The sequence below is a fragment of the Colius striatus genome, chromosome 6 (assembly GCF_028858725.1).
Source record: "Colius striatus isolate bColStr4 chromosome 6, bColStr4.1.hap1, whole genome shotgun sequence".
Lineage (NCBI taxonomy): Eukaryota > Metazoa > Chordata > Aves > Coliiformes > Coliidae > Colius > Colius striatus.
This window is the reverse complement of record NC_084764.1, coordinates 39,637,611-39,925,968: the sequence shown is the minus strand read 5'-3', so window position 1 is coordinate 39,925,968 and position 288,358 is coordinate 39,637,611. Positions and strand designations below refer to the sequence as shown.

The window sequence follows — 288,358 nt, the reverse complement described above, 5'->3', positions numbered from 1 at the left end:
CAATTTATTACTAGAAGAAGATAGAAAAACCAGGAAATATTAATCTATGAGCAGGTTCTCACTTATTATTGACACCTGTTATCTTCTTATCCAATGGAAATACATTTACTTTAAAGAACATGCCATAGACTTTTTCATGAGAGAAACCTAGGGATTACAAAGTATGTGGAATGTTTTAGGATCACTTATAAGGCAGCAAGCAAACACTTGCAGTTTAGAAAGTAATTTAAACAAACTTGTATCTAGATTAAAAATCTCTTCTTCTAGAATTTAGAAAGTATTTATGGTGTGCTTTTTGAATTAAGACTATACAAATTGTCCTAGTATAGTCTAATCCACTTTTCACAGTATGGGAAATTGGACAGAACTAAAATGAATTAAAAGTCAAGATGAGTGCAAATTGGAGTTGGGAGATAATTAGATCTATTACATGTAGGTCTAATACATGTATTTTTTTCTCCACAATAATGCAACTCAAGAAACTGCATGCTATCTGTTTCCCCAAAGCTATTAATTGTGACTTCTGGGGAAAAACAGTTTTGCTACCTTTGATTATGTATGTTAGTAATTAATCCCAGCTCTGGAAGATATGTTTCATCAAGGCAGTTTCACTAGTGAGAAAGGAATATGGCATTACAGTGCTCCACTCTTGAGGCTCTCAACCTGTGACTTGAACAGATCTTGGCAGGTAGGTGCAGTCAAGGGAAAAAAGGTAGTTGGCATCTAGTATCCCGTCCTGACGCTGCCAAGCCCGTCACTAACCTGTGTCCCTCATCACCACAGCTACTTGGCTTTTCAATGTCTTAATGAATGGAGACTCTGCCACGTCTCTGGGCATCCTATGCCAGTGTCTAACAACCCTCTTAGTGAAAAAGTTCTTCCTCATCTCCAATCTAAACCTCCTGTGGTGCAACTTGAGGCTGTTTCCTTGTGTCCTACCATTTGTTACTTGGGAGAAGAGATTGACCCCCACCTCAATACAGCCACCTGTCTGGGAGCTGTAGAGAGTGGTCATGTCCACTTTCAGCCTCCTTTTCTCCAGACTAAACAGCTCCCTCAGCCATTCCTCATCAGACTTGTTCTCCAGACCCTTTACCAGCTTTGTTGACCATCTCTGCACTGCTCCAGCACCTCAGTTTCTTTCTTGTAGTGAGGGGCCCAAAAGTGAACATAGAACTCGAGGTGTGGCTTTAGCAGCACCCAGTACAGGGAGACAATGGCTTCCCTGCTGGCCACACTATTTCTGATGGAAGCCAGGATGCCATTGGCCTTCTTGGCCACACTGCTGGCTCATGTTCTGATGGCCGTGGATTAACATCCCCAGGTCCTTTGCTGCTGAGCAGCTTTCCTGCCACTCTTCCCCAACCCATTGCATTGCATGAGGTTGTTGTGGTCCAACTGCAGACCCTGACGCTTGGCCTTCTTAAATGTCGTTTCAATGCTGGAAACCTGGATGTGCTGTTTGTGCTTGCTCTTCTTTGGTTATTTTTAACACAGAATACAAGGAAAGCCTAGTCAATTAATTCTTGGGCATTTTTCTGGATTTTTTATGTTAATTTTCCTGCAAGTTAATCCCATACAGAAGTAGAGATCCTGGCCCTGGTGAATTTAATGTCAAGATTTCCACTGAGTTCAGAAAGGATAGAACTTTTCAGAGGGACCATGGCCTTCCACCAGAGAGTTTCAAGCAGCTAAGAATTTTGAGACAGGTCATAAAAATATATAGAAAGGAGGTTTTTTCCCCAGAAAAAAATCAGTGAAATAGTTTTGAAAATGATTTCCTAACACTAATAAAGAAAATGTAATAGACCATTTTATGCTCCTTTCCTTAGGCTGTGCCTTATACCATAATCAATATAAAAGAAAATGATATTTCCTTGATTACTCATTCAAGCAGAAAATGAGTTCTGATACCTGAAAATTTAGAAGTTTTCTGAGTAATTGCATAGCCTTTGTACATCTTCAATTTCTGATGTTATTGGGTAGTTCATGGTATTTACTAAGATGGCTCAGCTTAATCATTTTTTTGACAGGATAAAATATCACTATTACAGTGGAACATTCTCGTGGCATAAGAAACCATTTAACAAATTAGATAGTGAATGCAATTTGCTGGTCAGCAATGCAGAATATACAATGCATGAGCAAGAAATAGTTTAGATATCAACCAGTAACTAACTATGTAAATTACACAAAAGCATCCTTCATTGTGCTGGCTTTCTCTTTCTTCCATGACTGCAAGAGGCATTGGCAGAAATAATTTGACCATCATAAATACATGGTATAGAAATCTGTCTGCTTCAGAGCTACAGGCTCTTCTTTCAGTACTGAACACACTTGAAAAAAAGAAATCTAGTTTAACATTTAGAAGAGTGTGGATTAACAAGCAGTATTCCCTCAGTCCTCCCTGCTACTTCTACAATAGTCATCTGCCTTGAGGGGTGGCTACCAAAGATGGACTCATATCTTTCAGAGTATTCACAGGAAAGCAGGTCAACGGAGGTTCTTCTCCCCCTCTGCTCTGCCTTGGTGAGACGTCATCTGGAGTCGTGTGTCCACCTCTGAGCTCCCCAGCTCAAGAGTGACGGGGAAGTGCTGGAGAGAGTCCAGCACAGGGCCACCAAGATGATGAGAGGTATGGAACATCTTTCCTACGAGGAAAGGCTGCGGGAACTGGAGCTGTTTAGAGAAGAGGAGATTGAGGGGAGATCTTATTAACATTTAAAAATATCTAAATGGTGGCTGTCAGGATATTGGGACATCCCTTTTTTTTATTGTAGGTAGCAACAGGACAAAGGGTAATGGGATAAAGCTGGAACACAAAAAGTTCCACTTAAACATAAGGAAAAACTATTTGACTGTTCAGGTGAGGGAGCCCTGGCACAGGCTGCCCAGAGGGGTTGTGGAGGCTCCTTCCTTGGCTGTCTTCAAGACCCGCCTGGACACGTTCCTGTGTGACCTGATCTAGGTGAACCTAGAGATGATCTCTAAAGGTCCCTTCCAACCCCTACCATTCTACGATTTTATGAAAGGCCTGCTGCCTTGGCTTGCAAGTATCTCCCTGAATCACACTAGCCCTGGTGTTTGGATTTGTGGCTAGTGCACCACCCAGCAACAATAGCAATTCAGTAAGTGCCAAAGATTGATGTCCTGGTTCTTGTACATGCTGAAGTTTCAGGAGCAAAGCACAGAGGCAAACCAAAGCTGGAATAAAGCACTCTCGTGTTTGTGTTTCAGCAGTTGACCAAATACCATGATCTTCCAACAGATACAGCATTTGCTTGAAGTAAAATCAGCATAGGTAAGATGCAACAGGACACAGACTACTGTTATTTCTAGATTTTATCTGTGGTCCCAGGAGATGGGTGGTTGTCAGAGATATAGAGATAGCTGCAGCAGCTCTGCAGTTATATAACATGTAACATGTACTGTAGAGTTATAAGAGCAACTAGTTTCTCTCTAGCCTCCTCCTTCTTTATAACATCATTTGATCTCAATACTGTCACTGTTTAAACTGTACAGCTGCTTGGATCTGTTTAGGCATTTTGAGCATCTGTACTTCCAATACTTAAAGTGTGTTCAAATTTAACTTTGCAAGAAAGCTAAGGAATACTTATAAATATTGATCCTAATTTAGCTTTGCTAGTATCATCCTATGAGAGACTCGACGAGAAACCAAGGTGAAAGCTCATGAAAGGCAGATATTTGAAGACCTTTTGCTTCTTGCCAGTAAGATGAAATTTTTCCTTTGCTTTCATCTCACATAGACCACCCTTGTGAGAACTGGTTAAAGCTTTCTTCTACTTGGTAGTGGGCTCTGCAATTGCATGGAATCACTCTTTGTAAGAAGAGTAAGAAAGTAGGGTGAGCTGTACCCGAGCCCAAAAGTATTTCCTAATTTTCGAACAAGCCAAGACTATATGGCACATTCTAAATATCTTTGGTCAATTAATGGTTGTGAGGCTCTTTTAGGTGTGTTCAATGCTCACTAGATTGAAATTTTGCCTGAAACAATTTAAAATCCAACAACTAGAGACTTTGGAACAAATATGAGGATGCTGCAGGTAGGGAGGGGGGAGACAGGAGAAGCAAAGATAGTTTTGTTCTGTAATTCATGCACAGAATCACAAAACAAAAGCAACCTGGCAAATACCTGTGCCTTTTATCCCTTTATTTCTCCCACAATCCACTTCTGACATTTTACATTCTTCTCCAGGACCAGTGGACTGGTCTTCTTGGCAATTTCCCTTTTAGCACTAGACTGGATACATTTTAATATCTTGTTTCTTTTGACTGTGTTTTTGTTCATACACATCTCTGACTCTTTTTTTCTCTAAATCTCTCAAAAGAGGTAAACTTTTAAAATGTTTTTAGTTTGCGTGTTACAAAGATTTCATCCATATGGAACAGTTGAATAGAGTCATTATTTTATGTGTTAAACTGGTTTGGGTGCAGGTCTCTATAGGGATCTGTTCTTTTCCTTCTTAATTCCTGCCATCACTATTACTGCATCTCTTCATAATGCTGCCCAGACAGAGACTGACAAAACAGGAAATTCATTGGTGATGTGCCTCTAATGTTAATGAATATTTTTAGCTATTCAAGGTAAATTACCTTTAAGAGATAACTAAAAATGGTGTTTGAACATAACCGGAACCACTGTTGCTAGTCTCTAACAGCCTCTTTATTTCCTTCATACCGGGTGCTGCAGAAGTAAATGACTGCTGTCTCTGCTGTTTCCAGTGTTCACAATCCTGTGGATTTTGTGAATGTCCTTTCCTATCTTTCTTCCCGTCTCCTGGTTTCATGTGAGGATCTCGCAGAGCTCTGTCCTTGGTCTTGTAGATAAGGAAACTGACAGAAAGAGATTAAGGTTAAAATGTCAGGTTTCTCTCAATTTTGGGTGTTGATTTTATGTGTCCAGGCCCTGATCCTTTCAAGTGCACTCTGCATTATTGGACTTTTAGATGGAAGCTGCCCTTTGAAAACTAACCATTGTTACTTGTTGCTTTTCACATCCTTCAAGGCTGGGTAAAAATCTCCTTGAAGCTGATAGGTGTGCTGGTTGCTTTCCATTCTGCTGAAAGTGGGAACAATGATGTGCCCCTTTGTTTAACAATAATTGGAACATAAAGGAAGCTATTTCTGAGACCACTCTGAATGCAAGTACAAGCTGGGAACTGTTATCTGCTCGTAGATGTGTGTGTTTAGAAGTATCAAGGAAAGAGGCAACTAAAGACAAGTGTTTCTAGTAGGGGCTTGAGAGAAAATCAAGAATTGGTTGGAGCTTTTTGTGCAGAATATTTCTGGAAGAGTAACAAGAACTTCTAATTCATTGCTACCCTCATGGGAAAAACAGTGTTTTATATGTATTCTGCAAATAAGCAAAGAGAAATGATTGCAGACCCCACATAAATATAAAGGTATGGGCTTAAAACAGAGGTTGATCATAAACACTTAAAACAAAATTGCTGAGTGAGCACTTAGTTTAAATACATTAGATGTGTAGTAGTTTGGAAGTCCTGCAACTGAGCTCACCAGAACAGTCTTCACCCTGATGCTGTGTATCTTCTTAACATTGTGCAGAGCCACATAGTGCTCTCCCTGAACCGTGTTCCAGGAATGAATACAGGAGTGCTGAGGGATGCAGTTCCCATGACTGGCCTCATACTTTATTGAGTTAAAATTCTAAAGCATAAGAAACATCTTCCTTCTGGAAAAAAAACCAAGAATAAAACAGTTCAGACAAGTGATTCCAAAAACTGAATTTTATTCTGCCAATGTATTCTGTACTGCTAGGTACTGTACTCCATTTTTTAAATGGAGTGGTACAGTTGCTTATCTGCTTATCTCTTTCCTTATTGCTATGTCCCCTCTAATAGGGAATCTAAGTGCAGTTCTCCCAGCTTTGAGAAACCAGACAGGGAAGAGTTCAACAGGGCAAGTGTAAAACCTCAGACAGTCAGCCAGCTGATTATCCTTGTTGATCTCCTCAACTGAATAGCTAGACTTCTTTGAGATTATAGCTTTTTCTTTTTTTCCCTGAAGATCTATTTTTTTCAACATTTCAAACAAATCAGACTCTGCTACTTCTCTTTCCCCCATTATGTTTGCTTTAGTGAGGTAATCGGTGAAAATAACGTGTTCAGTGCTAGTCCATTGACAGCAGATTTTCTCTAAACTTCTATCATATTTAAAGCCTATTTGCATTTAAGACGTTGCCTAAATTCATAGTGATTCTGGATGAAGAGCAAATGTGATTACTCCTGGAATGCACTAGCTCCTCTATTCCTCAAGAGTTATTGTGGTTGAAAATGTGGAGCTGCTTTCCTCAGGGAATGCAAAAGTCATGTTCGCACTGTAGGAGCTTACCTGCTTCCAAATGATTCTGCCTCTGCGTTAGAGCACCTCAAATCTAAAGCTTCTTAGCAATGTGCATATGACTCCCTTGAATATGATTGTTTATGTTTTGTTATTGCATTTGTTATGGAGATCTATTTTAGGTTAGAATTCCTTTATTTGTTGGCTTCCTTAAGAAAGTGATGCCTTTTTTTGTTTGTTGGTCTTTGCATTTTCTCACTACATAAATTTTAATCTGAATCCCTTCTCTGTGCTATGAGGCAATGGGAATAGGAGGAGGAAGGCACTTCTTTTGGGAGGGTGGATGTCAGTCATGGGTCAGCTGGCTAGGAAGGTAGGAAAGGGATGTGATTTGAGAAGTGGAAGAAGGCTGATGTAGAGTGAAACTGAAGAGAATGCAGAAGTGTGCTGTGAGACAACAACACACTAACACAGGGATCTCCAAGCTCCAGAGAACAGAATAATGGAATCATAAAATAAATTGGGTTGGAAGAGCCCTTAAAGTTTGTCTAATCCAAATTCTCTGCATTGAAATCCCTAATGTTGTTTTTGTGACACCTCATACTGACTCTTGCTGCCTGTCATCCTGCTCTCTTGCTGGATCTTACTTGTAGCTTTACTTCCCTGGGTGGTAAAGGAGGATTTTCCTGGGCAGCAAAAGCAGACAGGGGAAGAGGGATAGCCAATGGTTCTTAATGAGATTGGGCAGGGGACTGACTCCTCCTCAGTTGGGAATGATGGGGGAAGAGGGGACATGTGGCCTGACCTGAATTAGATTTTGTCCTGTAATTTTATCCAGCCAATGCCTCAGCTGTAGTTAGAAGTCTTCCCTGCAGAAAGAAAGGAACTGATCTGATCTAACAGTTTGCAGTCTTGAAAGGAGCAGTCTTTCCTCCCCTACTCGTGCTTGTGCTGCCCTGCCTTTCTCTTGGTTTGCCATTTGTCTGACTTCTAGAGGAGTACTAATAGCCTAGCAGTGAGATGAAGAAAGAAATGTTGAGGTGGGGGGGAGGGCAATCTCCCTCCGTCACCTTTTGCTGGGATAGATTTCTGTGAAGTTCCCAAGCTGAAGTGACTTCCTCTGTGTCATGTGAGCTCCAGAGTCAGCACAAGGGACAAAGAGGCACCATGTGGTCTGAGAAGGCAAAGGAGACACAGGGCTACTGGTGATGGCAGGAGATGTCAGACAAGAGGGAATGACCCAATATGACCTCATCCAGTAGCTGCTGCCTCTGAAGACTGACTATTTTTGAAAGAGAAGTTGAACTAAACTTGCTGTAAAATGAGGTCTGATTAAGAAAACTAAGTGGGAATAGTCACCTTTTTAAATCTATTTCTTTGTGGTGACATTGAAAAGAGAAACAGGAGTTTTTACTGCTGTGGTGTTTGTAGTGGTTTGATTTCTTTTTAAAAAGACTCCTTAAAGGGCAAGTTGTTTTTAAGTGTCTGCATTGATCAAAGAATAAAGCTTAGTTGCTTCAATTGTAAATACTTTGAGAATCTTTCAGCCACTTCAGGTGGCTTTGTAACTCTTTTTTCTCTTGTTCTTCCACTGGCATTATCTTCTGCATCTTGAACTTTGCTTTACTACCTGGATTTGGGTTGTCTGACAGGGAGAAAACATATTTCACTTTACTTGAGTACATTAGGTGTATTGCAGGAGAGATTCTGAATTAAAGACAGCTGTTCTTGATGCCTGTTGAAAAACTATTGAAAAGCAGTGGGTGTGACCAACTACATTTCATCTCCATACCAAAGCTACTACATGAGTGATTGCTTTGAGCTAGGAGGCCTTCTCTGTCTTGCCCAATGATTCTTCCCCCTCCCATTGACTGCTTAGTTGCAAAACCATAGCAAAAAAAAAAGGAGGCAGCAATCTTTTGCAAGCCTAGGTTGAGTAGATCTAATAAACAAGGTTATGCCATCAGTCACGTCCTTCATAGCTGTTGTTATTTTTGGTAATTACATCGTTTGTACTTTGTATCACCTGCCCAATATGTGTAAGATAATTAACTCTCTCTGATAATTCTTTGTGGCTTTGTGGAAAGCAGCCTTCTCTAAGGGCTCCTACACTTACAATGATTATATGTCTTTATTTTTCCTGAACTTGTCTAATGGACTAAATGTAACTAGATTAAATGAAGAGAAACTCTTAAAACTCTTCTCCAAAGATAGTTTTAGCTAAGGTAATTGTAGCATAGATGGAGTATGAATTCCTTTAGAGAAAAAGTAGCAGGTTAGGGCACTGGAGAGCATAAAAGATAAGTGAAAAGAATCTCAGAAGAAAATTGGTTTTGTTTATAATAACTTAATTGCTACTTCAGGACATGTGAGTCTTAAAAGACATGTTCTACTACAGCAGTATATTGATAGTAGATATATATATTCATGATCAAGAGGTCCAAGGGAAGATAGAGAAATATGCTGTAAGACCATGAATCATGACTAGGAGCTGTATCTGGAAAGAGTTAAATGAGAGCAGAGGGGAGTTTGAGCTGTGGCAGTAGGGAAATCCTTTGGACTCAGCAGATTAAATCTCCTATTTAGTAGTATCCTCTACTGTATGCGTTGTATGGAGATGGCTTGATTTTTCTTGTGTGATTTATATAGAAGTTATGGATCCCTGTTGAGTATCTGGAAACTCATTTTTTCCCACATTTAAAAGCAAAATTGGATTCAAAATCATTTATGTTGAACCTGTGTTGGATGAGGTAAACTAGAGGAAGAGAAAATTCTCTCTTGCAGAGAATCAAGAAATGCAAGTTCCACATGCTTGGCCAATGACTTTTGGCCTTTGACTTCAGTTATCTTCTGCCAAGACTGTAACTAATTGAAAAGAGAATAAAATACTACAGCAATCTTGACTCTTAATGTATGTTGCAATGATTTAATATTTAACTTTTAAAACTAGGTTGTGTTTTTCTTTTCTCTATCTCTATAGAATGAATCTGCTAGAAAGGATTTTCTTTAATTCTAGCCTCCTAGATAAGGGAATTGGATAAAAGCAAATAAGATAGGGATTCCTTGGAATGCAAGCAAAAATTAATCCTTTGCAGTGTGGACTCTATATGTTTATTGATCTCTCCCTAGTGCAGTGGCAGAACTGCCTATCACTACAGCTGAGCTTCAAAAGAGTGGACCTTTAGGACTTGAAGCTAGTATTGGATGCAATCTGGATGTAGCGTCCCTGCTCAGCTTGAAGGTGGGAACCTCAAGGAAAGGGGCTAGTATGGTGGCTGAAAGCTTAATCAGATTTGGAGGTGCTATGAACCAAATGGCTGTGGTTAGAGCCAGCAATTTTTTCACAGAAGATTTTCTGTATGGAGAGGAGATAAGCATTCCCTTGTCATTCTGATTTGTCATTTCTTTTGGTAATAATTAGAAAACGAAGTGTATAGTGCTGGTGTGAAGCAGAGGTAACAAAGCAAGGTGTTCAGCCACTGGATACTCACAGTTGATGAGAGGAACATATCTTTGCCCAGGATAATACAGGGATGGGTAGTTTTCTTTCAGTTCTTTTAGGCATGATTGTATCATTTCTGCAAATCTAATATTGCAACCTTCTTTCCCTTAAAGTTTAATTCTTTTCATGGTGATGTGAGATACTGCCATGAAATAGCGTAACTTCATTTTACAGCTGGTGTGAGCGTCCTTAAGGAGACCACATCAATTTAATAATAGGCATGCAGGATTGTGCAACCACTGATGAACGTTGGCCAAAAAGATTCCCTCTGCAATTCTCTTCTGATCCTTTTTCTTCACTCCTCCTTCAGTGTGATCCTTTTACTGTAACACCTTTAAAACTTGTGGGAAGTGGTAAAAAGGTTCTTTGTTAGGTGAACCACAAGCCAAGCCACTGTTCAGATTGATTACATAGTGTGAATTTGCTAGAAAGCTAAGTTGTGACTGTGAAACACAGAGTGCTAAATATAGTGAGAACGCTGACAAGAAAACTTAGTGCCTCACTTGGGGAGTGTACAGACAGTACACACCATGCAATTGGCATGGTGAATCCTGTGGTCCCAGGAGCTGCTCAGCCTGGAATTATTGTAGGTGGTAATGATGTAAGTAACTTTTTGTGTCTGAGACAAGACAGAACTTATCCATTCATTAGTGATGTGCCTGAGTTGTCAAGTAGGTAAATTTACCCTTTTTATTCAGTATCTTTGTCTAAAGGAACTTTTGAATCTATTGGCACTAATGTATTGTCCTTCATGAACTTGTACACACAAGGGAGTGCTACGTGTTATTTGGATTATTATTGTCCTGTGTAGTGTCTCAAGGCTCCTCATAGCTGCCTCATAGGTCTGCTAGAGAGCTGCTGCTCCAATTGCAAACTGCTATAGCTCAGAGTCTAATCATCCATTTCTCTACATGGAAGCTCCTGTCTTGACACTCACTCCCCAAAAACCCAATGAGTAAAATGCATTAATTAAAGGCCTTCTCATTTTGTATTGTTTTAGGAAACATCAATAGACAATATTTTTAAAAATTTATATATATAAAAGAATATATATTATATATAAAATATAGAAGATAATTTGACATTTTTCTGTCTGCTCACAACCTGTTCCTGATTGTTTATTTAGTTACTCTTTATTCCATCTGGTTAGCTAAAGCATAAAATCTTTAATACAATCTTAAATTGCCTTGATTGAAGATTTTGTTTATAGTGACTAAAATAGATGTGTCTCCTGAGAGAAGACCTGAATGTAGAGGAATGATACAATTGAGATGTAACTGCTTAATGCTGCTCCTAATGCTTATTTGGTGCCTGTAATCCTTGTTCCCTCATAGATCTGCATTTTGTAGACACTTCTGCAGAGGTGCACATGTGTTATTCTAATCTTAGGGCTTTCTGCCAAGCAGAACATGTACATTAGCTCTTAGATATGCCTGTGGCAACACACCTTGAAGTTATTGCAGATAGTCAAATACAGAAGAGTTTTCTTTTGCAGAAACCTCACGTGCTGTAATGTGATTCAATCCCTATGATTATATGGCTGATGAATGCTGTAGTTTCTGGTAGATTTACCATCCAAAACAGCAGATATCTGTTTTCCTAGTTGACATCTCCTGGATTTCATGAGGAAAAAGCGGCCATAAAAATTTCTTGACCCCATTGATGTCCTCATGAGTCTGACTTCTGCTGATGGCTATAGGTAACGTCCCCTCCATCCTTCCTGCAATCTATTTGTGGAAAATAGAGCCACTTTAGCAGTAGAGTCTCTGTTGCTGTTTTGAGAAAGGATCAAGAAGATAGTTGCTAAAAATAGGGGTAACCTTTGGCAAGGGTCAAGTATGGAATTGAGGGACTCAAAGGGTCAGGGCTTGGTACAGATGGTTTAGAGACTATGCCAGCATATGATGGGAAAGCAGCCCTTCATGTGTAAACAACTAAGGTGCACTTCTCTGGTACTTAGCAGTAAACCTTTATGTTCCTCTCCCATTGGTATTGAGACTGGAGTTTGAAGTTTGCCCTTAAACAGTGTTTAATTGTTACCCCATGCATAGATAGGATTGTATGGACAGAAGTCCTACTCCATATAAGAACTAGTCATCAAAAATGCTGGCAGTAGGCATTTAAATCCCTTGTAGGTTGCAAAAGGCTTTAGCTCTTAAAACAAATGGAATTCCATATTCAAAACAGCTGTGTTTGGATCTACAAAGTAATAATGAGAGGAGAAGAGGAGGCTCAAGGAAAAGAACATAGAAACAAGGTAGAAAGGCAAATCTGATGCTGCAAAAAAATCACATCAGCATAAAATAATTATGGGAATGCTGTCTGAGTGGAGAGTAATACTACCTAGGTCTGGTCCTGGCTTTGCTTACAGAGAAGCTGATGACAGCAAAGGGGGCAGGACTATTTCAGCTGCATGTGTTGACAACAGTCAAATCTCCTAACTCAGATGAGATTTCAGAAGGTTGTGTGGACTTGGAGGCATTTTGGGGTCTAAAATGCAAGAATTAATAACATGAGGCTTTATCCAAGCAAATTTACAAGCATATCAGCTTATTTAGACTAAATTAGATTAGTGCTGTGCAACTAATAAATAATTTTGAAAGCAATCCCAATGTATAATTGAGAATTGGATCTTCCTACATGTCTTCAATTTTTCTTTTAATACATGTTAAATCAGTAAAATAAAGATATTATCTAAATGGCTTCCAGTGAATTTGTTTTGTTTGACAAAGAATGTAGGTACATTTTAAAAAAAGGATCCTTTTCTGTGTTTATGCATCTGGTGTTTAAAAACAATGCCAAAGTAGCTTGTTAATTATGTTACTCAAAATGGCTAAAATGAGTACATTGCTGGTTCAGAGAAAATGTTAATTATGTTTCAGGTTTTCCTGTGACTAAGATATAAAAAGTTCGATTTAGCTTTTTAAAATCTCAGTATTTGCTTCCAGAATTTCTGGTTAGTTAATCATTCACATTTCTGTGCTAAATATGAGAATACTTGGCTTATAAAATGATTCAGTCATGTAAGAGCTTTAACTGCAGTAAACGACAAATTCAGAAGCTTGTTATGTCAGAAAGGAGGAGGAGGAACTTCTGTTTAGGTCTTGCCTTCACAGGGAAAGGAAACATTGATAGTATCTGTGTAATCTTGCAGTGATGAGCAGGCATCACATTGCTTTGAAAAGATTCATATTTGAGATCTGATGACTAAGTGATGGTGGGCACAGCTGCTTTAGAATCAGAGATAAAGGAAAGAAGGAAAACAAATCCAGAATTGCTATGTGAAAGCCTTGCTGACATATAATCCTGTCAGAACGTTTATAAAGAGCAGAAACCCCATTCAGTGTCAATCAGGTACGTGCTATATTGAATGAAATATTTATTATTTTAAATGTTGCCAAAGCTCTGCAATAGATAGCCTCTGGGTTGATGAACAATTGCCTCTATAAGTAAAATGCAATAGTTAAATTATTGAGAGTTTTGTTTTGGTTCCAGTGCACATTTGTTTCTTAAACTCTTACCAGTGTGAGCAGATTAAATGATCTTTCAACAGGTTTGTGTTTTTAAAATTCCTTGAGGATTCAGAGAAAATTGTGGAAGATTGCTGTGTTTTGGCACTTTGGCTTGAGAATTTAATTGGAATAGAATTGCTGTACTCAAGCAGCAGGAGTATTTTTGAACATGTATTGGTTTAATTTTTTAAGGTTTTTGGGATGCTGCAAAAATATGCTAATAAAAGAATATGCTAATAAAAGGTAAAAACCAATTCTTTTCATCACAGTACTTTTATTACTTGATCCAAAGCAAATTGGAGTGATTGGAAGTTTCCTCTTTGACTTGAGTGGACTTTAGATCAGGCTTTTCAAATTCTAGGTCTCATACTGGTAATTGTCTCAGGTTTTGTTCTTACAGTTGCTGTGCCTACTATAAGTAGTTTCCCATATTGAAGTATGTGATATAGGTTTACACTCTTTGAATGATAACTTCAGTTTTGAAAGGGAGCTTCTTAATTAGACAACAAGGTACAAGCCTGTTACTTAAGTTTGGCAATGCTAAAAGGTATATTTAACAGTAACCAAAGGTTGAACAGCGCATGAGTAAATCTTAATCAAACTCATCAGAAACTCTGCCTGAATGCTAGTAAAGACTTTTGGCAATGACAAGAATGATTGGGTCATTTTATCTTGGAGATTTTGTAAGTGATTTTTCAATAGAGAAAATAAATTTCAGTCTGGAGAGTAGATAGGTTAAACAGCAAATTTGTCTGTTTAGACCTTGGAATGGCTGATAAATGTGCTATTTATTTTTGAGAAAGGGTTCAGCCTTGTCATATGGAGAACGATGCACAGTTACCATTTATGTGCAGAGAAAGTTTGATATGGTTATGAGTTGCATGAGAAATCACTTTTGAACCTAAAGACATCCAGCATTAGATTGTGGTGTGCTGAGTATTACCAGCAATCTGTTTCCTCATCTTTATCCTTGAAATTCCTTGCTCATCTGTTGTCTCCCCAAGAGGGAGAGAAATCAAAGACTGAATTATGATGCCTTTACTGAAGAAACAAATACATTTTGTATTTCTAATTGAAAGCTTTAGAACTTTTATTTGCTCTTTCAGAAGCTTCTAAAAAATTCTCTTTGTGTTTGTGAACAAAGTTTAAACACAGAATCACTCCTGTATTGCTGTCCTGCTTTTTGTTTTCCTTTCTTAACTTTCCTATATCTTTTAAAATAAGCTGTAACTTACATTTTGCAGGCACAGTAACACAGGATTAGAGGAAGACAGCTGTGGTGTCTCCATTGTCAAACTGTTAACTCTGTGTGTGAGTGAACAGTTCAGATTCCTCGGATAGTCAAAGGAGAAATAACAATAAGAATCTTAGACCTGAAGGTATGGACTAAATCTGAGGCTTCTTTACAGTTGATCTCCAGTGCTGTAAATTGTGAGAGTCAATGGAGAAAGTGGAATCAGAAAATGTAATTTATATCCCAGTGAATTTGTGTATTGGTAACCTGATAAAATATCACAAGAAAATAACCTTAGGTTTAGAGATGATCTCAAAATGTTGCAGTTGCAGAATGTCTTTCAATAAGTCAGACACTGTCAGTGTCTATGATGATATTCTGGTAAAGAATTCATTAAAACATATTAATTAAAACCACTGTGAAACCATGTTAGGTTTAGTTCTGCTTCTTGAATATTGACCTAAAGGTGCAAGTAGCAAAGAACTGAAAGTGCAAAGGGATGGGGATTCAGGGGGGCTGAATAGATTTTATACCCACTATGTTGTGCTCCTCTTCAGTAAACTGCAACAAGCTTTTGCTAGCAGCAAGAAATATTCACACAGAAGAGTTTACTGGTCCATTCCTCCAGAGATAGGAAATATGAAGCCTCACAGAACAGAATAATTTATCTGATTCAAGTTTTTTCTTGATTAACATATTAAGCAAATGTCCACCTCTGTGAATCAACAACAAAATTCTAACTCAGTTGAAACAGGATTTTACCCACAGTTAGAGGTAGATTTTCGTGTCCAAGTTAATGATGAGGCAAATCTAGCTTTTTTTGTTTAAAGGACTAAAATATATACTCACAAACTTTTGTTATCTGTGGATGATGTCAAACATTTGATTTTGGATTTCAGGCAGCATTATAACTGTGTTTCATAGCATCCAAGGCAAGAATAAGTAATACCTTGGTCTCTGTTATTTCAATGAATTAGTGATTATGAGGGCAAACTTACAGCATAATTACTAATTTGTTAGGCAGCTGTAAGTCTCTTAAGTCATCAAAACTGGGCATCAAATAACTACATTGCAAAATCTTTTTTTTTTAAGTAATTAGAATAAAATTGCAGGTGGAAAAGTACTTAGTCTTGAATTTTCTGTCAATGCAAAGATGCATAGCAAGATGAATACAGTGAAATACTATTTTACATATAAATTCCACCAAGGAAACAAATGGTCTTATAACTAAAACCAGAAAAGCAGTTAAAACTGTACTGCATTTCATACACATTCACACATAGATTTAATTTCTATCCAATTATAGAAAAAGGTTGTTAATTCAAGTTTAATGATTAAAAAGCCCAAATTTTACTTTGTGCAGTCAAAGTTGTGCAGCAATGTATTAGATAAGGCAGCCATGTATTTATGAAGTGTGCTGTTTGGATGCTGAGTAAAGCAAGAAGTGGACACTTGTTGCTGTCATAGTCACACACATGAAGCGAGTCTCTCGGTCTCCCAAAGCACAGTTCAACTCTGCAGCTTCAGTGACTGCCCAAGTGGCAGTGATGGAAAAGACATCTTCCATGTGGCATGTTTTTCTTGGACAGACACTATGGGCTGTTTTGAAAACAATACTGACAAGTGCTATTAGTTGAAGAGGATTTGGGCTCCTTGCTTAATCAGACCAGTAGTGAAATGGGCTCTTTCACTGTAAAAATCAATTCTACAGCATAAATTATTTGCATAGTAAAGAGCTGGCTGGAAAAAAGCCACAGTAAATAAGATGCCTTTACTTGGGGGAGGGTAGAGGTGAATAAGGGATGTTGCTCATTAGTCTGACATGAAAATATCTGCTGCTTTTTCTTCACTCTCTGCCAAAATCTGAAAAAATGATTCGCTGACAGAACATTTGCAAGGAGGGTTTTCTTACACCAAGAGCAGCTATGGTTATGACTGTTCCTTCTCAGCCTCATAAAGCAGGAGGTCATTTGAGGAGCCTGAGGCATGCCATGTTCAAGGGAACAGCCAATGCATCATGTCTTCTTAGCTGGGAGAAATTAAATCCTGCATTCACTGACATATGTGCCAAACAGAAACTCCCATCCAATGTTTAGGAGCTAGGGAAGGTCAGATCCTCGGGTGGCATAGCAGGTGCTGCAGAAATAAATTAGTCCATGTTATTTGGGGATATATTTGTCCACTCACCTATCTAATTTTGTTGCCTATAGATTGCCAGGGGGTCTAGGTTTTAGGGGCAGTTATCACCTTACTCTGCTGTCCATTGGCCAAAGGACTCTTAATCTCATCGCAGTGTTTTATGCCTAGTGATGGACAGCTGCTGCCAGGGAAAATCTCTCATCTTTGTTTTCATCAGAAAGCAAGACAGTTTCTCTCCCTGAGAGAACAAGAAATTTCAATTCCAGCTTTATTCCTATTGCATGATTTACTGATTTTTCTTCATATATTGACTTCTTTTCCCCTCCCTTTTCTCTCAAATTTGTGTCTGTCATGAGCGTGTTGCTGCTAGCACTGCTCTCTGTGTGCCTGCTGTCTATCCTCACAGATTTTTGTGGAGGAACTGCTGTGAGAAGAGGGAATAAATGCAGTAGTATTTTCAGTCCCCAGTTTATTTGTTTGTAATATGAGAGATGCTGAATAGTCACAAAAATAAACAGAAAGAACTTCAGTCAAAGAATCTCAGCCCCCGTTCCAGCTCATTTCTACACCATGCCAATAACTAAGAGGTAGTTATTCAGTCACCCTCCCAGATGTGTAGAAGTCCTACTGGGCAAAATGAGGCTATTTATCCATATGTATTTGCCCTTTTTGATGATAGATGACTGAGCATGGCACTCTGTTTCTCAGCAGTCATACATATTAATGATGTCCCTCAATACAGGCTTTGTTAATAACTAGAAAGGAGTGGGGAGAAATGGTGGCTGAAGGAATGAATTCTCCCTGGACTGAAGGAACTGGTGTACTCCCTGTCATTGTCACAGAGCTATATTCTGATCACCAAACTAAGAGATAACTTCTCAGAATTAACTTCTTAAGAATTAGTTTCATTAATTACCATGTGCTGAGAGACCCAAGTGTGTTTCAGAGATGCTGGATATAAATGCATATCCCAGCTCCATGGAAATCTGAGTCCCAGCTGAAGGCCAGCCTGTACTGCTTTTCCCTGCTTTTCCTTGCATCAGAGGGAGGTATTTTCTTTTAATACTAAAGCTTTTCTTGGGCAAGGGTAATATTCCATGTACTTGCTTCTGGAGTGATTCTGCTGTTTGGTGAAGTGTGATTATAACATCTTCTGATAGATCATTGGCATTGCTACCTGTGTATTAGTTTAATAGATATTTCTTTTCTAATGGAATGGGCTAAAATTTTCACACTGAAAGTCAAATATTCTTCTTTTTTTGATGAAATATGTATTCAGTATTCATCCTGTACTTTGGAGTAGTGAAACAGAGAGTAAAGGAGTTGAAGTATCTCAGTTTGCATTTTTATTCTTGAGCAGGACAGTGGCTTTCCATTTCTGGTCTCTGGATTTTTAAGTCTACAAAATGTGTGCAAGAAATGCAAATGATAGAAATCTTCATTCCATTCTGAGGTCTGATAACAGTTTAAATTGAAAAGCTAAAAAACCTACCAGAGCATCTGGAGAACAATTAATCCAGCATCCTGTTCAAAGTGAGGTCAGGTTGCTCAGGGCCTTTTTCAGTCAAGTTGGTTTTAGATTTCCAAAGATGGAGATTTTGTAGACTTTCTGGGTATCCTGTACCTGCACTTCATTCTCATTGTGAAGAATTTTTTCTTCTATCCACCTGGAATTTCCCTTGCACTGACTTGTGCCGTAATCTCTTATTCTGGCTTTGTCGTCTTTGTAACTTCACTTCAGGGAGCAGAAAACTGCAGTTAGACCTTCCTGGCCCCCAGCCTGGTGGAATGAGCCTGGTTCACTTGGTGCCTCCATCTATGTCATGTGCTTTGAGCCCTGAAATATACTTATGAATATTTAGGATACCCTAAAAGTTACAAGTGTTCTCAGTAACACAAAGACTAAGGTCAAAGTGAGTGCTCATTTTGCTTAAGCACTTTGAAATCTTCTTGCCCATGTACTTTTATTCTGCAATATTTTCTCCAGAGGAGGTCTCCATCTCATTGAGAACAGGCTATTCATTTTGCAGGAATGAGTACAACGTCTGAAGTCTGGACAGAGAGCTTTATTTTCATTTTGCTTCTCTATCTGCATTTGGTCCTTCCCAGGTAATAATAAACCTGTTCACTTACGTGCCTTCTGTTGGCAATATCTGGCAATGCTGTGTTTAACGAGTAATAAGTTTTCCATAAAGCTTGAAGCACGTGTGCCATTTTATGCATGAGGAATTACTTTCTTTTAATGATCAGTTCATTGTTGCAGTGAGTTGTGTAAAGTTTAACTTGGCAGAATATTGATAGAATGCTTTGCAAGATGACTGGGTGAGTTAGGCTGTGGGGTAGTGGAAATCATGCTTGCTGAGTCAAGTCTATTAAAATGAAAGGAAGTATGATTGCAATTTAGGTATAGAAGAGAACAAGGTCATCTGAATTCTCTGTTGCAAAACTGTCTTTCCTCAAATTATATGACTTGCCTATAAAATTCTAAGCATGTTGTAGTTTTGGTTGAGTAATACCTGAGAACATCCATCACTCTATTGCTTTTTGTAGTAGACTGTTGCATTTTTCTAGGAACAGCTATTGTGTTGTGTGTCCAAGCAGGCTCTTAAACATGGCAACCTGCCCACTCTACATATTTTTAACTCTTTCTAAAACACACACACACACACAGAGAATTTAAAGTATTTGATAAAAAGGTCCTTGGTATAGGTAACGTACAGTAAACTGTCTTTTGAGTTTGTTCACATAGGTCAGATGGCTTAATTATTTACCCAAGTGTCTGTTTGACTATGACATCTAAACCAATTCTTGTGCCTGGTCTGGTGTGTCCTGCATGGTGACTCTCAAGATACATCAAGTTCAATCTGTAAAGCTGTTTAAAGACCAGAAACATTTTGTTCCTGCATCCCCAGGGCTAGTGGTGTCATCCTCTGTGTACTGGAGCCAATGGTACTATTTTCTCTTATGCCAGATGTGAACCTTGCCCTTAGTGACTTAAATTTGTGAATGGTAAGTGTTACTGAAGGAATCAGACAAAAATGTATATTTTCTTAATATTGGCATTTCAGTTGTTGGGTATCTTGATAAGCTACACTCACTTAAATGAACAGAAATATTTGCAGTCTAGCGGAAGACTGTAACATAAAAATAACAGATACTTTGCTTGTTTCTGTGTCTGGTGAAGATCCAATGCGGTGCTGGTAGATTATATCGAAATAATGTACATGGAAATTGAGTCTTGCATTTAAAATCCTTCTTCAGATAAAGTGCAGGTGTTGAAATGAGAGGTCACTTTACATAAGAGTTCGTTCCTGTTTAATGAATGGTGCTTAAGATTTAAGAATGTTCCCAGGATTAACAAATCTATTAACCTGTTGCACGACTTGCTGTAATCCTTGGCTTAAATATGATCATGCTTTTTTCTGAGGTATTGGTGTTAATTTGTTTTCTCTAGCCTTAAATCTTAACATCTGGTTCTCTGAATCTGCTGTCATTCTTTAACCTCACAGTCCTTAGAACGTCACAGTCCATCAGTCAGTTTTTACAACCGTTTTGGCAATTCTGGATAATTTCAGCAGCTTTACTGTATTTGTGAAGCTCTGAGCTTCCTCTTATAAATTCTCCAGGAATTACCTAGGAAATGTGAACAAGGTGATCTCGTGTAGATCCATAGCCTAGTAACTAAACTATTCCTAGTAGCCAAGTTAATTATCTTAAGCCAGTGCAGTTGTTTTTTCACTGTATTGCAGTCGAGTTCAGCATTCTTTAATGTCCTGGAACTCAGGGTCCTTTCTTTTGTAAATATGTCATGAGCAGCCTGGTTTGGACGAAGGCTGTACTGACTTTTCATACTTACATGGACTTCTACCTCAAAAAAAGACTTTACTTTTGGTTCTCATAACTTCTATGTACATTTGCTAAGTATTATATGTTGTCCTTTGGAGAGAATATGTTCTTCTGCTAAATTGGCAGTTATCCTGCACACCATTCTACTAGACTACATCTCCAGAAGAACATGACTTGGAGCCCAGCTGATTTCCCTTAATGACACTGTGTGGTACCAGCTCTGTGTTCTTTCTGTTTCTATGACCTGTGTGGATATATTTTCCAAATGTCTGAGCTCAAACTACATAACCAATTGCTGCTGCAAAAACTGTCCAAGTCTCAGACCAGAATGGCTCTAGCTGGCTAGAACAGATATGCTGCTGGAATGCCTTTCAGACCCTTCTCTCAAAAGGGTTTGAGTTTACCCTGCACTACGCCATTTGCAGGGAAGCAGAGGGATGCAGTTAGCACAGTTAGCTCTTGATGGACATTCCAGATACTCCTGCAGTGTATCCACACACACCTTTGAATATGTGCAGCCTCTGAGATTGCAAATAGTATACAGCTTTACCTGCACAGAAGCTTTCAGAGCATATTTAATTCAATGTGTTCACGAGGCCCATTTGTAGTAACTGCTGAAAATAGCCTTAAGATAATTTCTTCGTTCCATCATTTGCTGCCTAAAAATTATTTGGAGAACTCACCCCATAATCTGGGAGGGAAAGCATCTTTGACATTTTCAGTGCTTTTTGCAGTTAAAATTATATGATGCCTTGTTTCTCTTAGAGGAGACTGTGAAGCATCTGTCTGGGGCAAATGAAGCATGTAGATTGTATGAGGAGTGAGGTCAGATACTTCTGCTTTGGCTGCATTGGAGTTTCAGTGCAGTAACTGCTGGATGTAAACAGCTGCTGAGATATCTCATTTTCCTGTTTCCCACAAAGGAAAAAACAGCAGCTGGGACTGAAGTGCTTGAGGTGATTCAAATGAGTTCCTGGTTATTTCTTCAGTTTCATCAACAGAGTGCAAAATGAGAAGGAAGGACAGACGATAAACTATCCATTTTATTAAAAAACCCTGTTTCTTACATTTTTTATTAATGCTGCTTCCCTCAGTCCTGGCCCTAGAGGAGAAAAATGTGTTAAGATGGCATACTAGAAATGCTGTCTGGCTGAGAATTTTGGGGGCAGGGAGGTTGCTGGTATTTCAGCAAACTTGTGCTTGAATCTTCCTCACCTTACTTTATGGTCACATGAGGTGAAAAAAGGTAAGATTATTTAGCATCAATACTTTGGACACTTCTGGAATGGCAAAGATTTGGGTGACTTTTTAATTATCCTGTGATTTCTGATGTTAAGATCTTCATACCATCTGTGAAAGTACACTCTGTTGAGAGGGATGTGCAGTAGAGTTGTAGTTTTGGAAGGTAAAGGAGATCTATGTGTGTGTGTCTGCATGTGTTCCTAATATCTGCTGTTGCGTGTTTGTGTTGATAAAGGGAAAACTGTAGCAGTGTACTTCTAGGGGGAGCAGGAGGTGGTGAGTTTTTACACAGAGAATTGATTGTTCAGGGCACTGCCCCCTGTGGCTGTGGACTGTAGGGTAATTTTACCTCTGACACAGCAGTTTTATCCTGGTTGTAACAAGTTTATTTTTTTTAAGATCCAAGTTATCACTGGCATCTTTGTTTCAGACACAATGATTTTAAAATAAAGATTCTAATCTCAACATGTATCTTATCCTTTATTTTTAAGGAAGGTTCTAGAAAGCTTTCTTTTTGTTAAAAGTTGTAAATTGTTCAACTGTTTAAGTGCATTTGATGTGTCATCTGTTTTAAACAGAAGACATAAAAATGTCCTGTTGACTTTTTTTTTCATTTCAAGAAAAAATTAATACAAAAGTTTCTTACTTTTTAACTCTTTTTATATTTTACCATCTTAGGATGAATATCTAAACAACAGTCTTCAGGCTTGCTTAAAGATGTCTCTGTGTGCATCTTCTCACAAGGAGTTTTCTCAGTTGCTGCCACTTCAGGATATTGGATGTAATAAAACAGAAATTAAAAACTCACCTGCTGGTATCGTCTCTCCAGTTCCCTACAGCTGCAATCAGTCCTCACTGACAGCAGAACACAGTCCAGTCTATATTCCCTCATCTTACATGGAAAACAGACATGAATATTCTGCAATGGCATTCTGCGGTCCTGCTATGATGAACTACAACATTGCCAGCAGTTTTGGTGATTCAGAGAGTGCATCTGTGAGACAAACATCAAGTCCCAATGCGTTATGGTCTGCTCCTGGTCATCTCTCCCCTCTGACGTTGCATTGTCAGTCATCGCTTCTGTATGCAGAGCAGCCAAAGAGTCCATGGTGTGAAGCAAGACCAGTGGAGCCAGTGCTACCTGTGACCAGGTCGGGATTACTCATTTCTTTAAAGCTTTGCTGAAAATTCTTAGTAGTTTCTTTAGTTATTTCAAGTCTTTTGCTTTTACACTTGATTTCAGTGTGTTAATGTCTCTGAAAAACTTCCACCAAACATCAAATCAGTCCTGGCTTTTGTGAGTTATTTTAATGTAGCTTCTGACATAGGGTCCTTTTTTCCAATAGCTCTTCTCAGAACTACACACTAACAGAAAGGACTACAAATGCCTTCAATATGAGAACTGATTACTGCATATAAACAAAAGTTCAAGACTGCTAGGTACTACTTCATGTACTAAAAATTAATTTTGCACCAGCAAATAAGGTCCTTTGAGTGAAAGAAGTAAAGCTTTTTTCCTTTTCATACAATGCTGTTTGAATTCTCTTGATTTCTGGATTTTTTTTTTTTACTGCATCTAATAGTTGTGAAGTTTCTCCATAAACCTAGAATTCAAGGGAAATATGTTCTTTGTTTTTTTAGGTTTTAGTACTAACAGTCACACAGCAGCATTCATCACAGGGTGCTGCTACTGAAAAAGTCTGACATGGCTTCTTGTTCTCAACTGCCTTTACAAAGGCTTTTTGAATGCAGATTCACGGGCTGAATTTTCATCTGTAAAGGAACTGGATTTGCAAAGCCATGTTCCTGTTCAGCATGTTTACTCGTAATACAAACCAGAAGTAGTGTGTAGATCATCAGCTGATGAAATTACCCCATTCATGGGCATGACAGCTGTTGGATGGATAAAAGCTCAGGGTGTTGCAGGTGCTGTTCATGTTTTAACAGCTGTGTGTTTATTCATGTGGCTCCTTATTTAACTTTAACAGTTGTCAATGTGAAAAATAGTGTGTCCTGGCAACAGTTTTACTTCAATTGTAAAGGGATTTGTGCTGTTTTTGATACTACCCACGTCCCTTCTGCAATGAGTGGGCCTCGTGTTGTCTGCACAGGGCCAAGTTGTGAGAACTCCATCCACTTCTGACTTGTATGCTGCACAGCTTTGCAGCCTGGCCACTTGACTAATCTCTATTTGGAGTCAGCAAGGGGTAGCAGGCAGTTCTGGAGTGCCAGTCTGCTTCAAGTTTAAGTGTGTGGATTGGGAGAGTCAATTTAGGTAGCACTGATGTACAAAAGAATTCCTAAAGCACATCTAATGTGGATAGGGCTAACATCAAAATTCTTCCTGCTTTGGTTAATGTTTCAGATCTTTGACAGCCCTGGAAAGGCTGCTGTAGGTTAGTGTCTGAAGCTGTCCAGATTATGGTTCAGCAGCTGGAATAACCCAAACCTAAGAGCACTCCATCTGATGCTCTGCAGTGTGCTCTCTACACAGAAGAGAAGCCAAACCTGCCACATTGGAGTTTTTCTGCCCTTTATATGAATTGATACAGACTATTGCTCTTGCAGCTAATGATAACCTAACTTAAAGAAATCAGTGAAATCTGGAGTCTAAGTTTATGAATGGTCTTTATTGTTCAGCAGCAGGTAACTACTGTGTTGCTTGGTAGCTAGACCTTCTCGGTGGTTCATCTCAGTAAGATGCATTTTAACCCCTGCTTTGTGGGTATATGAGTTGTAAAAAAGAAAACTGAAAAATTGACACAGAAACACAAAAAGCGAGATGTAATTCCCTTACTGTTGGTACTTGTCCAGAAATAAGGCTATAAAGAAAAAAAAGAAAGCCCCCTGTTTCCCTTGGGTAAGGTCTTAAATGAATGTCATGAACATGATATTTATTGCCATGGGAACGATGGCTGTGACACTACAGATTCACAGATCATACCTTGAAGGAAGAGTTCTTGGGATTGAAACTTAATAGCTCTGGGGGAAGGAAGATACTAATGTTGTAAAATGTAAGTAATTGTAAACTATGTCACGGTTTGAGAAAAGGGATTTTGTTTGAAAGATGAGTAGGAAAGCATTACTACACACTTAGACCTGTTACACAGTTTATTCTACCTTTCAAAATAAAGCAAGAATCTCATTGTCAGAGGAGTTTGTTTTGTTTGGGTGTAAGTTTCCATTAACATTAGCTAAACTAATGTAGTCCACTTTGCTAAAGCTGATCACTGTACATTAGCTTAAAATGAGGAACTGGAATTCTCAACTTTCCCTGTCACAGAATCTCAAGGGTTGGAAGGGACCTCAAAAACTCATCCAGTCCAATCCCCCTGCAAGAGCAGGACCACCTGGAGTAGGTCACATAGGAACTCATCCAGGTGGGTTTGGATGTCTCCAGAAAATCGGACTCAGCAACCCATCTGGGCAGCCTCTTCCAGTACTCCTTTGCCCTCACACTGAAGAAATTCTTCCTTGTGTTTCTTTGGAACCTCTTCTGTTCCAGCTTATACCTGTTGCCCCTTGTCCTGTCATTGGACATCACTGAGAACAGCCTGGCTCCATCCTCCTGACACCCACCCTTTATGTATTTGTAAACATTAACGAGGTCACCCCTCAGTCTCCTCCAAGCTGAAGAGTAGGTGTATTATAAGAATAAGGAATAAATTAATTTCAACTTTATTAAATACAAATATTATTCAGTGTAGTTTAACTTTGCACCAATACTTCAACAAAACCTAATTGTATTCCACATAAAAATAGATATGAATGTTCAGAGTCCCATTTTTTTGGTATGAAATGAAAGTAATTTGGTGCACTAATATTATACATTGCTTAAACTCTGCTCTGAAGCCACAATTACTTACATTATTCTTCAACATCTTTTCCTGTGCTCGTTCTGTAGAGCTCAAATGTATCTTGAAGTTTCCTTGAGATGATGGGTTGGTATCTTTCGTTTGATGATGCAATAGTTACAGAGAAAGAAAAAGATATCTCTTAATTTTAGAGCATAGCAGAACCTGTGCTTTGGAGATAAAAATATTGACAGTTGTGTGGAATTAACAGTTCTGGAGGTTATAGTGGAAGGCAGTCTCTAGAAAACGAGGAAGATACAGATTGAAAAGCTGTTTTTTGCACACATTCTGGGAAAGGAAGAGCCTTCTTCATCCTACAGCTTAGACTCATATGGGATTGAATTATCTCCAGGTCTTGAATTAAGCCAGTGGCCTGTGGAAGAGGGGAAGAGTGGCAGGAAATTATAAAGTCTGGACTATTATTTTTTGACTTAATGGATGTTTTAAATGTTTTCAGTGTTTGGGTTTTTTTTCTCTCACTTTCATTTTCTAATGTACAGAAATCCCAAACTAACAGGCAACAAATGTCACAACCAAACCTTGTTGCTTTTCTAGGTCAGTCTCTTGCCACCTTTTTTCATTTTTAATAAAAAACTGAATTTAAGTTCAAGTTTTCCAGGTGTGGCATATGCATCAAACACTTGCTGTGGTAAAGCTAGTGGTAACTGAGACATGATAGGTGCTGAATAATCAAAATAGCCTTGCTAATTCCTTCTCCTTTAGGGTAACTGTCTTGTCATTGTTGATGACTAATTGGAAATAACTGACTTGTCACTTTCAGAAAAAATATCTTAGTTCTTTTTATGGAAATATAAAATCTCTATATAGAAATCATGACCATAAAATAGGACTGTTTGGAGGTGTAAAATGATTAAATCTTTGTCCATGTGGTTCCTCAACAGCAGCCAGGGTACACCTCCTATTTTTCTGCATCCTTTTGTGCAGGAGCTTTGTGGGCATCCAGCCAGCTATGGCCAGTATGTCTGGAGGACCTGGCAACTCCTTCATCTGCTGAGCATGCTGGAGTGCCCCAGTGCCAGGAGCACTGGGAGGTGATCTCTAACTACACGTGGGGCTCCCCATTCTGCTTTGCTGTTGGTGTGGATAGGCTGCCTAATCATGAGGTTCTCAGGATGAGTGTGTACCTAAAAACTCTCAACTGTTTTTTAGCTCTTTTCTCCTTAAAGACAACAGTAGTAAGATGCACTGCAAGCAACTATCACAGGTTTTGGCCCGCAGGAGGAATTCACTCCAGATTGTTGCTCCATGTGCAAGTAGTTTGCCACAGTCTGCAGAAGCCACACATTTTGCATGTGTGCAGGGTGACTGTCGTTCAGCTTCTAAGCAGGGGAAGAAAAAGCATTTTTTTTAAAACACTTGTCATGACTGGAAGGTAAAAAACACTCCTCAGGGAGATGGTACAGTATGTGCTGCTGCTTTATTTTCATCCATAACATCGTGATGCTTGAATGATACAGCGTATCAATCAGTCACTGAGATGTTCTCTAGCTGATCTTGATTCTCTTCTGACTCTTCCAATTGTATCACGATTCCCAAGTACAGCTTAAAAATATACTTCTTCTACTACCATGAAAAGCTAAATTACTTTTTCTTCCAAATACAGTGAAACAGAAAGGAATAGCAATGTTTTATGCTGCTTGCATTAGCATCATATTAGGCATGTGTGATACAATCTCTTTATTCTAAGGGAGAGTTTTCCCCACATAATAGCAGAAGGGGAAATAACTTGGTAATTCAGCAATGCATTTACGGGGGGCGGGGGTCTAATCAAAGACCAGGCTTGTTCAACATCAGAAAACCCTTGTGCCCTGAAACATCTGAATAAATTATCGTACTTTAAAAGCTTGCAGTACTTAACTGTACAACAAATACCTTAACTTTTCTGTTTTGGAGTTTGCTCAAAGAGCAACCTTTGCTCCTTTACAAATTTTCTACTAGGAAATTGGAGCACACGTTCCTCAAATACTCATGAACCTGATGATTTTCAGTTGGGATGTGGATGTGTTTGTCCTTCCTTCCTATCATGAAACCAACACAAAGTCTATTTATAATATGTTGGTTAAAGCCTCTTTGGCAGCACTTTCAGCTTGTTTCTACTGTTCTCTTTAAACTTCTTGTGGATGAACAGGTTTATTCTGTTTTGGCAATGTACACTTGTTCTTTAGAAATTGTAAATTGTGCTGCCTGTTGTTTTGTCCCAGCTGATAGTCTTCCCACTAATCCTGCTGGAAGGTAAGATGAGGAAAATTCTACAGTTTCTAACTTCTGCCTCTGTTCTTAAGTTTATACATAGAAGTTGACCATACAGCTTTCCTTTTGTCAGACTGCTGCTGTAAGTTGCACACGACACTATTTTCTCTCTCTCTTGAAATTGTACTGACCACGGAGGTAACACACGCTAAAATCACTGAGAAAAGGAGGTTCAGAGAAAAAATACACAATAAAGGTACTTCCTATACCTAAATCCCCCTTTACTGATAATCCAAGTTCATTTCCACCAGCTGTTTGTTTACAGGATCTTGGTGTCAGGAATTGGCTGTTATTTCATGGTTTTATCCTGTTCTGATTTTAATCCAGTTGCTAAAAGTAATTCCAGGAAATGGAAACTATTTACAGGACTCTAGGAATGTATCTATATTTACTAATTTATATGGAGCAATGATTTTTGTTACATATGAAAGTATTTCAGCAATTATGTTTCTCCATTCTTCTTGTATTCAGACTTCCTTTTATTTATCATTAAGGCAATCAACATGGTAATCAACATAACACCTTCAGCAGAAAACTTAGTAACGTTGTGGGTTGATTTTTTTTTGTAGGCTGACTCATATCTCAAGTTATTTGTCTCCAGCATCAACTGAATGAATAAGGCCTCATTTAAAGGATGAAATACTTGAGACTAGATGTGTTTTGCTCCATGTAAAATTTTGCTTTGCAAACAGTAAGAAGCAACTGCAGTGCTGTTCATAGTAATGCTTACCGTGTCAGTCTGAGCTGTCTGAATTTGCATGTTCCATTTGAAGATTCCCAAAGGCAAAGTCTACTCAGCTCACAAATTCCTGGACTTGTATATTCCAAAGAATTCTTCAAGATCTACCAATATTCTATATGATTTTTCTCAAAGTCATGTGAATGATGTCAGCAGCACAGTTTTATAACTTGGAATGTTTTAAAACTTGACTCTCATCACTGACTGTATCTTTTCACAGTATCCTGTGTTCAGTACTAAGAGGATTCAATAGAGAGAATAAAAGGCAATGGGAAATAATCTAACTCTTTGCAATGTAGATGATTTTTTCCTCTTTTGTAACAGATGTTTTTCTTTTCTATCAGAGAAACATTAAAGAGAAAAAATAATGGCAATGACTGTACAAGCCCAATTCCAAATAATCCTGGCTCGAAAAGAGACGCCCACTTCTGTGCAGTCTGCAGCGACTATGCTTCAGGATACCACTATGGGGTCTGGTCATGTGAAGGCTGCAAAGCATTCTTTAAAAGAAGTATTCAAGGTAGGAGAATCAGCTTTTGGTGATTCTACTCAAATAAGTTGTTTTGTATGATCAAAGACTGCAGCGTTTGATCTAGTAATGAATTGATCTAAAATCCTGGTATATGGTGTTGCATGGTGAAGATAGAGCAACACATGATTCGGCTACTTATCTTTTGACTACTTATCTGGCTGTTATCAAGACCTGGAAACCTTACAAAGTGAGCAATTGATTTCCTTAGAGAAGAAGTGGAATACATAGCACGGAAAGGCCCGGCAGCAAAGTCCTCAGTGGGATGGCACTGCAGACCTCTGAGTCTGGCTGCAATTTGTGTCCCAAAGTAGACATAGTAATTGTGACTTTGTTGTAGTAGACACAGTTAGAGTAGGTAATTGTCTGAAGAATTGGCTTACCAGGAGCTATTCTTGACTATATTTCCTGGAGCTGCTGAGTCATAGCATATAATATCTACACAGTATGCAGGACATAAAAATATGTGTAGCAAGTATTAGGTACAAATGTGGTTATTGTTTTATTTCTCTCCAAGTACACATTCCCCCATACACACATCCCCAACCCTGCACTGCAGTTTTTTTTACTCTGCCAGATCTCTAAGATTTCCACATCCTTAAATATTTGGTATTTAGTTCAAATTTGCTAAGTGTCTGCAGGATGAAGCAAATGTTTAGTGTGTGTTATAACAGCCTATGGCCAGTGACTTACACACCATATCGCAGCTTTGGACCATTTCATTTCTTTCACCTTGTCTCTAGTTTTTATGTTCTTTGGTCTCATTTGGGGCCAATTTGTTTGGATTGACATTGGATACTACATGGGGAGACTAACACAAAGTCCTGTCATTTTTTTTTGGTCTACAGTGTTCCTGTCCTTTTCTGCACACGAAGCCTTTATGAGTCTTGAGATATTTTCATTTGGCTCAATATGTCAGAGTTGGAGTCACAATTCAAAACTTTTTTGCCTTTTCAATTTAGTTTGCAAGTTCTGCATGGGTGAATAACAATTTCTAGAAATTGGTGCGAGCATTTTTGATTTTTAAGATAATTGAAGAGAGCTTTGTCTCCAGTTTGTCACAAATGGAGGCTGAATTCGATCACAAAATGTTTTCTTGTCAGGAAAATTATTTGCTTGCTCACATGTGCTTTGCCAGTGAACAGTACCCATTGTGGCCTTTTGTACACCTTCATGTACCCTGCCAGGTAACATTCATTTGTAATTCAAATAAATGAAAGTTCTTGTCACAAAACACTACCAAGCACCATGTTGCAACTGGTTTTTTGAAGGATATGGCTTATAAAAAAACTTCTGTGCCTACCATAGACCAAAAGGATGGACCAATGTCTAATTAAGTTTAAATGATATGACAGAACAACTGTGGGTGGTCTCCTCCGCTCATCCAAATTTGTAGTGTAGAGTATTTATCCCACATCTCTGAACATCTGCCTGCAAGCTAAATTATTCCAAGGCCACAGTAGTTTTAAACCACTTTGTACTCCCGTGTGCTTGGGTTATAGTGCAGCAGAGAGCTTCCTCCTCCTTTCCCTCCATGTTGTGTGAAGAGTGATAAACAGTAATTTGTTTTTCAGTCCTATCTGGCAGTAGGAAACAGGACAAACTGTAACCTGATATCTTCTTCTTAAAATTGTCAGTTCAAAAATTCAAGGTTAAAATTATTTTAATTTTGCAAGGAAATAGTCACAATGGTTCAGTTAAATAGTTGTTCTTGGGGACATGAACTCTTGGACTTGCACCAAGTAAAAACAAATCCTCTGGTAGCTGTATCTTTGCCTGATCTATTCTCAAAGTTTGAAAAAAATAACTTAAAAAAAAACAGCATTGAAAAAAACATTAAGAAATGTAAATGAATGTATATTTTTTTGCAACCTTTGGTAACTGCTGAGAGAGAGAGATTTCCAGTATTTGGCAGATGATTTGACTGTATTCACACCAGGAGCATACTCAAGTCCAGTAGTAGACCTTTGGACCAGATTATCAATTAGTGAGAGACACTAAAGTAAAGGGATTTCAACGAGGACAAAGTGAGGTGGGAGAGAAGGAGAAGAGACTGTAGTGGATACTGATGAAGAGAAACTCTTGTCCAGAATATCTGCCTTCTGCTTGTGTTTTTCTTCTTACTATACAGTAAGCATTATTTTATACTGCTCCTCTTTCTCTCTTGGGCTGCCTTATTTTTTTATTAACTTTGGTCCAGGGTCAATCCTCCAAATGCTTCTTCATTCCTGGAACTCATCACATCAGAGAGTTCAGTAAATAAAGCTGTAGTTTACTTAAATCTTTGCAGGACTGAACCTGTGTGCACTGCTGTTTTCAACTCTGCTGAGGGGAAAAAACACCCTACTATCTGCCATCTATAGAGTCCCAGTATACTGTAAGGAGTTGGGAGTCGAGAGCAAATTTCCACAAGAGTGTATGTCCCATTTTCAAAAATGAGTTGGTATTTGAAGTGCTTATTTATCTAACAGTCATGACTAAAAGCTGGTCTATGTTGTCTGGGTACTTTTTGAGGCCACAGGTCAGTGTTTTCAGTATAGGGTAAATATGCATTTTTGCATCAGTTAAATCAATGGAACTTAGATATATGCATACAAAAAATTGAGATGCTTAAAATCAAGAAGGTCCTGATTTGGGAAATGAACAAGAGAAAAACTGTTGGGAGATGCTAAATTTTCTCTTCTTACTCTGCTGCAGGACATAACGATTACATCTGCCCAGCTACCAATCAATGCACAATAGATAAAAACAGGCGCAAAAGCTGCCAGGCGTGCCGGCTCCGGAAATGTTATGAAGTGGGAATGATGAAATGTGGTGAGTTTTGCACGTCTGTGGTGTTTGCTTGGGTTTTGCTGGCTTTTTAAAATTTCCCTTCAGTCAATTCTGTATAGGTTTTTTTCTTGGAATCCCAAAAAGACAGAACAGGCACTCCGAGCAAAGTTTAAGGTCCTTTTCTAGGATGGAATGTAGTGATTCTTAAAGCAGAAGAACTTTTGTTTTCAGAAGAAAACCTGTGGGAAGCAGTAGTGTGTAGATCAAGCATGTGAAAACCAGAGTACCTCTGCAGAGCTCTGTGAAGGCTGAAGATCTGCTGCTGTCTGAGTCTCAGACCAAACTGAAAGCCCTTCTAATACATGATAAAAGAGTCTGTGCTGTGCTCTGCTGGTTGAATGTAAAGCAAGAACAGCAGTGTCACATCAAAGCAGTAGGTAACTAACCGAGTATCCTGCCTCCAACAGTGCAAGTGTGTTGCCACGTGAGGAGTGTAAGAATGAGAGTAGCACCTAAGTGAAACTGCTCCTGAAAATTCTCAGCTCCCAAAAATTAGTAGCTGGGGTCTTCTGGTCTAGAAGAGATTTCTTGTATTGAATGGGTCTTAATATGTCAACTTTTCTGTTGTCTTTCTTTTTAATCCTGTGAAGTCTTAGCATCTACAACATCCCATAGCAGCTTGACCAGTTCTCACGTGAAGAATAAACTCTCTCGTTGACAGGCTGTTTTGTGGGGATTTGATGGGACAGCCAAGGGAAGGTAGCAAGTGGGCTGTTATTTTTTGGAACAGCCTGTTTTCAGATGATGCTCAGCAACTCTTCCATCAAAAGAAGTGAACAACCACTATTTGTCATTGCACCACTTCGAATTATCCAGCCGTTCCTCTTAAGTCTTTAACTTACGGTGATGTGACTTTGATGTAGTTTTACATTTATAGATCATATTTAAAGGTTACTTTTAAGAGGAAAATAATTTCAATATCAATATCAATTAGACATTTCAATATCTAATGTACCTTCACAGTGGAGGTTTGTTGTTTCTTATAGATTTTCCAACGTACTTGATAGAAATAGGCTGTGAAAACATCACGTAGGAGTACTGCAGTGGAAAGGAGAAGGTCACGGTGCTTGCTCCTCTGTGATTTGCAGGTGTACATCTCATTTCGTCCCATTTAATGTAGATACCTGTTTCTATTTCAAGGCTAGGTGGTGTTTTCATCCTCCCACTGCTTTGATCTGAAAGTTGTTGGCAGAATGATATTTCTTTCCTTAGGAAGATCATTTTTAGAATCCCAGCTTGAATTTATTGCTGGGCAATTAATGCCCATTTGTTCCTGTGGCAAGATTGTCTTGTAGCTTAGAAACTCCTCTTTATTGTTAACGATATGGTTGTATTTGCAGGTTACATCATATCCTCTCACACCCTTTGTTTTGTTATACTAAATAAGTCAAGGAATCTCCTCTTGAAAACTGACAAATTAGAATCTGGAAGTGGTCAGTGTAGCTTAACTCAATCTGCTTCACTTGCACTTGGGTGACCAGAATCGTGGACAATATTCCTGTGAACTCTCCTCACAGTGGCATTACTATATCTGTTTCTGTGGAAGTTTTTCTCTCCATACAACCCAAGATCTTCTTTCCTTTTTTCATGGTTGTATCCTGCTGGCAGGTGATAATCTTTCAATGATCCGTTATGCTTGCAGTCTCCCTCTTCATTTCTAGCTGATAACTCTTAGCCTAGGGCTACAATTTCAATTGTTCCTTGTATTATTTTTATACCCCTGAAGCACATTTAGTTTCTGTTGCTCATCAGCTAGTTCTCCATATATGAGACTCCTATCTTCCTCTACACTGATGAAATGTCTCAACTTTTTTGATGTTTTTCAATAATACAGGCTTAGCTATCTTTGCTGTCCAGAAAGGAAAGCCTTAAACTTCCAAACGAGACTTCTTTTGAAACCTTACTTTCTGAATGATGTCAATTGTCTTTTGTTTGTGTTTGTGACTGAGAATTTGACTCAAAATTTTTCCAGCAGGGGTTTCCATCAAGTTCTGGAGTTGAAGAATTTTTGTAAAGATTGATTCCACCATGATATTATAAGATGGTCCTCTACAATGCTTACTTCAAATTAATCCTTTTATTCTAATAGTCCTGGAAGTCGTGGTTAGCGATTAGACCCCGTAGGCACTATGGTATTGTGTGCAATTAATGATAATATACACTGATGTGTTAGCCTTATGTTCCTTTTAATCTTGTCACATATTCATAAACACATTTTCCTAAATGATGAATGTTTATAGGACATGAAGGACTGTGTTAGACCAAAAATTAATACTCTGAAAATATAACAGGGAAATAGCAGGAATTGTGTTTTGTAAAATTAGACTTTTAAGTAGTAGCACTGAAATGTGAGACTCTTGAGAATTTGAGTCTTAACTATTTGATTTCAGAAAAAGAAACATAAAAATTGCTCTGAATTGTCTGAGTTGCCTGATGAGTTGTGGCACCTGTGACTGAAGCTGAAGCATGGACACATGGTGACAGACATTTAAACCAGACAGATTTTAAGACTGTTTTTCTTGCATGAAATGTAAATGCCATTTCCTGCAGACTGGAGTGATTATCTTTCAAATTATTTCTTGTTAGAGCCATACTTTATTACCAGGTTTTTATTGTAGAAAGCCATAAAAGAGTACTTTTTCTTTTTAATGAAGGCTTTTCCCTATCTCTGCTCCTTTCCCAGGTCACCCAGTGAATGCATTGGTTCACATCTGCTAAAACCCTGGATGGGATAGAATGGTTTCTAAGTGCATTTTTGCTCGGTCGAGACTCGTTGTCCAGCAGAAGTGATAAAAGAACCTCAATTACCACTTTGTAGTTTATGAAAGCTTTTCATAAAAACTTGGCACTGTTTGCATCAAATCTTTAAATCTTCATTTTGCATATTATCAATAGACACCAAGAGAAAAAAAAGACACATACATGTGTGTATTTGTACAGCATACATTTCTGCACGTAGGTGTGATTAGACAGTATCTGCCTAATCAGTAGGATGCAGTAGGAAAGTGTTGAGTTGGAATTCCCTGGTCTGAAATTCACTCTCATGTCATTGCATTCATAAACCTTGAGAAGTCAACCCAACAGGCAGTGGGGATTTCAGTGGAAACTAGCTTGAGGTGCTTTGTGTTAAGGTGATAATGGATTTTCATACAAATTATATCATCATTGCCAAAAGTGCGATGAGGATCTTAGATGTTGTGTCTGCAGATTTCTCTGTAGGAAGTCTGTGTTGCCTGCTGTTCCAATCAGCTAAGCTACTGCTAAATTTTGGCAGAAGGACTAAGAGCAATGGTAGAAAAGTAATCTCAAAGCACTGTCACAGGGACACAGAAATACTGCAGTAAACTCTGCCCAGGAAACTTGAGTAACAGAGACTGGGATCTTCTCTTGGAGCTTTCTGGTGTTTACCTGGGGAACATGAAATGGACAGGACTGTTTGCCAAAGGCAGTAAAGGAGAAAGAAGTTGCTTTCCCACTTACCTACAGCCACTCTGGGAGCAGTTGTGCTCTTACTTTTCTTTTTTGCATCCTGAGGCCCAAATAGACTTTGTTCCATAAGGAGTTTTCAGTTTCCCTGTTGGACTAAACTTACCTTTTATATCCCATTTCTGCCCTACTCCTGGATCTGTTTTCCCCATGTGCCAGTTCTCAACATGTTGAAAATGTTCCAAAGATAAAGCTCAGTTCTGTTCCCTCCCTGCCCCAAATCACAGAATCAAAGAATTCTTGAGATCCTTGAGTCCATCTGTTAATCCAGCACAGCCACAGTCAACACTAAACCATGTCCCTCAACACCTTGTCTACCTGGCTTTTCAATATTTCCAGGGGTGGTGACTCCACCACCTCCCTGGGCAGCTTGTGCCAGTGTTTAACAACCCTCTCAGTGGAAAAAAAGTTCTTCCTAACCTCTAATGAGGAGGTTGAGGGACCAAAATGGTGGAGAGATACTACCCTTGAATATTGACATCATTCTACAAGTTTGCAGAACAAAAAACAGACTTCTCTTGTGGGCTGATAAGGTTCAGGATTTGGCTCTCTCTTTCTTCTGCATGTGGCTGCCGTGTACAGTTTCTGGATAGCACTTTGAATTACTGTAGATTGCTTCTCACACAGAAGCAATGCTTCACAGTAGTCTCTGGACATCAGATGTATTAATTGCATTTCAGCTATTACAGAAATTACTGTAATTTCAGCTCATGTTCTCCTGTGGCAGACGTATGGCAGACGATGACTTCTTTGTCAGTAGGTCTGCTCTGTGAATACAGGGGCTCTCACCACAACATTTGCATTTGCTTTCCAAGCTGACTAGAGTGATAATGATTTACTAATGTATATTTGAGCAAGTTTGCAGCTCAAACGCTTACAAATGCTGGTTCTAATACATTCAATGGATTTGATCATCTTGTGCACTTACCTGATTGCCTGGATTACCTTCATGTGAATGAATATTAGCTATTTAGTATAGTTAGAGAGTTTGTGGTAAATCAAACTCTGAGAAGCTGTAAGGCTTTTCTTGTGGTACCTTTACACAGATTAATCCACATCTGCATCTACTTAAGCCAAACTTTAAGCTTGTCTATAACCATTGATAATACACAGTTCTATCAGCACTTATACATGCCTATTGGATGTTAACAGCTGTACAGCTAAAATCTCTGTCCTGCCTAAACTTTGGATTTAAATAGGAAGTACAGAAATTCCTTTATGTTGTTGAAATAAGTAGTTTTAATTGGAATAGCTGCTACTTTCTTTTATGTTGATTAACTAGCAAGCTTAGTTGTTGTTTTCTTAGTTGTGTAATCTTGCAATGTGCATTTTCCCCCTTTTTTAATACAAGCAGAATAAATTTTAATGTAGAAATAAGTGATATCTTTTTTAATTATTATCAAGCTGTGTTTCATGCACATTGCTCAGTGAATCAGTCTCCACCTGCTTTGGCAATATATGATGATTAACAACCACAAACAATGATCCTGAATCTGATCAGTTGGTGATTTTTTTTCCCCACTCTTTGCTTTCATCACCAGCTCTATGTTTTTTTAGGCAGAAATGTCATAATCTGCCTAGTTTGGCTTTCTGCACTGGAGATATCATTATAGAAACTGTGTTTATGTTTTAAATGGAGGTTGGTTTTTTATTTCACTAAGTATTGGTAAGACTGGTGGCATTCTGCAGGTAACCAATTTTTTGGATATCATTATCTGGTCTGATTTCATGAATCTACCATAAGATAATGTCTGAAGCTTTGGTTGTCTCTGCTATATTTGGCTTGTATTTGCTGTATACTTGGCTTGTATTTGAACCTCTTTGCTAACTGAAACCTGGGGCCAGAATTGCATTCCCTGATTGGAATTTAGACAACTCATGGTCCATATAACTTTGCTGGATGTGGATGATGAATGATGGGAATTGCTGAACCAAGTAGTTTGACAAGGGAAACTGCCTTGTTGCCTTGTCCTCAGGTCCAGTAGCAAGTCTGAGCATATATTGTTATTAGGCACATACTGAATGCTCTAGAAATCCTGAATCTTGATGTTTGATATTAGAACATCCAATGTTAAATGGTTTTCCCCTTTCCCTCCAAACACTTGGTTTTACACTGAGAGGAAAATACTTCAATGCAATCATATGCCTCTCGTATCAGGCTCAAGAAGGGAACGCTGTGGATACCGGATCCTGCGTCGCCATCGTAATCCAGAAGATCAGGTACATTGCATTGGCAAAGCTAAGAGGTACAATGAGACAGCAACCCGTGTGAAAGAGATCCTCCTCAGCACCATCAGCCCTGAGCAGTTTGTTTTAACGCTACTTGAAGCGGAGCCTCCCAACGTGTTGGTGAGTCGTCCGAGCAAACCATTCACAGAGGCCTCTATGATGATGTCCCTGACAAAGCTGGCAGACAAAGAGCTGGTTCACATGATTGGTTGGGCCAAAAAAATTCCCGGTAAGAACTTCAGCCTTGTTTTTGTTTTAGTCAATGCTTTGACACAAATATGTCATTCTCTGCCCTGCACAGAACAGTACATGTGTGGTATGAAAGTCTTAAGCTTTTTGTCCTATATAGTAACAGACAATTTATTGCCCTCAGTAATTCACTTAGATACATTTTGATTTAGACAATGATCTAGCCCATGATCTGCTGTCTGCTCTTAGTCAAATACTGGTTCTCTTTGTTAAAAAACATCGTTGCATGTACTTCCTACCTCATCAACTGTTTTCTACCTGATTAATCTGATTTAGAAGGTTCATTAAAAGGGGAACATCTTTCATACGAGGAAAGGCTGTGGAAACTAGGGCTTTTTAGTCTGGAGAAGAGGACACTGAGGGGAGATCTTATTAACATTTATAAATATCTAAAAGTTGGGTGTCAGGAGGTTGGGGCATCCCTTTTTCCTATAGTAGCCAGTAACAGGACAAGGGGTAATGGGCTGAAGCTAGAACACAAAAAGTTCCACTTAAACATAAGAAAAAACTATTTCACTGTTCAAGTGAGGGAGCCCTGGCACAGGCTGCCCAGAGGGGTTGTGGAGTCTCCTTCCTTGGAGGTCTTCAAGACCCACCTGGACATGTTCCTATGTGACCTGATCTAGGTGGAGCTGCTTCGGCAGGGGGGTTGGACTGGATGATCTCTAAAGGTCCCTTCCAAACACTACCATTCTATGATTCTATGGTTGCTTATAAAAAAAGAATTTAAGAACAAGTTATTTCCTTGAATCCCCATAGAAAATGTCTAAAACAATTGATGAAGACTGTGTCCAAGCACTGAGTGTGTGCAATTGCTTCACTTGACACAGCTGTTATACAAGAGCATAAGATCTCAAAGTGCTACATAGCATGGATTTCAGAATTATCCTGTGCTCTCTTTGTAAACAAAGACCTCTAAGAGTGCTTTTGGTTGTTGGCAACAGAAACACTGAAGTACAACTGTGTCCCTTATTGCCTTGAATGTCTCAGACGTGACCACAGTATGATGCCAATGTACCGCTTCACTTCTTACAAACTGGAAGTGGTGAGCATTTGCAATTCCTTCTCTGTGAAGTGTCGATGATTAAAACAGTCACAACAAAGAGTAAAAGTCAGAATAAAAGCAGCCAGCATACAGAGAAGGTAGTTGGCAAAGTTTTGCAGAAAAACTGGCTGGCTGACATAGACTAAATGGCAGAATGTGGCCCTTTAATGAGAGCTAAGCTGACCAACCAATAACAATGAGCTGAGGGAAGCACTGAATAATTATTAGATGGGCTTAACCCTTAGCTTCAGATAGTGTTCTGCTAGAAGTGACCCCTATAATGTGTTTACCTAACACAGCTAACATGTCCTGCTGTGTGTCTGGCAGTCCTAAGCCCACCTCTCTCACAACTCAGAACCCAGCACACCTGGATTTTATGCTGAAGACAACCAGAGTGTGCTGGTGTATGCTCTGGTCTTGTTACACTCATGCACAATGAATAGCATTTGCTGATTGAGCATACACACAGGTGAATATGACAGTAGTCCTGGTGTCCAGAAGTAAACAGAGTGTTTCCACAACTTGGTAGAAAGTATCTCTGCTGTACCACATCTCCCAGCTGTAGAACACAGCCTGCATGGCTCAGCCACTCTGTTGGAGGGTTCAGCTCTGGTGGTTTGAGGGTATCCAAATTCCAGGTCAAGTTGAGCTGCTGGAGAGGAGATGCTTGCACAGCATGGACATCCTAAACCTTGGCAGCCAAAAGGATGGTGGTTTTGCCATTAATGTGGTATGTTTTAAACTGACAACTCTGGAGGTTTCGAAATCCACCTGGATGCACTCCTGCGTGACCTGATCTAGGTGGACCTGCTTTAGCAGGGGTATGGGCTGGATGGTCTATAGAGGTCCCTTCCAATCCCCACCATTCTCTGAACCTGAATCCTTAATCTTTACTTTTCCTGATTTAAGAAACTCTGAAAATAACTATGCAGTATCCATAGTGGTTAGGTGGTGTCTCTTGCTATAACTTCTTGTCTAATCAGAAAAATGTGATTAAAAGGTACTATTTCAGAGGACTCCATTTAGTTATGTTAATCTGGTAGGAAGTGAACTGAGGAGGAAAATCAGGAAAAATCTTAGAAAACTGCCTCATTTTCAGCAACATTTGAAAGGGAAAAAAAACCCCAAGATATTCTTTTCCATTTTCTGATTGTTCTTAATTTCCTTTTTTTTAAAAGCTACATCAGATATTTATTTAAAACAACCCACCAATCTATATTCTCAGCCAATTTTGATATGAATCACTTTTAGTTTATTTTCAACATCTAAGAAAGGAAAATCTCTTCTTGGCTATGAGAGGATTGTATCAAGAAAACCCACTAAAGCAACCAAACCCTCTCAGAACAGTTCCTGAGAGTGCTGACACTTTATCATGTGTGACTTTCTATTGCTCCTGTTAAACACAACAGAAAAAAACCCCAGCATTTTAAGACAGTGCTTAAAACAGATATGATGTTTAATATGTATCTAACTGTAAGTCATATTGCTGTGTTACATGGAAATTCACTTCCATGTGGATTTATTTCTCTTTCCATTATAATCAGTGTGATGAGTAAAGCTCAGGGCATAGCATTTCAAGTTTTCAAATCTTCTTCCCAGAAGCTGATAGTTTGGTTCCTGGAGGTAAGGTCTTGAGAAAAAAAAGACATAGTGGTTGACTAATGGCCCAATGAGCAGTAATTTTACTTTCTTTAAAGCTGAATATTGGCTTTTGAGTACCTGGATTAGAAGCCCATTTTCCCCTCTAAGTTATTATTTGGTATTATTTTGAAAGTCACTGAAAGTGAAAGAAAATATCTTTTTTTCCCCTTAGAGATGTTTTCATTAACAGTAACTTCTTGCCCAAATAAGGTAAATGTTTCAGGTTGGGGTTTTTTGGGGTCATTTTTAATATTTAATGACATTCTTTTGTTAGGAGTTTTACTCTGGGACTATGTTTTTGTCTGTACTTTCAGCTTAATGGATTGTAATTTTGTATTTGCTCAGTAAAATGGAAATTGACACCTGGATTTTTTTCCTTCTGAATTGCAAATGTTTTGATTCCAAGTAATCAGATGGCAGAATGTAACTTCTATGATTGCCTTTCATTTTGTTGACCTGAGTCAAGAGAGTTCAACATGGTTCACAGCTGAACCTGTATTGCTAATCGATAGGATGTTGTCATAGTACTGAAATTTGGATTCATTGTGCAACCTCGTGTGTAGCTGACCAGAGCAGTGTCTTTTGCCAGTTACTGCATGTCCAGTACAAGTTTTTCCTTGTCTGTCTCAGCAATTTAAAATAAAATGATTAGGTGTAGAGCACACAATTTAAAGGACATATCCTAGAGCCATAGAACAGATGAGCAGTCTGATGTACTCTACAGCAAACAAAATAGGACTTCTGGCACTGCAATGGATGCTGTGGTGGTTTTGTGCTCTCCTCGATCTTTAAAGCATAAGATTGTTAGGAAAAGAAAATGTATGGTCCTAACAGCTATATTCAATGGCCAGATATCATACTGCTGGTGCTGACAATGTGAGTTTACCAGGTTGCATCTGGGATAAATCGGGATCTTTAAGTATCTGTAAATTGGACTTGGTCTGACATCTCACTCAACTGAGATTTTAAACCCAATCACTGGTTGTTTATGCTAGAGAAATCACACACGCCTGTGTAAATGTTTATTTAAATAAACTTCTGAACTGTCTTTGGGCTGTTGTTGCCCAGGAAACTGCCACTGTCAGTTTATACTATTTACACTTCCATGATAATTTGTCTAAAAGCACTTTAAAAATGATGAATATGTGCCTGGCAGATAATCTGTTGTTGGCTGTGGATTCTGTAGTAAATTCTGTGACGGGAGGGAAGGGACTGCTCACAGACACCTCTTTAACCTCCTGTTAAAATAACAGACAAAACTATTGATTTTGAATGGCAGTACCTTTAGCAATGATAGGAGAGCGCGAGCATTATCCTGTTATGTCAACTAGGGCCTGTCACTAACTGTCTTCCAGCCTAGTAGTTTAGTAAGATTAAAATACATGAAGCATTTATATCAATTACTGATAGCAGATTCTTTGACAGTGCAAACACACAGTGTGTATTTTAAGACCTCAGACAATTGGCAAGAATTATGAGAAACCTGTCTCCCATGGCTGGGCTGTAACACTTTTTATTTACTCTTCAGAGTTCTAGAAGCCAGCTTGTCTGAAAATGAAGCACCTTTGTTAAGAGATCTAACTAAAGCAGCTCTGCTTTGAAAACTCTGGCCTGATTTTGGTTTAAGCCACAGAACTGGTCTTCACCATATCTGTGTTTTACTCTTTGACTGAGCAGCCTGCTTTCCCACTTGCACTTTGATAATTCACACTTTTGGTTTGGGAGGTGTAAATTTCACTTCTCTTTATTTGGCTTCTGTGCATCTTTTTTCCCCTCCAGTCCTTTTTTTGCAGGGGAAGGGAAAAGGAAAGCAACGACTCTTTCTCCATTCTGGCTGTGCTGCAGTGCTTTCTGATGCCTCGCTGTAAGTTCTGAAAAGAACTAAGTGCTAGGACAAAATTACCATCATGTCAATTCTCTTCTTGCTTCTGGGATGTTGTGTATAGAGCCAATGAGGACACTACTACCTTCATCACTACTCTTATAATTTTTTTCCCTTTTTCTGGTTTATTGCAATTTGGGGGGAAGGAGGCAGCAGGGAAGGGATGGGATGGGGTCAGCATGTGTCATTTACAAAGGGAATGATAACAAAGAGTCATTGAGATGTGGGTTGTTCCATAGCTACCCAGGAAACCCAGGAAGTCTTTTGAGATTAGAAACCCTTGCAAGCAATGACCATGTGCACTCTGGGAAAAAAACAGACTATTTCCTTAGGAGTCCTCTGCAGTGCAATGCAGTAACCTCCAACAAACATGACATACCTGAGTGATTCCCTGGTGCCTCTCAGGAGGCTCTGGGACCATCATGGAAGGAGGTAGCCGAGCATAAGGCAGGTCCTTTGCAGCCACATGAGCCTCACCAGTTGTATGGCAGTAATTGCCCTTTAAGGTCACTCTGCTTTATTTGAAAGATTTTATGGAAGATTTGACAACGATAATAACAAATGTTTGTGTTCCTATTTGTGATGACAGCATGGTCCTGCTGATGTCAGTGCTCCCTTTTCTGGCTTTCTTCCCAACTCTTTATTCTTTCTGTTTCCTTTATTTCACATATACTCATCTGGCTTTATCAACCCAGAGAAATAAACAGATTGATATGCAATTTTCATCATTTTAGGCTTCATTGATCTCAGCCTCTATGACCAAGTAAGACTCTTGGAGAGCTGCTGGATGGAAGTTTTAATGATTGGTTTGATGTGGAGATCAATCGACCATCCTGGGAAACTAATTTTTGCACCAGACCTTGTACTAGACAGGTAAGAGATATAAACTTCTTGAAAAGACTTTCTGTTAGCAAGTTTGGAGCATTAAGTGCAGAAGATGCTATTAATAGTTTCTCTAACAATATCTTGTATTTGTAACAATGATGTCTTGGGGTTGCACATCCTTACAGGAGCTTAAGGAATGCTAAGCATAAACAGTATTGTTGAGCTTGCCAGTTCCTGAATTCCTGTAGCACGTGACTATGTGAAGTTTCTCTGTATTTTTTCACATCCTTTGTTCATTTTATTCCTTTTGGTCTGGGTCTCTGGATGTTGAAGCTGTAGCCACATCAACTCAATGCACTATTGTCAGTTTCTTCTAGCTGATAGTTTTTCCACACTCACTCCAAAAAAACAAAAACAAAAAAGCAGATAACATCAGGCCATATTTCAGGTGTTTTTAAGTAGCTTTGCTACCTGTTTTATTTCCTGCCCTTAGTGCAGACTTCATAAATACCTGTAATAATGAACATTGCAGCATGAGTTAAAAGGGATTAAAAAGATGTCTAGCTTGCTTTTTAATACTGAAAGCATATTTTTCAAGCTAAAGCATGGTGTTTGCAAGATTGAAAACTATTTCTCTGTAACATCATGTATCATCAGAGAAGAATATGGATTAGTGAGAATGTTTTTCTGCAGGACCTTAGAAGAATTTGACCTGGGCTTGACATTGGTAAAAAGTCAGAGAAACTACTGTCTTGGAAAGACTGGAAATGCCTCTTAATGCTTCCAATGGAGAAACTCAGATAGGTACCAGTTCTGTGGCTTGAGCTCAATCCTAATCATATCATAAATAAAGAAAGCAAAAGTGGGTTAGTAAGAGAAATGACTTTATAAAAGATATGAAATAAATGATTTGCTCGTCTGAAATTCAGTGCAAGGACACTCTGTCTTGTTCAATGCAATGATAAGAAATTGCTGAAAATGTATGATACATTTAGTTCCTCAGGAACTAGTGTATGCTGAATAGAGTGAGCTTATTTGATGCATTCCTCCATCCCTACAAGGCACAGCAGAGTGGGAGCTGGCAAGCATCTGGGCATGCTGTAATTGTACTTTTTTCAAGGCAGTACATGTGAAACTGATTGTTTCATCTCATCTGAACTTCAGATGTACTTCCTACATAAACCTTGTAGCCAAGTACTTCTCTCATGCTTGTGTCTTTGTTTTGAAACTGGCAGTTGCTTGTCCTTCTGCAGAGCTTAGGAATATGGCACAGCTTTGCTCTAAGGCACGTGGAAACTGGGCAATGCCTTTGCACAGGCAGCTGCCTTTGCACAGGCAGCACTTTCTGCACCTGGGCAGTGTTATCTGCCTGTGCCTGCCTCAGCGCCTGAAGGCTCAGCACCTTCCTCTGGGGATCCAGTACAGGAGCAAAGTTCTTTAATTCTCCTACACTGCTGTTCTTAAGTCTATCTCACTTTAAAAACATTACAAAGAAAAAAAAAAAGGCTCCTTTTCCAGATAGTATGAGAAACATCTCTTAAAATACAGTGTTACAGAACTTCATTGCTTCTTCAGTCCAGCACATGCAAAAGAAGAAAAACCCCTAACCAAAATCCAGGAACAGTAACTGCAATGGTTTGAAATTCGTTGTTGCTTAACCTTAAATCCATTGGATTGGCTTAGGGTTGTTGTTTTTATTGTTTTATCAGCTCAGAAGATGGGACCATGTCTGAAATTCAATATGGAGAAAGTTGCATTCGGTAAACACTGGCAAACATTAAAAAAAACCCCAAGCCACAAAACCACCCAAAACCCCCAGATTTGTTTTAAACACTTTCAAAGGAAGAAGTTCTTGGGAATGAGAGTAGGGTTGTGTTAGTCTTTAAAAATGTGGTTTTCTTCCAAGGAACTTATTTTAAGGTGCCTTTCTGATTCACCAAGTCCTGAGACTTCCATCAGGTACAAATAGGGATGTCAGCAGCTGTGGTGTTAACTCCTTGCGAAACAAATCTGGAAAATGATTCGAGATGGTACTGTGCCATAAACTACAGAGCTGCAAAATGCCTATCCAGAGTGATACTGGCTGTGAGGTTCAAGCCTCTTACAGAACTGTGCTCATACTTACCTGTGGGCAACCCTGCAAGCACTTTAGTGAGAAAACCAGTTTCTTAGAGGTGCTGACCTTTCATATCAGAGTAATTTTCCATGTAGATTTCATGACAGAACCTTTCAAAGTCTCCCAAAGATGAGATGGATAGCCCTTCTGCAACCTCCTTTGTGCTTTGACTTTTGTCTGAGTCAGAGTTCCTTAATTTGACTTTTTTTGGTAACATTTTCAATATGTTTCCATAGAGACGAGGGGAAATGCGTAGAGGGAATTTTGGAAATCTTTGATATGCTCCTGGCCATGACCTCGAGGTTCCGAGAGCTGAAACTACAGCACAAGGAGTATCTGTGTGTCAAGGCAATGATTCTGCTCAATTCCAGTGAGTATGCATTTGACTCTGCCACCCACTAAATTGTACTTTTTACTTTGAGAGTGACTGGGAAATCAGCCTCTAAAAATGGCAGGAGTATCAAATGAGATAATGCTGTTGAAAGTGAACAACGGGGAATTACTTCTGTCAGATTTTAAGGGTTTTTTCTCAAGATACTTCTGGGCTGTATCATTTGCTGGGTGTAGGGTCTGTGCCCTGTTGTAACAACTGCATGAAAGACCCAAAGTCTGACAGCTACTCACGAGATGAATATGTCCCTTTGAGTGAGAACTTCTGCACACATCCCTGTGAACCCTGGTCAGCTGTTAAGTTGCTGTACAGCTCAACAAACCTATTATTAATTCTAGTAAAACTAATTATTCAACTGAATGATGATGAATTGGGCTTAAATGTTCCTATTTAATGGAATTTGCCAGTTCAGGATAAGAGCTCTGTTTTGCAGCCTTTTACACAAGGCAAATAGCAGTATGTGTTTGCAGGTTTAGGGGACCCTGCAGTAAAATAATTTATACCCCAGAACATTTTGTAATTAGAGTTGTCAGAAAAATCCACCAACAAAGCAACATCCAACTATTTACATCTCCTGTTTCCAGCAAGGAGTTGCTGCATAATTCTCAGCCCGATTCTGACAAGGAATGGACCGGCTGTTGTCCCACTTGTTTACAGATGGATGCCGTTATTTCAACAAGCATCAAAAGCTGTTCTTCTTTTCTTAAAAACATCCCACAACAACCAAAAAACCCAACCAAAACACACATTCTTCAGCTATATTTTCTTCAAAGCCTCACATCTCAAAAAACCAAATCTCTCCTTTCACCTCTCCTTGCTCTCCTTGTCAAAGTTAATCCTTTACTCCTCATTTTCTGTATCCTGGAGCTCTGTCTTTCCCTCAGTAGCTTTGGGAGGATTTTTTTTCTCCCCAGGCCCCCTCTGCTCCATCAATAATGTTATTGTGTGTTTCCAGCCCTTCCTAGTGGTGATTTCTTCTCTTCCCTCTCCACACTCCCAGTCCCCTTTTTTAGCTTTTTGCTGATTTATAAGGTTTCTTGCTGTAGGCAGTTGTTGTGTTGTGGCACCTTTAGCAAGCCATAGGGACACCATAGCAGGCTGGATCTATGAGCAGTGTCTCTCACACTGTTCTTTTCCCTAGGATACACTCAGAGAAAAAAAAGAGTGGGATTTTTTTTCAACAAGAAGGGATTAGAGCAAGCATAGTGCTCTCATTCATAATAGTTACTAAGCTACAAGGTACAGAGCGATTCAAAGGAAAAATGGCCTGGAGAATGGAGAGCATGTCCATTCTTTGAAATGAAGGGTCTCTGTTTCAACATGATGTTTTGGAGGATTTGGAAGAATTACTCAGTTTGCAAATGATGTGGCTGTCAAATTTTGGCAAAGGAATCTAAGTCCAAGCTTGATGTGGCACATGAAGCATCGTTCATAATGTCTTGAGTGAGAGTGGGGAAATGGATCTTCCCTAATCCCGTTAAAGTATTACATTAAAAAATCCACATAGGTTATTTTCTTTCCTTCCTCGTGAGCAAGGTGTATTTCTTTCTCTTCTCTGGTTTAGGCATGTTTCCCTTGTCAGCAGCAGAACCCGAAAGCAACAGGAAACTGCATCACCTGCTTAATGTAGTCACAGATGCTTTGGTGTGGGTCATTGCAAAGAGCGGGATCCCCTCGCAGCAGCAGACGACTCGCCTGGCCAACTTGCTGATGCTCCTCTCTCACGTCAGGCACGCAAGGTAAGGTTTACAGAACCTTTGCAAGGTGTTATTGTTTGTTTATTGCAGCAACAAAGCAAGGTTTGAACTCTGGAGCGTTCCCAAGGGGATCCTGGTACTGCTCTTCATTTCTCTTCATTGTGAAGCTTTCTTTCCTAGCACAACTAAATAGGCAAACATACTCAAGTGCTCCCTGGCACTCAGAAATGCAGTGTTGAAATTAGAAAGCCCTCTTAACTGAATTACATTAAGTTGTTCATTATGTATCTGCCTGAAATGTTTAATGATAATAACACAAATTCATCTTTTCAAAAAAAAAACCCTACCCAGCCATTAAAATTCTGCTGTTCAAATAAAGAGTCTCTTTCAAAACTGATCTGCCATGTGGGCTTTGGTGGAACAAACTATACTTTGGGTGCCATGTTTACCTCAGGTCAAATATGTTGTGTGTCCCTGGTCTTTTATTTGGGACCACAACATTTTTGTCAAGTGATCTGTACCACCTTCTGCTTTCGCTGTGGGAAGCAGCCACTCTGCTCCCTGACAGATCCTTGAGCTGCTCATCTCTGCTTGCAGTCCAGCAGACTCAAATGTAGGACCCTACAAACAGATGTTTTCATTTTCAGGCTGTTTGTTATTTTAAATTAGTATTACCCAGAGACCAGCTTTTCATACAGCTTTGTCATGTCCTGGCTGTGAATTGTATCCAGGCAAAACAGTCCTGGGAGCAGGCTGGTGTATGCGAAGGAGAGATGGGCATATCTGACTTTGTGCAGGGACACTGGAAAAGACAGAGTCACCTTTGCAACAGGCTTCCTGGGAGAGTGGGTGACAGCCACAGGGACTTGACTGTGCTGAGAGGCAGCTCTTAACAGCCAGTTTGTGAACTGGGGGTGAGTACGAGAGCTGGCCCTCCAGAAGCTACAGCACCAGCCAGAGCCAAACCCAGCTCATGGCTGTCACCTGGGTTGCCTCCTTTGGTGTGACACCACATCACAGCAGCATAGCAGCTGTTGTTCTGGCATGATGTGAATAAACACTGTGCATCTTTGCAAAATTTTTATGTTTTACTATTATAACCAGAGTTTTTATGCTCTCTTTGCCTCAGCTGAAGTCTTGAGGCTCTTTGTTGTGACTTGTCTGCTTCACATTGCTTAGCACTGGTCAGTCAGTTATACTTTGTTATGGAGATAGTTGATGCTCTCAGCTTTGATTACCGAATGATGCAGGACTCCCAAGTGCTGGGTGTAGGAGGTGGGTTGCAGTTTCTTCTTTATCATTAACATTACTATAACTGTTGAATTGTAGCAGAATCTAATTTTGTCTGAAGGCATTGCCACCCTCACAGTCCAATCCACCAAGGCAGCTGTGTGCTGTCTGTCTGCTGCTGTTTCCACAGTGCTAAATTTGGTGTTGAGCAAGAGCACTTCAATTCCAACCCCAAAACCTTGAGTGCATCTGAACTGTGTGTTTGTGCAACTGCAGTGGCAATAGCCGCCTCCTCTTAGAGCAAATCATGATCCAGCCACAGAGTGTTCAAGCTAACAAGGTGCCTTTGTATCTTACTGTGTAAGAAAAAACCCTGCTTTTAAGGGCTGTAGCCATATACAAGATCTAACACTGGACATGCAGAGAGGAGACAAACTTCTTGAAGTTAGCCAGGTACCTGGGTCTTCCTACTAAGCCAGGCAGGAGGGGTAGGCAGTCACGAGAGCTACGTATTGTAAACTGTCCTTTTGCATAAAGCTGCAGCAGAGGGGCTTCCCACCTTACAGCATCAAAGAGGTTGTGTCTTGGATTCCGATGGAGTCAGTACATCTGCACTGTCTTCCAAAGTCAGTTTGTGCAGTATGAAACAAATCCTGGTTCTCTAACTCTCAGCTTTGAGGTATTGGCATGTTGTTGCTGTTGATAGAGGTCAGTGATGTCGGGGACTACAGCAGCTACATCCTTGGAACTCCTCATGAATAAGAGGACGCTTGAAGCCATGGATGTGTTTTCCTTGTTGGACCCACAGAGTTCACTTGTTTTCTGTTCTCCTTCACAGTAACAAGGGAATGGAGCATCTCCTGAGCATGAAGTGCAAAAATGTGGTCCCAGTGTATGACTTGCTGCTGGAGATGCTGAACGCTCACACTCTCCGAGGGCAAAGGAAGTCCCCGGTCACACACCCCGAATTCGGCCCCTTGGAACAAGCGGAGGCCGGGGACACTCTGCGAAACGGGGCAGCCCCGTAACTCTGCCAAAACCTGGACATGGGAAACTTGTTCAAAGCTATGGGAGGAAACAAAGCTCCTGTGACAAGATGGCTGTGAAGGGTGACTGAGTGCGAGACCTTCTGTCTTCTAGATTTGCACACGAGCATCTGGGGAAAGGCTGGTGGGCCGCACACCTCTCTCCGCGTTCCTGACGTTAAAATAGCTGCACTTTTATAGTGCCTTTTCTGAGACTCTTCAAAAGCACCTTATGAAATTAAGCCTCCAAACAGTACTGTGAGGCAGAGAGTTATTGCCTTTCTTTTTTTTCAGAGGCAGGTGAACTGAGACAGAGATAAAAGGCCTCGTTTAAGATGACAGAAGCAGTCTGTCAGGGCTAGGAGAGGACACCTAGGTGTCTCTCTCCCAGACCAAGGCTTTCAAGCTCTGACTAGACAATCATCTCTTTCAGCCTGAGGTTGTATGAAATGTAGAGCAGCATCGTTTGGGACAGATCTGCTTGCCTGTGTGTGCTGGTCCCTGGGGAATAGCTGCTTTGCAGCTGAGCTAGACCAAGTGCTGAGGAAAGTGGAAAGGAGTTTCTTTTATTCTTAAATATGCAATGGCAGCAAGGGCCTTCATTTGAAGACCATTCAGAATGGCTTCTAGGGCCAGTTCAGAGCCTCTTCAGAAATGTTAAACCAAGCTTCAGTTTGTATCTTGTGAGCCTGTTCTTAACACTCACATTATTATCTGTGTATAATTCTTCAGTGCTTTAAACAATGACCAAACTGCCTGGATATTTCAGTCAACGCTGACCTTTGAAACGTGTTTTGTCTGTGAGATTAACATGTTGTTTTATATATTTATTAATGATGTTAAATCTATTTCACTATTTAGGTGCAAGAGGTTGCTTTGTGGATATTAACTGTTTGCATTTGTAGACAATTTGCTAATCAGGCCTTGTGAAAACAGCTAGAAACAAACCATCTTCCCTCCCCCTTTGACTCGCCTGTGGAATTGTCCTGCTCACCCATAACCTCTTGCCAGGGGCAAAGCAGTGGCCAGGAACTTGAGCTGGGACCTGCTTTTCCCTGCTGCCCTCAGGTTTGCCACTTCCCTCTTCTCAAAGAGCATGGCACCTAATGCTGTGGTTTTCGTATCTTGTGTGGGACCCCTCAGAGAGCTGTGGGGAGATGATGGTCCTGGCACTTCCTTTGCTTTGCAAGCGTGTTTGAATTGCACTGAAGGTGTGGGTTTAAACCTCCCTGGTGTGCTGATTTCTGCATGTTTAAGCTGCACTGAGGGGAAAAGAATCAGAGGAAACAGGCTTTTTGCTGACCTCAGTGAAGGGCAGGGTCACATCACTCTTTCTGGCAACTGCCAATAGTGCATTTTGATGTGAGCTAGAACTGCAATCACCCTAAATGTATAGGTTTAAATATACTACATGCATGTTCTGAGCATTTCAGCTGTGGTGAAATCAAAGTGGGATCACACAAACACAAAAGTCTATTTTGAGATGATAAACCTTTTGGATTAGGGTCTTTGATGAGTGTCCCATTTGTGTACTTGGAATATTAGTCAAACCTTTGATCTTGGTGTTTTTTTAAAGCCAAGGACAATATTTTTTATAGGAGAGGCATAAAGAGTTTTCAGTGAGTTACACAAACCTATTGTTTTGATCTTGTACTATACCAGATGCTGCTGATGGTCTAAATTTTTACTAGTTACCTTTCTATCCTTTTTAAGAAACTGTAATATAGCAGTGCCCTTGGAAATAAGTGTAATATTTACTACAAAAAAAGGGGGGAAAAAAAGTGAGTGCAGTCTGGAATCCATTGGTACATTCATGTTGAGGACAGTTTTGCTGTGAACAGACATGTTTTGGTGTTTATTGGGCTTGATCACATTCTGGCCTCAGTGCCTGTTGTATTGTTGTATTTCTCTGATTTCTCTTCTGTGTAATCTTTTTTGTTTAATACAGTTTTTCAAAGAAATGTTTAAGTGATTTATTTTTTTCTTTGCCTGTTTTGCTTCAGCAATGCTGAATTTATGTGCAATCTTGAAACAAACTTCTTGAAGGGAAAAGGGGGAAGGAGCTGGGTGTAAAGCATAAAATCAACTTCTAAGTGGACCTTTGCTCTGGATTGACTCTGTAAAAGGGCAATGCTGCAGATTTGTGCCATGTGTTGTGATTCATATATGCTGTTACTAGCACAATGCAACTGGGAAAATGTGATTTTAACAGATACTTTTTGTCTTGTTGAACATAATTTTATTAAAAGTTACTACTAGTGTTTTAAACTGGGCAAAAGCCAGAAGCTGTCGTTCCTGTTTGAATAAGGTCAAGGTGCATGTCCCTAAACTGTTTAAAATCAGGGAGCTGAATGAGAGGGCCTTTGTCTGTTGAGACAGGTGATGGGTTTCTCATAGTCTGTGTCCCATTGGTACTCTCAGACACTGCATTCCTGGTGTGGAGCATGTCCACATCCCTGCCAAGCTGAGCAGACCTGCAACACTGTGTTTCTGTTCAGATATTGGGGGGGCTTTTCCAGTTTTGCCATGAATGAATTGAGTGCTGAGGAGCTGCCAGGGCTGGGAGGAGGGATGGAGAGCAGGACTGGTTTATGGCTTCCCTTCTCTGTTGTACAGCAGCCTCTGCTGCTGAGCTGAGACCTGGCCAGAGGTGGCTGCTTCTGCTGGAAGAAATTATCCTGTAGTTGTGGGCCATTAGCAGGGGTGAGCGAGCTTGGTTCATGCAGGAGTGTCAGTTGCCATGGGTTTAAAAAGCCCCAACATTTCCTTATGTGTGCTGTTAAAAACATGCTGAGGTTCCTCTCAAGACTAGAACTAGAATCAAATGGTAAAACAACCTTGATTTATTATTTTTTTAAAGAAATGTGGTAATTCTTGGAGCATTTCAGGCAGATGAAATGCTTTGTCTGCAGGAATGGGAGACCTTTTCCACACCTTTGTTCTTCTTGCAGATGTTCTACTTTTAGTGCTGTCACGTTGCCAAAGAGGAGAATATGGGGAAAAGATGTGTTGGAATATTCTCAGAGGTAGGCTGAGTCCTCCTCTAAAATGTGTAGGAAACTAAGCTGAGGAGCACTTAGAAGTTTAAGGTATTTTTTTACAGTAAGTAGCATATTTACATATAATATGTTCATACCTTACTGACTGAATGATAAATCCACAACAGGGATCATTGTGATTGTTGTGGTTTAACCCAGATGGCAACTAACCCCCACACAGCCACTCACAGACTCCTCTTGGGTGTGATAGGGAAGAATATCAGAAGAGTACAGGTGAGAAAACTTACAGATTGAAAGACAATTTCATAGGTAAGACAAAGCAAAACAAGGAATTCATTCCCCACTTCCCATGAGTAGGCAGGTGCTCAGCCATCAAGAGGACAGCAGGGCTCCATCACCTATAATAGATACTTGGGAAGACAAATGCCATCAGTCCAAACATCCCCTGTTCCTTCTTCTTGCCCCAGCTGTATATGCTGAGCATGACATCGTGTGGCATGGGATGTCCTTTGGGTCAGTTGGGGTCAACTGTTCCAGCTGTGTCCTCTCTCAGCTTCTTGTGCACCCTTATCTCACTTGCAGGTGGCAAGTGAGGCAGAAAAGGCCTTGTCTCTGTGTTTGCACTGCTCAGCAGTGACTAAAACATCCCTGTGTTATCAACACTGTTTCCAGCACAAATCCAAAACACAGCCTTATGCCAGCTACTATGAAGAAAACTGACTCTATCCCAGCCAAAAGCAGCATCACAGTGATGAAAGGAGAGCGTTTTTAAGTGCTGAACTTTTTCTCCTGATGTGAATTGTGGAAGGCGTTTGCTGTATTTACATCATTAGAGTGGGTTAACACAGCCTAAAAATGCAGAGAGCCCTTGGTCCTATTCAAGCTGTCACCAGGGATCAGCATCTTCTGAGGTAAGAATGTTTGTCTTGTTTGGACTTTATCATTGAACCACAGAATGGTTTGGGTTGGAAGGGACCTTCAAGATGATCTTGTTCCAACCCCCCTGCCACAGGCAGGGACATTTTCCAGTAGATGAGGTTGCTCAAAGCCCCATCCACCAACTTGGCCTTCTCAGTGTTGGTTACAGCCAAGTGTCCCATTTCACTCATGGAGGGGTGTAGCTTCTCTGCACTTCCAGGCCATATCCCATTAAGTTCCCTGGGATGTGTAGCCCTGCCTCCACTGCCTTTGCATTTTGGGTTTGTGTTTTAGTTTGGCTAAGTGGCCGTAGCCAAGCTGGCCTTTTGCCTCCTCTGCCTGGCTTCTTGCATGTTGGGATTGAGAGCTCTTGTGCCCCAAGGAAAAAGTCTGTAAATATCTCCCAGCTCCTGTTTGCTCCTTTGCCTCTGAGGGCATTTTCCCAAGTGATCCCATACACTAAACAACACCCCAAACAGCCCAACATTTGCCTTCCTGAAGAGCAGGGTCTCACCTCTATTTTTACCCATCTTGTACCCCTGGAGATTGAGAATTCTACCAGAGCATGATCACTGCAACTCAGGCTACCTCCAGTCATAATGTCCTCAATCATTTCTTCTGCATTAGTAACAAACAGGTCCAGCAGTGCCTGTCCTTTGTTAGAGTTTTCCAGCACCCGTGCTAGGAGGTTCCCTCCATGCACTCCAGCAACTGCCTGGACTTCTTGCACTTCTCTGTGCTGCCTTTTGTGGTTGAATTTTCCCTACCAGGATCAGGGCCTGTCAATGGAATTCAGAATTGCTGAATGGAATTCAGATTTGAATGACATACAGATAAATTGGCACAAAAGTTTGAGGTGGAAGCTCAGCCTGGGTGGGCCAAGCACCACTAATGGCCATGGCCACCACTGATGGCTTTGGAGCAAAACTACACAGACGGGAAGCCTGAGCTTTTCCCCCATTAAGCTGGACTCAAATGATTTTTAAAAGCTGGCCCAGAGAGCCTGCTTTTGTGTATCCAAGGTTATTCCTTTGTCTGAGTAATAGAAAACAGTTGTGCAGTGATGCAGTAGCTGCTCTTCCCTGGGCTGTGCTTTAACCCACGTATCTTAAAAAAGTGATGGTGATTATGGGGCTATTTCAGTCTTGGCACAACGAGCACATGGCAGAGATACTCATTGCCTTCCCTGCCCTTCCCCACCAAGGTAAGTACTCATGGGAGACCAGTTGCTCTCACTTTGAGAGCTATAATTAAAAACAAAGTATGGATTTGCATGGCTTCCCCTGAGGTGCCTTAAAGTGAGCACACTCTAAGGGCCTGTCCCAGGAATTACCGTTCTATTGGGCTGAATACTGATCATATACATGCTGAGATATTCTGTCCAGCTCTTTGGATGGCAGAGGAGCTCATATCCTCCATCCCTGGCTGCTGTAAACAAGCACAGCCAAGGGCAGTCACCACCCAGGCAGCTGCTTTAGGTTCAGTCCAGCTGTAGGCTGCACCATTTCTTTCAGTTGTGCATGGTCCTGTGATCCTTCCAGTCACCCGGAGCTCCAAGCCAGGAAAAGGTCTTTGCTCTCATCACCACTCACCTCAGAGGAAATTGTTTGATGTTCCCTGTCCTGTAAGACCATGATTCAGCAAAGCAGGTAAGGAAGAAGCTGGCATGGCCATTGTCTGCCTAGGTTTGCTTTCCCCACAGTTACCTGTTCCTATTTTATGTGTGGTTTTAGTTTCAATGCTTCATCCTTACCACAAGTTTGTAATGGAAAAGGGTTTCTGGCTGAAGCTGGTGCCTTTTCAATTACTTTGTGTAGGATATAATGCAAAAAATAACGAAAATACAACCCCTCCCACTCTCTCAGCTGCTCTTCAGTTTTGTCAACTTACAGTTTTTACCTAGTGATGCTTCATTCAGTGCTGGATTGCCCTGGCTGAACAAACCTGATCATGGAACCTAAATGTATGTCTTTTTGTTCATTTCTTTCCTTTAGCTGAGCCCAGCCTGTTCTCATGAGCATATAATGCATGTGAGGAGGGAGGCTGTGAGCATGTGCCCCATCCTCATCTCCACACCCAGCCATGCCACAGGCCCATGTGTTCTGTCAGGCATCTGTGTTCTCAGCACTGAGAGACTACAGAAGACACAGGTTGGGCCTGAGCGGTTCAGGGACCAGCAAGTTTAACCATAGTGGGGTAAGTCACCATAACCAAACACTCCCCTTCTTCCCAGGCTAGAGGAAGTGCTGTCGACTCATTTTTTGGGGGGTGGGGTGATGTACATATAGCTGATTGAGATCTCATCTCCCTGGCAAAGCAGTAAGTCTTCAACTCAGAACTGGTTGTGGTCTGGTTTTGCTCCCCCACGGCGTGCACAGAGGCAAGCCCAGGCCTGCTGCCTCTCACCATTGCTCTTTTTCCCCTCTTTTTTTCAAATCTTTCTTGTTTTCCCTTCCCTGAACACTGAGAATCCCAGTCCTGAGTGTGAGGATGACACTGAGAAATGGGTAGGTATAGCTAATGGCTCGTCTGAAGCAGACCTTGGTGTCAGCCTACACTGCAGTGGTTATAATCAACTGCAACTAAAACTATTTAAAATAGGGTTTGGGGGGGAAAAAATGATTTCTCCCAGACTGGTTATTTTTTTGGGTGACATTTGGAGGTAATTTCATGAAAGCTCTCCCATTTTATATATTACATCAGCTCAACAATTTGATGTAACTGTACATAATGAAAGGAAATTGCAGGCTATGAAATTTTCTGTAGACCTTTTAACATTGCTCAATTTTTTTTCCCCCCTGCATTGGTTCTTTTATGGCAGAAGAACTGAATATCATGTCAGCAACTGACTATTAGTTCTTGGCAGAAAGGTTTGCATGGGCACTTGTGACAACCTGGCAATGAAATAATGGTTAGAGTTGGCTGACTTCTCCAGTGGCTGAAACTTAAATGAGCTCCATCTGAAAGTAATCACTTTAACATACAAAATAATGATGGCAGAGGGAGAGAGGAGAGAGTCTGTGTGTGTATCTCTGTCTGTACAGTGAGAGCTGGGGAGAAGCCATCATTTAGCTCTGGGGACTGCAGGACTGTGAGAGCTGGAGCTGGGCAATGGGTAGCTGGATGAGTCTGGCTCCTCAGTTAGACAGCACATGGGGGCTGGCTTTCATAGAACCATTGCTGTTAGAAAAGACCTTAAAGATCATTGAGCCCAACCACTCCCCTCACACTGCCAAGTCCATGGCTAAACCATGTCCCTCAGCACCTCATCTATACATCTTTTAAGTATCTCCAGGGATGGTGACTCCATAACCTCCCTGGGCAGCCTCTGCCAGTGTTTAACAACCCTCTCAGGGAAGAAGTTCTTCCTCCCCACCAATCTAAACCTCTCCTGGTGCAACTTGAGCCCATTTCCTCTTGTCCTATCACTCGTTACTGGGGAAAAGAGAAGCAACTACCTGTGGTGACAAGTGTAGAAAAGGTGGGAGAACTCTCACAGGCTAATCAAAAATCCTGTTTTCTACTAGGAAACATTACAGAAATGGGCTGAGTCTTGGGTGATTTCCACTGCAACACTGGCAACAATTCTGTGTTCAACCAAAGCCCTTACCCTCATGCTGACCTCTCCTCTCTGTGCACTTCCCCTCTCCAGCACTGCTGTTCATTCCTGGTTTACAAAAATCCATTCCAGTGAGGGGACACAGTTCAGCATTTAACTTGTAATGAGCATCAGCTGGTTCAACTCTGCATTATTTGGGGGTTGGACTGGATGATGTCTAAAGGTTCCTTCCAACCCCTACCATTCTATGATTCTATACAGAGTAAGAATTGACTTGTCTGAGGAGTTACATGCTCATTAGGGAAGTGTATTTCATAAAACATGTAAAAACAACCCTTTTCTGCGATTCCTCTCCAGGAAAGTCGGCTGCAAAGGAAAGGACCTACCAGCAACTCGTGAGATGAGCTCTAAGGTGAGCCTGCTGCTTCTGACACTGCTGCAGTGGCAGCCACACAAGCTGAGGTGTGGGAGCAGAAGGGTGAGCGCTGGGGGAGCACAGGGCTGCTTGCCCCCATCACCAGACACACTGACAGTCCCCACAGACAGTGGCAAAACATTAATGACACGTCCTCCATGTGTGCAGCCGCGAAGCACCGGCGCCACTGCCCAGCCACTGCCCCACAGCTGGACTCCTTTGAAATGAGCACCTTATAAAATGCACCATTCTCTCTCCCAAGGTACTGTACACTATTGAGGTTAAAAAACAACACCACAATCTTTCATTAGAAAAAGTAATTACATTATTCTTATACAGCAGGGATAGTCTACATTTGTTCATCTAGAAAAATCTGTGTCTTACAAACCCTTTCCATGCAATGCAACCATTTCTTACTTCAAAGGTGGTATAAAAAGACAACCACAGCAGTCCTAAACCTCGGAACACCACGTGTAAAACAAAACCGAGGTGCATCCTTTTATTGAAGGTGTTAGATAAGATAGATACAACCACAAAGATTCAACAAGATGTAGCTTTTGTGTGTGTGTGTGTGTTTTTTGTTTGGTTTCCACCAAGTGCCTACAGTACCAAAAAAATTACAGTGACTGTGAAGAGTGTGCAGTTATTACTTCAAGCAACGTGCCTCTTCAGCTGCTGTCTGTCCTGCTAACCTGAGACAGACTGCTGTGCTACTGATTACTGTGGTGGAGTTTCTGCATCTAACCCCTCAGTATTCAATCACCTTGCAAGCTTAAGAACACTGCACCTACAAAATAGTGTTATCTAATGCATCAAAGTATAAAGTGTGTCACTTAAAGTTTAAAAATCTATAGAAAAAGTTTGTTTTCCGTACAAAAATGCTGAAGTTTTGCCAAGATATACATTTTGAGATGTGAAATGACACGTTCCCTGCGAGACAGAAAGGAGGCTCTAACTGTGAGGCATTTCTTTAGCTGCAGCAGTGTTTTGGTATAAGTGGAGTCTCCTGGGCTTGCTCTCTAAGTTGGTGGAGGCCCGTTGGTGTAGCGCAGCATGGGATAGAAGGAACGGGCAAAGTTATTGGCCTGGGTGCAGCTGTAGTCTTCTTCAGAAGATGGAATCATGCAAGCCAGGAGTAAAAGCAGTAGAAAGAACAACTGAAGAGGTAAAGCTGCTCGTAATACGCGGTTAAAGAAGGAGGGAGACTGAGGAATGGCTTGAATAGCTTGTGGATGGCTTTCACCTCTGCAAAGGAGAAGGGAAAAAACAAAGGCATTTTAGAGTTTGCATTAAGCAAGGTGTTTTAACTCCCTCTCTAGGATTCCCACTCCCCTGCTGAGGTGCAGGGAAAAGGCACTGCACACAAAACACTCCAACTGGAGCTCTAAAGCGCACGAGGCTGCTCAGTGGGAAAGCAGCAGCCGGTTCAGGTTTACTGTCCTCACTCCTGAAGGAGGATCATGTATTTGTAACAGCTTAGATCTGTGTGTTTTTACTCTGGTTTCAGATGCAAACTGAACTTTTCCCAGGAAACAAACCAACCCTTGTAAATACACAATGAAGTCCAAAGGAAAGGCACCACTCAGACTGATTCAGCTCTTCTCTGCCTCAGCACTACTCAGACCTATCCTTCAAGCTGGTCCTGTCAACAGTGGGGGGTTGAAGCTCTCCATTTATCCCTCATGTTCTGCTTGTCATTTGTGGCTCTAAGCTGCAAGTTTCTTTTTCCAGGTATGCTGGTTGAATTAAAGGAAGTTTTAAAACTAAAATATTCTCCCATTTGGCACACAGAATACTTCTACAGAAGTAAGGACAAGGCAAGCTGCACACTGGCCCAGGAGCTGGAAAGGAAACCTTTAGCTCCTGGACAGGAGTTAAAGGAAACCATTCACCAAGGTGCAGCTCAGGGTTGGGAAGGCAGAGAGCCTAGAGGTAGGCAGAAATCTGTTCCTCTGAGGAACAGCTGCCCAGGTTTCTGCTGGCACTGAGTTCAGCTCTAACATTTTTCACTATCCTTCAAGAGATCAGGCAAATATTATATTAAATATTAAAATAATACCTTGTGCTGCTGCTGTTTCTGCCTTCTGCAGTTCTCCTTACGTTGACCTGGTGAGAGAAATAACTTTTAGTATCCAGGTTTCAAAAGCTACCAAGGAATCTCTCAAAACAAAGATGGGGTAGAGTTTAAAGTCTTGTAAATTCTGTAGTTAAGTACATGCATCTAAAAGGTTAAATGATTACATTTGAGGAACTTTCAGGTTAAATATGTCAAAACATGCTATATGCTGACAGCAAAATATCAGAAAGACTTGCCTTCTTCCCAGCAGGGCTGGATTTGGCTGCGATGGGATGATGGACTCCTGTGTCCAAGTCATCTGGAACTAGCAGGAACGTTCTGGTATCCTACAAGGCAAGCACACCTTTCTCTTTAAAATGCACATTCCAAACTCACAACAGATGAAGTGCAAAGAGCCCTCTCTCCTTGCCTCTGCAGGTGCACAGCCCCTTGCCTCTTGAGATGTGCTTTACCGGGGTGAGCAGCTGCTCCAGCTCACCAGCATAAAGACACGTTTTACTATGCAGAACCCAGAGGAATGACAATGGAACAGGTATGTACAGGTATGAACTTGACTATATCTCTGACACCTCTTAGGATAAGCAACCTACTGCTGTGACCCAGACTCCTGCGTGCTCATTACACACTCCTGGCCTGTTGCTTGGAGAATTCAGGTTGCAAGGGATCTCAGGAAGTTCATCTAGTCCACCTTCCTGCTCAAAGCAAGGTCAGCTATGAGACCAGCCCAAAAGCCTTAACTCAAAACCTTACCCTGTGTGCTCTTCAAACTCCTCAAGGATGGAGACTGTACAGCCTGTCTGACCACTGTTTCATTACTGTACTAGCCTCATGGTGCTGAAGTTTTTCCTATTGCCAGACTTAACTGGTTTTTTTTCAGCTTATGAAGGTGGAAGAACTTGAGCTGTAAGTCAGCCTTTTATAAATACCTTTACTTTTAGTATGTTATTACTTTCTAGTAAGAAAGATCCATGAATAATAAGTACTCAGACTCTGACTCACCAGATTTCCTTGTATTGTTTTTAAGTCATGTGAAACTTGTTCAGTAAGCTGTTTCAGTTTCCTTCTGATTACACGGACCTTCTCATCAGCTTCGACGTAATCACCATCTGATTTCAGCAGCAGGTAAGTAGTGAGTTCCTGAAGCGAATTTGCTTTAAGTTGTTGCTCCAGCAGCTCTTTCTCCAGTTGCTTAGAACAAACAAACAAACAAAAAACAGTGCAACAGTTACTCTCAGCTTGAAGGGTGTTCTCATAAAAGGAGGAACTCTGCGGAGGCTTTAAAGAACAACTCAACCTGCCTGAGCATCTGCAATACATGGGAATGGATATTACAGCTACACAAGACATTCCATTCCATTCCATTCCATTCCATTCCATTCCATTCCATTCCATTCCATTCCATTCCATTCCATTCCATTCCATGATTCTATGAAATGGAGTTATCTTGAGGAGATTGGTTGCACCTGCTTGAACTAACATTTAGGAATAGTTCTAGCAGTAACTAATCTGTACAGAAAAGACTTGAAATCCTGGAAACTGAAAGTCTTACTCCAGCATAAATTCCTCATGAGGAATTTAAAATGCATGATTATGGCACAAATGGCATACAGGCCCTTGGTTTTGCCTCATACAGGCAACCCCTCAGTCCACCTCAGAAACCAGGCACGTGCCTGAAGACAGCAGGTTCAAGGACAGGCCTCAGACATCATCAGAAATAAATGTTTTGCCCTGCCTTTAGTGGTGAGAGCTACTGACTCACTGGAAGAGCCAAGGTGCTGTAGTTAAGACTACACTTACCATTAGCTCCTTTTGGCATTCCAGTACTGTGTTGAGGTCAGCATTTGGATCTGTGACTTGTGCTTCCTTCCTCCGGCTATCAGCACTTGCTAACCACAGGATTAGCTTTTGGCTCTCATCGTGGAAGTCCTAGAGAAGTGAAAGATTTGTGCACAAAAGAAAAACCCCTTTTGCAGTGCTTTCACTTGGCTTTGCCCACAAACAAAATGACCATCCCAGATTAGACAGAGCCACCAACAATGTCACAATCAGTGAGGCTACAGCAACCTCCTCACACTATTCTACCTGTGTAATAAAAGGTTATTGTCCAGCTGAAGGACAGCTGTAGCAGCCCTTTAAACCCAGAGTCAAGTTTATAGGAAAATTAATGATCTTGGGTTCTGAGTAACCATTCCACTGACATGCAGCAATTACCCCTTTGCCTTCTCCCCTCATCTACACCCTAAAGAGGAGTCCTCTCATAAGCTGGCACGTGGTATGCACCTGGCAATGAAGGAGGGCTTGTTGTAAACCTTTCCTCCAGCTGTCCAAGGCGTGAGTCGCTTTGTCCCAGTGCAAGTTCACCTTCCGCAGCCTGTTCTGAAGCTCTTTGAACTCTGTGCTGTCTGCATTCTGGAACTCTTTGCTGCTCAGGTTAACAGAAAGCACCACTGTCTTGTAGTTATCAAATGCTTTGAGTATATCCTGGTAGAAAAAAGAGGATTAGAAACTTCTTTAAATGATAAAAAAACATATTATTTGCAACATAACTATTGTAGAACGAAGCCCAGGTATCATGGAAAGCTGTTGGAATCTGGTGCCTGTGTAGATACTGCTAAGGCTTTTTTTTTTAAGCCAAAACCTTCACTTTGAAGAAAACAAATTTGGCTGGGTTTGTGCTGCTCCTTAAGTCATAGGCACTCTGGCTTAATCCACATCTGCCCTTCAACTCTCTGAGCTCTCGGACGTTTGGACAAATATTCACGCAGGTCACTGCCATGTGACGACCTCTTCATTTATAAGGTTTTAGTGCCTCAGAAACCACAATCACAGAATCACAGAATCTTAAGGGCTGGAAGGGATCTCAAAAGAGCATCCAGTCCAACAGCCCTGCCAGAGCAGGAGCAGCTAGAGTAGGTCACACAGGAACTCATCCAAGTGGGTTTGGAATGTCCCCAGAGAAGAGAGACTCAATAACCCATCTGAGCCGTCTGTTCCAGTGCTGAAAGGACAGCTGGAGGTCCTCCATCCTCCTGCTCCAAGTAGGGCCAACTTCAAACTCAAGAGCAGATTGCTCAGACTGTCATTCAGTGAAACTGAGTATCTTGCAGGATGGAGGTACTGGAGTCACCATCCCTGGAGGGGTTTCAGAGAGGGGTGGATGTTGCACTTAGTGGTTGATAGGGCTGGGACAAAGGCTGCACTCGATGGGCTTAAAGGTCTCTTCCAGCTGAAATGATTCTATGATTCTGTGGAGATTCCCCATTTCCTCTGGGTCCCTGGTCCCACACTGGGCCACCTCCTTGTGAGAAATTCTTTTTCTTCTCTCTAGTCAAAGTTTCTCACAGCCCACTTCTCTGACCTGTAAAGGTACCCCCCACATGGCACTCCTGCCTGCTCTCATTCTCTCCCTTAAAACTGCAAGGGAAATAACACTGAATTTGCCAAGTCACAGTGCTATCCTCTGAGCACCTTTTTGCTAAGGCAGAGCCTATGGTTTTGAAGGTTTTTCTTAAAATATGGATGCCAAACAATAGCTCAAGGAGTTTACAGTTTGAATCAAGGGTACTCAGTCTTTTTCAAGTTGTGGGCTCTTGCAGGAGAAAAGTAAGAGCTGCAGGATGAGTGCTGCAATCAGCACAGCTCAGACTGCTTCCCTTGGCAGCCTTTGTAACTGAGTCAATCTATACCTTCTCAAGATCTGCATCCCACTTGTTGAAAGATGATGGTCTAAATCCTATTTCTCCCAGAGAACCCTGTCTCCCTTCTTCAAGCAATAAAGTTTCTTTCAGTATTAGACACTGCAAACAGTCCACCACAGACTTCTAAACACCAGTAAGCCAGGCTGCAGCCAGCCTGGCTTTATCCTTATCCAGGGCAATGGGGATGTGCTGATACCTCATGAAATGCACAGGCTGGCTCTTTTAGACACTCCCAGAAAGCCAAGCTGTCTGAAAAGGGGATTTGCAGCCACCTGGACCTCTCTGAAGAAAACGCAGAAGCGAGAAGTGAAGCTCTGCCCCTTGAAGGGAAGCACTTCTCTGCACTGGAAAGACATCACTATGCCTTTTGTAAGGCTCGGTGCCTAAGCCAGGTCAGCTGACGGAACCAGTCGAGTCGATCGCAGGGGAGTGCAGAGTCATCCTCCCTGGCCTAACGACTACTCATGGACCTGGAAGCTTAAGTGTATTCTCCACATGCCTAAGAAATCCCTTCTCTGTCCTGGAAAGTGTCTTGTTTCTGAGTGTCATGCCAAGTGTGACGTCAAACTGAGCAGTAGCCTCAGGATTTATGTGACTTCACACAAAGCCGCTGGCAGAGTGGTGGGCACGCAAGGATTTGGCACTGCCACAAGTGCTCTCTCAGAGTTCAACCTGAGGCATTCTGTTGCCTGAGCCCTAGGGACCTATTCCTTACACGTACCCTGGTAACCTGCTGGTTCAATTTGCAGACCTGACTTAGTCCTAACGTACAGAAGCCAAGATTCACAGAAGGCATAATACCAGAACCACACAAGCTGACAAATGTCGCTGTTATTGTCCCTCTCGTTGTCTCTAGACTTCTGTTCCTTGGCTGAAGATTAGTACAGACTGACTATTTATTCCTTGTTTTTAACTATTCCATTCACTGAGAAACCTGCATTTGTTAAGGGACAAAATGCAACTGCAGCTTGTGAAAGGCTGTATCCTTCAACTGTTGGACAAAGGTGCTATTGCTCCTATAAAGGAGCTAAGCTTTTTTTTTCATATACCATAGTGCTAAAACCCTCAGCTTTAGAGCTAATCTTTCTCACTCTTCCTGTTGGAGCTACAACAGCTCCCCATATTAATTCAATTAAAAAATCAGCCTAGACTTTAGAGGCTGTAGACCCAGCTAATTTTCAAGCTGTTTCTGATTTGCAGAAAAGAGAATGGAATAGAACAAGGTAAAAAACAATGCTGATGTCACTGGAGAGAATATCCAAGCCCCCAACACAAAGCCTGACCTTAGGCACCTGGGGAGTCTAAGCTTTCATTACTTAGCTTTTAACTAAGTTTGTTTGCAAAATCAGAAGGCCTAAAAAGAGAAGCTTGGGGCTGAATGTTTTGGTTTTGGAGGGAATAAAGTGTCTCTACAAGAAAACAGAAAGGGAGAGGTATTGATTTCAGCATGGCTGCCTTTTGTACCCAGGCATATTGCCTCCAAATCTCTGCATTTGTAGACAGGTGCACCTTACTCAATTACACTCTTTAGTCCTCTCAGTTGAAAGCAGCTCCTCTAGGGCATGCACACACTGTTATTAGCATTTATGCTGTCAACAGACCTCAAGAGCACAAAGACAATGGTAAAGAGCATCAGCATCTTGAAATCTCACCTCTCAAGTCTGCCATAACTTACTTTCAATTTCTTGACCCTTTGTTCCAACACCTGCATGCTGGTTGGAGGTTTCACTTTTTGCAGCTCTTCCAACTCTCTTTCAGTCTGATCAAGCCAAGCAGAGACATCACTGAGATCTGAGTTCAGCTGCTGCCACTGCTGCAATTTCTGTTTCATCCTGAGTTTATTTCTGAGGTCTTGAGCTTGGATGAGCTCCCACCTATCAATAACACCTACAAATGACAGAACAGCAAATCTTCACTAAGTGTGTAGAACAAATGCAAGAATTTCCTAAGTAAATTACTCTCCAATCCACTTAAGGCCAAATAATTGCTACCAGTCTGTAAGCTGCCTGTGACTGGTCAAATACTCTGTAGTAATACAGAGGATTTTAATGACATGAACTGAAGATGTTTTAAGTCACTTGGAAGAACAGAGCAAATCTAAGGAGACAAAATTCATTGAGCCCAGTGTGATTTGGCAGACACCAAAACTCATCATGGGGCATGAACTATGATCCAGCAGTTAGGATTTGGGCCTGTGTTTCACCAATTCAGTGCTAAAGGGAGTCAGAGGTTCCCCTGTGTGACCTCTAACATTATTTCTGGAAGCACACCTAAGCACTTCTCAGAGCTTTCCTTACTCATCACAGGTATGGGCTCAACCCTGGTCCATTTGTGAGACCAGAGACACAACTAAGCTGCTACAGACAGCTGCAGTCTTCTTTTTATCACTTGATTCACTTTAGCAATTACAGTACACATGTCTTATTACAATCTCAAGCACCCAAAACCAGGAATGAGGTACTAAAAGGTTAAGAGAACCATCTTGTTGGCCTATTTGGAAGAAAGGACCACAGTGAAGAAGAAAATACAATAGCAGCTTTGACAAAACATTTCTGTAAATGGGAGCTGTAGTATCTTGTTATATGGAGTACCAATAACTGAGAAGACCAACTCTAGCAATCTTATTTTAGACAAAGAGACACGCTTCTCTGGATTGAAATCTGATTCAAAGTCTCTGAAGTATTCAGTGTCACACAAAAGTGAAATTGTTCCTGTTCATTCTGACCAGCAAAGAGACAGAAGTGTATTATGAGTGATAAAAATCTCAATTCTGGCAGAAAATGTTAAAGCTTGCAAGAGCAAACATGGGTTGGACAGTCCCAGGTGAGATGGCAGCTCAGTGAATCTTAGCAAAATGCATTGATTTAGGTGACAGATTTCTGTTTTGCTCCTGTCATGGTTTAAGCCCAGCTGGCACCAACCAAACCCCACAGCCACTTGCTCGCTCCCCCCACACCTTGGCAGGATGGGGAGGAGAATCAAGAGGAAAAAATAAAGCTTTGTGGGCTGAGATAAGAACAATTTAATGGGCCAGCACAAGGAGAGAACAACCAGCCCTAAGGAAAGCAGAGGAACACCGAAAGCGAGGGGTGCCTGATGTAATTGCTCACTGCCCATGGCCTCGGCTCCGGGTCACAGGCCAAACCCCACAGCACTGAAGTCACTCCTAATGATCCATACCTGGCTGCTGCTCTGCAGCTGATATATTCATAAGCTCTTGGTCATCTTGGGCTTCTTCATCACTCATGTCAGCAGATGTCATCTTCTCCTTGTTGCTGCTGCTGCTGGCAGAGCTGAGCTGTTTCACCTGGAATGACATTTTGGTGGTGAGCCCTGGAGGTTTAGCAAGCTACCAAACCTTGGTTTGTGTAAGGGGTGGTTGGGCTGCTGCTGAGCTCTTGCACAGCAGATTTATGCCATCTCTCTGTGCCTTCTCAGTAAACATACACCATAGCAACACTCACTAGAACAAGACTGGACACTCCAAGTTCATTGCTTTTGCACTACATGTACATTTGCTGATGCTCTTTGTTGGATTCTTGGATTGGGAAATATTGACTCTAAAGCTCTAAGAGTGGGTTAATGATGACAAAAGCAGGCAGACAACCAGTACCACCTTGTGCCTGGAAGAGTGCTGACAACTGGTCTGGGTGCACTGAGCCTGGGAGCCTTGGGGAACCAGCCACTCAAACAGTTATCAAGGGAGGGTTATTTCCAACCTCTCTTTAGAGGAGAGCGTTCAATTCTCTCAGAGGTGTCCTATGAGAACAGAGAAAGTAAGTTCCTCCAAACACTGACTCTGGTCAGGAGCCTAACATGACTGTTCTAACTGCAAGTTAAGGAGGTTTTTCTAGTGAGTGGACAGAGATTCTCACTGGTTAACCAGAAATAATGCCTAAGCTTGCATACAGTGAACATTGCCCCCATGACTGCGCTTTTCCTTGATGCTGGAGAAGAGAATGGAGTTACACAGGAACAGCAAACAGACTGTGCTGTACAGGTTAAGTACCCACAGAGCCTCCAACTCACATAGTCTGGTTTATAGGGAGTACTTGTCTCTGGACCAGACAACACATTTTCAACCATCTCTGCCTGGTTGTATCGCTGTTTCCTGCAGACTGGGCTCTCTGGAGAATGCCAAGGATGAGCTTCTGTAACAGGCTTTCCTGAAACAAATAAAACCAAAACCATATGCCAAGAGTGCAAAATCCCCTCTCCACAAGGAAGCTGTTGCTTTGTATGAAGTTAGAAAGCGTTCTGAATAAAATGGCATCAAGTTATGGCATAAAAAAACATGACAGTTCTGCAGCTTTCCTTGCAAAGCATGCACATTTGCAAAACATCAACAGTGTTTCAAAGGTGATGAGATGAGAGCCATGCAGTTACGGGACATTCTGTTTTCTTCTGGGAAATGCTTGAGTACAGCTATGAGTATGCCAAAAAGTAAAAGGAAAAGGCTACACTGTGGGTTTGGAAAGTTTGCATCCCAACATTGCTATCACATATCTACAATGCACTTCAGTTGTATGGATGTGTCCTGATTTGGAGGCTGTGTGTTGTGGATTTACCGGACAGGACACACACGGTTCTGTCATGCATACACCAAAAAAATGAGTGATACGACCCAGAGCAAACCACCAAGAAAGTTCCAAAAGCCTTTGGGATCAATAGGATGAAATGCACCTTAACCACCTTGGCATTTACCAGGCAAAAAATCTAAATGGTGTGTTCTTGACTGCTTTGTGATGTACATGTGAGTACTGCAGAGGAAGAACACCATGACGGGATGAGACATGGTGTCCACACAGGGCAGGGAGTCAGACATTACGTATGAGAGAGGTTGAGGAATAATAGCGTGCAGCACAGGGAGATTGCCATGTTCAGACACATGCATTAGCAGGTGCCTACCAGAAGATGCTTTCAAAGTTTTTGTGGTCATTTTAAGATATGCCTCAGGATTTTCAGTGATTTCTACATCTGAAAAAAGAATAATGTCATTTTTTCCTCACCATTCAGTATCTTCTAACTATCAAAAACAACTGAAACAACGAGGGATTAGCAAAGACAAAGAACAGAGGAAGTTGTTGGTACTATTTTCATTAAACACTCTTAAGAAGCAAAGTTCCTGAACAACTCATGTTTCTGAAAACATAGGCTTGGTCTAGACAATACAATTCCCTTCATCCAGACAGCTAAGAGATGAGCCTGCTTGCATCTATTAATAGTACTTGAAAGCCAACCAACACCTTGCGACCAAGACCTCAATTCCCTCTCCCTTCCCACACAGGGACATCCTGTAGTTGTCCATGTCAAAACCAACAGCTGCCAAATGGTTCTCACCTGACAGAGCACTGTAGTACGTTGCTTCTTCTTCATCTTCATGAGAGGAAGAACCTCCCACATCACCTGTGTGATCCCACTCAAGTGGGATGGAGTCAACGCTGACAGGGGTTTCACAGCCTGATCTCTCATGGCCTGGAGTAGGGGGTGTGAGGTGGCAGAGGGACCGTGTCAAAGAGGGTTCATCACTGATGGCCTTCTTATGCCAGGGGTCGTTCTGGATTTCTCTGGAGTCTTCTGGATCTGTCTCATTTTCAGATGTCTCTTTGTCATCATCCAGTCCCTGAAAACAAATCACAATCATTGGGCATTAATAAGACTTACAACAAATCCACATTGCTTAACGTCCTAATGATTGAGCCACACAAGTACTACTGGGGACTGTTTTGCAGTCAGCTGCAGTAATCAAAGACCATATGCCTAAAATGAAAGGGAAGCACCCTTCCTCTTTTGCCAAACAATGCTTACCTCACTCTCTTTCAAGACACACAACCACCACCATAACATCTCTCTCTAGTTTGCAGGAAAGGGTCCCAGCTCCAAACAGACTGCGCAGGTCAGCAATGAAATGATGCTCAGGCTAGTGTGAACAGCTACTTGTAGATGTTCACACTGCTCCTTCTACTTGGCTTTCTAATAGATGCTTTTTCTTCTTTGAGCCAAAGCAAATTGAGAACCATCTAAATATTCCCAGTGAAGAGTAAAGAGCACATTGTTACCTGTTCAGGGTTCTTCCAAGCAAGGAGATAGATGGAGTCTCACAAATAAATCCACAAAGATATTCTATGTATGTAATTGAAATTAGGAGGGGGGGAAAGGGATCCTAAAACCACCAAAGAAATTGCTGAAGCCCTCAAACTACTACTATCTAAATATGAATCCTGTGAATTATTGCTGAGCTAGTATCCAGGGTCTGCAGATGGAATCCCAACAGGAGAGGTGTGAAGAGACAAGACCAGTGACAAAGGTTTAGCGAAGCTGGCACAACTGCTGAGGAGCTCCTGACCTTTGAACTCAAACCACTCTAGACAAACTGCTAGGTATAAGCAATGAGCACTACAGTTCAAACACCAAAATCGTGCCAAAGCATCAAAACAACTGTTGTTCCTTACAGGATTCCTTGAAGACAGTCTCCGATGGAAGCGGGCAACTCGCCCAAACACTTCATGACAGTAGCGATGAAGTTCTTCCAATTCGTCTTCAATTAGGGTAGCATCCAAAGGTTCACTCTTCTGAATCAAATGCTCCCCAAAAACGATTAGCTGATCAATCTTATTGGTGTTTAGTGTTATTTCCTGCTGGAAACCCTATTTGGAACATACAAGAAAAACAATTACATCTGCAACTCCCCTTTCTAGCCTAAGGTTTGTCCTTTTCTCACTCACTGAAGTGAAAGAAAAGCAGTGACTGACATTGTTGTCTGATTTCGTTTGGCAAATGTCTTTTTACTCAAGGGGTCCAGAGGTTTGTTTTATTAGCAGGAATACAGTTCCAAACAAAGTGTCCCTTTCCACCCATTTGTACATCAATATTACTGCTGTGAGTTGAGCCTGAAGGGGATCACGACACGAGAGTTCAGGTAACTGGGGTTTCTTTTTCTCTCGGGCACACACAACATTTTTCTCAGTAGCAAATAAATTTGTTTGACTGGTTGGGCCTCCAGCCTACACAAGAGCAAATCTACATCCCCAAATGATTAACAGTGCAGGGAGAAAGAAGAAACAAGCATATGAGCAGGCAGCAAAGAACTAATATGTTCTGTTTGAAAGGTCTGTTTAAAGCCTGACCTCTGAACAATGCACTTGGAGGAGAGATTCTCCCTTAATGCCAATTCAAAAAAACATCCCCAGAAAAGTGCCTGAATTTAGGAATGCAGCTTTTGCTGTTAACTTGCATGTGCTCCTTTCCAGGCCAGACATCACTGTCACTCACACTTGGTGTTAGGATAACACAGCAGGATAGAACTGAGTTCAGCCGCTGAATCTGAGTCTAAATGCTGTACGGTTTAATGTCGATTCAGAGGATAAGTCTTAATGTTTTACTGGTGTCTTAAAACAGACTCAGCCCTACAGAGATCTGTTGTGTAAAGTTCCAGTAAAGCAGAGGATTCTGTCAAGAGAGCAGGCCAAAAGGTTGGAGCACGTCTCATATGAGGAAGGGCTGAGGGATCTGGGGCTGTTTAACCTGGAGAGAAGGCGGCTCAGGTGAGACCTTATCACTCTACAACTACCTGAAAGGGAGTTGCAGCGAGGTGGGGGTCAGTCTGTTCTCCCCAGTAACAAGCAATAGAATGAGAGGAAACAGCCTCAGGTTGCACCAGGGGAGGTTCAGGCTGGATGTGAGGAGGAATGTCTTTGCTGCCAGGGCTGTCAGGCATTGGAAGGGGCTGCCCAGGTTGGTGCTGGTGTCACCATCCCTGGAGGGGTTTCAGAACTGGGTGCATGTTGCACTGAGGGAAATGGTTTAGTGGTTGATAGGGCTGGGACAAAGGCTGGACTCTATGAGCTTAAAGGTGTCTTCCAGCTGAAACCATTCAGTGTCTCTATGATCAGCTGGGCTGTATTAACCAACTGCTTTAACAGGATACCTACGTTTAACTGGCGCATTTTGTCATCGAAGTTACTTTTCGAGAAGTGCTCCACGTTTGTCAGCTGAAGGTCCATTTCTGTGAGCCAAACAAGGATGCTTTCCCTTGTCCCCTCAAACTCATCTCTCCGGTTGGTGAAGTGCTGAAGAAGGGAAGCAGAGCTGTCAGGCTTCAGCTACTAAAAAACACTCTGAGAACAGCGTTTTCTTTCAAAACTACTGTTCACCTTAAAGGCCGTCAGGGCACATATGGCAGCATGCCACATATAAAAACTGTCCCCTCCCTGCAGTGACACTGGAACAAAGTGTCCTGTGTTACTACACTATACTTATGTGAGAGGGAATAAAACTTCAGCAGTCCAACAAGCTCCTATTAAATGATATTCTCGCTTCCACACTGTGTACTGTCTCCCACATTGTTATACCAGTGCAACTGTTATTTGGACTGAGGTTTAACACCTAATTTGTTCTAAATTTAGAAGAAAGCCAGACAAAGGCAGCAAGGCCAATGTCACTCCAGTCTTCAAAAAGGGCAAAAAGAACAACCCAGGAAACTACAGGCCGGTCAGCCTCACCTCCATCCCTGGAAAAGTGATGGAACAACTCATCCTGAATGTTATCACTGAACATATGAATAATAAGATGGTTATCAGGGGGAGTCAACATGGCTTCACCAAGGGGAAATCCTGTTTGACCAACCTGACAGCCTTCTATGAGTGCATAACCGGCTGGCTAGATGAGGGGAGAGCAGTGGATGTCATCTACTTTGACTTCAGCAAGGCTTTTGACACTGTCTCCCACAACATCCTCATCAGAAAGCTCAGGCAGTGTGGCTTGGATGAGTGGACAGTGAGGTGGATCAAGAGCTGGCTGAATGACAGAGCCCAGAGGCTGATGATCAATGGCACAGAATCGAGTTGGGGGCCTGTGGCCAGTGGAGTTCCACAGGGATCAGTTCTGGGGCCAGTCTTGTTCAACATCTTCATCAACAACCTGGATGAGGGGACAGAGTGTACCCTCAGCAAGTTCCCTGCTGGCACCAAACTGGGAGCACTGGCTGATTCCCCAGAGGCTGTGCTGCCATTCAGCGGGATCTCAACTGGCTTGAGAGTTGGGCAGAGAGGAACCTCATGAGGTTCAACAAGGACAAGTGCAGAGTCCTGCATCTGGGAAGGAACAACCCCCTGCACCAGGACAGGCTGGGGGTCAAACTGCTGGAGAGCAGCTCTGCAGAGAGAGACCTTGGAGTGCTGATTGATAATAAACTAAATATGAGCCAGCAATGTGCCCTCGTGGCCAAGAAGGCCAATGGCATCCTGGGATGCATCAAGAAGAGTGTGGGCAGCAGGTCGAGGGAGGTTCTGCTCCCCCTCTACTCCGCCCTGGTGAGGCCTCATCTGGGGTCCTGTGTCCAGTTCTGGGCTCCTCAGTTAAGGAGTGATAGAGAACTGCTGGAGAGATTCCAATGGAGGACTACTAAGATGACAGGACTGGAACATCCCTCTTATGAGGAGAAAGGCTGCAGGAACTGGGGCTGTTTAGTCTGGAGAAGAGGAGATTGAGGGGAGATCTTATTAACATTTAAAAATATCTAAATGGTGGGTGTCAGGAGGTTGGGACATCCCTTTTTTCTACAGTAGATAGTAACAGGGCAAGGGGTGATGGGATGAAGCTGGAACACGAAAAGTTCCACTTAAACACAAGGAAAAACTATTTGACTGTTGAGGTGAGGGAGCCCTGGCACAGGCTACCCAGAGGGGGTGTGGAGGCTCCTTCCTTGGAGGTCTTCAAGACCCACCTGGACATGTTCCTATGCGACCTGATCTAGGTGACCCTGCTTCTGCAGAGGAGTTGGACTGGATGATCTCTAAAAGTCCCTTCCAACCCCTACCATTCTATGATTCTAAGGCCCATCTCTAATTAAATAATTAAAATGATGACATTAAAAAGCAGTAGAACAATGGAGCAGCTCTCTCATGGATGACCATGTCAGGGTAGTTAATGCACGGTTTGGTGTGGAAGGCAAGAGGAGCTTTCTCTGCTGCCACCTCCCACAGAAGCTGTTGACAGACAGGCAGCTTGCAGTGCCCCAGGTCTCCTCGGTGGATTTACTCTTCTGAAAAAGGATCATGTAACATCCCAAACACAACACTTCCTGACGGCACAGATGAAGCTCTGTCAGTGCTCTCACTGCCTCATCCACTGATTTTAAAGGGATCTAACAGATGGGATAGTTTTCCCTGTCAATTGCTTGCACCACTGCTGTATTTAAAAACAGGCAGCGACAAGTTTCCTCCAGGGCACAGCACAGAATATCTGCCCAGAGATCAGTTTAACTCAACAAGCAGGACTCTGTTTTGAAGTGTAACAAGTACACTCTTTGACAACATTTCTCCATCAGGAAGAGAGCACAGCAGGAGCTGGCGACAGCAGCATGCCTCTCCAACACCTCTGAATGTTTCAAGCCCTGATGGTAAGTCCCCACTTCACATCAAGCTGTAACTCCAAATTAAATCTGCACTAGGGCCCTTCTGCCTCTTACATATGGAAAGGCACAAGCACATGAATGCAGCCACCCATGGCAATACTGGATAAGAAGAGAGTAGGATAGAAGTAGTAGGGCTTCCAAAATCTGCATCCACTCTTCTCTTATGCTTCCCTCAGTGACCAAGAAACCATCCACCAAAGACACGTTTATGCCTATCCCCCATCTGCAGTGTAATGATGGCAAACTCAGAAAGTATAGCAAAACAGGATCTTCTTTTTACACAATAATGATATGACTGGAATGTTTTATACACAGTATCCATCAGGATAAAAAGATAGGTTTTCTGTTTCAGTAGGCAATGGGTTAGAGGAACATTTACTATGCATTAGCTACTACTTATTACTACCTGAATTAACAGTTTAAAGCTAACTTAATGGTTACTTATTTCACAGAGATTACTTGTTTCACAGAGAATGATGTTACTTACTCATATCCATGACAACAGGTGATTCTCTTTCACTCAGCTCCAGAAGGTAACCTTGAGGAGCGTTCCCACTCCAGGATGGGATGGATTTCCAGACATACCCCAAAGCTGAGTATGTAGGAATCCCTACCTCTCAAAAACGGGACTGGGCTTTTACAGAATGAAGTGACTGACTGGCAGTCACCTGTCACTGAATTCACATCTCAGCAGAGCCAGCAGAAACATCTGGTTTCTAGCAACAGTGCTATCTCAAGAGATGTCTTGTTTCACAGCCCGCTAAGCTCAAGAATTTTCTCAGTCCTCCCCAGTTACTCTTGGAGATAGCCCAGTCAGGCTGGTGTGCAACAGCCTTTACCACTGCAGCCAGCATGACTCCCTTCAGCTCCTGTCTTTCCACTGTGCCAAGATGCCATACCCTTGGTGACCTTTGCAGAGATGCCATCCCATGCCAGCAACTCGAGACACAAACCAGCACAAGCCAATGGCTCCATGATGCGTTCTGTCCTCGGGTAACTCCTACAGAAACCTGTGACTACTCCTCACTCTCTCTCTCTCTCTTCTCCCCTCTGCCACCAGATTACCTTGAGCCTCCTCAGAATGGCAGCGACTCGTTTCTGGAGGTTGTCCCAGCGCTGGTTGCCTTCGTGGACCATCTGCTTCAGCTTGCTGGCGGCGTCGGTGCGGTTCTCGCGGGCCAGGCGCCTGTACTGCTTGTTGATGAGCTCCAGCTGAGTCAGCCGCTCATGAACCTGCCGCTGGAACGCCTGCAAGGCAAAGCAAGGAACTGGAGCTGTGTGATTCTGCCTGTTGAGAGATGATGGTGATGCCCTCCCCTTAAAAACAGACCCTTCTAACTGCAAAACTAAAGGAAAGGACCCATACAAATGTCATCTGCTCACACTGTGAAGAAAACAAAAACAACACCTGACAAAGGTCTCCTGCCTATAGAAAGCAAATCTTTACCTTATAAGCAGGATCCTGTCAATTAAAAGCAATGGATTCTCACCATTACAAAAAGAAATAATCTGGAGACAAATAAATCTGCCTGATACCTAAAACCACTCATTGGGCAAATTGTTTATGTCCTCTGTACCATCACCACCAAACTGGTGAGAATGCATTTCATATAGACAATGAATGGTTAGAATGGTAGGGGTTGGAAGGGACCTTTAGAGATCATCCAGTCCAACTCCCCTGCAAAAGCAGGTCAACCTAGATCAGGTCACACAGCAACATGTCCAGGTGGGTCTTGAAGACCTCCAAGGAAGAAGGCTCCACACTCTCCCTGGGCAGCCTGTGCCAGGGCTCCCTCACCTCACAGTAAGCAGTCAGCCCATTCAGCCCACTGCCCAGCACAAAGAGAATCAAGTGAAAAAAATGACCTCAAATTTCTTCAGCTCCTCCTTTGCATGGGTGTACAAAACCTCTGAAGAATTAGGCTTAGCTGCAATCCTTTCAGATGTTTTTAGCCAATCTTCAAAGCGAGAATAGTCTTCCAAAAACCTCTGCCACAGGCGCCAGGTTTCCTCGATTCTGAGAGGGAAAATGCAAAAATTGGAAAGGTTTTATCACCAGCTAATTATTTGTTTCATAGAATCATAGAATGGTAGCGGTTGGAAGGGACCTTTAGAGATCATTCAGTCCAAACCCCCTGCAGAAGCAGGTCCCACCTAGATCAGGTCACACAGGAACACGTCCAGGTGGGTTTGGAAACCTCCAGAGTAGGAGCCTCCACACCCTCCCTGGGCAGCCTGGGCCAGGGCTCCCTCACCTCAACAATAAAATAATTGCTACAGGCTTCTTTGGGAGGAGTAAGGAAAAAATCCTAAAGACTTACTTCATTCTCCTTTCCATGGACATGGCACAAATGTTTCTCCACCGTCTGTCCAAACTCCTGCTAGTCTGCTGGATGGAGTCACACTCTGTCTCATTAGCACACGCATCTGAATCGTGCAGCAAGACTTCACAGATGTTAAACACAGATTCCACCCCTGCTGTGTGCTGCTCTATGTCCCGCTGCAGATCCTGCATTGGTACAAGATGAGCTTGAGTAGAGGGAAAAGTGTGTGGCTGGGCTTTCAGACACAGGTGGAGGATGGGGAAAGAGCAATTGGTGTGTCAGGAAAAGCTGCAAGATGAGCTGTGCAGGTGACAGGTCAGGACACAACTGCCAGGCAAAAAGGGATTGTCCAGTTTTGGTTTCTCAGTGGAAGCTTCACCTTCTCACTAACTGTGGACAGTTTTAATGTGCATTCAAAACCCAAGCCTTACACATGCTGTAAACACATACTAGTTGTGACAGTACAAGATGACAGTGTCTCATGTCAGCTTACTACACCATAAGGCTTGATAGAGAATTCCTAGTACAGTTTGTGTACTTTAGTGACTGTACAATCTCAGGCTGAAACACAGCACACACATGGCTGGGGTTACACTGCCTGCCTTATTCCCTCTTGTAGGGATCCCGTTTAAACAGATTACTTTCAAGGGTCTATACTACAGGTTTGTTCTCCAGAGCCTGTATCTCCATCCTAGTCTGGTCTCTAATTCTGTAAATGATCTGTAAATGGAACTGAGTAACAGTCAATGGAATTGGAAAAGAAAGACTTATCTCAATCTGTCTTACAGAAAAGGTAGCTTTGTACAATGCTGCCAACTGTGTTACTGAAATGGCAATGTCCACTATACTTCCAGTTTTTCCAACCCATTTCTGGCTTTCCTCATGGAGAAAATGAAGAGACTTTTGCTTGAATAACACTAGAATAACAAACACAAATGAGTACTTTACTGACAACAGTGAACAGGAGCTCCTATTAAATAGTATTACTAATTTCAGTGAACAGATGAAGCACAATTGGTTTTGCTTCAGACTTACAAAACTAAACCAAAATAAAGCAAACAAAAAACCCCACTCTAAACAGACACAGCTTGTAGAAAACAGGAAAGGAGGGGAAGATCTTCCCAGAAGTCAACAAGCTGCAAAGAGTTGAGTCTCACCCAGTGGCAGTCTGCAGTGGTGTTACATGGGTACCTGAAAGGGCTGCGCCACAAAGGGTCAACATTTGGCTGGTGGGATTTGAGGTAACATACAGCTTTAAGGAATCTAGAAGCCAAAATCTTTACATAGATGACAAACTGCCTGAAGCAGACCTAACATAATCTTTCTGACAGCTTATTAAGGATTCACAGCTGTTTTCTGCGCAAGAGGCAGCAGTGCCTTTTTAACATAGGCTCCACACCTGAGAGCAGGTTCTATCGTGCTACTGGTACCTGGTGAGACTTTTCTGAAGGGATTCAATTACACTGGATTTACAGCTGCATTAGTGAAAATGAGAATTTAAACCACAGATTACAAATCCACTCTCCTTGCACTACGGTAATATTGCTGACATCTCATCACTTTTGGTCATACCTGGAACAACCCTGAGTCATTGCTGTTTTCCAAGCTGTTATTCCAAATGACCTGCCTGTATATCAGTGAGACAAACACAACAGACTCAGGGGGCCAGGAATACACACTGAGCCTCAACAAAATATTTCCCTTCAGTTCTGCACAACATTGCCCAGAGAGCTTAAAAAGACTACATACTGCTAGACTTCTGCATTAGTGAATCAGCTTTGAAATCTTCACATCAATATTGTTCATGTTTTAACATCCATCCTTTAATTGAACAAACGTGCCATAAAACATCTCTGTGCACAATGCCTTTAAATCTCATCATTCAAGACTGAACAGGTAAAGCTTTTCCAGTCATGGATGTCAAATAAAAGAAGCCTGCAGGGCATATTTCTCACCATCACTCTGTTCTTGCTGAAATAATCATTTGGACAGACCCAGGAAAGACCGTGTTACTTGTTGTGTCCAAGTTTCTCTAATGAAGGCTCTTCTTTTTTTTACTGTGGTCTTTCCAGTCAACACAGTCTTCCCAGCCCACTAAAGGGCTACAGTACAAGGAATCTAGAGGTGCCCAGATGTCTGTGTTTGCAACAGAATCCAAACAGCAGTGCAGTAAGCGGCTCTGAGCAGCAAATGATGTCTCTTACCACTACTGAGCTGAAGCTTGAATGCTCGTAAGGAAAATACATTAATTTGGACACGATTCCTTTGTGCCCCGTGTTCTGTCTGGCAATTTATCACAGCCTCTGAGAACTCTAAAGGTTTGGATGGGAAAATAATATATTTCCTTGTTGTTTGCATGACCTTTCACAAACAATCAGGAGCACCCTGCCAAGGCTCCTGGTGTTTGACCAGCTCCCGCAGTGGAGGCAGCGGGAGCCATCTCCACTCCTGTGGCAGAGGAGCTGATCCTCCCTGTGATGGCTGGGATATGAGTGGATGCAGATTAACCAGCAGAGAACACAGCCTTCAGCTCTGGGCCACTCAGAGATAGTTCCTTAGAACTTGAAAACAGCAGCCAGAGAGAGAGCAGATGGGAAGGATACTCACAGGTGTTCTTAAAGGCAGATGCTATAAAGCTTCCATGCATGACAGCTTTTTTCTTGATCCTTGGTTTTAATGAATCACAGAATGGTGAGGTTGGGAGGGATTTCTAGAGATCATCCAGTCCAACCACCTGCTAAAGCAGGTCCACCTTGATCAAAGGACACAGGAACGTGTCCAGGTAAGTTTGGAAACCTCCAGAGAAGAAGCCTCCACACCCTCTCTGTGCAGCATGGGCCAGGGCTCCCTCACCTCAACAGCAAAGAAGTTTCTCCTCATGTTCCAGGGTAACTTCCTGTGTTCCTGCTTTTGCCCCTTACCCCTTGTCCTGTCACCTGGTGCTACAGAAAAAAGACTGGTCTCATCCTCTTGACATCCACCCTTTAGGTATTGATAAGCATTGATAAGATCCCCTCTCGGTCCTCTCTTCTTCAGGCTAAACAGCCCCAGGTCTCACAGCCTTTCCTCATAAGAGGGATGTTCCAGTCCCATCATCATCTTAGTAGTCCTCCACTGGACTCTCTCCAGCAGTTCTCTATCACTCCTGAGCTGAGGAGCCCAGAACTGGACACAGGACTCCAGATGAGGCCTCACCAGGGCAAAGCAGAGGAGGAGCAGAGCCTCCCTTGACCTGCTGCCCATGCTCTTCTTGATGCATCCCAGATGCCATTGGCCTTCTTGGCTATGAGGGCACATTGCTGGCTCATGTCTAGCTTGCTGCCCATTGGGACTCCCAGGTCCCTCTCCACAGAGTTGCTCTCCAGCAATTATTTAGGGCAAATATCCTTAACTCAAAAGCCAGTTGGCAGATGTGGTTCAAATCTGGGCAGACACAGCACAGCCCTGAGCAAAGGCTGACTCCACTAGAAAACCTGTATTTTGGAGAACTTCCTTTTTCTTCCTTGGCTGCTGATGAGATAAATTTACTCCAGGACTATCCATCTCATCTCACACTTTTACCTGGCTGTGACAGCTGGCACATTTAGCTGTGCCCAGTCCTTGCCATCTCCAGCACTTCAGACTAGCATAGATGCTGAAGATCCCACAAAGGCATTGTCTCAGATAAATGTCTACACACACTCAACCAACACCCACAGTGCTAGGCTGGTTCACATTGATGCCTCAGCACCATCTCATCCAATCCTGGGGGGACCTTCAGAGCCTGCCTACGGGATCAAACCTCAGTCAACGGTGTGTCTGTGCAAGTCTACCTTCTAAAGCTTAAACATTCTTCCCTGTTCAGCTTGCTCTGCTGTCTGCAAGGAGGGGGGAACAAGAACTGAGCTAATGAGGGCAATGCATCAAACCATAGCACTTCAATCTGTCACAGTCAGTTTGCAGGTGATCCTGGCTTTCACGCCTTGTCAGTCCAAGTTATCCTCATGGATTTTTGCCCACTGTCCGAGCCCCGCCTAGCCCTTACGAACTCACTTAACTCATCAAACTACCACCTATAAAAATGCTTTTGTTTGTATTTTGCATGTTTTCCTTGGGTGGAAGGGGGTGGGGTGGGGGGTAAGTGAACACAGTACTGAAATTACAGCAAGCAAATAAAAGTTTTCCATGTCAGGCATCTTGGCAGGAACATGCGGTGAAAAGCAAACACTTGAAAGGCCTTGCTAAAGAAAAGAAACAGGTGATTTTAAACCAGGACCAATTGTAATCAGCAGGCATTTTGGTTCATTTACTGTGCCTGCTGCTATTTCCCACCTGCTGTTCTGCCAGTCTCTTCTGGATTTCTTGGTCATCACAGATGTCATAAACAACAGGCTTAGAAAGCTCAGACTCAATCCGGGCCAACCAGGTGCGAAGGTTACTCATGTTTTTGTCCAATAGTTGTATAAAAGCAAATGTTTCCTTCAGCTTCTTCACCCTAAGCAAACCAGGAAGAACATTTTTGTTACGAGGATCTGCAATCAGTGGAAATGATGTTAGCAGAAGGTGATGACAGGCATGGCTTTATGGTGCACTTACTGTCGCACCAAGCTGTTGCCTCTAAACTAGAGCCATGTTTTAGTCAAAACCTACCTAAATTGGCTCAGCAGGCCTCTGCTCTACAGCTGCAGGAAAGTCTTGTGTGAATTCTTTTATGAAACTACAGGAGAAGAGTGAATATCTGTAGCCTCATTCATCTGACAGTGAGCCCTTCAGTCACTTTTTAGACATTTGTCTAAGTGGAAGTTTGTACCATGACACGCTGCAGTTAAACTAAGATAGGGATCTGTGGTCTGATGTTCCTGCTCTGAATTATGTTCAGTGTCTTCTTCAGCACCCAACATGCCCATCCTAATCAGCAAGGTACCACACTGCCATTTGCCTTGTGCAAGTCGATGCTGACAGGAGAGAAAAAGGCCTGAACAACAGCTACTGTAGAACTTACAGCATCACAACATTAAAAGCTCTTCTAAATCACACACAAAAATGTGTGGAGATGTGCCAGGCTCTCCTGGTGGGTGAAAATGAAACAAAAACAGTCCTATAGAAGAACAGCTAGAGAGAGTTGTGAACCAGACAAGCAGATGAACCATCAAGACCATTCACTTTTCTAAGATCTGTTTGCAACACAGCTCTTGAACCACAAACTTTTCCTCATTCCCATCCTTTCCAGTGTATTCCCATGTCAAAACTCCAGAGCAGCCCTCAAACTATCCAAGCAGCATTTTTGTACAGTTGGCAAATTTGGCCCCATATGCTGGAGGAATATCTGTTAAACTACCTCACTGCTCTCAGATCTTTAATTTATTGCAATTCCCAATATAAAATGCTAAGAAGCCCAAAACTGGGGTGACACATTTCTGACTTCAGATTGACATTGGAGCTTGTCATCTAGACCTTGGTAGTTAAAAGAGAAAATTATATAGACCCTGGTTTCCATCAGAGCATCCAGAACACGAGATGAACTGTACCAAAAAACCATGTATTTCTCTCCATCAACTGCAATCCACCCTGTAGTACTAGAAACATCAACACTGTGAAGATGCTAAAGCCAGGTGAAATCATTCCACTCCTGTCCTAGGAAAAAACATACTACTTAGCCAGCCTGTTGTGATTTAGAATACAGATTTCCATATTAAACCCTAATTTACTGGCAACTCTAGCAGTCTGGCAACTACCCAGACTAGGAGCCTCATTACTGAAGTCAAGTGCAGTGCAAAAAGTTCATGTCAAGAAAATGCCAAAACATTTCCCACTCATTAGCCATCATGACTGGGAGCTGACACCAGCTAAATAAAACCAGCAGCTGGAACTGGAAGGGCAGTTTGTACAAGTTTGTACAAATGCAGGGGACTGCTGAAAGGTCTGAGATGAACCCTGAAGTCCTTCACAACACCAGCACTGTGCAAGTCAGGGCTAGGGCAGGGCAGGGGGATGTAATCTCATCTAGGGCAGGCAGGGACAGACTATACCAAAGCAGAGCTGCCCTGCCAGGGTACCTGGATACTGGCTTCATGCAAAGAACCTGCCCCTCTTTGCAGGAAAAATGAGCAGCTTCCTGGCCTAAGAACCTGTCTGCTGCCAAATGATCCTGCAAGTCTTAAGGAGAGGGATCCAAACTGCCTGTAACCAAGTGGCTTTTGCAGTTGCCCATTGCAGCATATGATTCATTGAGAAAAGATATCCAGGACAGCTAATCCATAATGAATATACCATGCTGTAAGCAACAACTGACCTTATTAGCAACCCTATGGTAACCAAAGAGGATATGTACGTCAGCTAGGCACTAGGTGTAAGGTAGAGCACTTATGGAGGAGATGTGGGAATGACCCTGCTGGATTTGTTCAGTTTGGTTATCGTGAAGGTACAGAGTAAGGCCAGCAAATTTGAGGTCTCATATGGATTAGCAGCATGGGAAGCACCTTCCCCTAGCTTTCGTCCTAAAATGACCAAGCAGTACAGCACATCCAGTTGTTTTACAAGCAGGCTGAGAAGAGCACAGTCCTGCACTAAACTTCCCTCTCCAGAACATACAATTAGTTTTGTCTGGTTGATGTAGCCCTTCAAGCCAGCTTGAGGTGTATGGCCCAAGTCCATGGTCCACCTCGTTTCTGCCTTGCACCCACAATGCCACTGACAGCTGTGTAAAGTGCAAAGCAGCTGCCTCTGCCCCCTTAAATTGATGGTGCCTTCCACAGCTGCAGCTGACAGACTGGAAACCAGCATATGACAGAAGCACTTCACGGCTCTTGCGTTTCTTAACTAGTTCTTTCCAGAGCTTTGCCCCCTGGCTCTACCCAGTATGCAGAAGGCATCTGATTCCCAAGCAAAAAGCTGCTGTGTAAATCTTCCTGCTCCTGGTTCTGCTTCTATCAAGTGGTACCCAATGAACATGCCATACTCTGATAACTGCACAGTATCATGGACTAGCAGTAATTAGGCAGACCCAAGAGACAATGATTGTTCCTTCGCTCTATCCCTTGCTTCTCTGTATTCCCTTTTCTGTCTGTATCCACCTATTTCCCATCCTGAAGTTGCATTACAGAAAAGATGATGAGTTGTGAGACAGCTTTCTTCAGTCTGCACATTGAGTAATGAGTAGGTAAACACAGCCAAGGAAGTCCAAAGCAAACCCAAGAGATAATAGATTATAAATAAATGTCCCTATGACTGACAGCACGTTCCATACATTTAAAAAGCAACAGTTTTATAATCCAAGCGGGCTTTTTTTGCACCACTCCCCCCCCAAGAATACAATTCCGATTTAGAAATCACTCCAAAATTCAATTCACAGATATTACCACAAATAATGGGTCTTTATCTGCTAGTGTTACCAGAAGCCACAGTCTCAAAGACAACATCACTGTGGTACTGAGAGCTTGTATTTACTTCCTAGCAACTGCCATTACAAACAGGCCATTGGAATTCAGTAATTCAACTTGTTACATATTCTGCACAGAATATGTATCAGATTTGCCAGTCATTTAGACCACCCTTAATGCTCTAATCTTAAACTCAAGCTGAAAAGACAGAGAAGAATAAAAAAGTATCAGAAGCTCCCATGAGTGCAGTGGGTATACAGGAAGGCAGCCTTGTCCAGATACTCACACTGGCTGCTCTTGCTGCAGTCAGCAGACACAGAGCCCAAGGCAAAGGGTCAGGTTCTACACCGAAGCAACAGGTGCATTCAGCATCCTCCTGAGCATCCTCAGCTTGCACAGAAGTCACAAGGAGTTGCCATTTCTCTGACTACAGCTCAGAGGAAAACGTAAAATAGACTAATGAGGTCAACAACAGTCTTACAACAACCACTCTCAGATGCATTTTTTCACACTGCAAGTGTTCTTGCAAATTAGGTGCTCTTTGCATGACAGAAACCTAGTGTACTCTTTTCAGAAGCATCCTATTTGGCCTGAAAGACAGGCCTGTGGGGAGTTGGGTGAGGGTGCACCATGCAAGGCACCAAAGCCTGGGGGCAAAAGCTCTCCCAGCATCCAGGTGAGCCATCACCCAGCATAGAGTGAATTAACAAAAACCTCTGCATACAGTGAATTAACAGCAGTGACAGTTCAAGTGAGATAGAGGAAACAGCTCCCCCTCCAAGTTATCCAGAAGGTGGAAGTGGCTGCCACCACTGTTCACAGAATGATTATAGTTGGAAAAGACATTTAAGATCATCGAGTCCAACCACTTACCTCACACTGCCAGGCCCCACCACAAGCTTATTGAACTCCTCCTCCATAAAGTACAACTCTCTAACAGGCAACTTATTCCTTCCCAAATAAAGGCCTAGCTATCCACAGCTCACTTCCCACTGAGAAATCACTTGACACCATTCAACACGCTTCCAGAAGCAGATAAAAGCCCCATAATTTATTAAAAGGAAAAACCCATCAGGTACCACTACAAATTAACAAAACCACCCATGAACTCCTGTAGTTTGCAACAGGCCCAGCACAGAAGATACTCAGATTGACATCTGCATGAAGCGCCTGGGATAAGCCAAACAAAGCCGGTTTCTACATGCCTTAATCTTTTCACCAAAACAGAAGTGGCAGAAAAAGAACAAAACTAATAGATTATAACTACAAGCTGGCTGCAAAGAGTGAACAGAAGGACTAACTGACCTGACTCTAGATTGGATTTGGGTCTTAATATCCTCGATGAAGCTGCCAGCATTGGGTTACAAGAGAAATATATTAAGCAGTCTCAGGCTGAACCACTGCACAGCCCCACAAACACACAGAATATTTGGTAGTAACTACTCCTGAAGTATCTAGCAGTGGAAAGCACTTCCAGGTTGACTGAAATGTATTCACACAAACAGAGACAATTGCAAAATGCCTGCCAATTGCATTCCATTAGCTGTCAAAGTGCTGCAGGAGAAGGTACAGGGAAACTCAAATGGGGTAATAAACGACATTTAAACGTTAGTGTCTGAAGGAATGAAAAATCATCCTGACATATATTCCAAACTCTGCCTCACAAGCACAAATGCCATCAGAAAATATCCCCGGTACATTCCGAGGGGAGAGGAGCGGAATTGCCCTGCCAGCTGACAGGATTGTTTACAACCCGGTAAGGCAAATGAGATGCACAAGGCAGGAAACCTTTGTTCACTCAGTTGCGGAGCGAGCTTAACCGTGTGAGGGACAAAAGACCAGATTCGGAGAAGCGATGTCAACAGCAAATTTTAGGCCTTGGCATAAAAGACAAGGAGGTTTCTCTTCGCAGTGCCCGGCCCCGGGAAGCCCGGGCGTTTGGGGACTGTGCCAGCGGGGCGAGCAGCGGCCGGACCACAACAGCCAGTCCCCAGGGCTGCTCTCGCTCATCTCCCCTCCACGTCTGGGGTGCAAAGCCCCCGGACGCGGCTGACGTTAAGCGAGAGGCCGCTGAGCGCTCTTCCTCCTCCTCCTCCTCCTCGCCGCGGCACGCCGCGCCTCGCCCTCACGCCCTTGCCCATGGCGAGCCGCGGGCAGCGCACGGGCTCCCTTCCCCCCGCCGGCCCTCTGCGACACGAAACCCACCCCCAGCAAACCCGCAGCCGCTTACCGACATGGCACTTACGGTTCGCAAGAAAAAACCATCCCTCGGCTTGCGAATCCCAAGCTGCGAGGGGGACCGGCTGGGCGACCACGGCAAGCGTGGAAGAGCAAACCCCTCCTCCACAGATGCCCTATTTATTTCGCCGCTTTAGCATCCTGCCTGGGGGGGAGTCTCCCCCCTCTCCCCCACCCTCCTCCCCGACCCCCCGAGCTGGGGAGACACTATAGCTTCTTCTCAGTTTTAACCCCTACGTTTTGGGTTGGTATTTTACCTGGCAAACGGCCGCATGCCTCCTCAGAACAAAACCCCCGAGAGCTTTATTCTGACACAAGAGAATTAGCACGCCAAGAAGCGCACGCTGAGCGTCTGCCCGCGCCTCCCGACAAAAAGGTTGTAAGCGGGAGGCTTTGCCACCGAGAAAGGTGGATGCGGTGGCTCATTTCTTGTGGGAAAGAGAGAAATCGGAGCCTCAGCCCCGGATGATTTGCGGCAGAGTGAATTTGAAGCGAACCCAAAAAAAGATGAGAAAATGTACATCCAACGCACAGGCACCACGCACACAGATGTATCCTCACTTCCCCTGCTCGCTTCTTTCTCGCCTTTACCATTATATCCCAAGTATTTAAGTACGAGATAAATCTCCCACACACTAACCTGAACTCTCCTTAACCTTCCAGTGCAAGCGGAAGGCCTCCAGCACAAGTAACCTGTTAATGCTGGAGGACAAAACAACCCCATATCTTCATTTATGATATCATTTATTTGTGGAAAAACACCCTGTCACGATTTCTGCCTGTTAGGATTGCCAGAGATCACGGGGTGGGAAAGAGAGGAGGAAGTCCAAGAACCGTGGATTAAAAGTCACTCCCCACCGAGACAATAGTGGGGAGGTGGGGGAGAAGAAGAGGTTATGATAATGCACCCCAAAAAATGATTTTGAAAACAAAGCTTTTTCAGCATTCAGGTAATCTTGTGCAGACCTGTATTGGCTTGCCAATCGCTCACATTCGGTACATGGCAGGATAAACATTGCCTGGGAAGACACATCACACTGTGAGAGGGCTTCAGGTATTTGCATGAGTGAATCGTGCCCAGTCACCTCAGCACTTTAACCTGATTATGGTCTGAGGAGGTTCAGAAACGCATTTGAAACTGCAGGTCTGAGAAAGCAGGGAGAGAACCCTCCCAGGAAGAGCAACAGCACGCAGAAGACAAGGACTCCCCTTGCAGCGCCGGTCCCCCTGCTCCCAGCACGTATTGCATCACTAACATAAGCCCAACCATCATGCCTGAGACCATAATGAATGCTGTTACAGCTTTTGCACCGAAGAAAAACGTAAGCCCCAAAGGACAGGGAGCTCAGAGAGCATGGAAAGAAAGCAGGCACTCGGCAAGTGAGATTTCAACTGTCCAGATTTAAAAAAAGGCAAGAAAATAAATACAAGAATGAGATTTTAAAGTGGTATCGTCACAAACCAGTATAATTCTGCTGCACATAGCTGTCTCATTTACCTGAGGGCCTCCCTGAAGCATACTTTGCTTCCCTTGCCACGCAAAACTAACCTGCAGCAATTTAGAAAGACCTTTGAACTCAGGGTACACCCACACACTGACTGTGGGCTGCCCAGCTGCAGCTGTGACAAGGTAGGAGGCACATGAGCACATGGTGCCTGATGAGCTGCCCTGCCAACAGGCTGGCAACCTGCTGGAAAACAAATAGAGCAGCTGAGAGGTGACATGAATCACTGGCTCCCCACACATCCCAGGCTGGGCCTGCTGCTGCTGGAGTGGCTGTGGGGCAGTGCAGCAGTGGTGAGGGGGCAGAGAGGAAGGGGAAACAGCAGCAGATCACTGGAGCTCCTCAATAAAATCTCCCTGGAGTCGAGGTGGTGTCACTGGAGAGCTTCAACCCCCCTCCTGTTTTACTGCAACCTGAGCAGTTTCAGGCTGTTTGGCATTTTGAGCTGGGGTATGCAAGAAACCAGCTGAGAACACTCTGAATCTCCCACGTTCAGTCTGGGGAGGAAGGGGCTGATTTTGGTCAGTTTAGGATTCCTGGACCCTGCAATGAAGGCTGGCAGCTTGCAAACACAGGGAAAAGCCCTAGTTGCCAAGGACTCACATTTAAAAGGCACATTTGGCCTTGCTAGCTTCCTGTATTTTCATGCTCACATTAAAGGTCACAGTCATTTGAACCCATCCTTGCTACATACACAAAAAAGGTGCCTTTCTCCACAAGGCTGAAAACACAGACCAGACCCACCGAGTAAGAAAACACATCACAGCCAGAGCAGCTGAGAAATGGCTTCCCCTTTCCACAGCTAAGCATCACTGGGAAGAGCTGCAGGATGCCCAGAGGTAGAGAAATGCAATGTTTGTTAAGTGTAGAGGTTGGTCTGCAGCCCCAAAACTGATGGAGGCAGCCCCTGATGAAGGTGGTGGATGTATTGAAGGCTCAAGTCCCACCTAAATGCTTGGCAGAACCCCAGCAACATGGGTGTCCCTCCACTCTGCCAGCAGGCACTTCACAGGCTGCTGTGCCAAGGCAAACGCTGCCCCCTGTGCTGGGAAGCAAAGCCTGGAGATCCTGCCCATGGCAGCTGGGACAGGGAAGGACACCGAGGAACACGGCTGTGAACAGCACAGCTCCTTGGCAGTTCTTCTCAGTGACTGCCTGGCTGATGAGTGCTGCTCCAGAGCGTCCCGGGGATGTAAATCCCACTCCACGGCTTTTTGGCTGCCCACCACTCCTGTGCAGCCTGTGCACTCCTTCTCCTACTGTTTCAGGCCTTTGCTTGGGTGAGTGTGCTAGCATGAAGCCTTTTCTTCTGGCTGAGTGCTGCTACCAGGCTGGTGATGACAGAACAAAAGCAAGAGATTTCCTGTGTCCGTTTTCACACTCAGCACAATGTGCCCTTTCTGCTTGTTAGCATGTTTGGATTCCCCCCTCTATCAACAGGGGCTTCAGCATGAGAGCCTCCCCTGGTAAGAGTATCTTCTGAGCTGAACAGAAATTCATTTGTTCTCCTTTCAAGGCATGCTAATGTCTTGCTGGTTACTTTATCCCATGAGAATTAACATTTTGAGACTTTTCCAAGTTTGCACCAAGCCACCCTCCAGCTGCAGCTCGTGTGGCAGAGCTTTTGTCACCACACAAGCTGAGCACAGGCATATAATGAAAGTGTTAAGTCCTGCAAGTGCAGCCATATGGCAAATCTGAGCTTGTCACCATGAACTAAGAGAATCACTTCAAGTACTAAATGGGGAGCTCACCTAATTTGCCCATCTGTCCCAGGATGTTTATTGGTTTAAAAAGGTGAAATGAGCTATCAGGAGGAATGCTCTGGATTGGTACATTGGCTTGAGACTGGTTTGGTTTCATGTTGGCATCACAAAGCCATACACTGCACTACAGAAAAGAGAAAATGTTACTCAGGTCACAGGGTCAGCCAGGGAGACAGCAGGAACCAGAGAACTGAAAATGGCTATAAACCTCAATTAGACTCCTTTGGGGATGGATGTTATTTTAAGACTCTTTAACCACAGGATCATAAAATGCTTATCTGCTAGAAAGATTCAGCTCCCAGAATGGAAAGTTGGCCTCAACACACAGCTATACAATGTACCTTTTCTCCTTGTAATCAGTGTGTGGGTCTGTAATTTACTTCATTGCCCAAGTCATGGCCCACCACGAAGGTGTCCTGAGATTTGGTCCTTGCCCTGTGATGACAGCTACTCGGGGCCTGGGAAGGACTGCGGTGTGCTGTGCAGCACCCCCAAGTAAGGATAAAGGCAGCAGCTGCCTATGTATTCAACAGAAAGTGCTGCACTTGAAATACTTGTTGAAAGGCTTCAAGTGGTTGCAAATTTGGCACCCAAAAACTCTGAATGTTTTCACTTGCTGCAGCTACTGGTCTAAAAAGCCAGGAGCAAAACCACCATGTCCTCAGGATGTGAAAAGAAGTTCTTACAAGTACTTTTTTTCAGCAGTAGGACAAGATTGCCTCCCCATCATGGCCAGAATTAATCATTTCCCTCCAGGCAACATATATTCTCCTACCTCAACAGCCTCAAACCCTCCAAGGCCCTCTGGCAGTCCTGCCCAGAGGCCTCTCTTCCATCCCTTTTATCTTCTCCAAGAAATGAAGTAGTGCCCAATAAAAAAGGCTTTGTCCAGGTATGCTGCCATGGCAGCATTTGTGCAATCTGTGTGCAGCAGTGGATACACAGCCCCTGTACCATGCCCTACAGGCTCCAACCTCCCTGGAGCCAACTCATCCTACCCACCGAATGCAACTGGCAATGGCAGATGCTTGAGGTGAGAGAGGATGTCTGGATTGCAACACTGCCAACAGGGATTTTGCCACCACTCTAATTCCATGCACTCTTTCAACACACCTTAAATATGAAAAAAGGTTTTGCCAAAGCAAACTAGAAAGCAAGGAGAGAGTCTATCAGCATGGGGCATCACAACCCACGCTCCTGGGTCATCTTACTTCCAGTTCCTTGCTCTGCTCCCCTCCCTCATGAAGAGACACAACTTGTGGCACATCTGTGGTCGATAGAACTGCAGCCTCCTCCCCATCACCTGAGCTTAAGCTAACCAAAAGCACAGGAGAAGCCTAAAGCATTCCTGTGAGGGAGGGGGAAATCCCAGTAAACCGAAGTCTAACTCCTTCAGAAGTCACATCTCAGTGGCAAGCCAGCACTACAACAGTGACAGTTGGATAGTTGGAAGGTTGTAAGGAGGACAAAGTAAACTCTTAGGACCATACTCAGATTCTGTTGTCAGTGTCTAGCCTGATGGTTATCTGTGACCAAGCAACCAAGAATGGATGAGCTGTGAGCCAAGCAAGGCAGGTTAGGTGAGGGAGGAGATGTGCTACACCTATGCTGCAAAACACTGCAACATGCTGAACCCACATTAGTTTAAAGTCCAAAAATCAGCAGAGCCCACTGCTTTGCTGTCACAGACCACTTGACTACGACTGCCACATCTCACTCTAAATATCCCATCAGTTCTTTAGCATATTTTCCTAAGGCTTACTGGAAATGTGCCATGTCTACCTCAGTTTCAAAACAGTGCCTTTTAATCCCCATTTAAAAATTGCTCCAATACAAAACCAACACACAGCAGAACACAAATGGTTATATATAAAGTGCTTTAAAATTGGCATGTACCATAAGATAAGAACAACAAAAGGGCTGTTGAAAAATCGAGCTTTCTTTCCTACACCAGATCAAATACAAAGACACTTTGAGGCAACAACTGCAACACTATCTGCAAAGTGTTAGATCTTAAGGAGGCAGCTTCTGCTTAATCATTCCTAGCTCATGTGTCACCATTAATTCAGATCTCATTCCCGATTAAGATCCAGCACACTTAGCACTACATTGTCATAGCGCAACCACCCACCTTATCTGTCCCAAATGTTAACTGAGCAACAGGGCTTCTGAGGGCTCAGAGAGGGGGGTTATAGAGAAATAAAACCTTGGGAGAGAGGTTTAGACCAATACTAATTTGGTGTTAGCCTTATTATTCCTGGATTACTGTTAAACTGGGGCAGGCGTGAGACCAGCCCAGCATCCTCCTGCTTGGTAGGAACTCAGAGATAATAGTGAAATGGGATCATCTCAGTAAGGCTAATACTAAAATGATCGTCATGTTCTTAACTCTGTCAAGTATAATAAAGATGTTTAATCCTTTAAGAAGATGTCATTGCCTAGACTGTGCAGGTTTTTGTTTTCATTTCAGCTGATAGTATTTACCATTTAGACATCACCCAGAAGATCTTTAACTTAAAAAATACCAAACTTGCAGTACGGTCTTCCCGTTGTTTTTAGCAAAGAGACTGAGTAAAGAAATAGCACCAGTATTAAATGAAACTTCATACACTTTTACAACAAAAAAAACACCTCCAAACCAACATTATCATTATCTAAATCTGACTGTCTACAGAGACAGGACAGGAATCTGTTTCCAGATTGTGAGCATTCAGAGATATGGTGAAATAGATGTTTGTCTTAAAACAGGAGGCTCTCCTAAAGAGCCCAAGTGAACTCCTACCACACTGCCTTAAAATTAAGTTACAGTTCCACACATACAACAGAGAAATCTCTTCAACCTTTCTTTTACATAGCTCTCATGATTAAAATCGTGTTTTACATGAATTCTTACACTCTGCCCTCACACCATTAGATAAATTAAGGCATTTGGTGTCTTAAGGAAAAAGCTTTAACTTTAGTTTATATTGGACTCTCAAGAATAAGTTCCATCAGAACTGAAAAGTTGTTTCAGTCTGTTTCTGATGGTCATGGACACTAGCCTTGGACTTTTATCTCATGTAACACATCAAAAATAGTTTTCTTACCGTGCTCCAATGACATCAAAGAGATGCTGCCAGCGGTCATTGATTTTGTTGAGCTTATCATCTATTTCTGCGACTCGGCTCTTGTTGCTAGCCTTGATTAGCTGATCACCCATTTGCTTCAAGTGAAGCTTATTTTCACTGAACAGGTTTATTTCTTCCATGCAATCCTGATAAATATACACAAACATTGCTTAATTCCTGGGCAAACCAAACCAAGCCAAGCCAAACCAAGCCAACAAAACCAAAACAAAATTGCTTGTGTGATGTGAAGTCAGGTTTGGCTTGTGATGGCTGAGTTTTCCACATTAGCATGTAGAACTCTTGCACTTAAAACAAAATAAGACCCACTCTCAATGGAAAAGCACTCTCACAATGAAGCCACTGTGAAAAAATAAGCAGCTTAAAGACTCGCAAGTGGCGGGAGTAAGTACCCCTAAAAATAGCAGTTGAATGTTCTAATTTTGTCTCTGTTTTCCTGGTTTAATGTAATTTTTCAATCAAGCTACCTCAAAAGAACACAAATTTAAGTCTGGGGTGGCTTTATTTTGCTGTTATTCTTATCCAGAAGAGATCTGGGATTAGATATTGAGACCTTTAAGCCACGGGGCTGCAGCACAATAATAATTGTTTAAAATCAAGCTAATATGAGAGTATTAGAAAGCACTAATTGCATTGACTAGCAAGGAGAAGGGGCAGAATTAGATTTTATTTCTGTTTGTGGTAACTTCTTAATCAGCTGCTGTAAGATCTACCTTGTCCTTCGCTGTCTTCACTGCCCTTCACAGCGCTCTGAATACCAGTTTCGTAACTGCTGTGGAGGGTGCAGGTGGTGAGAGCAGTGAGATGCTCCCAGGACACCACTGACCTGAGGGAAAGCTCTGAGCAGGGCTGTGTCTGCCCTATAACCCTGACCCCACCACTGCAACTAACACACAGCACACTCCATGCCGAAATGCAGTCAGGTGACATTTCTGTTTTGCACTACGCTCCAAGGCTGAACATCAAGAAGGAAATAAGAGCTGATGCTAGAAAAGCTCATCTTCTCACAAAAGCCTGTGCATGCTAGTTTTGTATCACGTATTGCTTCTGAGAGGCAAGGAAGAAATGAGGAATGGTGTCTCTGTAATGAGCTATCAGGCTACAATTGAAGAAAATTGGCATTACTACTTACCTTCTGCAATTTGTCTATCATGTCTTCAATGCTAACATCTGCAGTCTGCAACACTTTGCTTTCCATTTGTACCAGCCAGGAGCACAGCTCCTTATTCTTTTCATTGAACACAATCCAGGCATTGAGCCTATCCTCGATCTCCTGCTTACGCAGAGACACCTATGGATAAGCACATACATCAACTTCTTCCTCAGGAAGGAAACAAGCAATTATGAGCCTTCTAATTTCAGGTCTGCATTTGATCATATTCCATGTTGCAGAGATGTATCAAATTTCTCCAGCTTTCTTTTCAAAGCTAGCAAGCAGATTGTTATTACATCTTATTTTGAATAGCAGGGCCAAGAGTTGACTTGCAAACACCAGATTTTCTACCTCAGAAGAATTACACTGAATGACAGCTTTATAAATAATGACTTTATATAACAATTTAAATATTACTTAGTGAAAACACCAAAGAGATCTCTTTTTAAGAATAATTACTACATACTGTTTAGTACAGTTTCATATGTAATACAAGAGAAATAACACCTAAGTTCATTCTTATTTTTTCTGCAACTGTAAAAGAAACTTTGCAACTACTGACTGCAATTATTCTGTCTCTACAAAAACCTCTCTCTTTTCTTTCTGTTTGCTCACCAGTTCTTGGAGAACTTCCAAAAAAAAGTCAGCATCAAGAATCTGTCTTTTTTATTGAAAACTATGGATTTTTTTTTTTTTACCTCAAAATTACATTTACCAGGATGGATAACAAGTTGTCTAGACTGTGAAATTAAAGTCTGATGCTGCCTGATCCAGCAAAGCTGCTATCAGTGCTCTGATACCTCAAAAGGCAGGGTCACGCTTCCACTAGCCAATAATACTAGCCTAGGGGTCCTTCAGTATATATTAGTATTCATTTATCTCCTTTGATAGATTCCTGTACTAAGATGCATGGAACAAAGGAAGTGAAAAATGGTACAAGTTCTACTAAACCAAAACAAGACAAACCCCTCACCAATAAACTTTGTGTAAGGACTAAGCATAACATTTTGCTTGCCTTGGTTGTGAGTGGCCACTCTAAATATCACCCCATGGCAGGAAAACATTCTGTCTTCACATCTCACATGCACTTTATACTGCATAGGACTCCTCCAAATTCCATTCCTGATTCACCTGGACTCATTTCTAAAACTATTTTGTACCTCAGAGTGAAGTTTAAGTGTGCAGTGTGGACTCATGACCAGGGTCAAAATAGGAGGCACCAAGCCATCTCCCACTATATTGCTTTTGTCTTTTAAATTAGAGGATAGGGATGTGAAAGTGATTTATAAATCTTTCATGCTGATCTAAGGCAAATAGATGAGGCTGAAAGCACTGTCTTGGGACACAGAGAAACAATCTCCATAGTTGTGGAAAGAAGCCTCCTTGGAGACCCCCAGGACCTCGTAAGCCTCCCTAAGTGGGCCTGTGCTCTGGAACCCTCCCTTGTCCCCCCTGCCTCAGAGGTGTGAAGGGTAAATCCCTCATCCTTCCCCTGCCCCTTGCAGCATCTCCCATGTGCAGATGAGTTAACTTGGTCAGTGGAAGAAGAGACTGTGCATCTCAGCAAAATCCTCATTAAATCCTGAAGTGATCCTGACCCTATTTTTGTCTGGTAAGCATGGGGCAAAGCGGAATTTCAACAGCGGGAAGCACCTTTTAGCTGGTTGCGAGGTAAAAGAGGAATGAGCCAAAAACTCCCAGACAAGCTTCTAGGAACATGAGCCCTTCAAGCCATTGCTCTAAAGACTTTCTCCTCAGACCAGCTGCCCCGATCCCAGCTCCATTTTGCATCTACAGTGTGATCCAGGAGCAATCTGCCCATTCCCATGGGAGGTGGAAAAGAGTATGCAGGCCCAGGCTCAATCCATACACTGGGCGTCTATGAGGACAGGATACTCACTGCTAGGAACAGTTAAATCTTTGACCTACATGTACCTTGCAAGGGCAGCTATGTAAACACTAATCCCTTGATGGCATCTGCTCACCCAGTGTGTCTGTGGCCTGCCCAGTCCAGCACAGGCATCAGGCCCATTGGCTCCCATGGCTTTGACAGCTGCAGCCGCCTCTGGCTCTTCACAGCCTTTCACCTCTGCATTTATACTGCACATTTTTCTTCACTCGGTACATCTTGACTCTTTTAATTTGTTAGCCAAAACAAAGCAGTCGTGCTAGCAGCAGAACTGACTGTGTCTGCTTTGCCACCCTCACGTCCTGCATCCGTTCAGGCTCTCCGGAGGCTCGTTAGGGCTGTGTCAATATTTCAGCATGTCCCTTCCACTGCAGCACTGAATAGATTCCTCCCACTACAGGTTTTTTTAATGTGACTGTGTAAGGCACACAATGTCACCCCTTTCTTCTTTCCAAGACAGACTGAACTAAACGTCGTTCCCTCGGGAAATTAAGAATGGAAATTTTCAATAAAAGCTAAACTTGAATTACTACAGGAAATTACTACTTGGATAAACTCTAGTGGAGTGCACTTAAAAGATAGCTGAATTCTCTGGGCTGTTCACCATAGCTGAAACGGCAGGCATCAGCTGTTCACCAGAAAGAAGGAAAAACAACAAAGTTCTCTCACTTACGGGCTTCACTAGAGATTTCCATTAAGAAAATGGTTTGGGCATTTTGATGTAAAAATAATGGCCTACATTTCTCAGGAGCAGTGAAGGTGTCTCTGGAATTATTTTCAGAGTCCAGAAACAGCAACAGAGAAAACACTGGTTGTGGAATTAACAGTCCAGTTTAATGCAGAGACACTAAATTCTTCTTTTTCTTTGCAATACAAAAAATTCAAACCCAAATAACTATTTCATCACACTGAGGTCTGTGAAATAAGCATAGCTGTTCATTACTCTGGCAATATTCCCACCAAGATTGCTTTACCTTTCCCTGAGTAAGGGTTAGACACTAACTCACTCCAATACTTCATTACAAATTGTTAAACAAAAGCTATTGGCTTGTGAGTAAAGGAGGCTATAGTTTGGCTTGCTAGCATATAGAGCTAGCCAGAGTAATTTAAGACCCCAAAGTGTTTTACTTCTTCCAGTCCTGTTAAGAAGGCAAAATAAACACCCAAACTGCGCAATAACCTAATGAATCAAGCTCATGTGACTTTGCTGTTAATTATTCCCAGCAATTTACATACAGCACTAAATTAAGTGTAATATAGCAACAAGCCACAAAGAATGCAAGTGTTTCACAGTATTTCACTGCTACAGAAAAGCCAAGTCAGTTCTTAATGCGTTTAAACACAAGGAGCTGGTATTGAAACACATTTAAGGTTTTTTTATCAGCTCTCCTGAGCTTTGTTTTTTTACCATCACGTTGCAAAGACCTCCCCCTTTCCCTTCCCAGCTCCATGCCCTGAGGCAACTCCTGTGTTCATCCCTCTCTCCCCACTCACTCCCGCCCTCCCTTCGACAACCCAGAACAAAGCCACCTATTTCAGCAAACAGCTGCATTTCAGCTCTGTACAATTCACTCGCTGGTTAGGAAGGGTTTGCAAAAAGAACTCTCAGCAGTCTGTGTCCAGGAAACAAAAGGCACACTGCAGCCCTGGTCAGCTGCACCAGGAGAAGCCTCATCTCCAACTAAGTCCCCAAAAGTGAGCCAACCCCAAGAGAAATCACCTCTGTTAACCTGCTCCCTGTTTTGTGGCAGACCCTCTGAATATTCTGCTATAGAATCCCAGAGGAGGTGGAAAACTTACTCGCAAGCAGAGCTCTTCCCACTGCCTGTGTAGATGTTCCACTTGCTCCTGTAGCACCATCATGTCTTGGGTGAGGATGCCATGAGCCAGCGCGTCCTTCATGGCCCGCAGCTCCTTCATGTTGTGGGCCCAGTCTGCCAGCGATTGCTCCAGCTCCTGCATAGAAGCACACCAGAACAAGCCTTGGCACTAAGCTCCTCTGGTTTCCAAACCTGCTCGTTAATCCCCTGCCTGGCCTGTGGGGGAGGAGAGGAAGGGAATGTGCAGCCGCTTGCACAGAGCTCACCAGCTGGACTGGATGGGGTCCCTCATTGACTTGGCTCAGAGCCTGACTCCAGCCCACTGATACAGCACCCAAAAGTGCTGAAACCCTGCAGCTCCCCGTGCTGCAGGGCAGCGTCTGGGGTTCCACATCCAGAAAGGAATCTGCCCACTTCTTTGGGTTTTAGTTGGTTGTGTTTGGTTTGGTTTTGTCTTTTGCCAAGTTGCTTTCCACCCTGCATTTGTTCCAATTTCGGGTTATTTATTTAAATGCTAGGGAAAAAAAAAGGTTCCTTTCTCTAATGAATAGTTTCACAGGCACTTCATTGTATTAGTCAGAAATGGTGAGTTTTTAAACTGCTCATTCACAGAAACATGCTCTCACATGCTTTGTTCCCCTGAGCCCCTTTCCTTTTACAACAAGCTTATGCATTTTCCTTATCAGTGTTAAAATTGTCACTTAAAAACCAGACACACCTCTGTGGGCAGCTGGGAAATGTGATATTCTACACATAATGTACTAGATGCTACTTTGCAAGGTATGTATTAGGAAGTGTCACTGGCTCCTCTAACAAAAAGCAGCTCTTACAGATGATCCAACTCATCTCATTGTATGTAAAGGGGAAAAATTTGTGTTTCTCAGAAGCATGTTGGGTCCAAGCCCTGTGAGCATTTTTGCAAGTCTTTTCATCCAGTCACTTATCTAAAAGATAAAAAAACATATCTGATCTGCTTCAATAGTGGAGAAAACACTCAAACAAACCGGAGACTAAAATGTACCTGAGCTCACAACAAATTGCTCCCTACAGGTGTGCATACCTGCCTTTATATATCTCAAGCACAGTAAAATCCCTGCATTAATGGAGCTAATGATGGAATTTCAAGAGACTTTGCTCATGTAGTGTAAGGTCCAAGCCTGAGAGAAAACAACTTTATTTCACAGGAAAGAAGGACCCTTTCCCTCCATGCCATTCTGGTCCTTTATTTTATTATACTGTGACACTCAAAGCAGTAACTGCGCTGAACTGTTTGACCCTGATGCCTCTGCAGCTGAATTTCTCTTGCTGGAATATGAAGCAGGAGCTGCATGTTGCCATCTCACAAATAATTCAGGGCTACAGCAAGACTGCTGTCGTGGGAAAGGCTGCCAGCACTCCAAAGAAGATTTCAGACAGCTGATAATGAGTTCAAAGCCTCAGCTCTTTAATAAGCTTATTTGTTCCCACTTCATAGGTCAACAATTCACTTCATAAAAGGATGATGAAAGACTGACCAGTCCAGACAAAATGTCTCCTATCCCTTGGAAATGCTTTCCTTGCCATTTAATTTTAATGGTACACTATGGGCTGCAAGGGCTTTTGCCACTCCCTTGCTCTTAATTTTCCTTCTCTTTAATTATTCTCAGATCCCGAAGGTGTGCATGGTGCTTTGCAGACTTACAAGGTCTCTCACCTGAGGTGCTCCCTGTCCAAAATAGATTGGAAAACAAAAAGGGAGATTCAGCCAACTGAGCTGAGACCAGGGAGTTTCTTCCCTTTTGCTTGAAGAGGTGATCATTTTAGAAACTCAGACTGTGGAAAGGGAGCAGAAGCAGGAAAAAAATTCTAAACACTAAATACTCCTCCTGTAATATTCTTGGTCAGCTGGACTTTGCAGATTGGCAGCAGTCAGAACGGTGTAAAGGAGAGAAATTCGGTGTCACTGAAGAGCAGGTAAGGGGAAAACTGATTTTGCAGGGATCAAGTGTTGTACAAAAGGCTACATCTTTAAACATAATAAAGCTGTACCTTAATGTGTTCCTTGGCTTTGTAGAGCTCTTCGTGTTCAACTGGAAGAGGATCTTTTGATTTCTCCTTCAGCTCTTGCAGCCTGCTTTCTAATTCCTTGGTTTGCTTTTCACAGCAGTCCCAATTCTGCTCAAGGAGACCCAAGGAAGATACAAAAGGTTAAGATACTTTATTGTGAGGTATCGTACCATATGCATATATTACAAAATAGCCTCTTTAACCCAATGAGATTAAGAATTGTGTGCTCTGGTTATTTGGATTTTCTTTTTTGATACACTGTAGCACTCACAATAATTTATTTACAGAATAACTTGCACCCCTCTCTGTGTTTAAGGTTTGTCTTACAGATCATTTCTGCTGATTTTGATTTGTCCAAGCTGAGAGGTTTTTAGCATAGCTTTTGGGCTGGGGATCAGGTTGATGACAGTACTCAATTTTATGACATACCTATGTGTTGTCTAGCCACAAAAGCAAATTTATTGCTCTAAGGAAATAAATATGATCTACCTTTTTGTTTAGAGGTGCAATAACAAGAGGAGCACAAGTCATGCTAATTCCCTCTAAGCTAAATTTTAGCCCCAAGCTTCACAGGCTGAAGCAGGAGAGAGCTCCAGGCCACAGAGAGCTTGAGAACAATCAGAGTGGGGACATCCATTGTAGCAACAAATGGATGCCAACCTCATTTACCTCTGGAGAATCAAGGAACCACAGTTTTAACTTCCCACAAGCCCTGATGGCACATGACAGGCATGTCCCTTGGAGCCCCTCTGCATTTGCCTTGTTGCTACAAAGCTCAGCCCTGGGGACAGTGGGGCAGGAAAGTTCTCAATGGAAGAGAAGCATGTGCTATTTCTCCCTGGAGAGGGCATCATCTACCTGTAGGGTGACACTGAGCTGCATCATCTTCTTCTCCAGCTGGGCTTGGGTTCCTCCCCAACTCTGCTGTAACTGGCTGAGCTCCTCCTGGAGAACAGAGTTGGTCTCTGGATCAGAGACAGTGCGCAACTTCTCCCCGACGTCAATGATTAAGGAGTACATGGCTTGCCACCTCTGGAAAGTCACTGCCTGGTTCTTTACAAGAAAAAAAAAATAAAGAAATTGAAGTTTCTAAGCTGTTCTTAGCAAGCTGTAGAAGTACACTCCTAGCATTGCACTTGGGAAGAAGTGTAGACTTACAAGAGGAGTTACAAGGCACTAATGTGTTTACATCCATGAAAGAGAAGCCAATAGGTCTCTTCCAACCTGCTTTTTTAATTTCAGAAAAATCATGTTCTTCCTGATCTCTGATCTATAAAACTCTACAGCAGCTTTTCACAGACTTAATCTATAGAGTGCAAGTGGAGTAGCTACAAAATGATGGAAATTCAATTGTCTGAGTTATTTAAAAAAGATCTGTTAGCACCTCCAGCACCAACAACTAAGCCAAATCTATCAGACACAAGAGCTCTGTTAATCATGACACATTCCCATTGAAGTAAGCCATCAATAACAATTTCCCTACAACACACATTTGCCTACAACACAAGCAGATATGATAATTGTTTCCTTCTGTAAAACAACAGCAGGAGGGAAGGGCAATTTGGAGTAGGTGGGAAAAGACTTTCTGTCTTTACTCACTAAGGAAAAACCTGAGCACTCACTTGTAAAATCTACTGAAAATCAGTTTTACACACCAAGTAAAAATAATGATTAAATAAATAGAGCAAGCACCAAATGGAATACTGGTAATGTGTTAATCCATCAGCATTAGGTGTGTGGGAACACAATAAATCTTGGACTGTGCAAACAGCATTTCATAATGTATTCTGGAAAGGTTTTAGATTGTCTCAAGCAACCATCAAGTTCACTGCTTTTTTTTACTTTCCTATAAAACAAAGAGGTGTATAATTGAGTGGAAAACCAAGACACACAAAATTAACACAGAAAAAGATGTGTTTTTTTCACTGCATGTAAAATGCAGAACTCATTGCCCTGAAGAACTGCTGCCCAGGTCTGTGCATCCCAGAGTGATGGCTCCAAGGACAGATCTGCCTTGCAAGTGCTTTATCCTCTGCTCCTGGCATCTCTTACCATCCCTGCACACACAAGACCCATATGGTCCATAGAATCATAGAAAGGTAGGGGTTGGAAGGGATGTTTAGATATCATCTAATCCAACCCCCCTGCAGAAGCAGGTCCACCTGGATCAGGTCACATAGGAACATGTCCAGGAGAGTCTTGAAGACCTCCAAGGAAGGAGCCTCCACAACCCCTCTGGGCAGCCTGTGCCAGGGCTCCCTCACCTGAACAGTGAAATAGTTTCTTCTTATGTTTAAGTGGAACTGTTTGTGTTCCAGCTTCATCTCATCACCCCTTGTCCTGTTACTATCTACTATAGAAAAGAGGGATGTCCCAACCTCCTGACACCCACCCTTTAGATATTTATCGATGTCAATAAGATCTCCCCTCAATCTCCTCTTCTCCAGACTAAACAGCCCCAGTTCCCGCAGCCTTTCCTCATAAGGAAGATGTTCCAGTCCCCTGATCATCTTGGTGGCCCTGCGCTGGACTCTCTCCAGCAGTTCCCTGTCCCTCTTGAGCTGAGGAGCCCAGAACTGGATACAGGACTCCAGATGAGGCCTCACCAGGGCAGAGTAGAGAGGGAGCAGAACCTCCCTTGACCTGCTGGCCACACTTCTTGATGCATTCCAGGATGCCATTGGCCTTCTTGGCCACGAGGGCACATTTCTGGCTCATATTTAGCTTATTATCAACCAGCACTCCCAGGTGTCTCTCTGCAGAGCTGCTCTTCAGCAGTTTGACCTCCTTGCTCCATTTGTGTCTGCTTCCTTCAGGGCAAACTGCAGGGCCTGCATTCATGCAGCCATGTCAGTAAGATGCACCCTGCTGACCAGGGGTTCTGCCTAATCTCTTTGGCACTTTTCATTCCCATTTTCAAACCAATAGTATTTTAAAAGCATACAAGGCTACTGAATGACAAGGTTCACCAGGAAGTGTCCTGGTATAATGAGCCTTTCACTATGTCACTGCTTTCTCATCTGCTCTCAGCTTTAAGAAGCATCAGCAATAGTTTTTCCCCCCAAAAGCATGTGATTTTTAGTGTTTTCACCTTACTGGACAGAAGTTGTTTCAGCCTGAGAAAAAACCCACACATTTTAGATTTATGAGAAAATAAGTACAGTACCTTGAAGTCATGAATTAGATTTCTAAGCTGGTAAAGGCTATAGCAGTCCTGGCTCTTCACAGGTAAGAGGAAGCTGTTTGTATCAGCAAGAAATCTAGTGAGGCTCTGCAGAGAACTCCTGAAGAGCTGCCACTGGCTCACGAGTCCATCGATATCCTTCTTCCTCTGCTGAACCATCCGGATAACATTCTGCCACTGCTCCTTCAGCAAAGTGAGCTTGGAAATGAACTCTGTTCTGAAAATGGCAAGTGCTGAGTGTTAATACAGTTTGACCTCAAGGCTGCATTTTACAGTAACTGTGACGGATTTCCATTTGCAACACTGTATTCCAATGACAATACCCAGCTATCCTGTGCAGCCCGAAGCTCAGCCCTGCTCTCTGTAGTCCATCTGCTCAGCAACCCCAAAAACTTTTTACATGATACAAGAATGGATAGTGCAAGTCATTCTTGCTGTTGCAGTAGAGCAACATGTATAGCACAGTAATCACAGAAATAGTATGCACTAAACACTTCTCTGAAGAACAAAGAAGTCAATGCAAGTGAGACAAGGGCCCTGACGATGCAGCCAAATTATCTGTGCCGTAAGTGGGACTTCAACCATCAGCAGCAGCACCTAACTGTGAAGTGAAAAGGCTCCATGTTGTTACTGAACCCATTCAAGCAAGTTTTTGGCCTCTCCTATGAAATGGTTAGATGATCCAGCAGATCTAGCTGGAGTGACTAAGATAACCTTGATCTATCCATTCTGCACCTCTGCAGGAGGCCGTGGCCCCCACATCAGCTCTTACTTGTGTCTCTGGGCCTAGCTTCAAGGCCAAAATCCAGCAGCTTAGCTTAGTTCAGCCCTATCTTCCTTGGCAGCTTAGAGTCAAGCTACAGACTTCATACTGTAGGAGAGCACACACACTGTCCTGCCAACTCTCTGGAAGCAGCAAGCTCTGACAGAAAGGGCCAGTGTGTTCACAACAGAAGCACCTCAGACACCTTTGCTCACACATATTACTTGCTGCTTCTCACTCCACATTGATTAAGTGAAAATTATAAGATCATGGGGATAAAAAACAGGTTTAGCTACGAGATGTTTTGGGCTGTGTGGCTGATGACTCAGCACCCTGTCACATGTGCCAGGGGCAACATGGATAGTCCCACACATCTGCACTTTAAAAAGTAGAGGTCTAGGATGACAGAAAGGATTCTTCATATGCAGCATCCTCATTACCCTCTGTAAGAAGGCACCTTCTCAACCACAGCTACAGTTTCAACAACTGGAGGGTAGCAGTAGACAAGGGAGCCTGCTGTTCAGGAGCAATTATTTTTGTTAGGCAGAACATCCAGTTACTATCCACAATGCAGCCTGGCCAGGGCACCTGTGTTCCATTCTCATTGCACCTCCTCAGACTTTTGCCAAATGTGCCAGGAGGTTATTTAAAGAGTGTATCCAGTCAAGAATTTAGGTTTATGTCCTCATGAGAGGAGAGATTCAATACTAACTTCAAGGAGGAGAGCATATTCACTGAATTACCAAGACCTTAGAGAGAAAAACAAATAGATTACCTGTTCTCTGCTTCTCCAGATTCCCAGGAGAGTAGAACTTTTGCTACAATAGAATCAAATGTCTGTTGATTTATGGAAATCTCAGTTTGCAGCATCTGAAAATGAGAACAGCTTTAACTAATCACCTTTGCTATGAAAGTTGTTATTGGTCCTCTAAAGTGACAGCATTTATTGAATTTTAAATGTTGAAAGCTATATTCTTTTCAAGTGTTAGTGTCAAGTGAACCTTAAAAGATTTCACACTTTGGATACCAGGAGGAATTCGCACATGTGATAGCAGAACTCACCAGGAGCTGTATGTTTCGGGTAATCTGAAGTCTAAAGTTTGCAGGATGCATTCATGAGAATTGCAATCTAGAAAGTACCCCATAGAAAGGGTATAAAAAACTATATATAAAGGTGAATTTACTTTTTATCACAACAAGGAAAAGTTCATTCTAGAAGTAATTTCATTGCAATGAATGAATGGGTTTTGAGTGACCTAAGTAAAAGAGAGAAAATAGCTTTCTGTGGATCCTAATGAATATCACTGACACACACAGAGTCAACACCCCATGGAATTATCCACAGTACTTTGTGGTCCACTGCTGCAGCACAAAGCTCACTCCAGCCCTTCATGATGTTTAGCATTTACCACATGATTACCTTTTTTTCATGTATTTTCATAAAATCACAGCATGATGGGGGTTGGAAGGGACCTTTAGAGGTCATCCAGTCCAATCCCCCTGCAGAAGCAGGTCCACCTAGATCAGGTCACACAGAAATGTGTTCAGATGGGTTTTGAAAACCTCCAGAGCAGGAGCCTCCACACTCTCCCTGGGCAGCCTGGGCCAGGGCTCCCTCACCTCAACAGTCAAATAGTTTTTCCTAACATTTAAATGGAACTTTTTGTGTTCCAGCTTCATACCATCACCCCTTGTCCTATCACTAGATGCAACAGAAAAAAGTGATGCCCCAATCTCCTGACACCTAACATTTATATACTTGTAACTCTTAATGAGATCCCCCTTCAGTCTCCTCTTCTCCAGACCAAACAGCCCCAGTTCCCGCAGCTTTTCCTCATAAGGAAGATGCTCGAGTTCCTTAATCATCTTGGTGGCCCTGTGCTGGACTCTCTCCAGCACTTCCCTGTCCCTCTTGAGCTGGTTGTTTTTCCATCCTCTCATCACTCAGACAAAGCCTATAGATAGACACTTTGCTTAGAATTACATCCACACACTGCTGCTAGCATGCAAGGTACCTTCTCCCCTGAATGCACAATGTCACACGTGTGAAGCACTGTCTCTCTACAACAACCATCAAGTGTTTGGAAAAACCCCAGCAAAACAGATTTCCACCAAAATCCAACAACTGTTCAGAACAGAACTATGCTGTGAAAACATTTTGTTTCAAATACAGTTCTTCCAGAAACAGGCTGCCAGCAAACTGCCTATCTAGTTGCCACAGGGACGGGCAGACAGACAAGTAACTTCAGGGTTAGAGAAATTTAGGACTTCTATGACACAACATTTGAGGATAAACTCCTAAAAGTCTGATCCATGCTAACAAAGGATCCATCCATTTTAGAAAAGTTTTCACATTTCAAGTTTTCAAGAAGATGCTCCTGTTTTTAGAGCTAGCTTTACCTCATATACTTTCTGTTGCTCTTGCAGCTCTTCAAACCGTCCTGGAATGTTTGTTTTTAAGGCTTCTTTCATCTTTTCTAGGAATTTCACCCAGTTTTCACATTTCTGAAAGAATTTCTTTTCATCATTTTGAGTTTCCTCAAGCATACTGTAAAAAGAGAAGAAATAATCAGGAACTGTTACATTGGTGGCTGTTTCTCTGGATGTTTGCACACAATCTAACGTGGTGATTAGTAAGAGTAGCATAGTAGGGCTTTGCTTGGCACTTTGCTACCTTCTTCACCTGCAAACATCCAGACTTTTGCTTCAAGTAATTTGGAATACAAACAGCCACTGAGCAATTGAGTAAATTGAAAGGGCAGGAATTCAACTTGGAAAGCTGAGAACAGATTGCCAGACTTCCCACAGTTTAATTTGATTTTGATTTTCTTCACAGAAAGGGAAATGGTTAGTAGTGATTTTTTGCCTGCATTTCAGACCTGCAGCATTCCAGAGCAGCTGCTGTTTTCTGACTCCATCGCCGAGTCAGGCTCTGCATTTTCTTCAGGGTGAAGTCACTGAGTGGCAGCTTAATGCTGGCTTCATTCAAACTCTCTATGCTTGGAGAAAGTGCAGCAAGTTCCAGTGTGTGATTCTGGAAGTAAAATGAAATAAAGTAGTTGCAAAAAAAAATACTGTCTTTCACTTCAAAGAAATACAGAAGTTTCTTCCATAGGAAGCATCTGAATGTTATGCATCCAAAATGCTAACCTCAAAAACCCCACAACATTTCTGTGTTTCTATAGTTAAAGAACACAAGAAACCAAAAAATCTGAATTCCCTTACACAGAAACCACTTTTCCAATGGTACTGAATAGATACCCAAGAGTTTGTACTTGCAGACTTACTTTGTACCCTACACTGAGGGCAACAGGGCAGTTCCAGAGCAGAGCTGAGGAGCAAGACCTTCCATCAACCTCACATCTATGTGATTTTCCTCCCCTGCAGGCAGGCACTTGGCCTGCAGTCCATATCTTGAGTTTTTATGAACTTACATAAATGCTCTTTGTGTTTTGGATGAGATTACAGTTACCCTGCTGGAAAGGCTATAAGAACAATACTTAGGCCACAAAGTGTATCCTGAAGTAGGCAAAGCTGGTATCCTATGGACACTTAAACCCAGAGTAGCATTTTTTGTACTTGGGAATCCAAACATACCATGAGCAATTCTGAGTTGCCTGTTTCTCCCTCTGGACAGAGACTATCAACGGTGTCTGTGCAACTCTTGACACGACCCTCCAGCGTTTCAAGGCAGTTCTTGAAATCCTCCAGTTGTAAAAGATTGAACTAGGGTGGATACAGCATATTTACATTAATAATCACTTAATACACATATTCAGTATATGAAAGGAGCAATAGACACTATCATCAGGAAAACAAACAGATGTTACATCCAAGTTCCAATGAATTTATAACTCACCGAACTTCTGGTTTTGTACTGGACAAGAGGAAAATTTGAGCCAAAGCAGAGCAAGAAACTGAATCTCTAAATCCTGACGGAAGAAGGGCATCTGCAGTACCTTTTTGTAGCTTTGGGCTGTTTGATTTATTGTGAAATGGGAAAGCTAAAACTTAGCTTATCAGAGGGAAGAAACTTGTGAAAACAAGCTTCCTTGGAGCTACACACAGGACCTGCTCCCATGTAGCTACAGCCAAGGCTGTGCAGCTTACGTGAGCTTGCTAGGGCTGGAACTCAACTTTTTTATTCACTAGGTTGATTTCTTTGGGTCAGGGAGAAAAGCACTCTCTTTCTTGCCAAAATTAAGCTCCCCATCTCTAAGAACACCAAAACAGCAACATTTTTCTAAGGAATGAATGTCAAAAACCTGAAACCTCTCACAGAGTGAAACATTCACAGGGAACGTGAGAAATCTGTTGTCTTCACAAAGATATCTGGCTTCCAGCCATTCAATTGTGATGTAGATGGAGTCATAAACAGAGCTGCTTGAAGGTTTTTAGATTAATTTGGATTAACTGCAGAAGAGAAGAAACTCACAGAATCAATCTCAAGGGTTGGAAGGGACCTCTAAGGATCATCCTGTCCACTCCCCCTGTCAGAGTAGGACCACTGTCAAAACCACATTTTTTTTCCCATAGGAACAGACTAGTTTTAGATGAGTAAATGTACAGCAGTACATTTGCTTAGAAGTCTTCTAAGCTGGGTAGTCAGTCCCACAACACTCCTGTGACCAGAGCTTTATACAAGGAAACCTGGGTCCAGGTCGCTCCCTGCTCTGCCTCAACAGGGATATGAACCTGGACCTCAAAATGACATCAAATGACCACAGTTTTCTGTCTGGTTTTAGGTACATTGTGTGCACTCTTATCGAAGCAAACTGAAATCCTGTGGTTTTTTGCCACACAGAGCTGAGAAGGTTTACAACCTACTTCAAAGTTCACAGAACAAAAGTATGTTTCCTAACCTTTAATCATCTGAGGGTCCACATTGCTTGGTTGTAAGGGACCCACTTACAAGGGCTTGTTAGAGCAACACAAGCAGAGAAGAATGGTGAAACCTTTCCTTCATCAGTCCCTCTAGCTTGTATTATTTATCATTTATGCATTATATGTATTATATTTATAAAAAACATATTCTATCTGTATTATTATTTACATAGTTGATCATAATGTCAAGTGTCATTTCAATTAAGAACCACATGGCTCTGGTGAAGACGTTACCTCACAATGACAATTGATTTAATATTCAAAATAATACCTCAGACTCATCTAACTTCCTCTGCAACATCTTTTCCAAATAGGATGCTCTCTGCAGTGGCTGCAGCTTCTCCAACAGCATGGCTTGTGCAGCTGTCCCAGCCTGCTGTTGTATGGTATCAGCCAGCAGAGAAAGCTGTGTATGGCATCCTGTGATGTTTTGAAGGCCATGCTGTAAATTCTGATGAGAGAAGGAGAAAGGGAAAAAAGTCAGCAAATGAATCAGACAGTCATTCACGTGCCAATTTCACTTAGTATCTTTTGTTGCTGTAACTAAGCTCTTTTTGTTGATCTCCTCCGGGAGCCACATTCAGCTATAGCGAAAGCTTCAGTCTTTTACCCAGAGGATAATGGGAATTGCATGCATTGACTCTAATGCTGGGAAAGGCACAGTTCAAAGGTCACTGTGGAACACCAGTGACTTCAGGCAGAGGAGATTAGGGAGAGGAATCAGAATATCCCTCTACAGAATGGATTTATACTAGCAGATGGAGGAACTGGCCCATGCTGCAGAAGAGAAATGCTATTATGTTACTAACACACCACTAGTTTGGATCCCTTAGTGACTGAGGACTATGGTTCTGGTTTTATTTGTTCCCCTTTACTTTAGAAATGATGCTATAAAATTGAACTCTAAAGACAGTGTGAGAATATAAGGGGGTAATTTTATACTTGTTCAATACACTTAATTACTTTTTTTGACTTGGGCAGCTGTAATTTGATTTAGCCTGGAAACCACCTGGAATTTGTCACTGTATATTGTCTTTTTTGTGAGTAAGGAATGAAGACTTATGATTGATAGCACAGAGCAGACATGTTTCCCCATAAAGCAAAATGGCTCTGAATTCCTGACTCCTGTCTTTGGAATGGATCCCGTTAAAAACTGCCTCTTCAGCCATTTAGTAAAGAACTCATTTTGAGTTTTCATTCTCTGTGTAGGACTTTATTTATTGTGGTGTCAGAGTTCCATTAAACCATACTATTTCCTACTACATAGACAGATGAAAATACAGTCTTGTAATGCACATGGATTTTCAAATACAGGTAACTCGTATCCCATATCACTGATCCCCATTCTTTTGACTCACCACTTTCAAAATCATACAATCATAGAATGGTAGGGGTTGGAAGGGACCTTTAAAGATCATCTAGTCCAATCCCCCTGCAGAAGCAGGTCCCACCTAGATCAGGTCACACAGGAACATGTTCAGGTGGATTCTGAAAACCTTCAAGAAGGAGTCTCCACACCCTCCCTGGGCAGCCTGTGCCAGGGCTCCCTCACCCTCACAGTGAAATAGCTTTGCCTTATATTTAAATGGAACTTTTTGTGTTCCAGCTTCATCCCATTACGCCTTGTCCTGTTGTAGATACAATAGAAAAAAGTGATGTCCCAATATCCTGACACCCACCATTCATATAGTTCTAAGTATTAATGAGATCCTCCCTCAGTCTCCTCTTCTCCAGACTAAACAGCCCCAGTTCCCGCAGCCTTTCCTTGTTAGGAAGATGCTCCAGTCTCCTGATCATCTTGGTGGCCCTGTGCTGGCCTCTCTCCAGCAGTTCTCTGTCCCTCTTGAGCTGAGGAGCCCAGAACTGGACACAGGACTCCAGATGAGGCCTCACCAGGGCAGAGTAGAGGGGGAGCAGAACCTCCCTCCCTCTGTTGCCCATACTTCTTGATGCATCCCAGGATGCCATTGGCCTTCTTGGCTACGAGGGCACATTGCTGGCTCATATTTAGCTTATTATCAACCAGCACTCCCAGGTCTCTCTGCAGAGCTGCTCTTCAGCAGGTCCATCCCCAGAACACATTAAATTCCATGTGTCCTACCCACCCATACCAGCACAGGACCCACAGTGCTAATGGCATCCACTGCTCATCTCCTTCCTAGTAGGTGCAAAACTCTTCCCTAAAATTGCCAGAAATTGTGCCAGCTTTTGGCTGACATGTTGATGAATTTATGTCACAGCCCTTAATAGGACTGTCAGTTGTTTCTGACATAGGAAGAAATCTATGTGTTCTCTTTCCCATAACGTAAAGTTTCTTAATTGGCCATGTGCAAAGTCGAGTACTTTGGACTTCTTCCAATATGTGGCTAGAGGTTCATAAAGCATGATGAATCATTGCTCTGTCCTGAAATAAGGGTTATTATATTTCTTTATCACAGTCTGAAGAAACCTAATGTCAGAACCTAATGACAGCTTTGCTGCCTGACAGAGTCAAATGCACTCTGTGGTCTCAGCATGAGATCTCATTTGGCTAAAGTCAGAAGCATTTAGAATAACCTAATGAGCTCAGAAATCTGTGAACTCATCAGACCAGGCCCCAAAAAAAAAGAGTACCAAATCCAAATAAAACCAACTTGAAGACTGTAGAAGACTTCAAGATGGGCCTATGTTCTGGAAGACTAGTCTTTTTTCCCCAGCTGTTGTTCTAGTAGATATTATGTCTCCTCTCAAGCAGTGCTCCATAAAGTAAATAATTTCTTGGTTTAATGATTCCTTCCAACACAGAAAGATTCTTTGCATAGAGCAGAAAGGGGCAGAGATGGAATATGATTACTCCCTGCTGCTCTCTTCTCATCCTGTGCTACTTCTGGTTTAGTTTAGTCTCAGGATCCAGTCAAAGTATTTAAAGGAAATACAAAAGGTCCTGTTAATGGAAAAAAATCTCCCAGGTTTGGGGAAGGAGTGGGGAAGAAGGTGTTCTCTTGATTTGTTTCTCAAGAATAAACCCTGGTTTGTACCAGGCAGCAGAGACATAATGTACCTTTATATCCTGTATCCTCTGGGTGAGGTTTTCTATCACGTTGTCCTCAGGCATGTGAGCATCCAAGAACTGAGTGCACTGTTCTTTGAGCTGTTCCAACTTGGCTGCTGCCTCAGTGCATGATGTGTCAAAGGACTCCCAGAGCTGCAGGGTCGCTTGTGCTGCCCGCAGTTGATCTGTGATGTCTTCATTTACTGAGTTCCACCTGCCAACGTATCAAAGGGTAGGAGCATTTTCCTAGTAGACTCTTCTCCAGAATATGGTTTGGTGTAGGACTCCTGTGGGAATTCTTTGCATCCATCCCTCTGTTACTGAAAGGCTGCTGCCACAGCACCATTGTGTGTTCACAATAAAGGTGGCATCAGCTAGTCCCCACACAGGTACCTCACATAGGTGAGTTGTCTTAATGCAGATTTTAAAATCCAACAGACATTCAAAGTCCTGCCTCAGCAGCTTTAAAAAATAACCCCCCAACTACTAACTGGGAATCTTTTTTGCAAGCTTACCTATGGTGTGCCTCTGTGCACTTGTGTTCAATAATCTCAGCAAAGGAGGGAGAGCACTTCTTCTTCAGGTTACTGGCAGCAGCCTGGAGCTTGGCCCAGCTTTCTTCACTGTTCTCTGATTCATCTTGAAGAGACTGAAGAAATGGATTATTGCAATTAGTTGTGGAGGTAAATGACCTAAGTATAGCTTCCCCTAGAGATGTGTAGGGGGAGGGTAGCGATAATGACACACATTTGCAACATAGATTAAAATGTTTGTGAAAATTGTAACACCTGATCCTAAAAATTAGGGAGCTCAAAGAGAGGTGAAATGGTCCAAGTTAAAAACCAAATCATTCAGAAGGTCTCTTTTAAACTGTGGTAACTTATTTGCTCTTCAACAAACTGCTCATCTAATAAACCCACAGCCTTGGACTGATTAAATTAATTCACTAGAAACCAAAAATATTTTCATTTCAAGCCACTGTTTCAGGGAAATCTCTACTGGCAGTAAAGTTGGCTTGACAACTCCTGTCCCCTGCTGCGAGTTCCCTCTCCTGACATGGGCAATCACAGAACACTGCCATGGATCATAGCTGTGAACTGATCCAGATGAAAAATAGAGCAGGTGATGGAAGGAAGGAGGTAAGAAGGTGACCAGTTCTTTCCATTTATTGCATGTCTCCTGCTGTGGGTAGCAAGTGCTTATTGCAAGCTTTAGTGCTGAGACACACACTCGGGATTCAGAGCCTTAGTCTGTCCTACACCACTTCTGATGTAACTTGAAAATTAACCAAAACAGTCCTTATTTACAACAAAACAAGGAATGTTTACAAAACCTTTCAGTGCTTGTTTAAAGCCAGGTAAGTAGGTTTTGGCCATACCTGTAAAACATGGTCAGCTTGGCTGCCTACTCTAGATGTACCTCCTAGACTCTCACTAGCCAAGCAGAGCAGCAGGATGATTTATGTCCAGCATTTATGTTCAGAGCTGCAGGGGAAATTCTATCACTCCAAAGACAGATGATTTTGCATTGGAGCAATTGGAAATGCCAGCATCAGTGATCCCTCTGCTCTGCCCCAGAGCTGGGACATACACCCACCTCAAGCCACAGCTTTTGGGAAGGGGAATCCTGGGTCCTGGACCTTGACTCCTGTGCTGTTTATATGTGGAAAGATGCTTTAATGTGAATAATGCTTTAATGCAAAATGTGTCAGTGGTCACTGGCACAGCATTCAAACCACAGATCTGGAGACATGGTGCCTTCACCAGTTTTCTCTCAGATCACCTTCATTTCTTCACTGAGTGCCACCATGGATGCACAGGCACCTCCCTCCAGGTTATACCGCAGCCTCATGGCAAGGCCCTTCCCTGGGAAGCACAAGTAAAGGAGTCCTTTTGACCACTGAGTCAAGAACTGATACCTTTAACCTGAACAAACCCATACAGCAATGGCATTAAGTTTTCTTTTGCCAGCTGTATTTTCAGTCAAAATTCCTGCATCCCTGTGGATGAAGCAGACATTGGCATGAGGGATAGTCATGGAGTGCACGTGTCCATATGGACTCTAGTGCAAAGGAAGCATGAGAAGCTGGTACTTCATCTGGGGATGTCTTCCAGCATGTGCAGAAGAATAAAATGTCAAGAGAACTTTGCAGTTCAAAATTGAGACTGCAAGCTCACAGTAAGGCAGACATGGTAGCAGAGTACTTCTCTCTTGAACCTTGGTACCTAAATTGCACCAAGTTGAACTTGTATGATAAATAGTCAGTCTAAAAATAGTCCTCAGGGCCTCTGGAAGCATCCCACATAACCCACAGATTTCCATGGCATTATAATAAGAGGTTCATTACATATATTTTTTTCAACAAGAAAACAAGACAACTTCAGCAGCTTTACCTGGAGAGTTTTGACCTGGTTTTTCAAAGCTTCCAATGACATCACAGAAGGTTTGCACTGGTCTATGCAATACAAATATCTTGTTGTCATCAGGCTGACTTCTGCATAAGCTTCATCATATACCCTCCACTGCTCCAGTATTGACTGCATTGAGGCCTTTAATTGTGCAACCTGCAAACAAGTCACTTTTGTTACTATTTCTTGACACATAAATCACCTTTAAATTGGCTTAAAAATTTAAGTGCAATGTTCACTCCATGACAATCCACTCAAATTTCACAAGGAGTATTTTTCTACTTGGTAAAGATTTGTGCAGGCTTTGAATTAAGCAGCAAACAGTGCTCAGAGTGAAGAACTTGCTGGAAATAAAAATTCAACCAGATTTCACCATAGCACTATTCTGTCAGCCACAACTCCAGAATACCCCAAAAAGCATTGAAATAACAAACTTCTTATTCCTTCCTGCCAAAATCACCCTGAAGTGGCAGGAAGCTGAGAGTCTTAACCCTCTGAAGAAGCACATAGTTTGATCCAGAGATCAAGTTTCCTTTTAAAGAAAATTTAAACAGAAATTGTTGTGTATGGAATAAGATGCTACTACAATACCCTGGAGAGCTATCATCCCTCTTATGCCATTGTGCTTTAATAATGCAGGCCCACCTGAATCACAGACTAGGAACTTCAGGATTCTCATATAACATTAAATGGGGGATATTATCTTTGTTTTCTATGTCTGTTACTATTGCAGTAGTTTAATCTATATGGGGGCAAGCATGGTTTCCATTTGCCACGTGCTCTTAGACACTGCAAATACAGAACCACAGTCCTCCTTCAGTGTGATCTGTCGTTTTTATCCTTCTGTACATAAGGCATGTTCTGAGTTAGACAAAACACTAATCTAGTTTAATATCTATTTTCAGTTGTGCCAGTACCAGATGCTTTTAGAAAACCAGGCAAACAAACAAGCATGTCTCCATGAGACCTGGCAAAGCCAGATGCCAGATTTCAGCTCTGACTATGCATCCACATAAAGGAAAATGAAAACGTTTCTGCACCATAGTTCACCCCAAAAAGGCTGCAGAGATCACTGTATCTTAGTATCCTAGTTCCAGGCACATATGAGTTGATGGATTAATCATCCCTATTCTCTTTTGAATCATGATATAGGTGGGAGGAATCTCCAACTGCTTTTTGTAGCCTGCAGCTAATTACTGCCCACGCAAGAAAGATGGAAAGACATTATGCTCACAGACTCACAGTCTTGAGATCAACCTATGGGCAATACAATCAAGGTATCACTAGACCTATATCACAGCCTGGCTGTGCTGAGAGCAGTCACCTGTGGGAAGAAAGCTGCCCTCTGGGTTTCATTGCACATGCAGAGAATTAGGCTGTGAGAACATTCTGCAGTTCCTAAGTGCAATCCTTAAAGAAAAACTTGAATCATGTACACACACAAAATGCTTTCCTGGTAAAAACCAGCCATATCATTTCTGCTACTATCATCCTGGTTTTCAGACATAATACAGAAATATGGTTTTTGGACTAAATTGCTACCTCAGGCTTAAATTCTCACATTAATACTTCAGCCCCTGGGTGAGCTATAAACACAACCACTACAGCACATAAAATCCTCTACAGTATATATTTATTATCACCAATTTAAATCCATAAATGCACTCATTATTACATCTTCCATGCCTATCAATTACATCTGGATGAAAAAGTTCAGATCCAAGTATAAAGGTAATATAACTATAAATGCAAATTGCTAGGGAGTCAGTCAGCACAGCAAAGCAATCTGCCAGACTCTCCTTGAAGGAAGTGGGAATTACATAGGATTAGAAAATAGTCAAAGCCATCCAGTATGCAGACAACAGAGTAACTGAGAGACTGAAAAACTACAGTGAGAGTGGGGCAGAGTAGGCAGCTTCCACCAGCATACTGGAGGGGAGAACAACCAGGGTAGAAAAGAGAAGCAGACTGAGTAAGAGAGTTTAGTTTCCACTTTCAACTTGACAAAACAACAGCAGTGCTGTTTCTTTATTATCTTAAACTGCAGATGGGGGTCTGGCCCTCCCCTTCCTGTACTCAACCTACTTCAAAATCAGACTTTGTTTTTCTCTCTCAGCCTTGGGAATACATTAATTTATATTGTGGTAAAGACTTAAAAAGAAGTTCTTTGAAAGGTTTGGGTTAAGAGTGAGGAACACTTAACCCCCTTGATTTTTTTGTTGTACCAGATCTTGCCTTTCCATGGAGAAGATTAATAACACTGGTGGTAAGAATATATACAGGAGGAAATCTGAATGCAAACAAAGCTTTTACCTGGTTCTTGATGCTGTCCATCATTTCACTCAGCTCAGCTATCCTGAGAGAGAGAGCTTCTGGGGTTTGCTCTGCACTACCATTCAAAGCCAAACTCTGTTTGAGCTCGTCAAGAGTTTTGGATTTAGTTGTGAGTTGATTTTCCAGCTCCTAACAAAACCAAAAAAAGGAAGAAAAAAAGGAATACAAATACTTTAATGAGGCCATAGAAAAATCCTTCTCTATGAGGAGTTTAGATAAACATTCCTTCTTCAATATCAGTTGTGTGTAATGGTTCAGCCATGTGACACCACCACCATTTCAGCTGATACAGAACCGCTTCACAAGAAGCCACAACGATAGCTGCTGCTTTAGACAGACCTGTGCAGGTAGAGCTAGAATCAGTTTATTTGGTATCAGCATGAGCACTGGACATCATGCTTGGGAAAGAAATCATGAGAAGCTACTTCCTGAGCCACCATGCAGACCTCTTTGTACTTCTCCAGATGCAAAAAGGTTTTCTGTTAATGCAGTTGAACTTTTCCTTGGGCAGGTCAGCATTCGGGTCCTCCTCCGTGTCAGCAAATAAAGGTAAGATAGGAACTGACTTTGCAATATGAGGGTCCCTGACATCCTAACAACTTCTAGGAAGTTATTTGCAGCTTGTGCTCTTAGAGCCCTCCTCCCATGGGAGAAACCCCACCGAAATCGGGGGAGAAGCCTGAGAAAATAACTTCACCCCTAACATAACCAGCAAGATTATCAACTAGTTTTGACATGCTAGGGAGTTCTTCCCATGCAGTTAAGTTCTTCACAACATGAGTAAATATCCAACACACAATGTGCCTTAACACTTTCCTATGACACTCTGCATAAAACCATGACCTTTTTTTTCTCCACTACTTACTGTACCCAAAGTATTTTCAAATTTAGAGCTCATTTTTACCAAGCAAATCAATTTTAATGAAACATTTTAGCCACCTGAATCCTCACATTGTACCTTTCTGTGAGCAGCTTAGTGTTAGTCAAAGATACTCTCTGTTTTTCTTCCATTCTGGCCCCTTCATATGTTTCAGAGTGCTTCAGAGAGAGGAGTAACTTGGTGTATAACAGAGCACTCTAGGCAATAAAAGCAGCCTACTACAAGAGGGAGATGTAACCATGGCAATGAAAGAGCAAATATTCCATGTTAAAAAATAGAGGGAGAGCACTGTACTGAATGAAAACAGCAGACTGTCAGAGTAATAGGAGCCAATTATTAGCTGGCTGCACCTGTACTAATTTTGTGGGAGCTGATGCCTAGAAAAAAACACAACAAAACCAAAAGACACCCAGATTCTTCAGGCTGGTGCAGAGAGAGTTGCTATTTTTTCCTAATGGGACTGTGTAGTATCCATGACACTTCTACCACAGAGCTCTTCAAACTAATAGAACTGATAGCTTTTGCCATGGATGTGCTGAACTGAGAACTACTTCTTTTGCAGGCACCTCAGAATAAGATCTACAATGTTGCTGCACAACACTTCAAATATCATGGAACAACAGCAGACACATCTTCAACTGGAGGAAAAAATCCCATAAGCCAGCAGTGTACATTAAAAGTGGATCTGGTTCATTATCACTTGAACCTGCCATACTTTCATTAGAATTACATTGCAATATTCATCTAGGAAATGGCAGTTTGCATTCTTTTTTCTGCTAAAATCTGTGTAGTTCTTTAGTTCAGATTTAGCAAAGTGCTAAATATGTTTTTTTACAATAATATCACTCATGTAATGCTTTACCTTGCAATCATCTGATGTGTTCTGTGAAGAGATCAGACTTGCTGGGGTTTGTAAAGATCTCAGTCGATCACTTTGAGCGTCCAGCCAGTTGTGTAGAGTCTGGGCTTTGTTCTCATTTTCAGTGATACCCTCCAAAATGTGTTCCAGGTCTTGTATCTGAAAATTACAGAATTGTTTTAACTTACTTAAACTTAGAAGTGGGCACTGGCACAGGCTGCACAGGGAGGGTGTGGAGGCTCCTTCCTTGGAGGTCTTCAAGACCCACCTGGACACGTTCCTGTGCAACCTGGTCCAGGTGGGACCTGCTTCTGCAGGGGGGTTGGGCTGGATGATCTCTAAAGGTCCCTTCCAACCCCTACCATTCTGTGATTCTATGAAACAGGACTCCCTCTTCCAGGGTAAAATTCAAGATCACAGTGTTTACATAAAATGCTATTTAGAAGAAAAATTTTGACAGGAAAAGCTAAAAAGTTTTACTGGCTCTTTGGGATCTGACCTTTTCCCTGGGAAGGAAACAAAGCAGTATGGATTCTAGAGCTGGCAGCCTACAGGTCTGACAAGTTGGGGATGCTCTGGGCTACATGGACACATTCATATGGAATGAAATATCTGAAAAACTTCCCTAAAACCCAACACCAAAGTAACAACTAAGCAAGAGATCTCAAGCCTCCTATCTTTAATCTTGGCCCTGAGGATCCATTAAATCCTCAAACACACTTTCCTGAACATGCCTAGAGATGATGACTTTTTTCCCTCACGAGACTGAAATTTCATCATGGAAATTTTCAACCATGCAGGAACTGAATTTCCCACTTTAAAATGTTTCTGTGAGACTTCTTGAGTCAGAAGGTTTGAGAATTTTCTGTTTGATGGGCAGTCTTTGTATCTGGATTCAGGGAGGGCAGCTCCTCCCAAAGCCTTGTAAGTTTCTGATAGAAACAGAGATGAGAGGAATGTGCTTTCATAGGGATTCATTCCATCAGCACCATCTTTGCATTTAGGAATGTTGCCCTTTGCCTGGTCTTTTCCATATTGCATGAGTCACAGCAGCTTTTCTGGGCACTGAGGCCCACGAGCATCAGCATCTAATTCTGGATGCATGGATCATTTCTAGATTCATTAAAATAATTCTGAGACACTGCCTGAAACAGACTTTCTACAGATAAGCACAAGGGATGTGCTGGTATAGGTAGTCTACACCTAGAATTTGCTGCTAGTCCTCAAAGCACTCCATTGGGAAAGCATATTTCAGTACTGCAGAGGAGGACACAGAGACAGGAGCCCATTTGCAGTGACCCAGAAAGGCTGGAGCGGGGCTGGGAACAGATCCCTGCTGTGCCCTTTCCAGCAGGGTCATATGTCCCCACCTGAATATGACTGTCAACACTCCTTACTAATTACCTTTTTGGCAAATTCAACTGCTACAACAGGAAAATGGATGGTAGCTTAATATAGCCTTATTTCTCATTCCCATCATATGGTATGTGGAGGGGTTGTTTGCTTTTCTGGTGCTGTGTTTGCTGAGCAGGGCCTGGCTTGTACCAAGCAGTGCAGCACCTCTCCTTTCCACAAACCATCCAGTGTTTTCTCCCACTAAGTTTTTGAATATCCTGACTTTCACAGCACCCCAAAGCTTCAATAGGTTTCACTGACACTTTCCCCTGCACACACTACCCTGAATTCTTCCTTTTTCATTAGTTTTCTCAATATGTCTTCTTTGTTCACATGTCACTGGATCCCTTGTATGAGGGATCTTAACTTTTCCACCTAATACAGTCAATTAGGGTAAATCGTGTCATGAAAAGCAGATTTTGTCTTTTTTCCCCTCCCTGTGAGATACAGGACAGTTTAGCAGACATTGCTGAGGTTAGGATGCCTGTCCATCACCTGATAGCTGTTGTGTTATGAGCCCACTCCAGAGGCTGCCCATGGGACAGCAGGATGAACAGACAGCAGAGAGCATAGGGGGAGTCTCTCGCTCTGTTCAACAGTGTTTTCAGACTCAGGGAAAAAGGCTGCTTGCAAAATACAGAGCACTGGCACAGGCAAGATCAGAGCTGGGGGAGAAAGCAACGAGAACTCCTGTCAAACCTTTCTGTTGAGAGCTGCCTGCAGCCTGTGCCACCGCAGGTTCATCTCTCCAAGACACTCAGCAAATTCTGTCCTTTCATACCGCTTGCTTTCCACATCACAAGTGCTCATCTGCAAGAGTGACTGGTTAACAAAATCCACCATCCACTGCTTAAAGTTCATTTCCATCATATATTCCTGAAGGGTGTAAAAAGACAAAGGAAGAAGAATGTAAAACAATTAACTTGGCAGTTTTCATCCCATCAGTTCCAATGATGCTTCAAGGCCCAGTTATGGGACATTTTTGGCTTGTTCTGAACCAAAACCTGAACCATTTTTCTGAAAGAGACCTGGCTGTAGGACTAATTCTCAATTGTTACCATTCTATATTTCCATTGCTATTTCCATCTACTGAAACTTTGGCAGAAAATCACTGGTACCAGACAAGTGCACACAAGAGTTTATCCTCTTTTATCAAAGTATTTGGTATCCAAATAGAATATTAGACTACAATACCAGATTAGAATATCAGAATATCTAGGGGGAAAGAGAGTCCTCCAGCACCAGTGTCCTTGCTCATAGAGAAAAGTGAGAAACTACATGCAAAATGAGAACATCAGGGAACACCTTTTTATTTCAGAAGGTCTTAAGAGGTGAGCAAAGGGCTCCTTACTGTGTCTAATAGTGCCCAGAAAAAAAGCCACCAGGGAATATCACAGTAGAGATACTAAAGCCATAGATGCTGTAGGAATTCAGCACCCTCATCACAGCTTTCTTTGCAGCATACACATCCCCACATTGCTGGCAAGTGTACACACTGCTGATCTCTAAATATCCCAAGGGTTAAAATATCCCAGCTTTCTTTGCAGCATACACGTCCCCACATTGCTGACAAGTGTACACACTGCTGATCTCTAAATATCCCAAGGGTTAAAAGCAGCACCTTATAGACCAAAATGTTATATATCTGCTATACTAAGGCACTTTCAAAGAAATGCTTGTGTTGGCACTTGGTTTACATTCAGTACCAAAGTGCCTGAGAACTGCAGCTGAGAACTGCCTGAGCTCAGAGCACTGCTTGCTAGCTGTGCAAGGGCAGAGCAAAATATGGCTGGGAGGGATTTGTGCCCTGTGGTTGGGCTCCCTGGCATATATGAAGCCACAAGCATGGCTTGAATGGGACAATCAGCCTCTGCTTTAGAATCTAAGCAGGGTCAAGAGTCCACTGCAACCTCTCTCTCTGCAGTGACATTCATCTTGTCCTTCCCTAGCAAGTTATCTCTTTTAATGAAAAGTAACATTTAAAAACCCTGTTGTCTAGTTAAGTGAATGCTGGCTATGGAGCTCCAAAATGACAAGATATGCCTGGTTGAAAAAGTAGACTAAAACACAGCACAAACACAGAGTCCACCTTCCTAAGGAAGCAAAGCTTTCCTGCTCAACACATTTTATGATCTAAATGTAAGAGAAAGAGAACAAGTGAGACAGATGGGACAGCATGAGCAAAAGGAGATGACAGCACAGCAGGCAGTAGCTGTATTGCAGGGTAGGCAGTGTTTTGTGTGGCATGGAAGCAAAAGGCTTTCATAAAGCAAGATGTTAAGGCACCTTTGAAACTGTTTGAAGAACCCTCCCAAGAGCATGGGGAAGGATATGACAGTGCCTCTAGGCTGTTTCCATCCTTTTTGCAGCCAAACACTTTGCAGAAGGCCTGGATTTACAGCTTCCCCTTTACCTTGTACTTCTGAAGGAGGCTTCTGAGTTGGGCAGCGCTGCACTGTGAATTTATCAGCTCCTCATGTCCCTGCTGTTGTTCCACATGGTCCAGCCAGGTCATTAGCTCAGCAATAGCTTCCCGCGATGACAGTTTCTCCATCTGAAGCTGGGGGTAAATCATACAATGAATCCTCTACACTCTACTTGTTAGAAACACTAGGAAAGAGGACATCTGTATTTTTAGATAGGCACTGTAATTGCAATTATCAGGGTTATGAACTTGGAAGTGAGCCCTGTGCTCAGAGGGGCACGTGACTTCAGAAGAGTTCAAGAACTCAGACATTTGCAAGAAAATTCTTTCTAATTGCAACAGACCTTTGTATAAAACTGTAAAGATGATAGACAAGTGCAGGCCAGGAAGAACACTGCAATAATTAAACTGCAGTGCAGTACTGGAGGTATTCTGATAGCAAGACAGACAGCTAATTAGGAAAGAGGTGCTTTGGGGGCTTTATGGAGCAGCCAGCTGAAACCCAGCAGCAACAGTTTAAAGCAATTATTTAGCTTGAACTGAGAGATGGCAGCAGAGTTTCTCCTCACCTGGTGAAGCTTTTCTTGGATGGCTGGAAGCTGTGTAATCAGTTCTCCCCATTTTTGCTCAAACTTTGCCAAAGATGACCTAAGTGCTGCAGTATCAGCTTGCTTCACATGAAAGAGCTGATTGGCAGTGCTCACCACAGATGATTTCAGAGAAGATTTTTCATCAACTTCCTTAGAGAATGCCTGAGGTGCATGGGAGAGGTTTAAGAGAGGGGAAACATTCATACATCTATTTAAATAAAGCAGACAAACTAGGTTTTCAGTCACAGGATGAGCTGCCTGCACAAAACAGATTTTAACAAGTCTGTGAAGTTCAGAAAGCCTAAATTCAACCTGTTCTGTCAGCAGGTAAGGCTTTTTCCTGCACAGTTTGGAGCAGTGCTGAATGCCACCTTTTGCTCCACTGGGACTGAGTATTTTCTTCACCTACAGGTCCAGGGAGCAATCCTAGTCCTTGAGTTTCTGGCCACCTCACATCTACTAGTCTAACCTCCACAATGCTTTGCTTTCCTCCTGTGCAGATCTCCCCGTGTCAGGCCCCACACTGAGGCTGAACCTCCTGGCTAGTCATACAAGGGGAGCACAGCACCAGGAGAGGGGGGAAAAGACATGAAATACAACTCAGCATGTCTCTCTTCCCTGAATTGACTGACCATCTTTATAGCCCCATCTGTCTTCACCCCTGCACTCTGAGCCCACACTCCAAATTCAGTTGGTAAGTGGCCCATCAGCTTGGCTGAATGGCTGTGTCTGCATTCAGCATTAGGAGCAAGACAGAAATCAGCTATTATGCTGTGAGTGCAATGAGAGATTCTGGCTGGGCTGTGATGTGTTGCAGTTGAGAGCTCATTATGAGAGGACTCCATCCTGATTTACACACTCTGGCTGGCCTTGCAGTCTGAGGGAAAGTCGTTGGTGCCTTCCCATCCTTGTGGTTCCTCACACAAATAACAGGGTGGCTTTGGGGCACACAACCAAGTGAGCAGCTTCTGGGTCATGATGAATATAAAAACCACTCAAAATGATCATTTTCACTGCAAGTCACAATGTCTTATCTAAACCTAGCAGGAGAAATGACTTACAAACAAGCTGTTGATGTTATCCCTGATGGTGGGAAGATCTTGTGACACATTGAGAGATTGCTCCTTCCAAAAATTCATTCTTTGCTGAGCACAATCCAGCCACTTCATTAATTCCTCTGAGTCTCTGTTGTAGCTACAAGAAGGAAACAAAACACACAAACATACATCTCCTAGCTGAGTCTAAGATACATTTCTCACCCTCCAAGTAGTCCTCTCTGGGAGGAGACAGGTGTTACTCTGGCACATATGCTGCTAGATAACCCTGCAGAAGCACAGCTACAGCATGGACTGATGTGCCACAGCAGTTCTGCTGGAGGTACAGACGAGACTCTGATCCTGGGAGTTCTTTTCAGCTGGTCTGCTCTCCTTGAAAACATCCTCTCTTTCTGTGTTCACCTAGCAGTTGCCAGGACAAGCTGACACCAGTGAAAGAGCTTTGCTGATGGTCAAAACCTCCAGAGGAGATTCTGCACAGAACACACAGCAGGGGTGAACAAACACTGGCATGCTCTGTCCACACTATAGGTCCAGCCAGCCTAAGCTCAGAGCACGCAGGCCAGAGCAAGGAGAGCTGAGCTGAGTACATCAGCTGCTAGCTGTAGAGCCCCAAAGTGTCTCTGCCTGACTGCCAGAGCTGCATTGGCTTAGGGCATGTGGAAGCATTGGGCATGCTTGGGGTTTTCCTCTTTGGAGAGCTTCAGAACACAAGTTGAAGCAGCATGTCAGCCAGGTCCTGAATGTTTGTTAGGTGGATAGTGCATGTGCATATAGAGGCACCTTGTGCCTCTGCACGGGGATCAAGGCTAGCTTGCATTTTTAGCAGGCCAAAATGCTTAGGGCAGCATGATGAGTGTTCCTACAGAAGTAAGAAGGAAGTGAAGCTCTTGTCTACAAAGCAAGAGAAGATCATCTGTGTAACAAAGGGCCACTTTTCTGACCACCACTGCTTTTATTTTTCTCATTTTTACCTTAAAGGAGCTGTGTTATTTGTTGATATACTGCCAGATTTCAGAAGACATATATACAGGAGATGAGAAACTAATGTGTAGCTGGTATCCCTATTTGCTTTCTATGTTATACCCACCTGATCAAGAGTTTGAGTAATGTTTGAAGTCGTTGTAGTTCATGGCCAACTTTTTTGGTTAAAGACAACCACTGCTCTTCCAGCTTCCCAATCTGGCTTCTTATTTCTGGACAGCTCACAGCAGTCAGCAATTTCTTCCCTTCTTTCACCATCTGGTACAGCCTGGCATGCTTCTCATCAACACTGCTTTTGATTTGCTATCAGAATATGGGAAGTTTGCAAAACAACAATACGTTAAAAGCTGAAAACATGGCTAGCAAAACACATAGCATCTGTTGTAACTTCTTCATCTCACATTTCCCCTGCCTTACACTTTATTTTCCAAATGGAAGGAATCTGTAATTAAAATATCTAAATTATCTGTAATTAAATATCTAAAAGGGACACAGGTTTGGGGTTCTTCTGTTTGTTTCCTCTAGCTAGATCAAGACAGATCTCAACATAATTTCATATACTCTCAGAACAGCCATATTATAATTTGATTGGGTTTTTTGAAGCATGTAAACCTCAGGCAATGGACAAACACTATCAGATCTGGCTGCATTGTCCAAACATATGACTGTCCCCAGCAGAAGGTTATTTCCCTCCTGTTCTTGCTTTCAGGCTCTATCATATTTTAAAAAGTGTTACCAGTGTTTTGAAGGAAGCTGTTGGGATAATTACTGAATAAAGGTGGCAGGGAGGCATGGACAGTGAAAACATCAATTAAAAAAGACATAGGAGTGGTCTGCTTTGCTTAGACATCAGAACAAAAACAAAGCATCATTTAACCATTATTACACTTCACTGCAAGGTCAAAATGAGACACGGGGAAATAAGAAAGAAAACAAGTATATCAGTCCTGGGAAGAAGGCAGAAAGTAGCAATTGTGTGATGTGCAAGTGTCTCATTACTCTTCAGGTGTGAGGGGCTGGAGTAATATTCTTAATAAGAATATTTCTCACACAGGAATTAAGCCCTGAACAATTTTATGCTCTGTCCTTAAAACTGTGAAACTCCAGTGCTGGGGCTCCCCACAAAGGCATCATCTAAAGCTTCATTACTTAGTTCCTGATGTCTTTCAAGACAAATAAGACTTATGAGTGAAGAGCTAGCTAAGAGCTTAAAAAAACAAAGGAAATGGGCAGCTTTACACTGAGTGGCTATGCAAACACTGCATGTCTCCTGGCTCAGTGTAACAGGCATCAAAAGCACCAGAGAGCCACTGTGACTGTACATATCTACCATTATTTCAAAAGCTCTACCGTTGCTCAGAATTATCTGGGCGTTTCCGATAATCTCTTTTGTGTGATCAACTAGATTAAAACAACTAGTCCTTTTTGCCCGTATAATTTATGAAGTCAGATATCAAATTGGACTCAATATAGATCCCAAAACTCATTAATTCAAAAATTTCTGGTAGAGTGAGTCCTCTGAAGACTGAGAAAGGTCAATTCTGTGAAGAATGCAGAGCACTAGAACTTAGGTTACCAACTTTATTGAACAGTGTTTCTTCTTAGTTTTATAAAACAACCATAAAAGCTGCTTTCAAATCCTTATATTTAAATGTGTTTAAAACATAGATAAAATGCTTCCAACTGGAGTTGAAGTTCTAAAGGTGACCAGAGATGCAGCTGGGGATAAACTAGGAGTCTATTTGCTATTCTACGCTATAGAAATTCTTTTATCTTTGGTCATATAGAAATCAGGACATTTCATTTTGAATTCTCAGGATTTTAAAAGGAGCTAGCAAATCTATATCCCTTCTAGTGCAACCAGAGGCTTAGATATTTGGAGGCACTAGGCTGATTCTCCTCTTCAATAGGTCTTATGTCACAGCATGAAAACTGTTCCTGAATCACAATATGACTCTACGCTCACTCCAAGTCTCCCTGCTATCCTTGGGATCCATGTAGTCTGCACACCATCTTCTCCTAAATATTTCCACTTGAAGACCAAGTTCTGAAGCAGCTGTCATCATTACTCCCACTTAAATGAACTTGCAGCCCCTGGCTGAAGTTAGCAGCCTGATCCCCTGCTAGTTTTAAAAGTAAGTTTTCAGCTTGTATCCACACGCAGGGAAGGACACAGAGGAAACAGCTCCCTGCAAACCATCTTCTCATATTCTAACCAATCTTTTTGTCACCTCTACAGATCCACAGAGAAAACCAGTCAGAGAGACAGACACATAAATACCTCTAGAAGTGCAATCCTTTCCATTAATCTTTCTTCTGTTTCTTCAACCAAATTCACAGAGGGCAACGTAGAGCCAAGTGCCTCTAACTCCTTACTGAAAACGAGGCACTCATCATCGAATTCCATCCATTCCTAGAAAATACATTGCATCATTAACATAGCCCACATCTATCTGCATTTTTCCTACACTACACTGAGGTCTTAATACTTATTCATCAGTTCTTGCTTTAACAAACACAAAACAGGTCAACAACATGGAAATATGAAAGTGATACATTATTCCACTATAGATTGATTATTTCATTCTCCAACATCTTTGAATTTCTTCTTTGAAAGTGATAAACTTACTTTTTTTATTCTCTAGGGATGTTTTAAGATCAATTTTTAAGTTTTATTTTGAAGTAGTGCTGGTATTTTTGTGCCTTAAAGGGCTCTGTCAGTCCAGGCACTCAAAAATCACTGCAAGAAATCATGAAGTCCCTCCCATATCAGAGGAACAGATTGAAATGTCTAATTTCAGAGGTTTTCCAGAAAAAAAAAAAAGAAGACAGTTTACTGACATATAAAGAACAAGTAACAGACTGTTTCTGTCCAATGGAGACAGGAAAGGACAACTACTAGCCAAATCCCTGGTGCAGAAAGAGTTTCCCTAGATACAGCTCCTCTTCTTCCCTTCAGCTTTTACTCTCAGTTTCTTTTGTCTCATTACCTTTAATAGGCTCTCTAAGTGTATACCATACTGGCAGGCCTGCTGCTCCAGCAACTTGACTTCATTCACCAGCTCTCTCCAGAATTCTTCTCTCTTTTGTAGGATGGCAGGAGTTACATGCTTGGAAAATGCTTGCATGAAAGCCATGTGGGTCACAAGGTTGTGGAAAAAGTCCTGAAAACAAAAAACCTCCATAACCATTCTTGCTTTTTAAAGAGACATTACACACACACAGCAGGAGTATGATAAGCTGCATATGCTGTTTTCATTTATACATTTCTAAAGAAAAAGATCTACATCTACTCCTTCAGTTCATGTAAAATACAAAGAGGGACAGGGAAGTGCTGGAGAGAGTCACCAAGATGATCAGGGGACTGGAGCATCTTCCTTATGAGGAAAGGCTGTAGGAACTTGGGCTGTTTAGTCTGGAGAAGAGGAGACTGAGGGGGGATTTTACTAATATATACAAATATCTAAATGGTGAGTGTCAGGAGGTTGGGACATCCCTTTTTTCTATGGTATCTAGCAACAGGACACGGGGTGATGGGATGAAGCTGGAACACAAAAAGTTCCATTTAAATATAAGAAAAACTATTTTACTGTGAGGTGAGGGAGCCCTGGCCCAGGCTGCCCAGAGGGGTTGTGGAGGCTCCTTCCTTGGAAGTCTTCAAGACCCACCTGGACAAGTTCCTATGTGACCTGATCTAGGTGACCCTGCTTCTGCAGGGGGGTTGGACTAGATGACCTCTAAAGGCCCCTTTCAATCCTACCATTCTATGACTTTATGTTGTAAAAAGATGATGGAAGGAAGAGTTTAACTATAAATAAATTCATAGTTCAGCATGAGGTAGTTGCCACCGACAGTCATTATCCAATTTGGGAGGTGACTCAAGCATCAAAAGCATGAGCAGTTTCAAGGCCTAAGTAGTAGGCAGAGCACAATATCCCTTAGGATAACTAGAAGGTAACAGTTATGGCTCAGCTGAGCTCTTGGGACATGGCTGAATCTCAACAGAACATTTCCCCTACCTCCTCCAAAAAAAAAGACTTTGAGAGTTCAAGTTCACATTCTTCAATCTTCTTCACTAAGAACTATTAACTAGAACAAAAATTTAACTTTAGGATCCTACTGCAGGCATAGGCTATGTGAGCATCCCACTAAGCCTTGATAACCAGGGCAGTGAAAATGGTTCTGCAGCTTTCTTTTGCTTTTGTAAATCAATATCCTTATATTTGGACTGCAGATACACTATTTGTTTCCCTTTGTTAATAAATTATTAACATTTTGCTTTAGTAAGGGCAATTTTGTGGGTGACAAACACCATTCCTAAGACTCTGGAGTAGTGGTTTGCAGTATTCAGCATCCTGAAATGATTCTTAATGGAGTTTGAGCTACGTAGAGCAGTTAAATCAAGGTGTTGACATGACAGTCACACCTTGAGTCTTTAGGTGATCATGCCTCTGCACTCAGCACTGGCGAGGCTGTACCTCAAATACTGTGCTCAGTTTTGAGCCTCTAAGTACAAGAATGAAACTGAGGTGCTGGAGCATGTGCACAGATGGGCACTGAAGCTGGTGAAGGGTCTGGAGCACAAGTCTGATGAGGAGCAGCTGAGGGAGCTGGGGATGTTTAGTCTGGAGAAGAGGAGGCTGAGGGGAGACATGAGCACTCTCTGCAACTACCTGACAGGAGGTTGTGGAGAGGCAGGGGTCCATCTCTTCTCCCAAGTAATGAGTGTTAGGACACAAAGAAACAGCCTGAACTTGCACCAAGGGAGGTTTAGATTGGAGATGAGAAATAACTTTTTCCCTGAGAGGGTTGTCAGCCCCCGTCCCAGGCTGCCCAGGGAGGTGGGGGAGTCCCCAGCCCTGGAGCTATTGCAAAGCAGCGTGGCTGGGAGGATGAGGGACCTGGGTCAGTGATGGGCTTGGCAGGGTGAGGTTAGCAGTTGGACTACATGATCTTAAAGGTCTTTTTCAACCAAACAAGTATATGATTCTATGACTCAAGTGACTAGCATTGGCCTGGGGTTCTTGCCAAGCAGCAAGACAGTGAGAATGGAGGTGCATTATCAGCCATCTCTTACCAAGCATAAGGCAGCTGGGTACCTGGGTATCTCTGGGTACCAGAGATACTGGGATGCCAAGAGGAGGCTAAACTATCCTCTGAATGCTCCAAACAAAGGCTCAGCTTTCAGTTACTAGATAAAAACTCCAGGAACCTCACTATCAATTTATTACTAGTAATTAGAAGGACGTGTGTTTTCCTCATACAGCAACATGTTCTGAGGTAAGCCAAAGTAATATTAGACTGATAAAACTGAAATCCCCATCCTAATTTATCAACGTGAGAACTGCAGTTGTAATAGGAACTTCTTTTTCATGTTTCAGTGGGTCCTGTTTTGGTCTACTGAAAAACTTTGCTTTGATTTCTGCCCATACTCCAGTCCCTCCTCCATGCTATGAGCCAGTTATTCTTCTCCATAACACTGGAAGGATAAGCCACAGAAAACAGTGCTCCTGCTCTGCTGATCTGAGCAGTGCTGTGGTAAGTGTCTTATACCTTGTGATTTTTCAGGTAAGACTGTAGAGCTGCTCTGCTTTTCGTTAGCTGCTTTGGATCTTGTGCAATCTTCTCTCGTCCAATAGCCACTAACTCTGCAAATCCATGAAGTAAGTCCTCATACTGGCTCTCAGTGATGGAAGGAGAGTTCAGCTCCACGTACTTTGCTTTCAGAATGCCCCACATGTCATCCAAAACATCCTAAAACATGAATAGACTTTAGCAATTCATGAAGGACTGAAATGAACCCTACAAACCTGCACACACATTCCCAGAATGCAAAACCACCATCAGCCTTTTGAAGCTAAAAATATGTAGTTTGGAAGAATCAAACCTTGCTGAGTAAGTGGAAATTGTACTGTGGTCTTACCTCTAATTTATAAGCTTCCTGGATTAAGGTGACAGGTAACTGAAGTCTTTCCCCATGGCCTCTCAACTTTGCTACTTGGTTTTCAAGATTTTGCAGCTCCAAAGCACAGGCATCAGTTTTCTGAGTTAAGGACAAAATAGGCTGTTAGGAAGAGTTTAATGGAACAGAACTTTCCATTATCACTACTAGTGCAACAGATTCAGAGGTTGGATCTCTGCTGTGCTAGCACTTCACAAATTCCCAATGAGGCACTGAGACCCAACGAGATTATAAACTAAATAGACAAGACTGTTCATGACACAGCTTAGTGGGGTTACATGGCCCAGTCAGGAAAGGAATTCAAGTCCTATGTCTTAGTTAAACATTTAACACACATTTCAGTATGCTGATTCAAGAGCAGTCATTAAAAGCAACCACAGACTGAGAAAATCCCATTACTTCTTATGAAGTAGAAAGACTCAGTCAGGGATGGATTGAGACAGGTTCTCTCTGAAGGAAGTTATGTATTGCTGGCATTCCATTTCCAAGAGGGGTTACCTGACAGAATATACCTAAGGCAGCACGTTGCTGCTAGGGAATTCAGCAGATCTGAACATAGCTTTCAGCCCAGCAAAAAGTTCTGCCTGTAAATAAGGCTGTAAGCCTGTAACAAAAAAGTTTGGGGACACTCTCTGCTTCGCCAACATGTAGATAGGTGGCAGATGACCATTCTGCAGAGAACATGCAGTCTGTTCCTTTTTATTTCCCTGCTAATCCCTATGGAAGTCAAAGAAAACAGTTTAACTGGTCAGATGTCCTATGATAAAGTGTTTATAAATGTTAAATGAGTAGATATAAATACTGGAATCCTATGCTCACAAAGAAAAGCTAGTTTTGCATGTAAAAAGGCATAACATGTGAAGTGCTGTACTTTGTGTAGCTCTTTTTCCACCCTGCTGTAGGTCTATTTGCTCTGAGAGGTTGTGGAGAGACTGGTTCCTCCACCCCAGCTACTACAAAGACTGAAAGTAGGTCTGACTATGGACTGAGGTGTAGTTAAAAAAAGGAGAACCAAAAGGGGTGGCTAATACTGAACTATCTCCTCCTCTCACTCTTAAAACCTGAGACATAAACTTCAGAAAATATGAAACTTCATAGTGCAGCAAAAACTGGAAACAATAGCCAATGCTGAGAGTTTCTCCTCTCCTTTGAATGAAATTACCTGAAGCTGTTCAGAAACATTATGCCCACGTATTGCATTCAGGCATTGTTGCAGAGCAGCTTTTTTCTTAGTTAACTGATCATAGAGCAGCCTGGTTTCATTCTGCAAGAGAAACAAACATCAGAAGTAAACCACATATCAGCAATATAGTCACAACCAGACCAAATTACCCAGCAAACAAAATGCTCTTAGGAAAGCACTTTTTAATAAATAAAGCATGTGCATTATGGGCTTAAAGCAGTAATTTAGAGGGGGAAATTCTGTGATCTGTGGAGTATAAGAAAGTAGACTAATCTGTCACAATGATCCTCCATGAAACAAATTCTTCTCTTATGCAAAATCCGTGGAGCTTCATGAGCCACCATTAATGAGCTCATTTTCTCATTTTCATAAGTAAACATTGCAAGACTGGTCCTGCTGCTGTTGGAAACAACATTCCAGGGTTCTTCAAAGGAACTGTTTAATTGCTCAGCAGTGAAGAGCTAGCCTGACTTGCAGATGATGAACACACTTGAGTTCTGCTGGACACTGGAAACTGTATTTGAAAGACCAGGCTTTTCTTTCCTAACTTCAGCCTAGATACCTGATCTGAGTATTTTCCAGCAATAACTAATAGATTTAGCCCATCACCAGAACCTATGGAAAAGTTTTTCACCATCTGCTTTTCTGAAAAGGAACAAAAAACCTACAAATTTGCAAAACTATGGCCTCTGCTACTGTGGCACTAAATCTAAAGAACCAATAAATATAAAGGGCCAAATCAACCTCCAATACACAGCTACAAATAGCCCAGCACCAGACATGAATGTAGGAAACTCTCCTCAGCTGATCCTTACACACAGAAAGTTGCTTTAGCTTGTGGCTCAGTGTACATGAGATGCCAGGTTACCTCCATTCTTTCTGCATGCAGATTTTCTACTGTGATCAAGGCCTCTAAGCTAGTCACTGTAAACAGCAAAATTCATTTACTTCTGGAGAGGCCAAGACAACTTTGTTTAGCACAAAAAAAAACCCAGAAAGCCCATTACAGATTGCTCATCTGTAACCCAAATGCATTAACACTGACAAGTCTAACAGATGCTGTGAAACAAGATGTGCATTTGGCAGTGGAGTACCTGATAATTGCTATTATGATCCAGTCCAGCTTTCATTGAGTTGCTCCTGGAAGCAGTGGCAGCTTGAGTTTGTTCCAGCCGTGCCTGCAAGTTGTTAAAGCACTCGCAGAACACATCTGTGCTCCCACCAGCACAGCTAATAGACTTTAAAAGATCATCCTTTTTATCACTCAGATCTGAGTGAAGTTTTTGCAGCTCGACAGAAAGAGTCTAAAGGGTTGAAGGAAAGACAACATGAGTGAAAATGGTCTCTGCCTAAGGACTATTGCTTGTAACAGGCAGCAGGACTCAAGATGACAATTGTTAAGAGGAATAGGCCCAAATCTGTGCAACACCAAAAAAGTTCAGTGGTGTTGTAACACCAGTAAAACACAGAGGAAATATCAGGCCATATACATTCTATTGTAAGAGAAATACATGGGGGTTTCTCCTTCCCTGGATGCTTTAGGATTGTTACCTCATAAAGGGCTTGCTGCACAGCTGCCTCTTCAGCAGAGAGGACTGAGGTGTTTAACATCTCCTCCATGTTATTCAAACATCTGCTGATTGCAAGAAGGAGCTCAAACAATTTTCTGTCCAAACTGGAAGAGACCTCCTCTGCCACGTTATCCTGAGTAAAGGCAAGCCACAAGTTTTCAGTACTTTCACCCAAGGCATGGCTAACTTTTAATCACTCATATCAGGTTAGAAGTTCAGTCAGCTAATAATAAAATGGAATTAATGAACACTGTGGGACAGATTTGGATGATACAGTTTTATGCATGTAATATCCAGAGCTGTCAAATCAAGGCCAAAGCTCAGACAAAAACTGTTTGTATATTGGGAACAGCTGTGGTCTCACAGGTCTCTAATCTCAGCAATGGGCACAACACAATTTGTCTTGCCAGCTCTAACATAGCAGATTTACTGAAATCATTCACAGGCTTCTTGCATGACATCATTTGAGGAGTTTTACCCATGCCAGCAAATCTTTGGATTCAAGTAGGAAGAATGTCATAGCTGAGATCTGAAATGTTTCCTCTCAAAATCCTAAGATGATTTCCACATTAAAGTGCATCCCTGATGCAAAAGCTACCCTACAGTGAATGCCATCTACAATCATATAGCTATTGGCTATGTTTCTCAGTGCCCAAACAGTGTCTTGTGTCTAGAATCCCTGGTCTCTTTTGCAATGCTAGGATATGCTATTTTTACCTGTGCATGCACCACATTTGCTTCTTGGCTTAGGTCTCCCAGCTGGACAGTGTAAGTCTTCAGTTCTTCCACAGTTGGGGTTCCTGCACTGGTGAATGTGCCTCGGGGCAGTATGTTCATCTTGCTTGTAATCTAACATTGGGAAAAAGAACATTGCAATCTCAAATGAAGACAGAGCTCATTGAACATCTCAAATGAAGACAGGGCTATGGGTATCTAGATAATACTCAAAAGGCATTAAAGTGTCAAGGCATTATTATAAAGCACTTAGATAGCAGAGTTCTGTTTTTCCTGTCAAAAATTAGTTGGGTAGGCTAAATCCCTGATGGGAGACTGACTGAAAAAGGAGCCTCTGACCCCCAGCTTTAAAGGCTACAAGTCAAGCTTGTGTTTAGGGAGCCTTGCTGCTCACTGCAGCGTAAGTCTTGCCTGAAAAGGAGCTGACCCTCAGCCACTTATGCAACTGATATTCTTTGTAATGTAATAATTTCAGAGAACAAGGAATCCAGTCATTCTAATTGCATATGAGCAAAACTGTTAATAACATAAATGATCACAGAATCTTAAGGGTTGGAAGGGACCTCAAAAGATCATCCAGTCCAACTCCCCTGCCAGAGCAAGACCACCTAGAGCAGGTCACACAGGAACTCGTCCAGGTGGGTTTGGAATATCTCCAGAGGAGACTCCACACCCCATCTGGGCAGCCCCTTCCAGTGCTCCCTTGTCCTCACAGTGAAGAAATTCTTCCTTGTGTTTCTTTGGAACCTCTTACATTCCAGCTTGTACCCATTGCCCCTTGTCCTGTCATTGGCCACCACTGAGAAGAGCCTGGCAAACAGTAATTATGTCTAAGCAGTGAAATTCTGCAGTTTGTTCAGAATGAACACACAGTGTGCTCCTGTTGCAGTCCAAACTCTGATTTTGATATACGAGAAAGAGAGAACACAATAGTGAAGGGTAGAAGAAAATTTAAGCCAGAGATTTGTTTTGAGCAAAATATTCTCACTCACAAGGACTGAGGCAACCCACATCCACAAAAGTCAGCTGGAAGCCTGCTGGCTAACCCTCTGAGTTCTCATGAAAGAATTAAGCAGGTAACATCTGGTCTGAATGCCTGAATGTTAACTACAAGGATTCACCTACATGCTCTTACACTATGCTTAGGTGTCACTACTTTGGAGACCTTATTTACTTGAAAGTAAAACTAGAAGATAATCACAGAAACAATATGCAGTAACAATTTCCTCTGTGAGGCGCTTGCAGAGATTTCGGTTCTCTGATGAAGAAGCGTGATAGGATGGTGCAAGAAGACACACTAATTGCTATCTTTACCACAACCAGCTTCCTGCAGAAAGCATTTTACTGAACCTAAAACAGACCTGAGGTTCCATAAGCTGGCATGGAGGAGACTTCATTTTTGATGACAGCTCTTGTTGTAAATATTGCCATTTATTACCCGCTTGGTCCTTTGGAGTTAAGATGGGATCAGCCTTTTTGCACTTTGGGTCAGATTCTCCATTGCTGTGTTGAGAAAACATTGTTAGAATGGCAAATAGTGAAGCAGAATAAGCAAAATTAGATTGGTAACATTCACAGAATGGTAGGGTTGGAAGGGACCTTTGGAGATCACCTAGTCCAACCCCCCTGCAGAAGCAGGTCAATCTAAATCAGGTCACACAGGAATGTGTCCAGGCAGGTCTTGAAGATTCCCAAGGAAGGAGCCTCCACATCCTTCCTGGGCAGCCTGTGCCAGGGCTCCCTCACCCTCACAGTAAAACAGTTCTTCCTATATTTAAATGGAACATTTTGTGTTCCAGCTTCCATCCCATTATCCCTTGTCCTGTTGCTAGCTACAATAGAAAAAAGGGATGTCCCAACCTCCTGACACTCACCATTTAGATATTGGTAAATATTAATAAGATCCCCCCTCAGTCTCCTCTTTTAAGATCAGTTTCTATTGGTCCTACCCCAAAACCAAAAAGTGACATTAAGTACATAGATGATCTTTAATCAAAGCTTTGACACATTCCTTTGGGCTTTCCCCTTGCTTTGAAACATCTCAGGGATCTCCAAAATGACAATGCAGGGAGCATAGTGCTGCAGGATGTCTTGGTTCCATGCTGGAAGGAGCCTTATCCCATGCTCTGTTTTCAAAGATACTGCAGTTAAACGTGGCTGGGCATCTCTGTTCATTTGTACAGCAAAGGCTCCAACTGGCCTCTGGATGGGTCTGTTTTAGTTTAGGGCAGGTGCCAGTCCTGCCTGATATGAAGACATGTCTGACTATGAAGTCAGCTCAATATCAAAGAGGCTGTCACATCAATGAAATTCTGTTTCTCTAGACTGTTGATGGCAGAAATCTCCCAGCTTCTGCAGTTTTTCCTCCAAAGGCACACATCCTTGCACTGAACCAACAGTGCCACTGCAAAGTTTCAGCAGGTTTACACAGTTTCAAACCACTGAATCTGGCCACTGATTTTGTTGGTTTATACCTTGACTCTAGTTTCTGAGTCACGCTGTCCTCAAGCTGTGGTTGCATTCTTTCCACACACGACTCAATGAAGTCAATGAGGCTTTTCTGCTTAGCTGCTTTTACCTTCAGATCCTGTGCACAGAGAATAGCATGAACAGTAAAATCAGTGGTGTGCACCACATTAAAATAGTGATTCTGCTTTTTCAATCACATTTTACATGAATTCATTCAGCAAACAAAATAAGGATACAGCTGTCAGAATCAAATACAGTTTATGGGTGAACTCATGTTTAAAGTTACTGTAAACTCATGTTTACCCAACAAACCACTTTCTGAAAACATGTATTTTTATGGAATACATTTGTCTCCAAGGCAAAAGGTTTTTAAGCAAAAACTATCAGTCAGAAACAAATTATGCACATATAGAAATGTAAAGGCCATTAACTGCCATCCTTATACAGAGGAAAAGGCACGGGAAAGGGGACTTGCTCAAACTTGGAGTTCCTTTAGCTAAAAAAAATGCTGAATGAAAAGTGAGCAATTTTAACAGCCCACTCTCTCTCCAACTCTTCTCTAATAGCACAAAAAGGGTAAAAACTGAATTTCAGTTAGCAAAACAGAAGTAGTCTGCAGAGAACAGAATCTCACAGGAGTTTTTTATTGTGTTAATAGTAAAGTCATTGACATTTAGCCCAGGTTAACCTCTGTATCTGTGTGTGTGATTTGCTATGTCCTGGTTTTTGTCATTTTTTAATCTCTAAATTCTCATGTTGATGATAACAAAAGTTTTTCTTTACTCTTTTATCTTAATTCCTTAGACATAAACCGTGACATAAATGATCTAAGTCCTAAATCACTCCTTAGCAACAAGCTGTCCCCACACCCAAGGGGCTGTGGAGCAGCCTGGCACTGGGATAGTAGGACAATTACCTTTGGGTCCTGGAAGCCATTGTGCCAATTGAGCGACTGTTCAGCAAGGCCAAGCTGGGGTGTGCTGGAGCCATCCGAGTGTAGGATCTCAAGGGGCTCTGAGTTCATCCTCTCCCTCTTGTGAATCTGTAAAGAGAGACCTGTTGTGAGAAGGTGTCCAGATTTGAAAAGAGAGTGAATCAAAATATAGGACATTATATATACGTATTAGCTAGGAAATTTAAGTATACATTTATAACTCTTAGAATTAGTTTGGCAAGAGTTGTTTAGGAGTAGTTCTGGCAACTACCGACTTCTACTGTTACCTAGCAAGCTTGTAAAACAGATCTTGGACCAATCAGAATGAGATAAGCAAAATGCAACCACTCAAGCCTGAAGGAAGACTAGTTTTATCTTGCTCTGTGGTTTGGACTAGAGCCGAGAACTCAAAGGTGAAAAGTACAGTGTGAGGAAGACTTGGATCTTCATCCTCAATGACCACCAAAGACCAAAGGAGGCATAACCTGGGTGGACTGAAGCAGGACTAATGATAATGATTTCTTGGCAATAAAGCATAACCCAACCTTTCTTAAGAAATGTAATGAATCTGCACATCTAGTCTGTATAAAACAAGGAAAGCTTTGTTTTAAACGGTGCACACGCTTGGTGGGGTGATCCTCTGTGTGCCCACTGCTGCGATAAAGAATAGCTGCTGAATAGTCACATTGGCTACTGAGTCCTGGCTGGCACCTTTGTGGCATCAAGGGCAAAACCCACAGGTGCAGTTTGGGCAAATGGCAAAAGCAGAGCTGTCTTGGATGCACAGTACATACAATCAGCAGTGCATGACACACAGTTGCTGCTCTTCCAAAGATTTCTCTCCAGTTTCATATACTGAACGGCTGATCCATTCTAACCTGCTACTGAAGATCTAACATTCCTCTCTCTGACAGTTACAAGGCCTCTTTTGCTTTTCCTGTTAGCAGATGAATTGATACTAACCTTCCATTCTTACTGTTTTGATCAAATTATAGTGATGGGCAATTTATGTTTATGAGTTTGCTCATGCATCTGGATTTTCTGTCAGTGCACACAGAGACATTTCAACAGGAACATCTTCCAGCTCTAATTCTCTCCTGGCCATGCAAGTCTCCTTTTATAATGTGCCTCTCCAGCACTGAAGAGACAGTGGCTGCTTTTACACAGACACATCAGGTGGCCTTCTCTGGCCTCTTGCACAATGGAGTGGGAATTAGCTCTGAATTAGCTAATTCTCACAACAGAGTGGGAATTAGCTCTGGAAGGTACCATCTCACCCATCAGGAAACTTGAAGAGTGTGCAGTTATGGTGCAGGAGAGCTGGCAGAGTCATTGCCCTTGCCATTTACACAATCTTCAAAGAGAAAGATGCTGCTTAAAGGTCTCTCTGCTGTGATACCATCACAGACAAACACCATTGAATTTTAAAGGCATTTGAAAAAAAAGCCAAACCAAAACCACTTTGTATCCTTTTTCCTGTACTTCTTGAAAAATCTTGACCTCTGTCACTGGGCACTTAAAGTAGAAAAAGATGCTGTTCAGTGGATTAAAAATCCACCACTTGCTGCAAAATACAAATAATCATAAAGCCCTGTTGAAGCACCATGACACTCACTCATGCTCTGCATAGAATTCATGGGCTTTACCTGCTCTTCATCATATTTATCTTGAAGCATCATCTGGACTTTTTCCAAATTGCACTTCACTTCCTTCAGCTTCAAGGAAAGAGCCTCTGTCTCTTGTTGGTAGTCTACATTATCTCCACAATCTTCCAGTAAAGAAAGGACCTTTTGTTCAATCTCTGATAACATCACCTAGGAGAAATAGCAGCTAATTATTCCTTCTTAGAAGTACAAAGCTCCTTTCCTAACAACATTCTGAGGCCAACACTCACACTTCCTCTATCTGAAAAGAAATAGAAACATTTAGGCTGAAAGAGAAATAGCTGCAAAGCCCCTAGATTTTCTCTAATATGGTCTCTTTTTATACTGAACAATTCAATCAATTGTAGACAGAGTTAATCTTAAAACTGTGTCAAACAACAGCTCCTGCAGGAAGTTACATTAACTCAGATTTTGAACAATAAAAGAGGAGAGCAGAAATGACAAGTCTCCATTTGTATGCAAGTGAGAAGACAACACACTTCAACAAGGTTGGGTGGTCTGGGGGTGGAGGGGAGAAGGAGGTAACTGCACAGACCACTAACCCCATCACATCACACTTTGGGAGGAATGATGCTGAATTTCCAAATCATAGTAACGTTACCATGTGTCTGCCAGGCCACTGTAAAGTGTTGGGATGTGGGTTTTGATTCAAGCTGCTGTGAATCCAAGTGCATCGCTGTATTACTTTAGACACAAGGGTTTTTTGAAGGTGAAAGGTGGAGAAAGGTACTAAACTGCAAAGTAATCAACTGCAATAAATTAACTGCTTTACATCACATGTCCATACCCAGAGAGTATTTCTGCTTCATGCTATGTGTGTTTTCCTGTGTAGATCTTTATTAGGTTAGAAAAGGCTCCTCCCTGTCCCAAACTGTTAAAAGCTGTCAGGAATTCAGCAGTGCTTCCAGTTGCTTGTTTGCACCAGCTGGCACTGCCCTGCTGAAGCCTATGCTGACACCAGCCCTGAATGGGATTCCAGACACAGCCAACTACTTAGGTGTATTCAGGATTCTAATTCCCACAGAGTTCAGCACCCAAGCACTTGGCTGAATCACAGCCTAAACCCAGAGGCACTTCTTGGCATGGACTCAGCTTCTAGTAAAAAAAAAACTCCACCCAATAACAACAATAAAACAGCTGGAAATGTCTCCTAGTAATTTAACACACAGACATTTTGGTATTGGCTCCTTTATGGTGAGTGAAGTTTGTTGCTTTAGGCAGACTCAGTGCTTCAGAGCCTTGAGACTGGCACTGCAGGGAGCTTCAAAGTGGCATGCTTGCATATTTTCTTTTAATGCCAGAGAAAAAAAAAGCTGCATGTCAGGACTCCCACAAAACCCAGCCCCTCATACCAGTCCTATTTTCCTCCACCCATTTTCACCAGTAGGTACCACCCACTCCTTACCTTCTGCTGCTATAAGGGGCAACAGGCTGACCTAGCAAAATAGCAGTAGGCTCAAATGCTCAGAAAGGGCAAGGGAAAAGCCCTTGTCTAACTCTGCTGGCAGCTTTCTGCAAAAAGTGCAAAGCCCAGAGTTTACCAGCTTGGAAGCTACTTTATACCAGTCTTTGAAATCACCCTGGTAAAAATAGAGAAAAAGAAAGCTTTAAAAATACTCAGGAATTCTCCCTAAATCACTCTGATGCATAAAGATCCCAACTCTAAAAATAAGGATTTTAACTAAGCCCTTAGAAAGCTGCACCTGAAACTGAAGCCAAGCAATTAGGTGTTTTCTGCAGTGCAATGAAGCTGATGAAGCAGGGGGAGGAGAAGAAGTAAGAGCTTTTCTGCAGACACACACCTCAGGGAAAGGTGACGTCTTTGGATGGCAGCAGCAAACTGACCGCTCCACCTTACCTGGTAATCAGCAAGCTGCAGTTCCACCATCTGCTGCATTTTGGGGGTCTGGGGATCTGACCTCAGGGACATTTGAGTTTTGTCAAGCCATTGTTCCAGCTCAGCAATCTGGGCCTGGTACACTTGGAGGACTATTTCCAGCTCAGGTTTATCCCCATCCACTGTTTCCTCCGAGTCTCCAGCTTCCCTTCGAGAGCCCTGGGTGGCATTGGGGACGGGATGCAGCTTGTCACTCTGAAGCAAAGCACATGAAAGAAATTACATGAAAGAAATGCAGTTATCAATCTGGGGTTTTTTTTTCCCTTTCTTTCTTTCCCCTCTCCTTACTAATGGGAAATGTTGAACTTTCACACATACAGAGCTCCGAAACCACTCTGCAACCGTGTTCCCAGATTAAAAAGGAGGAAAAAAAGAAAGGGAAACTGAGCAGCCAGGCTGATTCCCATCCTGGATCTGGTGTAACAGGTTTCCAGGCAGAGATCTGCATTGGCACAGATGTACCTGAGCACACAGGAAGAGTGACTCACCATTAACCAGTTCTCCCCTGAGGAGAGATGTTTTTCTGTGGGAGGTAGATGTAAAAGCAATGCAGTTTAAAGCTGCAAAGCAAGCTGTTGGGTAACACTTATAAGCTACTTCATGTGTTCTGTTCAAATATACTTCATTCAGGCTCTAGATCATGTAGAAAAAAATGGTGCATTTTAAGGTATGTTTTGTGTTAATTCTGTCTTCCTATTTGCCCTCCTTTAAGAGGCAATATTGCACACTCCCACAATAAAAAGTCTAAAGTGCTTGGAGATATCAGCAGCTTCTTGGAAGGCTGTACAGGTCTCTATATACCTTCACACGTGCAAATACTGGTACCTAGTAAGTGAATAAAGCACATCACTACAAGAACAAAATCACCTGTAGACTCCTGTAGCTCTAGAGCAGCCTTCCAGTACCTTAAAGGACCTACAAAATACCTGAAGAGGGCCTTTTTACACAGATGTATAGGGACAGGACAAGGGGTAACAGCTTCAAAGTGAAAGAGGAGATTTAGATGAGACATTAGGAAGTTCTTCCCTGTGAGGGTGGTGAGACATTGGCACAGGCTACCCAGAGAGGTTGTGGGTGCCCCATCCCTGGAAGTGTTGCAGGCCAGGTTGGATGAGGCTGTGAGCAACCTGGGCTACTGGAAGGTGTCCCTGCCCAAGGAGAGGGGTTTGGAATGAAATGATCTTTAAGGTCCTTTCCAACCCAAACCATTTTATAATGATTCAAGGAACTAAGATGGTCAGTAGTAGGGCAGAAGCCCTGTGTTAAAATGAGATTTGGCAAAAATATCAGAGAACAAAAAGGCATTGCTTCAGCTATCAACATCTTGCTCTAATTACCACCATTCCTGTTCACCTCATCATATGGGACAGTACTCATTAAACACAGAAAGTAAATCTGAGTGTGCAGAACCCAGAATTGACCAAATATGTCTACTGTATACATAACTGAAGATATGAAAAAGTACTAGTTTACTTCAACCTCCACCTGAAGTTTCTAGGCTCTGGTTCTAAATCTGGTTTAGTTCATTGATTTAAATAACAAAACAATACACATCATGCATGACCCCTTTTTGTCACACACGTGTACATAAGCACGTAGGTCACACTTATGACATGCTCAAGATAAGACTCCAGTTGTTACTGCAGTAAACTTTATCCCCTTCCTCTACAGAAACAGAAACTCAGATACCTAGTCAAATCAGTTGAATAAAACAAACTGATGTCATTTGTGCAGGTGTTCAAGTGCACATTATGTGTTTGTGTGCTAAGACAGACATCGTGGAGGCAGTCAGCATGGCTCAATTCACCAACAGTAGAATCACAGAGTCATAGAACAGTTTGAGTTGGAAGAGACCTTTAAAAGCCATGTAGTTCAACCACCAGGCAACGAGCAGGGACATCTTCAACAGGATCAGGCTGCTCAGAGCCCAGTCCAGCCTGACCTACTGGACCACCATCCTCATAATAAACAACTTCTTCCTTGTATCCAGTCTAAATGTACCCTGTTTCGGTTGAAAACCATCACCCCTTGTCTTATCGCAACTGGCCCTAATAAAAAGTCTGTATCCATCCTTCTTACAAGCCCCCTTTGGGTTCTTAAAGGCCACAGTAAGGTTGCCCCAGAGTCTTCTCCTCTGCAGACTGAACAACACCAGCCTGGCCTCATAGGGGAGATATTCCAACCCTCTGACCACTTTTGTGGCCCTCTTCTGGACCTGCTCCAACAAGTCCACGTGTTTCCTATGCTGAGGACTCCAGAGCTGGCCACACTTCTGATGCAGCCCAGGATTCAGTTGGCTTTCTGGGTTGAGAGCACATGTTGCCAGCTTGTATCCAGCATTTCATCCACCAGTACACCCAAGTCCTTCTTGGCAGGGCTGCTCTCAGCTCCTTCATTCCCAGACTGTATTGCCCTGATCCAGGTGCAGGACCTTGCACTTGGTCATGTTGACCGTCATGAGGTTCACATGGGCCCACTTCCTGAGCTGGTCCAAGTCTCTCTGGATGGCATCCCATCCTTCAGGTGTGTCAGCCTCACCAGTTACCTTGGTCTCTTCTCAAACTTGCACTCAATCCCACTGTCTATGCCACCAATGAACAGAGTGCAGCCTCCAATAGCCATGCATCTGTCGTGGGATTCAGCCAACCAATTTTCAGTAATGGCAACGAGGTTACAGCTTTCTAGCAGCATGGTGGCTTACAGCTCCTCCTGTTTGCTGCCCATGCTGCATGCATTGGTGTAGAGCCACTCCAGATGGGCTGTTGTCTGTGTCATCATCCTAGAGGAATACACCTTAATTCCCCAGTGTTTCCCTGTTGGCCCCTATTACTTCAAGGGTCTGTGGTTCATCAGAGCGAGACTTCAAGTATGCATCAGTGTACACAGCACATCTCAGAGCAACAGACTTAGGTCCTCAGTAGGAACTCATCCCTCAGACTCTGCTGTGTCATCCCCGAGCTTGTCATAGGCAAGCCTGATATCATCACTCCCCTCCTTCAAGTCTAGTTCAAAGCTCTGCCAGTGAGCCCTGCTAGCACATAAACAAAGACTTTCTTTCCCTTTGACAAAGATGAATCCCATCTGCTGTCAGCAGCTCTGGTGCTGTGTAGGCCATCTCATTATCAAAAACCCAAAAACTGTGATGCTGCTATAAGCCACAGAGCCATATATTAACAGATTGGGTCTGTTTCTTGCAGTGTCAGTGCCTGCAACTGGAAGGAGAGAGGAAAAAGATCACCTCTGCTCCAGATTCATGGAATCATAGCACCATGAAATGGTAGGGGTTGGAAAGGACCTTTGGAGATCATCTAGTTCAACCCCCCTGCAGAAGCAGGTCCCACCTAGGTCAGGTTGCACAGAAACATGTCCAGGTGGGTTTGGAAACCTCCAGAGAAGGAGCCTCCACACCCTCCCTGGGCAGCCTGTGCCAGGGCTCCCTCACCCTCAACAATGAAATAGTTTTTCCTTTTGTTTAAATGGAACCTTTTGTGTTCCAGCTTCAGCCCATTATCCCTTGTCCTGTTGTTAGAAACAACAGAAAAAAGTGCTGCCCCAACCTCCTGACACCCACCATTTAGATATTTGTAAATATTAATGAGATGTCCCTACCAAGAGTTCCAAGGCCCTGAAGTCTCTTTTCATCACCCTTTGCCTATGCATTACAGCCTCATCACCAACCACATGGAGTGGCAGTGATGGGTAATAGTCTGAGGGCCATATCAAGGTAGGTAGTTTCCTAGTGATATCCTTAATCCAGGCCCCAGGGATGCAACAAGTCTCCCTCAGAGGAGGCTCTATCTGGCATATTGGACCTCTGTGGCCCTTAGAAGAGTCAGCTACAACTATAACCCATCTTTTCTTCCTTGTCTAGTAATTCAAACGTTTTTCTGAATCTTGAACTGTGCTTTAGGCTGCTGTAACTGAGTTTGGAAGCAGGTACATTTGCATGGGTGGGACCACATGCCAGAGGGAGGAAATGTTATCACTGTTATCATTTAGCAATCAATGAGATAGTGGGGATTATTTAATTTTAGCATCCATTTAAGCTCTAAATGGAGACCAGAAATACAATTGACTTCATAAATCTCTACACATACACACACCTCTAGGGAAAATAAATCCACTTCGCATTTATAGAAATAAATGTCATCCTGTCTCCAAATAGTCATTTATCTTGTAAATAAATCATGGACAGGAAAAACATGAAAATTACAAAGTTCACTTGCCCCAGGGAGTTGTGTGTATTGAAATGTCACACTGTAGCAGACTACTGAAGTGGAAAAGATGTTGCAAGAAAAAAAGAGAAAGAATAAACACAGGCTTCCTACAGAAAAATGTCACATATCACACACTCACACCAGGCTGCTTCTTATAATAACAGTACAGAAAATACTCTGCTGCTGGCTGGGTTTTAATAGTTTGTTAAGATTTTTTTACTAGGAATTAAAGGTTAAGAATGATGGAAGGAGTCAGGGGGAACGGAAGACAACGTGACCTGGGGGCCTGCTCCTGCCCCAGGCAATGATGGATTCTCTCATCTTCCACACTTCAAACTCAGGTTGACACTGTTCTGCTCCCAGTCTGCTGCTCCTGGCCTTCCTGGAGCATTCATGTCTATCTCCATTCTTTCCTGTATCACCTACAGGCTGCTACCCAATCCACCTTTAGCCTGTGCATACCTTCCACAAAGCAGTGACATTTAGGAACATCAATCTCAATCCCTCTTTTCACTGCCACTTAAAAATCCCACAGTAAATGTATGTTTACATCACTTGAACCCCTCCATGCATACCTGTATGAATGATAGCATCATACTTCCTGAAAATGCTCCATTTTGTTCCCTGGTAAGTTGCATTTTCAAGGAGCAAATCAAAATGTTTATTACTACTCAAAGCAGCAATATGAAAAGGCCCACAAAGGGTTGTAGGTATTTTACCACATCATAAATACAGCAACAGCTTTCAGTAGCATAACCATAGTGAAATGAGCCTCTGCCTAGTAGGTAAGTTATACAATAAGCTCAGAGAGTCATTTTGTTCAGTCTACTTCAGATCTTCAAACTCACCATAGCCTGACTGCCATCACTTATACCAGGGCCTCTGGAGCTCTGCAGAGTTTGCATAGATGTTTCTTCATCATGTTTACTGTGTGGTTCCATTATCTCATCAGCATCCTGGAGAGAGAGGCAACAGTGGAAGTGTGTCATTATTAGTGTTGATGTGTAGTACTGTAGATGTGGAACTCAGGAACATGGTTAAGTGGTGGACTTGATCTTCAAGGTCTTTTCCAATTTAAATGACTCTATGATTATTGCCTTGTTGTGCTACAGAAGCCTCAAAGGGCAACAGCCACCCAACCTAAAGGGATCCTGGCCCAAGAGTATGCATGGCAAGTTTTCTTATGCCTGTAACATCAATATACAGAAGCAAACAATTGCTCTGTAATTGCTCTCACTCATGAGAATACCATGAAGAACAGAGCAGAATGCCACCAAAGTTCTGAGTGGATATCTTAGCAACTGATCTTCTCATGTACAAAGAGAACCCCTTTGACAAATCATCCCTCAGCAAAACACACGTTTTACAGCCTTTCTAGAAATTAGGGAAACAAACTGCTGCTACCAAATGTGCATTTCTATCTTTGGAGGTACTGTCAGACTAGAAGAAATTAATAGAAAATCATAGAATCATTCAGGTTGGAAAAGACCCTTCAGGTCATCGAGTCCCACCAACATGGGCAAGAGGAAAAAAGACTTTAAATGGCAAAATTTACTGTGATAAGGAAGGTAGAGAATCTGAGTAAGGGCATTATGCCCTTCACTTCTACAGTTGTCTTGCTTTCCAGACTTCAGCAATACTTGGGCAGATTTTTTCCACAAAGATGAGTTCCCACCCCCCACCTGAGTGCATTACCTGAATGATGCCATCTGATAAAGTACCAGAAGACCAGGAGGTTGCACTGTCTTCCTTGTGCCTTTCATCATCTCTTTCTGAAGGCCAAACGCTTGCACCCTTCTCAGTGGCTGTACTTCCCTTTGAAAGCAGCAACAGCTCAGCATTAGCTTGTGAACAGGAAGCTCAAGATATTCCTTCAGGCAATGTAAATGACTGCAAACCTTTAGTAACACTTTCTTTCTGCCTTGTTTATCTATCTTCCTTGTGTTTCCCAAATCCTATTTCTTTGCTCTGCTGCAAGATGAACAGCAGCTGGATGACACTGATAGTTTTCTCTAGATACCTCAGAGGATCCTGATTTTTTTCACACTATTTAAAAGAAAAAATAAAATCTTTCACTTGTCCTGTCCCCTAAAAAGTCCTGTATATAAAAAAAACCCCTGCACCAGTGAAGGTACAGAATCAGAAACCTTGAAACTGAAATGCTTAGATCAGACTGGTAAGATACCACCTCTACCCAAGCTGTTCAGAATTCTTTGCACTACCCAGCCATGGAGTTTGCTACTTGCCTAGCCTAAAGCATCACCTCCAATATTCTATCACCTCTTTGGCACATTTCCTTTTGATTTCTGTTGCAAGTATGTGGGGAAAAAGACTAATTAATATTCATAGTGAGGACTTCAGAGAAATGGAGGTTCTTCAAAATGTGGTTGAGGCCACAGTCCCTCCCAGAGATGCAAATGAGAGTAGCTGGTCACTACCAGCCTAGGCAAGTCTGACAACTGCTCTACAAACGTGCTGGGCTACAAGCTCACCAGCACTTCTGCACATTCCTGACTTCATTTGAATACATTTCATTTAGTCCCCAGGGTAGAGTTAAGTGGGCAGAAAGTTTCATGGTTTTTTTGTTTTGTTTTTCCAAAAGCTTCATCATTAAAACTTTACTCCCAGGTTTACCCCTCTGCAGTTCACCTGGGCATTCAGACTCCCCAGATTCAGAGCAACTGGGTGAACAGTGTCTCCCAGCTTCTCCCATTCATCTCTCACATCTTAATTTCATTCACAACTGTCTGACCACACCCTTTTTTCTTTAAACTGAAGCATACAAATTAGTTTGATTGGTTTTATAAGTTTTAGCACTTCAGAGGCTGTCTAATTCTGTCTGAACCCTACCCCCACATACAGACGTTGGCATTTAGGTCTATGTTTTTCCACTAATACTCCCATTACAGGGGTATTACTGTATAAGCAATCCCACTATAAGCAGGATCAAACATCACAGTGTGAGGGAGGTGCTGTGTAATACTGGTATTCTGGCTCAAGTGCAATTTCTTAGCATCCTGGAGTGATAGCAGATATTTCAATTTGTTCTGAAGTGTTTCAGATTTACTCATTTTTCATAATTTCTCCTGTCCTGTATATGTAAGATATATGTTGAACTCACCTTGCTATGGAAAGAACAATCTTCTGATTCTTCATCTAAGGAAGGCAGAAGACACATCATTCCTCTTTTTTTTAACTACAAAAATACACACAAAGAGACAGCCTAATTATTCCTGACAAGAACAGTAAAACCCTCTCCTCTTGTGCTTGTAAACCAAAAGAAAGTTACTACTTGGAGTCCACTTTTAAAGAAGCACTGAACATCTGTCAACCGACTGCTGCAAGTACGAAGCACCTTGAGACTTTATCTTGTAATGTTTCAACATCAAAGCTGTAACTGGGACAAATTTCATTTTGCTTCATAAAAACAATTTACTAAAAATCCCAGAACAACTGATTATCAACAGAACTACACATTGAGCAGTTTGCTATTGATTGTTTGATGCAAGCTTTATGTTGGATCCACTCATGCTAAAAACAACCAGAGGTGTCCCTCTCTCCCTCCCTCTCCTAGACACAAATCATACTTAGTCCTTCTGGGACCATTCAGAAGCACAAAGGGGAGGAGAAGCACTATTGATTCACAGCTTCAGAGGTGCTCCTCTCCCACATGCCACTCCTCCTGGAGGAAGAAGGGTTATTTACCTTCCCTCTTTATCTCCCTAGCGAGTGATCACAACGTGGTGCTCTACTTACCTGCTGAGCAGAAACATCAGTCCCAATCAAGTCACTTTGTGCTAACACAGAGGCTGAGGGTTCATCTCCTGACTCAGGCACTTCCTGCTGTAGGCGCTGGTGAAGCTCAGACATTGAATCCTTCATCTGGGTAAGGATATCTTCCTTTCTTTGGCACAGCTTTATAATTTCTTCTTTCACTGCTTCCATTTCTCCCTAAGGAGCAAGAACATCCGTAAGCATCCTTTTTTCTTACTTAAACAAACAGTAATGTAACAGATGATACCAGTGACATGTCTTACAGGGACTGGGGCTATCTTCTCTTTTTCCTTTTTCTGGGCATTGGGACAGTTCCCCATTGTCACTAAAGGAGATGTCCAGATACATATGCAAAACAGCAGCAACAGATTCAGCTCATCAGGACAGCACTTGCTGCCTGTAGTGCAGAACTTGGTAGCTGGGAATGAAGTGTGAAAAGGCTGGGCAACTAATTCTAACTAGGTACTGTATATCCATAGGAATGAGTTTCCTTCAGGACAGAGGGAATGCAGCTGGGTTACATTACTCTGTGTCAGAACAGGTGATGTTACTTCCAACTACCTTCTCTGGAAACCTGACACAAGACACTTGGTTGATGAGAGCAAAGACAATAATAAGGATGGCTCAGGGCTGAAGCTCCTTTCCTGAAGCTCCTTTCCTGAAGCTGGCCTAGAGGGCAAAGACAGCAATAAGGGTAACTCAGGGCTGAGCATCCTTTGTTGAAGCTGCCTAAAGGAAGGAAACACAAACCATTTGTTGGGTTTTAGTGACAAAATTATCCCATGTCTTTGAATGTGATATTGGGAGCAATGGTCCCCAATGAAGCATAAGGAAAATACTCAATGTTCTGCAGAGATTAAACAATAACCCAAGTAACTCTGCACCAAATAAAGGGGGAAATAAACATATCTTAGTCTCCTCCCTGGCCATGCCTATTGCTCTAGTAGGTGTTCTTCCCTTAAGAGCTTTCTGCTAGAGCCTTTCTTTTACCACACAGTCTCCAGGTGAGCAAATAAAGGACAACAAATAACAGAGTCACACAGGACAAGGAAGAAAATGTCCCACTCCCTTAATTACTCAGAGTACTAAAGTTCTTTGGAGCATTACTGCTTGCTCAGAGAACCAAAACGTTGTCTAAATGTCCCAGTGCACACTAAGTTCAGTCCAGCAGAGAAAACTTTGATGCTAGACTTGGAATAATTCCACACTATAGTCTATCACGTTGTGAATAATGCTGTGCAAATAATAATTCAAGACAGATGAAAGCAGAAAGACTGTTGATTCTGTCTCAAAAGCAGCTTCTTCTGTTGGCAATGCTACTGTGGCTGCATGGCAGGGAAGGTGGAATCAGGAAGCTCAGTAAATTTTAAAGGACATGGGAACTCTGCACAGACAAGGATGTTTTTCCTTTTTGTATACTCACACACACATAAGGTAAAATCTTCTAAAGGCAGAGGAAAGAAGAAGTCATTGGAATGAAGAAACAGCTATCCATGATAATTTGGTGTATTTTTATACTACCACTAAGAAACGTATTTGCATTTGTTTCATCACAGAAAGAGACTTTACAGCACACATTTGCCAGCTACTGCTTTGCAAACTTAACCTCCTCAGAAGCCAAATCTTTATTAACATCACCTTTTCATCTGAAGCCTCTCAATAAGATAAGCAATTCCACTGTCCACTTCTATGCACGAAATATTACAACTGTGAAACAGGTTTTCGTCTAAAACAAGAAGGCCTACACTCAAAAACAAGAACCAGGAAATGAGTCAGGCTTAGTACTAGCATCAAGCCTTCAATCACCTGAAAGCAGAGCAACTATATACCTAGAAGCCTAACGAGTGACTCTAGTTATTAGGCAAGTACAATGTGTGTGTATTGACTTCATTGTGACTGACTGCAAAGAGCTGAGCATTTCAGAGGCACTTTATAAATAGTTATTACACTTAATTAGCCATTTCCTGACTTCTGGAGTGCTGTCCTTAAAACATAAATTAAAAATTATTAATTCATCCATTACAGAAACCAGCTGACTGCAGGGAGAAAAGCAACATGTGTTTGTTAGATTATGAAAACAGGGCTGAGGATGGGGAAAGAATCTAACTTTAACCAGAAACACCAAAAGTACCATTGCAAGGTCAGTTGTCTCCTTATGCACTATCCCTCAGCAACATTAGCAGGACACTGAGCACAGGCAAGCCATCAGTGCCACACATTGTTTCACCAAACAGCACTCTACATTTTTCTTAGGAGTTGATATAAGTACAAAGGACACATCAAAATCACAAGAAGTACATTATGAAAGATACACCCAACTTGCAAGCTAATATTTGTGACTTGATCTAGGTGAACCTACTTCTCCAGGGGGGTTGGACTAGATGATCTCTAAAAGTCCCTTCCAACCCCTATGATTCTACGATTCTATGATTAATTATTATCTCTTGGTATATGTCAACTTATGCATGCATAGTCACACTATGGCATTCAATTGTCTGCTTGACTGTGGTGGGGAGGGTAAGCACACTGCTATTTCTCAGTGCCCTGCATCATCTTCGTTTGTGTTATTCAGGACAAGAAGCAGACACGAAAGAGAAAACAATAAAACCCACCTCTGGACAATAAGTCTTCTGAGCCAGTGGTTGATCTTCATGTGATATTTCAACCAAGTGGTTCTTTAAGAATTCTTTTAACTTTTCCATTTCTTGGTCACATTCTTCTGTTTTCTTTACAGCCTCCTATGACATAAAAATCCTCATAAATAATGTTGAATTAAGTAGTACAGAAAGAAACTAGTCAATAATGCAACTATCTTCAGTACTGAGGAGTATTGAAGCCTTCTCTGAATCTGTAGTTACTTGTAAAAGAAACTCTGTTCTGCTAACTTGGCACAACTCTATCCTCACTGAGTTTATTATTCACTTGCTAAAGACAAACAAACTGCTCTATCTGTTTACTGAAGTACGATGGGGTATTCTGCCTAGGAGCACACCTTTGCTTACTCCAGAGTAGTGCTATGAATTTGGCTATAAAATGCAAATGGAGCACATTAAATCACATTCACTACAATGTAGGATAGGCTGGGAAAAAGAGGAAGAGAGAAATTACAAGGTTTCATATTAGGTTAAAAAGCCTACCTGGTTTTTATTGTAAAGCCTACCCAGTTTTTATTGGTGCTCAGGTCTTTACTGCCAGCTAGTTCTGCACTGACAAGCTGTGCTGTACTCTGGGCAGACACTGCAGCCCAGAGGCTAAGCCAACCACAGTCTCTGACAATTTGCATACTTCCCATAAAAATGATCAGTACTCCCACTTTGTGTGAGCTTTCTCTTCTTACATGGCTTATAGAAAAGCACATTGGATGATACAAACATTCAAATTCACTTTTACTCACTTGACAGTGACAGCAAAATCTCATCAACCCCCATGCTAAGTGATAATTAAGAAATTGTTACGTGTATTCATCAGAATATTTTGTGAAAACCTTTAATTTGCTGAACACCTGATGGTTTTCTGACCCACGGGCTGAGAACTAAAGGATATCTAAGAACTACTCCTCAGGTGACTGCAAAAGGTAGTGAAGAAAAGCCTGTTGTCAACAGGCTTGAACTTACTCTGCTGATAGCAGCACCTGAACTGCCTGACAGGTCAAAAATTCTCTATGTAAAGCATGCACAGACTCTGCCTCTCAGAGCAAAGTCTCTCCTGCTATGAACCAGTAATGTTTCTTCAGTTGCTTCTTCACAGTAGCACCTGAAAAGTATTACTCACAGTAGCCTCAATTAGACACAAACTAATAAGGTTCTAAACATTTTTTTTGATACTTGCAGGTTCTAAAAGGAATAAAAAACCTCTATTTTTCCTACTTTAATAAAAGAGACAAATTGGAGAGGAAGATATTTAATTATGGCCTGTGGTCTTCACATATAGCTGAAGAATTCAAAAGGGTGGGTCTTCTGCTCTATTTTAATGAGAAACTGAAAGTCCTTCTAAAACAGAGATTCTCTGAACCATAACTTCATGTCCACACATGAACAGGACAGCTTACTGTGAACTGCTTCCAATTTCCTTCACTAACTAAAGAATATGAACATTTTGCTTGTCTCCAGTGTCTCCTGTCACAGGCCAATGTGTGAATACAGCCCCTTGCCTGTTCCCTGCCTTCCACTCAGGGGCAAAAAAACTCCTTATTTTATCCTTTTCCCAGTATAACAAAAATTATGCCATACATGTGGGACTGAATGTCTTCCTAGAAGAACTAGAATGTCTTCCTAGAATAACTCTTTTGAGTTATTTCCTGCTTAATATTTGCTCTTACTTTTCATACTGTGGTAATACTAGAAGACTTACCCATGGAAGAGACCCACCTGCCCATAGAGTGCATGCAGGCAGGTATTGTACTTGTTATGGATGAACTTGGTAAAAATGAGCATAGTAAATGATCAAATATGCAAATACAGCTACTCTCCAGCACAGAAAACCAGTAGAAGCAGCTGTAGCTTCCAGCTTCTTTTCCTGATGACGTTATTTAGGCAGTGACAGGTGTGGCACTTGATAGGCCATCATAAAAAACAGAGGGCAACATTCAACACTAATCTAAAATCCTGCCCCAAAGCATTTAGACTATCTATTATAGGTTTTGTTTCTGTTATTGGGTTTTTTTCCAGGTGTTACACTCCAACTTCATTATACAGAAGTCACTAGTGCAATATCTACTGCATCACAGAGAGCAAGGCACAGGCAAACTCACCCAAACACTAACATTTCAAACCTAATCCTCATGAAAAAAATAACTATGTATATCTTTGTACAGGAAGAATCTCTTCCATTTGCTTTCCACTCTATCAGGATACTTACTGCCTTTCTAACACAGCACTCAAAAATGCCATCCTTTAATAGCTTTATCCTTTGTTGTGTCTTAGCTGGTAGTAGACTCGTATTGTAGTACTGTTGCTTTCAACCCATTCAACAGGACTGGGAAACCTTTTTTTGCACAGTTTGATATCCTAGCTGCCAAGAATTGCAATTTCACCAATCTATTTTCTCACAAAGAGATTTCACTCAGCTCCAGATTGTGAAATGCCTATAAGATAAAGGCAAATGCTGAGTAAAAAAGGTTACAGCTGTTTCAAAAATGAGAAGAATCTAAACCTTGACCTAATGCTCCACATAAACCAGTTAAAAGTCTCACAGTAACACTTTGTAATTGCAAAGCATCCTGCTTCTGATGGGCTTAAAGTGTTTTGAAAATTCTTGAGTATTTAACCTGGTAACTCTCTGGAAAAGGTAGGCTTTAGCACAACCATTTTTCAGATATAAGAAGAAAAAAAGGATCATAGGAATCATACAGATCTCACATAGCCATTATGCTTTCAGAGCATGAATTAGTCATGCAGCCCGTTTGAGTTTTTCTCTTGCTGTGATGCTCTTAATTTCACAAACTGGTGTCTGCCTCGCCTCTGAAATGCCCATTAAAAAAAAAGCAGACATTCTAAAGTGCTCTGCGTTACACAAATAGGTTTTGTAAAACCAAATCATCAAAGATATGGTATCATTCTTCTAGGTGCTGAGAATTTTCCTACCTCTGCTCAAGTGGGAACATGCATAACCAAACTCTAGCTTCCCTTCAAGAATACCTATCCCAACCAAAGAAGCCTGATGCAGATAATCCCTGAATTAAAACCTTCCTTAACTGGTAGAACCACATTGCTCAGTGGATTGCTGCAGAGATATTACTTCAGGTTTGGATCCAGCATAGCAGTTTCACAACCCATAATACTCATGAGTTAATGTTCACCGAAGCTGCTGGCACTGCCTTATCCTACAGCCATGTGTCACACTGATGCTATCATATCGCTTCTGTTTCTAAAACTGGTCTGGCCAACAGCATCTCCAAGCCACCTGTCAAATGTTCACTTATGCAGACACATCCTTGCTTGAGACCTTCTGAGGGCAAGGAGTTGGCCTGCTGCAAAACAATGAATTAACTAAGCAATAGCTATAGAAAATAGTCACTGGCTGACAGATTTATGAAGATCACCTTTAGTAAAAGGCTTTCTGATATTGATTGTGTGAAATTTCTGTCTAATGACTGTCAGCAAAGAATTTCCATGTTCTAGCTAAGTTTAAGGACTTGAACATTGCAGATGTGAGCACCTGCATTTAACACTGGACTTGAACCATCTGTTGTGCAAACCTGGGTCATGAGACACTTGTGCCCTCATTTCTTCTACAAGATACTAGAACACGTGGTGTCAGTTGTGATTGAATTGGAAAACAAAAATGAGCTTCAAGACTATCCAGTGTGCCTTGCTGTACTATCAAACTACACAGGCAAAAAGCAGCATAAAAACCCATCCAAACCACTACATAGAAGACATAGTAATTGTACTGTATGCCTGTAAAACCAATATTGTCTAATGATCAAAATTATTATAATATTAAGGTGGTTTAGGTGACAGGAAAAAAAAAAAAGACTGAAAAAAATCAATTACCTCCAATAGGTCATTTTGTTCCTTAGTAATTTCTTCTAATTTCTTCAATTTTCTCAACAGTTGTCTTGCTCTTTGGAAGACTGAGAAAGGTTGCATTTTCACTCCTGGTAGCTGAAGTGCCTCTTCATAGGACTGTATACAAACAATAGTCCTCTGCATAGGACCAACATGGTCAAGTATAACCTATTGGGATATGGGATAGATGATGAATGTGATAATGAGTTGGAAAAATCAACACTAAAAATTTATACTGCTGTCACCATGTGCAAAAGTTCTCTTTTGTGAGTTTCCTGGTTAAAAAGGAACAATATGTCAATCTCGGAACAAATAAGTTAAAATCCATGGTGAGGTTGTCTAACGCAAGAGGAAGGTGTAATTCACATTTACAATTGTTCTTTTCTGCATATACACACATAAAATTTGCATGACAAAAAAAAGGGGTTCATCCAGAGTAGTTACTATTTTATCACGTGTGTCATTTTGAAGGAGCACATCTTCAGCAGCGAAAGCAGTTAAAAAACTGGTGCAAACCCTTTGATGTCACTCTAGTCAACTGTTTTTTCTTCTTGTTTGTGCTGCAAACTAGCCATAAAATGTCCTATATTAAAGCTAGCTGTTTTCTGATGGTCTTATAAACAGCCTGTTTGATGTAGCTGTGAGGATGAACCAAGACAGAAGCCAGGAGAAACCACTGAAGATGGCTTTCCAGTCAAATATAACATTTCATATCACAACACCCTGAGCAGATGCAGTGTTTACAACCACCTTTATCAACTTTGGATGATCAGAAATGTGTGGTTTTACACCACAATACATATTTTGTGGAAGACTTAGGAACTTAGAATCAACTTAGGAAAGACAGAACGGCAGTAACAACTCACAACTTCTTGGCTCTCCTAAAGAAATATAAAATCCTCCACTGACTTTGCTCAGTTAGGAACTTCAGAAGGAAAAAAGAAACCCAAACACACCAGGTCTGGGCCTTTTAATTACTTTTTGTTAAGTGCACTCTCGAGATTTCATTGTAAAAGACACCAGTTGGAGTAGAGATGATTATTCTCTCATTCATAAGAAACCAGCATCAGGAGTTTCTCATGAAGGCATGTCTATGTTAACTTACACATTGATTATATAGGGAAAAAAGCCTAAATCAGAGCTTACACAGACCTGTCCATGCTTAAGTTGGTCTTTAGGAGACAATTCTAATAGATCTTCTGATGACAAGATTGTCTTCATTTTGGCAATGTTCTTCTCAAACACTTTCACGTGAGATTCAAGGGCATCTAATTCCTAGATTTTGGGAACAAAGAGTGTTTGTAGATAGTTCAAGTACCAAACCCAGCTTGCACTTCTGCCTTTAACTTAAATATAAAAAGAAATACTGAAAAAGAAGTGCAGCAGAAATGGGATATGGTAATGGATGCTACCAATCCCAAGTTCTTATAAATTACATATCATCATAACTTCTAGAGGAACTAAGTATCTGAGGTCATTTGATCTCTTTTAAACCCTGAATACAGAATTAAAATATCCTTAAAAAGTCACATTATAAATTACCAGGAGTGACAAGATACTTTTCCCACAGTGACAGTTATCAGTGTTCTAACTACACTGTTGCAGCTTCCTATATGAAAAGTCTTATGTCAGATGGGAAATGGAGCCACGTACAGAGAACTACTTGTGAACTCTCATGGAGTCAGAGTCACAGAATAAGTCAGGAACCTTGTGAGGTCTGTGTTGCTCGTCAGAGCAATCATTTGGGGCCTGCTTCTGTTGAGATTTGGGTATCTCCTGGGACAGGCACTTTAAACCCCCTTTGAGCCCTTGAACTCGTGGGTAACCAATCTCACTGCAAAAAAAAATCCTAACATGGAGATGGACTTTCCTTTATTATAATTTGGCTCTGTTACTGCTCATCTTTCCTCTGCACAGCCCAAGGGCAGTCTAGCACTTGTCTATCATCTCCCCTTATGCGGCAGTAGAGAGCAGTAATATCTGTCCTCCCACCCCCAAGCTGCCTCTTCTCCAGGCCAAATTGACCCAGGTTTCCCAGCCTTTCCTTTTATATCCTGTGCTAGAGGCTTCCCCACCACCACCTTAGTGGCATTTATGGACTTGCTGCTGGTACGTCTATGTCTTTCTTACACTGGGAAACCTAAAACTAAGCACAGAATTCACATCCAATCTATCTTGCAGGTGCCAAAAAGAAAGATCACTGCCATGAACCTCCTGGCTACACTCTTGCTCAAGCAGCCCAGGATGCTGTTGGCTTTCCTGTTGCAAAGCCATACTGCTGTGTCAGGATCAGCTTCTTGTCCACCAGGACCACCTGACCTATTGACAAAGCTGCTTTCTTCAGGTGACTGACCCCCAGCCTGTCTTGGTATGTGTTTGGACACGTTCCCTTCTTGGTGCAGGACTTTGCATTTACCTCTGCTGAACTTCATGAGGTTTCTGTCAGCTCATTGCTGCAGCCTGTCCATATGTCTCCGAACAGGAGCCCCACCCTCCACCAAGATAAGCCCTTTTAATTTGCCAGACAACAAGCCCTGCATTTTTCCTCCTAAACAAAGAGCTCCTGAACATTACAGCATAATTAGATACCAAGCAAATTTGGATAGCTGGTTTCCAAACAATTAATTTCCTCACTTGGGACACCTATTGAAAGCAACACACCTTTTTTTATGTGCAGGCAACATATTCTGTATTTCGTAACACATGATGAAGCTCTGATAAAAGGCATTTAGAGATCACCCAACTTACGTCAGCCACATGCTGGATCTGTGGAAGAATATCTGCTATCTCATGCTGTAAAGTTGCTACTTGACCAGCTATTTCATTTAGCTGTTGCATTACGCTGTCTGTTTCAAAGACTGGTGTTAACTCCTCCAGCTCCAAGCAAACACCATGTAGAAGATTTTGTTTTTGCTCTGAGTCTTCCAAAGCCATCTGGAGACAAAATAAGAGCTTAATTTGATCCATCAATGGTGAACGTGAAAGTTTCACAGAGGTTAGGACCAGAAAGAATCGGTTTTCATTTCCTGTAAGTCATTAACCATTGTATATACTCCCAAAAGCTAAGTTCAGACTAAAACTGCTGTATCCTATGGACAGAAGACTGAGACACTGATGCCATAATTTTAAGGGAATCAATTAGATAAAATGAGGCTACACAAACATGACAAAAGACATGAATATGAAGATTTCAAACTCAGACAGAGGTATCACCTCAAAAAAATAAAAAGTATGAGATCCTGGAGTAGATTCCTCTCCAGTTCCTGTGCCATGGTCAGGCTGACTTAAGTACATGAACATGACATGTCAGCCAGACACCCGAAAAGGGCTTTCTGCACACCAGCCTGCAGATGGCAGGTGAAACAATGCTCCACAAAATATGTGCAGTTGTGCATATCGAGAAGATTCTTCCTATCTCATGTAGCTAACTGAATAAGCTTTTGGATGAACTGCAAATGTCTTCATGAAGAACAGTGAAGGTTGCAAGAAATGCACTTGTCTCTGTGGCATATGAATGCAAGGACTGAATGCATGTCAACTCTAATGCAAGCCTTGGGTGCATTTCCATGTCCACTAGCTTCCCAGACCAGAACACATCAAAACATTCCAAATTCCAAATGCAGGAGACAAGAAGCTTTTGTCATAAAAATGTTCATAGATTACTGGAAATCACAATTTCCCTACTTAACTCATCAGTCCAGAACAGTCAGTTACTCTTTGTGAAAATTCTTTTGAGTTTTAATTAGAGAAAATCTTTGTTCAGAGCATCAATTTTCCCTCTTGGCCTAAGCCAAGGAATGATGTATGGAAAACTTGAATTTCAAATACAGAATTACCAGAAATCTTGGCACTTGCCTGGCTCTAATCTTCCCTGTAACATTAAAAACATTTGATTCTTGAAATTACTAATCAGAATTACTTTCAAGATACAGTGAGAGCTGCCTTCCAAAGCATAGTTCACCTCATAGTTTCTATCTGACACACAGACATCAAAATAGCACTTCATCCATTTTGGATCACATACACACACAACTGAAAGAACCATATATATTCAGGCAGTAAAAACAGATTCTAGCCATATAGTAGGGTAACCAAAGACAGGCACATATTTTTGGAAGACAGATGTACTACATTTCAGCACAATCAGATAGATACAGCCAACACTGAAAAGTACCTAGCTATATTTCATGAGTGTCAACTCTAACTATTTTTCACATGAAGGATGTATTGAAAATGGTAAATTATGTTAGTAAGACTTAAGAAGGCAAAACTGTGTCTGTTCATAGCAACCAGCTCTAACAAGACCATATCTCTGCATTAACACTTACCTGAAGGTCATCAGTACGTTTGCGTAAGCTTTTTGCAGAGTCAATTTGAGCATCTGCACTTAGCAAGCACTTGGTGTTTTCTATCCAGACTTTCACATTCTTCAAGAGTTCATCATATTCTTCCATTTTGTTGGTGGCCTAGGAAATGACAGGATTTTACAAAAAGGCACAAATGCACCTCTGTTCACTGTATGGGACAGACACATCTATGGACAAGATTACAAGAAAATGGGATGCATTTTAGTCAAGGTCAGTTAAATTAGGATGGTGAAATAAGGATTGTAATTCTTCTGAAAGAGTTCTGTGATTTCTGTCCATCTCCTCTAATCAAAGGTAATTATGGTGCTCACAAGCTTACAATTCATGGGAGCATCGTGATTTGGATGGCAATGTCACTATAACAGATAACCCATTCGTTAGCAGAGCCACAGAGAACCATCTCATCACCCATCCAGGGATATCAATTCTATCTGCCTACCCCTGTCAACCATGATGCAGAGACAGTCTTTTGGAGTGGCAGCTGGAGGTGATGTTTGTCACTCCAGAAACTTGTAGCTGAAATAAGCCAACGCATCTACAACAGGAGTTTGACTCTTCTTCCATTGGAGAGCCTTTGTCAATGTTTTATGCAAAGCCTTTATTTTGGTTTTCATATGATGTGATTTCTTTAAACTTTTCCATTTGCATTTACCTTGTTTAAAATGGCAGTTCTGTGCTCAGCACCTTGGGAGACTTGTTGGTATTGCTGAAGGGGGGCCACCAAGATATCCATCAACTCCTGTGCGTGGCAGGAATCCTGCTCTACTATATCATGCAATTCTGCATCCAGCTCATTGAGTTTGTAATGCCAAAGGTCCAGCATATCCCAGATTTGCTGCACGTGGAGAGAGAGGAAACGAAATAACAGCAGTTATTTGTTCTTCACATGGGGCATGTGGAATTGCAAAGATAAGAACAGAACATTCTGCATCTACTTGTGTGATTCACAGTTGAAAAAAGAACTCATTTTCCTATGAGAAACAATGGGGAAAATATGCACCAGCTAAATGCCTGCTTGTACTTCTCCTTTTACAGACATAAAATGAATGGAGGGCCACTTTATGCTCCTGCTCAAACCAAGCTCTGTAGAAACAACCAAAAATCTTTTAACACCCACAACATTTTTTTTGCAAGAATACCTTCTGAACTTCTTTGGCTTTTGCAATGTTTTCACTCTTCTGTTTTAACATCTTTTCAATAGCTTGGAGACCATTGTTAATAGCTTCTGCTTTTCTTTTCAGCACATATTGAGGAGAGCTCTGCAAGATTTCAAAGCTAACCTGTCAGGGTAAAGAGAAAATGATAGGGGAGATTACAAAGATTTGCTTGTTTCTGTGCACCACCTCAAAGTCTTGTTACGTTTCCCTTGATGAGTCGCTTAAAAACACAGGAATGGAATGACATTTGCAGCAAGACACATTAACATGAGCAGGTTCAACGTTTACACACTGTTAAACAATTTTCCTCTCACTTCAAAATGACTTCTCAAGAAAGGCAATCCCTGAAGAAACAAACAGCAAGCCACTGCAACTCCCTAGGTGCTTTGCTTCACCTGCTCTAATGCTTCACTGTGAAAAGGGCCACTTTCAGAATCATGGTCTAGGAAACCTAGAATGACACCTCTGTGTCTCAGCTGACAGCTATTACTTCCCAGTAAGAAAGAAGGGCACATGGAAGTGCATCAACACACAGTGAATTGATAAAAATACATTTAGATCTTTGTTATTAAAATAAAAGGCTCTGAGCCCCATGAAATATGTGGAGCTCAACTGCAAAATGAAAGTTTGGCACACTGGAGGGCCTGTATGTCTATGGAAAGAGAAAAACTCTCAAGTAAGCTGAAGCTGAGTAATTGACTGAGCACAGAACTGAGTGACACAGTAAGGTACCAGGTTACCATGGACTAGGTGAAGTGCAGAGAGCGAGAAAGTCCTCGCTCTTAGCCCAAAATGACGTATTTTCTTACTATACCTTGCTAGCTGTTAGGGTGAGTCAAGCACTAGGATATTTTTAAATCAAGGCAAATTCTCTGTGTGCTGCAGCATATCCACATTGCACAGCTTCATGCTGCACTGATGCAAGAAAAATCTAGTTTAGTCATTGTTCTGGTTTGAAGCTCCTTATACTGAAATACTTTATCCCTTAAGATTATTATTTAGTGAATAGATTATTTATCCATTTTTCTTTCTTAATTTGATTAACTTTCATAGAATCCAACATTTAGTGTCAAGCCAATATAATAATACCTATAGTAAGGTACTGCAATGATAAATTGGCATTAATCAAAATAAATATATAGTGGAAAGAGTTACAGTGCTCCTCTCAAATGCTCATGCTTATACAAATAAAGCTATGAAGTCTAGTCTGTATTTATTGCCTAAGACTCTGTGGAAAAACAAACTTGAACTATAATCACTAAACACTTGACCATTACTGCTATCCTGAAGTACACCAAACATGAACATTTATGTTTGTACAGCCAGTTTCCAAAATAGAAGAGTCATGTGTGAATGATGTGACAGAGACGGAAATGAGAAATACTGCATCTGTCAATGTTCCAGTCATCAGCAGGGCAGGTTTTTAGCTTGAAGATTTCTTACTGGGACAAACTATTTATACTTTTCAAATAAAATGCACTGCATCAAAAGTACAACTAAACTGATCTCCAGGTCCACTGGGATTTATTTTGTTTCCTAAACTCATTCAAAATAATGTCAAGATGGTTTATATTGTTTTCCACTACCTAAATGTGAGAAGCCAATATGCTCAAGTTTCCAAGACCAGTTCTTTACCTGCAACATGTAATATGGGCATTGGGATAAATCTTTTCTTTCAGTAAATAAAACAGTAAACAACTAAAAAGACCAAAGCACAAATACTGTTTTACTTCTCCTTCTCTCTCTTACCCAGTTGTTGGTTCTAAAAAGATTGGTTCCACTTTAAAACGACAAAGTTAAACAAATTAAAACTAATAAGTTGTAATGAATATGTCTCTAAATATTTAATGCAACACAAAATGAATGAATAATCTGATAGACACCAACGAGTAACTGGATTTCAAAATCCTCTTATTACATTTTCAGGTTTTATCCAATTAACTGAGATTCAGTCTTTAAAATTAACATGAAATATTAGTATTTCTGAAATAGGAATAACTGTTTAACTTTTTAAGTTGTACAGATGACTAAATAACAATGATAATAATCATATCAGGCTAAAATCTGACCCCAAACCTTTCCTAACTCAGTTTTGAAAATATCTCCTCAGTTATATAGACTTCTCAGTCAAATTTGATTACTAGCTCTGTTTCAGAACAAGACTGGATGGAAGTCAGGATCCACATTGAATCCAAGACTTTACTGCTAGTGGTTTTTTTAACCAGAAATTAAGAAGATTATATTCAGAGTGTTTGCTGTAAGAGTATTCTAAACACAGCCAGTTAACATCAGGGGTCTCTCCTCGTGCAGACTTTTTCACCAAGGAAAAATACAAATGAAAATAAACCACGTTTCAAGTTGACATTTATAGTTACAACATTTACCTAATATCGCTGTACTTACTTATACTTTAGAAAAGCAAATATGAAAGCTACATCAGCAGTTACCTTGTCTTCTAGGTCTTGCAATACTTTCTTGCAGTCCTCCAGCTGCGTTTCAATCTCTGCAGGAACTATTGTGTACATTTCAGAATACTTGATCCGGAGTTTCTCCATGATATCCTTTAGAGTTTGACTTTCTTTCCCAATCACACTCCGAACCTCCTACAAAATGGAGAATAACTTCAACAGCTTTACTCAGTTTTTACTGAGTGCATGTGTGTATGCATACATAATGCATAGATACACATACACACATGTTGTGGTTTGTATTTCCTGCCACGCTTATGATTTGGAAAAGTTGTTTTTGTAACGTTAAACCTAATTTGACTACCTCTACAAGCAGATTAACTTGGATAAAAAGTCACTCCTTTACTCAAATGAAGCTTTTCAATCTGTAAGAATTAATTAAACTTGATGCTACTCCATGCCAGGCAACTGACACACTGATATTTATTGACAGGTATAGCAATGTCATCATCTGAAGTGCTCCTATGATTAGATGTTAACCTTTGTGCTTTCCCTTTTGCCAAAAGTGCATTTTCCCTTTGAAAGGCGTTTAATAGCCAACGTTCATTCCTTCATTATTATAAACAACACAAAGGCCACAAAAAGCAACAGGTTTCAAGTGGAAGTGTCTGCTTTCAGGCAATTACGCAGAGCAGCGCAGCAGGCTCCTTTCAAAACAGTGGTTTCCAGTTCTGCATGAAGAATGTAGGTTTTATGAGATAAAAGAAACCCAAACAACTCTCTAGAGCCTGTGGCCTAGAAATAAAATCTGAGCTAAGTCCTCTTGCAGAAAGAATGAAGAAACTCATTTGTTTTGAAGGTTTTCTAGGATTTCAAGTTGGAAAGTTCTGTTTGCCTGCTTTACTGCTCCTTTTCCCAACGCTCAGCTGCTTGAGGAACTCAATGTTAACTCAAGTTACTGGGGAAAATGATCTAAAGCTCCTACCAGGCAATGAAAGACATAAACAATTTTAAACAATGTTAACAATTCATTTCAATTATATTGAAATTTATTCATATAATACAATTCTAATTCATTAATTAATCTTTCAATGGCAACCCACTAACACCTAGTCTTCACTTGGGAAACTTTTCTCCCACACAAATACCAGTGCACAGAAGAAATATGCAAGAAGCTGAGACTGACCTATTTCATCCCACAACAACTAGATCTGATATTAAAACAACTCAAACCCACGAAACAGTTGTGTGCCTCATTCTACCATCAAGAAGGCTCTTGTCAAATGGCCCAACTAAGATCGTGCCAACATTTGGAGGAGTTTATGGATTCCCTGACCCGAATTTGAAACAATCAGTTACAACGTTAGCCTTCAAAACAAAGCGTGTCTCTGCAGACTGGTTTCTGTATATAAATGCAGGTTCACATGTCACAGATTATTTAGCTGGAAAGCAGATGTCTCTCAAAACTGTCCCAGTTTTTTTCCTAAGGGATTAGATGACAACACTTCCCATATGCGTATTCGGCTATGTTGGTGAGTTAAAGCTTTGCCATCCCACTAACCTAGATTTGTCATCTGGAACTGAAAGAGGCATTTCCATTCAGGAAATGCAATGAAGCTCTGAATAATGCTATAGATTCTATAGAAAGCAGGTTTCCTTTGGAAGCAGGGATGAAATTGCCCTGTGGGTTTTGGCTTGCTGTGTTTGCATTAGGAGAAACTGAGGAATTTTTCAATCCTTTCAGATGAATCTTCTCCAAAAGAATAGGCCTGCTGTGACACACTGCTACAAAGACATCACTTCAAGGGACTGCCACTAGCATTTCCTTGTGCTGATTGCTGTCAGGAACAAGGTACAAACTCAACTTTTGGGTGAGTTTTAGGTGCTCAGAGTAGTACTGTTTGGATGTGAGGGGGGAAAAAAGTAGGCAACGAGCACCTGCAGTGGTAACATTTCCTCCTGGATACAAAAAGCAAAGTAACCCTAAATTCTAATACTAAATAGTATTAAACAGAAAACTGTTCTTCTGTATCCTGGGTTTTCAGAAGTTCCTCAAAATATAGTTAACATTTCTCTCCCATGCTAATCCCTAGGAAAACTATCATATCTGTCATTGTCTGCCACTAAGATGATGAGGGGACTGGAACATCTTTCTTATGATTAAAAACTGCAAGATGTGGTGCTGCTGAGCCTGGAGATGAGGTTGAGGGGGGTTTCATTAACACTTAAAATATTTTAAAAGTATATGTCAAGAGGATGGGGTGACACTTTTTTCTGCAGTGCCTAGTGACAGGACAAGGGGTAATGGAAAGAATCTGGAACACAAAAAGTTCCACTTGAACATAAGTAAAAACCTCTTTGCTGTTGAGGTGAGGGAGCCCTGTCCCAGGCTGCCCAGGGAGGGTGTGGAGGCTCCTTCTCTGGAGATTTCCAAACCTGCCTGGACACGTTCCTGTACCCCCTGATCAAGGGGAAATTGCTCTAGCAGTGGGTTGCACTGGATGGTCTCTAGAGGTCTCTTCCAACCCTGACCATTCTATGACTTGAAGATCACAATTCAATTTCTAGAAAGCATTTACCAAGTTAATCTCCCGATGTGGGACATCAAATCCAGAGCATTTGAAGCTGCCTTGGCAAGGTACACAGAGGCACAGGACATACACCTAATATTCCTTCCTACTGCCTGTGAATCACTGCAATCTGGAAAGACTTCTATAGCTGCTAATTGGATCATGTAGGACAGGAAAGCAATTCTAGGACATGGCAGGGCTAGTCACATTCTGCTAGGCCATATTCATTCTCTTTAAGTCAATATGCCTATGCATATACTTTGCCATTAATTTTACTTGGAACAAATTCAAGCCCCACCTTAAAAGAGAACATATTCCTAATTTCCACAAACAACAGTGCTGTTACCAACCTCCAGCTGTCCTGCCTTCCCAGTAGCATTTTGTAGTAACATAGATGCAGCTTTCTGTAATGCATTTGTCACAGCACTTATTTCTTCAATGATCTTGTTCCTTTCTTGAATCTCAGCTTGTACAGAATCCTTATGGTCTTGAGTCTTTTCATACAATCTATGAAAGATTTTCAACAAGGATATATTGTTAGACTCTACACTAAGGAGGAGTAATCACAGACCATGCTTAATCCAGATACTTTATATATCCTGAGCCACAGTTGTCTGTATCTTAATATTGTTTTCTATAACTAAATCTCCGTGCTTCTGTCCTTTGTTGTCTCAACTACAAAAACAAGTCTTCAGATATTGCTAAACAAATTGTGTTTGGTAGATCAAATCAGATAGCATGCACATCTAAACAGCAAACAGAGCTCAGGTTCTCAGAGTCTGCAAATGATGTTCAAAAAGACTTCCACGTCAAAAAGCAGGCATGGAGAATGGCAAGTACAATCACAAAAAATACCTGAGGGAAATTCTAAACAGTGGCACTCACTAAGACAAAAACTGCACCGTTGCAAAAAGCACAAGGTCTGATTTTTGTAACACACACACACATTGCATTCAAATTCACAAGAGTTTGGAGTCTTCAAAATCTACCATCGCCCCTGCTGATTCCTTCTTAATTGAACACAAAGTGCAGCCCACACACAACAGAGCCAGGCTCAGGTGTTCATCCTAACTACTGTCTCCCAGTGCCAATGGAGACAGCAGATGGGCAAGATGGAGCATTGACTGACCCAGTAGTGCATTCACTGTCATTTTAGGTCCATTACTGTGCTTATAAGTACTCCTGTGTCATGTGTTCAACAGAAATTTCATACCACTTACTTTTTGCAGCGATCCTGCATTGCCTTTATCTCACATAAAGCGGGAAGGGCAGCTTCTGCCTCAGCACTTTCAGATGTATTCAGGATGTTTTTTATACGATGGAGAAGTAAGAGTAAGAGGAGCTGTTGCTGGTTGATGTTTTCCTCAAATGAGTTCACAGAATCCAGTAATTCTACCAGTTCCTCTCTGGTGGCCTTTTCTTTTTCTTTAAGACTTTCTGGCTGTTCTTCCTGGAGCTTATCGAGAATTATTGTTTCTCGTTCCAGCTAAGTAAACAGCATGTCAAAGCATGAGATAAAGTGCTTTTTTGTTCCATCACCTTAAGTTACATTATTTATTTACTCACACACATGACTAAGTACTGGGAATTACATAGCCAAAGAACTTGATCCTCTGAAGTGTGACAAAACAACTGAGTGTGCCCTAACAAAGCCCATGACCACACACAGAGTTGTTCCGGGTTCAGATATTTTGGACTGTAAATATCCCCTCCATTGTAACTCAAGGTTCAAGAAAGGCTGGGGATTAGTGGCTGATCACCATGAGGGAAATGATGTTCTGCACTGACCTTAGCCCTTTACATGCCATTTTACTGAGGGCCCCATCCCTACCACAACCCCAAAACTCAGTTTATTGAGCAACTCACTTCTTCATTGATGAACTTCCATTCCTGCTTTAGTTCTTCACAGTTAATTTCCAGTCCTTTCGCTGACTCAAGTAAACCCAGCCAATTTTCCCACAGTACTGTTACAATCCTGCCCAGTGCCCTGTCACTTCTGCATAATCTCATCAGCTCTCCAGAGACCTGCCTCAGCTTCACGAGATCATCTTCAGCCGAGCCAATGTCGGAGACTAAAACCTTACAGGAACAAAACAAGCAAATGAAACAGTAAGTTGAGAAGTGTTCATGAATCATTCAGTAACATGATTAGGATCCTCTAATAAGATCTGGGAATCAGTCCACTGAGCTGGTTAAATATGGTTGCAATTAAGTAATTCCTTTGGCCAAGACTGTGGTGAAAGATGGGGTAAATAAAATAGAAGAGTGTGCCCAGACAATTAGGTTGTTCTTACCTCTTTCTGCTTATTTGAAACAGAAATGAGCAGGAGTTACACATAAATAAAATGACAAGCCTGTAATATGATGAGTACTAAAAGAAAAGACAGCAAAGAGGTTGATTATAGCAGAGGTCTGGTGGGGAGGCAACAAGAGAGTCCTGGGTGGGCAAACTGGAAATTCTCAGATGTTCACTTCTGAGGGAAAACAGCAGCAGTGTTAGAAATCTGATTGATCCTGGTCCTGCAAAGAAACAATCAGGAGTCTGGACAGAAATGCAACACTATCTTAAGCACGATTTCTACAGCAATAAGATGTACTCCTTTTACAGGGCATGTTATAATCTGTTCTTTTTATAATAGACAGATGGATCCTATAGTTGTATACATACATAAATACAGGATAAAGAATTTCACTTCTTTCTACAATGATGGGATACAGTGTGTATAGCCTCAGCACAGTTTTGCACAAGCTTTTCAAGTTCTTCAGAGCTACTCTTACCTTGCTTTCTTCTAAGTGCTCCAAAGCTTCTTTGTAAGACATTGGTATTTGAGACAAAGACTGTCTAAGCATCTTTTCCAGTTTGTTAAGATTATCACACACCTGATCTTTGGTTTTTGTGTAGCTTTTGTATTTTTCAAAATACCTATGGGGAACAATAGATAGACCCATTAAAATTTGCTGTGGCTGCTCCTGGCTCATGTCTATGCCTACTAGAATTTAAAACAAAAATCAGCTTCTGAACTTGTAGTCCTCACTATTTTGTGAATTACCTTCAACCAGTATTTGTTATACATCTGAGATCTGTTAAAGATGCAAGTACAAATGCCCCAAAAGTAAAGAAATATAGGTATGTACATCCACATATCAGCCATGGAGCCGGTCGAAAGAACTGTTTGTCTTGGCCCAAGTCTCCATATTTCTCAGACATTCCCAGAAATCCATTCCCAGTTTGTAACTGGCATTCTGTTTATCCCTATAATGTGTGGTTTAAACAATTCTGATTTCTTCCTCCTAGATCTTATCATCTCTTTTCTATTACAAAAGCCTTTGCAGTCATCTGATTATTTGATTATAAAAGCTGAATTTAAGGTCATGCTCAGTAGAACCAGAAGTGCTGGATTATGAGGATGCAATTTAAAAGTCTTTATTCTGTCTCTCATATTTTTTTCTGCACATGTACCTGAAGGCCCTTCAGATCTGTTTGAAGGAAGGAAATCATGGCTTAAGTCTTGTTTGGTCTTTACTTTCTTAAGCCATGAGACTGGCCTATGGAGGACGTGCCTTAGTACCCTTCTGGATCTGCACTAGCACTGAGTTAGAGACTCTGGAAACATGCTTCTCTGATTCTGGCACCCTATGACCTGCAGTTGAGCCCTGTACATATTTCTTGGAATATATCAAGAATGATTGCATTGTAAATTAGTAGCAATATCCTTATTGTCTGGTAATTTTCCTTCCATTACAGTCACATCTGGGAATAACAGAAATGCTTACAGTTCTTCCTGCTGAATCACCAGGTTCTACCAGAGGAGAAATAACATTGCATTTATTATCAGTCAAATTTCTCATAAGAAGGAACATGATGTAGGAAGATCTCTTAAACCTACCTCTGTTTATCAGCTTCCCTTCTTTGAGCCTTCTCCCTTAATGCCAAGCTCTTATTGACTAGTTCTGTTAAAGTATTTTCCAGACGTATTTTGTCTTCTGGTTTCACTAGGTTTTTCAGCTTGGAGTACAAGTTTTCTATGTTAGTCTTTGCAGAGTCAAACTCTTCTTGATTCCATTGTGGGGTCTCACAGACCTCTGAGCTACTGAGCTCTGCAGCAGCAGACTGGACTTGAGCTTCATAGTCCTCGAGGAACTTAGCAGCCCTCTGAATAGCCTCAGTATAAAGCTCACCAGTCTTCAATGCCTCCTCCAGAGCACTCTGAAAAGTGTTGAAAAGACAAAAGAACAATCAAGTAGGACCATGTGCTCCTCTGGCTCACCAGATGGTCTTCTCAGAATTTCACATTTGCCTTTCTTTGAGACCAAGTCTCACAGAACTGGCTGGAGGAGGTGAGGGAGTACACATGGCAAATGCACTCTGCCTCCCAGGTAGTCCCAGAGCAGTGCTGTACCTATGGATTGATTGCCCTCAGCCACATGAACAGGGGTTATGAGGGAACTGCCAATACTGGAAAAATCCAGAGAGAAGGATGGCAGGACACAATATCCACAAGATCCCTTACAGACATGGCAGTATCTGTCCTGTTCCAGACAAGGAAAGCCCGAATGCTGATGCTTTATTCTGCTCCTAAGTGTATCTCCTCTGTGACTTGCCAAACTGTTTCTCACTAAACTCTCTTCTTGTAAGTATTCATACAGAAAATTATGTCTAACACCTCTTGGACTCACAAAGGGCAGAAAAGCTCTGACATTGTGCTTCCCACACAATATCCAAGCACTGAAGGTGAAGCACAGCAAACCAGGAAATCTGGCAGCAGGACTGTAAGTCCATCAGGGATGCTGAGTCCCTCCACTTGAATTAGCTACTAGCTCATACGTCCTCATTTGTACCCACTGATCTCTTGGGCAGTAAGAGCACAGGACACACTTCCAGAACCATTCTGCTATGAAGGTTATCACTCTTTTGGTTTCCAACATAAATTTATTCACCAACTCTCTCTCCTTGTATTAACATTGCCCTTTAGCTTAAGCAGTCTTTTTCCATCCATTAAGTCTACGTCCAGCTTAACTACATTCTCAGCTGCATTTCCCACTTGCCCTCAGCCTACCAGGCTGAGCAAATTATTAACTGCCCTCAACATTATTAATTCCTCTAACAGCATCTGTTCCAATCTGAGTGAACCTTTCCCGACAAACGCATTAAGAATGATGTTGACCCCTCAGCAATGTCTTATACTTGTGTTAAAGCTTTGGATTTCAGTTGCCTTTCCTTCACTCATCCTTCCTGAGGCCTGATCACATTGGTCTGACCCGTGCTTTACTGTCCTTGGTTGCTCCCCATTGTTAAGTATCTTCTTTATAGTAGAAACAAGGAACTTCTGGGTTTTCATTATTGTCACTTTTGAAAAAGTTTCATGAAATCAGTCCTGAGAATAATCCCAGGGCAATTGCACCCAGCCTTTCATCAGTTAAACACAACCTTTTCTTTCCTCTCATTTACATTCCTTTTATTGTGCAAAGCCACGCTGCTTGGTTATAATCAAACTGAATTCAACTGATTTCTTTGTTTCCTTAGTTTCTTATCATGATTCTCATCATATCTGCCAAGGAAAACATGATGATGGGCAAATTCAATGATTAGAATAAAAAGAGGAGACAAATCATGAAGATGTGACTGCTACAGTCACAGATATCTAATCTAACCATTGGGAAAAGACACGTGGCCATACCTTACTCATATTAAATATACTTACAACACGGGCAGCAATATCTGTCTTCAGTTGTATTTCATGACCTTGCAGCGTCTCTAATTTTGTTTCTATACCAGCAGCAAGAGATTTTTCTTCTTGGTTTTCTCTCTCTTTTTCCATTATACATTTAATAGCAGAAAACTTTGCTTGCATCATATTCTGAATTGCTTCCCACCGTATCTTTTCATACTGCATTATTTTCATGTCTAGCAGAAGAGGCTGCTGGAGCTCTGATTGAACATGCTTTATGATATGGAATATATGTTCTACTTCACTTTGGCTGTCTTCCTTGTTTGCACTCTGGAGACCAGAGATCAAGTTTTGAAGAAACTGATTCAAGTCCTCAACATCTTTCTCCAGGCTCTTCATTTCTTTCGTCTTAGATTCTTTGAATAGCGTATCAAAGACTTCATTTTTGTTTATTTGATTTGCTGCCTCCTGGGTTAAGTAAAAGATTTGTTGAACTGTCTGCAACAGAATCTGTGCAGTTATAAGATTCTCATCAGGAGAAGAGCTAGAGCTCTCATTTAGGTTGTTAGCTTCTTTTCTTACAGTGGATGTCAGAGTCTGGATTTCATTTAGCAAAGCTTGAATCTTATTACATTCCCTAACGACATTATCAAAGTGTATTATCTTCCCTTTAATTTTATTTTTAATTTTAAAAAAATGAGTTTGCAATTCATCCAGTTGCACTGGGTCCCATTTTAGACCTACACATTCAAAGATGTCTTTGTACTTCCTTATTTGTGACAAATTGGACTGAAAAGCTAAAAGTTTTTCCTTAAGTGCTTTGCATTTATCCTTCACTTCTTGCTTGGTACCTAATAATTCACCTTCCAGGTTCATTTCACCATGCTGTAGATCATTAAGGTCTTGCTGCAATGAAGTTATGCTTTCAGCAAACTCTTTGTACACAGCTATCTTTTCTTCTATTTCATGAAGTTTAGTCTGTATTTGCCCATGGGTCTTCCTTGCTCTATTCTTCAGACTTCTTAATTGATCAAACAAAAATAGTTGTTCAGACAAGCTCAGTTCCCCAGCTGTGACCTGGCTCTCTTTACAGTGGGATGAAATAAGCCCTTCTATTTCCTGTATGTCCTTTAAAATCTCCTTTAAAATGGCTTGTTGCTTGTCTAATTCTGGCCATGTGCTGGTTTGGTTCATGTCAGGCCTGGCAAGCGTCTCAGCATTTCGAAGCTGACAGTGAACTTTTTCTACTTCTGCAATAAGTCTTTGCCTCTCTTGCAGCTGGAGCTCTAGGTGCTGTAACCTTTGAGCTGATTTTAAAACAAGAGCCTTGTATGAATTTTGCAATGCTTGTAGAAGGAAAGTCAGATCAGAGATCTCCTCTGGTTTCAAGCTGGGAATGATGTGCTGGAGGTCATCATCCAGTGATGCAATCACAGGCTCTCTGTTTAGAACTTCTGTGCTCATAAGTTGACAACTTCTGATCTGTGATTCAACATCACTAGGGAAAAGTGCTGCTTTCTGATCAAGAGAAGACAGTGAATCTTTGACCCATGAGATATTTTCTTCCAGCCTCTTCATCATTTCCTGTTTCACGAGAGCAGGACCAGTGACCTGAGTTTCTTCTTGAGGAGTTTGTTGTGCTGATAATGCTTCCAGTTTGCTCTGCAAATCATGGATAGAGTTCTCCAAAGCTGCCTTCTCTTGATCACTCCAAATTCTTTTCATCTGCAGTTCAATCCTTCTTTTTAACAGAGAAAGACCATGTTTAATGTCCTGTAGCTCTGTAGTCCAAAGCAAAGGGTATTTGGCTTTTCCTTCAGACAAAGACTCTGCTTGCAAATACTGTTCTTGTATCAGTCTCTGAATATCCTGTGCTTTACTCATAAGCAGGTTAAATTCATCGATTTCTGCTACAACTTGGTCATGTTTCTTTTGCACTGTCTGTTCCATGTGTTGCCACCACTGCTCCAGTTGCCTCATTTGGCTTTCAGTTAACACCTTATCCATGCATGTTAAATGCTGAGATAAACTTTCTTGCTGAGTTTTCAACTGGTTTAAGACATCTCTCTCTTTTCTTAAGGACTCTATGCAAGCCTTAATTTTCTCCAGAAGAACTGTGTTGTTCACAGGCCCCCTGCCAAAACCATGAGAAGAGTTGAAAGAAAATTATCTCAAAACGTGAACTAGATACACTTTAAAACCAGAATTTCACTGCTTAGAAAATTGCTCACTCATTTTATTCCTTTAACCTCATGTGTATCTCAAATGTCCTCTCACAAATTTCCTAACCACTCTTGCAGTATCATTATTTCTTCCTTATCTTCACAGCATTAGTTATTTCTAGATATCTCTGCAGGAAAGATGTTCTCTCTAAATGTATTCTAAGGTGTATTCTCTAGATGTTCTCTAAAGCTGCAGTAGATACTGATAAAAGATGTGTCATTTCCTAAAGGAATGTGTTCTACCTTTAAAGTTAAAATAAAGACATTTTTTAAAAAACAAACAGCAGTGTTACTTCATCTCCAAGTGAATTAACAACATTTTGTGGTAATTTCTGATTTACAATGAAGACCCTTAAAAATTCCCATTCCTTGAAGATTAATTTGGAGTTTATCTACTCATCTTTTATTTCCAGGGTATATTGAGATTCCCACCTGAAATACATTTCCCAGCTAGATTCTAATTGAATCTCTTTGCTCTAAATGAAACTTTATACATTATTTCAAAGATTTTCAACCTGCTTTGATATATTATTGTGACTGATAGGCTAGTTCTATGCTTTCAAGGCTAATTCAGAAAAGGTACTAAATCTTTTCTGTGTGTTGGTTACATCTGAATTAGTACTTAGACTTATTTATTGAAACACAATCCTTCTTGTCACATAAGATACATTTTCAGGGTAATGTGATATTTCACTCAGAAAAATTTAGAACTGATGAGTCATTAAAGTAAAATTAATACTTCACTTTTGTCATATTTTGGCAAAAATACTTTTAAAGGCTCAAAAAACCCCTTTTAAGAGGTTTTTAGCACAACAACCATTTCTTTGCTTTGCCTAAAAAATAGTAGAGTAGCTGTTGCTAAAGGATAGCAGTGAACCACCAGAAATCCTTCTGTTTAAGGCTGTTTAAACTTAGTAATCTATGAGACTTCTCTTGATACTTAACATGTTAATGAGATGGATAAAACTGTATTCTTGTCTGTGCATTACTGAAGTATGGCCATATTCATTCCATATTCCTTCAGACCATATTCGTTCTGCAGCCTATTAACAGAAACCCTCAACTATACTTACACTTTTATGTTATCTTTTTCTGTTGACAAATTTTTCATTGAGGACTGTGCAGCAGAAAGACTCTTTTGGTACTCATTAATTAAACAGTGGTGTTGTTGCTTCACTGCCTTAACAGCATTTAGCTCCTGAAGCAGCCTGTCCCAGCAGGGCATGGCAGGCTCTGTGCTTTGCAGCTCTGCTCTGTTTGATCCCATTGCATCAGGAAATGCTTCTTGATTATGACACAAAGATCTTGCTTTCCACGCTTCCAGTTCAGTTTGTAAGTTCTACAGTCAAACCCACCACAGAGAGAGAGTTAAGAGAGGATCTTAAAACACTTTCAGCAGAAAATACAGTTTAGTACTGATACATCTAAAAACGTTGGCTCAGTCACATGCAAATGAGCACACATGCCTGTGCACACCATGGAAGCACATGTGCAACCATAAGTGTAGCTACTAATGCATTCTGGAAGTGTAGTATTAAATATTTACATGGACATATTTGCATAAATGCACTGTGTTTGTAGACTAGTTGGTATACAAACTGAGGAATCACACAGACAAACCTTAGATAAGACTGAATGTAACAATTCTGTTTTGCCTGAGTGGTGTAAGTTTATCACTACATTAACAATGAGGAACAGCTTTGCAATTTCCATACCTCCAGCTCTTTTAGTTGTTCATTTATAAGCACGATATCCAGTTCAGCCACCTCATTTTTCAGCTCATTGAACTTTTGCTCCCCTTCAAAATATTCAGTGTTTACTCGCACCCCAGGAAACGGTTCCCTCTGCACAGCCACTTCTGCACCTGTGTCCTACAATGCAAAACAGGATTCTTATTTCTGAAGATCCAAAATCAACAAGTTTTCTGACTGCAACACTTTAAGCCATGCCTAAATCCTGCTGTGGCTTCTTCCACAGCCTCAGTGGGCCAACCAGGCCTCAGTGGCAAGAACTGCCATCCCTACCTGCCACCTCTGCAGTCACCCTGGCTTGCCAGCCCTGCTCAGATAGCTAAGAAATCTCTGTCCATCATTTTAAGTTTGAAACTCTGATATCCCCACCTTCAAATAACATCCTCCCTGCACCCACCTCTGCTGACAAATTCACAGGTCTATCCTGTCTTCTCTGCCTCCTCCTTATACATTCACAGACCTTTAACCTCTCCTCACATCCACATTCCATCTGCTCAGCATCTGCCTCGATATACTTCTGTGTCTTTCACCAGGACCATCTCTTCAACTGTTCTTAGCAGGGTGATGCATGCATGGCAACTTGGCTGTGACACAAAGCCACAGCTGCTACTGCCACAGTGCTGTGTGAAATAAGGGGTAAAACGAGAGCACTAGGGAGCCACATCTAATTGAGGTGGGTAGGAATGGAAAGTGAGGCTCAGAGCCAGTCCCTGGCACTACCATTGATTCTTAAACCCATCAGCTAAGCTGAGGTCATTTCCCAAAGTCATTTCCCTCCTAATCAGTCCCAGATCATATGTAAAATATAAATCATCACCTTCAGCTGATGCAGACAACACAAATGAAAAGTCACAGGCTTACTGTGTCTCATACCAATACCTTTAAAATCTTTCTGCAATTCCTTTCCCCCAGTATCTGTCCACAACTGGTGTAAACTGTGATCTGTTCCATGTGTTGACTGCGTGTGAGCAAATGCATACAAGTATACAGATATGACTGCAGTGTGAGCTCCTCCATGGTACTAACATATAAAAAGACAGAGTTTGATAAACTCACTGTAATGCTATTTTATATACTATTTCGCTAGGAAACAGTCAGCTATCCCTGCAACCATATCACTTGTAAGCTGTCCCTGTCATCTGCCTGTCTGTAGGTCATCAGCTATCCAAAATACACCTGTTTTCAAGTGTGGGGAATGTAGTACATTGCAGGCATTATTGGGAAAGAATAATTCTACTTATTTGAACTTAGTTATTTGCAGTTGAAACTGAAGGGGAGCACTCAGGAAATAAGTCAATTAGAAAACTTTTCCATTTCTCTGTGTACACATCTGTAATGGTTGTATCAATTCAGACACAAGGTTCCATTTTAAGAGACTTTGGAGTGTCATAGAACTGAAGTAAGCAGATGAACTCAGCTAAGCTATCACAGTGTGAGGAGGAAAACCACTTTACCAGATTGAAATATAAATGTATCAAAATACACAGCAAAGTCAATGTCCTGACACTAAGAAAAACCTGAGGGTTGCTGTGGACACGTTTTGCTTGTTTGTATGACATTCTCAACACACACCATGGCACTGCCTCCCCAGATACACAGACACATAGATAGTGTCAATCTCCCCACACAATAGTCTTAATGTTTCCCCACACTTTCTCAGACCATCAGATGGTTGGAGAGGGAAGAAACTATGAGAAGAGAATGGAGGCTGCTAACCAGCTCCTGTCCTTCAGGTACAAAGCCAGAGCTCTCCTGCTTGCTCTACACAGCACAGACATTAGAGAAAAATTCTTCACTGAAAGGGTTTTCAAGCACTGGAATAGGCTGCCCAGGTAAGTGCTGGAGCCACTATCCCTACAGATATTTAAGACAGGTAGATGAGGCATTTAGGGACATGGTTTAGTGGAAGACTTGGCAGTGTTAGGTTAGTGGGTTGGACTCTCAAAGTCCTTTCCAACCAAAAAGATTTTATGATGATTGAATTGTTTTTTAAGCACTTTTCAATCATAGTATGATCTCCTAATTTTTCCAGGAACTAAGGTTAGACTAATGAGTCTGCAGTTTCCTGGCTCTTCCCTCACACTCTTCTTGTAAACTGGAATGGCATTGGCCTAGCTTCCAGTCAGCAGGGAACTCCCCAGATTCCCAGGACCCTTGGGAGATTTTCTGGGGTTTCCAGGTAAGGCCCAACAATGGACAAGCCAGCTGTGGACCTGCCTATAGATTTACCTGTGAAGACTAGAACCAGCCCTACCTTCAATTTAAGAATGAGGTGACCAAGAATCAGTAGTCATGGAGCACTTGTGATGTGACATGTTTACTCTTAAAGAACTTAATAATGACTTAATAATGTCATTTAGTAATGTATGTTGCTATTCTTTTGGCTTGAAATCATTCTCCTTACTCTATTTTATTTCACTTATTTTCTTATGCTGGCTCCACCCTTGTATTTCAGTTTTCTGAACACCCTTCCTGATGATGGCAAAGACATGGAAAGAAGTTGCATTGATTAACAATTTAAAGAGAAACTTTAAATATCCTAAAATAAAAGCTGATTATGATGGCTCTGAAAACAAACATTGGTCTTTTGAAGAGATCCACTGGAAAATATATGGATAGCACTTCAGATGAAGTTCAAAACTACCACGGATATAAAGCAGAACAATGCACAATGCTCTTGATCTTGATGAGACAGTAACTGCCTCTCCTTTTATACCAGAACTTCAGCTGGAGTCCATGTGAGTAAAAAAAAAAACAAACCGAAAATCAAGGACTCTGACAAATTCAGCTTGAAATAACAGAATATGGGTTACCTCATGTGCAAGAGCTGTGGAATTAGATTCCAGACCATTTTTCTCAGCTGCTGTCAACTTCAGGACTGGACTCTTCTGGCACACCCTTTGTTCAACCTGCTCCACATCTTCTGTATATGACTGATCCTTGACATCACTAGGTTTCTCCTTTTGGTGGAAGAAAAATAAAAGAAACAAGTAATCAAAAAAACCCTAATCAAACCTGCTGAGTAGCAATTAGAGTGCTCGAGATGACAAAGCCTATAATTACAGGCAGATGAGGGAAACCACAGTTACATCTCCTAATTGATTGCAGGCAAGGTTATGGCAAAGGAAACCATTTAAAAGAAGCAGTGCTGTAACCTTGTTATAAATTTTGAGAGAAATTGCAGATTGCAAGTGTTCTTCCTCTGGCCAACGCTGCTCATATTTTGCTCTTCTAAGCACAGACATTGAACTGAGTATCCCTGGATGCAGTCCTGAATACATTTTTTAAAAGGTCTAGCTTTTTCCTTAGGCTCCAATCTTGTACTGTAGACAAAGAGTGTGTGGTTGGACACCCAGCTGACATCCAAGCAGGATGTTCCCATGGACAGCCTGGGGATTCGCTGTATGTATGTATGAGAGATTTGCTGACTGTAAGTTCTGCCTGAGTTTGTTTATCATCTGAGGACAGATAAAAATCAGACACCTACACAAAATAAAGAATGGCAAATCCTTACAGAATGGTGGAGAGCACAACATCAGAGACCTATCCATGCTGCATGGTAACCTGAGCTAGGGGTTGCAAGGCAGATAGAATATGTACTGGAAGTAGTTCACCTCTAACCCAGAATGAACAAATTCATCCAGGTGACTTGGAATGCAACATCCTCAGCAAACCACTAATGGAAACAAAAAAATCCCTCCATGCTAATTTTCAATGTACAGGAAAGAACTCAGAGAGTTAATACCCACCAAGGACACGAAAATAGCTTAGTGTAATTTGAGGTTTTTACTATTAATTTATTAGCAGCATGATCCCCATTGCAACTAAATTGTATTTGTATACGCTCAAATTCAATCCCTGTCATGTAAATCTCATGTCCAGTTACCTCTGCTGGACAGGCTTCCCTTCGTGTTTCATCACCTTCAGTATCAACATCATCTCGATGCTTTTCCAGTTCAGCTTCACCACTCTGAACTGCATTGTCCAGAATGTCCTCTTGGACACCATCATGTTTGTCACTGCCTTGGCTCTCTGTATCAGCCTTCCCCTGATTTGAGAAAATACAAAATGTTCACAAGCAGTGAAATTACAGTCCAAAAATCTAAGTTTGCTAAGGAATATCACACTCTCTATCTTCAGTTTAGTTCAATGAATGAAGGAAAGGGCTGAGGTAACCCAAACCCAGAATCTCTTGGAAATGCCTGCTCAAATCAATTTGCTGTATTGGTGTCCCAATCAACATGAAACAATTTCAAGACAAACTAGGAGTAAGTGCTCATGTGGTTTTTAATACCATCAGAGAAGTTTCTGCTTAGACACATTTGATAACTCTAGTGATCTTGCTTCTTCTCTAGAAATCCCTTTCTGGATGGTTTCCACTCTGCTATTTTGACGGTCATCCCTCCAGCTACTGTTACTGCTCAATGGTCAGGTCAATGAGGGAGTTCTCAGAATTCTTCCCTCAGCTTTGCACATGTGACATCATTTATACCATGAATGCCTTGAGGCCCCCTAAGGATCAGCAGGTTCCAGGTTAGTGACCTCTCATTACCTGCATTGTGCATGCAGGTGAAAAATCTGTTGAAATCACAAGTATGTTGCAGGTTTTGTATCATGGAGAAAGTGGGTCCAAGCCTTAGGGGCTTGTAGAGATTGCAGAATCATAGAATGGTTTGGGTTGAAAAGGTCCTTAAAAATCATCCAGTTCCAACCCCCCTGCCATGGGCATGGACACCTTCCACTAGACCAGGTTGTTTACAGCCCCATCCAACCTGATCTGCAACACTTCCAAGGATGAGGCATCCACAACCTCCCTGGGCAACTTGTGCCAGAACCTCAGCACCCTCACAGAGAAGAGCTTCTTACTTAGATCTAATCTAACCTTCCCTCCTTCAGTTTAAAGCTGTTACCCCTTGTCCTATCACAACATTTTGATCTCTTGCACACTTTACATGTGCAAGGCTGAGGAGATGATTTGGAGAATACAATTCATCATTCCTTTAATCAGATAAGGAAAATGTCTCTGTAGGATTACAAATTTTATGGAATGATGCATTTCAAGTGAACAGACACACACTCACAAACATACATACTGACATGCATTAAAACATATTTGTCAGGCACCTGAACATTCTGCCCCAATTTGTCCTTGCTTTGATGGATACTCTCTAATTGGCTGTCTGACAATACACTGCTTTCCTCCAAAAGTGGATCATTTTGCTTCTCTGACATATTTCCATTTACATCTTGACCCTAAGAGAAAAGATATAAATTAAAACCTTCTTGTGAGACTGTAAATACTGTATTTTACCATTAAATCTCTGAATGGTAAAATTTATTGTCTATGTGAACAGGACAAATAATGTGCTGCAGTTTTAAACAAGTCTCACTGGTTTAAGAGAAACTCTCAGAGTTCTTTGGCAGCGGATTACCTAAAATTTTCTCATCTGTAAACCTTCTTCCTTTGTGTCCTGACCAAGGACACCTCATTCTGTGCAAGAGAAGTCTATAGGCAGGTTGTGTTTAAATGGAAAACCACGGTTTTGAACACACATTATTGGCTTTTAACAGACTTGTTATAACAAGTTAAGGGAGTCCTTCACCACATGTGGAGAACATATTTACAGAAGACTTAATTTCAATTAAAATAAGGATGCAATATAGGATGCAATTTACAAAGGGCATTCAAGAGACAGATGCCTCTTTATCCAGTCTTCCACTATCATTACTGTCAACACATATACTCACGTCTTGCATTTCCAAAGGCTCTTTTAAGTCTTCTGCTGTGGGGCTCTCTTCTGCAGTGACAGGAGTATCAGAAGTGATCTGTATCTCTCTCTGCAGCATTGTCTCTGCCTTCCTTTCCTTTCCTATTTCATTACCAAATTCTTTTTTTAACTCAATGGCTTCACTGAAAATATTTTCCTTCGTTTGCTTGACATTTTCAAGTCTTTCTTCCAGACTCCTGTGTTCACTCTGAAGTGTTTCAATCTCATCCTTAATAAACTTCTGTCCTGGTGAAGAGGTATTTTGTTTAACAGCTTCTACTAAAGCCAAAATCTTCTTTAACTTGTCTTCACATTGACTAAGAGGTCCTTGTTGTTCCTTTAAACACAAAGAAAACATTTTATTGAACGGTATCTTCACTCAATGTACTTAATGCTAACAGCCAACATCAATCATGAAACTCATAAACACTGTGAACAACAAACTGTGCTGAAAAGTACACACAGACCTATCTGCTGCAGAAAGTCAAATACTAAACCACTAACTTTAGGCAGCCTGTTTTATGAACAGAGAACACCTGAAGCTATAAGCATTACAACGACAACATAATCTGATAGTATGCTCTAAAGTGCATAATGAACTTTCCAATTTCTGAACAGTTAATCTCCTCCCTCTCCTATTGCTTTTTACTTGCTAGCCATATAGCAAATTCTGGAGGAAGATGAATTGCATGATGCCCAGGAAAGGGGAAAAAAACCCACAACCAACCAAACTGAAGAAGTGTGCTTGAGTTAGGGCAATTCTAGCTCAGTTCAGTTGATAGTACACGTACATCCAGTTCATTAAGAGTGCTTTTAGGCCTACAATAATCTTGAGAAAAGTATCACAACATATACTTCACATTTTAGAAAGGTTTCTTAACTTCTCAGCTTGACACCAATAACAGTACATGGTGGTGCCTATGAGCCCATAGGACATGGAGAGGAACCTCATGAGGTTCAACAGGGACAAGTGCAGAGTCCTGCACCTGGGAAGGAACAATCTCATGCACCAGGACAGGCTGGGGGTCAAACTACTGAAGAGCAGCTCTGCAGAGAGACACCTGGGAGTCCTGATTGATAATAAGCTAAATATGAGCCAGCAATGTGCCCTCATGGCCAAGAAGGCCAATGGCATCCTGGGATGCATCAAGAAGAGTGTGGGCAGCAGGTCAAGGGAGGTTCTGCTCTCCCTCTACTGGTGAGGCCTCATCTGGGGTCCTGTGTCCAGTTCTGGGCTCCTCTGCTCAAAAGGGACAGAAAACTTCTGGAGACAGTCCAGTACAGGGCCATCAAGATGATCAGGGGACTGGAACATCTTTCATATGAGGAAAGGCTGCAGGAACTGGGGCTGTTTAGTCTGGAGAAGAGGAGATTGAGGGGAGATCTTATTAAGTTTTAAAAATATCTAAAAGGTGGGTGTCAGGAGGTTGGGGCATCCCTTTTTTCTACAGTAGCCAGCAACAGGACAAGGGGTAATGGGATGAAGCTGGAACACAAAAAGTTCCACTATTTCACTGTTCAAGTGAGGGAGCCCTGGCACAGGCTGCCCAGAGGGGTTGTGGAGTCTCCTTCCTTGGAGGTCTTCAAGACCCGCCTGGACATGTTCCTGTGCGAGCTGATCTAGGTGGAGCTGCTTCTGCAGGGGGGTTGGACTAGATGATCTCTAAAGGTCCCTTCCAACCCCTACCATTCTATGATTCTACGAAAACCTGCAACATACCTGTAATTTCAACCAGTTGTTCTCAGCTGATGGTTGTTCCACTGCTGCATCTTCACAATCAGCAAACTTCTCAGAGATGGTTTTCAGGTCATTCCTCAGATCTGCTACCATATCCTGAAATTGCTGATGTTCTTGAACATGGCTTTCCAATGTCTGCACTGCGGTCTAGAAACCCAAGGATATTCTAGGATTAGCCCACCACTAATGTAATTAATCCACAGTCATAGCTTTTCCAAGACCTCAGCAATAAAAAATAGTTCCTTGTTTCCCATAAAATAGCTAGCCAATCACAGGTGCACAGAAGATATCTTGTCTTCTTCCCAGCACATCATAGGCTCCACCATGAACAAAACCTTCACTACTCCCAGGAAGCAGAAGAGTTCACATTCCATAAGAATATACTTCTAAAAGGGATGTTTTCTATCCAAAAATGGATGAAAGATTAGATGCAGAATGCCCTACAGAGTGCAATTGCAATTTGCACTAAACTGTGTAGAATCAACAAGTAAGATGCAGGAAAAGACATTCATCCTTCTCAAAGGAACAAAGCCACCCGACCATGGCTTGGAGATTATGGGAACTAATGTTATCTCCATTTTGTTTGTTTAAACATTTATCCCTCTACAAAGCACTAGGCTGTGAAAAAATTAAGTTCCTGATGCTCTTTTTCTGGAGAGGGTGTGTGAAGGAGTGTGTGTGTGTGTAAGAATTCCCTGTTCTTCTACAGAGGAGTTTCCACTACTCCCTGTTTTACCCCTGAACTTTCCAGCTGAATGATGTAACAGGCAAACAGTGAGAACTGCAATCAAAAAAGGCATACCAATAATCTCATAAGGAAAGGGAATGAGGTTCCAACCTGTAGCTGGCTGAGTAGATTTTCATGTTGGTGCTTTAATTCCAACCATTCCACCTCTGTGAAGCAGTGGTCCCCAGTGTCACCCTGTAGGTGCTCTTCTTGGCTTTTCAACACATTAAATTGGGAAGTTAAGTCTTCTGCTTTCTGCAGGAGGTTGGCATAGTTTGTTAGCAGAGCTTGCTTCTCCTGCAAACCAGGCTGAAGGGCAAAACCTATTTCCTTTTGCTGTTTCTCCAGCTCTGTTAGAGTCAGTCTCAAATCTTCTTTGCTTTGTTCATATTGCTCCCTGTTGAAGTGATGTTGTTCTTGAGCACTAAGAAAAAAATACCGTGTTTAGTAGTACTTAAAAACCTCTATTCATTACCTAGAAAATGTCAAATTATGAACAAGGCATTAGAATGAACTTGACCATACTGAATACTTCTGTTCAGACTTTAAACCAGCTTTAGACTAGAATGTTTGAGGTGATGAAAATGAAAACCACTGAAGTTATTGCTGCCGAACTGGACTTAAATGCAGGACAAAGTGACTAACTCTCTTGATCCTTAACCTACAGACCCATAGTTTCCAGCATTAGAGGTGTGATGCTCTTACTCTGTATTTTTCTGCTTCTCATTATGGCAGAAGTTCTGTTTAAAAACTACAGTATGGTTATGAATGTCTTTTCCTTGGCAAGGTCTTATGACAGTCTCCTGAAAGAGAATATTCTGTAGAAGATACACATTGCATTGACTGAGATGGGGGTGGGGGAGTGTTTTAGAGATACAGACAACAAAACCAGCTTATGTAATATGTCTCATGTTAGCACCATCCAGTGCCTAACTCCCCTGAACTTGACATTGGATTTCAATCTGTGTGCTTTATAAGCCTTCATGCTGATCTGCTGCAGGTTAACAGGTCACATTTGTCTACAGGAGATGCACAACTATGAGCAGCAGAACACAAGTAACATTTGTACATTCACATCTAGTGATGAAGCTCAGATCTTTTCCAGATGGAACTCAAATGCCAACACTTGAAAATATGATCCCACACAAACAGATCCAAATAAATAAAATCTGGTTATAATTCTGTAAAGTACAGCAGGATAAAACAGGACAAATGCAAAGCTTGAGTATTTTGGGGTTTGCCCTTCAAGTTTCATATTCTTTGGCAAACGACAAACAAAAGCACGGCCTTACACACGTAAAGTACTCTGGCTTCAAGTTCCCTGTTCGAGCTTCACACTGCTGCCATTACCATGTCACATCTGTTATTCACAGGCCTGATCCTGCAAGATCCTGAGCATCTCTTCAGATGTGCCAAGCATCCCATCTCCTGTCTTTGACATACTGTGAAGAAGGTGCTCTGCATTCTGCTGGGTTAGATCCAATAGAGCTAATACTCTGCCTTTCTGAATGTCACTTGTATTGCTTGTACTGAGTGCTCACTAATAAGAGAAGGGAATTGAATGTCCTCAGAAATATGTATTTGTAATAATTCATTCTCTGGTCATTTAAAAAAAAGTATAAAGTAGGTCTCCTCTAGCTTCCATTGATCTTGACAGACAGTTCTCAGGGACGTCACTGAAAGACGGCTCGAGAACATTACGGCAGACAAGTACCTTGAAAGTGTCTGCACATGCAAAATCACAACTTCAGTTTATGTTTACACAACACACCTGGAATCACCTGTCATCTTGTAAAGAATCAATCTGGTTTTCAGACAGTTGCCACAGTACCAGTGACAATAAAGTGCTTTTCGCTGACTTAACAACATCAGCTGTCACAGCTAAAGAATTCCTGTCTCAGAGCCAGAACAAACCAGGCTTTACAAACTCTACTTGAAAAATCCCAATCTCCTGGATTTACCCCAAACTCTCTTATGAAGCAGTATGAATCTGTGCAAAAGCACATCCCACTGCTGCTGGAGGACCACACCTGGGGCACAGAGCCCAGGTGACACTGCAGGAAAGAGCCACCAGAATGGTTAAAGCAGTGCACTCTCACTGCACAGTCTAATGAAATGAGGGGCATTGCCTGCACTTTTTTTCTTTTTCTTTAATACAAGAGTAGTTGAGCTACTTCAGCATCAGAGGGGATTCTGAGGTGAGCTGGACAGACCCCATCAGCTCTCCTGCCATCCTCCTTACACCTCCGGCTAGACTTTGCACTTGACCATTCAATCCAAACTGCAACCTGCCACTCCACAATACTGCAGAAACGTCAGTATTTTTGTAGGTATCTTCTTTTGCCCCTAAAAGTGGTGCAGGAAGAAGAAAGTCAATATAGCAGTAAATGATCTGTACTGCCTCTTAGCAAATACCACATTACCTTTTGCATTCCATGGCAAGCTGACAGATGCTTTCCCACTTGTTCTGCAGCTCAGAAATAGCCTGCTGAACCATTGGCTTCTTATCTTCCTCATTTCTCATTAAAGTTTTTCCTAGAGCCACCACGTTCTTTATTTTGGTCTCTCCTGCATCTTTGAGAGCTGTGATTTCCTGTATTAAATAAGAAGCAGAAACAGTACATATGCAACTATTTTTTTTGTTACAAATAAGAGGTATTACCAATAATTTTTTTAGGTACTTTGTACACTGTTGTTTAAGAGAAAAGAATTCCCCTTCCAATATATCACACAACTGATACCTAAATGGATAGATGATCTAGTTTGAGAAAGCCTGGGATAATGAGGCTGATTATTAATTCTCCACATAACAAAACCAATACTATGCTGACAAATAAATAATGTTCCAAATCTTAGGGAGAGATATTTGTCACACTACAATACTGTGATATTTATCTCAATACTACTCCTTCCACAGAATAAAACATGAAAATCCCAGCATCCTCATGCTACGTAGTCTGAGAGAGGGGACATCAAAGAGGACGTTGGGGCCTTAGAGATCCATCCAAGCACTGGAGTAGCCCTGCACAACAACATCTGAGAAGCCACAAACTTTTTACAGGTTCTCCAGATGCCCCACCTATATTACTGCCCTCCCTCTCCATCTCTGGAGTAGGCTATGATGGGAAGCCACGTGGCCACCAGCACCTTGTGAGTTTGGTGCTGCACAACCCAGAGGTGCAGCAGAGACTCTTATCTTACGTGCATAATAACCAATAAAAAGCCTACACCAAACACATCTCCCCTCCCCCCAAAACCACAGGCAATTAGCAGTGACAGTATCCTCTGCAGGTAACAAGTCATCAAGCACTCCCCTGATACAAACTTGAGCTGTGGAAAAGGAATACATTTAACACAATACCTTTATCTGATGAATCCTTTCGTCTGATGGTAACTCACTTTCCTGTGAGCTCAGTTTATTAACAGCCTCCTCAAGCTTTTTGATCCACAAAGAAACATCCAGAGCAAGTTCTTCAAAATCTTGGTCTTCCACTGGAAGTCTCTCAGTATTCCCTGCCATTTCACTTACATGTATCACCAGTGTCTGGTATCTACTAATCACATCACTAGCTTCTAAAATGGTTTCATATTCTGTCAGCCCAGCCTCTCTCAAGGAATTTGTTAGCTGAGCCATGGAGTCAAATGGTTTTCTGAAAGGAAAAAATAACAATAAACATCTATTTGTTGGAACAACATAGAGCAATCTCCTTTAGCAGACAGCTCCTAGACAGAGACCAAAGAAAACAATACCTCTGCAATAAGAGTGTTTTATAGAAGTTTTCGAGTGTTGTCTCATCTTTTTTGATCTCTTTTAGCTTTTCTTCCTGAGCAGAGAGCCATTCTTTCAAGACCTTGCTGCTTTCTTCAAGGCTAGAGATACAGATGAGAGTCATTACATGACTAAACCCTGTTACTTTTGCTGAAAAAGTAACCTAAATATCATGCTCCTTATCAAGCAAAGTTTTAAGCTCAAGATTAATTGTAAGGATCTGTAAGCACACGCTCCCATGTAACACTGAGTCTGCTTAAAAGTGGAAAAACACATGAAGCATATAATAAAACATTCACTACCCTTTATTAAAATACCATCTTTAATAAAAAGCAGAGCTGTTTGCCATTCATTATAGCTATTTCACAGTGAATCATTTGATATCACTTCTGATTAAAATGTCAGAAACCACATTAGTTTCCTACCTACTGAGCTGCTGGAGAGAAGCACCAAGTTCTTTTTCTCGTTTCTGACATTTGGAGATCAATCTTTGTAGCTCTGCTTCTTGATCTCTCACACGGCTGTTGAGGTGGTTAATGCTTGCTTTGGGCAAGTAATGCTTCACTTTATCCAATAAAGTTTTAACCTCTTGGATATCTCTGTCTTTGCCTTCAGATGTCAGAAAGTGCTGAGTAAGAGCACAAACAAGATGCATTTGACCAGGTTGCTGTTGTATAATAGATATTTATGTTACAAGAGTTTTTCAACTCCTGTAATCTCCATCAATATTTTCTAGAACAATTCCAGTCCCTGAAAATAAATATCCACCAATTCACGGTTTGCTGACTAATCCACTTGTAAAGTGGAAAAGTTGTGTGTAAAATAAAGAGAAAGAAGCTGATTTTCTTCTCTACAGCACAGATACACACAGAAGAAACAGGCAAGTAGTATTCAAATGTAGCACTGACATCACTACGTCATTTTCTGCTGCTTCACCGTGGCTGCTTCTCGTAGATGTTGCTTTTCTATCTCTTTTCTGTTGATTCTGTCTGATCTAAAAGTGAAAAATCTGTCTACTACAACATGAATGCAAGTTTTTCACATTTGAGTCCAGTGGGGGTCAGAATTTCATTTTACTCTCTATGTATTCAACCTTCTGTATCTTTGCACAACCGAAGTTCTTGCTCACAGCTCATTGACTTTCAGAACTACTGCCTCTGACCTGCCCAACTATGTCTGAACTTGATACTCCACTGTAACAAAGTTCTGTTTTCATTCCATTTAAGTTCAATGAAATGTTCTTTCAGCCTCACACTACAAAACCACTATAGGTGAATTCACTCCCAAGAATAGCTTCCTGTGTCAAAAGTAAAAACTTTTAAACCAGTCAGCTTCAGAAATCAGATCATTTTGATACTTTACCTTTAGCCTCTGCAGTCTTTCTTCTAGCATTGGTTTTGTTTCTGAGGAGTCAAAGCAGTCCTTCAAAGACAGCTGAGTGCTGCTGAACCAATCATTAAAATTCTTGCACTGACCTGAAAAAACAGACCCATTTTGATTTTCCTCATCAGTCATGTTCTGTAAAAGAAAATCCTATATAACATGAGGTTTTTCAGACAACTAGTGATCACATCTATCAGTGCTACTATCAGAGGCTGCTTTTCACAACAGACTGTCTGACAAAAAAGGCTGGAGTTCATACTCTTGATTTTTTTTACCCAAGATAATTGACAATAAACATACCTGTACACTGGGGAGGGACAGTCTGCTATACACAGCAGTTTCAGTTAACAGAACCTGGATCAGCCTATTGGCAACTTTTGTCATTTCCACACAAATAAATCCTACTTAGAAACCATTTGAAGATGAGACTATCTTTGGGCCTAATTCTACACCAGCACAATCCTGTGTCTGCATAAACCAAAAAGTAACTAATAACACTATTCCTCCTCATAACTCAGATTAAACAAAAAATGACTGGAAGAAATGAAAACATTTGAGTTCTGTATTTTTTCATTAAATGTTCTGACATTTGTTTCTGAACTGTGCTTCATACTTCTTCTGTTTTCTTAAATGTAAAAATATGAAACAAAATACTTTGATTCATATGGAGTGGTTTGTTGAAATAAAAAGCCACTCTTATCCAAATCTATATCTTGTTCAGAACCCTGGAACTGTTTGAGATATCAAAGCAGTTTCAGACATTGAACCAAAGTGATTATGATGGCCAAAACAAACCTACCAAGCTATATACATGTCAAATGTGTTTGCTTACGATTCAAAACACCAATAAAATGATCTTGGAGCACATGTTTCTTCTTATTAAATAAATCAGTGACACATTTAAGCTGCTTATTTAATTCATCTACATCAGGACAATCTGTCTCCTCTTGGAGTAACGTCACGTGGTGTTCTTGTTGCAGAATTTTCTGGTGGATATCCTAAAGTCAAAAATAAAGGACAACTGTTGAAAAGGAAATTTTGAGGTTCACTGTACAGAGCTTCTTTAATTCAAACTAAACTTTTGCAAAAGGGTTTATCCCTGCTTGTGTGTCAAAACAATTTCTTCACATATCCTGACATTAACAAGGCAATCACCAGAGAGACAGAAGCAGTAAACTCTCCTTGAGCACTGTATATATCTGTATGCATACCTAATCACAAATACATTCACTCATGCACATTTTGAGGCACAGAATAGATATGTGATGTGCACAGTAATATAATACATTCCAGAGCATATAACACCTAGAAGCTGTAATGTATTAGCTGCCATAGGCACTATTCCACACCTAAATGCCTTATTTTTCGTATGTCAAGTCCCTGTGGGTTGAAAGACAACTTAGAGGGAGTCAGGAGAATTAACTAAAAGCTGACCTGATCTAGGTGAACCTGCTTCTGCAGAGAGGTTGGACTAGATGATCTCTAAAAGTCCCTTCCAACCCCTACTATTTTATGGTTCTTTATCTTTCTTCCAGTGTCTGTGATTTCAGGGCCCCAGCCATTAGCAGTCTGACATCCAGAATGTGCATAATCCACTCACTGCTTAGTTTTTTTAAAAACTATGTTTTTCTTAAACTGAAGATTTAAGTCTTTCCACCCTTGAACCTGAAATTGCCTAGTGGGAGCTCTCCTTGCAGGAAGGCTCAGTTGGCATCAAGACAACCTCTGTGTGCTACCCTGTCTTGGGAAAGATGCAATCCGGTACCCACGGCACTGCTTCAATGCATCTTCAGTGATATACTGTTGTCATACCTATCTCTAGTCATTTCCAAGAGCTGCAAGGCTTAACTAACTACACCGGGCAAAATACAGTGAAAACAGAATGTTTTTCTTGTTTCTGGCAGCTCAAGGCAATGTTCAAACCAGGCTCTTCAGCTAGTGTAGCAGTTTACACCATATACAGGACAAACAGCTACTAAGACTTGCCCAGGAGAGAAATAACAAAGAAAATCATAAAAGATGCATGATTTGTGGCATGCTACCTCTAATTTAGTGAAGATCTCTAAGGTGTCAGAAGGAGATAAAGCTTTTAAAAGTGATTCAGTCATTCCAATCTGTGTCTTGGCCAGATCAAGGTCTCCTTTCAGTTCTGCTGGATTCACGCTGAGTTCACTGGTCCCACGCTTTGCTGACAGCAGCTCTTTTATTAGCTCCATTTTTTGCACAACAGATGATCTGATGACCTTAAAATTAGAAATAAATGTACGTAAGAAATGATACTGGATGGATTTCCTAGAATATTACAGAGCTCCATGACAGGCATAAAAAACAATGAAATGATCTGAAGTCCAGGCATTTCAATCACAGCTTGTTCCAGTTTCTTTCCCTCCCACTCCACAAATGGAAAAATAATAGTATTTGAGCCCTGCTTTGCTGAGGTGGAATGATCTCAGTTCATCTTTATTAGTGATGGGTTTAGTGGTGCTGCTTTACTAACAAATTTATTTGTCAGTCTGCTCCAGTGTCTACTTTACTGGAAAAAGGCCTGGCATGCATTTAGGCTCTTGTGAAAAAAACAGGAGGCCAGCTCTCTCTGTTACACATCTTCCTGCAGTGATCCCACCAGGGCAATTTCCTCACATTGATCCATAAAACAGGCAAGGAAAATTGAGTTGTGGGGAGCTCTGGCTCAAGTCTGGACACTCAGGAACAATAGGTCTTTAACTTTACTCTTAAGGCCTCTGCAGATTTGTATGAGACTGCAACTCAATGGGATCATGGCCATGTGCTGAAACTCCATCCCAGGGAGCTCAAGGGCATCTGGTGCTCCCAAGGAGGGTGCACAGTATGAGGTTGCCCAGTCCCTTCCTAAGCTCCTTAGATCACTTGACCCAGTGAAAATCCCCCGAGTTCACTGCCTGCTGAGGATAAACACACAGATAGCCACACTGGGTCAAGCTCAAGGTGCTGGCAGATACTGGGAGTGAATACTTAGGGAACTGGTACAGGATCAAGGTAAGCTAATATGGTCTCAAACAGTGGAAAAGGATTTATTCCTTGTTGTGTGAAGTTAACACGAAAAGGTGAAGACTTCCTTGTGATATCTCACAGGAAAACATCACAGTAAACACCACTCTATGCAAACAGCTACATACTACTAAGCTATATTGGGCCATATCCAGGTAAAGATACAGTTTAAAATAGACAGTCAGCATGCTGAGTTGTTGGTATTCCCAAAGGGATGATGAGGTCCATTGTGCCTTGTTCTCGGCCAATATCTAAAAGCTAGATATCATTGATATTAGCCTCTCTTAGCAGGCCTGCAAAACAGTTAGGCCAGATCTAAGTCCCTAAAAGGCACAAGACTGAGAGGGGTCTTTGTGTTTAAAATGTCAGATTTGGTCCTAGCAGCTTGAGAAAGATAATCAATGAAATCATATGAATAGCCAAAAAACGCCTCCAATTCTCTTTGTGTAGATTTAAATCAAACCAAGAAATGATTGTGGCAAAGATGATACTAGAAGCAGGGCTGTAGTAGTCAGTACTGGCTTATCAGCTCTACCTGTAGCTCCAGTGGAGGTTCATTACTGTTCAGAAGTTCTTCTATCTCAGCCACCGTGGTGTCAAATTTCTGGAGTTTCTGCTCTTGGACTCGTAAGCAAGCCTAAAGGTGGAACAGACATCAGTAAGTGTGTTTCACCCCAAATTAAACCTTCATGCTTCTCTTAGAAAATTGTATTACAAATACTCTGGGTCCTGTCTTTTGGCCTACAGACCTCCCTTAACTGGCCCATTTCCTGAGTTCTGTTTTAGCAATTGAGGCAGGTTTTTTTGTATTGAAGTCAGAAACTCTCCATGTTTTTCAGGCAAAGCAGTTGTTAATGCAAATCTGGCATAAATTTAGAGGAAAAGAATCTTCGTTTTGTCTTCCTTTCTTGATGCTTCTATTAAAAAGGGATCTTCTCAGATGTTATAGACAAGAAGGAGCATCCCAAGGATACACTTTGGTACGGTGTGATAAAGCACAACACACACTATAAGCACTTTTTGCATGTAAATCCTTTGCATGTGAAAGGATCTCTACTCATTTAAACAGATTTTTGAACGAGCCAGTAATGTGAAAGTAAAATACCAGCTTCAACTTATGAAACAAGATATATGAGTCACATTGACTCATATTCCCAAAGAGACATTCTGGACTCTCTTAGCATAAAGTATTCCTTTGCGGTCTCTGTACAAGCAATCATCACGTGCTGCACTTAAATGAGTTCCCATTGGTTCACCGGGTACAGGGAAAAGCTGAACTTCTCTCATATTATTTATACTGAAATTATCTTTACAGACAAACAATCATTTACTCTATTCTTCTTTGATGTGCTTGAAAGCACACACACCAGTGCTCTGCTAGGCAGTCACAAAGGAGCTTGGATTTCAACACTTAGAATCATAGCATCACAGAATGGTAGGGGTTGGAAGGGACCTTTAGAGATCATCCAGTCCAACCCCCCTGCAGAAGCAGGGTCACCTAGATCAGGTCACATAAGAACATGTCCAGGTGGGTCTTGAAGACCTCCAAGGAAGGAGACTCCACAAGCCCTCTGGGCAGCCTGTGCCAGGGCTCCCTCACCTGAACAGTGAAATAGTTTTTTCTTATGTTCAAGTGGAAGTTTTTGTGTTCCAGCTTCATCCCATCACCTCTTGTCCTGTTGCTAGCTATCATAGAAAAAAGGGATATCCCAACCTCCTGACACCCACCCTTTAGATATTTTTAAATGTTAATAAGATCCCCCCTCAGTCTCCTCTAAACAGCCCCAGTTCCCGCAGCCTTTCCTCATATGAAAGATGTTCCATACCCCTGATCATCTTGGTGGCCCTGTGCTGGACTCTCTCCAGCAGTTCCCTGTCCCTCTTGAGCTGAGGAGCCCAGAACTGGACAAAGGACTCCAGATGAGGCCTCACTAGGGCAGAGGAGAAGGGGAGCAGAACCTCCCTTGACCTGCTGCCCACACTCTTCTTGATGCATCCCAGGATGCCATTGGCCTTCTTGTCCACGAGGGCACATTGTTGGCTCATATTTAGCTTATTATGAATCAGGACTCCCAGGTCTCGCTTGGTAACAAGATCCACATTGCAACAGTTGGGGTTTTTTTTGGTAATGAACATTAATGCAGAGATGACAAAAGAAATAATAACAAATTGGTAAGTTAACCTGATGTCTTCTGCACTTTAAATCAATTTACAAAAATATCAGTGCATCGAGTTCAGGTTTCTCTTCTATTCTCCTTTTATAGTAGCTCATGGGAAACATGGTTTCTGTCTCCCTTACCCTCTCCTCTTTTCTCCTTTGGGAATAACCCTCTCAGAAGGGAACAGTGGAGTAACCTTGGCACAGCCACCTCCAGCACAGCCCTTCCTGAACACCTGGTCACATCATGCCAGGCTTGAGCAGTTTCCAGGTAACAAAATGGATCTTAAGATGCACTTGCCAGCTGGTGCAATTTTACTGGAGCCCTCAGGGATCTGAACTAGCCCAGGCAAATTCTAACAATACAATAGTAAAGGCAATAATAAAGTGATCAGATATCCACCTCTGCACAGAGTATATACTACTGTTTCACTGGGAAGATCTATACACAAAGAACACGTTGGCTTCTTACTGCTCTGCAAATTAAAACAAATGAGAAGCACTAACAGTAGCAGTAGTACTGCAAATAAGCATAATAAAAAGTAGGGCATTTGCAGCATATAAACACTGAGAAAAAAACTGCCTGTATATTTTCAAACAGGCAGGTCTGGGTTATATTTATGTCTTAACCTAACTCAAGCAAGAAATTATTTCTCTTTAGCAGATACTGGCTATAACCACAACAAAGTAGTGCAGCTGGATGGTTATGGCCCTTGAAGCCAGGTATGAAAATGTTTACCCCTGTATGTAAAGGTCCTCGATGGCATAAAGATAGTGCATGTGTTTTTACACTCAATTGCACCCTGATACCAAGAGTATAAACTGTGGGGAAGGGGCATGGGCAGCCCCAGCTATGCTGCTGACAGCCAGCATACAGCCCCTGAAGACCCTCAGCCACCAGCTACTATCAAGGCTGCACTGTTACATTGGGGAACACAGACAGACAAGGATGACAGGGGCAAATAACCCACCTCTGCAACCTCTTCTTGAAATGTGTCCAGACATTTCTGAGGCTCCAATACCTTCACTGATTGGCAATTTCTAACTTAGAAAGCTAATCATTAGAAAGCCTAAATGTGCTCTCTTCCCTTTCTTCTCTAGGCACAAGGAAATATGTGCATCACCATACTCTAGACTACAAGCTTTCGAGGCCTTCTCTTTGCTGCATGTTTGTACAGCACAAAGGGGGCTTTTGTAGCCTAAAGCAGCACTTGCAACGTTGCATTGATTTAAAATAATTTAGTAAATGCATATTTGCTTCCAAGACCTGTGTCCCCAATACACTATGCAATATCTTCAGTGAAACTATCCACGCAGATACAATTGCAAACATTACGACTTCCTCTGCTTTTGCAGTGCTGATTATTTCTATGCCATGTGGATGCTTATAGTCCAAAGTCAATATCACTACAGTACAAGTGACAGGTAAAAAAATGTCCATTCACATTACCTTCAGTTGTGTGAGGTCCTCTTCAGTCAGACAACGGTCTTCCACATTCTTAAGTTCTGCATTTGCCCAAGCATCGATTGTGCCAGACAAACTAAGAAGTTTGTCCCACAATGCCTGAGCTCTTCCCAAATTATCACAGTAGTTTTCAGTCTTTTCATTGATCTGCATTGAGATTTATGCACAGAGAACACACACTGGTTAAAAAAATGTTGAGTTACATTCTAAAAGCAACTGCAGCATGATCATATCCAAGCGAGATGAAACCATCCACAGAAACAAACGCAGCAAAGGGGGGGGGGGGGGGGAAAATCTCATGTGTCTTCCCAGTGAATGGTCATGGAGAAGATATTTAAATCCCTGCCACACATGTCACCAAACATACCAATCACAAGGGCAGCTTGCCAGTTTTTAAGGCAGGTTTAGGAAGGAGCCTTGCTCATTAATGTTCATCTACTCTGAGTAAATACCATCTAATCTCAGTATTGATGCACTGCTTAGATCAACAGCGCCAAATATTTCTCACCAAAAGCACGAGGGCTGTAATTCTCCTGATTGCCCTAAAGTCTAAATCCACAGAAGTTGTTGTGGAAGCTTACAGATTCCCACAGAAAGCATAAAGGTTGCCTTCCTTTATTTTGTAGACTTATGTACTGTCAGGGAGTCCCCATGATCCAAAATACCTGAGAGATCAGAAACATTACACCAACAGACACACTGCAAGCTTTGCTCTGGTAAACACTTTGATTTATCTCTTCCAGAATCTTTGCCATATCGCTCTTAATTTATTCCAAATATTACACACACGTCAGAATCAATTACTATAATGCACCACAGCTAAGACCACCCTGATAATTTACTTTTTACATACATCCAGCCATCTGTCCACTATAATGTTAGCCTCATTCTCAAACGGCGGCTCCTCAAAGCTCCTCATTTTATTGAGCTGGAATTGAAGGTTTTTGCAGATCTGGTTTATTTTGTCTACATCTTCAGAGTGATCATTAAATTCCTCTTTTGCCTCTTCAATCTGTGAAAAAGATCAAAGGGATGTTTACAAGCATGTTTACTTATGACTGTTTATTCAGCAAGCCATTTTTAACTGATGTGCTGTTCTTTTTAGTTTAGAGAAACAACAGCGTTTCACTATATAATCTATTTGATATAACACGATGAGACTAGGAATGTATCCTGTGTTGTTATATCCCTGACATGCTAATGCTGATAGAAGTATTTCCCTGTGAGAAATTCTCATCATTCTGTTACTGGCTGTAAAACAGCTGAGAGGGAACTATGGATAATACATTTCTAAGAGCCAAAACCACAGTTTGCTTTAGCAGACACAACTGTAAGATCCAAGGGGACTGTATATCCATACACAGGACCCCGGCTACAGAACTAAACAATGCACAACATAATAACCATCTGAGACACTGTTGCAACTCTAAAAAATATAACCTGCCATTCAGATCCTTGGGTTTTGAACTACTTATTAAAAAAAAGCATAAATTACACTGAAATAGCCATTGTGAAATATGCCACTGCCAGAAACCAAAATGCCCCTCTTTCCTGTTTTCTGTTTAAACACTAGGCTGCTTCTTTGTGCTTAATTGTAAGATCAGTGTTTACAAACAAGATGGAAGCTGCTGGAAAAGAAACACTGACCTCTAGTGCCAGGCAATTTGACATTAAAAGCTCTTCTCATTTCCCAGGATAAGCATTACTTCTCACCTAGATGCTGCCAGTCTGAGATAAAGGCTGGGACACAAGGACAGGACTTGTACTGTGCCCCAACTATTGTGGACTGCAATTCTGAGATGGGAGTTACAGAGGAGGCTCCTCAACATGAGGAGGCTTCCACAGAGAGAGGGGCTTCCACATAAGCAGGGGCCAGGATACACAGGCAATCTCCCTTGCAGCAGGAGCCCAAGTGATACCAGGTGCTAGAAGTCTCAGTGGGGAAAGCAAGCAAAGACCCTGCCTCAGCTGGGGATGGCACACACCTACACCATCCCATTCCCTGAGGGAAGAAACCATTCATACTCCTTCTTAAACTCAATAATCCCAGGCACTGCCCAAAAGCCAATGTTCCTGAATGATATGGGTGATGCCTCATCAGAAAGCTTTAACAATGGGATCTGAACATCCAGTTCTACAACCTTGCCAGAATGTGCAACCTGCCCAGTAAAATGGTCATGATGGACGTGCTGCTGTTTGCCATCCCATCAGCCACAAACAGCTGTCTAGTGGTTGCATTCATTTAGCCAAGAAGACTGTAGCTGGCTGTCAAAGTTTTGTTTGAATAAGTGACAACCTTTCAATCAAATGGGGGAAGAGGGTGAGAGTCCAGCAATACCTGCTCATTCAATCTCACCAGCTAATGTAAAAGCTACTGCAAATGTTTAACTGCTATCAAAGACAGCACGGAGCAAATGTTGGTTATAGAGGCCAAGGATCTGTCTTCCAAGTAAGTTTGGAACATAGGAGAAGTGAGAGAAGAAATACCCAACCTGTTCCTGATTCTGCTTGCCTGGGGGATACTTGTAGATGTCTGCACAGCACTGCATGGTGCAGACAAACCCCACAGCCCTGCCTGGGACACAGTGACATGAGCAAGGCGAGGATACAGATCTAAATTCTTGGTTATAAGCTATGGTGACAACAGAGAAACAAGCAACCCAAGGAGCTGCATTACCTGTTATTTTTGCTTCAAATCCTGCAACATTTCACAAATATCTTAGGAACAAATGAATTTGCCATTTTTGTCTATTTAAAAGCTGCCTGCTCGTGCTAAAGGTTTTTAACTTGGTAGAAAATATAGAAAGATTCTAAACAGAAATATTCTAAATATTCTAAAGGCTATAGCTGAATAGGGCTGATTTCAATGTGTTTTTAGTAGGACAGGATATCTTATTTTCATAGCAGATCACAGTTGTTCTGTGGGTTTTCTGTTTCTTTTAAATCCCTCCCATTTAACAAGATCTTGATCAATAAGCAAAGTTATAGACATCAGCTTAAAACAAACCAACCAAAAAAGCAGGGTATAGTCCCTAAATGTATTTTGAAAGCTGAAGTGAAAGCAGCATCTTAACATTTGCCCTGAAGTTTGCAAGGGCAACTCTACACCCCAATGCTCCCAGGAAAGGCTTTTATTTCCTTCTCAATAAGTTCTTTCTACTCACCTTTGCTATTAATCTGTTCAAATTGTCCTTCCCCATGTAAGAAGTCTGCTGTGAAAGCACAATCTCTTGTTTCTGGATGATGCTGGTCAGACTAGCTTTGCAGCTTTGATATTGCTTCAGGAGCTCCAGAGCCCTTGCACACTGCTCCTGGCTATTAAAAAGAGATGTATTATTTGTGGTCCAAGCATAAACCTGTAGTCTCAGCCTTTTGTCTGCTTCCTTCTCCTGTACTCAAACACGTGAGGAGTTTGACTGCTATGTTTGGAAAAGAGAAAAGCGGGGATAAACTACACCAGTCATAAAACCTGAAATACTGTGTGATACCTGCTGTGGTATTTGGACAGTTTTTGGAGTCAGAAATGCCCTTCACTGTCACATGCCTCTACTTCACATCTACCTGTGATGTGACCTGAGCACTTCTGTTTACACAACTCTCTCCACTTGAAAGTTGAGCTCAGTCACCAGTAAACCAAAACACAATATGCAGTAGCTACCACAACAGCTCAGGTGGTGGACAATGGGAAATAGCACCCCAGTGGGATGTTGAAACAGATTACTCTCACTGACACCTGTGCAAGCCATGAGGATTAACCAGAATTGCTCCTGTCCACACAAAGACTCCAGGTATCATTTAAAACCATAGGAAAAGGACAGATGCCCTGATTGAACCACAGCCTTTTCCAGTTCTCTGTTCCACAGACTTAAACCAAGATCCTTTGGTCTTTTCCTGCATAGGGGACTGTCTCCTCATCTGTCCTCTTCCATTTGTTTCAGTGACTTTCCTTTTTGAATGTGCTGGCATGAAATTCAGAGTAAATACAGAAGATACACCATACCCAGCAGCAGACAGGTTCTTCTTTTGGATGTCAATTAAGTCCAACACATCACTGCATATCTGATAAATGATGGGACTGTGATGTCTTCAAACAAATGAAATTCACAACTTTTGCTTTATGACAGTTTACAGCATAACAATAGCAACATTTGCTCCTCTATCAGTATCTCATTTACTTGTAAGTACGACCTAAGGCTTTTTTAGCTGTTTGATTTTACAAGCAAACTTCTTCCTTGTGGAGCACTATAAAATATAGCTTTTCTCCTTACCATTCAGCAAGCAAGAGTTTGGTATCCTCCCATAACCTCTCGGTAACTTGGCACTGTTCATTTGCTTCCTCTGCTCTTTCCTCTTTGATCTGTGGGAGCTTGTTAGCAATTTCTCGCACAGGTTTCATTTCAACAGCAGCACAATCCAATTCCTTTTCCAATTCTGTTAATGATTTTACCCTTTATTGGAAAAAAATGAAATACAGCTTTATATTAAAGTAAGTCTTCATTTTTTTTCCCCATTATAATTATTAAGTTCCTTAGAAATTCATCCTGAGCTGCACATATTGACCGTATTGAATGGCATCATAAAGTGTCTAATTGGATATTCAGTTTGTGCAATTTGACACAGTCCTTCAGATGAGCTATGCTGACTTAAGGCCTTTGAGAAAGTAATCCAAAATCCTAAAGGCCAACAGGGTCTGTATGAACACAGTGAATTACTGTGTACTGAAAGGTAAGGGCATTCTGCCTGTCTTAAAATATGGACTAAGACAGGAAGCAACACCACAGCGTGGGATTTCACAACTTAAAAAATGGCCACAATTTATAAGCTCCTCTCCCTTCCCTTTTTCCCTTTGCATAAACAGCAGTGAATTGTTTCTTCATCCTTTGCCAGGCTGCAGAGAACTCCTCTGAAACAGCATCTGAGACAGAGAACTCATGTTAGTGGCTTTCTTGAGGTGTGGTAAAACAACACAAGGCTTCTACACTGCACAGTTCCAGATCACGTGCATCAGAGCATTTGACAGTTCCCTTATAAAAACTAAGGTTATGACAATCAACCTCCTTCTATTTTTTCCTCATCATTTCTGCTTCAAACACACACATGGATAGGAGTTTAAGAGAGAAGCAAAAATGGAGAAGGCTTGCTTATTTCATCTGTGATGGAAAAAAACAGCGTAAGTTCCCAGCTTCTTTCAGTGCTCCACAGAGACTTCCAAACACATTCAGTTACCAGTGCCCTGCTGCAAAGGGGACACAGGCCCTCTGAGTTTACTGAAATCATAAAACTAAAAGAGCTTATAAATGAATTCACCTTTGTTGAATAGCTGGAATTGTTGGATCCTTCAAGCCTAGTTTGTGAATTCTGTCACGTAGATCCTGAATGTTTTTAAGGAGTTCACTATTTTTTGTGGAAAAAACCTTGTACAAGTCTTTTTCCTCTGTAAGCATCTGTTCACTTGAGGGATCATAAATTGCATTTAGCTCTTCAGATAAAGTTTGAAGAACGTTTTCACAGCAGGTTCTTCTCCCACACTCGGCATCTTCCAAACAGATATCAACTGTTTTCAAGTGTTCATCCAAACATTTAGCCTCTTCTGCCATATGAGAAATTTTTTGTGCAGCCTCTCTAAATGCTTTTCCTTGTACTTCAGGTTGACCTGGGGGATCTGTGAGACATTTGATGGAAGACTGAATCTTCCTCAATGAGGCCATAAAAGCTTCCAGATCTTTAAGGACTGTCTCACGAATCTGCATTTTATGGCTCATTTCTTCAAGCTGGTTTTGATAGTAAATCATAATTTTACTTGCAGCTTGCAGGTCTATTGGATTAAACTCATCTCTTGCCGAACTATCTAGGTGTTCCAATTGTTTGCACACTTCAATCTGATTTAATATGGACCTCTGTAGCTCCTGAAATTGAGAGAATGACCAACAGTGTTAGCAAGTAAAAGAAAATCTATATCCTATATTCAAGCTGAACCTATGGCTGAAAAACAAATTAGAAATAAAACCAGTAAGCTGAACAGGATGTTCATGAATTAAAACCATTTATTTCAAACTCTGGGTTTTGATGGAGGGAAGGAAAAAGAAGAAAAATCAAATAGCATTGTAATCCACAGACAGGGAATTTGGTCAGCACCATAGAAAGCCCAAGATTCTTTCCAGCAATCAGACAAAAAGGAGAGAAAGGTAGTGAGTGTGCTGGGACTGAAACCAGCAGGGTCTCACAGCAGGAGCTGGAGCACAGGTGGGAGCATAAATGTTTCTTACTCTACCATCTTTTAAGTTCCTTATGCTATACTTTTGGTGGAGACTGACACACAGTTACTCTCAGTGGAGTCTGCAAGCTGTCTGGTTACAGCCCTCAGACAAACAGCAGCATGTCAGTGTTGTGAAACTCCAAACATGCAGAGAGCTGAGAAAAAACTCAGGGTCCTTCCAGCCAAAAATAATCATCTCAGACAGAGAATGCACACGCTCTCTGCCCTACAGTTGGAGAGACCTAAACCCTACTTCACTCAAGAGCCAAGGGTAGACAAATGCAAACTTTCAGCTCTGCATAGCTGTCTGGATTGCTTGGAGTGCATGTCAAGAACAGAACAATATTCACTCTTCCTCATCAACAGACCAGAACCTGGGCATAAAAATATTGATAGCAGGTGAACAAGTCATTGTATACCTGCAGAGCTTCCAAAACCAGCCTGAGGAGTGCTCAGATACCTCAGCAGATATGACACAGGAAGCTTAGCTTGGCTCACAAATTAACACCACACTATGTATATGACTCCACAAAGCGATATAAAGTCAGGTAGGAACAGTAGATCTGGATCAAAGGGACTGTTACAGACTTTAGAAGGTTTGGGAAGTCTTGTGAAAGGTCCCAAAAATCCTGAGTGAAAATCTCTAATTCTTAGACATACTAAAAACTACTCTGGCTAGGGTGTGGTCTCTGTATTTCCCTTACCTTTAGTTCTCTATAAGCAAGGTCACTATTCATCAGATTAAACTGCTGGATGTCCTTTTTCTTCAGGCGCTGATCTAGTTCACACAGAAGAATGGATTCATTTTCTATTGGTAAAACAATTTCCAAGGCAGTCCTTAAAGAGTTTGTTCTACAAGAAAAGTAATAAAACATGAACTGGGAAAGCAAGCAAGAAAAGACATACAACATTTTACAGCACAAAAAGCCACAAAGATAAGGTAATTGACTGTCTACCAGACCTAATCCTCCATCTCCTGAGGTCAAAGGAGATTTTCCACTGATTAATAAGAAAAGCAGCATGAATGTCAGTGAATTTAACCAAAGGAGTAATAACAATAAACTTGAGGATACTGCAGTGATGTTACAAAGACCTGTCTCTGTGTTGGAGAGACTCACACTTATCTGCAATGAGTGTATGAACCAAGTGTAATTAAGGAAAGGTTAATGATGTGCAGGTATTTTCTGTAACATACACTATTCTCATCACAACACATACATTAGTTACAGTGAACTAATTCCTTAGCTAATATCATGAAGTGTTATTTCATACCTGGTACTTATAATATCCTGAAGCTCCTCCCATTCTCCTTTTAGTTTGCTTCTTGTCTCAGACACAGCAGCCTTCTGTGCTTCACCCACAAGATTTTCTAAGGTAGATGAGATGTTTTCCAATTGTGTCCAACCAGAACTGATCTCACTCTCTATCTCCTACAAGACATGTAGTGCTAATTGCATTAATATGATACTGTATTTCTCTATGGACTGGGCAGTTCATAAAATTATAATCTGAGGAGTGTCTACAGAAAAAACAAAAACAGATGATCTCTAAAGGTCCCTTCCAACCCCTACTATTCTATGATTCTATGATCACCTGAAAGTGTCTATTGCTTTCTTTCTCTTTAAGACTCCATCTTTAGCTGCACACAAATCTCTACCAACATTTTATGATGGAAATTTCCATTTCAGATATATGCCTTGGCTACATTTTATAAAAGGTTCAATAAACATGGTTCAGCCACTTTTACTACAAGAATGAATGGAAAATATCTCAACATAGCTCTGTGGAAAAGAACAAAAACCAAAAGTAGAACTGGACCAAGTTCTGAGATGTTAGATAAGCTCTGTACTCCTTTGAAACGAGGACTTGTAAGACATCAATTATGTGCCTTTTATCTTCTCCTTAAGGTCCTCACAAGCTTAATCAAGCTGTAAGTCCTGGAACAGCTTCATTCTGCACATACTCCACTGCCATTTGATGGTTCAGCTCTGACTCCTCCAGCCCTGACCATGGTCCATCACTTACATTGCTATCGAGAAAAAATTTGCTCTCTCTAGTTATTTTTACCATTAGGCCTATTTCAGCCTGCACATCATACACTGAGAGTCCATCAGTTTGTTCTTTAAGCAACACTTGTAAAAATGCACTGCTAAGAAGGAATGCAGTTCTGCTTGATGCGAAACCCTCTGTTTCCCTTCTGCTAATAAACGTGGTTCTAAAGATGCTCCTTTTCCCTTGGCAATACACAAAACAGAGAGGTGAGGGTTCTCCATGAGAAAAAAGTCCACAATTTAGGCATCAAGTATGTTTTTAAAAGACGAATACTTACCTGTAGTTCAAGCAGCTTATTCTGAAGGCATGAAGTGCCCTTTATTTCATCAGTAAAGCCAGATGCTACTTTATCTCTGCTGATTTGTAAAAGTTCCTCTAGGTTACTTCTGTGTGTGTTGTAGCTAAAGAAAGATGCAATCACTTTCAGAGAGGATATTCCTTTTAATTCAATGGAACGTGGCAGATTATGAGACTTGCTAACCAACACATTAACATATAAAATAAGCACAGTGTATTTTTATCTGAGACCCAAATGAATGGGCATAAATGAGCAACACATAAAAGAGCTAAGAAATTGCTCACCTGGCTAATTTTCAAGTATGAATGCCTGCCTGCATTCTCTAAATTCAGTGTCATGAACATAAAAATGTCAGTTCTCTACAAACTTGACACTTCTCATTTGCAATACTTGAGTTTTTCTGGTCCAAGAAAAGAGGAGAAGAAAAAGCTTTACAGCTGTAAGTGTTCTTGCTACAAAATCCTAATGTTTGAAGCATTTAGCTATTTCCCTATCAATCACAGAGCAATATTAAGTATACTGTAGTAGAATTAAATATACAGTAGTAGAGTTCTGCATAGCAAAAGTGCACCCTATGTTTGATATATCTAATTACACTTTTCATGTCTCGCATAGTATCACATCTTAATGCACACATATTTTATCCTTTAGAAATTACCTCTCTAATAAAGCTGGTGTGGGCAAATGACTGTCTTCCTCAGATGTCTTCATACAGCTTTCTCCATTGTGATGCTTCACATCTGGTTCCAAAGCTGTGTCTGCAGCAGGTCTTGAGGGCTAAGTAAAAATACAAAAAAGCTAAGAGTGACCTTTGCATCACACTGTGTCCATGTCCAGTGAAGACTAACAGACATCTGTGAACTTCTAAAAGCAGCAATTGCTTCAAGTGTCTCAAAGGAGATGAGAGATATCATTTATGAACACAAGATGTTTTCAAACTCTATCACGAGCCACAAGAGGAAGCTTTAGAACCCTTGCACCAGGTCATTCATTCCTTCCACAGATAGTGGGCTTTTGGCAAGCACAATCCACTTGTGCAAATTTTGGCTGCAGCTCCATGGACATCCTTGGGCAACCACAAGGCACTGTCTGCTGCAGCTTTTGTCAGGCTACTTATATCAGATGTCTTTGTATGTGTCTCAACCTTGATTCCTCCTCAGCTTGAGGCTGGTTGATGTTACACCATTCATACTTTGATTTTTCACGAGAGAACAGATTTCACCACCATATCAGAGACAATATTAGTAGCCTAATAAGAGATCTCTCTTCATAGCAGCCAATTCATAGATATCTCCAAAGTTTATGTAGATATATGAGTCCTTTCCTATAAACCACCAGTCTGGAAACTGTCTATGAGCTGTCTGCAGCCTTATTTGCATGAACATTTATCCTAAAAAAGACATCTTCCGTGGCATCCAAATAATGAAGTGCAGTATCTTCTCTCTCTGAAATTACTTCTAAGAAGATACATGTGTTCTGGCTTACCCTGTATTTTTCTAAAGCAAATGACTCCAACTCTTCTCTCTCTGTCCTCTGAAATTTTCCTTCTCTCTGTTCTCTGAAATGTATTGAAATTACTGGGATACTATGCACTTGAACCCAGCTTTACACATCACTCTCTTAGCTGAAAACCACTCTTTAGCAAATTTTAACACAAGGTTGGAGCCTCACATCTCTTAGTACTGTTCCTTGCATGTTGCTTTTTAATATTTACTTAGCCTACGTTCCCAAGAGCAAGGGGTTTTTGGTGTCTGACCAGAAGCCCTACCACAAGAAGAATGGTAACAGAAATAATCACTTTTTCCTTTTGGCAATGATCTTCCCTAGACAGAGCACTGTTTTCTAACAGTAAGTATGGACTGCCTACCTCCTGTACTGAAAGGACATCAATTTGTTGAGAAGAACAAGGCTTTTCTCCATTCTCTGAAGCAACAACGGAGCTCCTGTGGTTTAAAAGAAATTTCAGCTTAAGAACAGAAGAAGAAATACAAAGAAAAAAAAACCATAAATCCTAGATAATGATTAAAAACAGTGCAGCTGTGAGGAATGATAATCAAACATTGTGCTTGCTAGTTTATGAAACTTAATACTATTTAAACATACAGTTGCCCACAGTAAGATTGGGAGTACATATACAATATCCCAAAATCTATCCATATATTTGATTTCTGTGAACCTACAACACATTATGCACTCAATCACTCACTCTTTCTTAGATGGCTGTCCTTTTCCAGCATGAGACAGCAGGGCTGTGTACGTATCTGCCACAATTTGTTGAAGCTTTTCTAGCTTTTTTTCACAATCTGCAGTCAGTGTCTGTATCCCTGGAACAGTTTCTTCTGGTAATCTTCCCAATATTTTAAGGTCTTCTAATGACTTGCTAAGTTCCCTCAGGCTGCCTTCTTGAGAAAAAAAGGCCTAAACAAAGAAAAACAATAAAAAACTCATGTTAAGTCATGAGGACATGCAATTATTCTCATACTTTTTCTTCCATTTCCATTTTCTTCTCAGATGAGTGCACCTAAAGCATAAGCTGCCAAACCAGGAGAGAAACATTTCTTTTCCCTTGATTCTTTGTCAAATGGTGACACGAATGAAATCTGGATTTCTGGCAACATGTTGCCCAGCTGCATTCACAAGATTATACTGACTCCTTAAGAATTATTATGTTACTAAGATTTTAGCTGCTTTGGTCCCAAGTCCTCTTCCCATTGACATCAGACAGACATGTTCCACTGATCTTAGAAAAAGCAGAATTGGAGAATTTATTTAAAGTACTCCCCATCAATAATTATACTGTTTAGAGTGGAATGGAGATATACTGAAAAGCTAACAAAAATGTGAGCAGAAGGAATGCACCTGAGAACACTTAATTCTCTTACATTTGTAATATCTGTTGAATATGAACTGCTAAGAAGAAAAACTGAAAGGGCACTGAATTCAGTGAAGAGCAGAATTTTACCAGGAGAGCAACTTCTTATCCTTATAAGTGGCAAACCGATCACACCAATACTTCTCAAAGAGGAAGATGAAGGAAAACTACTAGAAACAATGAAATGTAAAACCCATTGCCTATGGAATACCTAATGACTCACACTGGCAAGTGAAATGTCTTATGTTTAACTCTGTGGTTAGTTTGTATACAACAAAATCACAGAGGTAAAGTGTGGCTATTTGATTGTGAGAAGATGCTCTCACCTAAGGCACCTAACACCCTCCATGCAACTGTAACAAATCACAGGAGTCACGTAACATGTAATCATTTCTTATTTTTACACTCTGCACGGTTTAATCTGTTTTAATGATCCGTGGCCATCTTAAAAAAACAAAAGGAAAACAGATATCATCCAAGCAACAAGAAGGTAATTTTAAAAGTCTGCAAGGAGGTTGGTATCTGCATTCTAAAAAAGGGAAAGAAATAATCTGGGTGACTTCTTTGTTCTGTGCTTACATAACATAGAGGACAACACCACCCTTCCACAAATGCAGGCTGCAATAATGAACCTAAAAAAAGAGCAAGAAGGACAGATAAGGCATTCACAATGAGAGGTAGGTGAGTAGAAAAGGAGTATATCAGGTACCTCATGTTCCTTGATGAGCCCTTTGGTTTTATCCATACTTAGGAGTTTCTTCTCTTTGCTTAATTGCTTATTGATTTTTTTTAAAGTTGCATTAAATCTCTTTTTTTCCCTTTCTAATATGAGCTGGACATAGGAAACAATTTCATGATGAACTGCCTGCAAAATTGAAAACACAAAGTGTCCTTGTGAGACAATAAATACTACAAAGTAAATAAAAGCTCAGAACATACTGTGACCAAAAAAAAGTGTTTCTCAAAGATGCCAAGCCCAATGGGAACTGAGAGCAGATTCTCCTTCCTATATTATCTTACCTCCCATCTTTTACGAATGTCTTTACTCTTTTCTTCCACTACCAGCTTCTCACGATCAGATGAAATATTTTTCAGATGTTCAGCTGCTTTCAAAAATTTGTCAAGAACTTTACTGTCCAAAGCATTAAAAGCTTCCTGCAAGAAAAGCAACACATTGAAAAACAGAACTCTAAGTAGCTTATTTGACTAATTAAATCACAGAATCATAGAATGGTAGGGGTTGGAAAGGACCTTTAGAGATCATTTAATCCAATCCCCATGCAGAAGCAGGTCCCACCTAGATCAGGTCACACAGGAATGTGTCCAGGTGGGTCTTGAAGACCTCCAAGGAAGGAGCCTCCACACCCTCCCTGGGCAGCCTGTGCCAGGGCTCTCTCATCTCACAGTGAAATAGTTTTTTCTGATGTTTAAATGGAACTTTTTGTGTTCCAACTTCATCCCATCACCCCTTGTCCTGTTGCTAGATAGCATGGAAAAAAAGGGATGCCCCAACCTCCTGACACCCACCATCAAACGACATCACTAGCATACAAAAAACATGCATAAAGCATATATATATTGCAAGCATGGGCTGTGGTGGCTCTTGTGTGACTATGAGGTCTTTCTCCACCCTTGCATATCTGTAAAAGGTTGCAGACAGTAACAGTGTATGCTTTTTGGAGAAAAGTAGATGTTGTTCTTGTAACTCAGCACGATGAGGCCCTCTGAGGCGGCCTGGAGGGAGGCTCCGTGCCGCTGAGGGCACGCAGGCCACCCAGGCCTTGTCTGAAAGGGGAGGCCACGCAGACTTTGGGTACTTCCCTCCTTGATACCTCACTAAGGATCTCTTTAAGAGATACAGATGTTGAGATCAGACATCTTCTTTAGCAGTTAGCTGCTAGAAAAAAGAGGAGATTCAATATTTATAGTCATGCTTTAAAAATCTGTCCAAGAATCCAGGCATGTGATTCTTGATGGGAATCTTAATTATTAATCAGGGAAAAAAAAATGGCTGTAGTTCAGATCACAATGAGTTCTGATGGGATGGTGGAATAATTTAGGACAGGGCATTGAATAAACTGCCTTACAGATTTACATTTCTTCATCCAAGCTGTCAGCCAACTTAATATATCCTAACTGGGCTAAACCAAAAAGTTGATAAAAGCATTAATAGCTACCAAAAAAATCCCGATATCTTCCTCACTGTGGTACATCAGCCTTATAAATTCTAAATAGCACTAAGAAATATTCAATTTCAGTTGGCTCAGACAACAAACCCACCTCACATCTTGTAATGCATTCTTCAGGACTTAATTTTTGACTGACAAATTGCACAGCTTTTGAAACAGAGGCCTCAAGTTCTTTCTGAGATTCTTCAAAATTGAGCAAAGCCTCCTTCTCTGAAGGCGTCTTCTCGGATTTGGACAACACGTTGCTCATGCCACCCATGACAACCTTGGAAGAAAGAGAGACTTTTCAGAACACTTCTGAGTGTCAGTAATTACATAAAACTCTTGCTTCATAAGTTGAGATACTGATCTTTGAAATGCTTTGCCCTAACAAGAGTCTGGGAAACTGATTCCAACAGTATAAAACGTTTTCTATTTTACCTGAATGACAAGGACTCCTCTTAATCACATCCCACTAAAGTCAGAGATGTCTGTGTGTATAGAGTAACAATAAAAAAGGATTACCTCTATTTTGTCTTTGGCCTCTTGGATTCGTGTCTGCAGCTCAGTGGTGTGAGATTGCTGTTGAGACACTTGACTTGGAACATTTTGTGTCACGGATTGCAGTATCTCTTCTGCTGCCACAACTTGTTCTTGGCACGTGGTTCCCCTTGCAGCCAAGCTCTGGTTGAATGAAAAGTGTTAGAAGCTTGTACAGTATTTATGTCTTTTTGTATTTATGTCTTTTTGTTTAAAGGAACTGAATGAAAAAGCCAGCCTTGATCGTAGATGGTCAATATTTGGCCAAGCAAAAATCTTTTACTTCAATTGTGGTCAGAGTATTGCACTGCAAAATCTTTGTTCAGAGAGAAAGATGTCTGGTGCCATCCACAGGAGACTCTGGTTGCTGAAACACACACTGGTTTCTGCCAGTGTGATACCTCCCATGTCTTTGCCTCAGTTAATTATAAGTAAGTTTTAAACACTTTCTCTCATCCAAACAGCTTTCCAAATGCATGTACAAACCACACATTTGGATATGCATTGCCTGATCGTGAAGTCATCCAAAAGTAAATACATACCAAGGCTCAGATTTCCTCATGGTGTTCAGTAGTAAAAGGCAGGAAGCAGCTGGGCATTTTGCATGCAAAATTAGATTAAATATTTGAATATTTATCATGAAATGTTGTTACTAGAGTTGTTTTGATTTATGAATATTCAACACGTTTTCCTGTTTGAAGTTGTCAATTAGCATTCTTCTAATGATAATCAGTGCTTTATTTGGGAATTCAACCTATTGTACTGCAGGTAATAAGCGACCTGTTCTCTTCTGCTCACAGCCAGCCAGATACACCACCAGTTACATTTTGGAGGCTGTATTTCAGAGTGTCTTTTGCTACTTCATTGCTTTTAACAAGCAAGTGCCACACTCCAAAATGAGGCTTATTTTATAAACATATGCCCACAATTACAGAAAGATGAATGGATTATTTTGATAGGCTCACAGTCCTAATTCTGTCAACTAACCACAGGGCAAAAAGGTACAAACCAGAAGTAAACTAACACTAGTTCTGGTTCATGGTTATTGTAGGTGGATTTAATGTACCAAAGAAGATGTCTGTTTAAATTTAGCACTTAGAGGAACTCCAATGAAATCTCCTTCTGGTGGTCACCTACCTACTGTTAGATTATACTGTCCCGGTTGCAGAACTAGCAAGTGGCAACTTAAGACAGTGCTTCAGCTTCTCCAGTGCAAAGTTTGACATCTTTGTTCAGTCTCATCTTCACTGGCAAGTGAAGAAAATAAGTTGGCCCTTGTACTGAAGCTGATGAGTTATATAGACATATTTCCACCTACCATCTGCTATAGGAGGGGAAATACTAATCTCTGGCAGGGAGACACAGGAAACAATAGAGACCTGTACAAGTAACAAGAAATTCATCAGTGCTCACTGTGGATGTGTAGAGAGAAAGTGCCTGTAAGCTGAGAGGCACAAATAACCCAGCATGCTGCTGAGAATACTTCAAGTATTCCAGTTTTTGACAGCTAAGCTTTGTATACAGCCAAGAATCTCCTCCCTGCACTGAAAGGCAGATGATAGAAAGCACTGTATGACATGGGGCAATTCCCATTTTGTCACCTTGCAAAGTTTTACTCTGCTGCAAATGCTGTGTGGAGTAATTAGTATCACTGAAGAGCAAGCTGCTGATCAGTGGCACCAACAGCACTTCACTGACACCTGCTTCTCATCTGGACACATTGATGTTGGAAGATTTGTTTATAGCTCATCTGGGAGCAATGTTGGGGAATAACATCAAAACAATAGCATTGCATTGAGTTTTTACCAGCATTACAACACAAAATCCACATTTGTTTCTGGTTCACCAATGATGGCTCATTTTACCCCAGCCATGAACCTGTGCTGAAAGATGAGAATCTGGAGATCACGTATTTTAAGCAGTGTATTTGAAGATTCACCTGCAAACGTTCCTCTATCTCAGGTTCCACAGGTCCCTCGTGACCAATCTCACTAAGGAGGTGCTCAGTCTCTGCTGCCCAGCTGTCCACCCCTCCAAGGAGCTCTTCAATTTTCTCCAGGCTCCTCTGAAGCTCCCCTGTCTTTCCAACAGCATCTGTGCTCTCTTCACCAAGCTACAAACAAAGAGCAGGGCAAGATGTTAATTGCCATCATCAGTTCATGGGTCTCTCTACTACTCTCCTACAATACAGTTGCCACTTAGGTTACTTTCCAACTTTTATACCCAACAGGGGTCAAAGGAAAGACAGATGCCAAACATTCTGGTAAGTAAAACATGTGAGGCTCAGTTCTTCAATCTTGAGAGCAGGTGGGACAGCACAACCTGTGACCACATGGCCTGACCCCTCTCCTACAAGCAAGCAGCCACAGCCACACTACTATGGAGAGTAAAACCTGGGCTGCTGCATCTCCCTGGCTATGCTAGGGCACTGTCCAAGAGAACGATAGCTGGTGTTGGTCAAATCCAGACCAGGGAGCCTGTTAATGGTTTAATGGTACTGGCAGCCACAGTCCAGAGCTCAAGCATGTGCCCAAGCCTTTGTATATATAAAAACAAATATATATTATAGCCATAATGGCTGAAAGCAAAGCCAGAAAAACAACTTCCGAAGTCCTTAAGCCCTTGTAAGGCCCCCTTATCTCTGCTTTCTGAATGTATTTCCTGAAAGTATTTCCTACTAAAGGTTTTTCCAGGAAACTCTGGATTTCTCTCACCCTTGGGAACACACTTCCTTTGATCTGCTTGTATTTTCACTAAGCTAGTCTCCTACTACTGTCACAGCAGTACCTTTAATAAATGCCAATGAAAGGCTTAACTTGGAAAATTAAGAGCTCTAATATTCCCAGGAGGAGTGAAAACATCGTTCTTGTGAAAGCATTCTAGGAAATGTAATATATGTACCATTAAGTAGGTTGTATAGGAATTTACAGCAGCCTAAAAACCTGTCGAGTGAGCGGGTGTAAAGTTGCACAACCCTTTGAAACACCTGTGAAGCAATAATTACTTTCTACTAGCTGAGGCAGAGATTATAAAATTTAGCAAAGGCTCACAAGCTCTTAACAAATCAATTACTGCCATCTCTAAAGCTGAATAGAGAGTTTTATCCTGCAGTGAGGTTTCCTTCTGTAAGTGGTTTTAAACTTTCCATTTAGAAAACTGAACGTTTTCCATCATGTTACAAAAAGTGTTTAACTGAGCCACAGACTTCAGAATGGGATGCTCTGTGTATTCTCTCTTCCTCCTACTTTAAAACTGGCGATATGGAGGTGACTGAAGGATGTATTAACCTCTGAGCCTTTGAACACTACATGGCAATAGCCATATGAAACTAGTCACTTACAAAGTGTGTTCTCTTGATAAACTTAGCCCATCTCCTGTTCAGTTTCTTCAGCTCTTTGGCAATGTTTGATCCAACTTGCTCTTTGCTGACTTCAATGAGATAGTTTCCAGCTTCGTTTAAGGAGCCATGAACTGAATTCCACTTTGCCAGGACCTCAGCAGGGATCTAGACAGAGGTATTGAAATCATTTAAAGCACAACCTTGCCAAAAGTTTATTTCCAAAACAAGGAACAGGTAAGCAACAACCACCACTATTGTCATGTTTAATGCTTTCCTTCTAGGAGGCATCCAGGTATCTCTGTCCACCACTACAAAGAGAAATCCAACCACATACCTCTTTCAGATGCACATTTCGTTTTTCTTCCAGCCACGTCTTTAGTAAGTGAATGTTTTCTGTATAAATACTCCAGGAAGACAGGACTTTCTGTAGAGTGGTATTTACACTGGAAATATAGTCTCTGCACATAGAAATCTTTGACTCCACTATCTTAAAAAGTCTGCTAATTTCTCGTGGATCTCCAGCTAGGACATCAAATAGGGAACATTATTTTAGGTTTAGAAACAGAAAGGTTGATTATATAGAAGCAGTATTTTACACTAAACATAAGTGGTAACGAAAACTGGTGAAAACAGAAGTCTTTGTATCAGTTTATGTGCTTGAACTTACTTACCCATGTCAGGATTGCTTATGTTTTTGTTTTTCAAATCTTCACAGATGTGAGTGGCAGTTTCTAGTTGCATTTCAAGTCTCTTTTCTTCAATGAAATTCTGCCCAAAGCAAAAAGTCATTGGCATGGGTAACACCAACCCACACAAAAATAGGTAAGAAATGCAGCTTGGGATACAATTTTTTCAATATGAGCCTGCAGGTTAAATGTAAACTGACCAAAGCCCACCCAGCAACTCATCTGCACCATTTAGTCTGAAACAGACCTTTTCTGCTCATGCAAAAAGTAAATAAACAGGAATATTAACTCCTGAATGCCATTGCCTGAGTCACAGGCCTGCGTGAGTCAGGACTGTTTATCTCAAAATGTTAAGGCCTCAGGGCAATATTGAGAAATGGCACCTACAACAAGTCAGGTAGAATTTAGTCACAAGTCAAAAAAGTGACGAAAGTGAAAGGTGGGTTTCCCTGCATGCACAGAGATATCAACATGTCCAGATCCTGTCACAGATCGAGTTATGATTCAAACTAGGGGTAGAAAGGGTGAGAGGGGGAGAACTGGAGCAGAGGAGGAGGTTTGTGCTTCAAATCTCCACACAGGGAATGAGAGGGTTGATCCTCAGCCCTGTTCTGTCCCACAGAGATAATATGAATACTACTCAGGAAAACTGATATTTTATATCTTTTATACAATCTCTTCTTGCCTCTTTCCACAGTTCTGATGGTGGCAAAATTCCCTCTAATTTAACTAGGAACTTGCCAGTCTGAAAAGCTTCTAAGAAACTCTAAAGATGGAACTAAGGGAGAGTCCCATTAACTGGAGATGGGGCAAAATTGATGGCATCAGCATTTTAATTTCTCTGCCTCTACTCTTGATGCATCTTTGACAGTATTTGGGGTAGGGTAATCCATCCCTTCCCATAGACCTACATGTGGCATTGTTTTAACAACTTGAGCCCAGATGCTGAGCTAAGCACAAAATACAACAAAACAAGACAATATCTAGTCACCACAAAGAGCGAGGAGATAAGGAAACTGGAAATGGAAGAGGCAACAGCAAACCACAGTACTAGCCAGCAGGTTTGAGTTAAGGAAGGGCTGCTACCGCGGGCCCTATAAATAATGTAAAAAGAAAGAAATCTTCCCAAGAATAAAACAAGACAGAGAGAAAAATTAAAACCAGTCACAGCTTGCTCTGTTTCTCCAAACTGAAAACTCCCATGCAGGGGAAAATGGGAAGACATGAAGGAAGCTTCTATGGAAGTCTACCTCTCCTTTGCCTTAATCCCAGATCTCACAAGTCTACCATGCTTCCATCAACTATGACAGGATCTTCACATGAGGACAGGCACAAGCTTGAATCAACGAGAGGCATGTAAGAAGAATTACTGTATGTGATTGATCTATTTTAAACTTACATTCCAATTCTCCATCAGTGTTTCCACAGAGTCTTTTGCCCCGTATTTCATGTCCCGGGTATTTAGCTTTAGCATCACCTCATTGGCAATAGCAGAGCAGAGTCCACAGTGGTATTCAAGAAAAGTGTTGGAATTTGTGAAACGAATATTGCTGAATCTGCAAACAGTGAAATGTTCCAAAAGTTGACTCAAAATCTTTGGATACAGAAAGCAATAATGTACAAGGTTTTTAAGCCTAAATTTAGCCTGTAAATTAAATCTATATGAACATGTTTTTGTTATGACAAGAGTGACATTTTAAGATAAAGTAGCAACAATTTTGAGTCAATATTGACTGCCCAATTAATAAAAAATCTTAAATGCACAGAAAAGGAGCATCTGCCATGTGTATGTCAAAGGCTGTCAGGTGATAGACACAGATCAATGGCCATGTTAAAAAATATCCTGCACCAGATGTATGTGTTTGCATAACCTGTAGATCTCAGTGATTTTAAAAGGTGGAAAATAAAAATCAGAGAATTCATACTCCCTAAGAAATTTTTACACTAAAAATATTCATGTTTTGAATATGAGGGTTTCCTAGCCACATTAGCAAAAGGCATCTGAAAAGTTCTTGCTAATGAGTTCCACTTTCCACACATAATTAGACATTCACTGGACCAACAAGTGAACCTGCCTGCTCTGCATGACAGTCAATCTGTGCTTAGGTGGAAAATGCTCTTTTTCTGCAAGGCACAGATAAATTATGTGCTTTGTTAAGGACAGCAGAGCTAGAATACAACATAGCCAAAGTAGAAGAAATCTGAGGATCACAACCTTCTTTTCATTTCTTCTAACTTTTCAGGGTAGACCAGTGGCATGTTCTTCTCATCTTCATTCTTAAATGACTGAAGAGCGTCCAAATGAGAATCAAAACAATCCATCAAGCCCTGGGGAGAAAAAGGCATAGTAAAGCCATTCATTTTAATTCTAAAGTACTTCACCTGGGAATCTGCAAGTTACCTGCCATTAGGGTGAGAGCTATTAAGAACTAGTCAGGACAAGACAATCTTCCAGTGTCTTTATTCATTAATGTACAATGAAAGTATTTACCTCATCACATTCTAAAGTGCATATTGAGTACAGCACTAAATTTCTCCTACCACAGTGTGTCTAATTACATATAAGGAACATGAATCTACATTACCCATGCTATGAGTTTTTTCCTCACTTTCACTAACTTTAGGACAAAAGAGTGGCACTGAAACAGTTTCAGGATATTAAGTTTTGCTTTGCTCTGTGTAAAACTTGTTGAATAAATCAATTACATCACAGTTGTTTAATACTTCACTTGATTGCTCAGTATTCGTCCATCTAACATCATGCTGATAGCATATCTCATTGCCCCTCTGATGGCTGGTATCACATGTTTGGGGAATATTTCATGTGCATGTGACTCAGCACCTAATTCCCCACATAAAAATAAGACTGGAAATACATTGCACAGGATATAAGCATATTCATAAGTAGCATATAAAGAAACATGCTAAAAGTTTATTTCTATGTAATTAAACCCGCCACAAAGCATATTGATGGAAATGACTAAATCCTGGGGCAGCCCTCAACCCCTAAAATAATGCCCAGATTTTAAACACACTATTTTGTAACCTTAATACTATTCCAGTCAGACAGTTACGAGCATTGGTGGGTAAGTTCCTAGATCTGAAGAGAAAGTAAAATCTCCATTACAAGGCATCACGTTGGCAACAAATATACCTAAAATATATTAAAAGGACTGAGTAGAGGAAGGAGGGGGAAAAAAATTCTGATCTTGTCTTCCCATCAGGAAAAGTGGATTTGACAGGAATTAAGCATCTTGAGTTTCTTCTTCTCAAGAAATGTAATGATCTATATGTTCAGTCGGAAAAAAACAGAAACTCCTAAACCAACGACATCTCTGTCTTGTTCTTAGAAATGGTTTAACTACTTAGGTTGAACAAGAAAAACTGTAAATCAAATAGCTAAATTCTAGAAAAGCTGTTATCAGTTAAAAAGCCACCTCTCATATCAGGAACTGGCTAACAAAAGTACAAGAAAGTGGTGTTATCAAGCTACTCACAAGAACCTCAGTCTCCCATTCTTGCAAGTTCTCTTTAATGACATATCACAAAACCATCCAACTTCCCTCTTGTTCACAAAAAAGCCCCAAGTACAGCATTATGATGATTAACTAGGCATGAATACATCTACTCTTTTCAAAGTTTTCAAACTCAGAAGGACATTTAAACTTATCAGAGTAAAGATTTCAAGATAAGAATAAATATCTTGCCTGGTACTGAGCTAACAAATTACCTCCCATTGCTTTGAATGGAACTGAAGAGCGATTCAGGAAACACTTAAACTTTAAACACACAAACTGCATGAATTCACTGGAATGTAACACTGAGCCCAAGTGCCTCTCTGAATAGTTATGCATTAAGCATAGATCTAAAGACAAGAATGCAGTTACCTTGTGTTATTACTTAAACAAACAAGTTGCAGGAACCACATATAAAAGAAACCCATAATTTACGCATTCAGATAGTACTCAAATTTAATCTCACTCCAGTGAAGTCAGAAACCTTCCTTATAGACCTATGCAGTTATCAAATTAAACTCATCACTGTTCAAAGGTAAGTTCAGAGGAGCTTTTCATCTTCAGAAGATAAACATATCCACACTACTTCTCAAAATGTCAAATAGCAATTCCATAACAAGTGCTTTGCCAGGTCAGACTGAGGCAGAATATTCCTTTGTGATCAGCATACCTTAAATATTACAATTACTTCTCTGAAGGCAAGCATTGCTTTAAAGGGGTCCTGCAAATCAGGCAAATCTTCTGCCTGCAGATGTTCTACTTCCTGAAGCCAGGCCTCAATGCTGTCCAGGGGAGAGGGCAACATCTGGTCCAGTTTCATTTTCCATTCGTTAATCTTAAAAAGGGAAACAAGTGATTCAATTTCTCACTATTATTTCTTTGCCATCCCCAAGACACTGACATATGCTCCATAAGCTGATGCTCATGACCCTGACCTGTCATCATTCATAAAAGGAGCCTCCAGTGAAGTCAGCTGCAAATCAGCTGTGTTTACTTGAGACTCAGGTTTGCTCTCCAGTCTCCAATGTCTGTAACATTACAGAGAATTTAGTAGTTACTATCCTTGGCTGGTGACCGTCTCAAGGCCCAGCAACAGGAATATTTACAGCACATTAGCTGGAAAACAGAAGGGAAATAAGGATGCTCTGGACAGCTTTCCATCATGGGGCTGACAAGGGAACATCTCTCCTACAAAGAGCAATTACCAGCAAGGTCCAATACATCCCACTCAAGGCCAAGGGAGACGACATTGTCAACCTCATTGCAAAGCACTGACCAAACAGATCTCACTATATCAGTATCTGTGCCATTGGAAATAGTATATTAACACACTTTTCCCAGTTGCATCATTATCTGAGCCATAATTATGTCTCAAAAGGACCTTTTAAGAAAAATAGGCCACAAATTTTCATCAGAAGAGTGCTTGAAGAAAATCAGATGCAGGCCATTCTTCTTGGACATCTCGGAGTCCTGAGGTTCAGGGGGCTTCTGAACCCTGCATTACCCTTCTGGGTAATACAGACTCACCTTCTGCCTCCTCTTGGGCACTGTACATCACTCAGTTTGCCTGGATTTCATATTCAATATTTCTTTTATCAATCCAAATAAAGTATCACTTCTACAATTTTCCCTGTGCCAGTTCCTGGGGTAGTCCTAAGCTTCAAACATGCTCGTGCTAGAAGTGAGCTAGAAATGCCTCTGACCTGAGAGATCAGTTTATCCCACTCTTCTCTCATCTGCTGCTGGCCTTCACTCAGCTCAACCTCGTTTCTTTTTGATGTCAACACAGGCAGAAAGGGTTTTTTTTCTTGGTTAAATGTTTCCATAAATGACATCATTTCCTAGGGATAAAAAGGAAGAGTAATTCATAGAAGACAACTTCAGATGGAAGCTCACGGAGCCAAGTACTGCCTTTGAACACACTGGTATGACTTCCATTAACTTCAAAGGATGTGATGCATGGAAAAGCAAGATAGGAGGAAAGAAGCATACTTGTCTCCAGGCAGTCTTTGGGTCTGAAATTATAGGTGTCATTCACTAACAAAACCTGTATTTAATATAATGTCAGTGTAGTCAGAACATGATTTTCCCCTCCCATCAAAAGAAAGGGAAAATCCCTTCCCTCACATGGGTCCCCCATGGGTCAGTTTATTTCAAACTCTGGCTACAATATAAACTACAGGAAATTTTACTTCAGAACAATCTATGGTCAACATTACAGCTGCTATACAACATCAGCTGGGTAAAATCTACTGTTATTATGACAGAAATGGCAAAGGTAACCCTGTAAAGGGCTTATGTGCTTGAACCTTGTCCAAGTGTTCAACTACATCATTTAGTTAAAACAGACTGCCTGCCAACAAAATACTTGCTCTGCTCAGAAACCAAGCAGCATATATCTTTTTCCTAACAGAAAGGATTTTATCCTACCCTTCCCTCAGTCATATGAGGGTATTTACCAAATTCACACTCAGATTTCCAGCTCTCATTTAAAAGTTTATTTAACGCTTCAGTTTAGGGAATGAAGATGAAGAATATTAAAAACATTCCCAGAAACATCATCTCTTTTCAAAGAAGCAGTTAAATATGAAATGCAACTTACTTTGTACTTCTGGTAATACGTTTCATTCTCAGCGTCGATCAGCAACTTTGCTAACTTCTCCTCTTGTGCAACCAACCAGCTCATGGCTTCGCTTACTTTTCCCTGGTAATTAGAGCAGAAAATTCCATGTTTCCAATTTGTAAGCCTTGTTTTTAATTTACATTGTGCCATAGAACAACACACATTGAGCATATGACAAACCCCATTCAAAGCTACTGAAAAACAGACAGTAATTCCTGGGAACTCTAATCAAGTTTGAGTCAGGCGCTGTCACAGATCAAGGCCAATATATGAAGACATCTTAAAAGAAGAGCCTGACTGCAGTCCTACTGAAAGGAGATTATCAGTATAGAGGCATGTGAATAACCAATTCGTACATGAACTCTCATAGGTGAATGTAGAGGATAGAAAACTTTTCCAACCAGTGTGACTTATGAGTGAGAACTTCAGTTCACTTCACGTGTGAGATGTTAAACAAAGCTTGTTGTTATGCACATGTGCAAATCTGTCTGCCTCTACCCCAATATTTACACACAGACTCCAGAGCACACATGAAGACAACCAGGCTCGAAAATGTCCTCTATAATAATTAAATGAAAAAAAATAAGACAGTCTACAGAGCGATGTCACCTCCATCACCAAAGGTCATAGAATCACAGAATGGTAGGGGTTGGAAGGGACCTTTAGAGATCATCTAGTCTAACCCCCCTGCCAAAGCAAGTCCACCTAGATCAGGTCACATAGGAACTTATCTAGGCAGGTCTTGAAGACCTCCAGAGAAGAAGACTCCACATTCTCCCTGGGCAGCCTGTGCCAGGGCTCCATCAAAATAGGTTTTTCATATGTTTAAATGGAATTTTTTGTGTTCCGGCATCATCCCATCACCCCTTGTCTTGTTGCTAGATACCATAGAAAAAAGGGATGCCCCAACTTCCTGACACCCATGAATATTTGTAAATATTCATGAGATTCCCCTATAGTCTCCTCTTCTCTAGAATAACCAGCCCCAGTTCTCGCAGCCTTTCCTTATGAGGAAGATGTTCCAGTCCCCTGACCATCTTGGTGGTCCTGTGCTTGACTCTCTCCTGAAGTTCTCTGTCCCTCTTGAGCTGAGGAGCCCAGAACTAGACACAGGACTCCAGATGAGGCCTCACTAGGGCAGAGTAAAGGGGGAGAAGAACTTTCCTTGACCTGCTGCCCACACTCCTCCTGATGCATTCCAGGTTGCCATTGGCCTTCTTGGCCACGAGGGCACATTGCTGGCTCATGGGTAGTTTATTATCAACCAGCACTCCCAGGTCTCTCTCTGCAGAGCTGCTCTTCAGCATGTCAACATCCAGCCTGTCCTGGTGCATGGGGTTGTTCCTCCCCAGTTGCAGGACTCTGCACTTGTCTTTGTTGAACCTCATGAGGTTCCTCTCTGCCCAATTCCCAAGCCAGTTGAGATCCCACTGAAAGTCTATTGCTTTGAGTCTTGGCTGCCACACAGGAGCATCAGAGGTTTCGAGCCAACTCAGTCGTGTCAGTAGCTGAATCAGTTTGTTTAAAAATGCCTTGGTGATAAACCACAGCACATACCTGCAGGTCTTCCTCAGACTCAGGCAAATTCCTGGAGCATTGCAAAAACTGAGCCACGTACGTCATGATTGATTTTTCATCCGGATTCGCAATGTCAACATCTACAAGAGCCAGTGCACCATTTACATAATTATGCAGTCTTCTAGGCCTGATCACATAATTACACGCTACACTGCAGTTATTAAAACACATTACCATAAATATGTTTATTTTGCAGCAGCTCAGTTAACATACCATTGACAGAAATTAATATGTAATTAACGTTTTTTTCCTTGGGAATATTTTAATATAACACAATTAAGTAATGAAAATGTTTTTCCCATGGACAGGAAAGTTTCATATCTCTTCTTTTGCATGCTGTTCGTGCATTTGCTGTCAATTCAAAAATCCTACAAATCCTAAGTACAGTCAGTGTTGTTGAATAAAGAACCTCAGGTTTAGGTATTACAGTAAAGACCAAAGTTCCATTTCAAACTTAAGTACAGTCTTACTTCTTCCAGTATCACAAATCAACACATACAGGATTATATTAACCTCACTCCTCATAGAATCATAGAATGGTAGGGGTTGGAAGGGACCTTTAGAGATCATCCAGTCCAACCCCCCTGCAGAAGGAGGGTCACCTAGATCAGGTCGCATAGGAACACGTCAAGGCGGGTCTTGAAGACCCCCAAGGAAGGAGACTCCACACTCTCCCTGGGCAGCCTGTGCCAGGGCTCCCTCACCTCACAGTCAAATAGTTTTTTCTTATGTTTAAGTGGAACTTTTTGTGTTCCAGCTTCATCCCATCACCCCTTGTCCTGTTGCTAGCTACTATAGAAAAAACAGATGTCCCAATCCACCCACCCACCCAGCAGTTCGACCCCCAGCCTGTCCTGGTGCAGGGGGTTGTTCCTTCCCAGATGCAGGACTCTGCACTTGCCCTTGTTGAACCTCATGAGGTTCCTCTCTGCCCAACTCTCAAGCTGGTCAAGATCCCGCTGAATGGCAGCACAGCCTCTGGGGAATCAGCCAGTGCTCCCAGTTTGGTGCCATCAGGGAACTTGCTGAGGGTACACTCTGTCCCCTCATCCAGGTCGTTGATGAAGATGTTGAACAAGACTGGCCCCAGAACTGATCCCTGTGGAACTCCACTGGCCACAGGCCTCCAACTCGACTCTGGGCCACTGATCACCACCCTCTGGCCTCTGTCATTCAGCCAGCTCTCCATCCACCTCACTGTCCAACTGTCCTCACTCCTCTTAACACTGTCCTCACTCCTCCTAACAAAGATTCAAAACCAAAGAGCAGATCATTTACCTTCAGGTTCAAGAAGCCGTGGAATATTCAGCTCCACTTCTGCGACTCTGAAAGCCTCTTTCAGGTTTTCTTTATTGCTTCTAGCTTTTGCTTTCTCCAGATCAACTAGACCTGGTCGTAAGGTTTGGATGATGGCTAGAAAAGGCAGTCCGCTTCGCCAGCTTGATTTGAAATCAGTTACATGGATAGAGCCGTGCCTAGTACAACAGTGATTAGAAACAAAATGTTACAGCCTGTCTCCTCAGATGTCCTAAGTACAAATTTAGATATAAATAGTAATTCAGTAAAATGGAGTAGGAATCAAATCCAAGGTGCTGTAGAGAATCCCATCACTGAACTTCTGCCAAAGCTGGGTCAGACAACAATAGAGCCAGTACTAGCAATATAGAACTGTGATTACACATTTTTACGCTATTTTTGCAAAATTACTCAATGTTTTTATGTTGCTTGCTGAAGACAAAACCTTGCTATTCCAGTAGCCTTTCTGAATACCACCTTTGTGCCCAATATCTGTGTGTTCTATGGGATGGAAAAACAACCACCAGAACACTGTAATGGCATTGAGTATTGGAATCACCTCTGGCATTTTAGAAAATCCAGGCCTTAAAAGTGATCTATTACTACAGGAAAAGGGGGTTTTTTCCCTCTAATTTAGCTTAATGTCTTTAAAACACATGGTATTAAGCAGTGCTTGGACAGTGCCATGAGGTGCCAAGTTCAGCAGGCAACAGTGTTTTCTATGACAACTTTCCAGAAATAGTTAATACATTTGAGTATGTTACAACATGGAAAACATGTGAGGTTTCAGGTGATCAAATTCAGTTATAAAACAATGCTCCAGGACTTAAAATATTTTTTCTTTTATCAAAACCTGTAAGATTCACTGCTAACAAAATCATTCAGTGTAATTGCAGTTCTGAAAAGATGCTACAAAACAGACAGCAATGTGGCTGAAAAACAAGCCAAAGAAGGAGGAAGATTAAATGGACAGAGAGCTGTTTTTTGCATGCCAATCAATCTTGTCCTGATAAAACACAGCTACAAGGGAAGCACTTCAACATCTGAAAACATTCTCCCAGCAGAAAGTGTCTGATGTGCTGATGAAGGTCCCACTAACAACATGGAATATAAACCAAAGAACTGGAGAGAAAAGGCTGACATGTCTGTGAAACATTTTTGAAACATCTTAAAAAGTAAAGTCGTAACCTTTGAAAAAAAGTAAAGCTGTCCCCTTGCAGGAAATACCTGTGTTTGCTCTAGACTGTGTGCTGGGAATACTCCCACTGAAATTAACAGAGCTATCTGTACATCAAACGTTCTTGTTAGAATTGGGGAACAGGGCCTCAAGGACTAGGATCCTTCTTGGAGATCATGAAGTACTTTGATAGAAAAGCACAAGATGTGGGAATCCTAGAACTCCTACACTTTCTATTACAAAAAATACATTATTGAAACTTTGTGAGCCAGTGCCAGCCGTGAGGATTAAAACTAGCAAGTCACGTAAACATTCCAGCACACTTATCATACAGCAGCCTCTAAAGAAAGAAAAGCCAAAGAACTCAATTTACATTGTGGCATCTTATTAGCAGGATTAGTTTTATTTCATTATATTTAAATAGCTCATGTCAAAACATTTAGGGCCTGATTGATGCTAAAAGTACTCATAACAGCCCATGAAAAGGATTTCCTGCAAAGCTTTCACAAAGAAGTGTTAAAAAAACTGAGCAAAATATCACCATATTCCAAGGAAAACAGTAAATACAATGTGTAACGTGTTGTTTCTAAGTATTGGATGGAACTTACAGTGAACATTGTTCTTTTGCCCACAACAAAAGGGTCTTTGTAGCAGAGACCTTCCACCGTTCCTTAATTTTAGCACTTTTTTTAGCTGATCGGCTTCCCTTTGGAGAGGAGTCAACGGTACTTGAACAATGGAGTGAAGGCTGATTGTAAGTACAAGCAAGTGTCCTGGCAAGCTCTTCAATCTATCAGAGATGATGGGAGAGTTAATCAGGCTTCAGTGAAATTTACCAAGACATCAATGGCAGACAACCACAGAGAATTAGATAGGACTCAATGACAGCTGTAATAGTAGTTCCCTGCTCCCAAAGATCAGATCAGGGGGTTTTTTAATGACAGAATTTTCAGAGTTGGAAGGGACCTCAAAAGATCATCCAGTCCAACCCCCCCTGCCAGAGCAGGACCTCCTAGAATAGGTCACATGCTGAACTATTTCCCATTGAATTCTCCATCTTTAGGTGATTGTTTGGCAAGAAATATCCACTCAAAACCTCCATGTTATAGTGTGGGTACCAGCAATGACATCAAGGGACCTCCTCTCTCCATGCACTTTTCTACTCCTCCTACCAGTGAAAGTAGCCCGTGACAGATGGTTTCTGCTGTCAACAGTGTCATGTATTAGGCATTCTCAGTCTGCCTGTTCTACTCAGTGTGCAGGAAAACTTACTCAATAGACCCAAGGTATCTGTGTTTGGTTAAAGAAGATTGGTTTAGATAAAAAATAGGCTATGTGCAGCTCAAGAATCTTTAACACCACAATACTTTTATCAAGAAACTAATGGGCTACTACACTATTAAATAACTTTGCTTCTTTGTGCTCTCCTGAGCCTCCATCACCAGTTTACCACCAGTGCATGTATGTTAATTCACTACCGGGCTCTTGCTAGAAGACAGTTTGGCTCCATCATCCTCTACAATCCTACATTATGATTAAAGCAAGACTCTGAACTTTCAAACCTTCTCATAACCTCATGTCACACACAATGCATGTATAGTATCTTGTATAAGAAAAATCAGTGACAGCCTTCATGTTATTTCAGGCATCTGGTACTGGAAAAAAATAATCATGAGAACTACACACTGTGAGCACAGCCAACAATGAAGAGGGGAGCTGCCTCTGAGGGAGATGGATATGGGCCACTTTTTGCTCTATTTGGAGTTTAATCATTACAGGTCTTTGACAGACAGACAATCTTTCCCTCATAGCGTATGCAGCTACATCTTAGAATTACAGAATCATTTTGGTTGCAAAAGACCTTTAAGATTGAGTCCAACTACCTACCTCACACTGCCAAGCCCACCACTAACCAATGAACCTCAGCAACTCACCTCCTCGGCTTTTAAATATGTCCAGGGATAGGGACTCCATCTCCCTGGGCAGCCTGTGCCAGTGTCTAACAACCCTCTCAGGGAAAAAAAAGTTCTTCCCCATCTCCAATCTAAACCTCCCCTGGTACAACTTGAGCAGCCAACTTCCTCTTGTTCTATCACACATTACTTGGGAGAAGAAATTGACTCCCACCTCACCACAACCTCCTGTCAGGTAGTTGCAGAGAGTGCTCATGTCTCCCCTCAGCCCTCTTTTCTCCAGGCTGAACACCCCCAGCTCCCTCAGCTGCTCCCCATCAGACATGTGCTCCAGCCCCTTCCCCAACTCCAGTGCCTGTCTCTGGACACGCTGCAGCATCTCAGTGTTTTTCTTGTAGTGAGGGGCCCAGAAATGAACACAGTACTTGAGCTGTGGCCTCACAAGTACAAGGGGACAATCACTGCCCTGGTCCTGCTGGTCACACTGTTTCTGATACAAGCCAGGATGTCATTGGCCTTCTTGGCCACCTGGGCACATTGCTGGATACTGTTCATCAGGCTGCAATGCCATCACTGCTTTGGTGAAGCAGCTCTGAGATGAAGGAAAGACTCACTGGTGCATTTCCTCCCTGAGCCATCACTTCCAGAGGTCAGAAAATAATCTTCTGCCTTGTTTTAATTCATCTCCTTTGGCAGCTATGTAAGTCAATACATTGTTGTGCTTTTCTCCTCTACTAAAACTCTCTTAGATCACTGAAATACTTACATGAAAATGAAATATAATGGTCCAAATGAGGCCAAGCACAATGGAAGGTTTTCCTTCAATAATGTCAGCAACATGAATATTTATGAGCTTGAGCTGAGGGGAAAAAAAAAAGGATCATTGTTAACAAAGAGAATGTTCCACCAGTCTAACTGACTTTAGTTGTGAATTATGAAGTTAATACTCACTGATCTGTTCTTTAAAAATGTCAAAGCATTTTCTATGTTACTCCTGCACTGGAAGGTATTAAATCCTTTTTCCCGTGGCTGTGAAGAGAAAGGAACAGGTTACATCCTCAGCTGTAAATATCAATTTTATATTTTGATAAGTGAAGTCCTGCAAAGATTCACAAATTACTTTGGATCAACTTATTTCAGTGTGTTTCAGCTTCAGTGGTGTAAGAATAAGTTACTTGCAAATAGCTCTATGACTCCAGAGGGATCATTCATATGGTTACAATTAAGCATATCCAGAAATCTTTACTGGATTTGACAAAGGATTGAGGTAATATTTTTATTACTTTCTCTTACCAGATGTTGACCTGAAAGTACTTCCAACAGATCCAAAAGCACATGTCCTTGCTGTATGTCTGTATAGAGGTCTGATATGACAGAAGGAGGTGTATGCTGCAAAATAAATTTCAATGCTTGTCACACCATCTTTTATCGTTTTGAATTCAACACACTGCAGAAAATCACAGATTGCTCTGTTGTTAAAACAATGAGTTGAAAAATAAATCCTGCATCTAATCAGCCATATCCTGTTCCTTCTAACCCATTATTATGCTTGTCTCTTACTCCCCCTTGCCATGCTCCCGTGTTTCATAAGGGTTCTACTTTCAAGTATTTATACTTCATAAGGAGGTATGTGGCAAAAGACCCCAACATTTTGAAAAAGGGAAAGTTAAGAAAAGCAGTTAATTCACATTTTCACTTCTTAATCAATGTACTCCAAGTACAAATGTGACTACAGACCTGAATGACTAAATCCTTACTCTTTTCACCCACTTGTGGTCAACGTAAACCTCAGCAGCTTCTGCTCCAGGAGGGATCAAAACCAGACTCTTATTTTCCCTAAGCAATTCAGAACCACAGCATATGCTGCATGAGCTGCATTGTGAAAGCTTAAAAAGCACCTTCCCTAGTATGTGATTTGTCTCAATACATACCAGTCAGATCATCTCATTGAAGTCATGTTCTTGGATTGCATAATACAATAACACTTACCTAAACACTGTAAAACCAAGCATAAACACAGAACCTCATAAAACCCTGAGACATGTGCCACAATCCAGCACAAGTATGTTTTACCACATCAGCAAGAAAGATATTGTCATCTGCTTTGAAACAGTCTCTTTAAAACATCATACCCATCAACACAATGTTGTTGCACCTAATAAATGCTTTCCAGGGGCTACTTTTTTCCACTCAGTGCCTAAAAGTCTGAAATGTATTTTGTTTATTCCTAAAAATCTTAATTTTCATTGAGCATATCCAAATCATAAATGCAAAAGGGCATCTTTCCTAAAGAATCTCCATCTCACCTTTGCCAATATGGAATTTATCCAGCTAGTGAAGGCTTTCTTCTGTGTAAACTCTCGCTGCACTGGGGAAAAAAAGAAAAAGAAACATAATGGTTCGTGGAAAAAATAATCTGTGTTTATTTCTTTTTCTCAAAAAGACACATGGCATCCATCTCAAACCTAAGTCTGTTCTTCCAGATATTATCTTACTACTTAATACTAGGTTTTGAGAAGTCTCTATTTTAGAGATGACATTTTCTTGCTTATTGAGACAATCCTGCTAGGACCTCTACAGCCACCAAGCAGACTTCAATGGATGCAGCAAAGAGCAACTAATGAAGGTTTTCTCAAAAGCTCAGCAAACGCTAACAGCAATGTGAACATCTCATTCTACAGAGCAATGTGTCTAAAATAACTCCATCCATTTCTAAATGTTCCTTGAAAGACTCAGAGCTATCATCAGTACAAAATCCATCTTGAAATTCAGGAAAAAAAAATCAGGATGAGGGGACACAGTGTACCCTCAGCAAGTTCACTGATGACACCAAACTGTGAGGACTGGCTGATTCCCCAGAGGCTGTGCTGCCATTCAGCGGGATCTCCACCGGCTTGAGAGTTGGGCAGAGAGGAACCTCATGAGGTTCAATAAGGACAAGTGCAGAGTCCTGCAGCTGGGGAGGAACAATCCCCTGCACCAGGACAGGCTGGGGGTCGAACTGCTGAAGAGCAGCTCTGCAGAGACAGACCCGGGAGTGTTGGTTGATAATAAACTAGACATGAGCCAGCAATGTGCCCTCGTGGCCAAGAAGGCCAATGGCATCCTGAAGAAGAGTGTGGCCAGCAGGTCAAGGGAGGTTCTTCTCCCTCTCTACTCTGCCCTGGTGAGGCCTCATCTGGAGTCCTGTGTCCAGTTCTGGGCTCCCCAGCTCAAGACGGACAGGGAACTGCTGGACAGAGGCCAGTGCAGGGCCACCAAGATGATCAGGGGACTGGAACATCTTCCTAATGAGGAAAGGCTGCGGGAACTGGGGCTGTTTAGTCTGGAGAAGAGGAGACTGAGGGGAGATCTTATTAACACTTATAAATATCTAAAAGCTGGGTGTCAGGAGGTTGGGACATCCCTTTTTTCTATAGTATGTAGCAACAGGACGAGGGGTGATGGGATGAAGCTGGAACACAAAAAGTTCCATTTAAACATAAGAAAAAACTATTTCACCATGAGGGTGAGGGAGCCCTGGCACAGGCTGCCCAGAGGGGTTGTGGAGTCTCCTTCCTTGGAGGTCTTCAAGACCTGCCTGAACATGTTCCTATGCGACCTGATCTAGGTGAACCTGCTTCTGCAGGGGGGTTGGACTGGATGATCTCTAAAGGTCCCTTCCAACCCCTGCCATTCTGTGATTCTATGATTCCATTCTATGACAACCATGCATGGAGTTGGGTGATGACACTAGGACCAAGGCTGGAGTTAGGCCACAAATGCAAATCTGTAGAATCTTGGCTAAACTGAAGGGCTGGGAAGTTAGTAGGTTTTAATGCAGTTAGAGAGAGAATACACACTCTAGCAGCATCCTTTTCAATGCCCTCTCTGGAATATGCAGACCATTAATCTGGTCAAAAAGTTGCACATGGAGTCTTAAAACAAGAGGGAGGAGGAGGGAAATGCTTGAACTTATGCCCCAGCAAAAAAAACAGTGAAATGAGACTCCAAGTGTGACCTGGTTACACAGAGATTCAGCTCTTCACCCAGGTCCTTCAGGCTGGTATGCAGAAGTTGTGAAGAGAGATAGGAAGCTGGTTAAGTAGTATGTTTTGAAAATCAGAATACTTGAATTGCTTCTGTCACCAGAGTAGAGATTAAGAGAGGGGAACGCCTTTCTCCATAGCTGGTGGGTAGCAGAGAGAAAGAAAAGTCTAGTTCCTCCAAAAGGTGATGAAGAGCATGAGCAGCAGAGGCAGGGCAGACCTGCTCCCCAGCCTTGTCGCTGGTCATAGCCTGTGGATCACACAACTTCCCAGCTCATGTGCCCTCCCAAAATTCCACACCATTCTAAGACACACGGCCACCAAAACCATATATCTCTGTTGAGCACCTGCATATAGTCAAAGTAACAGTAGGAGGTGATGGCCCCTGCCACCAGCAGCCATTCCAACGCTCATGTGAGTAAGCATGAACACAAACTCCTTTTTCTCTCCCTTTCCACTTCAGCTTTGATTGCAAGCATTGGGGTTCGCTTCCCAAAAACCAGACTAAAAGCAGTACCAAGCCCCCATGGGGCCAGCCTGGAGCTGCAGAAGGGCAGGTATTTCCTCCTTCTTCCCCATTTGAATAGAAATCTAAAAGGCTGTACTGGCTTTTAATAGCCCAGACATTACAAAGAGGCTCTAATCGGTTATTAACCGAGAGAGGACAAATTATATGGTTCAGAGAGCTGACCACCATCTTTGGCTTGCACCAGCTGCACAGCTCTCCCAGCCCTTCCCTCTGAGGGCTGAAGCAGAGGCCAGCCTCTTCCTCTCAGAGAGGAGAGAAGAGGACAGGACAGGATAGGACAGGAGGGTGCATGTCCTACACCATGGCCCCAGGACAGGTCCCTGAGAAGCAGAGGGCAGGAGGGCATCATGTATGGCCCAGGCCTGGAAGGAGATGGTGGGCAAGGCAGCTGCAGGAGTACTCACTACCCACATCCCAGCTGGGATAAATCCTCCCAGTGCATGGGAGAGGCAGCAGGAGGCTCTGACCAGGCCATCAGCTTGCAAGAAGAAACAGTCTGGGAGACAGGGTGAGAGCGGATCATCTCTTCTGCCTCTGGAAGCACGCACTTGCACAAAAGATTAATGTGAAGGCAAATTTGACCTCATAAGGCAAATGCAAGACTACTCAGCAATGGATATGTATGTTTGTGTGGGCTGGGTGGGATCAAAGATTCTGAAAACATCGAGCCCTTGGGGGGATAAAAAATCCTGACAGCTCTGCCCATGAAAATGCAAATGTCACCCAGAGGAAAATGTACTTTATTACACTCGGAATTCTGCAAACACAAACCTCAGTCCTGGGTGGCTTTTCAGCATTCAGGATGACCTGAAGGGCTTGCTGCACTGAGCTTCATCAGCTCCCAAAGCAGAGCAAGCTCCTTAAGTATAACGCAGCCTCCTGCTCCTAACCCCCCCATGTGACCAACAGACCTTCTGCTTCACTGGGGCGAGTGAGCGGCAAGAAAAACATTCACACATAACGTGTGTCCAGGGCTGTTTTGCATCCTGTAGCTAACAAATCTTTCAGCAGTCCTCTAATCTGCAGTACTATGATCCTGTTGGAGCACAAAACAGTCGATTTCCCCCGTCCGCTGGATTGTTTTATGCTTCTTTTAAAACATCACAGAGAACACCATGAACAGTAAGATAAGGGCAGATAAGGGCACATGGACAAAAATGCCATCTCAAAATTGTTACTTTCTGTTTTCCAAAGGCAACAGAAGTGCAAACATGCCACACAGATCAATCAGCGCTGCAGTGCTCACAAGGAGGACATAAATAGCATGGGGATATCGACTTCATGTTAGCACAGGGCTCAGCCACACCCTCTGGTTGAATACCCACGTGGGAGCCATTCCAATTACTCAACCAGTGATTATTGAGTAGCTGCACTCAATTTTATCAGGCTAGTATTGCTCGCACTTGAAAAGGGATGGAAAGCAAACATTAACCACTCTGCCTGACGCCAGTGGGTCTTCCAGCTGTAGCTCTTGCCAAACACACAGTACTGCTGCTGATTTGGAGAATTTGCTTTTGGGGTTGGTTACAGGAAGATGAGGACGTTTGGCCTTGTTTTGGTTGAATCTCTCCATGTTCATGTACAGAAGCATTATGCAACGTGGGCCTGATAGTGCAAGCTCTCAGGCACACGTCCCACATGGCGAAAATCCAATGTGGTTATTTCACTGCACGCTGGTTAATTTCACTGCACACACCTAAGCACACCTTACACCTTCCCCAAGCTGCCACCGTTGCCTAGTGCAACCCACGGGGCTGCCTTCCAAGCAGAAAAGGCCTCAGCTGCCATAGGATAATTTTCCTACCTCAATAAACAACTGACTTTTTAAAAAGCTCAACATGAATCAATAACAGAACTCTATGCCTGCCAATATCTCCCTGGACTGCAGCATGGCAGCCACTCTGCTTCCACGCAGGCCACACGACACACAGCTCAGTACAGCTGTGCCTCTGGACACCATGGCACGCCAGTCTTCTTTCCATTTTCAGGCTGAATGCGTTTTCCTTCTCAGCTTCCCTTCTGCTGCTCAGAGGCGCTAATCATTTAATCAAGCTCTCAAATTCTTATCTGTACCACGTGGGTAATTAATACGGATTTTTATTTTTATGAGGATGAACGGATTCTTTGTGAGGCCTTTCTGTAGGGCTCCAAGTGACCTTGGTTTTCTCTTGCCCTAGTTTTCAAAATGTCACTGACCCAGAATAAACAAAAAAAAGCTATCAGAAAAAAAATGGCAATTTCCTTTACTTTGGGGCCCAAACTCACTGATCCAAATGAAAGAATAATATAAGAACCTGACATACAAAACCTATCGCATTTCACCTTGTGTTTTAAAGCTGATCTTCAGAAGAACTCTTTAGGGAGGAATAACACATAGAAGCAATGTGTCGTGTAGGCTGGCTGAAAATCAATACACACTGCTGGACAATGACTGTTTTATCCTGTAATGAGCTATCAACAAGTGCTACAAACCAGACTAATCATTAAGGGCTGGAACATGATGACACAGCAGGGACCAAGGCAGGGCTCAGCTCTCCCAAAAGGAAGAGGAAGGGAGGGCAGGAGCACTGTCAGCCATGGGTTTACTCTCAGCCTTCCTTTAAGGTGACACAGAAAATACAGACTTAAAACTAATCTCCTCTCTTTCATTGCCTTTTGTGCCTCCCTTCCCAAGGTCAGAGACAGCAGCTCACAAGAAAGCACCATCTCATCCCTCAGCAGGGAGCTGGGGGAAGCAAACCATGGCAGAGCAGCGACAGCAGCTCACAAGAAAGCATCATCTCCTCCCTCAGCAGGGAGCTGGGGGAAGCAAACCATGGCAGAGCAGATGTACCCTGTCTCTGTCCACATTCATCAAACGTCACCAGACAGCAAAGAGGTTTTCTTCTATCACAAGGTGCATCCCTGTCAATGAACCATTTAACAGCCATGTGGCTTTTTCCTTTAAAAAAAAACCACAAAACCTAACTCTTTTTTTTAATTAATGAATGCAAGCCTGTCTGTCATCTTCCCATCTCTGTTTCACCAGAAGGAATTACCTCTCCTGTGTGTATATTTTGATATCTTCCTTTCACTATTTAGGTCAGCTGAGGCCACGCCTACAGGAGCAAGCAGTGGAGCCCAACAGGAACAGATCAGCAGATCAAAAGAGTCTTCAGGATGTAGCGTTCCCATCACATGGGTAGGGAAGCAGGTTTGTGTTGGACTAGCTCTAGCCAGAATGCCCACTGGCAAGCCATGGTACCTTCATGAGCATTTATTTCAGTTTCATTCAAAATAACTTGTTTCCACACTTCCTCACAGCTCGGCAAAATGAATCAAAGCATGGTCAGCAGGGATAACTGGGAGTGCTCCTTCAAGACATACACCAAGCAGGTACACACTGTAAACTACAGAAACTGTCAGCAGAACCATTAAGTACTTGCCAGCACAGCAAGAGGGTGAACAGTTCACCCCTGAGCCCTTTATACAGTCCCTTCCACCCAGTAAGTTTCATTTTCTGCAGACAGGAAAGCAGGGAAAAGAGCTATTTCCAGCATTTATGTTCAGCAACAGTGTTAAGCAACTATAAACAAACACAGGGGGGTTTTTTTTCAAGATTAAGAAGTTTACCCAAGGCCCAGGGAAGGTGATGACAACATTTCCACAGAAATTGGGTTTTTCAAATCCAACTATCATATAAATATTAACTAATTAGCTACTACCATGTTTGTGCAGCAAGTGGGAACTTTCCTTTCTACACTAGTCCTTTTAACATCATTTTCCTTCTGAAAACAAATCAGTGATTTCAATGAAAGTGCTGGTAACTCAGGAAGCCTCTTCACAGTGAGTTTTGCCCTCCCAGCTTTCTTAAACACTTTTTCTCCTCTAATCCTGGACCAGCTCTGCTCTGAATCACTGCCCATTGTTACTCCCCACTGCAGTACTTGAGGACATGGACAGAGGCTGCAGGATAAATTCTTAAAGGTACTTAAGTCACATCACTTAGATATCAACACATACCTTTGAAGATAAGACCTTAAGTGGCCTTTGTAACATTTTAAAGAAAATCCATAGTGCAGCAGGGATTTGAATACAAGTGGCCTTCAGTGCCCTGCACAAGCGTCTCAGAAGCCACCCACTCCTTACACCAGTTATCAACCAGTTATGCATCTGACTATGCCTTTAACAATTTACCCAGCAGGGAACACATTTATACAACTGTGCAATCTATTTTTTTTTTCACTGGGAGTGCAAAACAGACAAAAATACCCATGACTTATTTCTTTAGACAGTGTCATGTGTCAATGGCCTCTCCAGCGGCATCAGCCCTGTCACATGCCATGAAACCACACATTAGGGGGACTGCAGAGCAGTTCCTCACCCGGGCAGCAGACAGCAGAAACAGGGCATAAATTTCTGTGGAGCTCCTGTGAGAGCTTTTTGATTTGTAAAAGTCACCTTTAAAAAAAAAAATCATAATCAACATTTAATGTGCTTTTTTAATCACTCTGATTAGAGAAAGTGGAGCTGTAATAAGACACTGTCCTCAATAGATGAGGCCTACAGCTAGAACAAATACAAATGCTCTGTAAGAATTAATAGTATACCTGACTACTACTACCTGGATGAACTAAGCAGGTCTCAGAGAGATACCCTCCTTTACTTGGAGATGAGTGCAATCTACTACAAGCTGCACAACAAAACCTAACCACACACTTGACTGTATTTTCAGTCTCACTTGAAGAGAAATAACTCATGAAGGTTTAGATTAACTGCATGAAAATAGCATAATTCATTTAGATCGTTAAACACACTTTGAAAACAGTTTTAGCACATTCTTATATGATCATCCTTTGGGTTACAGTTATAAACAGTAACATACACACGCATTAACGAGCAGAGCCAAAAAATGGGACCCCTGCAGTTAATTAAACAGTGAAAGAGTAAGTACATGCCCCAGATTCTGAGAGCTAAAATACACTCTTGTGTCTGAATTAGCTCAGCAAGAATGGAAAGAAAAGGGAAAACAGAGTTTCTACATGGGCTTGGTGGGAAACACCACACATAATGTCTGCTTGCTGTCCTAGGGAAGAAACGGGAAGGATTTGTGCATGGGAGGGAAAGTGGAGGTTAGATCCTCCAACAGATAAAGATATTTACATCCCAAAAGAAAAACATCATTCCCACTCCAGAGCACGACAAGCCCTGTTCAGTCTCTGCTGTAGCCACCCATCCGCAAGCGGCTGCACGTTCCCCTCCCCGAAACTCACACTCGCGCTCATCAGCAAAGAGCAGTCCTATCTCCAACAGCTCTCAAAACATTGCCATGAAGCCCTTCTCTTATCAAAGAAGGGGACATGCTTCCTTATTTCAGGTAGCTGAAAACAATTTTGGACCCTGACTGTGCCTCTTCCATTCACAGAGGCTGAGCATCAGGCTGGACTCCTCTTCGGGGCCAGCCCATAAGGCAATACTGGGAGGGAAGCTATGGGAGGAGGAGACATAGCACAGAGCTCCCATGTTGTTTCTCCCATGCTCATTGCCAGCTATGTCCTGAGCAAGTTAGACAACCAAACCAATTGGCATGTGAAGTTGAGCTTGTCCTAATTAACCAAATCAGAGAAATGCTCTTTCACTCCTGTATGCCATTCAGAAATAATAGGACATTGGATCACAAAGAATTCAAGTGTAGATTTAAATATCAACAATCCAGACTAGATCTCACTTCTACTTTTTCCTTCTGTGCCAACTATTTATCTGTATCACCTTTTACACTCTGTATTGTATGATGCTGGACATATTCTTTGAAGCTGTATCATAAAAGTTCAAAAAGCAGGTCATAACCAGGTTAATATCCATCTTTAGTCACCCAAAAAGTAAGCTGTCCTTCTGATAGTTATGAGTAGCTATTGCTTGAACCTGAGATGTCTCTAAAAATTCTCCAGGTGAACCTAAAGATTTAAAGTAATCAAAGTCTCTGCTTTGCAAATCTCATCACAGGATTCCTATTACCAGAAAAACCCATTGCCTTAAGTGACCCTATTAGAATCATAGAATGGTTGGGGTTCTTATTTGACCTTTGCTACCACAGATCTGCAGGTTTCTGTATGTCACGTCACTGAATGTTTCTTTGGTGCTTCACCACAGCTGCGTTGCCATTTGTTTGTTTGACCCAGAGCAAATGCTGCAGTGCCACAGAGCCACACATAGAACATGTCAGTACCATTTGTTGCATCTTTAATCATTACAAAACTTGCTAATGTCACTAATAAGGACGTTCCCAGATGTTATCCAACAGTCACATACAGCATGGCCCCAGATTTGCAATGTGTTCCTTTCAGCATACTCTAGGAGTTCAAATTATTACAGCAAGGAAATACAATTTAGTCATTTCAATTTTAATAAGCATGATTCTTTCACTGAAGTATTGACCAGAAAACCCTATTGTCACTCAGTACCTAAACATCAGTCTGACTTCTTGGGAAACAGCATCAATACTATTTCAAAAGCAAATCCTTCTCTAAAATCACATGTAACTTCAATTCAGCACCCGGTGCTTCAGAGCTAGACTGTGTTTTCTAAACCCATTTTGTAACCAAATGCTGAGTTTGACTGGCACAACAACTGTGTGTCTGACAAGCTGTGCTTGCTGCAAGTCAGACTAGCTACTGTCTTGCTAGAAGATTTTGCTTGCTGTCCTGAAAACATAACACTGAAACAAAACGGAAGAAAATTCATCATTAAAGATGTTTGGCTCTAGACCACTGTTAACATTCACCTATCAAAATGCATATCTTCAGTGACAGTATTAATGCAAATATGGGGTGCAAAAATGACTTGGCAGGCTATCCTTTTGCATCATCTGTTTTAAATGTGTTTTCTATCAACTAAGCACCACAGTAATTTCATTGCAAGTGAGCTAAAAAGAAAGAGCTATGTGGAAACATGACTTAGCCCATGCATCCTAGAATAATTGGGCTGTAAACACATCAAAGACAGGCTTTTCAGCAGTGCTAGCCTGTCTTGATAGCCTCCATGAATACGTTCAGAGGCAAATCAGCCTTCCCAGGAAACTCTTACAGAAGGAAATTCAGTATATAGAATCATAGAATGGTAGGGGTTGGAAGGGACCTTTAGAGATCATCTAGTCCAACCCCCCTGCAGAAGCAGGCTCATCTAGATCAGGTCGCATAGGAATATGTCCAGGAGGGTCTTGAAGACCTTCAAGGAAGGAGACTCTACAACCCCTCTGGGCAGCCTGTGCCAGGGCTCCCTCACCTCACAGTCAAATAGTTTTTCCTTATATTTAAGTGGAACTTTTTGTGTTCCAGCTTCATCCCATCACCCCTTGTCCTGTTGCCAGATACAACAGAAAAAAGTGATGCCCCAACCTCCTGACACTCACCATTTATATAAATATTAATGAGGTCCCCCCTCAGTCTCCTCTTCTCCAGACTAAACAGCCGCAGTTCCCACAGCCTTTCTTCATCAGGAAGATGCTCCAGTCCCCTGATCATCTCGATGGCCCTGGACTGGACTCTCTCCAGTAGTTCCCTGTCCCACTTGAGCTGAGGAGCCCAGAACTGGACACAGGACTCCAAATGATTAAGGAAAACCTAGAAAGCCTATCAGAACAGCCAGCTGATGCACTCACTACCACATAACTGTCCAGGCAGCTGCCATCAAATCGCAATAAATAAAAATCAGCCCGTGAGGGCTTCTGTAACAAGTTAAAACTCACAGCAGGTCAGAATGAAAGTTTCTGACCTGTAGGAAATTTGTTTAGAAGCTGCAAAATTTTTCTACTTGTTTTGGCCACAAGCTATTGTTTTACATTTGCATGGGATATAGCTTCAAGAACAGGAAAACAAATAACATAGTATTGTAGTTAATAGCCTCATTAAGACAGCTTAATGCAACCACCTAATTGTCAGCAAATTGAAAACAAGGAAACTGCTTTCACGCTGGTGGTTCCCTTGAAAACAGTTTACAGTAACATACATTCTGTGTAACAAAATGTAAGAACAAGCGAGCACACCTGTACCAAAAAAAGGCAACAAATCTGATAATACCCCAAGAAAGTACTATGAGAGCTGTTATCTTTCATTTCATTGCTGAAGTGCCTCTCATGAAACACAGAAACATCTGTAAAGAAGCACAGACGTGAACCAACTTCACCGATCGTAACGGTAGTTTTAACAGGGTTTTCAGGATTCCCTTCAACTGGCACAAAGTTGTAGATTTCTGCCAAAAAATCTACATTAAAAAGGCACAGAAAACTACAGTAACTTACCTTGCAGAGATAGATGGAGATCATCTATTTCAGAGGATGTCTGCTCCTCTGTTGAGGGAGATGACTGTTTTGATGCCATATTAAATTCTATGGAGAGTCTTTAATCGATTTCCAAACTGAAATTAAATATATAAAAAAGACAATTATTACAGTTTTATATAAAAATTGATGATACCCAAGTGTGCGGCACTGAGATGTGTGTTTTGCTTTGAGTCTTCTTCCCTTGGTAGTTTCCTTAGCTTATACAGAACAAAACAACTGCTCCCACTGAGTGAACCCAAGCTCTGGTTCCTTGACTTCTCTAACGATAGCCAGCAGTACTCCAGAACACAAACAAATGAGTCCCAGTGTGTTTTGCTGTGAAAACGAAAGGACTAAGATTAGGAAAACTCAAACATAGTTGCTTTCTTTGAGAAAGCCAGGGCGAGAGAGGCTTACAGTACTTTCTGCAGATGTGTTGCTGCCAAATCTAGTTCTGAAAAACCTTGTACTTTTCAGATCTCTCTTCCTGTCCACAGAATTGCTGCAGAACAGAATCAATTCACACAGAATTTTCAAAGATTAAAGTGAAATGACAAAACAGTGAAGAGGAGGCTGAGGGGAGATATGATCACTCTCTACAACTACCTGAAGGGGAGTTGTAGTGAGGTGGAGGTCAGTCTCTTCCAGTAATGAATTACAGGACATGAAGAAATGGGCTCAAGTTACATCAGGGGAGGTTTAGATTGGAGATGGGGAAGAACTTTTTCACTAAGGAGGTTATTAAGCATTGGAAAGGGCTGCCTAGGGAGAAGGCGAAGTCACTATCCCTGGAGATATTCGAAAGACACATAGATGAGGTGCTGAGGGATATGGTTTAGTTTAGTGATGGGCCTGGCAGCATGAGGTGAGAGGTTGGACTCAATGATTTTAAAGGTCTTTTCCAACCATAACAATTCCTCCTGTCACTAGTGCAACTTTAATAAGCAATATGCTACACATTCCTTAAAAGTGTAAAACTGCTTCTGTTACTGCAGTAGCTATATTGTTCCATTTGCCATCATAGGAAACACTGAATATTGAGACACTGCCTCAGTTTTATCAATTGTAACCTCTTAATCAGAAGTACTAGGTTTTACACACCATATACTGATAACTCATGCACCAAGTATACATCAAAATAAAGGGGAGGAATAGATGAGTAAGGAAATACAACATTAAAGAATGCCAGACAATTTTTTACATTCAGTCCCTTGTTCATATGAATCATGAGGCAGCCTTTGTTTACTCTACTACACACTATTTTTCCTCACTCCATCTCATTCACTGCACAGAAAGGACAACAAGCATTTAACGTGGAGCTATTCAGTATTTTGTCTTCCTCACCCTGAACAACATTTGTCCTTACGCGTTACCCAAGAGCTGCTCTGATGACAGGATTATTAAGTTCCTCACGAGATTCTCTGTGACACTCATCACTCTGGCATCTGAATGCTTTGCAAGTATCAATCCCCATCTACAGCATTTACACAAGATCAGGCGTTATTGACTGCACTTAGAATAACAGAACAGTTTGGGTTGGGAAGGATACTTAAAGATCATCTGGTCCAACCCCCCCACCCTGGGACATGGTTTTAGTGATGACAAGCAAAGGCAAAAGAGAATAAAGGAGTAAAAAAAGTTGTTACTTTGACTTTGGTTTAACAGTCATTATTTTGTATTGCCAAAGCACTGATTCCACCTGCTGCAGTGAGCATGCAGCATTTCTGCAAGTCATTAACAACTTGCAACTAAAACTCAAAGCATCAGATCCAAGAAAGGGGAGTTCTAGCTGGGGCAAGTAAAGATCAGACCTATCTAGATAATCAGAGGAAAGGAAAAGGTATTTTACAAGAGTTTGGCTTGGATAGCCAAGCAAAAAGAGGAGGAAAAGGAGTATTTGAATCTTTGGCAGGCACAAGAACAAGATGATATAAATAAGCCATGCCTTGATGTTAGGATGGGAACCAAAAGATTGCTAAATGCTGGGTTCTAACAAAGACTCACAATACAGGCAACTGGCACAAATGTCAGTTGCCTTTATGTGATCTTAAGCTTGGCATTGTTCAGAAATAGACAACATAAAGTGGTTGCCTTTATTAAACTTTCAGCCCTGGATAGCTCTCAGAAGTCCTCGGTTCTCAAGCCAGAATTATGAGTCTCAAACCAGAAAACCAAAACATAATCACATGGTTAGCTACTGCTGATAAAAACTGGGGTTTAAGTGCCAGGGCTAACATCTCACAGGAACTGAGCAAGAATCCAGTTCTCCCAGCCTATGTCCAAGGGGATGCAACCTTTCCTGGGAAACTCCTTCCTTTTTATCTCAAGATAAAGAAATACAAAACCAAAGTCTAAAAACACAAAATGTCAGGTGGCCTTAATATTTGTTGGGTATCACTGTGTGTCTTCAAATTGATTTCGAGATAGTCACTTTGAAGGCTACTAACTAAGCAGCAAGGCCCAAACGGGTGGATATGTAAGGAATATCCAAACTATATCATCAGATGTGTTTGGCTTGGATAGCCAAGCAAAAAGAGGAGGAAAAGGAGTATTTGAATCTTTGGCAGGCACAAGAACAAGACGATATAAATAAGCCATGTCTTGATGTTAGGATGGGAACCAAAAGATTGCTAAATGCTGGGTTCTAACAAAGACTCCCAGGACAGAGAGTAAGCTAGCTACATTCCCTCCAGCCTGAATTTTCCAGTGGTCAACCGAAGAGATACTTAAGAAATAGAGAACACTGGCCAGCAACAAATCCACTAATGAAATCAATGAACCTGCCTGAATCTGGACATAAGCTTACAATTCAAATCAGGTGTTCATGTAAAAGAAGTCGGACAGGACTAGAAGCACACACATAGATACCAACCGTCACCATAACAGGATAACCTACAAGCAAGACATCTCCAAAATTACATCTGTATGTGTTTTCCTGTGGTTTTGGGGTATGCACTCAGCACCGCTGACAAAGCACACTTTTTCTCTTTAACACAAGGCTATTCTCTTTTTTTTTTTTTCATTTTATTTGAAACTAAACCCTGGAGAAGAGGAGACTGAGGGGAGATCTTATTAACATCTATAAATATCTAAAGGGTGGGTGTCAGGAGGTTGGGACATCCCTTTTTTCTATAGTAGATAGTAACAGGATAAGGGGTGATGGGATGAAGCTGGAACACAAAAAGTTCCACTTAAATATAAGAAAAAACTATTTCACTGTTCAGGTGAGAGAGCCCTGGCACAGGCTGCCCAGAGGGGTTGTGGAGGCTCCTTCCTTGGAGGTCTTCAAGACCCGCCTGGACACGTTCCTATGCGACTTGATCTAGGCGACCCTGCTTCTGCAGGGGGGTTGGACTAGATGATCACTAAAGGTCCCTTCCAACCCTACCATTCTATGATCCTATGACTTTCTTTAAGGCACAACAACAGGACAAAATCCTTGAACAGCAGAACTATACACACCTTGCATCCATCTTTGAGATGGTGACGTAGGCAGAGCCAAGCCACGTTCATCTACTTTCTACAATGCTAAAGCCAGTCATTGGGAGCACAGTCCAGAGAAAGGGAGCAGAATTTGGCATTAGAATTCCTCCATAATAATAGAAAAATATGCAAGAGCCACAACCACATTTATAGAAGTTTCATAAACAAAACAAAATGTGTTTTCAACCTTTCTGGGACTGTTCCTCCTCCGTCCCCATCCCTTGGCACCTACCGCAACCACACAGTAGATACTGTCTCCTTCTATATGCTAGTACAGTACTCCATGTGAAGCGGCCCCAATCTCAGCTCATTCTCTAAACATAAAAGTAGATGAAGTTAATAAAACTTTCATGATTTTAAAGCAGAAGGTATGTTAAGCTTTAAACCATTAATTAACTGTAATTAAGTTACTTAATTTCATAATTAATTAACTTCCATTAAGGCACGTGATCACAGAATATGTATAAATGAGAAAAGCATATGCTCCTGTATTCTAAGGTCACATTAAAGCTTCCTTCCCAAAAGGATGGGATCTTTTAAAATAAGGGGGTTTTCAACACAGAAGTCTGCTCAGTAGATCTGCAATACAGGTTATGAAAATGAGCAGCTAATACAAGGTAAGTTTATGCTACAGCTCTCACACCCCTGAAGCCCTCTGTTCACCATCCAACACAGCACATAAATCTTGCCCTGTCTCTGATTCCTGCCCTGTCCCAACAGAAGACTCCACAGTTGCTTTGAAAGGGAGACAGACACACACACTCTTGGAGGACATACCTGCAAGGATTACTATTCTTAAAAAAGGTACAAGGTACAGATTGTCTGAGAAGGGATTACACAGTGACAATATGCTAGTCCCTTTGCCCTCCCCTCCTGAATTTCATTCAAATAAAGCTTGTCAAGTGTAACCATATCATAGCAGCCTCTCAAGAGTCTAAAACCATCAAGCTATTGGTAAGATTACTTAGCAATTCTTTAGATAGGTGTTAGGAACAATCACTTTCTCCACTTTATATTTAAATAGATTATTTTGTTGCAAAACAATTCAACAGAACTGCAGAGCTAAACCAAATCCTTAATCTCTGTGAAACGCTAGACACTATGAAAATATGCCCATAGTGTTGAAAATAAATCAAATGCCCTCAAATGACATCATCCCTTTTTAGTGGGGATAAAGCTGAAGGTAAAGAAAATGCCCTTGTCTTTCCCTCGTTCTGGAGTCTGGCATTAACACAGGAAAGCATTTAACTGCTTACACCTTGGGATAACCTGCAAAGTATCACAGAGCCAAAGAGAGAATTCCAGAAACACTGGGGCTGTGTTTCTAATGGATTTCTTTCCTGTTGATCAACCTAATGTGAATTGCACCAGAGCTGTTGCTATTTTCTTCAGCAGGGGAGAAGTCACACAATAAAGGTGCACTATGAATGTCCTTGAGAGAAAAGCTTTCCACTGGTGTTCTCCAAAAGATTAAATTCTTGACCACCTGGGCTTAATCTGCAGCTCAAATGGTTCAACCATCAACAAAGCTTTTCCTGTGATAAGGAGACTCTCAAGACTCAAACCCAGGCTTTTCTTTAGTACGTATTGGTGGAGTACTTCCCTCTCCAGCTCTTCTCACAATGGGTATCTGAAAACAGGTGGAAATTAGATCAGCACAGTCATATCATCTAATTTCAACTTCACTTCCTTAGAATCTGTCTTCCTTTCCCAAATTCAGCTGAAATTAGGCAGCTGACTAAAAAGTGCACTGGGTATTAAGACATAGACTAGGCACATCGACAGAGAGAAACCAAAGAGAAGTAAGGGACTAGAAATCTCAAGGAACTAACTTGAAAATAATAATTTCAGAGATTTTTATCATAAGAATAGACAACATTGATTTAAACACCATGCCTCCAGTGAGGCTTAAATCCCAATGAGACCTAAAAGATGCTCTTCTTAATCTGGGTCTTTATACAGACATTTTTATCTTCAAAGAAAGGAGAAAAAAACCATCAGATGGATTTGGAAGATTCATTAGCAAGGATTTTATAGCCTTAACAGTATGGCTCAGGGTGGTTTTCAGTCCATGCCTTTCAGCTGTTCCAAGTTCCACAGTACAAAAAGACAGAGGGGTTATACAGTATGCCAAAGGCCTGTCATTTTCAAAACCACGTATGTAACTACAGTTTAATCACAAAATACATAACTCAGTAATTATTTAAGGTTGCTTCTACAAAACAGCTGTACACACTGATTAGGAAGCAAGATAAATGAGTTAGTGTCATTTCCATACTGTCCCAGGTAGGACAGTTTGCAGCCTCCAAGTTTACAGCCAGCTCCTGCATGTCCCTACATCTTGCTGCAGCCTGCTGCACAGATGTACCCTCAGAGCCCTTCCCATGAGCCAATCTTGACAAATCATATGGCATGAAATTAGCTCGGATGTGCACTCCTTAAAGCTGAAAGCAGCAGGTACTTTGCAAACAAGCCCAGCTAGAGGTAGCTGAATATTACAACTCACTGTTAGCAAGTCCCTGCTTCATTGGTTTTGCTTTTGTAGACACATGTCCCATATTTTCCCAATTATGTTGGCTACGTGCTTTCCACTGGTGTTGCAATAGGAGTTACAGACATCTTTGCATGGCATCTCCAACCGCTTGTTTTTACTTTTCCTTCTTTGAAGTGCCACTGATTATTTATGACCCACTCAGGGACTCAAAAGACTTTCCCTCCATAGAGGCCTCTACATGTAAACTGAAGTCTGTTCCTAGCAACAGATTATTATTACTCATGCTTTCAGTCGAGCCAACATCCCAAACAGAAACAGCAGATTTTTATCTTTGGTGAGTTAGTCCAAAGGAAGTACAGCTCCACAATGCAGACTAATTGAAGACCCTTTTCCTTTTTGGTTATCAACAAAGATCTCTGTTTATTTCACATTCAGAAAGTAACATGCAGAAGTGCAAGTCCTGAGCCTCACTAAATGCCACAGAGACACCTTCTTTCTGTAAACTATCTTTCTGTAAGTCTGTCACAGCCTCCCTAAAGGCAAAGTGTTGGGATCCAAACCATGATAATATGGCCTAAAGAATGATCACAGAAAATCCCTTAAATCAAGTTGGTTTGAGATTTTGCTTTTTTACAATGTTTTTCTTTTTCCCTTCTCTTCTGAGGTGCTCACACCTCCAGTTAAGTCAGAGAAGTTCACACGGCACTTCAGTTTGATGGTCATGCTTTGTCCTCAACACTTCATTAACCAAGGTTTCACTGTTTTTCCACCCAGTCTGCAGGATGTGGAGGGAGATTTGTTTAAAGCATGCATTTTCCAAGACCTTTGCACTAAAATGCTCTCTGTTATTAAGGCCCTACTCCACACTGAAGTTCATCCCTTCCACATTCAAAATGCTTGCCAATGTTGCTCCTGTGGACTGTCTACAGCTGGAACAAGATCACAAAGCAAATGTATCGATCCTGTTCCCTTCAAAGACATACTCTTGGGTAGCAATGAAGAGGACAGCACCAGTGACAGATCTACCTTGACTTACTCACTTGAGCTGAAAAATCCTCTCTGTCTGTCAGAAGAAAATAAGTATTTGTCATCATCCAGTAAGCAATAACAGTACATTCTTTGCCTCTTCCTGGTGGAAGGGCTTCCATTACGTTTCCATCACTTTGAAGGTGATAGGGAAGAGAGGCTACAGCCTTCTGATCCTTCATAATACCCTATAGCAGTCAGATGGGTATCAGCTAGTCTTTTAATAAATGGTATTAGGGTATGTGGTATTAGAGAGACTATGCATTGCCTGGGATAATGCAGAAACAAGTCTGGCCTTGGGTCTTCTTAACCTGTCAGTAGCTGGAGATGAAGGAATCGAAAAGGAAAAAGTTTGGAAAAGGCTAAACAACTCTGCTCAGAAAGAACCAAACCCAGACAGTGTTAGATCTTGCAAGAGATTCAGAGATGGAGACAAAGCTACAGCCCGTGGCCACAGAAATAGTTTCATGTGAACTGACACAACAATATGCACATGTAAGGACTGCTCCAAAGAATAAGAGCTGCAAGACCAAGACATCTCTTATTAGTTTATTTATGACAACCAGCAGCAGTACATTTTTGTAATCCAAGGACTTCCCAGTGATCTATTTATAATTTTTGGGAACGTGCCAGGACAAGCATATGAGTATGCAAAAGCCACAGCCACTTTCAGGCCAGCAAATGTTGCTGGTTTGTCTTGGATTTAAACATCAGTCATATTTCCTGTCACAGAAGCACGATTCAGCTCCTCATTGCATTAATCAGTTTTAAAATGTGGTTAGGAAAGTGTCAGTCTTGATCTTCTTCGGTTTTTTTTTTTTTGAGGGGAATAGCAATATATCAGTCGTCCTGGTACAATTACACAGTTTGAAAACTACAGTAACTCCATGCTGCTGTTAACACGCAAGAAAAACGCTTTTATTAACAAGACCTACTCCTCATTCACACACTCACAAAAGCTGACCCATGGAGGTGCACAGTGCATTTGTTTGCCCTCAGAATAAGAGCCTTTCTCACATTTATCTGCTCCCAGAAGGAAATGCAGTGCCAAAGTGTGCTTTCCTAAAGTTGGACAAAACATTCACTTTTCAACTGGTTTGTGCGTTTTCCCACATCGTCAATAAAAACCAGGAGTGCTCAGAACTCAAAATCACAGTTGTTAATGTAAAAAAAGGGAGAGTGATGGATGCCTGGAAGCTCAGAAGGTTGATGCTATGCCCCTCACCCCAGGGTACGCTGCTATGCGGGACGCCAAAAATACCACGGTGACTTCATGGCTGCATCGAAGTCAAGGGTTTGGGGGATGACTCAGTCTCCAAAACACACAGCCCATAAGTGCATCCCAGCCCAAATCTACCTGTGTGAGGCTCAGAAGCCTCTGTGTGCAAAGAGCCATGTCAATGATGCGGTATGGTGCTGCAAGGCTGGAGCAGAGCAGCTTTTCCAAGGCAGGGGCCTTTGGCAGGCTCCCCGGCACGCCAGCCACGCCGCAGCCCCAAGGCCGCTCCCCGCAGATAACGGGGCTGCACGGGAGGGTTATCATCAAAACACAAGCTGGGTCAAGATCCGAGCTACACCTGGGAAGCGCAGGGCAGAAACATGACCTCTTCCGACCCACTTGGTTAATGAGGCAAGCGTGCAACAATGTAACAATAGCTGTCCTTTCACTGCTACTAGTCCTTCTCCATTTTCACACAGGCTCTTGGGTCCAGGCGAGGCCAGTAGCCAGGCACGGGGCTCAGTAGCCATGCTCTGCCCACCCTCCTTCAGGCAAGGGGAAAGTGTGCAGCGTGGCTGAGGGATGCAGACAGACCTCTGACTTCCAGGCACGCAGTTCCCATCGCAAAAGCAAAGGGCTGCCTGCAGCTCATCATACCCCTTCCTCAGAGCTTCCTGGCTCCGAGTCAGTTTTTACAGTGGAGGAGGGAAGGGAAGGGGGAGGGAGTCGCCTGCAATCAGAGTAAACTTAACTCTCACGCAGAGGACTGCCTGATCAGAACAAACTGAAAACGCTTCCTGCTTTAGCCAAGCTAGAAGCATTGCAAGAAGTTCTTTCTCTTTTTAACAGCTGTGCCTTTCCTCCAGATCGCAGTTGAAATTCTTTGGTTGATGTTTTAACAGAGACTCACAGCCATTAACACTGGGGCCACTTAACACCGTGTAAGAGGCATTTAAAATAGCAGCATATAATAACTACACCTGCTCTGCCTTAATGACGTGATATTCATGAGAATCAGGCTCCTAGTAATATTCTGCCTTTGAAGGAATACAAATGTTTCCTTTCCACTGCCTTCCTAATTCCCTTTTACCCCAAATAATGGAAACAGTCAGATGGTTAACAAACAGATTATTCTGTTGAGCAGAGCTCTCCTAGGCAATAAAAGGCCTGGAGTTTCTCAATTAAATCATAAGGATGTTCTTGTTCAGAAAGATCTTCCTGAAGAATAGTAAATCTGCTCTTCCAGGAAATTAAGAAAAGAGAAAGGCAGGGATAGCAGCAATCTAAAAGCAGGAGTTTTCACTAAAGCAGAAACTTGTTCTTAGTGAGTAAAATCACTGGAAGTGGCACTGCAATGTTTGCACACGGGACCTCCGCAGAGACATTCATTGATGGTGTCAGGAAAGGGGAAGGAAAGTGAAATGCAACGTGTATTTGGGATCCAAAAGAGAAAGGGCATGCCTCACACTAAACCTGTCTGCTCTGGTGGTAATCCTGTAAAGATCATAAACTTGTTTGGATCACTAAATATAGCAGAGGAAAGGAATCCACTGCAAGTAGCTCTCTCCAGCAGTGCTTGCTGTTCAGGCAGAAGGAGACACAAAAGAGAGATTTGTCAAGCAAATGGCAAATGAAGCTTGCCAAAATTTGAAGGGCAAATTACAATTTAAATGATAGGTCCTAGCCTGGCAGCTGTGAATTCTTCAGCTGGTCTCTCAAGCATGTCCAGCTGAGGGTACAGCAATGCAAACTACCACTCTTACCCTAGCACACCTCTGCTGCCTCTCCAAAGAGCAAGGTTTTCACCTCCAGATAACTCTTCCAACTGAAACTTCCCTCTTGAAGTGCTAGTCATAATCTTGATTATGTGTTTTTCCACCTTCTGCCCCACACACTTGAAGGTTTATGGGCAAAGCAGCTTTCTTACAAGTGCAGCCTGCATGCTTGCAAGCCTGTGCTGGTTTTGCACACATGAAAAGAGCCTTGCAACAGTGTTCTCTCCCACGCTGACTGTGCAGGACCCTCCACTTAAGGGGAAAAAGCAGTGCTTCACTCAGGCATCTCAGCAGAGCCTCTGCAGTGCTCTGCAAAGGGAAGCACTGTTGTTTATGGCTTAAATAAAATGTCTTTCTCTTTGCTTTCAAAGAATTAGTTGCCTTTGGGAAAAAAGAAAACAAAAAACAACAAACCACACAAACCTAAATCTCTGTTTTACAGCATAGTTTCAAGTCTGTGGAGTAACTTTCTGTGTGCACTGAAAACCAGGTCAAACAGTGTTATTCTTACCAGTACTGTTGCCAGAGAAAACCAAAGAGCCAAACTGCACACAGACAACCCGAGAGAAAGACCTTGGTGCTATGCAATAACCTGCTAGAATAAACTGTTCTCACTATAAAAAATTAGGGAAAAAAAAAAAACCAAACCAAAAACCAGTTGCAATTGCAAAGGCAAAGACAGAAATCAGCAATAATCCAGACTAAAAGGTGCCTGCCTTGTTTCACACATTCCCCTTCTGCACATGCAGGATGTCAGTCTCCTCATCGGTGTCTGAATTGCAGAGCTGTCAGGCTGCTTTCTTTGAGAATCAGAATTTCCTACAAGGGAAACAAAACAGGCCCAATCCCCATGAGCCCTGTGCGTCTCCCTCTCCGAAAGAAAGCAGTATTACTAACACAAATGTTACTTATGGACAAGTTCTGTCAAGCAACAGAGAATGCACGTTGTGTAAGCAGAGCTGCCGTATCATCCCCTCCTGGGCTGGGCAGCTACAGCAAAGCCATGGCCAAGCAGGTGAGGTAAGCCATGAGCCACGTCTGGCAGCCCCAGCCAGCTACAGCCCACTCAGGCATGTGTCTGTAGGGTGTGCAGAGATGCTCTTCTCCAAGTCACCATCCAGGACGAAACTCCAGCGAGGAGCTGGCGTCTGACCGCCAACCCAAGTCCTTGGAACAGGATATGCTTCAATTTCCTCATGATCCACACATCAACTTTCAGTACAGTAAACTCCTGGGCAGGCTTCTCTGACAATCCTTGCAAGAAACACATTCACAATCACCTCCAAGCTTTTAAATGGTGAAGCTTTCACTAACAAGCATTATCTGTAAAGCCATTCCAAGTCTACCTACACTATTAATAAGGCACAATTGCTCTGCAGGAACAGTGTTTGCTCGCACTTACATTCCACAAGTTTCTGCTTCCTCCTCCATAGGAAATTACAAGGTGCCCTGGGTACTTCACTGGGAAGAAAATTCAGGTTCTGCACTCCTCCAAAACAAAGCCAGCCCTGCTGATACTTCCCTCTTACAATAACAAGCTCTGCTTTCTCCATCCCAGGGGTATTTCATCACCAACATCCCACCCAGTTCTGTGTAAGAAACAACCCTGCGAATGTATCTATTGGACACAGGTTTTTTCTTTAATACAAAACAAAACACAACCCTAAACCTGTCACTCTACTAACTGTGAAACCACTTGTTACAGTCCAAGCAGTTGATGAAGCAGGATGACAATACCAGGAAATACCTGGAATTTATCTTCAATACTTGTTTTTGGAGACTAGCTTTTCTCCCAGCTCTTACTGAACAGCTTGCTCTTTCACTCCTCTCCCCAGTTGTTCTCTCTGAGACCAAATTGCAATTTGTTTCACCTCCTGGAGTTCACCCACAGACCTCCTGAGCAGAACTTTAGGAATCAAATCCTGGCTCAGACAGCACATTCTTTCTGTTTCATGGCATATTCTTTCCCACGTATCAAAAAAAGATAGGAGAATGCTCTGGTGTTTGTCTGAAATCAGAAGTGCACAGGATCCATTTCATACTTGGTACTTGCCTGTACTTCCTATCTCTGTCCTACAAGCAAATTCTTTCTACAAATTCTACTAGACACTCAGCTCATTTAGCAGAAGTCTTCCTGCTGTAAACTATTTCTCCACACAGAAGGAATTTTATCCTTAGCCTGCTCGGCTGACCTGCACAGATAAGTTAGGCTTTTTCCAGAGGAGGTAGTGATTTTTTTCCATGTTGTTAAATGACACAGCAGCAGCAGCAACACTTCAGAGCAGATTAGGTCACAACTCCCTGTTCAGCTCCAGCACTCCCTGATCTTTGTGTTTGTATATGCAATGCAAGGTTTAGATACATCTGTTTAAAGAGTTTCCACACGCCATCTGAACACCACTGAACAATCACACGTGCTGTCTTAGGCCACCCCAAGCCCCAACTGTAGCACGTTTACTCCGAGGTTTAGCATTTGTGACTGAGAGCATTCATCCAATCATTCACACCAGCCCAGTGGATACACAGTAATGCAGCTATGTGCCTGAACTATAGATTTTTGAAAAGAGAAAGGAGGATGAGCGACAGCCTGTAGAATTCAGCAAAAAGCATTCACAAAAAGGCAAGGAGTACCCACTGGGTGCCGACCACTGCCAAGTGCCAGGCAGCCGGTCTCGCCCCCAGGAGAGCAGCAGATTGCAAGGCAGCTGCAAGGAGGATGGGCAGGGGAAGGAACACACCTCTGGGAGCCTGCAGGCGTCCTCACTGCTTCCACCTCTGTCACTAACCTCATGTGCGACCTTGAGAAAGCCACTCCGCAAATCTCTTTTGGCCTCTTATTTATAGCAGGAGGTTGTCTGGCACTGTGGGTCCAGTCCAAAGCTTTTCTGAATCCAGTGACTGACCAGGGCAGGAGGATGGCCTTGAACTAGATATTGCTGTCTGCTCTCTGGTCTCAGGTAAAGCCCTCCAGGCACATCACCTTACACTGAGCAACCCACACAGATTCCGAGCCTGGTAGAAGCCAGGACATGAGGTCTCCTAGAATCTCTTCTGCTGGGATATGAGACACTTTGGCTGAGATTCAGCTCTCCTGACATTAAACAGCTACAAAGGAGATGCTTCCCTGTGTGTTCATTGTTTGAACTCTGCAGAAACAATGGAGAGAAACAGGCACTTCTAGGGTAGTTTGTCCAATGTATTTTTAGATGTCCAGTGCAGTGTGGATGAATCACAGCCCAAAAGTGTTTGCTCCTCTCTAGTGACTACAAAAGGAGTCTGGACAACTGTCTCTCATGCAGACAGCTATGCAGTATTTTGGCAAGATGAACCTCACTCTTCTAAGCTGAGGGAAAGGAAGTAAGCAAAGGAGCACTTCCCTTGGTTTACACTTAAGTGAGAAAGTGTTTCCACCAGAGAAGCTTTATGCTTCTTCTTAAACATCTTGTAACTATACAATATGTATCCACCTTCACCAAGAAGGCTTGGCTTTGCTAGAGCTGGGCAGAGAGAAATCTAATGAAATTCACAAGAGCAAGTGTAGAGTGTTGCATCTGGGAAAGAACAATCCCATGTACCAGCACAGGTTGGGGAATGAACTCTTAGAGAGTAGTGTAGGGGAAAGGGACCCGGGGGTCCTGGTGGGCAGCAGGATGAGCATGAGCCAGCCATGTGCCTTCATGGCCAAGAAGGTCAATGGCATCCTGGGGTGTATTTGAAGGGGTGTGGGTAGTAGGTTGAGAGAAGTTCTGCTCCCCCTCCCCCTCTACTCTGCCTTTGTGAGACCACATCTGGAATATCATGTCCAGTTCTGGACCCCTCAGCTCAAGAAGGACAGGGAGCTGCTGGAGAGAGCTCAGTGCTGAGCCACAAAGATGACAAAGGGAATGAAGCATCTCCCTTCTGATGAAAGGCTGAGGGAGCTGGGGCTCTTCAGCTTGGAGAAGAGGAGACTGAGGGGTGACTTCATTAACGTTCACAAATATGTAAAGGGTGGGTGTCAGAAGGCTGGAGCCAGGCTGTTCTCAGTGATGTTCAATGACAGGACAAGGGGCAATGGGTATAAGCTGGAACAGAAGAAGTTCCAAAGAAACACAAGGAAATTTCTTCCCTATGAGGGTGAGGGAGCACTGGAAGGGGCTGCCCAGATGGGTTGTTGAGTCTCCTTCTCTGGAGACACTCCAAACCCACCTGGACGAGTTCCTGTGTGACCCGTTCTAGGTGGTCCTGCTCTGGCAGGGGGATTGGACTGGATGATGTTTTGAGGCCCCTTCCAACTCTTAAGATTCTGTGATTCTCTGATTTAGTCATTGGACTTGAAGATTTTACCAAATATTCCCACAACTAACATCCCTACACTCATTACAACACATCCCTGCTCACTACAACAGAACATGATGCTTGTGGGGCAGCTTTTATTTCTCTGTGCATCATTTAGGTGTTTATTAACAACAAAAATCAATTCAACACGAAACAGAAGTCTCACTAATGCAAAATGATCGAAACTCACTTCTGAAGCATCCTGGCAACCACTCTGTGGCTAGTTGCACATGAGCTGTTTGCCACAGACCAAGAAGGCATGTGCAGCAGCATATTCATTCCCCTCTCTGCCTCATCCTTCCACTCCATCATTCACCAACTTCTTGTCTATCTCCTGGCCAAAAGATTCACCAAGCTAAACTTTTTTTTCCTGTAAAACCCACATTTCGGCCTCCTCCCTGCACTTCCACTGAAGTAATTACAAGTGCTTTGTTTTCCATCTTATTTGTCATTTCCTTTGATAGAAATCGCAGCCCAAGTCTTAGAGCTCAAATAACTAAAACTATTCTTTTCTCTTCTTCCCCATCCCTGGCCACAAACAGTACCACTTGTATCAGGGTCAGCAACTCCTTACAAAGCTCTCGAGCAGATTTGTGTGGTTGCATTGTGTCAGGAGTTATCAGCAGATAGCAGGAATATTAGAAAGCAAATCTGCCTCCCTATGAGAGACCAGAGACCAAAGTCAAGGCCAGAGACAAGGCTCTGCCCTATTTCCCCTCCTGTGGGGAGATAACAGCCTATGCTGCACTGTTTCCCCAGTGCAACTTTCTGCTCCCTTCCTGAGTGCACAGATGAGCTAAAGAGAAGGGTTTTTCCTCCCATTCCCTCTTCTGTCCCTATCCAGGCCCTCTAGCATCTCCACAGAAGCAACATACTTCATCTCCTGCTGTGAACACTGTGACTTAGGTGACCTGTATAGGCTGTCTTCTCTGTATCTTTGCTAACACTGGGACTTGGGTGCAAACCATGAAGGTCACAGGAAGCTGGCCAGTATTCAGAGACACCATTCAGCACTCCCATGTCCACTCTGCAATCCCTTTACAGACAAAATGTTCCAGACATTGGGAGTCTTTCCCCTCTCAGCATTATCCCAAGACAAAATACTTTTATCCTTCACGGTGAGTACTTGCTGCTGACTCCTTTCATGCTTCACAAGTCAGTCCAGGAAGGGCAGGCAGTGAAATCTCTGTCCTATGGACACTATGGCAGTAGGTATCATTTCCTGCTCCTCCTACAGAAGCTGCACATCTGCATGGGAAGGAGTGGGCTGAACAAGGCCTGTCCCTTAGCATGGACATACCACTTGTGCTCCCAGATAGATACTTATGCTCCAGAACAACTCAGACACATTAGCTGAAATAAAAAACTCTCCCAGACCCAAGCCAGGTCTTGATCCCCACCACTGAGAACAACTGGCAAAAATCAGATCAGCCTGATCTCCCAGTGGCCACTTCTGTCTCAGTTACATGAGTCTTCCACCTACACCAGCCAGGGACAAAATTCAGTTAAAGGAAGATCAGGTGAGAGGTGTATGAAATGTCACCTTTAATCACAGCTTACGGATCCAGCCCTGAAGCATTACTCACATAGCACTCCACACATATAATCCAAACACTTGCATGTTCAAACAGGCACTTTACTGGGAGTTGGTCCTTGCCATTGCTGCCTACAGTTCCAGCATTCCTCCCAGACCACATCCTCTCCCACATGGAGAGTCCCATGACAGTTCAAAGCCAGGGCAAAGCGTGGTGGCACACACGGCCCGTTCCTTCAACGTGAGAAACCACACAGCCCATGGCAACCTGAGAGGTGCCCTCCCACCCTGACAGATAGTGTCGGGGAAACACTTCAGTTGTGGTAAGCAACAGATAAGCATCTCTGCCCATAACCCAGAAAAAGCATCGCAGCTGGTAGGCTTTAAAACCAGTATTCATTGTTCTCCAGGGAAGCAAATAGGGTAAATGGGCTGAAAGACACAGCTTCACTTGGAAGAGTTTGGATGGTCTCTTCGCATCTCTCCGTACAAACTCAGCCATTGAGGGCCCAGATCTAAAACAAAGCTGCAGTTGCTAAGAAAACAGAGCTGCAAACAGATGTCAGGAGATGATTCATGGAGTAAGGGCATATCCCTGTACTACAGATAAACCAACATGAATGAAGCTCTTTATACCTGATCTTCCAAGCTGTGCGTCTTCCTGCCTTCCTTTCTTTCACTCGTTTCCACATTCAGGCAGTGAGGAAACCACGCAGAGCTAAATTCATTGGTTATGGAATTAATTACTGGTAGAGGGGTTTGACAATGCAATCAGTAAAAGGGCGAAACCGTGGCCCATTTTTTCCCCTAAAACAAAGCATTTTTCTCCTGAAATATGAAGCAATTTGCTCAAAAGCCTATTACAAGAGAGAACGTAAAACTCACAGTTAAAAACTGCAAAGGAGCAAGGAGTAACGATTTTTTTTTGTCTTGTTGCTTTCCCTTACACCACAAAACTTGAAATTAACAAGTAGGGAGATAAAGCATTTTCGACCCATTAGGTCATTAGCCGCAGGCTGCTTCTTGAATTGCTTCATTGTGTCTATGCTTAAAATCTTTGCCTGACAAACAAATAATAAATAGCTAGCACACTATGGGACTGGCTGAGTCCTACCGACACCAACATAGCTCTCATTTACTTTAATGAACTTTTAGTCAGATGTAATGTGAGGGGGGAAAAAAAGTTCCTTTGCCTCTCTTACACCATTGTGCTCAAATTTTAACACCATCTAGTATCAACGGCACTTAAAACACAGCTTCCTGAGGTTAGTTGTAAAGAACTGCTTAAATAAAGGTACTTTGATGTATGTTTTTATAGATGGTGAGAGTAAAAAGGGAATTATCATACATTGCTCTTCATTATGACAAAGGGAAGAACAAACATCATTTATACACTTCTGAATAGGTGTGCAGGGTGTCTCCCCCAGAGGGCTCAAACATTGCCACGGCACACATCAGTACAGGGCAACGTGTTTATTGTGGTCACTGCTGATTTTCCATCATCCCTCCCAACTCCTGTGTGTCACTGCCAATCCCTCTCTGCTTCAACTCATCCCCACCGGCATCGCTTGGGGATGCCAGGACTTCCCTACCATCGCATCCTCCTTCCACGCTACCCCTTCCCCTCCCGCTACAACGTGCCTTCTTCTGCCTTTGGAAATCAATTATTCAGGCTGCCCTGATTTCAGTGTGAGGTGGCTGCATGTGTCTGTGGAGTGGAGGATACTGTTAACAGCCTCCACTGGGCTTCCCAGAGCTGTAAAATCTCCCCAGGAGTGGCCAAAGCTCATGACTCACCCACCCGGGTGCCGGAGGCCATGTGTATCCCTTCTGCAGGTATTGCGTTTCACACAGAGGTATAAACAGACGTGCCTGCCAAGCTACGAGTTTCTTAGCTTGGCCAACAGTCACAATAAGAAACCAAAATCCTGCTTGCAGCACTAAGTTTTTATCTGTCCTGTGATGGGAGATCGACCTGAAAGCTCAGAGGAAGGAAAATGTGGGAAAGAGGGAAGACAAGACACACGGGACACGAGGCACTCTGAAAGAGGGAAGCAGAGGATTAAGGAATACACAGTCACTGGCTTTGAGAAACTCTCAAACTAACTTACTCAAAGTTTTTTTCTCTGTGCATTTTGAGTAACCTGAGGACTGTGCACCTGCTCTACCTCCAAATTCCTCCAGCGGCTATCAGACAAAATAGAGAAGAAAGAACAACCCTGTTCTGAGGTTACAAGGAGAGGACCGAGTCTGGCTTTAGTCAGGGAGGTGAAGGGAGGATTAAGAGCCTTCCCTTGGATCCACACAAATAGAGCACCTGACACAAAGACAGCACCAAGTTTTACAGACCGAAAGCCCCACATGCTGTGTCCCGTGGGACACAGTAACACACATCTGTAATAAATGCTCCGAGAGGAAAGAGGAGGCTGCCAGGAGTCCTTGAAAGATGGGAGAGCGGGAAGGCGGGAGGGAGGATGACATGTAGGAGGGTGGAGGAGGGGGGAAGAGAAAGGATTCCATGTGCAGTGGGAAGAACAGAAAACACGAGCCCTCGGCAGGCAACGTTTTATGCAGGGCAGTATCTGAAGAAACGCCCGTACTGCCTGTGGCCCTCGCAGGACAGTAGTAACTCCCTTTCTCTCTGCTGAGAACTTTGTCTGAATAACTATCCGCCATCAGTTTCCAAACACGTACCGCAGGAGATCACAACTTCGCGGGGATAACCCAAGCACCCGCGCAGGACGCGGAGCTGCGGGGAAACGCCGCTCACCTGCACGCCCCGTCCCCGCGGGCTTCGCGTCCCCGGGCTCGCTCCCCACCCGCTCTGCGCTCGGCCGAGGCGACGCCGCGGGGCTGGCACCGCCCGGGCCGGGCCCGGTGGGGCGAAAGCTCCCACAACCCTCGGCTCCCGCCGCTGCCCCGCTGTCGTGTTTTTTCCCGCTTTCCCGGGCAAAAAAGCGGCTGCGAGAGGAGGGGAACCCGCCCCGGGACCACGGTCTCCCCGCGTCCCCCGTGCAGCCGCGTCCCGCGTGGAGCGCGGGCGGTGCCGAAGGTGAAGCCGGCACCGAGGGAACAAAGGCGGCGGCGGCGGGGAACAAAGAGCGGCAGGTACCGCCGCGGCGGAGCGGAGCGGGGGAGCGGGGCCGGGCGGGGCGGTGGCAGCGGCGGGGCCGGGTCGCGCAGAGCCGCCGCTCCCCGCACAAAGGCGCAGCCGGGGCCGCGCCGCAACTTCCCGCGGGCGGCTCCCTGCGGGGCAGACTCACCGCGGGCGCAGTCCCGGCATCGGCATCGGCGGCGGCGGCGAGGGCGGGCGGCAGGAGGAGGAGGGACCGGCCGCTCCCCGCCCCGGTCGCTGCCAGCGAGAGAGCGAGCGCGTTCTCCGCCCGCGGGCGGGAAGGCGGCGCGGCCGAGGCTCCCGCGGCCCGGCCCGGCCCCCTCGGCTCGGCCCGGCCCCGCTCCGCCTCCCCTCCCGCGGCGGGAGGGCCCGGCGTGCCGGGGCTGGGGGGAGCTCCCCGGGGCAGGCAGCTGCTGGCGCCGGAGCTCTGCAGCCTCCCGCCGGGCCGGCAGCTCCCGCGGGGGTGCGTGTGCCATGGGGTGCCCCGGCGAGAGCCAGAGGACGGTCCCCTGCTTCTCGCGCACTCCTGCCCTCACCAGCATTCGGTTCTGTGCTTGGGATTTCCCGATGTTTTCCGTCCCAGCGCTCACCGGGACAATGCTGCTCATTCCACCCCGTGGAAACGGCCCGGCAAGGCCATAAGTGCTGTCTGTGTCCGTGTGGCTTTGGGCTTTTTTTCTTATTGAAAGTAAGAAAACCTGTATCTTGATAAGAACCATGTTCTGCTCTAGGAATATTTGGAGTCATAGGTGATACAAAGAAATAAAACGCTTTTGTGTTGTCACAAATCCACAGTAGCCCCAAACCAAACTTAGGAGATCTGGAACAGAAGCGTGCAAAAACTGGAAACCTCTCCAGTTCCTATACAGCCCTGCCCTCACCTCACACACAGATCCCAGGTACAAGCTGCCTTCCCCCTCTTTCATATTCAGGCTCTTTCCCGAGCTCCAGGGACAGCATCGCCTGGCCTCGCCCAGCTGGAACTCAGAAATGGAAAACGAGGGGCAGCTATGTGAACATTGAGTAAACTGGGCGAGTGGGAGTAGAACTTCAGAGGAGAGTTTTGCAGGGGGGAGAGAAAGAAATGTCTTAGATTTGTTCCATTTGATACTCGATAGCTTTTGCCTGTAGACTTCACAGAGTGATAGAATACAAATTGAGACTGAGGTTTACTTTGCACACTCAGAAGTCACACGACTATCCAAAGAAAAAAAGTAACTTCCCAAAAGCCACTTCCTGCTAGTGCTGATAACACTGAGCTTCTCCTCAATCTGTGCTGATAAAACATCAACTAACTCAAAAAAGTGGAAGCAGGAGAAGTCCTGTATTTGGAGGCTACAAAGCCAAATGTGCCTACTTACTCAAGCTTCTCTTTATACCCACAGATGTGTCTAAAGAAGTTCTGGCAGACTGGGAGCTCTGATTTTCTGTGAGGTAGTTTTTTTCTTTTCCAGGCAAAACTGAACCCTGCACCTTCTTGTGTGCTATTTCAGCTGGAGCCTGAGGACATGATCTTACAGAAGCATCAGTTGAAGCTGGTTACAACTGCACTGCTCTGTCTTGGCAGGCACCTGCTCCAATTCATGCTGTCCTTGCACCACATTGACCTGTGAGTGCTCTTTGTACTTTTTCCCTTGTTTTATTGAGCATTAATTAGTGTTTGTATAGTGACAGTTGTCTTTGATACTCCACAGACACAGCTTGAAGGCAAAGTGGTGCATTCAGACTGTGCTGTAGTTTGCTAACTTCTGTGCTGTGGTTGCTCTATCACAGATTCTCCAAGGGAAACAAGCATTTCTGACTGGAGACTGCCCCTGACTGCCAGATAGCAATCTTGTGTTTAAGGGAGAAGATACAATATCAAAGCCAAGCAATACTACTTGAATTATTTCAACCCCCTTCTTGAACACTTTGAGGCTCCTCCACATGCCACCAAATTCAGCAGGAAAAGCCTCACAGAGCCTCGACCTGTAGTGCTGTGGAGAACATCACCTCACGTTACCACTCCGTGCCCTTGCCGCTGGCATCGCCCTGCCGTGAATCACACGGCTCCTCAGCCTGGTGTACATGGCACTGCAGGCACCTGCCAGACTGGGTCCCAGCCCAAGGGGCTTGTTTTCACTTAAGTTATTCATTTCATAACTAGCTTGTAAAGCACTTTGAAGATATGTCACTAAGCATTACGAATGCTAAATGGTGTTATTGGGCAGGCATAAGGCAAGCAATTAAACAGTAATACCATTTTAAAAAATGTGCAGGACACAAAGGTAGAATTAAGTCACACAGGCTTAGTTTATATCTAGTTCTTCCTTCTGTTGATCACTGAGAAGAGCCTGACACTCTCATCTCTCCTTTTACACACAGCCTTCCAGCTAGGAACTGCCAAATCAGAGCATCATAAAATAATTTCAGTTCAAAAAGACCTTTAAGGTCACCAAGTCCAACCACTCACCTCACAGTGCCAAGCCCATCACTAAACCGTGACCCTCAGCACCTAAGCTGTGTGTCTTTTAAATACCTCCAGGGATGAGGACTCCACCACCTACCTCCCTGGGTAGCCTGTGCCAATATTTAATAACACTCTCAATGAAAAAGTTATTCCTAATCTCAAATCTAAACCTCCCCTGGTGCAACTTGAGCCCATTTCCTCCTGTCCTGTCATTTACTATTGGAAGCCCAGTGCTCAGACTCATGCTTTGATAGGTGTGTGGGTGCTGCCTGCAAGGCTAGCAAACGACTGCCAGGGATCAGTCCTTGTGAAGGTAAGGAGCTGGAAGTTGTGTGATGAGGGCTGTCACCTACTGCCCATGAGTGTCCAAAATGAGCTGCCTGGATGGATGCATGAGGCACTGAGGAAAAGACCAGCAGAACAGCACTGCAGGCTACAGCCAGCAAACTTACTGGTGAAGGTAACTGTGGTGGGGATGAGAAGCCCTGACAATTCCCATGTGCCACCTGAACAAGTATATGATCAGTTCAGCAGTGTGTCTCATCCCAGCCTTCTCACATCACCTTGAACAGCAGACTCACAGAGCTGGGTGTCCCTTGCACAAGGCATCCAGGTATCTGGCACTTGCAGGTCCCGTGTGGATGAATGGCACCAGTTTGACGGTAGAACATCCCTTCTACAATGCAGAATTTCCCTGACTAGATTCCAGCATCAGAGGGAGATCAAATGTCCCAAGTCCATTGGATAAAGTGCTAACTCTGAAGGACAGTGATGGCTGTGTGAATTAAGTTTGTTTGGATACTCCAAGTCATGTTTGTTCTGTGGTCTGCTAGAATAAACCTTTGGCTTAGTGACCCTTCTCTTTCCCCTGCATTCAACTCCCTGTGCTGTGCTGGCACGGTGTGTGCACTGGAGCTGGAGCTGGGAGACAGGTGAAAACTACCCCAAAAAAGGAATACTTTGTTTTCATCTGTACTGGTCCCAGGATCTGGTTGTGGTATGAGCACAAGGAGGTATGTCAGCACAAGTGAGGGGGCAGCAGGATCCAGCACAGAGACAGGAACACACAGCACAAGCTGGAGCCCGGAACAGAATGATACAACAGGAGAACAAGGGACCAGCATCGCACCAGAAACCTCAGCCTTCATGCCCCATTGCTCTTTGCTCAACCCATTCCTCACAAGAGGGAGCTGGGAAAGCAGAAACTCACCTTTGGACTTTCCTACCTTCCACCCTGCCGGTGCAGCAACACTGAGGATATAAGGCTGCAGTTTCGCAGACATGCTGTTTGGTGGCAGCGTTTTTAAAGAGTGGTTGCATCATGCTCCCTCCGTTGTGCTGGTGCAGCTCTCTGTACTGTTGTGTCATTAAACAGACCAGGATACTGCTTTAAAATGGCAGCACCCTCCCCACCTCAGTTATTTTTACTCTGGCTCAGTTCCAAGGCACAATTCACCTCATCTCCACCGAGGTGGAAATGGAGGAAAAGGACTGGAGTGGGAAAGTGTAGCCAGAAGCAGGTGAACAGGGGTCTGCCTAAATCCACAGTGCTCCTCAAAAAATGCTTATGGCCCAATGCCTTGGGGAGACTTTCTCTTTAGCAATCATGGGCAACTTATTTGTCAGAATTAGGGAGATCAAAAAAGAGGAAAGAAAGGTTGACTCCATTTAGACACCTGCAGCATTTGCATACTATTTTCCTCTGCAAAACATAAAAGGAAACCTGACTGTAATCACATTAGAAATGCTCTCATTTAATCTAAAGATTTATGTATAACACTGTCTCTGCTGTGTAAGGCAGCAGTCCAGGTGACCAGTTAGGCATGGACGCTGCCTTTAGCACCTGACTGTTCCTGCTGAAGTCAGTGGAAACACTTAGATGGTTAAGGTCGCATGTGCTTAATGCTTTGTTAAGTCACCAGCTAATTTAAGGACAGAGAAGCATAGCTCCAAAGAGAAAAAGGTTAATAGCACTGAAGTCACAGCAAATCTGTAGGAAGTCTCCTGGAATAGGTTCATAATTAGTAAATCTACATTTCTCAGTGTTAATATCCTCACGTTTTCTTCTGTTACCTTTTCCCCCTGTTTTTGCCTGTGCTTCCTGGCCAAAGACAGAACAAACTGGAGGCTTCTACACTTACAAATTAGTGCCTGAACCTTTTAGCAGCATCCAGGAGCCTGCATCACGCTTTTGAGTCTTCCTATTCAGCACTGCATGAGTGAAGTGTTTAAGGGTGTAACTGTCCTAAGGTAACCAATGCTGAATGCTGAGGGATGACCTCATTCATGTTTACAAATATGTAAACAGGGTGGGTGTCAGGAGGATGGAGCCAGGCTGTTCTCAGTGATCTCCAATGACAGGACAAGGGGCACACTGGAACATAAGAGGTTCCAAAGAAATACAAGGAATTTCTTCAGTGTGAAAGTGAGGGAGCACTGGCACAGGCTGCCCAGGTGGGTTATTGAGTCTCCTTCTTTGGAGACATTCAAAACCCACCTGTACAAGTTCCTGTGTCACCTACTTTAGGTGGTCCTGCTCTGGCAGGGGGGTTGGACTGGATGATCTCTCAAGCTCCCTTCAAACGGTTATGATTCTGTGATTCCAAGTTTTTCAGAGCAGAGGCATCAGACTTTGCTCATACAGGGGTACAGCCTAGGTTGAGGACAGGCACCTGCAACCTGAAATGTGCAGGGCTCATTTTGCTCCATTTATAATGTGGCACTGTGCACGAATTAAGGTTTCCAAGTCTACATTTTCCCACCTCCCCAAGCACCAGCTCCTCGGTTACAGGTGAGATGGGTTTGTTATACAAAGAGAAACAACTTCAGGTTCCACCCTGAAAATTACAATGAAAAGCTGACCCCCTCCCAGCACTTAACACCAGCTGAGTGGAGCCTCTCAGATCACAGGTTCTTACTGAGGTTCCTCTGACCTGTCCAAGTTTTGCTTCAGGTACTTAAGTGCCTTTATGGATCACACTTGAAGCCTCACATTCCTGATGGGCTTAGCAGATATTGTTTTATGAGTCTGTTAGACCCCTGATAAGACTAGGTTAAGGACTTAACAGACCTTTAGGAGTCTCTAAGACCTTGATTTGATCTTATTAGTAAACATAGGGAAAGTTTTTGGCTCAGAGTTCCTTTATCTTAAAGCACAAAACCTTGCCCACTTCTTTTCACTTGTATTAGTCAGTCTAATAAAAAATATTGCCTCCTGTACCCTTATACTACAGTGTATTTGTAAGAGCACTGTAACGAGCCTGCAGCTGAGACCACACCAGCCCCATCAGCTTCACCCATCATGCTACAAGATTGGCTGGTGCCTCCCAAGCACACTGCATCCCACCAGCAGTTTGGCATTTCAGTTTTGGCTCTGTTTTTCAGAAGTTGGGTGAGAAAAACTTGCCAAGAAACACTATATTTGGCCAACCACAGCAGAAGTTGGAGAAGTACCGTGTAGTAGTCAAATGCCAAGTCTGGATTCAGGAACCTTCAGGACATAAGAGGAAATAATAGCAGCTGGGCAAGCAGTTTCTCTGAAATATGGGTCCCATAGGCCAGCTGCAAGCTCCAGTGCTTGTAAAACAAAACTAGGCAGCAGAAGGGACCCAAGGGCTTATGCATTTTCATTTGATGACCTTCTCTCACCCCTGAAGCCCCTTCTTTGAGGCTCAGACAAGACCTGCAGTAGTTTCACTTGGAGCAGCAGCTCCTTTAATCTCTTGACAGCCTTTCGCTTCTTTGCCACCTCCAGGAAAAGACCTTTTCTCCACAGTTGCAGGTCTTGATAGCTCTAGGACACACCTGGGCTGAGAGCTGCAGAAATCATATCAGCACTTGCCTTCTGCTCATGTTATGCCAGGCACCCTTGTCACACTTCCATCACCAGGGTAAGGCATCCTTGGGCAGCTCTCCAGCCGCAGCAGTGTGATTTGCACTGAAACACCTACACAGGTCTTGGGTGGCTACAGCCCATTTTCCATCATGATTCAATGGAGAACAAAAAAGCTCTCAAGAGAAGGAAGTGGGGCTAAGGCTTCTTTAGAAGTAGGATTTAGTAATCCCAATCACCACCTTTAAACATCAGTGCCCTTGGGCCCCAGCCAGCCCTCAGCTCTGTCAACATCTTTACTGCCAACTTTACTAACAGTCACACAAATGTAAATCTAGTGTGAGAAGAGGATTAAGTCCATTCTGGTTTTATGGCCTATGAAATGTCTACTGCCCTGGTGTCACTGTGCAGTGATACATGAGACAGAAAAGGGGAATTCAGGCTGCTATTCCGTTTCCAAAATTTTAAAGGGAAAAGTGTCACTCCAGAAACTTTACCAGGCAGTGAAGTGCATAAGCACACGAGCTTTCTTCTAAGTCAGAAGCCTGTACCTTACCAGATGTTGGCCAAAGTACTGTTTGGATTTTTTTTAAGCAAAATAAGATTAGCAACAGCAATTGTCCATGCATGAAAGTTCAGGATTTTGTCTGCATAGGGATTAAAGCTCAGGCGAACGCGAGCCTGGCTGGATACTGCCCTACTCTGTGTGCTGCTTTCACTTGGGATGAGACCTGGGTGTGGGGGGGGACTATTTAGGAAGCCCACTAAAATGAGTATTTCTGGAAAGGGGCTACTTTACCATAACATTTATTATTTATTATTTTCTCATTTATCCTGGTCTCTAGTTTGAAAGCCTCATTCAGTCCCTTTCTATGTAAAGTTGCCATTGTCTTCGGTGTAAGATTTTCTGGGTGATTGTCACTATTTTTGGCCTAGGGGAAGGATAAGGACTATAACCCCAGACTGCCCTGACCCTTAAAGGCACAAGCTGATAGCATTTGCCAGCATGGGAATCCATCTCCCTGGTAGACACTTGCATACACTTCTCTGCTTCATCTTTCAGTCCTCCCAGGGAAAATCTCTTGCAGATCAGAAAGAAAGGCAGTGCATGGCAGACAGACTGCAGTGACCCCTTGTTTTGGTATTTAGTGCTGTTTGTTTTGGCATTGCGGATATATTTAGTAAATCTGTTGTCATTTGTGTGGGGACAGCTCCCATATTTTGAGAAATGTTTGCTGTCCTCATCGCCCAGAGCCCTTAAATTGCTCTTTCATTTATGCACTGGTCTATTTTAAAAGCAGTGTTAGGAGACACATCCTCTCTCTCAAATCCACTGTGAGGATCCTGAGTGCAGTGGCACAAGTGACTTTAGCCACGTCCTCTTCTCCTGAGCAAATGATTTGGTATTTATCTGTAAACAGCTTTCCCAAAACCAAGGGAAATGCATTCTAAATAAGGCACTGTTGAGTTTTCTGACTGTAACAGATTGTCCCTTGAAGTGTGGCCCCAGCCCCCCAGCAGTATCACGCTCCCTGCAACAAACCCAGCTATTTTTGGGCATCAAGGCCATGATGCCAGGCACTGGGGGACCTTCTGCTGTGCAGTAGTGCATGTACCACCACTGTGTCATGTGTGGGCAACCGGCAGCCACACGTCGGGACCGCTCACGGATTTGCTTGTTCATCCTCAGCCTGGGGCTGTGTGCAGTGCTTGCAATTTCCAGGAGGAAAAAACAAATATGTGACTTTGCATTTGGCCCAAACATCAAGTTGTTGGCAAACAGCAGCTATTCTGACATGTCAAAGAAAGGGAAGGGTAATAACAACAAAAATTGCTCCTACCAGCACAAAACTGGGGAGAAATTAGTGGGGTCAGTGCAGCGTGGCTGTCATCCCACCACAGCCCCTGCAAGGCTCCACAGGAAAGACCTCATGACTCCTCCCCACAACTCTCCATGCTTTTGCAGCCTGCCATCCTCATCCTGGGAACGTTGAATGTTGAACCCCATGGCTGACCTGCTGGCATGAGCTCACCCACCGTGCTGGCTGCCAGCCCCAGAGATGAGCCCCGCTCAGAGGCAGCCACTCACATCTCCTTCAGTCAGCTTTGGGCTTCCTCAGCCTTGGAAGGCTGCAATGACCTCTTGTTCCCTCTACCAATCAGGATTACTCCTCTCATTATCACTCCTAAATAGCTCCTGATATGGGCTTGTCCTGCAGGAAGTCCCAGATCTCTTACTCAGATACACATTACCAAGATCAGGTCTTGGTGTGCAACCTCCTCCAGCTTTGGGCACCAGAGGAAGCTGCTGGATATCTGCCAGCTGCCATCCAGTGAACCTTTGGCCCTTTACTCTGCAGAAATAAAGTGAGTGCTTTTTCCAAATGTTAATTTCTGGAGAATAGTTACAGATCCATAAGCCATTGCAATATATTATCAAGTAACATATACTGCTTGTGCTGGAAAAAAACAAGGTCAAAGGAGTACACCTGGTAGGTATAGCAGAAATTTTGTGATGGTTGCAGTTTGGCTGGGAGTCGTTATCATTAGGGTTTGTAGTCCATAAAATCCAGGACTCTGCTGTGGCAAAGGTATATATCACTGCCTTTGGCAGAAAAAGGGTGAGAAGAGCCTGTACACAGCCCTGGAGCTGTTAGAGGTCATTGCAGGTACCCAGGCAGGAGCTTGCTCCTGTGGAAGCAGGTGGAGGTTGGACCTGTTCAAGCTTGAGTTGTTTGAATTGATGCTTGAGTTTGGTGGGCAGGGAGAAAAATGGTCCTGGTGAGTGTCTAGAGTAAGACAGGAGCAGAAGAGTCCCCAGAAGAGCAGAAGCTCACTGAGAAGGAGCAGGCCAAAGAGGAAAATGTGGATGTGAAGAGCAATGAAATCCTGGCAGGGCCAGGTCTCAGGTGGAAGGTGGCTGACACAAGACCTTGCTGCTGCTGTCCTTCCCCACCACCTCCAGCCAGATGGTCACATCTCCTCTGCATCAGGACTGGCACTTGTGGGAGCCATAAATTCCAGCTTAAATGACCCAATGCAGCTGCAGAATGGTCTGGAAAAAAGAGATGTAGTTGGTTTTCACTTGGCTGGCTGGAGCCAGCACAGAGGTCCATGGTTGACAGATCAGAGAAGCGGGGAGCAGGCAGGGCACAGGCTGCAGATCCTGGCAGCTCTGCCCACACAGGTGAGCATGAACCAGTGTTTTGTTTAAGCTGATCTAAGTGGGGCGGTCACAGTAGCGTGCTCTCATCCTGAGCTGCCCCAGCCACGTCCTCTTCTTCCGTTTTGCACCAGATTCAGTGATGACAGCCTGCAAGGGTGAGTCAGCTTGACTAGCATATCCAACTGAAAACTACTAGGAAGCCTTTCGTTACAGAGAGTGTGGTCAAACCCCGGTACAGATTTTCTAGAGAGGTAACTGACACCCCAAGCCTGTCAGTCTTTAAGAGGCATTTGGACAATACTCTTAGCAACATGCTTTAAATTTTAGTCAGCCCTGCTCATGCAGTTGGACTAGGTGATCACTGTAGGTCCCTTCCAACTGAAATAATCTATTCTATTCTACTCCTTCATGGAGGAACTTTCTGGGATGCTTCTGATCAGATCAGCTTATTGAACAAACTCATCCCATGGCCACGTCATCATTAGATGCAATGCAAAGGGAGTATTGTGGTTTTGTGATGTAGCTGAGCCCATTTACCTGCCCACAGTCCCCAGGGTGCAGTCAGGTCCCTGTTCCCCTCCCCATAACACTGGTCACTGGGCAAGACTGCAGTGCTGGCACTGGAACCCACTGACCATGGAGTGATCTTACCTTTCCGGGAGCTGAAGCAATCAACAGCTAGTTGCAAAACATAAAATTAGCTTCTGTCTGGGTTGCTTGAGTGCCCTGACTCACTGTGCCAGTGAACACCAAAGTGAAGGATCACAGGAGCTGGATTTGATGGTGGTTTGATGAGCTGAGGCATACCCTAAAGCCATCCCTCCAGAGGGACCTTGCAGCAGTGGGACACAGCAAGACCTGTCGTGCCAGATGGCAGGCAGAGACTGATGCTGGCAAGCAGATGTGCAGTGAACTGTCCTGACTTGTGCAAGGAAGAAACATGCAGCACAGGGATCCAGATGTTTCACCAACCAGGAATGAAAAGCCAGGTCACGGTTTCTCCAAGAAACACAAAACAAGCTTCAGGCAGATGTGCACGAGCAAGCTGTATTTCTATAAAAGAACACATCCTTTAGGACAAAACTAAACTCTTGCCAGTGAAAGCAAAGGTAAGCTGGATGTGGAAGAGCATATGCTTGCTGAGCAATGAAACAACTCATCTGTAAGTGCCAGATGGGCCCCTAAGAAAGCCCTGTGTGACAGAGAGGCTGTTATGCTACCACCACCATGGACTAAACAAAAATGTAAATCTCTCCTGAGTTCAAAGTATTACTCCATGCTGTTTTAAAAACAAAGTTCACTGCCTAATTTGGCTCCATGTTCCTTATTCATTTCAGGCAAGTCTAAAAGTGAAACGTGAATGGGGTAAGAAGCCAGAGCTGAAATGCAAAGAGAAGTTGTTCATTGCTGATGTTTAGTTCATGCCATTAAACTTTCATTTGCAGTGCTACTAATCTTTAATTTTCATGACAACTTTGAAAATCCATTATAATTATAATTTAATGAAAAAGCTGAATCCAGAGATGTAGCTGCAAAAGGGTAATTGCCTACTGTGCATTGTGTTTAGAAGAGGCAATTAACTATGCATTCCAGGGATGGATTGAAAAGATTAATTTTAACAGTGACAGAGTTCAACAATCAGAAAATGTTCATTTTAAAAAGCAGCCTGGTATTTTTATTTTCTTTTCACGTTGGATCTTCATAGCTATTTCAGTTTTTAAAGAAAGATTTATTTCAGTGACTGTTGGAATTAATTTGATGTGAATAACCAGGAGGGTACCTGTAGCTTTCACTTATTCAAGTGAGTCTGTATCTTACAGGTATATATTCAGTTTCTTATTTATCTTTTCAATAAAACTATAAGAAATGGTGAATTATGCTTTTAATTTTTTTCAAACAAGATTATTTTTCACTTAGATCAGATTGGATGGAGGTTGGGTGCAATTAAAAATGAGTAAATAAGTGTTTTAAATAGAGGAAAATAGAAGCTTTCTTTACAAAAATTCAAACTAACTGATTTATAAAATGAAGGAGCATTTTCTGTGATTGGATTTTGACACTTTTTCTGGATTTCGAGATTTCAGAATTGCTAGCTCCCACCCTCTTCTTAGGTAAAATGAAGAAAACAAGTTTTCCTGCTTATTCAATTGTCAATTAGTTCCTTGAGCTATCCTTAACCAGGTGACTGAATAAACTGAAAATGCAACACGCTCTTTCTGCTGCTGCAGAGCAGGCTCCTGTCAAAGCCAGCTCCCTGCTTCGCGCCAGCATTGGCGCCCTCAGACCAGAGCACCTTGTCAGGAGATCAGCACCACAGCCTGAAGTGACTTTATGGCTACTTCAAACTGAAGCACTTGTGAGTCATATTTCATTATAAATAGCCTAATTTCCAACAGAGTAAATACAATGGAACAACTGGAACAACTGAACAACAACGATCTTAGTGGTTTTTGGAGAGCAGCGGCAGGCGCTCCGGTAGTCGGTGAGCACCCAGTGACATGTATCACCATGATAAAGCCTCCTGATGAAGGTAAAAGAGTTTTTGGGGCAAATCATGGAATGGTCAGGGTTGGAAGGGTCCTCTAGAGCTCATACAGTCCACCCCTCCTGCTAAAGCAGTCCCACCTTGATCAGGTCACACAGGAACACGTCCATGCAGGTTTGGAAACCTTCAGAGACGCAGCCTGTGCCAGGCTCCCTCACCCCCACAGCAAAGAACATTTTCTTTGTGTTTTAATTGGAACTTTTTGTGTTCCAGCTTACATCCATTACACCTTGTCCTGTTGCTGGACACTACAGAAAAAAAAGTGTCGTCCCATCCTCCCAACATCCACCCTTTAGATACTTGATAAGGTTGATAAGGTTTCCCCTCAGTCTTCTCCAGGCTAAAAAGCCCCATGTCTCCCAGCCTTTCCTCATAAGAAAGATGTTCCAGTCCCCTGATCATCTTAGTAGCCCTCCACTGGAAGGAAAAGCCCTCTCTCTAGAGGCTCCCTGTCCCTCTTGAGCTGAGGACCCCAGAACTGGACACAGGACTCCAGATGAGCCCTCACCAGGGCAGAGTAGAGAGGGAGAAGAACCTCCCTTGACCTGCTGCCCACACTCCTCCTGATGCATCCCAGGATGCCATTGGCCTTCTTGGCCACAAGAGCACATTACTCGCTCATGGTTAGTTTATTGTCAACCAGCACTCCCAGGTCTCTCTGCAGAGCTGCTCTCCGTAGGTCAATCCCCAGCCTGTACTGGTACAGGGGGTTGTTCCTTCCCAGATGCAGGACTCTGCCCTTGCCCTTGTTGAATCTCATGAGGTTCTTGTCTGCCAGACTCTCAAGCTGGTCAAGATCCCACTGAATGGCAGCACAGCCTCTGGGGAATCAGCCAGTGCTCCCAGTTTGGTGTCAGCAGGGAACCTGCTGAGGGTACATTCTGTCCCCTCATCCAGGTCGTTGATGGTGTTGAACAAGACTGGCCCCAGAACCGATCCCTGAGGAACTCCACTGGCCACAGGCCTCCAATCTGACCGTGTGCCGCTGATCAGCACGCTCAGGGCTCTGCCATTCCCGCAGAGCCTCCTGTCGCGGGGTGTCTCCACGGGCAGCGGGACGCTGTGTCTCAATGAGGGCGCGTCATTAAGCGCTGTTAATTAGGGCCCACGCGATCCGCAGAAGCGAGGGCGACATCTAGCGGCGGGGACGCGTGTGGCTCCCGCCGTGGGGGAGAAGGCCGCTACCGCTGCGGCCCGGGCGCTGTCCCGCTCTCGGGGCGGGTTTCTCCAAGCTCGAATCACCACCGCTGGTGCTAGCGGTTGGAAAGATGCCGACAAAGAACGCTGTGAAAGTCTATACCAATGATTTGTAAACCCTACGAGACCCCGAGTTAATGGGGAAGAGCCAATACACGGCACCCAGACCGGCCCCGTTGTTTTTCACTCTGTGTTAAGCATTGTGGAATCAAACCTCATTCTAAAAACTGAAAGGTTAAAGCAGGAGAAGGAAGGTTGAGCTTAACTGTGTGTTTTCCCCGTTTTGTACTACAGAGATTAATGCTGTATGCTTATATCAACACGGACTAGAGGTACAGTGCTGCTCTGCAAGGACACCTGATGCGAGGCAGACTACCAGGTAAACCTGCTGCAACCAGAGCCAGAAAGGACAGGCTGAAAAACCAGGAGAGAGCTGTGCATTTAAAGTCTATATTGCTTGGTTTTAAGTCAAAATGCATGAGGTCTACCTATAAGCATCCAGTTTGGAAATGACTGAATGACAGAGCAAAGCCTTTAGGCTGTGAGAGTTAACATTTTCTCCAAAATCCAGCTTTCCTACAGGAAATATGGAAGCAGAAGTGGCTTCCACGGCTTTTCCCAGCAGAAGGGCAGTGAGGCAGTATTGGCAGAGCTGCCTGGTCCCACAAAGTAAGCAAAGAGCATGTACTGGGAATCCATAAAAACTCTTCTTTTTCAGTCTTGAATTAGAACAGAACCAAAGAGGGCATATTCTCAGACAGTATGTAGAAAAGAATGTCTATTTTTCATTGACTTAAGGAAATTCCTTAAAGAGATTCCTATGGCTTCTACGAAAATTTACCAAAAAATCCCTGGTTTTTGACAAACAAAAAATTTAATCAAAACCTTAAACCATGAGTTAGTTACCCAGACAGCTAAAGCATTCCTCAGTTTAGGCTTGTTCATTAAAACCTAATGCTGATAGAGAACTCTGGGGTTGTTCAGGATTACTGTAGTGTTCAGCCTAAATCTCAAAAGTAAATACTTGACTCATGTTTTTCTTCTCTAGGAGTGCATTAAATAGGCAATAAAGCTGCTCCCTGAATAAAGGGTCTTGTGTCTCACAATATCACTTTGGGCCGCTGTAGAAGGCTTGCAGACCCACAAGGCTTCCTGCCTGACTTGGTGAGAGTGGCAGGACTTCAAATGTGGAGAGATGCTGAATCCTCCTCATCCACACACTGCAGAATCCTACAGAAACATTGAAATGCAGAGGTGCTTTTCTGAAGTGCTTTCCAATGTGGTAACTTCTTTTAAAGCAAATTGTCCTCACAAGCAGTTCCCAGTGTCTCATGTTCTTGTGGTCATACAAGGTGATTTTGCTCATTACATTTTCCTGTCTTGTTTTTCTCTCTTTGTTTGCCTTCACAGTTTTGTGCTTTGACAAAGCTTTGTTGAGACCCTAACTTGAAATTCAGCAAAACCCAGGGAAGGTGTGGAGTCTCCGTCTCTGGAGGTCTTCAAAACCCACTTGGACGTGTTCCTGTGTGACCTGATCTAGGCGGGACCTGCTTTATCAGAGGGGTTGGACTAGATGCTCTTTAGAGGTGCTTTCCAATCCCTACCGTTCTGTGATTCTGTGAAAACCACTCACAAAGCAAAATTGCAGCTGCTGGAAGAGGACAAAAAGTCACCCCTGTCAGCACCGAGGTGTGTTTTCTCAGGGCAGAGCAAAATGGACTGCATGCAAATAGCAATGAGCCTCAAACAGACAATCATATGTGCATTGAAGTGCTGTGTAGTGTTCCCATCCGGTCTCAAATGCTAGATGATTGAAAACCAATTCCCAGCATTGCCTCTTTGGCCAGAACAGGATCAGTATTTCAGACTCAACATATACACTTCTGTATCTATTTTCTCTTTCCAAACACTCACATAAGGCGCAGCAGTACCGACCTTAGGGCTTAAGGACAACAGACAGACACAGAGCAGCACTGCAGTCTGCCTAGCCAGAGTACAGGGGGTGAGAAAGCTGCTGCATCTCATGTGCACCAGCTCGTGACTTCCAGCTCCCAGCAGCTCCCAGGCAACCTTCAATGTGATCACTTTCCAGTCCCACCTCTCTTTTCCATTCATGTTATCACTCAGTGTGTAAACTCAGGGCCCTCCTCCACACAACATGAGCTGCCTGACAGATAACTGAACTCATTGCCGAGACTTGGGGAATCTTCTCTGCTCTCCACTCAAGGTGACTGAGCAGCAGTGCTCCTCCTTTACTTATTTACCAACAGTGGCTTGTTTTTGTCCCCACTGTGTGCTCACAAAGCACAAGACAGTGCACAGGAAGTCAGGAAGCATTGAAAGCAGAAGAGTTCAATTCCCAGCTGTGTAGTCAGGGCTGTAGAGAAAAGGGCAGGTGTGCAGTTCCCAAGATATGGGCCCACTTTAATCTGTCCTTACTCAAGGCTCATGGTAGTTTATTGTGTATCAGCAACTTCTTACAAGTTATGTCTGTATTCTCACTCTCCTTGTCAAGCAGCACTTTACTCCAGGAGCAGCCCAACTGAAGAAGCTTGTTTGTGACCTTTTACAACTCTCTGCAAAGCATGAGGGATGCGATACAGAAGGATCATGTGACATTTGCTGGCCTGTGTTATGTGGGTTGGCAGAGCAGATAGTCAGGAGAGAGTTAGAAAGCTGTGAGTCTTCGTATCAATGAGGGGATTTGTGGATGAGAACTTGCCCTGTGGGAGGACAGCAAACAAACTTCACTGAAAAAAGCAGACAGTGGGATAGTAACAGCTTGATGTAAGAGGTTTTGGGTTATTTTCCTCCCCTTGAAATAAACAGGAGACTTAGATTTCTACAGATTACTCCTTTTTTGGTGATAGATCCAGGAAATGCATTTAAAGGAGGGATCTGAAAAGCAGAGTGCTTGTGAGAGTTCCACATTTCTCTTCACTGTCACCTGTCTCATGGATGCCCAAAAAGGCTTACAGTGGTCAAGTACCACAGAAAGAAGGAACAAATGCGTAAGAAATGCCTGTCTTCAGAGCAACATCCCATAACCTGGAGCAAGTCTCAGTGTGCCCAAGCCACTTGCTGGGTTAGCTGTCCTTGCTGCCTACTCTTGCATCCTGACCTCCCTGGCTCCCAAGCTCCATGCTGGCCAGGGCAATGATGGTATTTCATGACGTTTTCCTACATGTCTTCACCCCTCCTTTAGCACAGCAGATGCAGGTCTGTTGGTGAACATTCATAAAGGCCGTGATGTATTGGATGCACATATTTGCCTCAGGCAAACCTCAGGCCTGCCGTGTATGTACAGATGCATTAATGTAATTAAACATTATGGGGTAATTAATCTAATTGCCTAGCTTGAATTGCAAAGCCTCTCGTTCTGAAGATGAAATTCACTTACCTAAGGAAGCTCTGTCTTCATAATCCCCTTCCTTCATCCATGTCCTTTACAGATCTGAGGGCTTTGCCATTCCCCTGCCCACACTGTGATTCCTTGCTTTAGAGGCAGGTAGTGACCAGGGCTGCTCAACCATAGAGCTGCATGCACGTGTCACAGGTGGTCTGCAGGAAGGTGTGTTTGCTTGCACAGTCCAGATAGATACCCAGCTGCAGCTCGTCATGGTGTCCCCTTCTCCCTTCCTGTCCGCACTCAACAACCAGCAGAAGCTAAAGAACGCTGTAAGGTCTGGCTGTAAAATGTGAGTATCTGCTACAGTTATGATCTAATCCCTCTATGCCTGCAAAACTCCCTAATCAGATGAATCCACAAATGAGAAACCACAATGGTTTTGAGCACAAAGTTGTAAAAACCTTGCCAATATGAAAACCAAGCCTTCAGCATACGGGTTGTAACTTCACATTAGGGCTATTTAATAGATAAGAACATGCCACTTATCTTTACAAAGGCTCAAGTTTGATCACTGATGTGCCAAAAGGAGATATGCCTCCATTCTTGCAATAATGGTGAGGTGAAAGGTTCTGAAGGAATGGAGATGTAATCATTCACCAGCTCCTCTCAGCCTTTCCTAAGAGGCAGAGATGCATGTGTCACTCACACGCAGTGCTGATCTCACCCAGCAGCCTTCTGCTAGGAAGGGGAATTTTTGATTTCCCAAAATGGATGGCTTTCCCATTTCTTTCCAACACAAAGGTGTAGAAATTATCTTCCCAAAAAAGCAACCAGTGGCACCCAGAATGAAGATACAGCTGACCAGTGCTCTTGTTTAGCTCTGCAAATGAATTGAATTGTTGCACTTTAAAGGCATGACATAATGAAGACTGAAATAAATAGTGGAGATGCTTCTCTTCCTGGGCTCTGTACAACTGGACTTAAGAGTAAATCCTGCATTGATATGGACGGGTTAAAAGAAAAATGGGGCAAAATCCTTCACCTTTTAATTCTCCAAAAGAGCTCTAAATGAGATTTTATTGTTTACACAACATATAAAAAACAGGCAATGATCCAACATAAAGTTTTGTGGTACTGTCCTTTGGAATATTTAAACTGTTTGTGGGCTTCCTGCCTGCATGTAACACATCCTCCACGAGTAATACAAATCACCTTTAGAGCATGCCACAGCATTGCAGCCCGTATGAAACGCGTATTTCCTTGGAATCCAGAGGTGCCTGCTCCTGCTTGGCCTCATTTCTCTGTACCACTAGGTGGCTTTTCCACCCTGTACTTTGTATTTCTTTCTTCAAAGTCACTACAAGCGCAATGAATCGGCTCCTAAGTGCAGCCATCAAAGTGGTGGAAGGGATACAAAAGCTAAGATGTCTTTCAGCAGATGAACCCTCAAATTCCTCATACTTTTACTGTGAAATCTTTACTGATTCCTCATCTGTCCTTCTAATGTCTTGTTTCAAATTAGTTGCAGCTAGCTATCTTACTTCTAGACTTTGAGTAGCATAAGGTATCTGCTCAGGGATATTTCTATACAGCTATGAAAACTGCACAGTAGTGAATGTGTCTAAGTTTATGATAGACATTTTTGTAGTTTATCAGAACAAACCAATTTGCAACACATGAACAGGATAGGGACTATTGACTGAAATGCATTGTCCCATCACGTTCTCAGGAAAAGTAAATTCAGGTTTGCCTTTTCTGATATTTTATTCTGTGTTTTTATCTTAACTTTTAAACTACAGATCTTTACTCACACCTCATCTTTGGCTACTGGCAGTATCTTTTCCAAGTTCTCAGATTCTCTCCCAAAAGAAAAGCATCCATGGGCTCATTAGTGCCCACTGTGGGGGGAAGGATGAGGGTCACAAATCCATCCAAAAAAAATAAATACACCCCCACTCCCACCTGTTCTTTTTTTAAGTTTGGCTACATTGAGTAGAAAGTATTTTATTGGAAGTACAACACAGCTGAGTTGGGCAGAGACAGACCTCAGAGATATTAAAAGTTTGGCAGATACATTCAGGATTTGCACTTTTGATTCATTACAGACATTTTTTCCTTTCAGATATTTAACTCTTCTGTTACAAAAATGGCCTTTTATTGACTGGAGAGAAACCACAGGGCTCTCTCCAGACCAGTACCCTTCAGTGGTATGAAAAGCTGCATCAACAGCTCTTTCAGGCACAATACAGCAACTCACGTGGGATTCACAGACAAATTTTAGATGGGCTAATCCTGCAACTAATTTTACACACATCAGGTAAGATTTCAAAGAGGAAAGCCAGCTTTTGATAAAAAGGCTGGAGAAAGCTCCTGCTTTAGGAAGTAGTAGACACTACAGGAAACAGCAGTGAGGTGCACCTGGACTTGATTACCTGTGTAAAAGCTGGTTTCCATCCCCAGATAATTAGCAAAGATGGGCCCAGGCTGGCAAGAGGTTTTGATGCAGCACTACTCACTCCTGGTTGCCACGTGATTTGCATCATTTCAATCCAAGTCTCTGTCCTGATTGTAGCAGTCAGCTTTTTACACCAACATACATACACCACCAGCTTCCCAGTGGGCCTTGACTAATAGTAGATTTCTGTGAGAAGGATAAGAGTCAAATTTATTGGAGCAAACTGGTGCTCAGTACAGCACTGTAGTAATATAACTGAATAAATAAAGCAATTAGGAATTAGTGACTTTTTTCATTATTCAAATACCTTTCAAGCAGCCTTTATATAGTGTAATTGTCCATGGTATAATCCCCTCAGACCCAAACGAGGTTTGCCTGAGCAGACAGCTAAAAGCCATGTTATCACATTAGCCTGGTGCTGATTCAAAGTCAGTATGCTCTGCTCTCAAGGGGATTTTCTGATGGGGCTTGGCACTACCCAAATGTAGGTACACAGCTTTTGGTGGGCATGGAGCACAGGCAAGACCTGTGCATTATAATAAGATAATACAGTGTTGTGCACTATCTCATTGCACATCACACCAACGTAGCCAGACCTATGTGCAGTACACTATGTATGTCTAGGCTGATCTTTAAGTTACCATAAGCCTGTCAAAAAATGCTTTGACTTACAACACTCAAGTCATTCCATTCATAACCTGTGCCTTTGCTTTGGCCTGGCACAGTTTAAAGCTCCCGCACAGCACCAACGTAAAGCCCTGCCAGTCAGGGCCAGGAGTATTTCACAGAATGTGGTTCACCAGCTGAAAGCCACTGGGTGACTGGTAAAGCTCAGGACAACCTCTGAGCTCTTGGCTCTCCCTCAAACTGTATTATCTCTGTAAACATGCGCTTCCCTTAATCTCTATATAATCTTTTCCCAAACAGAGTCATTAAAACATCTCCACGTCTTTTCCCTGGCCTCTTTTAGCTAGGCATTTTGCAGCCTCCCCTCTTCTGTCCACAGTTCATACATTTTGTCTTGTGATTAATTTTTTGCTTTTTAATCAAACTTTGTACTCCTCTGTCAGCTCTGCCCTTTCTACAAAACTTTCTTCAGGTGAAATGCTCCTGTGGTGGGTTAACCCTGGTTGGATACCAGGTGTCCACCAAAGCTGCTTTATCGTTCCCCATCCTCAGCTGGACAAGGGGAGAGAAAATAAAATGAAAGGGTCATGAGACAAGATAAGGGCAGGGAGATTACTCAGCAATTACTCTCATGGGCAAAACAGGTTCAGCTTGGGAAAAAATAATTTATTACCAATCAAATCAGAATAGCTTAATGAGAAACAAAAAGTAAATCTTAAAACACCTTCCCCCTACCCCTCCTTTCTTTGTGGGCTCAACTTCAGTCCTGATTTCTCTACCTTCTTCCCTTCAGTGGCACAGGGGAATGGGGGTTGCAGTTGCTGTCTTGAAAAGCAGGTTTGTTATGCAGGGTGCAACTTTCTGATAATCTCACACTCAGGAGACTGATCATTCAGTTCAGGTTTCCAAAATCCCAGGTGCTTGGTGGTTAATTCCACATATCAAGCACACCCAACCCAAGTTTCTGCGCTGTATTTATACACAAAGTTGAATTAACACAAAAGTTAAAAGGTTACACATTCTCATTTGCAATGAATGGTTAGTAATTTGTATACTATAGATATATAATATGCTATATATAATAATGTTATATATATATATAATATTGCCGTGTCGTTCTAAATGTCTATTACCCATGCTCTGTGAGGGTCTTCAGTGGTTTCTGGTGGTTGTTCATGAGTCAGTGCTCACACTGGAACTACCTTCCAACTAGTTCCTTCATCATTTGGCAGGCATAGGTGGTTTGTCACAGTCTCTTGAATTTATCTCCTACTAATCCTACCCAGGTTTCTGCTTTTTACATGCACACACAACAGTGGATCGTTTCAAGCTTAATCATTCTTCCTACAGTGTTCCTAACAAAGCTGTACTTGTGACATTTTGACATCATGGTCAGTTCATCACATGCTGTCTTTGCAGCTCCTTCCTCCTCAGGAGGAGGACTCCTCACACTTCCTCTGCTCCAGCGTGGGATTTCTCCCACCAGAGACAGTCCTCCATAAACTTCTCCAGCGTGGGTACCTTCCATGGGGTCACAAGTCCTGCCAGAAGCATGGGCCCTTCTCTCTCCATGGCTTCACAAGTCCTGCCAGGAGCCTGCTCCAGCATGGTCTTCCCGAAGAGTCACCTCCTCCATCAGACACCATCTGCTCTGGTGTGGGGTCCTCCCCAGGCTGTGAGTGGATCTCTGCTCCTCTGTGACCTCCATGGCTGCAGGGCCAGGGCCTCACCATGATGTTCACCATGGGCTGCAGGGGAACCTCTGCTCTAGCATCTGGAGCACATCTTGCCTCTTTTTCACTCACCTTGGTGTCTGCAAAGTTGTTGCTCTCATATATTTCTCACTCCTCTCTTCAGCTGCAGCTGCACAGGTTTTTTTTTCCTCCTTCTTACACACGTCAGACATAGGGGAAGCTTCTAGCAGCTTCCCAAAGAAACCATTTCAGCAGCCCCTCCACTATCCAAACCTTACCACACCAACCCAAGGCAGCTGTCTTCCTTTTTCCCTCATGGAACCTTACTCACATGCCTGAAGAGTCCCTGTGGAAGCAAACTCCAATCCCAGCCCTGCATGGTTCTTAAACACTTCACTAATTTCTATCATGTGCTTTTAATGCAGTGTGCCTACAAGCTAGAGCAGACCTGAGGCACACAATCAATAAGTGGTGGGGTTTTCATGCCCCAGTTGCCTCCTGATCTGTTGCAGGTCTGGGTGCACAAAGGGATTTCAGTCCATTGTCACGTGAGTGCAAGCCCTGCCAGAGGAAGAATCACACAGAAAGAGATATTGAAGCACCAGCCTGGAGCTGCTGCTTGAGGCAATTGGACACCTCTCCCAGCCTTGCCCAGCCCTCAGGGCCATAACCACCTCCTGCCCATGACGCCCTGCCCTTCTCCCAGCCCTCAGAGATACCCACTACAGAGGCTGCAGCTCTTGGCCATGGGAAGACTTGATATGCTCTCCATAGGGTTAGTATTTCTGTTGGCAGGCATTACTCTCGAAAGCTTCTCTCTTATCATCTTCAGGATTATTTTATTATTTGTTTTTATGGCTTTGTGAAATAGTTTTCTGGTAAACACAGGACACATGCATGCTGTGATGTGGGGTTTTTTTTACTGTTTTGACAGTTAGAGGACATGTGTAGGACTTTGACATCAATTTGTTGTCATAATCCCCTATTCCCAATGATTTTGAGTGTGGTCAGACCACATGGTAAAGAGTGTAGAAACAACATTTGCAAAATATCCATTTTGTCTTCTCAAGGACTGGGCTGTCAGTTTATATCTCATATTTTAACTGTTCTCAGTAAGGAAATACAAGTGTATTCGATGTAACATTTTCCTACATGGGTGTCAAGGTTCCTGCATCTGAAAGGCTGCATGGAAATAATCCCCAAATGCAGATATTCACTGATAACAGTTTTTATGGAACTTTCCATCAGTTGATTTGCAAAGGAACTCAGTGCCCTTATTTTTCTTACATTGGTACAGAGGCACAGAGAGGAAAAAGGTCTTGATAAGGCCTGCTAACAACGTAATGGTTTGCAGAGGTGTTAAAGACTTCTGTCTTTTCTTGACTTTATTTGGAGTTAAGAGAGCCCTAGAGGCCCATTGAGCAACTGGCAATGCTGACCTAGGTAATTTCTTTACATTTCAATTTTTGTCTTTACAGAGAGTATTTCAACACTAAGAAAGGAAGTTGCATCTTAAATCTATCAGCAATGGTCCCCCAGGCTTCTCAAAACTCATTTCAAACATTCTCTGACCTTGCCAAGACTCAGACATGTTCAACTTTCAGCACTGGGTGCACCCTCCATGACTCCAAAGGAATGTGTGAGCATGAAGCAAGAGAAGTCCTTGCAGAACCCCAGCACTAGTCAGTACTGTCACTGGAAATTAAACATTTCACGGTGAGGCATTACAAAGAAGGATTGCTCTTTTTTGGTAATTTCACATTTGGGAGCATAGTGTGATTGCTTTAATTCACAGATCATTTCATACTGAAAGCTTACACAGACTACAATCTAAGAAATAAGCCTTAAAGCTAAAGGTGGTATTTTCTGAGGTTTTTTGAAATGCCATCCAGGTTCATGTATACAGGCTTCCTCCATCACTGCATGAAAAGAGTAGTTATAGTAGGAATTGTATGTGGCCAAAAAGCAGATGAATTCAGAAGGCTACAAATGACTATTTATACAAACATTTTAGACTTCAGTTTTTCAACTATTTAAGCCAAAATACATAAATCAAGCCAGATTTGTTGAATACATGGCTCAGGTTCAGCAATACAGATCCTAAAACATAGCCAGGCCTACACAGAATCTGATCTGAGGTTTAGATTTGTGATTTACACTAGTTTCAGGTTTTCTTGCGAATATTTTGCATGCCTTAACAAATACAACTGCATCTTAGTTTCCACACTGCCAGAGTCCTTGTGCACCAACCCACTGCAATCTCTTTCCCCTGCTCTGAGGGGTTCTTTTTCACAGCCAACTCTGTAAGCTGGGATGAGACTGAAGGGAGAGGAGCTGTGAAGTCTCCCAGGATGGGCTATGCCTGGCCTTGTGTCTGATCTTGCCCTTGCCTCCTTGATCTGCCTTCCTGGCTTTAACATGTCCTGGCTTCCTTGCTGTGGCTTTGCTCAGATGTCATTGGGCTGCAGCTGATCCCAACTGCTCTGCTCAAGACTGCACCCCCACAGACACTGAGTGTGTCTATTAAGAGAGCCAGGCATGTGGCTTTTCCAAGCATTTGTTTCAGAAATCAAACCAGCCTGTTAAGTCACAGACAAAAAAAAAATTCTCATCTTTCTTACAAACCCTGCAGGCAGTTCTCATTTAGTTAAACAGGGTCTGCCACTTGCAGGAAGGACTATCTGCCAGGATCTCACTGAATATTATACGCAAAGGCAACATGCTGAACAGTCTAGATATCACTTCTTTCTGGGTACAGAAATCCTGGTCCCATTTCAGAGAGGGCTTTTTTGGAAGGTGGTGATTTTGTTGAGCCAAGAAGGTGTTCTTATCAAATCTGCACCTGCAATATGGCTGTTAATCATTGCTATTCCATGTTTGTCTTGTTCTCTGCATTATTCTTTGGACACAAACAGAGCAAGCTGCATGAACACCAAATCTTGTGGGTTCAGAGGCTGGGAATTTCTCTAGGACAGAAGGACACACTCTATCTACATACTGGGTAATACACAGAAACCTGCAATTCTATCTACGAAGCTTTAAAATTTTAGTTAGGCTTTGTTTGTGGCTTGGTTGTGTATATGATATTGGAAAATTATTTTCATACTCATCCAAGGACACATGTCCTTAAGCCCCTGTGTCACTCTGACTTTGTGTCTCCAGTTTCTTAAGGAAGTTCAAGCTCACCAGGAAAAATGAGACCCCCATCCTGGGTAGGACTTAGAAGCTATGTTCCACAAAGAAATGACTGTACTAAAGAAACAATTCTGTGTGGGTTTTTTTTTTAGAACAAATAAAATTTTGCCCTTCTTACTGTCACTGTCAGTGGTTTAGGCCCATCAGGGAACAAAAGACCATGATTAGCCTCAGGTACCAAAGACCTGAGGATTGCCAAAGGGCAGGGAGAGCTTAATTGCTGCTTAAGGTCCAGGACGAAACAGACCAGGCTACTCGGCTTAGGGAAGAAAACAGGAAATAATTTAATGCAACACCAACTAAACCATAACCTTAAAACCCCAAAACATAACCAAAATAAAACAACACAGAGTGGTAGAACGATGAAGAGTCCCATCAGCCCTTTAAGACTACCTTCTCCCCACTCTTTCCCTCTTCCTGGGCTCAGAGCCCTGATCCTGGTGTTTTTATCTCCTCCTCCCCTGAACGGCCCAGAGGGGCAGGGAATGGGATTATCAGTCAGTCTGTTCCTGATGGCTTCTGCCATTTGTCTCTCCTCAGGGCAGGTGGGCTCTGCACCAGTCCTCCCTGCACGTTCATGGGTCCCTCACACACACACAGCCCTGCACGGGCTGCTCCCACGTGCATTTATCCCAAAGGCTGCAGCTCCTCTCTGCCTCTCGTGTGGGGCTGCTCTGGGCCCACAGGCTCCAGCACGGCCTGTGCCATGGCCGCCTCCCCACACAGTCCCTCGCCCGTCCGGGTGCTCTCACACGGAGCTGCTGGTGGCTCTCAGTCCTGCCATTGCCCTCCATGGGTTGCAGGGGTACAGCTGCGTTCTCACCATGGCTTTCAGTGGGGTCTCTGGTCTGGAGCTCCTCCTTCCTTCCTCCTTGTCTGACTGTGGGTTCCGCGTGGTCGCCTCCATCTTGTATCACTCTGACACCTCCTGCCAGCACTTCAAGTTCCTGCCCCTAAATCATAGAATCATAGAATGGTAGGAGTTGGAAGGGACCTCCAGAGATCATCCAGTCCAACCCCCCTGCAGAAGCAGCTCCACCTAGATCAGGTCACATAGGAACATGTCCAGATGGGTCTTAAAGACCTCCAAGGAAGGAGACTCCACAACCCATTTGGGCAGCCTGTGCCAGGGCTCCCTCACCTGAACAGTGAAACAGTTTTTTCTTATGTGTAAGTGGAACTTTTTGTGTTCCAGCTTCAGCCCATCACCCCTTGTCCTGTTACTGGCTACTATAGAAAAAAGGGATGTCCCAACCTCCTGACACCCATTCTTTAGATATTTATAAATGTTAATAAGATGTCCCCTCAGTCTCCTCTTCTCCAGACTAAACAGCCCCAGTTCCCGCAGCCTTTCCTTGTATGAAAGATGTTCCAAAAAAATAGTGCTGGCAGAGGTGCCAGATTGGCCCAGCCGGGCTGCACGTGGGTCTGAACCCAGGAGCCGGGGGAGAGTCCATAAACTCTTCACTGCAACCTGCTCCCCCTGCTACCAAGCAAAAGCTGCTCCTTGCTAAACCAGGACAGTCAGGAAGACTCTGACAGTGCATCAGCTGGCACTTAAAGGGTAAGCAAAATAGGGTGAAATATAGTAATATGGCCCTGGTACTATCAAGCGACTACAAGTGTGAGAACTCCACCAGTGTTGGTAAGGTTAAAGAGTAGTACAGAACAGAAGCAGTTTTAACCTTTGCTGCTGCATAAGTTCTGCCACATACCCTATGTCAAAACCAAAGAGAGTTTTAGTAGTTCTCTTGAGAGCACACATATATTAAATATCCACCAAACAAAGGCAGAGGAGAGAGCAGACAGAGCTAATGACAACGAGGCATATTAAAAAAAGATGTATGTGCATGTGTATGCATCTATAACTAGACAGCCAGAGATGGGCAACACAACAGTCATAAGGCAAAAAGACATTACAGAGAGTGAGTATTGTCAGCCTACAAGAAATGAAGAGAAAACCATCCAATTAGTCAGGAAAAATGCAAAATTTAAAGTGACAATTCCAACCCCTGTATAAATATTGTTTTGGCTTCATTTGTTGTCTGAATGAAAAAAAATAAAAACCCATGAAGAAGCAGCAGCAAAAGAAGAAGATGAGGGGAGAAGAGAAGACTGATAAGGAAAAGAACCCCACCGAGCATAACATAGCCTAGTGAAGTGAAGCAAGGCAAGGCAAGGCAAGTGCTGGCAGTGGTCAGCCAGAGAGGTTTGGTCAGGGTGGGTGAGGGAGGTCCCCAGTGGGGTCTGCCATCATGAGATGGCCCAGGTAGCCAAAGACCATACAAGTTAGGTCAGAAGTCTGAGACAAACCTCGCTGGGAGTTTGAAGGCCCTCAAGTTGGTCAGAAGATGCGATGGAACCTCAAAAAAACTGAACAAAAAATTGAACAAAAAGCAGCAGCAGGAAAATAATAAGATAAAGGGAGGTGAGAAGAGAAGGAAATGAAGAAAAAAGAAGCCTACAGAGCATAGCAAATCTTACTGAAGCAAAGCAAGGCAAACCAAGTAAGGCAAGGCAAGGCATGTGCCGGCAGTTGTTGGACAGAGAGGCTTGGCCGAGGTGTCCAAGTGTAGACCCCAGCAGGCATCTCCCACCATGAGGTGTCCCAAGTGGCCAAAGACCATGCCAGATAGGTAAAAAGTCTGAGATGAACCTCGCTTGGGGTCCGAAGGCCCTCAGGATGGTCAGAAAATGCAATGGAACCAGTGGAGCATGGAGACTGGCAAGAAAACAAACCCAAAAATTAAAACCCAAGGAAAAGCAGCAGCAAAAGAAGAAGGGAGATTAGAAGAGTGTAAAAGAGAAGGAAAAGAACAAAAAAAAACCCCACAGAGCATAGCATAGCCTAGTAAAGCAATGCAAAGATACAGAAGACAAGGCCAGTGGTTTCCCGGACAGGCTTGGCTGAGGTGGCTGAATGAGGACCACAGTGGGGTCTCTCATCATGAGATGGCCCAAGTGGCCACAGACCATGCCAGCTAGGTGAGAAGACCGAGATGAATCTCGCTGGCCAAACACCAGGGTGCTCGGCTGGTGAGGGAAGATCTGGGATCTGAATGCCCTCAGATGGTCAGAAGATGCAATGGAACCTGTGTGACACCGAGGCTGGTTGTCTGTCTCTGCTGGTTTGGAAAGCGCCTTCATCAGCAGAATATAGCTTTTATCACAATAAAGGTGCAAAACAAAACAATACTTAGAACTCTCAGGCTCTTAACTGATGAACCTATATTGCAAGTTCCTCCAGTCGTGTTTGGTTGTTTTTTTCTAAAACACAGTCATCAAAAAGATGACTCAGTTTCCCACCACCTCCAAAATTAATAACTGTTGCAAAAAATTGCTTCTCCTACTGTGCATTGTATTTTATTGCTTTCTTCTCAGTAGCCACAGCAGTTCACAAGGGTGCTATTAGAAGGCATACAGCAAACTAACACAGAACTCCTGCATCCTAAAGTGTTGCTTCAAATGTGGTTGCACCATAGCTCTGTGAATCAGTAGTCTTGTGTTGTTGGCTAACTTCTACCATTTGCATATCCTGACTCCAAATCTACAGCTGTTTAACTATTCTGCATGATTAATTTCAACAAAGTCCAAGGACAGGACTTAGGAAGCCTCCAATAGAAGTATTGCAGCTCCCAATAACTGTTGATTCAAGTCACCTGATTGAGTGCCTCTGCTCCCTTTTCAGTCAAAGTAGTTAAGCTCCATCAAATGTGGATCTCCTGCTTCCCAATGACCAAACTTCAAGTCATGCACTCTCTTGCTAGCTCTCTTTCTAGCCCTCTGTGTTTTACAGACAACAATCTAAATCCAGGAGGAGGGATAAAGCACAGTTCCCTGGATTATGCCATAATCTACTATCTACAGCAGCCTTCTGAGTCACGAGTGGGTTGCATCCCATCAGACCAAGATGAAACTGAATTTAAATTTCCCACTCTCTAGTTGACCACATTAATAAAGCTCTGGTGCTTCTCTTTCCTCATCTTTTTTACAGAAGCCTGTGGTTTCCCCACGAACAGTGCTGGACTCATCACTACAAAGCTCTGAGCAAAGCAGAGTGGGCTTCTCTGGGGATTCATGTGGAATACATACACCTCTTTGCTATGTTCCTGAACCTCAGCAGGATTCAGCTGAGGGCCCAGACCTACCTGTCACTGCCATCTGTGCAGTCATGGGAATCCCAGTTTAGTGACCTGGGGAACTGCCAGGATAAATGAGTAAGCAGTAGGAATTTTTACATACTTCTAGGGTCAGACAGCTGCCACAACAGGAGATTTATAGGTAGTTTTCTTGAACTGGACCAAATGAATCCACCTGAGGCCCATTTTTGTTGCCCAAAATACCGTACAACCTACCCATCATGATAATTGCACTTAGTGGACTTGGATGTCTGAGGTCAAGCCATATAACCCCATGTATTTTAACTCACCATCCCTAACATCTTAATTACTTCATGCTGACATTTTAAGGGTTAATTTACATTTGAGGACACCCACATCATTCTGAGCACTTTCTGCATAATTAAGGAAAGCAGTAATGTTCATGCTACCCTGAGAGCAAGAGCCTGCAGAACTACTGGTTACACTCAGAATACTTGTCATACAGGTTCTGAATTGCCCTGGGATGCACAGGTTGCATTACCTGGAAAAGGGTGCAGCAGTAAGGCAAGCAAGTTCAGAGTATCACCAAGTGTGCTGAGACCACATCTAGCCTTTCCGTGAGACCATCCTCCTCAGGGCTACAAGCACTTACCAACCCAAAGATGGAAGACTGAAGGAGATGGCTCATTGGCATTTTCAGCAGACTGAAAGGAGAAAGCTGTTGGTGATGTGGATGTTCTCAATTCACCTGCAACAAACAGAACCATTGAGAGAGTGAATTAATACGGGCTATGACATTGTTGAAAGGACTTAGGATGGTCCTTCCTAGGCAAAAGCTCTGACCACTAGGCATTCACATGAAAAGTGGGCATCCTGTCCTGTAAAAAAAGGTGAGATCTACCCAATTACTTATAAAAACACTCATAACTAACTACCACAAGTATATCCTGTATCACAAGTATTTCAAAGTCTCTCACTCTTAGTCCTGCCTGAGGTGTGATATAGAGTTCAGAGCCATCCTTGCATTGGTTTGTTATCAGCTAACTCCAAATAGCTCTCTCATCAGCATCTTCAGACTTCCTGGCCTGCCTGTCCAGCTATGTGCTTTTTCCACTGAACTGCAGAAGGATCAGAAGAGCCTAATTTTGGCCTCTAGATTGTAGTTTGAAGGTTAGGAGTCAAAATGAAAATACTACAGTGATTAACATGCTCACACATTTATTTTTTATTGGCTGCACATCAGATCCTCATTCTAATATGGATGACCTCATTTGTAATAACAGCCATGGTTACAACGGTGCTCCTGAAGCCCGAGAGAATTCATAATTAGTAGCAATTGCAAACATATTCCTCAAATAGTGGCTTCTTTTCAACTTCTGAATGGAAAATGAACAAAAATTGCCAGAAAGAACCCCAGGGAATCTTTCACTCTTTCTACTCTATGATGAGTAACTCGACACACCCTTGAACACAAATTTCCATTTCATAATCTTGGCAGATTAGGATTTTCCAAGAAAAAAAAGTCCAGAACTGATTAAAACATACATCTGTGTGTACTAAGGCAAATTCCCATCTGCTGTATATTTTGTACTTCAGATCCTGATTTTCTTACCACATCAAATCCACCTTCCCTACTGATTTATTTGGCATGCAACTTGCCTTGTCTAGCTTTCTGCACAGGAACTTTTAAGCTTGATGGTAGGATTTGAGCATGCAACCTTTCTTCTCCCTTTCACATCCTAGGATACTACATGGTATGCTCCTGCTATTCAGATTGAGTCTCATGACTCCCTTCCCATTATGGTAGTGTGGGGTGTATTCCTTTGATGAGTCTGAAAAACCAGAATGGATCCAGCCTCTTGAAAAGGTGTTTCCCTCCCCCCACTCCCCCGTGAAATCATAACTAAGATGTGATCATTTTGTCTCTGACAGCCAAGGCACTCCCTAATTCTGCCATGCCCTATGGAGAGGCTTCTTTTCACCCTTGGATTGGGGATATGTTCTTTGAACTGGCCCATGAGCAAGCAGGTTCTGCCACTGGGGAACCTGGAGCTGGGATCTCTGCTGCCCTCGGCGTGCTTCAACAAGAAGCTTCCTGCTGCTGAGAGTTCTCACCAGTTGTTTGGCCCCGCAGTACAGTTGGCTTGCTGACACGGATGTAACACCCACTCTTGCACACAAAATTTGATCCAATGTGCAATAATTGCAGCTGATGCAAGCCAGAATGGAATAACCTATTCTTTTCTTAAAGGGAACCACAGAAATTAAAGTGATAAAAAGTGATAAAACCCCCTCTAATCCTGGGCTCTGGGTTGATGAAGAGCTATACACTACTTTTGGGCTGTTTTGGTTTTTTTTTTTTTTTAATCTATCCCTCTTCTTATGTCTTGCTGGTAATAAAATATAGCTGTAAAATAATGCAGTGATGGTACCCAAACAGGTGCATGCACTAGATTAGTAACTTGCCTCTTCCGTATGCAAATGGTGTGGAGATGAAAGGAGAGCATGGGGATGGAAGCAGTGTCAGTTATTCTAGTCTAGTTTAGTCTAGAAAAGAGAAGACTGAGGGGAC

The 288,358-nt window shown here is 42.3% G+C and overlaps 2 protein-coding genes across 3 annotated transcripts; one reads left to right on the top strand and one right to left on the bottom strand.

Moving 5' to 3' along the window:
* The first annotated feature begins 22,594 nt into the window (after window positions 1-22,594).
* ESR2 (estrogen receptor 2) lies at window positions 22,595-47,628 on the top strand. The gene is made up of 7 exons (XM_010195536.2): window positions 22,595-22,947; window positions 29,005-29,180; window positions 31,887-32,003; window positions 37,666-37,965; window positions 43,288-43,426; window positions 45,731-45,864; window positions 47,450-47,628. Exons 1-7 carry the CDS (start codon window positions 22,694-22,696, stop codon window positions 47,626-47,628), a joined length of 1,299 nt encoding a protein of 432 aa, XP_010193838.2. The 5' UTR covers window positions 22,595-22,693.
* A 10,574-nt stretch (window positions 47,629-58,202) lies between these two features.
* Window positions 58,203-257,416, bottom strand: SYNE2 (spectrin repeat containing nuclear envelope protein 2). Of its 2 annotated transcripts, XM_061998801.1 has the most exons (118): window positions 257,326-257,416; window positions 238,194-238,309; window positions 227,668-227,729; window positions 226,655-226,750; window positions 226,313-226,390; window positions 226,128-226,220; window positions 224,057-224,238; window positions 222,254-222,450; window positions 220,955-221,055; window positions 219,377-219,478; window positions 218,478-218,615; window positions 217,445-217,609; window positions 215,475-215,587; window positions 214,659-214,815; window positions 213,245-213,341; window positions 212,908-213,095; window positions 212,574-212,738; window positions 211,173-211,346; window positions 209,219-209,377; window positions 208,806-208,979; window positions 207,546-207,680; window positions 207,235-207,390; window positions 205,860-206,071; window positions 205,521-205,596; window positions 204,312-204,430; window positions 203,633-203,756; window positions 202,576-202,733; window positions 202,008-202,155; window positions 200,355-200,953; window positions 199,316-199,495; window positions 198,212-198,362; window positions 195,901-196,059; window positions 195,033-195,194; window positions 191,960-192,061; window positions 190,440-190,640; window positions 189,230-189,395; window positions 188,377-188,489; window positions 187,440-187,642; window positions 186,996-187,115; window positions 186,607-186,895; window positions 185,669-185,838; window positions 183,357-183,669; window positions 182,501-182,665; window positions 180,761-181,117; window positions 180,137-180,265; window positions 178,899-179,060; window positions 177,826-177,972; window positions 174,977-175,132; window positions 174,335-174,600; window positions 171,073-173,173; window positions 169,258-169,577; window positions 168,149-168,293; window positions 167,237-167,449; window positions 166,591-166,856; window positions 165,721-165,877; window positions 162,840-162,995; window positions 160,375-160,515; window positions 159,888-160,070; window positions 159,197-159,334; window positions 157,617-157,802; window positions 156,021-156,143; window positions 154,854-155,036; window positions 150,972-151,097; window positions 148,342-148,536; window positions 147,707-147,781; window positions 146,281-146,400; window positions 145,434-145,541; window positions 140,330-140,563; window positions 138,454-138,621; window positions 136,790-136,915; window positions 135,879-135,991; window positions 134,766-134,907; window positions 133,387-133,518; window positions 132,650-132,802; window positions 132,193-132,402; window positions 131,078-131,179; window positions 129,877-129,996; window positions 129,507-129,707; window positions 126,944-127,117; window positions 126,235-126,366; window positions 124,060-124,256; window positions 122,976-123,108; window positions 121,894-122,076; window positions 121,313-121,459; window positions 119,599-119,775; window positions 117,508-117,663; window positions 115,745-115,894; window positions 113,417-113,587; window positions 111,539-111,672; window positions 111,033-111,237; window positions 108,264-108,443; window positions 106,706-106,834; window positions 105,988-106,142; window positions 105,509-105,656; window positions 103,884-103,978; window positions 102,328-102,562; window positions 100,020-100,214; window positions 99,144-99,269; window positions 97,096-97,251; window positions 93,366-93,524; window positions 92,195-92,361; window positions 80,553-80,715; window positions 76,239-76,426; window positions 75,784-75,934; window positions 74,983-75,165; window positions 71,435-71,572; window positions 69,956-70,150; window positions 68,844-69,126; window positions 68,412-68,480; window positions 67,533-67,669; window positions 66,684-66,810; window positions 65,179-65,390; window positions 62,086-62,286; window positions 61,603-61,731; window positions 60,805-60,993; window positions 60,042-60,131; window positions 59,788-59,834; window positions 58,203-58,973 (listed from the first exon to the last, which is right to left on the bottom strand). In XM_061998801.1, the coding sequence occupies exons 2-118, from the start codon at window positions 238,270-238,272 to the stop codon at window positions 58,748-58,750; spliced, it is 21,027 nt and encodes a 7,008-aa protein (XP_061854785.1). In that variant the 5' UTR covers window positions 238,273-238,309; window positions 257,326-257,416; the 3' UTR covers window positions 58,203-58,747. The 2 variants fall into 2 exon arrangements, with proteins under 2 accessions (XP_061854785.1, XP_061854786.1); XM_061998802.1 differs by lacking the exon at window positions 68,412-68,480.
* Between the last annotated feature and the right edge of the window lie 30,942 nt (window positions 257,417-288,358).

Coding starts and splice junctions, on each gene's coding strand:
- ESR2 (XM_010195536.2), top strand. CDS start 22,694: ATGGAAAACAGACATGAATATTCTGCAATGGCATTCTGCGGTCCTGCT. Junction 22,948..29,004: donor CCAGTGCTACCTGTGACCAG/GTCGGGATTACT, acceptor CTTTTCTATCAG/AGAAACATTAAAGAGAAAAA. Junction 32,004..37,665: donor AGTGGGAATGATGAAATGTG/GTGAGTTTTGCA, acceptor CTCTCGTATCAG/GCTCAAGAAGGGAACGCTGT.
- SYNE2 (XM_061998801.1), bottom strand. CDS start 238,272: ATGGCATCAAAACAGTCATCTCCCTCAACAGAGGAGCAGACATCCTCT. Junction 162,996..165,720: donor GGAAGGCAGGACAGCTGGAG/GTTGGTAACAGC, acceptor TCCATTTTGTAG/GAGGTTCGGAGTGTGATTGG. Junction 147,782..148,341: donor CTGATGTTTCTGCTCAGCAG/GTAAGTAGAGCA, acceptor GTATTTTTGTAG/TTAAAAAAAAGAGGAATGAT.